Raw genomic sequence first — 243,793 nt, 5'->3', positions numbered from 1 at the left:
CAAATGTTAAGGTTTGGGGAAAGAGCAACTCATATGTGAAGATATGGGTCGGGGGTTGCAGAACAGGTGTAGCAGATGGACATGGGGACAAAGGAATTAAAGATGGCAGCAAGAAAGAGAATGGAAGATGCAACACACCATGAAATTTTATCTTGAATGGTAAAGAAATGAAGCTAGGCTAGGGCTGGCTGTCTTGAAAGAGGAATGGGAGTGCAAGAGACTGGAGATTGCCACAAGGAGAAAGCAGGCGAGATCAAATCCATATTTAAAAAACGTGGTTGGAATGGAAAGAGACTTTGCATGGGGCAAGGGGGCAAGATGCAAGGGGTTGAGGGTGCTACATGGAGTGGGACACTTGAAACCATGTTAACACAATAAATTAATATTTTTAAAATAAATAAATAAAAATAAAAACCTTAAAAAATGTAGAAGGTGGATCTTACATTTTCATAGTATAGAATGTTACCAAAGTATTCTGATTGTAATTATCCTACCTAGGGAATGAGGGATAGGGCAAAGGACAGGTGTGTTTATGAACTGTAAATACTACTTTTTATTATTATTATTATTATTTTATTCAGAGAGAGAAGAGGAAGCAGAAAGAAAGACTCCCGCATACGCCCCAACAGTGATCCACCTGGCAAGCCCACTAGGGGGCAATGCTCTGCCCATCCGAGACATTGTTCCATTGCTTAGCAATGGAGCTTTTTTTAGCACCTGAGGTGGAAGCCATAGAGCCATCCTCAGCGCCTAAGGCCAACTTGCTCCAATTGAGCCATGGCTGCAGCAGGGGGAGAGAGAGATAGAGTGTGTGCATGTGAAGTGAGCAGATGAGGGGTGGAGAAGGAGATGGGTGTTTCTCCTGTGTGCCCTGACCAGGAATCGAACCCAGGATGTCCACACACCAAGCTGACGCTCTACCACTAAGCCAACCAGCCAAGGTCTTTCATTTCATTTTAAAGATTTTATGTATTGATTTTACTGAGAGAGGAGAGGTGGGAGGTGCTAGATTTATCAGCTCATAGTGGCTTCACTTTAGTTGTTGACTGCCTGTCATATGTCTTGACCTGACAAGCCCATAGTTTCCAAACAGCAACCTCAGCATTTCAGGTCAACACTCTATCCACTGCACTACCACAGGATAGGCTGCAAATACTATTTTTAAGAAGTAAAAGCAACCTTCTATTTATCTAAAACTGCTAACTTCAAAAGAAATGCCAGTTATAAGCATGGTTATATAAAAAGCCAGTGAGAAACAAGGTCTTGCTTCTGATGTGACAACCTGAGAAAGATGCATCAAGAGAAGCAAACCCCTACTTCCGATTATAAGTGCAACCCAAATATTCTATACCAGCTAGCCAAGGACTGTGACTTGCACCCTCTGACAGCATCCATCTTACAGCCCGAACTCAGGCGCCTGGACCCTGCCCGCTTCCAGCACCCTGGCCGTGTCGTTCCTCACTCAGCCCTAAGGAGAATGGTGGTTCTTCTCCTAATCACTCAAAAGAGATCAGTGTCCGATTAGGATAGTACAAACTGATAAAATGAAAGGAAACTCATGTAGGAACACAAAGCCATGTTTAATAAAAAAATAACAGCAAAAAGGTTGATTATTAAAAAAAACTCCTAGTCTGTCAGCAGAAAATGAAGTGATGCTAACGGTGGAAGTGATTGGTGACAGTCTACCTGTAACTCACCTTCTGAACAGAAGGACAACCTTCTTTTCTCATTAATTTCTGTCCCTGTCTGGTAAGGTGAGATCCTGGAGCCAGTAGATCAGCTGCACAAGGACTATTCCAGCTGTTCCTGGGGCAGGGGAATGACCATCCCTGTGAAGGAGGTGTCACTACCAGGTGACAGAGGGCTAAGCTGTTTTAATGGCTTGCATCCTGATTGGCTTGGGATCAGAGCGAATCCTTCCTCATTTCCCTGCTGTAGCGACAAAGGTAGATGCAACACAAGAGATGCCACTGTGGCCTCCAGCTAAAAAAGCAGGGACTTCTTCCTCCACACCAAAAGCATTCCGCTGCCTTCCGCGGGGTCTGCCCTCCACTGCCCGGTGTCCTCTGCGCCTATTCCGTGGTAAGGGGCCACAAGGATCGCTCCTTTGGACCATTCCTACAATAGGTTTTTTAAAACTATGAAAACCACATAAAGCTCTCCTTCTGTCTGATGGCCATTTAAAATTTTAAAATCACTTTAACATAAAAATAATTTTCTTTTTCTATAAATACTCCGGTCTCTTTCTTTCATAAGTAATTTTTTTTCTCCTGTAAAAGGTCTCCCCTGCCCTGCCTTCTTGCATAAAGTACTTATTCTATGCTGAAAATGCCCTTGAGTCCTCCCATGATACCATATAGAGGGTGGGAGAGGGACAGGGGGCAGGGGAAGGCACCAGGATACTTTCCAACAAAGGTTCTGAAATCCTCATCTTCAGGCTGCAGCTCCTGTAAATCAAGACCACATCAAACAGAGGGAAAGATGGAGAGACAGGCAACCTCAGAGAAGGAGCAAACCCAACCCCTCTCATCATGGACAGAGGACCCAGAGGACAGGATTCCATCCAACAGGACAACCGCCATACAGAGACGGCTCCAGAAAACAGAGTGTCTGGATTACAGAACCGTGCAGTTCAACAGTACTGACCTGTCTCCAAACATTCTTTGACAGAGCATTGGTAGTGTCTGATTTATTGGGGAAAAAGACCCACCACACTGAGGGGAGCTTTCTCCTCTCCCTTTGTCTATCAGAGCATTTTGCATTTCTTCTTGGTTTGGCACAAATATCTTCTTCCCGTCCCATCTCAGCCATCAGAGCCCGTCTGGGCGGTACCCAGACCTCATACTATCCAGCCAATGTCTTTGTGCTTTTCAGGCTGCATGCCTCACGTAGGAAAGGTACTCCCTACCTCTGGTATGAGTGTGTGTGTGTGTGTGTGTGTGTGTGTGTGTGTCTGTTTCAAACTCTGTGATGAGGACTATGAAAAGGTATAGGCTCCTGGGGCCAGGGATGAGTGGATTTTAAAGTCCACACCAACTCATCAGGCCCGCGCAGTTCTGGAGCAGATAGGATGAAGTCTGGAGTGTGCCGCAACCTTACCACGCTAACTACTGGTCCATTAGAATTCTTGTCTATTTTCTACAGGCTGCATGTTTACTTCCACAGATCTAGAACACACACCTGCAATGGGAGGGAGTGATGGAAGGAGAGATAGATAGATGATAGATAGATAGATAGATAGATAGATAGATAGATGATAGAAAGAGATATAGATAGATAGATAGATAGATAGATAGATAGATAGATAGATAGATAGATAGATAGATAGAGAAAGCCCCTGATATCTTCCAAGACAAAGCAAAGTCACCTTCTGAGCTGAATTTGCCTAATCACATGGCCCACTAATTCTGTTTTATAAATAAAGTTATATTGGTACACAGTTATGAACATTCAGAGCAGCTCTTACAACAGTGTCCACTTGCTGAGCATCTGACCTACCCACCCCAAGTTAACATTAAGAGCATGGAGGAAAAGAGCCAGGGCAAGGACAAAGCCAGGATCTAACACACTTGTAGTGTCTCAGCAGGTGTCACAGCCCAGGCTTCCAGTGGAAAAGCAGGTGACAACTGAAGCCTCAGCACCTGGGCTTTGAGAACCTTGGGGGCGGGCTTCAACAACACCCGGCCAGACCTCCCACGCCCTGACTTAAGCTCAAGGAAATCTCAAAGGCTAGACATCTCATGGGACCCAAGAAACCTGTGGGACACAAGGTCATGCCTTTATTATCACGGCGTCCAGTTTGGGGGAAGAAACTTGGGGCTGAGACGGAAGCAAGTTTCTGAGCCTAAGTCCTCGGGTCTCAGCTGCCCAACTTTTCTTCATTCTGCCCCATGTCCTCCACCCCTAGAAAATCCTAGTTGCTGCTTACAGAGTTGTTGGATGCACTGGCGACCACTTTGTCCCCTCGGCCTTTCCAGAAAACTTCGAAGATGCCACCGGTGCCTCGGTAGCTGTGGAGGAGTCTTCCATTCTGCAACAAGAAGGGTTATCATGCGTGATGTGATGGGGGCTCAGAACCTGTAGTGGTGCAAGGGCACTCTGCCGTCCCCCAATGTGTTAGCAAAAAATTCTCACTCAACCAGGAGCTGAAGAATTTTCGGCAAACACTCTGGTGCCTGTAGAAAGGTCTCTCTCAGACTTCCCATGGTGTAACTGTACCCAACTTCTGACTGACTGCTCACAGAACCCGCCTCTCCCCTTCGGCTGAGGACACACCTTCCACAGCAATTCTCAGACAATGTCTGATGGAGGTGAGGACACTAAGGTGGCAGGAGACCGGGGATTGAGCCAGTCAACAATATTATACGTGTTTATGTATGTAAAGAAGGCATCGACCTCACAGGAGATTCAAGTGAATGTTAAAATGTCTCAGAGAGATTTATAATTTACAAGAAAGGAGTGAAAGTCATTTGATGAGTTTTTGACAACAGGTGGTACCTAATGCCACTCGTCTAAGATGTTGCTTTACAAAGCATCCCTCACTGTTTCTAGTGAGCAATTCACGCATAGACTCTTGCATGTTATTCCTGGTATGTGTGACTAAGCGGGTGGGCTTATGTTTGCTACAAGAGTTCACACAGGGCTGACCATGACTTTTTCCTCTCCAAAAGGATAATGTTCCTGCAAAGAGATCCCTGGGGAGCCTGACGTCCCAGTAGACTTGGGCAGTAAAACCTGCTTCTGTAATATAAAGCCTTGCCACAAGGGTGCATTGTCTCAACAGAAATGCAGGCCAAAGTCATTACAGCCACAGGAATATGAAAGGCTGACGGGATTAAAAGGACAGAACAGAGACCTTGATTCCATCCCAAGACCCACAAAACAGGTCACTGACTATGTGCAAAAAATCTGACAATTTCTCTCTTCTATCAGCTGGAGACCTGAGACCTAGCAGCCCAGCATAGTACTGTCCATTCTCCTGCTTGCCACGGATTCGTCTCTTGAGAATCAGAATTCTCTAACCTGACCTGTGGTGCTTAAGCATAGAGTGTCAACCTGGGATGCTAAGGCCCCTGGTTCAAAACATCAGCATCTCTGGTTTGAATCCCCTCATTCCCCACCCCCATCAAGGCACATATGAGAAGCAATTAATGCACAACTAGAGTGAAGCAACTATGAGTTGATGCTTCTCATTCTCTATCTCTCTCACCCTCCTCCTTAAAAAAAAAATTCTTTCATCTTCAGGAGTGAGAAGAGATACCCACTGTGGCTGACATTCAGAAAATACTTGGGGGAATTACCAGGGTTTTCCAGATGTGCATGCACTTTTCAAAGAAACCACTGGCCAGGAACTTTCCATTGGGGTGAAAGATATGCTGTAGATGGGCTCCTGGTGCTTTGGAGCGTGTCCATGCACACACCATGCTCCGCCTCTCAGAGGTGGACCGTGGGATTGAATGAAGGGCTAGAAGGGACATGGGAAGACTGCACAATGAAAGCGCCATGCTTCCTTCTAGTTCCCCAAGATGGTTAGCACTCAGGGCTGGGCAGAAGGCGGTCCTACAGTGGTGACCGTTTGAGACAGAGGTTACTCTCTTTTTTCTTCATGCTGTTATTGGGAAAACTGAACTAGGCAAGGTTCATCTATTCCTGCATTTTCTATACCTATGGATGGTAAATACTCCTGTAGGACATTTACAACATTCCCTAAAATGGTCCCACAATTCAAAACACAACACTGATCATTTCCAACTGCAAAATTGGAAAACATGTCAAATGAAGAGAATAAAAGTTTTAACTCAATGGATATAAAAAAGAATCATATGCAAATAAGCACTCACACTCCTGAGACTTTCAAGTTTCAGGTCTGCTCAATTTCGAAAGAAAGAACACTACACACTACAAAGATGCTATTGGTCATTCTTTCTCTCTACAGGGACTCCTGAGGCACTGCTACACCACTTTCTGACTAACAGGACAGTTAATGTTTATACTGGGTATCAGGTGAGACAAAAGCAACATCTCAAGCCATCAAAATGTGATTCTGATATGTTCATTATCATCGTCATTCGCGTGGGTCTTGTGTGGTCTCAGTGTTCAGCCTCTAAGCTGACGGACGAGTTCCTTCCTTCCAGTGTTTGCTAAGGAATGGCCTCAGATCAGGCGCTTTCAACAACAAGGGTCCTTGCTGCTGGGGTGACTGCCTGGCCACTGCTGTATCACAGAGACGAGGGCTGGGTCCCCCTCACTGACAGAACTGTGCCACCTGTCACCTCTCCCACTATTCCTTCTCTCCAGTGACATGAAATAATCCTACTGCTGCTTCCTTATAGTAAGACATTCCCCATCCCTTTAATTCTTCCTTCTCCACTAAATACCCACCCCACACTTCATTTCATCATGGATTTCTGACCTCTAAGTAGCACCATACAGCCTCTGAATCACATCAGCTAATTATTGTAAACATCCTTATTGATACAAAAGAGAGTGGAATGTTGTATTCTGAATGGAGTCCTCTAAGCACAGGGACGTAACAGTTCTGTTGACTGCACCCTAACATGATGTTGTTTGGGGAGACCCCTGTGACCACTTTTAACCACCCTTTCCAAGACTGTAGCCTCAGAGGGTCACTATGTAAATGGTTCAGATAGAACTGGCTAAGACTTAGGCAACCACTACTGCCCCTCAGAATTCTCACCACCTGCACCTCTGCATTGAATACAGTAAACCAAGCTCAAAGCCTATGCTGAAATCTGTTTCCTTTTCTGTCATAATAAAACCCTTCACAGAGCAAAGTGCCAGGTGCTTGGGCACACAACCCAGCCCCCAACTGGCCTGGTGTTAAGAGGCTCCTTACCTTGAGTGGGTGTCACTTGATAGCTCTATCTCAAGGTGCCCTTTCAAGGTGATCTCCCGTTTGTATAATTTGGAAGCATGTTGACAATCACAACACACCTTAGCAAAATGTTCTGTTCACTTTCATACAAATAATGCTTACTGGTCACATTTCTGTTCACTTTGATGCAAGTAATGTTTACTGGCCATAGCATTTACAAAATGGGACAGAAAATATTACTGTCAGCCTGACCTGTGGTGGTGCAGTGGATAAAGCGTCGACCTGGAAATGCTGAGGTCGCCGGTTCAAAACCCTGGGCTTGCCTGGTCAAGGCACATATGGGAGTTGATGCTTCCAGCTCCTCCCCCTTCTCTCTCTCTGTCTCTCTCCTCTCTCTCTCTCTCTCTCTCTCCCTCCCTCTCCTCTCTAAAATGAATAAATTAAAAAAAATAAAATAAAAAAATTAAAAATAAAAGAAAATATTACTGTCAGATAACTTTTAAAGCCACAGTGAGCAAAGCTGCTTTGAGGAGTCCAGGGTACAGGACCCTGTGCCATCACTCCTTTACCTTGCTAGCATGATGTTGGAGTCTGGGTTGCTGGTGGCTGAGTCAGTCAGACTCCACTTTATAATGTATATCTTTTTTCTCTGGACCTGAAAATTATGAACACATGTGTTCTGCTTCATATTCCTGATCTAGAGAACACATGGAAAGAACGTAAGCCATGATGTTCCTCTAGCTGAAAACAGTTCAACATCAGTCATTCTGTCAGTCGAAGTTAGGTCTGCAGCTCCAGGAAAGTTCAACAACTCTCAGGTTATGCCTAGTTAGAGCAGTGGAAAAATTTGGGGGGGTAACAGTGGGAAAGCCAGAGGGGATGGGAGGGTCTCAGCATAATCCTCTAATGATCAACAGAAGTTAATTGGTGACAATAAGACATAAAGTAGCAATGGAGAGATTTTATAATGTAAGGAAGAGTGTCAGTGACAAAATTTTCAGTAAAAGCTGCTGTGAATGCAAGACCACAGGTGTTGTCCAAGATCAGCAGCCCATGCTTCCAGACCACACTACCTTTAATGTCATGTCATCCAAGCAGGATGATAGAAACATTTTAAAAGGATCCCACTTTTAAAGGATGGGGTTGACATCATCCTGAAAGAGAGCAAAAAGATTTTGAAAAAAAAATAAAGGCCTGAGAGTGTATACCTCAGTGGTCCAGAAGAGAAAAAGAGTGCATAGCCATCTCTGGTGAGTGAACCTGCAGTTACAGGGGTAGAGATGCACACCACCCCAAACCCATCCCTCTTTCTCCTTTTCTTACTCTGCCTTTTCCACTTATACAAAGGCATGGCCATTAATATAAAAGTCCTAGGGGCTCTTGCACAGTGCAGGGATCTGCTCCAGGAAGGCTACAAAAAGCCTCAAGTGTCAACCACAAAATGTGATGAGAAGTCAGCTGGTACCTGAACATTCTGGACTGAATTTTGATGTTTTTTTTTTACCAAATTTAGGAAAACTGGATATTTCTGTTTCCTGTCTCCTGCAATCTGCTGTTAAACCCATCTATTTAAATTTTCTTATTTGTTATTTCCATTAAGATCATCATTTTGTACATTATACCTCTCTGTACTCAATTTCCATTGACTATTTTTTAAAGAATATAATTTTCTATCAGAGAGGGTATTAGTGAAACTAATATATTTAACAGGTAGATACAGATAACAGGACAGCACATCTCAGAGGAGAGTGGGGGAAATTCAGGGGCATTGGGCAATCGGGGTGAGATGGTGGCATGTTGTTGGGTGGGGTTAGGGTGTTATATTGAGTGGGACACTTGAATCCCACTCAAAACAATAAATTTAAAAATTAACAAAAAATATAGTTTTTCTTTTTATACAGACATCTCCCTTCTGCTCACTCATTATGAGTATCCTGTTCTTTATGTCCTCATATGCTTGTCTAATAGATTCATTAAGAATTTCTTCTGAAATCAAACATCTGGCTCATCACAGGGTCTGTGTTTTCTCCCAAGTAGAAGTAAAGAGCTGTACAGTACTCACTGTGTGTTTTTGGAAGGTATTGATGGAGCGGTCACAGCTGAGTCTGCAGACATGAATGCACATGACTGAGCAACAAAAGACAAAGGGAGTGTTGTTCTGCCAGTCCACATCCAGTGCTGGAGCTGGAGCTGTGAGGCAGGAAGAGAAGGGGAATATTTTCATGTACTAGTTGTGCACAGAGCTCAGCTGCTTTAGAACAAAGCAAAACATAATTGAGAACCTTATGTAGTAACACTATGAGAACAATTGTTCCCAGTGAGATATAGACTCTTGTCCTGAAAGACGTGGAAAAAAAATAAAACCTGGACCTTCCTGACCCAGGGAGAAGACAAAGGTCTATGTCACAAACATCTAAATTACAGGATATATGCTTTCTCCACACAGAAGAGACATGTGATCTGTGATCTTCCAGTGCCTGTGGATTGTAAGCCCTTTCGTTGAAGCCTTGTAGGGTGTAGCACACATGTTATGCTGGGGTGATAAGCCCCCCCCCCCAGACTGGTCCATAAATAAAGGAAAAATGACCTTTCCCTTTTGGAAGACAAAGTAAATCTTGAGCTCTTCTGAACCTACGAATGTTGGGGAGACAGAGAAAGTGTCCGTAGGCAGCCCAGGGAATACCCCTGGAACTAAAATCTCAATGAACCAGAACTGTCCACATTCTGGGAATCTGTATACTGCCTGGATGATGTCAATAATGCTCCTGATTAAAGAAGAACTCGTTATGAGCTGTGCTGCCCATACAAATTTTCAAAGAAAAGTGTCAGGGCCGTGAGTTATGAAACCGCTATACCTGGTTCTCTGCATTCCAAGTCAGTTGTAGACTGACCAACGTCTTTAATTAATTTTTTTTGTGGATAAACACATTTATTTGTATTTTTTTAAGTGAGAAGCGAGGAGGTGGAGAGGGAGACTTCTGCATGTGCTTGAACTGGATCTACCCAGCATGCCCACTAGGGGCAATGCTCTGCACAACTGGGCCATTGCTCCGTTGCGACCAGAGTCATTTTAGTGCCTGAAGCAGAGGCCATGGAGCTGTTGTCTGCAATTGAACAACATTGCTCCAATGAAGCCTTTGCTATGAAACGGGAAGAGAGAGGCAGAGAGAAAGAAGAGGAGAAATGATGGAGAAGCAGATGGATGCTTCTTCCGTGTGTCCTGACCTGGGATTGAACGTGGGAAATCTACATGCTGGGCCAATATTCTATTACCGAACCAACCATCCAGACCCTGGATCAAACACTTTTAAATTTACTTACTTATTAAAATTGACTGGACAGGACATTTCATAACAGACTCTGAATTACTGTTTCTGAATTACAAAACAAAAAAAAGCACACATACCAGGCACTGGAAAGAATATACAAATTCAAAATTCTGGTGCAATTTCATGTTATGCATCAGTAATTGTATAGTTTTATTGATGTTTACATTGAATTATAAGCCCAGACAACATAAAACATTAAGTTGTAGACAATCTGGTAAGAATCTGAACTATATAACACTTTCACCTCTTGGGTTCAAGCACTCACTGAAGAAGGTCACTGCCAATTTCCCTGTAAACACCAATTCTTCCCTACATATTTTTTTTTTGTGGTTGACCAGTGAAGGCAGACAGTGCACAATTAGAAACGTGCATGTTCCCTGACAACACATCTCAGTGTCTGGTAGTCAGATTTGGTTTAGGTAGAAAATGAGAAGTAAATATAAAAATAGGCCCTGAGAGAACAGGAGGCGAGGACAGAAAGATCTCTCCCAAGAAAATGGTGGGAGTTTTACACACGGGTCCATAGAGCAGTGTGACACATTCAAAAGCTGATGTGCTATAAACAAACAGTAAGGGCACATAACAGCGAGGAAAACTGGTAAGCACGACACGGGTGGTCTTGGCTACTTATGGGAAAAATAGCCTTAGATTTCAAAGAAACCCTCGTTGTCTAGAGATTGCAGATGCCATTTAAGCCAAAACTGATTTTGTCTATACCAGCACTCAAATAATGGTCCCCCTTCGGGGCAGAAGCAGGGCCTTTGTGCTGGCCCAAGGGGCTGGCCAGGTTACCTGGTGAGTAAGTCAAACAACAATAATAAATATGTCAACTTCAAAGCCATGGTGACGTTCCTGCCCCAGAGCCCCTCTCGTTGGACCCCAACAAAAGGGAGGATGGGGTTACCATCTTTTGTCTATATTCTTGCAAAACCATCATACCACCCCATTGCCAACAAAGTGCCATCTCTCTGTGGGCTAAAAGGAGACAGCCAAGAGACACAGCTTAGTAGGGAAAGCTTCTGACCCACCACAGACAAACTCTTACCACAGGGCTAAAATATTCTTGCACCAATAATGGGTTTCCTGTTAAGACTTATCAACCCCAGCCCTGGCCATTTGTATCAGTCATAGAGCATGAGCCTAGCATGTGGAAGTCCTGGGTTCGATTCCTGGTCATTGCAAACAAGAGAAAAACCTATCTACTTCTCTACCCTTCCTCCTTTACTCCTCTCTCTCTCTTCCCCTCCCACAGCCATATCTCAATTAGAGGGAATTGGCTCTGGCCATTGAGGATGGCTTCATTGCCTCCACCTCAGGCACTGAGAAGAGCTTGGTTGCCATACTATGGAAGCAAATAGCTTAATGGGCAGAGCATCACACCCTAGGGGGCTTGCGCTGTGGATCCTGGTTGGGGACGCATGTGGGAGTCTGTCTCTGCCTTGTCTATTCTCATTGAATTAAAACAAACAAACAAAAAGCAACAACAACATAAAACTTATCAAACCCCATTTGATTACAGGCAGTCCCTGGGTTACTAAAGAGATAGGTTCTGTAGGTTTGAGAAGGTATAAGTATTATTCATAGGCACAGAAAAGTAAAAATAAATACTATGTTAATACAACCATTTAAGTTGCATTTAATACATAAATGTACCTGTTTCAATGAACATACAAATTCAACTTTGGAACAAACCCATGGAAACTTTCTTGTTTGTGTCCTGGAAACTCCTTGTAGTTTTTGTACATGCCTTTTAAATTAAAAGGTAGGGGTAGGCCCTTGCTGGTTGGTTCAGTAGATGGAGTGTTGGCCTGGTGTATGGACATCCTGGGTTTGATCCCAGGTCAAGGCACACAGGAGAAGCAACCATATGTTTCTTTTCCCCTCCCTCCCCCTTCTTCCTCTCTCTTCCCCTCTGGCAGCCAGTTGCTTGACTGATTAGATTGTGGCCCTGGGTGCTGAGGATAGCTTGGTTGGTCTGAGTGTCAGCCTCAGGCACTAAAAATAGCTCAGGTGATTTGAACATCAGCTTCAGACAGGGGTAGCCGCATGGGTTTCAGTTGGGGCATATGTGGGAGTCTGTCTCATTTTCTCCCCTGCTCTTACTTAAAAAAAGAAGTACCACAGGAAAAGTTAGATGAGGCTAAGGAGACTTCTCTGAGCTTTGCACAATGTGTTTGCATGGAGAAAAGAAGAGTTTGTGAGGAAATGATGAAACAGGCAGCAACACTCTTAGAGAAAAAAAAATCAAAAGAAGTTAGAAAGAGGGCCGTGTCCCACGTGTACGCGTATGTAACCCTGCTGACGCAACTCCTTGACTGCTCGGAAACAGAGCCCCATGACGCCAGCCACCCCAGAGCCCCTCATGGCAGTCCCTGCGTCCCACTGTTGACTGTCAGGGAGGCGGCCTGCTCTTCTAGTCCAGCGAGGTCACGCCTTTGTTACTGGGGACGCGTGTCTCCCTTCCCGGATATTGTGCCGCAGCACGAGCTGGTTGGAGGCCCTGTTGCTGTTCTCACTGAGGTTCTATATTTGAGCCGTGGAGTCTCCGGACCTGCAGGGGGAAGCACACCACACTGCGCATTCCTTTTGCTTGCTATTTTTAATTTCTCCTTCCCCTTTTTGTAACCTGAGGCTGAAGTTGACGGGGCTGAGGCCAGATAGTGGCCCAGGACACAGTCGGCTCTGCGTGGGGTCGTAGGAGACCTGAGTGGAGAGACCAGCCATAAACTCAAACCCACACACGTTACATGTTTTTTCCTCACTGGGTTTTCTCCTTCCCATCTGTTCTGAACTGTGTAACCTTAAACGACCACATTAGTCCCCACACAGAGAGAAAATGGCATGACACCAGGTCTTCTGGACTATTTGACCAAAATCGGAGGCACATGTTGGAGGGTGAGCACGCAGGAAAAGTATCAGTCTTGTCGGAGGAGTCGTGATCCCATACGGGGAAACCAGGGGTACAGCCTTGTGCCGGGTCACGGTGGAGAAAGCATGAAATACATAAAAGAAACTCGGACAATGATGCCAAGGATGGTGTAAAGGTCTACAGAGGTCCTGAGCAACTTCCCCAGAGAATGGCAGAGAACAAAGCCAAAGGCATGGGTGGAGGAGTGGACAGAGTGTACTGAAAGAAGCTGTTATAAACCAAAATTGAAAAAAGAACCCACAGCTATAAAACTGGCCCAACAGCACACTGAGTCCTAACCTATAATAAAAATAGTTCCCAGAATGCTCACCAGGAGGGGATGTTCCCTCCTGTGAGGAGGGAGATGGCTTCTCCCCACGGGCCTAGTTTTTTCTCCCTCCTCCTCCGCAGAAGTCCACACTTCTCCATTCCTACTGCCAGATTAACAAGAATATACAAAACTTGTAGTTTGTTTATTTCTCAGAGAGCAAAGTAACCGCTCTTTACGTGACGCTCGACTGCACAGGGACCCCTCCTAGGTGTCTTCCCACAACTACTCTGCCCTTACTCTGCGAGGACATAACCAAAGGCCTTTTGAGAATGGCAGGCCATGCTGTCTCCAGTTTTCTCTCTCTCTTTCCGGCCAATGAGCTCCTATCTTGCTACATTAATTTGTTGTTCCGCTTATTTATGCATGCTTTGCTTGTTTCTTGTACGAAATCTTTTGTAAACTTAAAGTTGTTTTAACCAATCTCCTAGTGTGGCTTCGATTAAATCTGAACAACACTTTAGTGCTAATTTTTGCTCTCGGGTAAAGTTATTGATGCCAGAAGGTAGCCAAATGGAGAGGCAGGAGACGAGCAGGGCACAGGCAGCTGCTGTGCTGCAATTTCTCATGCACCAGGAGATGCCACAGCAAGCAGCTACCATTAGGAAGAATTCAGTTTTTGGTCCTGATGTGGCGCTGCAATGTTTTCATTGCACCACAAGAGGGCGAAGAAGCGCAGCTTTGATAGAAATTTAGTCTCTAGCCCCCATGCTGTCTTCAGCATCAACAGTCTCTTTAAGTCTTATTTATGCTCACATTACTTCCCATCAGTTGGTAAAATAAAAGATATATATGTCTGTGTAACTGTGTGTGTGCGTTTGGCAGAAATGCTTTAAGAAACACTATAGAGTTTTACACCAGCCATGTGTCTGAAGCAAGGAAGAATGTTATTTTCTTTAAAAATTGATTTTATAAATACAGGAAAGGGGAGAGAGAAAGTGAGATAGGAACATAAACTTACTTGTTTCTGAATGTGCCTAACCAGAGATACAACCAGCAAACTCTATGCCTTGGAATGAAGCTCAAAACAATTAAGCCACCCAGCCAGGGCTGAAGGATGCTATTTTTTGAAGATACTGTGGACAGCTGTGTCATGTGACACTTTTCACAACAAATGCTGTCCATAAAGTTACTGATGAGGCCAGAAGGCAGCAAAGCTGGAGAAGCAGCAGGTGAGCAGAGCACATGGGGCAGTGCTGCAATGTCCACGGTGCACCACGAGAGGGCGCTAAAGTGTAATTTTCATTTAGGGATTCAGCCTTTGCTTCCTACAGGGCGCTGCATTGTTCCTATTGTACCACCGGAGGGTGCATAAGAAGAGATATAACTGGAATTCAGCCTTTGTTTCTCATGGTGTTTTGAGCTGTGACAGTCTCAGGAACCCCTGAGTTATGCTCACATCACTGCCTCTGAACTCACCTTTACATCACTTGATTAAAAAATATGCTTGTGTGTAGGTGTGTATGTGTGTGTGCACATGTGTGTGCTCGCACTTTGGTTTATCCAGTTCACATTGGAGAAATTAAGATGAGAACCCAGTCAACTTGCATGGGATCTTCCAATATGTTATCATTTAAAGACCATTGCTGTGGCCTGACCAGGTGATGGCGCACTGGATAGAGTGTCGGACTGGGATGTGGAGGACTCAGCTTCAAGACCCCGAGGTCGCCAGCTTGAGTGTGGACTCATCTGGTTTGAGCAAAAAGCTCACCAGCTTGAACCCAAGGTCGCTGGCTCCAGCAAGGGGTTACTCGGTCTGCTGAAGGCCCACAGTCAAGGCACATATGAGAAACCAATCAATGAACAACTAAGGTGTTGCAACAAAAAACTAATGATTGATGCTTCTCATCTCTCTCCATTCCTGTCTGTCTGTTCCTATCTCTGTCTCTGTAAAAAAAAAAAAAAAAAGACCAGTGCTGTGCTCTTCACATTGTGCCCTATAAAACTTGAACTGATCCTTCAGGCACCTAGGAAATTATTCAAATTTCATTCCAAAGAGCACACCAAAATCAGAAAAATGAACATGCCCAAGTGTAATCAAATACAAACTAACCTCAGGCCCACCAACCTGTTATCTTGTCTGACCTTGGTACCTCATTTTGGGAACTCAGAATAACGTACTTTCACCCTCTTTGTGTAGTGAAGACTATTGTGAGATGGCAAGATAATCTATCATTAGATTTCAGCTCCTTAGCCATTTCAAATGAAATATTTTGATATGCTGCAATAAATCAAAAAGCTAAAAACCTAAATATATAAGTGATACAGACTTTTTGGAGACCTCCACCATTTGTTTTTAGAATTTCATATTGACTCAAGCAGCCCTAGTAGTTACAATAACATTTTTTTTTCTTTTAATACAACCCACATCATATTATATATCATGAAGGGTGCCATGGGACCACTGTCATTTGTTTGTATGAGGATTCCTTGCAAGCTTTAGTCGTCTCAAAAATCTATTTCTCTGCATGAGAAAAGGTTTGAAAGCCACCCATCTGACCACAGTCACTGTGACGTTTTCTCTGAATTGCATATTTGGAATGTCACGGCAAAGTGATCCTTGAGATTGGGGTCGTTGGAAGCTAAATGTTAATGGGAGCCCGCTGGTGGTCTGTTAGAGAGGTTTATGGAGGCTGAGAGAGTTAGAGTGGTGAAGCCGGCGAGTTTGTGTCTCCATAATGTCTGGGCTGTCCCTGTTTCCTCACCGGGCATGAAGCTGGGTACCGATGGGCTTAGTTCCCTGTTCAACATCCCCCCCACCTACTGTCTCTGCCGTCACAACAGAGTCTCATGTCACCACTATGGAAATTTAGAGCTGAGTGAATTTTAAAAACTTTTTTATTTCTTTTTTTAAACGAGGGAAAGTGAAACATTAAATTGTTGTTCGAGTTATTTATGCATGCATTGGTTACTTCTTGCACATGCCCTGACTGGGGATTGAACCCACAGCCTTGGCACAATGGGACAATACTTTACCCAACCAAACCACTCAGCTATGGCTGAGCTACATGATTCTTTGTGCTGACGTGTCATTTGCCCTGCTGTGATGAGCAGCAAACTTGGTCACCACCCATCACCCAGCAGCTGCCAGTAACTCTGCTCCTATTTTTGATGACCAACCTGTTTTTAGTAGTTGAAAAAATTTGCTTTTATTTTATTGATAATCCATTCTCCCGACCTGCTGGAAATCATGTGGCATTATCTGTGAAAAGGCAACTTCATTTAGTCTTAGTTTGAACGGTGGTGATCTTTTTTTTTTGGGGGGGGGACCTCCTGGACTTGAATGCAGGTGGCCAGGCAACTAAAAATTCACTCCAACCTCTTTCTTAAATGCTACCCTTCTGAGACTTCTGAGAAACCTGCCAATACATTGACACCATCACAACTCATTCTCTCTTTTTTGTTAGGTTTGGATGCCAGCATAATCCAAATCCATATGTTAAAAAGGTTCTACAGCCTGAATGAGGATGAATCTTTTCCAAAAATCCAGGGAGACCAGTGAAGGGCTGTGGTCATTTCCTGACCCATCTACTCGAACTCTACATTTCTCCTGCTTTAGAATCATGTTCTTGCCATCCCATCTCTACTCTGTCAGGATGGAGCGTCCCACAGGCTCAGTCTCACCATCATGGTACAGCGTCTCCCTGAGGGTCCTTTCTGTTGTAACAGAAATGGCCTATGAGCTTACTCTTGGGAATGGACAAATTCCTTCTACACCAGTGATTTTCAGACACTGTGCCTGATAAAATTTTTAAAGCATGCAGTACCTGACTATTTAATGAAGATTACTGACCTCTTTTCTTTTAGAGCAGGGGTCGGGAAACTTTTTGGCTGAGAAAGCCATGAATGCCACATACTTTAAAATGTAATTCTGTGAGAGCCATATAATATGTTTAACACTAAATACAAGTAAATGTGTGCATTTTATGTAAGACCAACATCTTTAAAGTACAATAAGTCTCTGAATTATTTTTAATAACATTGTTATGCTGCTGCTAACCAATGATGAATAAAGTACTTTTTACCATTAATGTGACTTCTGGTTCTGCATGGTTTTGCTGATGGCTTTGTAGTCTGGTTGATATGTAGTGAGGTTAAGCTTTATGCAGGTGTTGAGACTTCCATCCATTAAACATGATCATAGCTTGGTCTAAACATTCTTTAGATGTGAGAAAGACTGCTCACATGCATACATAGAGCCAAACATTGTCAGTACAGCAATACTCACACGCTGCAGTGTGTGGTATGTGACGGGAAGTGCATTCCAAGTTTTGACAATCAGATGGTCCGCGGGTTGAAGTTTTTTCATTTCTTCCCACCTGTGTTTGCTCACCAACTCTGCTTGCGGTCGTGCAAGTCTTTCCACATCTTCATTCAGTGACTTGAACTTGTTCACCCTCATATCTGAGGCCTTCAGGTCAGCAGCTTGTAGCTCAAAATCTCTGACAGAGACACTGGGGATGTAACTCAGGTCGGCGCTGTCCACTGCACACTCATGTGGATAGGTGATGCACTTAAAAAGACAAGAGCGCTCATGAAATTCTCCAAAGCGCGCTTTGAATGACTGCAGGAGATTAGATGTGAAGCCCACTACACAAGATGTTGAGCAGGGTCACTTGCTATGCATGCATCTTTAAACTCTCCCAGTTTTTCAAAGTGTAGTAAATGACCTGTTTCAATGTTGGCGATGAAGAGTTTCAGCTTGTTTTCAAATGCAAACACTGCTTGTTGAAGGGATAAGACTGTATTTCCAACACCCTGCATTTTCACATTGAGCTGGTTCAGATGTTCAGTCATGTCCACGAGATAGTAGAATTTCAGAAGCCACTCAGAGTTAGCTAACTCAGGATGCTCAACATTTTTCATTTCAAGAAAAGTCCAGATTTCGCTCAGACAAGCCGTGAAACGGCTGAGCACCTTCCCTCCTGACAACCAATGCACACTGCTGTGCAGAAGCAGACCAGGATAATTATTCCCAACTTCATCCAGCGGTGTTTTATACTAGTGATTTAAAGCTCAGGCAACAATAAAATTGACCACCCAAATGACCAGCGACATCACCTCACCGAGCTGCTCACCACACATCTGAGCACAAAGCGCCTCCTGATGTAAGATGCAATGAAAACTTAGGATGGATCTCTTTTCATGTTCACAAAGAAGCGCTACGAATCCTCTGTTTTCCCCACCATGCACGGAGCACCATCAATATACACCAAAATAAGTTTACTCATCAGTAGATTTTTTTTCTTTAGCGAACTCAGTGAAAGAGTTGTATAAATCCTATCCTCTTGTTGTCTCTTTCATAAACAAAATGGTAAGACTTTTCTCACGTAGTATGTCACCAACAGCATACCTTGCAATCACGCTGAACTTGGATAAATGGCTTACATCTGTTGACTCATCCAAAGCGAGAGAAAAGAATGGTGCTGCATTTATGTCTTTCACTTGTGTTGCCTCAATTTGATTTGCCATCATGATGGTATGATCGTGAACAGTTCTTGCTAACAGGGGCATATCTTTTATTCATTTGATTATCTTGTCTTTATCCGAAAAGTCATCAAAAACTTCATTGGCAACATCAAGCATGAATGTTTTGGCATACTCCCCATCTGTGAATGGCTTTCCATTTCTCAGGATTGCTACAGCACCCGCAAAGCTAGCCGAATTCCAGTCACCTTGTTGGGGCCAAACACGAAGTTGCTGCTGACTAGCTTGCACTCTGCACAGTAGCTCTTGACATGCTTTCTTCCTGCTGTCCCCCACTGGATATTTTGATGCAAATGTAGTATGGCATGTGTCTATGTGCTGCTTTATATTTGACCGTTTCCTCGATGCAATTTTATCTTTGCATATTAGACACACTGCAGAACCTGCTCTCTCCACAAAGGCGAATTTCTCTGTCCATTTCTACTAAAAAGTACCATACTCCTCATCTTTTTTTCTTTTAGCCATCTTCTTTGTCAAAAGGGTTTCTGCAATTAGCTAGCTGACTACTTGATTAAAAGGAGGGAAGTTTACTTCCTGACTTCACAACGACCCGTGTACATTACACATTATCCAATAAAAATTTGGTGTTGTCCCAGAGGACAGTTGTGATTGGCTCCAGCCACCTGCAACCATGAACATGAGTGGTAGGAAATGAATGGATTGTAATACATGACAATGTTTTATATATTTGACATTATTTTTTTTATTAAAAATTTGTCTGAGAGCCAGATGCAGCCATCAAAAGAGCCACATCTGGCTCACGAGCCATAGGTCCCCGACCCCTGTCTTAGAGAGTCAAACTAATAAAATGAGAATAGCCAAGCAACAATAGCCATTTGCTGTGAATAAATAGAAATTACACTATTATTTTTGTGAGACCTGTGTTCTGCATAATTTTAATAATTAGTTTTTGTGTCATGAGAGTCAAAAGGGTGAAAATCGCTGTTCTAGTCAAATACACAGCAACATTTGTAGATGTTGCAATTTAATGGCAAGTCCTAATTCTTTGTAATGTTAATAAAAGTTGTTATAACTAATTTCCCAGTTTGGTTTGGATGCTGTCTGAATAACAGTTTCTGAAAATTTTTGCTCTCCGGTAAAGTTATTGGGGCCATAAGTCATCCAAACAGAGAAGGAGCAGGCGCGCAGGGCCTGGGGAGCTGCTCTGCTGCAATGCTGTTTATTCACCAGGAGACAGCACAGCATGAAGCTGACATTTGTCAGAATTCAGGTGTTGGTCCTTATTCGGCACTGCAATGTTCCTGTTGCACCACAGAGGCCTCTGAAGGTGCAGTTTATTGGGAATTCAGTCTTTAGTCTCCTGCTGTGTTGAGACTTGACAGACTAAGGTCTCCTTGAAATTTATTCATGCTCACATCACTGCCCGGATATCAACCTTTCCAACATCTGGAGAAAATAGAATATATATATTTGTAGGCAGAAATATTGCATAATGCACTGGAGTTGCAGGTTGTCAGGTGTCTGCAGAAAAAAAGGGATATAGTTTTTGGTGGACACTGAAGATGGTTCTGCCATATGACAGCTTTTATAGCAAATATTCCCCAGTAAAATTACTGTTGATGCCCGAAGGCAGCTAAATGGGGAGCGGCATGTGAGCAGGGCACAGGAACCTGCTGTTCTGCACCAGGAGATGGCCTAAGAAGCACTTACCATTAGAATGAATCCAGCCTTTGGTCCCGAAAGGCACTGCACTGTTCCCATTGTACCAATAAGGGCCAGAGGGGCAGGTTTGTTGGGAATTTAGCATTTAGTGCCTTTGCTGTGTTGAGCAATGACACTGTCAGCAATCCTGTGAACTAATTTGACTGTCATCTGTGCCTAGGTGTCCACCTTCCCATCAGCTGGCAAATAGAAATTATGTGTTTGTGTGTGTGTATTTGTGTGTGTGTGTGTGTGTGTGAGTGTGTATTTGTAGGCATAAGTACTGTAATAATCACTGGTTATGCAGGACAGTCATGTGTCTGTAGAGAAGCAAGATATAATTTTATTTAAAAAGATTTTTTTAATAAAACTAATTTAAAAATACAGAAAGGTGGACAGGGAAAGTGAGACAGGTACTTGTGCCCTGACCAAAGATTGACCCAGAAAATGTCTGTGCATTGGGATGAAGCTCTAACCAACTGCCCCATCAGGCCAGGGTGCAGAATGCTATTTTCTGAGGGCACTGCACACAGATCTGTTGTGTTGCAGCTTTCACAGTAAATGCTCTCATTTGAAACTGCTGATGATGTCAGAAGGTAGCAGAAAGAAGCAGCAGCAGGTGAGCTGTAAACATGGAGTGGCTGCACTGCACTGCAATGTTTTTTGTGTAACAGAAGGGGCTGCCATAATGCAGCTTTGATTCGAAATTCAGTATTAGGTCCCTGACGCTGTATTAGGTAGTGATAGTCCGAGGATCCCTTGGAACAGGATTCATGCTCACCTATCTGCTTAGGTCTCCACCTTCCTATCAGTTGGTAAAATAAAAATTGTGTCTGTGTGTCTATGTGTGTATATTGGCCATTATACTGTAATATGCACTTTTGTTGCAGACCAGTCAGCTAGACAAAGCAGGATATTTTTTGCAGACACTAAAGACATCTGTGCTATGTGACAACTTTTAGAAAAATGCTCTCAGGTATTGTTATCAATAAAGTCAGCAAGTAGCTGAGTGGAGAAGCAGGGGCCAGCTAGGCACACAGATAGACTGAACCAAGTGCAACTTTGATCACAAATTTAGCCTTTGGTACTGTGCAGCACTGCAAAGTTGGGTAGGGCAGCTTTGACATATTGCTTTGTGGAAGAAGAGCAGATACAGGCTGAGTGGTGGGCGAAGCCACAAATGGTTGGAGAGGCTTTGAAGACAAAAACTCTTTCCTGTGGTAGCCAAAAAAGCGGGGTAACCAAGATGAGTCTCATTTGTTTACAATGTGGGTTATAGCACATAAAGAGATGTTGTTGGGGAACATGGTATGTGAGGCACTGAAGGTGTTGTAGGAAGAGTCATGAATGTCATGTGTATTTATATTATTGTAGATGGAACTGAGGGGTCTGTCCCTGTCCCCCCATAATGTCTTTTCTCTCCCCCAATTCAATGTTTAGCCCACCTTTCTTTGTACTGACCCACAATTTTCTCTATCCCACAACCCCTATGCCCCTCCTGGTCCATAATTCTCCATTCTTGCCCATGACCTCCTATCTTCACCACACTTCTTTTATTCCCACAGTACACTAAGTACCCACCATTTCACAAAGCATCTGTTATCCTTATCTTTACCACAATACTCTATTTTTTCCACAATTTCTTTTCCTATACACTCTGTGCCTTGGCCTTTGAAAAACCCACAGCCTTGTTGCTATCCAGTGACTCTCTAACTGTGCTAACCAGCCAGGGTCATTTCTTTTTTTTTTTATAGTCATCAGTCTCCGTGGCCCACGGTTATTTTTTCAGGCTGTGTCCAGTGGATGAGAGACCACACACCAGGCTGTACTTACCAAGTACACATGTTCTTAAGCATCTTCCATGTGCTAGGTGTCCCGTGAGTCACTACACACTGAGACTCTCCATTCTGCTGAGATACAGAGAAAAAACAAGTAGTTATGTTCTATGCCACGTCCTGGGGAGGCTATGAAGAAAAACAGTCAGGAATGTGCAGAAAAGTGGTTTCAGTTATGGTGTCCTGGGTGCCTTCGCCAGGATGAGATCACATTTGAATTGAGAACTGTCAGAAGTGTAGCACAGCACCATTAGAATAATCTGGATTAACAGAGACATACAATGGCCTGTGGCAGGAGAGCTTGAGGTGTAAAACAGAATGAGGCTGGAGTGGCCAGACAATGCGAGAGGAGGCTTCAATTGTCAGCCAGGCCCCCTAGTGAAAAAAACTGAGGTGCTGGCTATATCCACAGAGGGCAGTCACTTGCTACTGGCATGTTTGCAATGGTCACTGTACCTCTGGTTTCTGTCTCTCCATTCTTCACACGCAGCCTAGAGTCTGGCAACCAGCAAAGTGTTTGCAAATGAAGGAACAATTCTGACACCTGTTTCAAAGGGTTCACACAGATTCTAAAGAAACACGTGTTCTTAGAATGAATACTCACTCTTCAGGGTGTATCTTAGCAGAAGGAGCTTTCACTTTAATTCTACTCATAATCTGCTTCCCACAGCCTCTGGAAATCATGTGACATCATCTGAGAAACAACAACTTGAAAGTGTCTTAATTAGACAGGGTGTTGTCACTCTCCTTTAAGGAAATCCTCAAGTTCAATACAGGAGGCCAGGCAACCACAAAAATTCACGGTGATATTGTGCCTAAATGTGACCTTGTTAAAGCTTGCGAGACACCTGCCAGTACATTAACACCATCTCAACATTTTCTCTTTTTCTCACCGGGTTCCCATGCCAGCACAGTCTAAATACTTATTAAGAATGTGTCCCACCACCTGAATGAGGTTGACTCTGTACCAAAATTCCAAGAAGACCTGTGAAAGGTTTGTGTCACAGTTATGACCCATAGCTCCTGACTCTATATTTCTCATTCTTTAGATGTGTTTTCTTGCCTTTCCACCTCTCTGCCAATGTAGCACACCACAACGTCATACTCATTAGCATGTTACAGCATCTTTCTGAGTGAGTATAATTTCTGTGATTAGAAAAGTGGCCCATTAGCGTGCTCTTGGGAATTCAGGTATTCCTTCTAGACCTCTGATATTCAAACAGTGTGCCACAAACATTTTTTAAAACATGTAATATTTATTTAGTGAGTGACAATGACCTATTTTCTCTTAGTCAAAGTAAAAAATAAGAAGAGCCAACACAACAATAGTCATCTCGTGTGAATAAATTAAAACTATACTTATTTTTAACATCAAAGTTTTTCTGAATTTTAATAATTAGTTTGCATGCCAGAAGTGTCAAATGATCAAAACTCTCTGTTGTACACAAATGCTCAGCAACTTCTGTAGACACTGTAATGTAATGCCTGGCCCTAGTCCTTTGCATAGTTAATAAAGTTGTAATTAATCTCCCTCCTGAGCTTGACGTTTGTCTGAATTAGTCTTTCCATAACTTTTTGCTCTCGGGCAAGGTTATTGATGTGTAAAGACAACCAAGCATATAGCTCTCAGGTGAGCAGGGTTTTGGGGACCTGCTGTGCTGCAGTGTTGCTCAAGCACCACAATGTGGCAGAAAAAGCAGCTCCCATTAAGAAGTATTTAGCCTTTGATCCTGATGGGGTGTTTCAATGTTCCCATTGCACCAGAGGAGAGCACAGTAGAGCAGCTTTGATAGGAATTTCAGCATTTAGCTCTCATGTTGTGTTGAGCAGGTACAGTCTAAGGAATCCTTAAAATTGATACATATTCATATCGCTGCCTGAATCCCAACCATTTTATTTTATTTTATTTTATTTTATTTTATTTTATTTTATTTGTATTTTTCTGAAGCTAGAAACGGGGAGAGACAGTCAGACAGACTCCCGCATGCTCCCCACCGGGATCCACCTGGCACGCCCACCAGGGAGCGATGCTCTGCCCCTCTGGGACGTCGCTCTGTTGCAACCAGAGCCACTCTAGCGCCTGGGGCAGAGGCCAAGGAGCCATCCCCAGAGCCTGGGCCATCTTTGCTCCAATGGAGCCTGAGCTGCAGGAGGGGAAGAGAGAGACAGAGAGGAAGGAGAGGGGGAGGGGTGGAGAAGCAGATGGGCGCCTCTCCTGTGTGCTCTGGCCGGGAATCGAACCCGGGACTTCTGCACGCCAGGCCGACGCTCTACCACTGAGCCAACCGGTCAGGGCCCCAGCCATTTTATCATTTGATATATATATATATATATATATGCACAGAGAAATACTGTAATACACACTGGACTTGCAGTTAAGTCAGGTGTCAGCAGCAAAGCAGGATAGTATTTTCAGCAGCTACTAAAGATAGCTCTGTCATGCGACAGCTTTTACAGGAAATACTCACCAGAAAATGTACTGATTATGTCAGAAGGCAGACAAGTGAAGAAGTCGCAAGCTAGTAGTGCACAAAAAGCTGATGTTGCTCACAGGATAGTGAAAGGAGCAGCTACCATTAGGAAGAATTCAGCTTTTGGTGCCCAAGGGGCGCTGCAATGTTCCCATTGTAACACTGGAGGGCGCAGTAGGGCAGCTTTTATAGAAATTCAGCCTGTAGTCCCCATGTTGCGTGAAGCAGTGATAATCTCAGGAATCCGGGAAATTGATTCATGCTCATATCACTGCCTAGAATTCCACCATCCCTTCAGTTGTCAAAATAGTTTTTTATGAGTGTGCGTGTGTGTGTGTGTGTGCGTGTGTTTGAGTGTGTGTGTAGACAGAAATACAGCATTTGAATTGCAGACCTGCCAAATGTCTGAAGCAAAGTAGGATAATATATTTTAAAATATATCTTAAATATTGATTTTATAAAGACAGGAAAGGGTAGTGAAAAAGTGGGACTGGAACATAAAACTGTTCCTGTATGTGCCTTGACCAGGGATAGAACCAGCAACCTCTGTGCCATGAGATGACATTGTAACCAACCCAACCTCTGGCCAAGGCTGCAGAATGTTATTTTTAGTAGACAAAGCAGACACCTGTGCAATGTGACAACTTTTAGAGGAAATGCTCCTCGTAAAGATACCAATGATACCAGAAGGCAGCCAAGTTGGAGGAGCAGCACATGAGCAGAGCACATGAAGCAGCAGTGCTGCAATGTCCGTGGGCACCACGAGAGGGCGAAAAAGAGTAGCTTTCATTAGGAATTCAGACTTTAGTACGAACACAGTGCTGCAATGTTCCTATTGCACCACAGGAGGAAGCAGAGGACAACTTTAACTGATATTCAGCCTTTGGTCTTCACGCTGTTTTGAGCTGTGACAGTCTCAGGGATTTCTGGAACTTGATTTATGCTCACATCACTGGTGGGTCTCCACCTTTTCATCAGTTGGAAAAAAAAATTATATCTGTTTGTGTGTGTGTGTGTGTGTGTGTGTGTGTGTGTGTACGTGCTGGAGAGATAGAGATAGAGATAGAGAGAGAGAGAGAGAGAGAGAGCCCTCTTTGGTTTTTCCACGTTGCTTGGAGACATTTAAAATGAGAACCCAGTCAGCCCGCATGTGTACTTTCCATGTAAAGACCAGTGCTGTGATCTTCACGTTGTGCCCTAAATTTAATGTGGTTTTTCCGGCCCTTAGAAAATTATTCTAATCCCTTTCCAAACTGCATTTGAAAATCTGAGAAAAAGAGTTCATGCCCGAGTGTTTGGAAACCAAATACTAACACACTGAGCCCACAACCCGTTACCTTGTCCACCAGGGTAGCTGGTGATGGGAGCTCAGAGCAACGTTCTCCCACCCTCTTCGTGTAGTGAAGAATATTTTGGAATGACAAGATGAGTTGCAAGACAGTGATCTTTCCAAAGAAAAAAAAAGGTATATATTTTTTTATTCTCCCCAGATGGCTATTGTTGTGTTTGGTGTTGTCACCCTTTTTTATTTGACTATATATATATATATATATATATATATATATATATATATAAAAAGCTTCAGTGTCCCTTACTAAAAACTTTGATATAGCATGTTTCAAAAATTCCTGTGGCATACTGGTTAAAAATTATTGATATAGAAGGAATAATTGCATTTCCAAGAGTACGCTATTGGGCCGTTTCTCTAATCATTGAAAAGACCCTCAGGGAGACACTGTATCATGATTATAATAGTGACCATGTGCGACGCCCCATCCCAACATAGTGGAGATGGAAAGGCAAGAACACGACTCTAAAGAATAAAAAATATAGTTGAAAAATAGTGGGTCAGGGCCATGCCAAAGCCCTCTCACAAGTCTCCCTGAATTTTTGCAATAGATTAAATCTCACTCAAGCTTAATGTCCCAATGTCGATATGGACTTTAATTGTGCTGATATCAGAACCAGAAGGGTAGAGAGAAAGTGTTGTGATGGTGTCAATGTTCTGGCAGGTGTCTCACAAGCTTCAGGAAGGTCTTATTTAGGAATTGATATAACAGTGAATTTTTGTGGTTGCCTGGCCACCTGCCTTCAACTCCAGGAGGTCCCTAAAGACAGGCAAACCACCTTCTTATCAAACTAAGACACTACCAAGTTGTATTTTCACAGATGATGTCACATGGTTCACAGAGTGTGGAGGGAGTCAGTTATCAATAGAATAAATGCAAGTATTCTTTCTGCTAAGAGACATCTTGAAAGACTGCATAATCATTTTAAGAATACATCTCGAAGAACAGGTGAGAGTCCTTTGGAAAAGGTGTCAGAATCATTTCTTCATTTGCAAACACCCTGGTGGCTGCATGTGAAGAATGCAGAGTTGGAAGCCACAAGGCATGGAGGTCTTTAAATTCTCTTCTGGAGCATGTGACTACCCTCTGTGGAAGTAGCCAGCACCCCTACTACTTCCACTAAGGAACCTGGCTGAGAAATTTAGCATCGTCTCGTGTCCCTCAGCCACCCTGACCTCTTTCTTACACATCAAGTTCACTCTGGTGTAGACCATATTACAGTGCATAATACAGTATTATGGCAAACCAACACATAGAGGCACACACAGAAACAATTTTTTTTTTTTTTTACTGGCTGATGTGAAGGTGTAGAATTAAGCAATGATGTAAATATGAATACCTTTACAAGGGATCCTGAGACTGCCATTGCCTAACACAGCCTGAGGGACCGAAGGATGGATTTCTGATCAATGATGCCTTATGGCAGCCTCTTGTGGTGCACAAAAAACATTGCAATGCAGCCACACTGTGTGCCCTACACACATGCTGCTGCTCCATTCTGCTAACTTCTGACATCATCAGTAACTTTAACAGAGAGCACTTGCTATAAAGTTGCCGCACAGCAGAGCTGTGTGCAATGCCCTCAGAAAATAGCATTCTGCTACTCTGTCCTGATAGGGCAGTTGATTAGAGCTTCATCCCAAAGCACAGACATTTCTGGTTCAATCCTTGCTCAGGCACACCTAACTGTCTCACTAACTCTCTTCACCTTCTGTTTTTCTAAAATTTGGGTTTTTTTAATTTTTAAAATAAAATAATATATTGCTTTTCTACATGTGCTTGGCTGTCCTGCATCACCAGTAATTATTTTGTAGGCACAGTATTTCTGCCTAAAAAGACACACACATACACACACACACACACACAATTTTTATTTTGTCAATTGATGGGAAGGTGGAAACCTAGGCACAAATGAGCACAAATCAGTTCACAGGATTCCTGAAACTGTCATTGCTCAGCAAAAAAGTCAAGTGTAAATTCCCATCAAACGTGTCCATCTGTGCCCTCCAGTGGTACAATGGAACATTGCAGCACTTCTCAGAGACCAAATGCTGAATTCATCCTAATGGTAGCCATTCCGTGCGCCATCTCATGGTGCACGAACAACATTGCAGAACAGCAGCTTCCTGTGCCTTGCTAGCCTGCTGCTTCTGCACTTGGCTGCCTTCTGGCATCATCAGTAACTTTACTGGGGAGCATTTGCTATAAAAGCTGTCACATGGCAGAACCGTCTTTAGTGTTTGCTGAAAACTGTACCCTGTTTTGCAGCAGACACCTCACTAGAAATATATATATATTTCAAATGTTGGAATGGTTGAGAAATTGAAGGAGATGTGAGCATGAGTCAATTCCAAGCATCTCTGAGTCTGACGTCTCAATACAGGTGGGGCTAAAGGATGAGTTCCTATCAAAGCTGCTCTTTGGCGCCCTCTTGTGGTGTAATGGGAACATTGCAGCTTCGCATCAGGACCGCAATCTGAATTCTTACAAATGGTAGATGTTTCCTGCGCCATCTCACAGTGAATGAGCACCAGGGCACCACAGCAGCTCCCCGTGCCCAGCTCGTCTGCTGCTTCTCCACTTGGCTGCCGTTAGGCACCAATAACTTTACACAAAAGAAAAAGTTGTAGAAAGTGTTATACAGACATAATCCAGTCCAGACTGGGAGACTGGTTACAACAAATGTATTTATTTTCAAAGGATTTGCACCTGGCATTACATTGCATCATCTACAGAAGTTGCTTAGCATGTGATTAGAACAGCGATTTTCATTCTTTTGTGTGTGGTGGCACACAAACTGATTAGTAAAATTATGCAGAACACTAATTTGACAAAAATGATGGTTTAATTTTTATTTATTCACACCAAATGTCTATTGTTGTTTTGGCTGTTGTCATTTTATTATTTGACTATCAAAGTGAAAACAGATCAGTGTCCTCACTAAATAGCCAGGTATTGCATGCTTTAAAACTTCTTGAGGCACACTGTCTGAAAACCACTGGTCTAGAAGAAATTTGTCCATTCCCAAGAGTACAATCATGGGCCAATTCTCTAATCACAGAAAAGACTCTCAGGGAGACGCTGTGACATGATGATGACAGTGAGCCTCTACAATACTCCATCCTCACAGAAAAGTGATGGAAAGGCAAGACCGTGATTATAAAGCATGAGAAATACGGAGTCTGGGTATATGGGTCAGGATTCGGACCCACCCCTCTCATAAATCTCCATCAACTTTTGGAAAAGATTCGACTTCATTCAGGCTGCAGGACTTTTCTGCAATATAAATTTTGATTGTGCTGGCACAGAAATTTGAAGAAAAGGAAAGAAAGGGTTGTGATGTGTCAATGTCTTGCAAACTTCAGCAAGGTTGCATTTAAGAACAAGGTCACAGTGAATTTGTCGTTGCCTGACCCCCTGCATTCTGAGTCCAGAAGGTCCCCAAGAAGGAAAAGATCACACTTGTGTCAAATTAAGACATCTTCAAGTTGCTTTTTCACAGGTGATGCTACACGATTTCAAGCAGATCTGGGGAGTGGGGTATCAACAGAATAAAAGCTAACGTTCTTCATGCCAGGAAACATTCTGAAGAGCTGTGTAATCTTTCTGAGAACACATTTTTGCACAAAACTGTGCGTAAGTTCTTTTAAACAGAAGTCAGAATTATTCTTTATTATTAAACATTCAGCTGGTGCAAGGTACTCGGCTGCATGCCAAGAATGCAACAAGGAAATTCACAAAGCCCAGTATCTATGCAGCCACATATGGTGCAGGTGACTACTCTCTGTAGATATAGCGAGCAACCAAATTCTCTCCATAAGGGGCCTGGCTGACAACTGCAGGCTCCTCTCCTGTATCCCAGACACTCCAGCCTCTTTCTGTCTTACAGCTAAAAGTCAACCCTCCACAGGCATTGTACATCTGTTTTCCTCCAGATTATTCTCAGGGTTCCATGCTACACTACACTTCCTCCAGGTATCAATTTAAATGTTTTTTCATCCCCAAAGAGGCATCCAGGACACCCTACCTAAAATGTCCTGCACCCCTCTGACTGTTTTCTTTCATAGGCTTCTCAATATGTGTAATAGAACATAACTGCTTGGCTTTTTTCTCTGTCTCTCATCAAAATGGAGAGTCTCGATGTCCATAGTGACTCACGGGACACCTGGCACTTGGAAGGTGCTCAAAAATACATGTTAAGTGGCTAAATACAGCCCACTGTGTGGCTTCACATCACTGGACACAGCTTGAACCCATAATCTTTGGCCACAGAGACTAATAAGCAGAAAGGAAAGCAGAAACATTCCTGAACTCTTATCTCAATTATAGCATCATCAGGAAACACCAAAGGTGTGGGGTCAATCTCGGGTCGGAACAGAGATGGTATTGGAAAAGGAATAGTGGAAAAAACAAAGCATTGTGAGAAAGATAAAGATTTCAGCCATTACGAAAAATTGTGGGTACATAGTGTACTGTGGGACTGAGAGAAGTGTGGTGGAGACAGGTGGTCATGGGCAAGAATGGAGAACTCTGTCCAGTACAAGCACATGAGTCATGGGAAAGAGAAACCTGTGGGTCAGAATCAAGAATGGTAAAGTACAAATAGACTTGGGGGAGACCGACACCGTGGGAAAGACAGAGGCAGGTTGGTCACTTCTGTCCACTATATTCAGAATAGCATATGATGCTTGGAAATGTTCCAACGGCAGCTTCTGTTTGCACACATGCACATACTCCCCATTTACACCCTCTTCTGTGCTGTAACCCAGATTGTCTATAGCTGAGCCCCCATCTCCATTACCGGTCCCTTTCTTGGACACCGCAGGGAAGGGTTGCCGTCCTCAATGCATCTCCAACTATTTTACTCCACCAACCATTCAGCCTGATCCTGCCCTTCCAGGCACGCTGCATTGCACAAGACTGGTTCAGCCAACACTCCTTCCATTAGCTCTACTCTGACCATGCTCATCCTGCCAGAATCCTGACCTTGATTTCTACACTGGGCATCCCCAAAGATCCAACACCCCACCTTGAATTTTATTTTGGCCACACACAGTTTACCAAGGCCACACTCATTGGTTATTATCTGTTCTACCCCTAAGTCCCAGTCTGGCCATGCCCATCAAACCAGAGTCCCACTTTTTTGCTCTGTTCTGGACAAACCTACTCTGCCCTGGCCTCGCCCTGAGCTGTATTCTTTTCATGCCCATCCTTCTAGAACCATGCGACTGGACTGCATTTTGGCCACTGCCCTTTCTGCCCGGCCCACACCTACAAGTCTGCCCCATCTATGCACCTTCTACAGAAGTTAACCCCCAGCTACACTGAGGTCCCGCCTTCTCCCAAGAGCATCTTACTCCTTTTCCTACAGGGTTGGGGGGATAGCAGAGTGCCAATCCCAACCCAGCCTGACGTTAGAAGGGTGAGAATTTGGGTCTGTTGTGAAATCAATGCCTTCTCCTCTACTGCCACTGAAGGCAAAGATCAATTAATGTTTATATCAGGTCCTGGATGTTAACTTCAGCCGTTGGGACACTACTCACACTCAAAAACTTTTAAGATATTTCGTTTATTGGATATTAATTAAAATGGGCTGAAAATGAAGTTCAACTCTCAAAGAAGATTTGGTTAGGTTTTACTGTTATTTGCAGTGTTTTACTTGACCTCTAAAGATGGCTTCAGACTCTTTAAAATGCCAAGATGGGAAAGCGAATGAGGCTGGAAAGGTCAATATACCATTTCTGGCCCCTTTCCCAGGAGGCACTGTGCTAACAGCAATTCCGTCGGCGGGACTCTTGGCCTTGAGGAAGGACTTGACTCCAAAGAGTCTGTGAACTCTGTCTTCAGCGTTAGGCACAATCACTGTTGCCCTTCAAGGTGTATGATTAGAGTCAGACCATACCAGTCTCCAGGTAGCAATAAAGTAATGCATCAGCCTGTTTTGGGGGCACTAAGACTTACACCAAGCTGGTCACCTGAAAACAAACCCTCCTTCTATATATCTGAATAGGAGAGATCAAAAACAATATGAAACTCTGAAGTCATATGCATATTTTCTTTGCTCCAAATTACACTGTTTCTGTACTGAGTGGATCGGGTTGTGTGGGGTTTGTCTTTGGCTCCCTGTGTGTGTGCGCATGTGAGTGTGTCTATATCAGACAACATGTTGGAAAAAGCAAATTTGTGAACCCAGCTTTGAAAGCCTAAATATTCTGAGACACCGGTGGTGCTTATTGACTCCCAGATACATGTTGGTCATCACAACTGGGAGCGGAGTTATTGGCAGCTGGTGGTTGGTGACCAAGTTGGCTCCTCAACACAGTAGGGAACAGAACACATCAACACAAAAAATAATGTAGGTGAGCCCTACCCGAGAAGCTTGGTTGAGTAAAGCATTGTCCCAAATCATCAAGGCTGTGGATTCAATCCCCAGTCAAGGCACGCACAAGAAACAACCAATGCATGCATAAATAACTTGAACAGTTATTTAATATTTCACTATCCTTCTTTTAAAAAATGAATAAAAAAGATTTTAAGAATCGCCCAGCTCTAAATTTTCATAGTTGTGAGATGAGAACCTGCTGTGATGACAGTGACAGTGGGTGAGGGAGGTGAGAACAGGAGACCAGGCCCATCTGTACCGAGCTTCATGCCCTGGGAGGAAACAGGGACAGCCCCCAACATCCTGGTGACACACACTTGCTGGACTTCACCACTCTAACTCTCTCAGCCTCCCTAAACCTCTCTCACAAACCACCAGTGGGCTCCCACTAATATTTAGCTGCCAACGACCCCTCTGTCAAGGATCACTTTGTGGCAACTTTACATCTTCTTAATTCAGAGAAAATGTCATAGGGATTGTGGTCAGAGGGGTGACTTTCAAATCTTTTCTCATGCAGAAAAATAGATTTTTGTGTAAACTAAAGCTTACAAGGAATCCTCATATAAACAAAAGACAGTGGTCTATGGCACCCTTCATGATATATAATAAGATGTGGATTGTATTAAAAAGAAAAAAATATCATATTATTTTAAATATTAGGGCTGCTTGAGTCAATATGAAATTCTAAAATCAAAAGGTGGAGGTCTCTAAGAAGTCTCCATCACTAAAACATCTAGCTTTTTAGTTTTTCTATTTATTGTAGCATATCAAAACATAAGTTTTTAAAAGGCTAAAGAGCTGAAAACTAACGACAGATTATCTTGCCATCCCAGAATAGTCTTTACTACTCAAAGCAGGTAGGTAAACCTTACTCTTAGCTCCCAACATGAGGTGCCCGGGTCAGAAAGATAACATGTTGGTGGGACAGAGGTGAGTTTGTATTTGATTACACTCGGACATGACAACTCTTTCTGATATTTGTATGCAGTTTGGAATGAAATTTGCATCATTTCTAGATGCCTGAAGGTTCAATTTGAGTTTGGTAGTGCACAACGGGAAGATTACAGCACTGGTCTTTAAATGATAAAAACATATTAGAAGAGCCCATGCGGTTGACTGGGTTCTCATCTTAACTTTTCCCATGTGAGCTGAATAAACCAAAGTGTGTGTACACACACATACACAAACACACGCACATATTTTTTAACTAACTGATGGAAAGGTGATGACAGAGGCAGTGATGTGAGCCTAAGTCAGGTTTCAGGGGTTTCTGAGACTGTCACAGCTCAAAACAGTTTGGAGACTAAAGGCTGAATTGCAGTTATAGCTCTTCTTATGCACTTTCCTGTGGTACAATAGAAACATTGCAGCACCCTGTGTATATCAAAGGCTAAATCCCTAAATATAAACTACTGTTTGGTGCCCTCTCATGGTGCACCAAGAACACTGCAACACATTGCCCCTTGTGCCCTGCTCACCTGCTGCTTTTCCAACTTTGCTGCCCTCTGGCCTCATCAGTTACTTTACTGGACAGCATTTTCTGTGAAAACTCTCACATGACTCAGCTGTCCACAGTGTTTTCAGAAAATAGCATCCTGCAGCCCTGACCAGGTGGCTTAATTGTTGAGAGCTTCATCCCAAGTCACAGAGTTTGCTGGTTCTATCTCTGGTCAAGGTCATTCAGGAACAAGTAAGTCTATGTTTATCTCTCACTTTCTCTCTCCCCCTTCCTCTATTTCTAAAATAAATTTTTAAGAATTTTTTTAAACAAAATACCATCCTGCTTTGCTTCAGACACATGGCTGGTGTAAAGCTCAAGTGTATATTACAGTATTTCTGCCAAACCCCCACACACACTTATACAAACATATATACTTTTTACTTTACCAACTAATGGGAAGTAATGTGAGCATAAATAAGACTTCCAGAGACTGTTGCTGCTGAAGACAGCGTGGGGCAGGGGTTGGGAACCTATGGCTTGCGAGCCGGATGTGGCTCTTTTGATGGCTGCATCTGGCTCGCAGACAAATCTTTAATAAAAATTAATAAGAACATTAAAAATATAAAACATTTTCATGTATTACAATTCATTCATTTCCTACCATTCATGTTCATGGTTGCAGGTGGCTGGAGCCAATCATAGCTATCCTCTGGGAAAACACCAAATTTTTATTGGATAGTGCGTAATGTACACGGGTCGTTGTATGGCTCTCATGGAATTACATTTTAAAATATGTGGCATTCATAGCTCTCTCAGCCAAAAAGGTTCCCAACCTCTGGTGGAGAATAGAGACTAAATTTTTATCAAAGCTGCTCTTATTCGCCCTCTTGTGGTGCAATGAAAACATTGCAGTACCACATAAGGACCAAAAACTGAATTCTTCCTAATGGTTACTGCTTATTGCTGCATCTCGTGGTGCATGAAACATTGTAGCACAGAAGCTGCCTGTGCCCTGCTCATGTGCTGCCTCTCCATTTGGCTGCCTTCTGGCATCAATAACTTTATCCTATACCAAAAATTAACACTAGGTTTTGTACAGACTGAATCAAAGCCACACTGGGAGGTTTGTTAAAACAATTTTATTAAGTTTACAGAGGATTTCGCTCTGGTATTTTATTACAGCATTTACAGAAGGAACTGACCATCTGTCGGGAACCCTGATTTTCAACCTTTCGACTCTCATGGCAGACAAGCTAATTATTAAAATTACGTAAAACACTGATCTGACAAAATTAGGTAAAAGTTTTATTTAGTTACACTGGATGGATTCTGTTATGTTGGCTGTTGTCAATTTTAAAATTTGACTTTCTAAGGGAAAATATCATTGCCCCTCACTGAATAGATATTGCATGTTTTAAAAATTCTTCTGGCACACTGTTTGGAAAACACTCCTCGTCTATCCTGTGCTGGCATGAAGGATAAAGTGTCAACCTGGAACACTGAGGTTGCCATTTTGAAACCCTAGGCTTCCCTGGTCAAGGTACAGATGGAGGTTAATACTTTCTGCTTCTCCTCGGTTTCTCTCTTTCTTTCTCTCTCTCCTCTCTAAAACTGAATAAATTAAAAAATTTAAAAAAAAATTATTCCTCTAGAAGTAATACAGACATTTCCAAGAGCACGCCAATGGACCATTTTCTAATCACAGAAAGAACCCTCAGAAAGGCGCTGTAACATGATGATGAGGGTGAGATTGTGGAAGATTACAACTCAGCAGGATAGAGATGGGAAGGCAAGAGAACAATTTTAATGAAAAACAAATGTAGACTCAGGGTCTATGAGTCAGGACTGTGTCACACCCTTTTCAAGGTCTTTGTAGATTTTTGAAACAGAGTCAACCTCATACAGGCTGCAGAAATGATTGGATATATGGATTTCGATTATACTGGCACCGAACTTGGAGAAGAAGTGAGAAAATTTTGTAATGATATCAGTGTCCTGAGAGGTGTCTCGTATTATTCAGGGAGAGAGCATGTAGGAACAAGATCACAGTACATTTATGTTGTTGCCTGGCCCCCTGCATTCAACTCCTAGAGGTCCCTTAGGAGAAGGAGCCCACAATTCTTTTGAAATAAGACACCTCCATGCTGTCTTTTCAATCGATGGTGCCACATGGTCTCCAAAAACATTCTTGGCCCTGGCCGTTTGGCTCAGCAGTAGAGCGTTGGCCTGGCATGCAGGAGTCCCGGGTTCGATTCCCGGCCAGGGCACACAGGAGAGGTGACCATCTGCTTCTCCACCCCTCCCCCTCTCCTTCCTCTCTGTCTCTCTCTTCCCCTCCCGCAGCCAAGGCTCCATTGGAGCAAAGATGGCCTGGGCACTGGGATGGCTCTATGGCCTCTGCCTCAGGCGCTAGAATGGCTCTGGATGCAACAGAGCGATGCCCCAGAGGGGCAGAACATCGCCCCCTGGTGGGCATGCCGGGTGGATCCCAGTCGGGTGCATGCGGGAGTCTGTCTGACTACCTCCCCATTTCCAGCTTCGGAAAAATGAAAAAAAAAAAAAAAAGAAAACATTCTTTTTGCTAAAAGATGTCTTGAAAGGCTGCATAATCATTTCAAGAACACGCCTTTCTTCAGGACCTGTGCGAGTCCTTTGGAATAGGTGTCAGAATCATTCTGTTATTTGCAAACACCCAGCTAGGTGCCCGGTTCTAGGCTGCATGTAAAGAATGAAAATATGGCCAGACCAGGCAGTGGCACAGTGGATAGAGCATTGGACTGGGATGCGGAGGACCCAGGTTCAAGACCCCAAGGTCACCAGCTTGAGTGCAGGCTCATCTGGTTTGAGCAAAAAGCTCACCAGTTTGGACCCAAGGTCACTGGCTCAAGCAAGGGGTTACTTGGTCTGCTGAAGGCCCGTGGTCAAGGCACGTATGAGAAAGTAGTCAATGAACAACTAAGGTGTTGCAACAAAAAACTAATGATTGATGCTTCTCATCTCTCTCTGTTCTTGTCTGTCTGTCCCTACCTATCCCTCTCTCTGACTCTCTCTCTGTCTCTTTAGAAAAAAAAAGAATGGATATAGGGAAGCCAAAAATCACAGTGGCTTTAACATCTGAGCATGGGGCTACTGACAGCCCTCCATGGAAATCGCCATCAACCCTACTGTCTCCACTAAGGGTCCTGGCTGACAACTAGAGCCTTCTCTCATGTCCCCCAACAACTCCAGCCTCTTTCTGTCTTACATGTCAAGCTCATCCCACCACAGGCCATTGTACATCTCTGTTCCTCTATATTATTCTCATGGCCATCCCACAGTTCTCAAATAAAATGTTATCTTCAGGGAGACATCCAGGATACTTTACCTTAAACCTCCTACACCCTCTTGACTGTTTTTTCTTCATAGCCTCTTTAGTATGTGGAATGGAACATAATCACTTGTGGTTTTTCTCTGTCTCCCAGTGAAATGGAGAATCTCAGTATGTGTAGTTCCTCATGGGACACCTGACACAGCGAAGCTGCTCAGGAACACGTGCTGAGTGGCTATGTCCAGCTCAGGGTGGGGCTTCACATCAGTGTACACAGCCTAAAACATTAACTGTAGGCCACAAAGACTGATGAGTACAAAAAAGACCAGAAAGAGCCCTGGTGTGTTAGCTCAGTTAGAGAGTCATCTGAAAACACTAATTTGTGGGTTCAAACCCCTTAACGACTCATAGATTATAGGATAGAAAATTGTAAAACAAACAAACAAAAAAAACAAAACCAATGCATTGTAGGGGAAGATAAGAACTACAGCTGCTATGGGAAATTGTAGGTACATAATGTAATGTGGGAATGCAAGAAGTGTGGTGAAGACAGGTTGTCATGGGCAAGAATAGAGAACTGTGGGACTCTCGGGTCATAGGGTCATGGGAAAGTGGAAATTGTGTTTCAGAACAGAAAAGAGTGGGAACAAGAAATTGGAGGAGACAGGAGACACTGTGGGAGAGATAGAGACAGGCCACTCACTTCTGTCCACTATGTTCTGAATAGGTGATGATGCTCTGGAGTCTTCCCATGAAAGCTTCAATACCCCACATGCCTGTGCCTCTGTGCCTCCCACCAACATCCCATTATGTGCTGTAACCCAGATTGTGTATAGCCGAGCTTCAATCTCTTTGGCCAACCCCTCTTCTTGGCCACCATAGAGGAGGGATGCCATCTTCAGCACCTCTCTGACTTTTTGTGGCTCCATCCTCCAATCAGTCTGTACCTGATCTTCTACAAAGCTCAGTGTTAAAGCTGCCCTTCTGTGCCCTCTTGCTTTGCAATGGAAACGTTGCAGTGCTGCATTGGAAACAAAGTCAGAATTCATTATCAAATCTGCCTTTTGGCGCCCTCTTATGGTGCATGAAGTACATTGCAGCTCAGCCTCTCTCTGTGCCCTGTTTCCCTGCTGCTTCTTCACTCTGCTACCTTCTGACATTATTAGTAACTTCAACCAAGTGCATTTGCTGTAATAGCTTCCACGCAGCAGATTTGTGTGCAGTACCTGTAGAAAATAGCATCCTGCTTCCCTGGCCAAATGTCTCAACTGGTTAGAGCTTTATCTCAAGACACAGAAATTTCTGGTTCTATTCCTGGTCAAAGTACACGTTCCTGTCTCATTTTCTCCTTTTCCTTCATGTTTTTCTAAAATTATTTTTTTAAAGTAATCATTTAAAAAGAAAATACTATCCTGCTTTTCTAAAAACACCTGGCTGGTCTGCATCACCAGGGATGATTGCAGTATTTCTGCGCGCGCACACACATGCACACACACACATACACACACACACAAATAATTTTATTATAGCAACTGATGGGATGGTGAAGACATAGGAAGTGATGTAAGCATAAATCAGTTGCAAGGATTACTCAACACAGCTTGGAGACTAAAGGCTGAATTCCTATCAAAGCTGCTCTTCTCTGCCCTCCTGTGGTGCAATAGAAACATTGCAGTGCCTCTTGGGAACAAAAGGCTGAATTCATCCTACTGGTAGTTGCTTCTTTTGCCATCTCGTGGTTCATGAAAAACATTGCAGCACAACAGCTCTGTGACCTGCTAGCCTGCTGATTTCTCACTTGTCTGTCTCTGGCATCATCAGTACCTTTACTGGGGAGCATTTGCTGTAAAAGCTGTTTCATGGCAGAGCCGTCTTCACTGTCTGCTGAAAATACTATTCTGCTTTGTTGCAGACACCTGACTAGCCTGCAACTCCAGTGCATTTTGTGCATTTTTCAGTATTTATGCCTACAAATATATATGTATGTTTTCCAAAAATGAAAAGGTTGAGATCTACGGAGTGATGTGACCATGAACCAATTCTAAGAATTCTTAAGACTGTTGCTACTCAAAACAGCAATAAATTAAAGTCTGAAATTCCTATACAATCTGCTTTTCTGTGCCCTCTTTTGGTTAATGGGAACATTGCAGTGCCGCATCATGAGCAAAGGCTAAATGCTTCCTAATGGGAGGTGCTTGCTGCACCATCTCCTGGTGCATTGCCGCACAGCAGCTCCCTGTGCCCTGCTCGCCTGCTGCCTCTCCACTTGGCTGCCTTCCGGCATCAATAACTTTAGCCAAGAGCAAAAAGTTGCAGAAAGTGTTATTTAGACAGAATCCAAGCCAGACTAAAAACTGATTACAATTTTATTAACTTTACAAATGATTTGGACCTGGCATTACAGTGCAACATCACAGAAGTTGCTGAGCATTTGTTTGAAACAGTGATTTTCAACCTTTTGACTCTTGTGGCACACAAACTAATTGTTAAAATTACACAGAAGACAGGTCTGACAGGAATAATAGTTATAATTTTGATTTATTCACAACAAATGACTATTGTTGTGTTGGCTATTGTCATTTTATTAGTTTGATTACCTAAAAACAAAGAGGTCAGTGCTCCTCACTAAAGTCAGGTATTGCATGTTTTAAAATTCCCTGCAGCACACTGTTTGAAAATAACTTGTCTATAAGGAATTTGTCCGTTCTGGAAAGCACACTTATGGGCCATTTCTCTTTTCACAGAAAGGACCCTCAGGGAGACACTGTACCATGATGGTGAGACTGAGACTGTGGGATGCTCCATCCTGACAGAGTAGAGATGGGAAGGCAAGAATGCGATTCTAAAGCAGGAGAAATGTAGAATCAGGGTAGATGAGTAGATGGGACAAAAAAATAAACAGGGTATTTTGCACTCTGGATTTTGGGTACAGGGGTGCTGAGAGCTGGCATTCTGCCCAACTCCCACCTCACCTGTCTAATGAAGTTAACAAAGGGCTGTGCTTCTCTGCTTGTTTTGTCCTTCCATGTTCCCTTAGAAGAGACTGGAAGCGAGTTTCTTTGGTGTAAAGTTAGATTGACTAGTATGGTGGGCATTGAGTTGCCTTGAAAATTTAATTGAATTGGTAATGGCCCTTGTTGACCAGGAATAAAGACGGATGTCTTTCTGGGGGCGGCCATGTTTCTGTGGCTCAAAACAGCAGTGACTATTGGCAAGGAGCTGTGGCTTCCTCCCGAACCCATCTATATGTGTGTGTACGTGTGTGTGTGTGTGTGTGTGTATTTTAAATATCTGTCTATCTTTCATTCAATTTCATGTCATTTCCTGTTCGAGACCCTGAAATAGACTCATCACACAGAATGCGCCCAGTGGCACCCAACATGGGGCATGGAGAAGGGGAATAAAAAAATAATGAACCCCCCAGAGGTGTCCTCAAAAAGTAAATAAAGCTTTAGAGAAGTAAAGCTTAAAAATAGAGTTTGTGGGAAAAGTATAATTATAAAGTAATTTTGGAGTAAAAACTATGAGACAACTAGGTTCAAAAGTTAGGGGAATTTTCCTTTTTGTATATATGTTTTTATTTGAGAAGTAGTTTGATCAGAATGAGATAGAAATAGAAGAATGTAAATATGTGAACTTAGAGTTTGAGAAGAACTCAGGAAATGAGAATATCAGGACTGTGGCCGTTGTAATGTTGGCAGTTCAGCAGCCTTGTGCTCCCAAAGTCTTTGTCTCAGACCTTTGAAATTTCCCACTCCAGCAAGCTTTAAATCAGGCTTTAGATACAGAGGAGTATATCGAAATAAGTGCTAATATTGAGCCTTTTGCCACAGCGCTTGGGGAGAGGCTTCTAGGACAAAGGGGGCGTGGCAGGAAAGGCGCTTCCCAAATACAAGGCTCTAGACACCGGCAAGTTTCCAGGTGCACAAGCAGGAAAGCCTCGGTGGATGCTGCACTTGCACCCAAGCCACCAGCGCGAGCAGGTCATGGTCACCTCTTAAAATACCAGGGCCCGATTCAAAAGTAGAAAGGAAGGTCATTGAGCTAAAGCCTGCCTGAGTTCTTGGCCTCCACGAGAGCCACGCCTTTGCTGTGGGAAAAAGGGACACTGGATGGTAGAATTCCCCCTGGCTCCTCAAAGGGAGGTCCAGTCTCTACCAGCCCTTCTCCAGAAACCTGTGACCTAAACTTACCCAAACTGCTGGGACTTGCCACTGAAGGCTATTGGTGCCCAGGGCCATTGGCTCCATCTCACATCACTGTGGACGACTCTAGGGTAATCGTACAAGAGGCAGGTAAGATGATCTCATTTCTTATGGACACGGGGGCCACTTACTCTGCCTTGCTTAAATATTCAGGTATTTACTCATTCCTCGAAGATCTCTGTTGTGGGTGTTGAAAGTCTTCTTTTCCACTGCTTTGTTTAGTATATAGTGTCTCCTTTCTCCTCCTGCCTCAGAACCCCATTCCTATTTTAGGCTGGGACCTACTCCTAATTTAGAACTCTCTTTCTCCTTTTTATCAACTTCTGTTACAAATTTACCTCTTCGAAACAGCATAGTGTATCCCAAGGTTCTCTTCACCACCCTACGGCTACAAAGTTCCAGGGAAAGGCCCCCTGGGTTCATCTCTCCAGTTTAAAGAAAACAAAATCTCCGTCTCCAGACATGTTGCAGATGGCCCTTCCAGTGTACCTGAGTCATTGCCAGCTAGAAGCAGTGTTCTTTGGGACTTGGATTCTAGCTTCAAAGTGTAAAAATGTGGCCACAACTCCACTGCCTTGTGGACTTTTTCTAAATGTGTGTGACTCTTGCTCCTTGGGACAGTTCTCAGACTGAAGTGGGGTTGGGTTACATTTACAAATAATATGAAGTAGTGATGGTGTTAACATGGACTAGGTAAAATTACATTAACATGTTAAGGACATTTAAAACTGCAAAGATTTTATTTTAGACCTTGCTGTATTAGTTAAGACTTTGCTTAATAATCTAATAGGCTTTAATCTCTTCATTGTATTAAGACACTTGTTACAGTATCTGTTAGCATTGGCTATTTTAATTTTGTTATTTTATATTTTTTCAGTCTGCCTCCAAATCGAAACATGGGAATTCAGATGAGTATGAATAACAGTACAAGAATTGAAGTGTAAAAACTACAAAAGGGGGATCTGTTGGGGACCAAAAAATAAATAGGGTATTTTGTAGCCTAGGTTCTGCAAGCTGGTTGTGGGCTGGCAGTCTGCCCAAAACCCACCTGACCTGCCAAATTAAGTTAACAAAGGGCTGTGCTTCTCTGCTCATTCTGCCCCTCGCCCGTGTTTCCCTGAAGAGACTGGAAGCTAGATATTCTTCTTGGTGTAAAGATAGATTGACTAGTATGGTTGGGGTTGTCTTTTAGTTGCATTGGAAACTTAACTGAATTGCTAATGGCCCACATTAAACAGAAATAAAGACAGATGTCATTCTGGGGGCAGTCATGATTCTGCAGCTCGAAACAGTAGTGAATATTGGCAAGAAGCTGTGGCTTCCTCCCGAACCCATCTACACATATATTTTTAACCCTCTGTCTATCTTTTATTCAATTTCATTCCATTTCCTGCTCAAAACCCTGAAATAAACTCATCGTGCAAGATGCAGCAGGTCAGGAAACGTCCACACCCCTCTCTCAAGTCTTTATAAATTTTTGGGAAATATTCTACCTCATTCAGGCAACAGAATCCATTTGCAATATGCATTTCAGTTATGCTGTCATCAGAACCTAAAGAGAAAGAGAGAAAAGGTTGTGATGGTGTCAAAGTCCTGGCAAGTGTCTCGCAAACTTCAGAAAGGTCACATTTAAGAACAAGCTCACAGTAAATTTGTAGTTGCCTGGCCACCTGTATTTAAGTCCAGTAGATGCCCAAAGATGAAAAGGTCACCCCTCTAACAAACTAAGACACTTCCAAGTTGTCTCTTCACAGATGATGCCCCATGATTTCCAAGAGGTCATGGGAGTGGGTTATCAATAGAATAAAAGAAAACATTCTTTCTAAGAGGCACTGAAAGCTGCATAATCATTTCATGAACATGCCCTTGCACAGAACTTTGTGGAGTTCTTAGAAACAAGTATCAAAATTGTTCCTTCATTTGCAAACATCTTTCTGGGTGCCAGGTTCAAGTATTTAGAGATAGAAGCCCAAAAGCATGGTGAACTTTGCAGGCATGCAGGGGAAAGTGACTGCCATACCTGAAAAACCACCAGCACCACTACTCCTTCCCTCAGGGGCTGGAACATCTGCAGCCTCCTCTTGTGTTTGCAGGCCAACTGGGCCTCTTTCTGACTTACACATCGAGTTCACCCTGCCAAGTGTAATCGTACATTTCTATTCCTCCAGATTATTCTCAGGCACTGTCGTACACTTCCTGCAGCTCTTAATTCCAGTGTGATCTCATCCACGCAGAAGCGTCTACCTAAAACACACACCTCCTACACACTCCTGACTGTTTTTCTTTATAACCTGAAAACGTAAAGTAGAACAAAATTCCTTGTTTTTTTGTTTGTTTGGGTTTTTTGTCTCTCAGCAAAATGGACAGTTTTGGTGTGTGTAGTGACACATCTGGCACATAGAAAATGCTCAAGAACAGGTGCTGAGTGGATAAGTAGAGCTGGATGCATGCCTTTACATCCACAGGACACAACCTAAACCTATAACTGGGGGCCACAGAGACTGATGAGTAGAAAGAAGAGCAGGAATGGCCCTTGACAGTTACCTAAGTTAGAGCGTCATCAGGAAACACCAAGGTTGTGGGTTCAAACTCGAGGAAGTGCATTAAGATTTATTAAAGTTGTGTAGAGTTTAGGTAGTGTTGGATTTAGCTTTGGCTCCATGTGTGTGCATGTTGGTGTATCAGATAACATGTTGGGAAAAGCCAATTTGTGGATCTGAGCTTTGGAAAGCCTAATTATTCTCAGATACCAACCCTGAGATTTGGTCATGATGTTTCCAGGCAGTGTGTTTCACTACTAGAAATAATTTGGTCATCATGGCCCAGTTGTGACAATAGCTGGGAGCAGAGTTACTGGAAACTGGTTGATGGTTACCAAGATTGATTCTTAATAAACAGCAGAGCACAGGACACCTTAGAACAAGGAACACCCAGCTCAGCACTAAAAGGTGACTCAGGTAGAAAGAGATACTTCACAACTGGCCAAGACTGCTGGTTCAATCCCCGGGCAGGGCACACACAAGAAGAAACCAAAGCATTCATAAATAAGTGGAACAACAAGTTAATATATTGCTCTCTCTCTCTTTAAAAAACAAATAAAAACCTTTTTTTAAATCACACACATCTAAATACATATAGTGGTGATATGAGGACCCACTGTGACTGCAGATATAGCAGGTGAGAGAGGGGTTGAACAGAACTCAGGTCCAGCTCTACCCAATCTTCGTGCCAGGTGAGGGTAGAGAAGCAGCCCGTGCCATTTTGGACGCACGCACTCTCCGGTCTTTGCCACTCTAAATCTCTTAGCTTTCCAAACCCTCTCTCACAGACCACCAGCGGCCTCCAGAGAATGTGCAGCTGCCAACGACGCCTTTCTCAGGGACCACTTTGCCAGGACATTTCAAATCATCAGCTTAGAGAAAACGTCACAGCAACTGTGGTCAGAGTGACTTTCAAACCTTTTTTTTTTTCATGAGAAGTATGTTTTTGAGAAGACTAAAACTTACAACCCTCAAACAGACAAAAGACAGTTTTTTGTTGGCACTATTTGAAATATATAATTACAATGTGGACTGTATAAAAAATAAGAAAAAAAAAGCAGAAAATAAACGTAGTTGTAACCTCTAGAGTGGTTACAACTCAATGGCTGCTTGAGTCAATACAAAATTCTAAAAGCAAAAGTTGGAGGTCTCCAAAAAGTCTTCATTGACTTAAACATCTAAATGTTTTGCTTTCTGATCTCATTACATTATATCAAAGAAATTTGGTTGTTAAATGGCTAAGGAGCTGATGTAATGGTAGCTCATTTTACCATTCCGGAATAGTCTTCACTACACAAAGAGGGTGGTTGAAAGTTACTCTGAGCTCCCATTACGAGCTACCCTGGTAGACAAGGTAACGAGTTGGTGGGCTCAGTGTGTTAGTATTTGGTTACCAACACACTTGAAAATGAACCCTTTCTCAGATTTTTGAATGCAGTCTGGATAGGGATTTGAATCATTTCCTAAGTGCCTGAAAAACCACATTAAAGTTAGGGCACAACGTGAAGACCACAACACTGGTCTTTAAATGAAAAGAACACATTGGAAGAGATCACGCGGACTAATTGGGTTCTCATCCTAAATGTCCCCGAGCAACCTGGATGAACTGAAGAGGGTGTTCTCTTGCTCTCTCTCACTCTCTCTCTCTCTCTATCTTCTTCTATCGCCCCCGTGCAAGCACACACACACACAAACACACACACACACACACACACACGTAAATATTTTTTACCAACTGATAGAAAACTGTAGACCTAGCCAGTGATGTGAGCATAAATCAGGTTCCAGAAATCCCTGAGACTATCTCAGCTTAGAACATTTAGCATGGAGACCAAAGGCTAAATTTCAGTTAAAGCTGCCTTTCTGCGCACTCCTGTGGTGCAATAGGAACATTGCAGCACTGTGTTGGTACCAAAGGCTGAATTCCTAATAAAAGCTGCTATTGGCACCATCTCGGGTGCACCAAGAACAGTGCAGCACACCTGCTCTGTGTGCTCTGCTCACCTGCTGCTCCTCCAACTTTGCTGCTTTCTGGTATCATCAGTAATTTTACAGGGGAGCATTTCCTCTAAAATTTGTCACATGGCACAGCTGTCTCCAGTGTCTTCTGAAAACAGCATCCTGCAGTTCTGGCTGAAAGACTGGGTTGGGTAGAGTTCCATTTCATGGCACCATGGTTGCTGGTTCTATCCCTGGTCAAGGCACATACAGGAACAGGTATATGTTCCAGTCCCACTTTCTCTGTACCACTTTCTGTCTTATAAAATCAATATTTATAATATTTTAAAAAATATTATACTGCTTTGCTTTTAGACACTTGTCAGGTCTGCAACTCAAATGCATATTACTGTATTTCTGTCAACACAAACACACACACACAAAATTTATTTTGATAACTGAAGGGATGGTGGAAATCTAGGCAGTCATATGAGCATGAATCAATTCCAAGGATTCCTGACAGTGTCACTGCTCAACACAACATGGAAACTAAAGGCTCAATTTTGATAAAAGCTGCCCTTCTGTGTCCTTCATTTGTAATATGGGAATATTGCAGGGCCCCTTGGGCAAAAGGCAGAATTCTTCCTAACTGTAGCTGCTCCTTTCACCATTTCATGAGCAACATTAGCTCCTTGTTCCCTGCTATCCTGCGACTTCTTTGCTTGTCTGCCTTCTGGCATAATCGGTACCTTTATGGGGGAGCATTTGCTGAAAAGCTGTCGCATGGCAGATCCATCTTCAGTTTCCGCTAAAAATACTATCCTGCTTTGCTGCTGACACCTTACTAAACTGCAAGTTTAGTGTGTATTACAGTATTTCTCTGTCAAATATACATGAATATATTTTTAAATGATGAAATTACTGCAATCCAGGCAGTGATATGAACATGTATCAATTTCAATGATACCTTTGACTGTCGCTGCTCAACACAACATGTGGATTAGTGCTGAAATTCCTATCAAAGCCGATCTACTGTGATCTCCTGTGATGCAATCGGAACATTGCAGCACCACATCAGGACCAAAAGCTCAATACTTCTTAATGGTAGCTGCTTCTTGCACCATCCTGTGGTGCTTCAGCAAGATTGCAGCACAGATGTTCCCGTAATCCTGCTCTCAACTGAAGCTTGTTAATTTGGTCAGCTTTACAAAACAATAAATCTTACCCAAGAGCAGAAATTTACAGACAGTCTTATTCTGACAAAATTCAGGCCTAGAAGTGAGATTGGTTACAACTTTACTAACTATACAAAAACTAGGACCAGGACCTGAAGATGGCAGCAGAGTAGGAAGATGCACAGACTCCCAGCTCACTCTACCGAAATGGATTACAAACTAATTTAGGAACAATCAGTGTGAAAAACCAACTCTGGACTACAAGGACAGCTCTCAAAAACCAAGGAGCAAAGAAGAAGCCACAACAAACCTAATAGAGAGCGCCTGAATCTCCCCTGTTTACAGGATCAGAAGGGGGGTGAGACTGAGAAACCAGAAGGGCTCTAACTCCAAGGAAAAGAGCAGAAAATACTGCTCACAGCCACTTGCCTGGTGACCAGGGAATGAGGTGTGTTGAAAGGGTAGGCTTGTCTTCCAAAAAGAAAGAAGAGAGAGAGAGATGGTGAGGGGCAGAGGGAAGAAAGGGATGACCTGAGAAGCTGACTCAGCCAGTGCTGGAGGCGGCCATAGCTGGGGGAGGGGCTGATCCTTCCAAAAAACAAAACACTGAAGTGCTTCTGGGTCACAGATCTCCAGACATCTCTCCAGCTCCAATCAGCACAAAAAGACAGAGCTGAAAACAAGAAGTGAAGAGGAGGGGCTTGAGATACACCTCCCCCTACTGAAGATGAGAAAACACCCTTCCCCCAGAGAGAGTAAAGAGAAGAAGAGGCCTTCAGAGTCTCAGGTTACAGCCACTGCATTTCTGGATACAGTTTCAAATAAGCCCCCTGCTGAGATCAGTAAACAAGACTATCATCTGTTAAGAAAACAAACAAATCAAGACTTCAAAGCGGCCCAAATCAGAAAGTAGATTATAAATAATAGCTGATATCAACCCAAGAAGACCTAGAAATAATACAATTGAAAACTGGAGGCAGACAACACCAAGCCTAGACTCAACCAGCTCTACAAACAATACACCCAAACACACAGACATAATGAGAAGACAGAGAAGTGCAATCCAAATGAAACCACAAGAGAAACCTCCAGGAAATGAACTGAGTGATATGGAGATAACCAAACTTCTGGATGTGGAGTTCAAAATAATGATTGTAAGGATGCTTAGGGATCTTAGAACAACAATGGAATGTCATTACGAACACCTAAATAAAGAAATAGCAAGTACAAAAAAGGGCATTAAAATATTAAAAAAAAATCAGTCAGAGATGACAAATACAATATCAAAAAAGAATGCCTGACCTGTGGTGGCGCAGTGGATAAAGCGTCAACCTCGAAACACTGAGGTTGCTGGTTCAAAACCCTGGATTTCCTGGTCAAGGCACATATGGGAGTTGATGCTTTCTGCTCCTCCCCCCCCTCCCCTCTCTATAATGAATAAATAAAATATTTTAAAATAAAAAAAGACCATAATGAAAGGAATTAAAAACAGGATTGATGGAGCTGAGGATCAAATCAGTGAGTTGGAGGACAAGTGGAATCAAGGCATGAAAGCAGAGAAGAGAAAAGAAAAGACACTCAAAAAAGTCTGAGGAAACTCTAAGAGAGCTCTGTGACAAATGAAGAGAAATAGCATCTGCATCATAGGGGTTGCTGAAGAAGAATAGAAAGAACAAGGAGTAGAGACTTTGTTCAATCATATCATAGTTGAAAAATTTCCTAAATTAATGCAGGAGAAACTATCACAAGTCCAAGAAGCACAGAGAACTCCATTAAAGAGAAACCCAAAGAAACCTACACCAAGACACATCATAATTAAAATACCAAAGCTAAGTAATAAAGAGAAAATATTAAAAGCTGCTACAGAAAAAAAAGGTTATCACCTACAAAGGATCCCCATAAAGATGACATCAGACTTCTAAACAGAAACACTTGAGGTCAGAAGGGAATGGCAGGAAATATTCAAAGTAATGCAGAACAAAAGCAAACAACCAAAACTACTTTATCCAGCAAGGCTATCATTTAAAATTGAAGAAGAAATAAAAAGCTTCCCAGACAAAAAAAAAAAAAAACCTCAAAGAATTCATTATAACCAAACCAATGCTGCAGGAAATCTTAAAGGGCCTGTTGTAAACAGATCAGGGAGGGAAAAGACTATAGCAAAAGAGGAATACAGCTTTAAAGAATAAAATGGCAACAAACAACTACATATCAATAATAACCTTAAATGTAAATGGATTAAATAATCCAATCAAAAGACATAGGGTAGCTGCATGGATAAGAAAACAGGACCCATACATATGTTCTCTACAAGAGACACACCTTAAAACAAAAGATGCACGTAGACTGAAGGTAAAAGGATGGAAAAAACCATTTCATGCAAATGGAAATTAAAATAAAAAGGCTGGGGTAGCAATACTTATATCAGACAAAGTGGACTTTAAAACAAAAGATAAATTAAGAGATAAAGAAGGACACTACATAATGATAAAGGGAGCAATCCAACAGAAAGATATAACTATTATAAATATCTACGTGCCTAATATAGGAGCATCTAAATATATAAAGCAGACTTTGATGGATATAAAGGGCAAGATCAACAGCAATACTATAATAGTAGGAAATTTCAATATCCCACTAACATCACTAGATAGATCCTCAAGAAAGAAAATTAACAAAGAAACAGCAGACTTAAAGAACACACTAGATCAACTCAATTTAATAGATATCTTCAGAATCTTTCACCCTAAAGCAGCAGAATATACATTGTTTTTAAGTGCTCCTGGAACATTCTCTAAGATAGATGACATGTTAGGGAACAAAAGTGGTCTCAACAAATTTAAGAAGATTGAAATCATATCAAGCACCATCTCTGATTACAATGGCATGAAACTAGAAATCAACCACAACAGAAAAACTCAAAAATTCTCAAACAAGTGGAAACTAAATAGCAGGTTGTTAAATAACTAATGGATTAAGAATGAGATCAAAGAAGAAATTAAAAAATTCCTAGAAACAAATGATAATGAGCATACAACAACTCAAAATTTATGGGACACAGCAAAAGCAGTACAGAGAGGGAAGTTCATAGCACTACAGGCACACTTTAAGAAGCTTGAAAAATGCCCTGGCCAGTTGGCTCAGTAGTAGAGCATCGGCCGGGCGTGCAGAAGTCCCGGGTTCAATTCCCGGCCAGGGCACACAGGAGAAGCGCCCATTTGCTTCTCCACCCCTCCCCCTCTCCTTCCTCTCTGTCTCTCTCTTCCCCTCCTGCAGCCGAGGCTCCATTGGAGCAAAGATGGCCTGGGCGCTGGGGATGGCTCCTTGGCCTCTGCCCCAGGCGCTAGAGTGGCTCTGGTCACGACAGAGCGACACCCCAGAGGGGCAGAGCATCGCCCCCTGGTGAGCAGAGCATCGCCCCTGGAGGGCGTGCCAGGTGGATCCCGGTCGGGAGCATGTGGGAGTAGGTTTGACTGTCTCTTCCCATTTCCAGCTTCAGAAAAATACAAAAAAAAAAAAAAAGCTAGAAAAAGCTCAAATAAACAACTTAACCCTGCATCTAAAAGAACTAGAAATAGAACAGCAAGTAAAACCCAAATGTAGTAGAAGGAAGGAAATAATAAAGATCACAGCAGAAATAAATGACATTGAAGCAAAAGAAACAATACAGAGGATCAATGAAACTAGGAGCTTGTTCTTTGAAAAGGTAAACAAGATTGATGAACCTTTAACTAGACTCACCAAGAAAAAAAAGAGAGAAGACTCAAATAAATAAAATTAGAAATGAGAGTGGAGAAATAACAACTGACACAACAGAAATACAAAAGATTGTAAGAATATACTATGAAGAACTGTATGCCAAAAAACTAGACAACCTAGAAGAAATGGACAAATTCTTGAAATATACAATCTTCCAAAAATTAATCTGGAAGAATCAGATAACCTAAACAGACTTATTACACCAAATGAAATCAAAACAGTTATCAAAAAACTCCCAAAAAAGAAAAGTCCTGGGCCTGAAGGCTTCACAGGTAAATTCTACCAAATATTCAAAGAAGAACTAACTCCTATCTTTCTCAAGCTATTTCAGAAAATTCAAGAGGAAGAAAGACTTCCAAGCTCCTTTTATGAGGTGAGCATAATTCTGATTCCAAACCAGGCAAAGACAACACAAAGAAAGAAAATTATTGGCCAATATCCCTGATGAATTTAAATACTAAAATCCTCAACAAAATATTAGCAAACCGGATCCAACAATATATGGAAAAAAAATCATAAACCATGATCAAGTGGGATTTTTTCTGGGGAGGCAAGGCTGATACAATATTTGCAAATCAATCAATGTGATTCATCACATAAAAAGGAAGGAGAAAAATCACATGATAATTTCAATAGATGCAGAAAAAGCTTTTGATAAAATCCAGCACCCATTCATGATCTAAACTCTCAAAAAAGTGGGAATACAGAGAACATACCTCAACATGATAAAAGCCATCTATGACAAACCCACAGCCAACATCATATTCAATGGGCAAAAAATTAAAAGCAATCCCCTTAAGATCAGGAACAAGGCAGGGGTTCCTCCCTTTCACCACTCTTATTCAACATAGTCCTGGAAGTCCTAGCCACAGCTATCAGACAAGAAGAAGAAATAAAAAGCATTCAAGTTGGAAAAAAAGAAGTAAAACTATCATTATTTGCAGATGATATAATATTGTATATAGAAAACCCTAAAATCTCAGTCACAAAACTACTGGACCTGATAAATGAATTCAGCAAAGTGGCAGAATACAAAATTAAAACTCAGAAATCAGAGGCATTTTTATACACCAACAATGAACAGTCAGAAAGAGAAATTAAGGAAACAATCCTCTTCACTATTACAACCAAAAAAATAAAATATCTAGGAGTAAATTTAACCAAGGAGACTAAAGACTTGTACTCAGAAAATTATAAAACATTGATGAAAGAAATCAAGGAAGATACAAACAAGTGGAAGCATATACCGTGCAAATGTTTAGGAAGAATAAACATCATCAATATGTCTATATTACCCAAAGCAATTTATAAATTCAATGCAATACCAATTAAATTACCAATGACATACTTTAAAGATATAGATCACATATTCCAAAAATTTATATGGAAACAAAAAAGAACACGAATGGCCTCAGCAATCTTAAAAAAGAAGAATAAAGTGGGAGGTATCACACTTCCAGATATCAAGTTATCCTACAAGGCCATTGTACTCAAAACAGCCTGATACTGGCATAAGAACAGGCATATAGATCAATGGAACAGAACAAAGAACCCAGAAATAAATCCACAGCTCTATGGACAACTGACATTTGACAAAGTAGGTAAGAACATACAATGGAGTAAAGACAGCTTCTTTAATAAATGGTCTTGGAAAAATTGGACAGCTACCTGCAAAAAAATGAAACTAGACCACCAACTTACACCATTCACAAAAATAAACTCAAAATGGATAAAAGACTTAAAGGTAAGCTATGAAACCATAAGCATCTTAGAAGAAAACATAGGCAGTAAGCTCTCCGATATCTCTCACAGTGATATATTTGCTTATTTATCTCTACAGGCAAGTGAATTAAAAGATAGGATAAACAAATGGGACTATATCAAACTAGAAGCTTTTGCACAGCCAAAGACAACAAGAACAGAATAAAAAGACAAACTACACAATGGGAGAACATATTTAACAATACATCTGATAAGGGGTTAATAACCAAAATTTATAAAGAACTTGTAAATCTCAACACCAGGAAGACAATCTAATCAAAAATAGGTGCCTGACCCGTGGTGGTGCAGTGGATAAAGCATCAACCTGGAAATGCTGAGGTCGCTGGTTCGAAACCCTGGGCTTACCTGGTCAAGGCACATATGGGAGTTTATGCTTCCAGCTCCTCCTCCCTGTCTCTCTCTCCTCTCTCTCTCTCTCTCTCTCTCTGTCTCTCTCTGTCTCTCTTCTCTAAAAATGAATAAATAAAAAATAAAAAAAATGGGCAAAAGAAATGAATAGACACTTCTCTAAAGAGGACATACAGATGGCCAATAGGCAGATGAAAAAATGCTCAATGTCACTAATCATTAGAGAAATGCAAATTAAAACCACAATGAGATATCGCCTCACACCAGCCAGAATGGTGTTCATCAACAAAACAACACAGAATAAGTGCTGGCGATTATGTGGAGAAAAGGGAACCCTCCTGCACTGCTGGTGGGAATGCAGACTGGTGCAGCCACTGTGGAAAATAGTATGGAGATTCCTCAAGAAATTAAAAATTGAACTGCCTTTTGACCCAGCTATCCCACTTTTAGAAATATACCCTAAGAACACCATAGAACTGTTCTAAAAGTAGAAATGCACCCCCATGTTTATGGCAGCATTGTTCACAATAGCGAAGATCTGGAAACAGCCCAAGTGTCTGTCAGAGGACGAGTGGATTAAAAAGCTTTGGTATATATATATTATGGAATACTACTCAGCCATAAGAAATGATGACATCGGATCATTTACAATAACATGGATGGACCTTGATAACATTATACAGAGTGAAATAAGTAAATCAGAAAAAACTAAGAACTATATATATCCATACATAGATGGGACATAAAAATGAGACTCAGAATATGGACAAGAATGTGATGGTAATGGGGGTGGGGTGGGGGGGATTGGGAGGGGGCCGAGGAAGAAGAGAGATGGGGTGGGGTGAGGGGAGGATCACAAAGAAAACCAGATAGAAGGTGATGGAAGACAATTTGACTTTGGGTGAGGGGTATGCAACATAATCAAATGTCAAAATAGTCTGGAGATGTTTTCTCTAAACATATGTACCCTGATTTATCAATGTCACTGCATTAAAATTAATAATAATAATAATAATAATAAACTAGGGCCAGGCATTACATTACAGTGTCTACAATAGTTGCTGAGCATTTGTGTACAACAGCAATTTTCAATCTTTTGAAACTTATGCCACACAAACTAATTATTAATATTCTGAAGAACACTGATGTTAAAAAAATAAGCATAGTTTTGATTTATCCACACCAGATGACTATTGTTGTGTTGAATCATCTCATATTTTTACTTTGACTGTCTAAGAGAAAATAGGTCACTGTCCCTCACTAAATAAACATTATATGTTTTAAAATAGGTTTGTGGCACACTGTTTGAAAACCAGCGGTCTAGAAAGAATACCTGATTTCCCAAGAGCACGCTTATGGGCAATTTTTCTAATCTCAGAGAAAAACCTCAGAAAAACGCTGTATCATGCTGATGAGTGTGAGAATGTGGAGCCTTACATCCCAGCAGAGAGGAGGTGGAAAGGCGAAAAAACATGTCTAAAGAATGAGATATGTAGAGTCAGGAGCTATGGGTCATGGCCAATGCAAATACCTTTCACAGGACTTTCTGGATTTTTGGAAGAGAGTCAAACTCATTAAGGAGCAATTTACAATATGTATTTAGATTGTGCTGGCATCAGAACCTGGAGAGAAAGTGAGAAAGGGTTGTGATGGTGTTAATGTACTGGCAGGTGTCTCACAAGCTTCAGGAAGGTCACATTTAGGAACGATGTCACCGTGAATTTTTGTGGTTGCCTGACTTCCTGTATTCAACTTCAGGATTTCCTCAAACAGAGTGAAAACACCCCTGTTTAATTAAGCACTTCCAAATTTTCTTTTCCCAGATGATGCCACATGATTTCCAGAGGGTGTGGGGAGCAGGTTATCAGTAGAATTAAAGTAAAATCTCTCTCTGCTAAAACACACCCTGAAGTGTTGAGTATTCATTCTAGGAACACATCTTTTTCAGACTCTGTGTGAGTCCTTTGAAACAGGTGTCAGAATCGTTCCTTCATTTGCATCCTGCTGGATGCCAGGTTTTAGGTTGCCTGTGAAGAACGGACAGAAGCCACAAGTCACAGTGACCTTTGCAACCATGCCAGTAGCAAGTGACTGCCCTTTGTGGATATAGCCAGCACCTCAATTTCCTCCACTAAGGATCCTGGCGGACAATTGAAGCCTCCTCTCGCATCATCTGGCAGCTTCAGCCTCTTTCTCTCTTACACCTCAAGCTCACCTTCCACAGGCCATTCTATTTCTCTGTTAATTCAGATTATTCTAATATCTCTTGCTACACTTCTGGAAGTTCTCAATTCAAATGTCATCTCTTCCTTGCAAAGGCACCCAGGACACCGTACCCAAGAGCACTCTCCTGCACATTTCTGATTGTTTTTTTTTTCATAGCCTCCCCAGAATATGGCATAGAACACAACTACTTGTTCTTTTCGTTTTCTGTATCTCAGCAGAATGAAGAGTCTCACTGTGTGTAGTGACTCATGGGACACCTAGCACACAGAAGATGCTCAAGAACATGTTTTCAGTACATAAGTCCTGCCTGGTGTGTGGCTTCTCATCCACTGGACACAACGTGAAACCATAACCGTGGGCCACGGAGACTGATGAGTATAAAAAAGGGAAAAAACAATCCTGGCCGGTTAGCACATTTAGAGAGTCATCTGAAAGCATCGAGGGTGTGGGTTCTATCACAGGTCGGGCACAGAGTGCGTAGAAAAAGGAGTTGTGGAAAATACAGAGTACAGTACTGTGGTAAAGATAAGGATTACAGCCGCTTTGGCATATTGTGGGTGCACAGTGTATTGTGGGAATGAGAGAAGTGTGGTGAAGATAGAAGGTCATGGGCCAAACAGAGAGAGAAAAAAATTTAAGAAAGTATGGCCTGCTGTTCATAAAGAGCCTTTGGCTTATATCCTTGGAGAGCAGGGGTAGAGGACCTGTACGGAGGAGTTTTGGAGGGGTTCCTGTGCAGACAAGCTTCACAAGAAGGGTTACCTTGCACTCTGCAAAATAAACAAACTACAAGTTTTATATACTCATGTTAATCTGGCAGTGGGAACGGAAAAGGAAAATTGTGGACTGGGGAGGAGGATGGAAGGAAGGCTAGGCCCACGGGGAGAAGCCAGCTCCCTCCTCATGACAGGGAACAGCCCCACCTGGTGAGCATTCTGAAAACTTTTTTTAGGTTGGGGCTCAGTGTGCTGTTGGGCCAGTTTTACACCAGTGGGTTCATTTTTCAGTTTTGTTTTATAACAGTTCTTTTCAGTACACCCTGTCCACTCCTCCACCCACACCTTTGGCTTTTCTCTCTCCCATTCTCTGGGGAAGGAGCCCAGGGACCTCTGCTGACCTTTAAGCCATGCTTGGCATCTTCGTCCAAGTCTCTTTTACGTATTCCATGCTTTCTCCCACCGTGACTCGGCACACAGCTGTACCCCAGGCTTTCCTGTATCAGATCACTACTCCTCTCACATGGTTCTTGCCCTGCCCAGTGTGCTCACGGCAGCGCATATCCGAGGGTCCTGCCCTCAAGCAACCCATTCCACGGGTCTCACCTACCGAGAGGCCATCTCCTCAGACTTCCCGGAGTTGTCTCTTATTCTCTCTCCTTTGTCCATTTCCCTCCACTTTCTCTTTGACTTTCAAAGTCAAAGGAGCATTGGTTCTTGTGTTCTGTCACTTGCTTTCCTGTGACATCTTCCAGTGACCCACATTTTTGGAAGGCACTGACTTCTTGCTGATTTATTCCCTGACCATGGCAACCTCTTTTTTCTTACCTTGGATGTCCGGGATTTTTCCACAAAACAAAGAAGCAATACAAAACCAAAAGTTACCTCCTCTCAGACTCCAGCTAGCACTCAGCGCTTGTGAGGCGGTGACTAGTTTTCTCTGCCCCTCTGGTTTCTGACCATCGAGTTTTGCACAGCCTTCATACATTTCCTGTCAGTGCACAGGACGACGAGAGACTGTGTCGGTTATATTTGTTGTTGTTACAAGTGAGACATGTGCTTTTTAGAGTTTAAACTAAGATACGTTTTTATGACTGTGGACAGTCCCTACTCTTTGCAAAGTAGTCACATATTTGGGGTGTAAATATGTTGTGGAGGCCGGAATACTCACCAGTTGGTCAGCATTGGCCAGAACCTGGATTTAGGAGTTGTGTCAGCAGATATTTCGAGCGCATACACGTGGGACCCACCCATCTTTCTAACTTCTTTTGATTTTGTTCACTCTATAAGTGTTTCTGCCTGTACCATCATTTCCTCACAAACTCTTTTTTTATCTCCATGCGGACACATTGTCCAAAGCTCAGAAAAGTCTCCTCGTGCACACTGTAACTTTTCCCTATGTTATTTCTTTTTTTAAGTGAGAGGAAGGGAAAGAGTGAATAGACTCCCACATACACCCCAACCAGAACTGATGCAGCAACCCCTGTCTGGGGCTGATGATCAAATCAGCCAAGATATTTTTAGTGCCTGAGGCTGACACTCAGACCATCCAAGATATCCTCAGCACCCAGGCCCACACTCGAATCAGTCAAGCCACTGGTTGCAAAAGAGGAATAGAGAGAAAAAGGGGGAGGGAGGGAAGGAGAAGCAGGTGGTTGCTTCTCTAGTGTGCCTTGACCTGGGATCAAACCCAGGATGTCCATACAGCAGGCCTAAACTCTATCTAAGTGAGACAACCAGCAAGGGCCTACTTACATTTTAATTTAGAAGGCATGCACAAAAATTATAGGGAGTTTCCAGGATACAAATAAGGGAGCTTCCAGGGGTTTGTTCCAAAGTTGCATCTGTATGTTCATTGGAACAGGTACATTTATGTATTAAATGCTACTTAACTGGTTATATTAACTTATTTTTACTTTTCTGTGACTATGAATATTTACACCTTTTAAAACCTATAGAACCTATCTTTTTGGTAATCCAGGGACTGCCTGGAGTCAAATCAGGTTTGATAAATTTTATGTTGTTGTTGTTTTTTGTTTGTTTGTTTTAATTTAGTGAGAATAGAGGAGGAAGAGACAGACTCTCACATGTGCCCCAATCAGGATCCACCTAGTAAGCCTCCTAGGGGACGATGATCTGCCCATCGGGCACACTGCTCCACTGCTCAGCAAGCAAGCTTTTCTCAGTGCCTGAGTGAGAAGATATGGAGCCACTCACAATGCCCAGAGCCAACTCCCTCTAATAGAGCCAAGGCTGGGGAGAGGAAAGAGAGAGAGAGAGAGAAGAGGAGGGGGAGGGCTGGAGAAGCAGATGGGTTTTACTCTTCTTTGCCCTAACCAGGAACCAAACCAAGGACTTCTACATGCTAGGCTCATGCTCTATGACTAATCTAACTGGTCAAGCTGGGGTTGATAAGTTTTAACAGGGCATCCATTATTGGTGGAAGAATATTCTAGTCCTGGGGTAAGAGGTTGCCTGTGGTGGATCAGAAGGTGCCCCTACTAAGCTGTTTCTGTTGGCTGTCTCTTTTTAACCCACAGAGAGATAAAATCTGTATGGCGATGGGGTGCAAGAATATGGATGAAAGATGATAAACCCGGCCTCACTTGTGTTTACAGTCCAACAAGACAGACTCTGGTGCAGGAATGTGTAGTGGATTGACTGTGGCTTTGAAGTTGATGTGTTTATTATTGTCGTTTGACTTACCCACCAGGTAACCTGGCCAGCACTTTGGGCCAGCATGAAGGCCCCATCTTTGCCTTGAAGAGGAACAAAAAGGGGAACTACATTTTGAGTGCTGGCATAGACAAAGTGAGTGTTGGCTTATACGGCATCTTGAATCTCTAGACAACGAGGGTTTCTTTGAAATCTAAAGCTTTCTGTTTACTCTTAAGCAGCCAAGACAACCTGTGTCATGTTTTACAGTTTTCCTCGCTGTGATGTGACCTTACTGCTTGTTGATAGCAAGTCAACTCTTGAGTCTGTCACACTGCTCTGCAGACCCGTGTGCAAAATTCCCAATGTTTTCTTGGGAGAGTTCTTTCTGTCCTTGCCTCCTGTTGTCTCAGGGGCTGTTTCTATATTTGTTTCTCATTTTCTACCTGACCCCACTCTGACTACCAGACACGGATCTGTGTGGTCAGGGAATGTGCATGTTTCAAATTGTGAACTGTCTGCCTTCACTGGTCAACCACAAAATAAATAATAATAATGTTCTACAAAACAATACATAGGGAGGAATTAGAGTTTAGGGGGACATTGGCATAGACCTACTTCAGTGGGTGCTTGAGCACAAGGGGTGAAAGTATATTTTAGATTCTTACCAGCTTTTCTGCTTCTTAATGTTTTCATTGTCTGGGTTATATGATTCAATGTAAACATTAATAAAATTATTCAATTATTGATGCAAAAAGTAAAATTGCACCAGAATTGTGAATTTGTATATTCTTCCCAGTGCCAGGTGTGTCCCAGTAAGTACATTTAAAAGTGTTCGAATCAGGCACTGGTTGGTTGGCTCAATGGTAGAGCACTGTCTCAGCATGTAGATGTCCCAGGTTCAATTTCAGGTCAGGGCACAAAGGAGAATCACCCATCTGCTTCTCCACTTTTGCCACTCTTCTTAATCTCTGCCTCTTTTTTCCCCCTCCCACAGTTAAGACTCCATTGGAGCAACATTTGCCCTGGCGCTAAAAACAGCTCCGTGGCCTCTGCCTCAGGCACTAAATCAGGTCCGGTTACAGCAAAGCAACATCCCTGATGGGAAAACATTGCCCCCTAGTAGGCATGCCAGAAGGATTTCAATCAAGTGCATGCAAGGGTTTCTCTCTTGCCTCTTTGCTTCTGACTTAAGAAAATAAAAAAAGTGTTTAATCCACCAAACAAATGAATTAAAGATGTTGGTCAGTCTAGAACTGACCCAGAATGCATAGAACCAGGTTTCAGAGATACAGCTCTGACGCTTCCCTTGGAAATTTTGTACAGGCAGCACAGCTCATAACCAGTTCTTGTTTAATCAGAAGCATTACTGACATCAACCAGGGGGTATACAGATTCCCAGAATGTGGAAAGTTTTGGTTCATTGAGATGTTAGTTCCAGGGGTGTTTGCTGAGCTGTCTCCAAACACTTTCCTGTCTCCCTGTAGGTTCAAAAGATCTCAAGATTTACTTTGTCTTCTGAGGGGGAAATGTCATTTTTTCTTTATTTATGGACCAGTCTGGTGGGGCTTCACCCCAGAATAACATGCATGCTCCGTCCTGTCTTCTGTCCCCAATTGGGCAGCGATTGTCAGGGGTGTTTGCAGAAATGGCCATTTCTTCTCAACTCTTCATTTGCAAAGTTCCAGAAAGACACTTGGATGAGCACCATTATGGGTTTCTCAGCTTTTGACGGGAAGATGGGGTGGGGGCGTTCCACAGACCAGACAACAAAGAGTACCAGATATCTCATTGACACACTGGTTACATGTTGAAACAATAATATTTTGGCCATACTGCACTAAAACTGCTTCTTTGTTCTTTTTAGAAAGCTTACTAGAACGCAAAATTCCCTGTGTGGCTCACATAATTGTTTCCTTGGACAGTGCTAGTTTGGAAGGAAAAGGGGTTCACTGCCTTTCTTATTTAAATTTAACTAATTGATTGATTTGAGAATGAAGCATTGATTTGTTGTTCCACTTATTTATTAATTTCTTGGTTGATTTCTGTATGTGCCCTGACTGGGGATTGAACCCATGACCTGCTGTATTGGGGCAACACTCTAACTAACTGAGCTACTCAGCCAGGTCTTCACTACCTTTTCTTGCACCATAAATGTTTCTACAGAAAGCTTGGCAAAGAGACTAGATACTGACATTTTCTTTTTGATTTGTGGAACTCAGACAACCATAACTTAAGATGCCCACACAGGGGAGGTCAAGCAGCAGTTTCTGTCTCATTCTGGTGAGTCTGGTTCTAGTTTTGTAATTCAGAAACTGTAATTCACAGTCCATTATGAAATTTTCTGTTGAGTCATTGTTAAAGCTTAAGGACCATGCTTGTGAACTCTCACTCGGCGGGTAGAAACCCATTTCGCTGTGAGCGATGCTCCAAGGTTTGCAAGGTACAGAGTCCCAAACATCTAAACGTTGAAAACACAGCAAGGAAGGAGTCACAGGGCCGGTATGACTTTTTTTTTTCTACTATCATAAGGTGGCTGTGTTTGGGGTCCCTGTCCCTGCCCAGGTCCAGCTGTTCACAAAAGCCATACCAGGCAAGGAGAGGCACACAGGACAAAGTCTAGCACGTCCAGGAATCTCCACTGCGGCACCGCCCAGGACAGGTCAATGTAGAGCTTCTTCTGGCAGGGAAGCTCATTAGAGGCCCAGTGTTCGAGACTGAAATGGGGGGGGGTCTCATTGGCCCTCTCTGCCTGGCAGTACCCCAATTCCATACTCCTAGCCAGAAAGCAGACTAAACTACGCTGTTTGCACAGCTTTGTTTTGGAAGCTGTCCTTACCAGTTAAGGAATGGTGGGAACCTGCTGGCAATCCAAATTCCCAGACACAGGTCATGAAAGCAGGATCAGTGCAGATGCGTAACAGTTAACCACATCCCTTCGTGAACTGAGGTCACAGCTGCCCCTGTGGGGTTGCCAGGGTCTAGAGACTCCAGTTTGAAAACTCCCACTGGATACCCCATGCTCTGTGTGACCCACACCTGACATTAGGTGCAGCCTCTTCACTTAGAGATGGCCAGCGACCCCCAAAGTAAGGACTGTCTGAAGAAACACAGAGGCCACAGGCTGTGTCTTCCATGCAGAGGGAAGCACAAAATGTGTGGGGTGAGCATGCACTGTTTGATCACATGTCCCTGATGTGATGTTTGCACTGGGACAGAGTTGTTGCTGACGGGTAGTTCGGGGTACCTGAGGGACAGCTGACCCCAAGGATGGTCTAATATAGCACAGCCCCATCTCAGTGTCATGGGAATGCTCCAAGCAAGGGCCATGATTACTCAGGGGACAGACTATAAGGTAAATTCTCAACTCGAGGGACGGAACACTTTCTGTTGTGCTGTAATAAAAGCTTCCCACCTGTTAAAAAGTCACTCCCCAAAGGCAGTTTCCACAGTCCCTGCCGAACCAGCCTACAGATTTTGACCTTTTTAAGTCATCTCTGTGCGAGACGTCTGTGCCCAGCTGGTAGCTGGTCAGTCTAGTTGGTTTCCTTATATTTAAAGTAAGGGTCAAAGCCATTCCTGTCTTTCTGGTCACGAGGATTGAGTGACACATTCCGAGCTCATTACACCAGTGTGCTGACTCCTGTGACATGGGAATGTGTGTCATGAGGAGAACTCTGCCTTCAGGGGCTGTATATTTTTTTAAGAAAATCGCCAGTCCAAGATGAATATCAGTAAGTTTCTGCCAACACTTTTCATGTTAAGCATCCATTTATAACGTCTCTCAGCAGAATACACTATTTCCCTTCCCTGCAAAGCTTACAATTCACTGGACCTGGAAGACCACAGATCACGTGTTTCTTCCGTGTGGAGACCTGTATCTCCTGTAGTTTAGCTGTCTCTGACATGGTCCCTTGTCCTCTCCCTGGGTCAGAAAGGTCCAGGTTTTATTTGTTTTTTCACATTTTTCAGGACAAGGCATTATTTCCTGCTGGAAACCATTATTCTCATTGTGTTACTAGATAAAGCTTCTCGACTATGGTTCGATTGGTTCTAAAGCAGCCGAGCTCTCTGCACAGCAGATGTCCCCCCTCTGTTCCTGCCTCACAGCCCCTGCTCTGGTGTAAAATGGCAAAGCAACACTACCTTTGCTTCCTGTAGCACAGACATGTGCATTCACGTCTGCAGACTCAGCTGTGACTGCTCCGTCAATACCTTCCAAGGACACACAGTTAGTGCTATACAGCCCTTTATGGCTGCTTGGCAGATAACACAGACCCTGAAGTGACCCGATGTTGGATTTCAAGGGAAAGACTTAATGAAGCTATGAGACAAACATATGAGGACATAAAAAATAAGACACTCATAATGAGTGAGCACACTGGAGATGTCTATAGAAAAAGAAAAACTATATTCTTTTCTTATTAAATTTTTAAATTTGTTGTTTTGAGTGTGATTCAAGTGTCCCACTCAATATAACACCCTAACCCCACCCAACAACATGCTCCCATTTCACATCCACTGCCCCTAACTCCCTCCCCAAGTTCCCACTGAAATGTGCTCTCCTGTTACTCTATCTATGTATTATATATAGGTAATACATAGATACAGATAGATAGATATATACATATATATATAATTTAACTAATCACCTCTCTGATGGAAAACAATATTCTTTTAAAAAGACAGTAAAATGGAAATTTGAAAACTGAGAGGTATGTTTGAAATAAAGATCTTAATAAGAAAAATAAGCAAATGTTAATGGATGGGTTTAACAGCAGATTGCAGAAGAGAGAGAATAGAAATACTCAGTTTTTCTAAATTTGGTGGAAAACATTAACATTCAGTCCAGAAGGTTCAGGCACCAACTGACTTCTCATCACATTTTGTAGTTGGCACCTGAAGCTCTTTGTAGTCTTTCTGGAGCAGATCTCTGCAGTGTGTATGAGCCCCTAGGGCTTTTATATTAATGGCCATGCCTTTGTATAAGTGGAAAAGGAAGAGTAAGAAAAGGAGGAAGAGGGATGGTTTGGGGTGGTGCGCTCTATACCCCATAACTGCAAGTTCACTTTTCAGAGATGACTGTGCGCTGTTGCCCCCTGCTGGACAATTGAGGTATCTACTCTTGGGCCTCTATTTTTTTTTCAAAATCTTTTGCGCCTTTTCAGAATGAGGTCAACATCATTAACTGGTATCCTTCCGGGATGTTGCTAGCATCCTGCTCGGATGACATGACATTAAAGGTAGTGTGGTCTGGAAGCATGGGCTGCTTGATCTTGGACAACAACTGTAGTCTTGCATTCACAGCAGCTGTGACTGAAAATTTTGTCACAGACACTATTCCTGACACTATAAATTCTCTTCATTTCTACTCTATGGCTCTCTGTGATCAATTAACTTCTGTTAATCATTAGAGGATCATGCTGAGACCCTCCCCTCCCCCATGGCCTTCCCACTGGTGCCTTCCGTATTTTGCACCGGCCTCTACCTTGGCAGTGATTTGCGGGTCAGTGAACTTTTCTGGAGCTGCAGACCCAATGGCCACTCACAGAATGACTGATGTTGTACTGTTCACAGCTGCAGAAACAGCAAGAGCTTACGCTGTCCCCATGTGTTCTTAAAGAGTTGGAGTATGATGCAGAACACATGTGTTTGTGATTTTCAGGTTCATAGCAAAGAGATATACATCATAAATTCAAGTCCGACCGGCCGGGCCACAAACAACACAAACTCCAACATCAAGCTAACAAGGTAAATGAGAGATGGCCCATGGTCCTTTCTCCCTGGGCTCCTCAAAGCAGCCTTGCTCACGGTGGCTGTAATAGTTATCTGACAGTAACTTTTTCTGTCCTTTTTTGTAAATGTTATCATCAGTGAATGTTATTTCCATCAAAGAGAACAGAAATGTCACCAGTAAGCATTATTTGTGTCAAAGGAAACATAAAATTTTGCTAAGATGTGTCGTGATTGTCAGCATGCTTCCAAAATATACAAATGGAAGCTCACCTTGACAGAGCACCATGAAATAGAGCTATCAAGTGACACCCACTGAAGGTAAGAATTCTCTTAACCCCCACGCTGGTCAGGGGCTGGGTTGTGTGCCCGAGTGCCTGGCACTTTGCTCTTTGAAGGGTTTTATTATGACAGAAAAAAGAAAAAGATTTTAGCATAGGCTTTGAGCTTAGTTTACTTTATTCAATGCGGAGGTGCAGGTGATTAGAAATCTAAGGGGCACTAGCGGGTGCCCCAGCCTTATCCAGTTCTGTCTGAACCATTTACATATTGACCCTCTGAGGCACCAGTCTGAGGAAGGGTATTTATAAGTGGTCACAGGGGTCCACTCAAAACTACATGACATTAAGCTACAGTCAACAGAACTGTTACGACATTTCACTCAGAGAGCAGCATTTAGAATACAAAATTCCACTCTCTTGTGTATCAATAAGAACGTTTACAAGAATAAGCTGATGTGACTCAGAGGCTGTGTAGGACTACTTAGAGATCTGGAACCCATGATGAAAACAAGTGTGGGGGTGTGTTTAGTGGAGAAGGCAGAACTGGAGGAAGGGAAAATGTCTTACTATCAGGAAGCAGCAGTAGGTTTATTCCGTGCAGAGAAGGAGTAGTGGGAGAGGTGACGGCTGCCACAGTTCTGTATGCAAGGGGGGACGAGCCCTCGTCTCTGTGATACGGCAGTTACCGGGCAGTCACCCCTGCAGCAAGTACCCTTGTTGCTGGATGAGCCTGATTGGAGGTCATTACTTAGCAAATACTAGAAGGAAGGAACTCCTGCATCAGCTGAGAGGCTGAACCCTGAGACCAGAAAAAACCCACGTGAATGACGATGATAATGAACATATCAGAATCACATTTTGATGGCTTGCAAGGTTGCTTTTGTCTCACCTGATACCCAGTATAAACATTAACTGTCCTGTTAGTCAGAAAGTGGTGTAGCAGTGCCTCAGGAGTCCCTGTGGAGAGAAAGAATGCCCATAGCAGCTTTGTAGTGTGTAGTGTTCTTTCTTTCAACATTGAGAAGAATTGAAACTTGCAGGTCTCAGAACTATGGGTACATATTTGTGTATGATTGTATTTTTACTGCCATTGCGTTAAAACTTTTATTCTCTTCATTTTCATTCTTCCTAGTTTTGCAGTTGGTAATGATCAGTGTTGTGTTTTGAAATGTGGGACCATTTTAGGGAATGTAGTAAATGTCCTACAGGAGTATTTACCATCCATAGGTATAGAAATGCAGGAATGGATGAACCTTGTCTAGGTCAGTTTCCTCAATAATAGCATGGAGATAAAAGAGAGTAATCTCTGTTGCAAATGCTCACAGCTGTAGAACTCCTTTTTCCCAGCTCTGTGTGCTAACCATCTTGGGAAACTAGAAGAAAGCATGGTGCTTCCATGGTGACAACTCCTCACATCCTTTCTAGCCTTTCATTCAATTCCACAGTCTGGCTGTGAGAAGTAGAGAATGGCGTTTGCATCCACACACTCAGCAAGCACCAGGAGCCTGTCTGCAGCATAGCTTTCAGCTTCAATGGGAAGTACCTGGCCAGTGGTTTCTTTGACAACTGCGTGCATATCTGGAACACCCAGGTAATTCCCCCAAGTCCTTTCTGAAATTCAGCCACCGTGTGTATCTCTGCCCACACTGGAAGAAGAGATAATTTATTTTTTTTTAATGGGGAGAAAGAGAGAGAGATAGAGAATGAGAAGCATCAACACATAGTTGCTTTACTCTAGTTGTGCATTGACTGCTTCTCATATGCGCCTTGACAGGGGCGAGTGATTGGGGGACTCAAGCCAGAGATCCTGGGGTTTTGAACTGGGGACCTCAACATCCCAGGTTGACACTCTACCTGCTGCACCACCACTGGTCAGGCTAGAGAATTCTGACTCATAAGAGTGAAGTCTGTGGGAAGCAGGCAAATGAACAGTATTACGCTGGGCAGACAGGTCTTGGGTCTCCAGCTGATGGAAGAGAGAAGTGGTTAGAGCCATTGCAGGTGGCCAGTGACCTGTTTTGTGGGTATTGGAGTAGAATCAATGCCCCTTCTCTGTCCTTCCAGTTCGCCTTTCAGATTCCCTGTAGCTGGGATGACATTGGCTCGCATTTGTGTTGAGCCTGTGCCCTCACATGGCAAGGTTTGGTATTACATGAGCCAGGTTAACTGCCAAGGTTCACTGAGACCTCAGGCTTCCCAGGGTCGGCTTTGCAAGAACATTATCTTCTTGGAGAGGGAAAAGTCATAGTTGGCCCTGCGTGGACTCTTAAAGCCCAGATAAGGCCACCTGCTATGTCACGCATCCCAGGAATAACATGCAAGAGTCTCTGTGCTTGAGTTGCTCACTAGAAATAGTGATGGGTGCTTTGTGAAGTGACATCTTAGATGAATGGCATTAGATACCACCTGTTGTCAAAAATTCATCAAAAACTTTCACTCCTTTCTGTAAATTACAACTCTCTTTGAGACATTTTAAAGCTTACTTGAATCCGTGTGAGGTCAATTCCTTCTTTACGTATATAAACACGTATAATATTGTTGACTGGCTCCATCTCCAGTCCCCCGCCACTTTAGTGTCCTCACTGCCATCAGACATTATCTGAGAAAGGCTGTGGAAGGTGTGTCCTCAGCTGAAAGGGAGAGGCGGGTTTCGTGGGCAGTCAGAGGTTGGGTACAGTCACGTAGTGGGAAGTCTGAGAGACACTTTTAACAGCCACCAAAGATTTTGCCAAAATTTTTTAGCTTCTGGGTGTTTGAGAATTTCCGTGCTAACACACTGGAGGGTGGTGAGTGCCCTGGCACTGCCGCAAGGTTCTGAGCCCCCGTCACATCACGTGTAATGACCCTTTTTGTTGCATTGTGGAAGTTTCCTGCACAGCTACCGAGGCACTTGCAGCATCGTGGAGGTTTGCTGAAATGTCCGAGGGGACAAAGTGGGCACCAGTGCACCCGACAGCTCTTTCAGCAGTACCCAGGATTTTCTAGAGGCGGAGGGAATGGGCAGAATGGAGAAAGCTGGCCAGCTGAGACCCGAGGACGGAGGCTGAGAAACTTACTTTCATCTCAGCCTCAAGTTTCTGCCTTCAACCTGGACATACTGCTGATAAGGCATGACCTTGCATTTCACAGGTCTCTTGGGTCCTATGAGATATGTAGTTTTTGAGATTTTTCTGGAGCATAAGGCAAGGGGAAATGGGAGGTCTGGCTGGTTCCTGTTGTAGCCTCCAATTTCTCAAAGCCTAGGTGCTAAGACTTTAGTTTTCACCTGCCTTTCCACTGGAGGCCTGGGCTGTGACACTACCAATGTGCTAGTTCCTGGCATTGCTTGTCACCTGGCTCTTATCCTCCGTGCTGTTAATGTTAAATTGGGGTGGGTAGGTCAGATGCTCAGCAAGTGGAGACTGTTGTTAGAGCTGGTCCAAAGGTTCATAACTGTGTACCAATAAAACTTTGATTATAAAACAGAATTGGTGGGCCATGTGAGTAGCCAACCTCAGTTCAGAATGTACCTTTGCACTGTCTTGGAAGATAACAGGGGCTCTCTCTCTTTCTCCCTTCCTCACTACCTCCCAGTGCAGGTGTGTGTTCTAGATTTGTGGAGTAAACACGCAGCGTGTGGAAGATAGGCGAGAGTTCTTAGGACCAGTATTAACGTGCTTTCAGCTACAGCATTTTTCAGACTCCACCCTATTTGCTCCAGAACTGCGCGCGCATAAGGCGTTGGTGTGGACTTTAAAACTCACTTACCCCTGGCTCCAGGAGCCTATACTTTTATGTAGTTCTCATCAAGAAGTTTGAAACAGAAAGACAGACAAACACACACACACACACACACACACACACACACACACACACACACACACACACTGTAACACTGGAGGTGGAGAGTACGGTTCCCACGTGGGTGTGCAGCCCGAAGAGCACGAAGGGGGGACAGTGTGATGTCTGGGTCCCACCCAGATGGGCTGTGATGGCTGAGACTGAAGGGAGAGAATATTTGTGCCAAACCAAGAAGAAAAGCAAAATGTTCTGATAGACGGAGGGAGAGGAGAAAGCTCCTCTTGGCGAGGTGGGTCTTTCCCCGCCGAGGAGTCAGACACTCCAGATGCTGTGGCAAAGGATGTTCGGAAATGAGTCCCTACCCTTGAACTGCGTGGTTCTGTAAAACAGACACTCTGTTGCCCGACACCTCTGGGCGTGGCTGTCCTGTCGGATGGAGTACTGTCCTGTGGGCCCTCAGTCAGCGATGGGGTGGGGGTTGCTTTGGCTCTCCTCTCTGAGGTTGTCTGTCTCTCCATCTTTCCCTCCTTTTGATCTGGTCTTGATTTGCAGGAGCTGCAGCCTGGGGATGGGGATGTCTGTACCTTTGATGGAAAGCCTCCTCCTTCCCCACCCCCCCTGCCCTCTGTCCCTCCCCCTTCCCTCCATCCCGGTATAATGTTAGGACTCGAGGGCACTTTAAGCGCGGAATAAGTGCTTTATGCAAGAAAGCAGGGCATGGGAGACTTTTTACAGGAGATAAAAAATGACTTATAAGAAAAAGAGACCAGAGTATTTTTGGAAAAAGAAAGTTATTTTTTTGTTAAAATAATTTAAAAATCCTAAAATAGCCATCAGACAGAGAGAGAGAGTTTTGTGTGGTTTTCAGAGTTTTAAAAGATATATTGTAGGAAGGGTCTAAGAAAGCGATTCTTGTGGCCACTGGCCGCGGAACACCCCAGAGGACAGGGGCAGTGGAGGGCAGACCCCGCAGAAGGAAGAGGAATACTTTTGGGGTGGTGGGAGAAGTTTCTGCTCTTTAGGCGGGAGTAGCATCTGTGGGTGCATTTACCTTTGTGGCTACAGCAGGGAAATGAGGAAGGATTCGCTCTGATCTCGAGCCAATCAGGATGCAAGCCATTAAAGCAGCTCGGCCCTGTGTCACCTGGTCGTGACACCTCCTTCACAGGGACTGTCATTCCCCTCCCCAGGAGCCTTTGGGGAAGTCCTTGCGCAGCGGACCTGCCGGCTGCAGGGTCTCACCCGGCTGGACAGGGACAGCAATGAACGGGGAAAGAAGGTTTTCCTACTGTCCCAAATACGAGTTCAGGTAGACTGTCACCAATCACTACCACTCTCTGCGTCACTTCTTTTTCTGCCTACAGTCTATGAGACTTTTTACATACAGTGGTACCTTGAGATATGAAGTTAATTCGTTCTGTAACTGAGCTCGTAAGTCAGTCAACTCGTATATCAAACTGCCGACACTGGACCTGTGCGCCAAAGCACCAACTAGCGGCAGCTTCCCGAATCACGACTGGTATCTTGGAATTTCATTTGGATCTCAAACAAAAATATGGGCCAAGTCACAGCTTGTATCTTAAAAAAAAAATTGTATGTTGGTCTGTTTGTATCTCAAGGTACCACTGTAATCAACCTTTTTACTGTTTTTTTTTTTTTAATTAAACATGGCTTTGTGTTCCTACATGAGTTTTCTTTCATTTGATTGGTTCATAGTGTCCTAATCCGACACTGATCTGTTTTGAGTTATTGGGAGAAGGACCGTTCTCCTGTGGGCTCAGTGTGGGACGGCATGTGGCCAGGGTGCTGGCAGTGGGCAGGTCCAGCTGCTTGCGTTTGAGCTATTGGACGGGATGCTGTACAGAGGGTGGCGTCCATGCACACAGCCGGAAATATCTCCATCAGGGCAGGCACGCGCACCTACCCGTGACTGTCCTTGGACCCCAGTGTCCCCCATTCTTATTCAGTCATCCCTGGGCCATGTGTACTCCTCACATCCTAGCTAGAGAAGCCCAAAAACTTCTGTGTTTGCATGTTGTGTATTGTATTTGACTTCTGTTAGCGGGAACTCACTCATTAAGGTCAAATTTTTATGTGGTCAGCAATTCCATCTTGGAAGGCAGCTGACACCATGGCCACAGTGATAATCTCCTGCCTCTAGAAATTGTTAGGTTCGTGACTCATTTGTGGAGGTGCAGATGCACACCTTCCTGCCTTTTCCCCAAATAGGGAAGAACACGTATTTAGGCCCAATCCATGGTTAGGACAGGTCAGACATGCAGGGTTGGGGCTTCAATGGATGATCATCATGTGAAGGTTGTTAGCCAGGGTCTCCCAGACATGTGACCACTCGATGCATCACTTTGTCAAACAGAAGGCTCTGCTTTCTTCTGGTTTCTTTTCTCTCTTTAAACCTGTTTTCCCTTTTTGTAAAAAACTGTGTTCCTTGTCAGATGCCGAAATGTTTCTTCCACCAGTCCCCTGGGTTTTGAATTCTGGATTTCATGATTTTTATTATCTGTGTCAGATCCCTGCCAGATGGTCTTCTATGCACCTCATGGCCAGGCCTAACCTGGCCCCACCCATTCAAGTGGGTCCACCCTGCTGACCTTCATGCTCTCCGATGAAAACCACCATGTGTGTGTCGTACCTCGTGTTCTGAGAGAGAATCAACAGATCATATTCTGTATCTTGAATAAACTGCTCTGTTTTGACATTAGAAACTATGGCAGGTGTAGTTTCTTTGTGCCCCTAGGTCACCATGGGGCCTGGTGACACCCCGAGGTGTGAAGACAAGGGTATATTCTTGAGAGAAAGGGGACTTGGAGAGTGTCTTCCCGGGACTGCTGTCCAAACAGGGTGGTGGAACTCGCAGCCACGGTTGTGGAAGCAGTGATCCCGGGTGTTATAAAAACTTGTTTACTAATGGAGCCTGTTTTCTTGTGTGTTTCTCTTTGTGGCATTGTTTTGGGCAGGCTGTTGGAAAGGGTCAGCAGGAGTGAGTTTTCTCTTGTTCACTAAGCGGCTGTCAGGGAGGGTAGTTTCAGGATGAACTGAGAATAAGGGGACCGTGGCCATGAACTGCAGGAACACCATGTGGACACACATTTAACCTTTTCTGCCACACATTCAGCTCCAGACTGACTGTTCTTTTTGATGCCATTTGAATCATTACTTCATTTTGTTAATGAATTCTCATGTCTCTATGTGATGTGGAAGGGCAGCTATATTGGAAAGACAGGCTGCATTTTGCTTCACGAGTGAGTCACAAAGTGGTTCACATTGTCATTTCCTCAAAGACCCAACTCGATTCTGCACAGGAGCACACAGGGATGGACAGTCCCTGATTCTGGGGTCTCAGAGTTGTGTGCACCTGCTTACGTTTTTTCTTTCTTTAACCCCTGCCCCATTGACAAAGCCCATCCCCACCAGGTGGACTGGGGGCAAAGTTCTAAGTGACATGTCCTTGCTACAAAAGCCACAGGAAATTTGCGGGGGATCTTGTGGAAGACCCTGGGCAGGAGCAGCACAGCCTCTCCCGGGATAGAGGCATGTGTGGTGGTGGTTCTCGTGACTTCAGTGACAATGCTGGTAACATGTGGACAGCTTTACATGAAGTTGTATGGTGGCCCAGGACAAGTAGGTGGTTCCAAATCTCCCTCACTCTAATGTTAGCATAGCACAGAAGTGATTCTAACAAGTTTTCCTTTGCCTATGGAACTTTGTTTTACGTATCTGGGGAATGTGAGTGTTCACACACTGACCAGAGTTCTGTGTATTGCCCATGTCTGGGTGCTGTTCCTAATGGAGATAAAAAATATTCCTAGTGTCTGCGAGAAGTTTACATATGTAGGGCTGACTCTTGGTTACTGGTGACGATACCCTGGGTTTCACTGTGAGCTGCATGTGGTGGGGTGTGGGCAGGGGGGCATGAATAACAGACAGAAGCCTCTACAGAAGATGCAGAGTGTGGCTAAATGGGCCTTTTCCCAGTGTGGCATATTCTTAGATGTATATGTATATCATTCATGTGCAAGGTTAGCAAGGCGAGAGGTTGAAGTTGTACCTGCAGAAGGACTGGGGGTCATGGGCTACAGGCTGGCCAGCGTTGCGCTCTGAAACCAGAGCTTCCCACTACAGGACACAAGGGCTCTGAATGGGAGTTGTTGCCCTCACACACAGGGTACTTTCGGAGGGAATGGCCCTATAGTATCTTCACAGTAAGAATTGACCAGGAGGATATCTTTGGAGGAGGGGACATGAGCAGACTTATGCAAAAGTTTCTGTGGTGCAAACCAACCAGTAAGCTGACAGAAGGGACACGATCTGATAGGAAATTACTTCTGTCCAAATTGCACCTGGCTACACCTCTGTTCTCCCAGCCAGCCCAGACTCCTGTGTGGTCCCGGTGCCCAGAGCTCTGAGAACCTCCCTCCACAGTGACTTCGATGTCCCAGCATCATCACTAGGTTCTCCCCTGGCACCTCAGCCTTTTCCAATTCCTGCCCTCTAAGCAGTGATAGAATGTCTCTGCAGAGACAGACTTTCAGGAAATTTGCTTAAAATCAGGCATGCTCATCTATGCATCTGTCTGCTCTGTCCCTGTCTCTCTTGCTCCCCAGATGGACTTGACACACCTGGCCCGTTATACTCCTTTGTGTCCCCAGGGCCCAGGACAGAGCACGGGCCTGGTGAGTAGCTGTGATGAGGTAGTCGCACCCTCACGCTCTGGGCTCACCCCAGTCACAACCACTGAGCCAGCGGGCAGCTGATGCTCCATGTAGCAGGAGTTTCTTTGGCTGATAAATCAGATGAGTGAGTGTTCTTATTAACAAACTCCCAACCTTGATTCTGGCTGGTGTCAGCGTGAACAAGGGGACCAGGCAGCTATGTGAAAATTCCAAAGAACTAAGCGGGGAGGCCAAGCAAACAGAAAGTGCCAGAGTCAGGCTACAGAGTCAGTGTTTTACTGACTATATTGGGCTCAGACAGCACTGGGTGCTGCCCACGCCTTGATACTAGACACTGAGCCATCCCATGAAACACACCCACACTGCCTTCCAACAAAACGTGCCTGTGGCCAGGCTCTCTTCACAGTGGCTTTCTCTGCAGCCTACTGCATTGGGCAGTAGCTTTAAACCTAAAATTTTGGACTCTCCTGATTGGCTCTGTGGGGTCCTGTGCCATCTTTGGCCTGAAAAAAAGGTTGGAAAGGTGAGCATCTTGCTTCTCTGCCTTCAGAATGGGGGTAAAGAGGCTATGCCCCTCCAGAAGGGAATGCCTCACAGAGAAGGGGCTCTCAGTGCTGGGGTCAGACAGACTTTCCACAGGAACAGTCACAACGCAGATGCTACCCAGCAAAGCTGAGACCACAAATGCTGTGCCCTATATCCATTCATGGCAAACCCAAAAGTGTAAAAACAGAAGCCAGAACTCAGCTAGAGCGAAAGAAATTCCCAACCTCAATAAAATAGCTGAGCTGTCCACAGTGTCCGCAGAAAACAGCATCCCACTTTTCTGCAAACACCTGGTTTGTCTGCAATTCTAATGCATGTTGCAGAATTTCTGCCTACAAATATATATATATATATATATAAATTTATATATAAAATTTCAAACAGATGGAAAGGAGACCTCTGACACTGTCACTGCTAAACACAACCTGGGGATTAGATTGTATTCCTCATAAATCTGTCCTTTGGTGAAATAGGACTAAAGGCTGAATTCCTATTAAAGCTGTTTTTGGTGCCTTTCTGTGGTGCAATAGAAACATTACAATGCTGCAAGGACCCAAAGACTTAGTTCCCTTAAACAGCTGTCCTTTGGTGCCATCCTGTGGTGAAAAATAACATTGCAACCCATCATGAAGAACAAAGGCTGAATTAATGGTCAAAGTTGTTTTTTAGCACCCTACGGGGGTGCATGAAGATCATTAAAATGCAGCCGCTCCATGTGTCCTGCTCACCTGCTGCTTTCTCAACTTTGCTTCCTTCTAGCAAAATCAGTATCTTTACTGGACAGCTGTAAAGTTGGTCACGTAGCACAGCTGTCTTCAATGTCCTCAAAAATAGTATTCTCTTTTGATGCAAGGTACCTGGCTGACCTGCAACTCTAGCGCATATAGCTGCAAAGGTAGCAGCAGTATTTCTGCCTACACATGTGTGTGCACACACACATAAACACACACACACACACATATAATTTTTATTTTATCAACTGCCGGTAAAGCAGAGACTTAAACAGTGATTTGTATATAAATCAGTTGCAAGGATTCATGTGACTGTAACAGATCAACACATCTTGAAGACTAAACACTGAATTCCATTCAGGCTGCCTTTCTGTATTCTCCCATGGTGCAATGGGAACATTGCAGCACTACATGGGGACCAAGGCTAAATTATTCCTAAAGATTGTTGCTTCTTGCATCATCTCGTGGTGCAAGTTCAACACTGCAACACAGAAATTTTCTGTAGCCTGCTCGCCTACAGTTCCTTCATTCATGTGCCTTCTGGAATCATCAGTAACTTTACAGGGGAGCTTTTATTGCAAAAGCAGTCACATGGCAGAGCTATCTGTAATGTCCAAAAAAAAGTGTCCTGTTTTGCTATAGACACATGGGCAGCATGCCAGTCAAGTGCATATTACATTACTTCTGCCAATACACAACAAACAGCTCCTCCACCACATATATACATAATATTTTATATTATATTATATATTATAATATATATAATATTATATATATAATTTTTATTTTACCAAATAATGAAATGATGAACACCTAGGCTGCTATGTGAGCATAACCTTTGCAGCTATATGAACATAAATTTCATTCCAAAGCTCCTCAGACTGTCATTGCCTAGCACAGCATGAGGAACCTAAGGCTGAATTTCTTCTGATCACAGCTTCCCTTTGTCGCCCTCGAGTGGTGCACAAAGAACATTGCAGCACAGGTGCTCCGTGTGCTCTGCTCACCAGCTGCTGCCTTCTGACATCATTCGTTACTTTACCCAAGAGCGTTTGCTGTGAAAACTGTCACATGGCACTGCTGTCTGCAGTTTCTTCAGAAAATAATATCTAGCTGGCCTGGCTGGGTGGCTAAATTGTTTTGAGCTTTTTTCCAAGGCACAGAGGTTGCTGGTTTTATCTCTGGTCAGGGCACATACAGGAACAGATTGGTCTTCCAGTATAAATTTCTCTCTCTTCTGTTCATTCTAAAATAAAATTAAAAAACATTTTTTAATATGCTATTCTGCTTTTCTACAGACCCTGGCTAGCCTGCATCAGCAGAGACTATTACATTATTTCTGCCTAAAAATAAACAAACATACTCTCTCTCTCTCTCTCTCTCTCTCTCACACACACACACACACACAGACACACACACAGACACACACACAGACACACACACAGACACACATAATTTTTATCTTGCCAATTGATGGGAAGGTGAAGACTAGGCGGTGATGTGAGTATGAATCACTTGCAAAAATTCCTGAGCTGTCGCTGCTCAACACAGCGTAGAAACTAAGGGCTGAATTCCTAGCAAAGCTGCTCTTCTGAGCCCTCTTGTGGTGCAGTAGTAACATTGCAGCAACACTCTGGGATCCAAGGTTGAATTTTTATTAAGGCTGCATTTTGGCAGCATATTCTGGTGCATGAGTAAAATTGCAGCACAGCAGCTCTCTGTGCCTGGTTTGTCTGCTGATTGTCCTCTTGGCTAGTTTCTGTCATCATCAGTAACTGTGAGAGCAGGTGCTGCAAAAGATGTCACATTACGAAGCTATCTGCCGTGTCCACTGAAAATACATTCCTGCTTTGCAGCAGACACCTGACTAACCTGCTAGTCTGGTAAATAAGGGTATTTCTGCTGATATATGTATACATATTTTCAAGTGATAGAAAAGTGGAAATCTAGGCAGTGAAGTGAGCATGAATCGGTTATAAGAGTTCCTGAGACTGTTACTTCTCACTATAGCTTGGGGACCAAAGATTGAATTCCTACCAAAGTTGCTCTTCTGGGTCCTTCTGTGCTGCAATGTGAGCATTGCAGTGCCGCATCAGGACCAAAAGCTGATTTCTTACTAACGGTAGCTGCTTCTTGTGCCAACCTAGGGTGAGTGAACAGCATTGCAGAACAGAAGCTCCATGAGCCCTGGTAGTCTGCTGCTTCTCCATTATGCAGCCTTCTGGAATCATTAGTAACATTACCGGGGAGTATTTGTTGTAAAAGCTGTCACACAGTAGAGCCCACAGTATCCATAGTTAATAATATCCTGCTTTCCTACAAACACATCGCTGGCTTACAACAGCAGCACATATTAGAGTATTTATCCACACAAATATACATGTATATTTTCCAAATGATGAAATGGTTGAGATCTAGGCAGTGATATCAACATGTATCAATTCCAAGAATTCCTAAGACTGTTGCTGCTCAACAAAACATGGGGGCTAAAGGCTGAATTCCTATCAAATATGTTCTATGGCGCCCTCTTGTGGTTCAATTAAAACAATGCAATGCTGCATCAGGACCAAAAACTGAATACTTCCAAATGCTAGCTACTTCCTGAACCATCTTGTGGTGAATGAGCAACATTGCAGTACAGAAACTCCCTGTACCCTGTCGTCTTCTGTTTCTTTGATTGGCTACCTTCTAAAACCAATAACTTCACCCAAGAGCAAAAATTTGCAGAAAGTGTTATACAGACATAATACAAGCCACACTTGTAGACTGGTTACAACAAATTTATTAACTTTACAAAGGATTTGGACCCAGCATTACATTGCAGCCTTTACTGAAGTTGCTGAGCATTTGGTCTAGAATAGCGATTTTCAACATTTTTACACTCATGGCACACAAACTATTAATATTGTGCAGGACACTAATCTGTCCACAAATAAAGGTTTGTTTTTTATTTACTCTAGCCAGATGACTATTGCTGTGTTGGCTGTTGTCATCCTTTTTTATTTGACTATCTAAGAAGAAAAACTTCAGTCCCCCTTACTAAATACTTTGGTATTGCATGTTTTAATAATTCTTGTGGTATACTGGTTGAAAACTACTGATCTACAAGAAATATTTGCATTCCCAAAAGTATGCTATTGAACTGTTTCTCTAAGCACTAAAATCCCTCAGGGAGATGCTGTACTATAATTATAACAGTGAGCCTGTGGGACACCCATTCCCAACAGAGTGGACATGGGAAGGCAATAACACATTTCTAAAGAATGAGAAATGTAGTTGAAGAATATGGGTTCAGGGCCATTCCAAACCATACTCAGAGCTGTCCCTGGATTTTTGGAATAGATTGAAACTCATTTAAGCTGCATGTCCCAGTTTCAATATGCATTTCAATAGTGCCGGCATCAGAACCAGGAGAAGAAAACAGAAAGTGCTGTGATGTTGTCAGTGTTCTGTAAGCTGTCTCACAAGCTTCATGAAGGTCTCATTTAGGAATGATATCACAGTGCATTTTTGTGGTTGCCTGGCCACCTGCCTTCAACTTCAGGAGGTCCTGAAAGACAGGCAAACCATCTCCTTGTCAAACTAAGACACCACCAAGTTGTATTTTCACAGATGATGCCACATGGTTCACAGAGGGTGGAGGGATTTGGTTATCAATAGAATAAATGCAAGTATTCTTTCTGCTAAGAGACATCTTGAAGGGCTCACAATCATTCCAAAAATACACTTTCTAAGAACCAGTCCTAGTCCTTTGGAAAAGAGTCAGAATCATTTCTTCATTTGCAAACACCCTGGTGGCTGCATGTGAAGAATGCAGAGCTGGAAGCCACAAGGCATGGGGGTCTTTAAAATATCTTCTGGGGCAAGTGACTACCTTCTGTGGAAATAGCCAGCACCCCTAGGCCTTCCACTAAGGAACCTGGCTGACAAATACAGCGTCCTCTTATGTCCCTCAGCCACCTTGTTGCCTTCCTTACACGCCAAGCTCAGTCTGCTACAAGCCATTGTATGTCTCTTTTCCTCCTGATTATCTCATGGCTCCGTGCCACACTCCCTCCAGGTCTCAATTCAAATGTTATCTCATCAATGAAAAGGCATCCAGGACACCCTACCCAAAACATCCTGTATGTTCCTGACTCTTTTTCTTCATAGGCTCCCCAGTACATGGAATAAAACATAATTTCTTGTGTTTTTATTCTCTATCTCTCAGCAGAATGGAGAGTTTCCATGTGTGTAATGCCTCACAGGACTCCAGACACATGGAAGCAACTAAATTACACGTGCTGAGTGGGTAAGTACAGTGTGGTGCTTGGCTTCACGTCACTGGACACAGCCCAAGCCCATAACTCTGGGAGATAAAATCTGATGAGAAGAAAAAAGGAAAGAAATATCCCTGGCCTGTTAAGTCAGTTAGTGTCATTTGGAAATAACAAGGTTGTGAATTCAATCTGGGGCCAGGGCACAGAGATATAGGGAAAAAATTGTGGAAAAAAACAAGCACTGTGGGAAAGATAAAGATACAGCTGGTACTGGAAATTGTGGGTATATAATGTACTATGGGAATGAGAGACGTGTGGTGAAGGCAGGGGCTCATGGGTGAGAATGGAGAACTGTGGACCACTAGAAGTATATAGATCATGGGAAAGAGGAAATTGTGGGTCAGAACAGAGAATGGTGGGATAAACAAGGAATTGGAGTTGACAGGAGACATTTTGGCAGAGACAGAGGTAGGCCGCTCTCTACTGTAAACTATGTTCTGAATAGGACAAGATGCTCCGGACTGTTCCTACAACAGCTCAGTCCCCCACATTCCTGTGCCTCCCACCTATTTCGAGTTATGTACCATAACCCAGATAATGTACACCTGAGTTTCCATCTGCATGGCCAGCCCCTCTTCTTGGGCACTGCAGGGAAGGGGTGCCTACTTCAAATCCTCTCCCATACTTTGTGGCTCTGTCCACCATTCCACCTATATCTGCCCTTCTTCTGCAAGTACAATGTTAAACCTGCTTTTCTGCACCCTTCTGTGGTGCAATGAGAACATTTCAGTGCTGCATGATACCGAGGGCTGATTTCCAGATCACAGCAGCCCTTTGCTGACTTCACACCGAGCATGAGAAACATTGCAGCGCAGCCTCTCCGTGTACCCAGCTAGCCTGCTGCTTCTCCACTCTGATACCTTCTGATATTATCAGTAACTTCAACCGAGAGGTGCATATATATATATATATATATATATATATATATATATATATCCTCTACTTTGTCTTCCTGACTGACCTACCACTCTTGTGCATATTACAGTATTTCTGCCTATAAATATACATGTATATTTTTCAAATACTGAAAAAGTTGAGATCTAACCGCTGATGTGAACATGAATCAATTCAAAAGTTCCTGAGACTGTCGCTGTTCAATGCAGCAGGGACCTAAAGGCTGAAATTCCTATTAAAGCAGCTCTACTTCACCCTCTGTGATGCAATGGGAAAATTTCAGGGCTGCATCAGGACCAAAGGCTGGATGCTTTCTAAGGGTAGCAGGCTGCTGCGCCATCTCGTGGTGAATGAGCAACATTGCACCACAGCTGCTCCCTGTGTCCTGCCCGCCTGCTGCTTCTCCACTTGGCTGCCTTCTGGCATCATTAACTTTACCTGAGAGCAAAAATTTGCAGAAAGTGTTGTTCAGACAGAATTAAAGCCAGACTGGGAGACTGGTTACAACAACTATATTAATGTTACAAAAGATTTGGGTTGGGCATTACATTGCAGCATCTACAGAAGTGGTTGAACATTTGATTAAAACAGTGATTTGCAACCTTTTGATTCCCATTGGTTACAAAATAATTGTTAAAATTATGCAGAATACTATTCTTACAAGAATAGGTATAATTTTTATTTATTCACACCAAATGGCTATTGTTGTGTTGGTTTTGTCATCATTTTTAACTTGACTAACTAAGGGAAAAGAGGTCAGTGCCCCTCACTCAATAGGCAGGTATTGCAAATTTTAAGAATACTTGTGGCAGAGTGTTTGAAAATCATTGGTCTAGAAGCTTTCATTCATTTTCAAGAGCATGCTCACAGGCCATTTCTTTAATCATAGAAAGGACCATCAAGGAGACACTGTAATGGGATTTTGAGAATGAGATAGTGGAATGCCACATTCCAACATAGTGGAAATAGGAATGCAAGAACTCAGTTCTAAAGAATGAGAAATATAGTCACGGGCTATGTGTCAGGACTGTGCCACACCCTTTCCCTCTCATGGGTCTCCCTAAATTTTTGGAAACACTCAACCTCATTCAGGTTTCAAGACCCATTTGCAATATGGATTTCAATTGTGCTGGCTTCAAAAACTGGAGAGGAAAAGAGAGTGGCTTGATGGTGTCAATATTCTGGCAGGTGTCTCATAAGCTTCAAGAAGGTTGCATATAGATGTGAGATCACAGTGCACTTATATGGTTCCCTGGCCTACTGCATTCAACTCCAGGGGGTCCTCAAAAACAGGAAGACAACCACCCTGTAGAACCAAGACAGCTCTGAAGTGTCTTTTCAGAGATGATGCCACATGATTTTTAGAGGATCTGGGGTGTTGACTATCGATATAATAAAAGCAAATGTTCTTTTGCCTAAAAGACACACTGAAGGGCTCCTTGATTTTTCCAAAGACATGCCTTTGTACAGAACCATTTGTGATTCTGTTAAAACAGTGGTCAGAATTGTTCCTTCATTTGCAAACACCTTGCTGAGTGCTGGGTTTTAGTTTGCATGTGAAGAATACAGAAATGGAAGCCACAAGACACGGTGGCCTGCGCAGCCATTTCTGAAGCAGCTTACTACCCTCTGTGGATATAGCCATCACCACAATTAACTCCAATAAATGGCCTGTCTGACAATTGCAGTCTTCTCTTATTTCCTTTGGCCACCAGAGCCTCTTCTTGTCTTACATGTCAAGCTCACCATTTTATATGTTATTGAGCATCTCTTTTCCCCGATATTTTTTCTAATGGCTCTGTGATTTGCTTTCTGCCAGTCTCAAGTCAAATGTAATCTTGTCCTCGGGAGGCATCCAGGACACCCTACTTAAAACCACCCTCCTTCCCCTACTGACTGTTTTTCTTCATAGCCTCCTCAGTATGTGGAATAAAACATAATTTCTTTTGTATTTTTCTATGTCTCTCAGCAGAATGGAGAGTCTTGGTTTGTGTAGTGTCTCACGAAACACTTGGCACCCAGAAGGTGCTTAAGAACACATGCTCAGTGAATAAGTACAGCATGGTGTGTGGCTTCATATCACTGGACACAGCCTTAACCCATAACCGTGGGCCACAGAGACTCATAAGTAGAAAGAATGAAGAAAGGACACTGGCAGGTTATCTTAGAGAGTAATCAGGAGACACCCAGGTTGTGAGTTCAATCCCAGGCCAGGGCACATAAGTTATAGGAGAGTAAATTGTGGAACAAACAAAGCATTGTGAGAAAAAGAAAGATTACACCTGCTCTGGGAAATTGTGGGTACATAGTGTACTGTGGAATGAGAAGTGTGGTGGAGACAGGGTCATAGGCAAGAAGGAGAACTGTGGGCCACTAGGAGCATATGGGTGTGAGAAAGAGAACATTGTGGTCCAGAAAAGAGAATGGAGGGATAAACTGAAATTTTGGGAGACAGGGGACTCTGTGGAAGAATTAGAGGCAGGACAATCACTTCAGTCAACTATGTTCTGAGTAAGATATGATACTTGGGATTGTTCCTACGACCGCTTCTGTCCCCTACACGCTTGCGCCCCCCACCTACACCCGCTTATGTGCCGTAACACAGTTTGTGTACAGCCGAGCCCCCATCTTCATGGCCAGCTCCTCTCCTTGGCCACCGCAGGGAAGGGCTGCCATCTTCAAAGCCTCTTCCATTCTGTGGCTCCGCCCACCACTCCGCCTGTATCTGCCCTTCCTCCCCAAAGCACAGTGTTGAACCTGCCCTTCTGTGCCCTGCTGCTGTGCAATTGGAACATTGCAGTGTTGCACTGGAACCAAAGTCAAAATTCATGACACATTCTGACAATTGGCGCCCTCTCATGGTGCATGAAGTACATCGCAGCTCAGCCTCTCTGTCTGCCCTGTTTCCCTGCTGCTTCTCCACTCTGCTATATTCTAACATTATCAATAAAAATACCCCAGAGTATTTTTCTAATGTTGAAAAAGTTGAGAACTAGGAAGTGATGTGAGCATAAATTAATTCCAAGGATAGCTGAGTCTCTCACGTCTCAACACATGATGAGGGTTAAAGAATCAATTCCTTTCAAAGCTGCTCTTCAATGCCCTCTGTGGTGCAATGAGTACATTGCTACATCACATCAGTACCAAAACCTAAATTCTTACAAACGGCAGTTGCTCCTGCGCCATCTCGCAGTGAATGAGCAACATTGCACCACAGCAGCTCCTGGTGCGTGCTCGCCTGCTGCTTCTCCACTCTGCTGCCTTCAGGCACCAATAACTTTACCTGAGAGAAAAAACTTGCAGAAAGTGTTATACTACAGAAAAAATTCAAGCCAGACTCAGAGACTGGTTACAACAAATTTATTAATTTTACAAAGGATTTGCACTTGGCTTTACATTGCAGCATCTACAGAAGTTGCTGAGCATGTAATTAAAACAACAATTTTCACCCTTTTCTGTCTTGTGGCACATAAACTGATTATTAAAATTATGTAGAACACTAATCTGACAAAAATGATTGTTTAATTTTTATTTATTAACACCAAACGGCTATTGTTGTTTTGGCTGTTGTCATTTTATTAGTTTAACTATCTAAAAGAGAAAATGTCAGTGCCTTCACTAAATATTCAGGTATTGAATGCTTTAAAAATCTTGAAGCATACTATTTGAAAAACACTGGTTTAGAAGGTATTCGTCTATTCCCAAGACTGTGCTCATGGGCCAATTCTCTAATCACAGTAAAGACTCTCAAGGAAAGGCTGTGACATGATGATGACAGTGAGCCCCCAGAATGCTCCATCCCCACAGACAAGAAATGAAAAGGCAAGACTGGGCTTCTAACGCCTGAGAAAAGTGGAGTCTGGGTACGTAGATGGGTCAGGATGTCAGGATTTGGCCACACCCCTCTCACAAATCTCCCTGTATTTTTGGAAAAGATTCAACTTTATTCAGGCTTCGGAACCTTTTTGCAAAATGAATTTTAATTGTGCTGACATCAGAACCTGGAGAGAAAGAGAGAAAGGTTGTGATGGTGTTAATGTACTGGCAGGTGTCTCACAAGCTTCAGGAAGGTCACATTTAGAAACAATGTCACCGTGAGTTTCTGTGGTTGCCTGCACTCCTGTATTCAACTTCAGAATTTCCTCACAGAGAAAGTGACAATGCCCCTGTCTAATAAAGTCACTTATAATTGTCTTTTCACAGATGATATCACATGATTTCCAGAGGATGTGGGAAGTGGATTATCAGTAGAATTAAAGTAAACCTCTTCCTGCTAAGACACACCCTAAAGGGTGGAGTATTCATTCTAAGAACACGTCTTTCTTCAGATTTTGTATGAATCCTGTGAAGCAGTTGTCAGAATTTTTCCTTTATTTGCAAATACACTGCTGGATACCAGGTCCTAGGCTGCGTGTGAAGAACGGAGAGACAGGAGCCACAAGGTATAATGACCTTTGCAACCATGCCAGTAGCAAGTGACTGCCCTCTGTGGATATAGCCAGCACCTTAATTTCCTCCACTAAGCGGCCTGGCTGATAGTTGAAGCCTCCTCTCGAATCTCCAGCCTCTTCAGCCTCTCCTAGTCCTACAGCTCAAGCTCACCTGCCATAGGCCATTGTATGTCTCATTTAATCCAGATTATTCTAATGGTGCTGTGCTGCACTTCTGGTAGTTTTCAATTCAAATGTGATCTAATCTATGTGAAGGCACCGAGGACACCGTAACTGAAACCACTCTGCTGCACATTCCTGACTGTTCCTCTTCATAGCAAATATAAAAACATCCCCTGAGGCAACAGGAGGCAAAGACAGAAAGAACTTACCCAGAAAAACATTGGGAGTTTTGCACATGGGTCCAAAGAACAGTGTGACACACTCAAGAGATGACGTGCTATTAACAAATTGTAAAATCACATTACAGAGAGGAAAACCAAAAAGCATGATGCGGGTTGTCTTGACTGCTTACAGGGAAACAGAAAGCGTTAGATTTCAAGGAAACCCTCGTTGTCAGATTCAAAATGACATTTAAGCCAATGCTCACTTTGTCTACGCTGGCACTCAAAATGTAGTCTTCTTTTTTGTTCCACTTCAAGGAAAGGATGGGGCCTTCATGTTGGCCCAAGTTGCTGGACAGGTTACCTGGTGGGTAAGTCAGACGACAATAATAAACATACCAACTTCAAAGCCATGGTCGGTCCACTCTACGTTCCCGCACCACAGTTCTTCTCTTTGGACCCCAACACAAGGGAGGCTGGTCTTACCAACTTTCATCCATACTATTGCTAAACCATCATAGGACCCAATCGCCAACAACATCCCAACACTCAGTGGGCTAAAAAGAGACAACCAACAGACAGAGCTTAGTAGGGGCAGCTTCTGACCCACCACAGATGACCTCTTACTCAGGACTAGAATATTCTTCCACCAATAATGGGTGCCCTGTAAAAACTTATCAACCCCATCCCTGGACAGTTGGATCAGTCAGAGAGCATACACCTAGCATGTGGAAGTTCTGGGTCCAATTCCTGGTCAAGGCAAATAAGAGAAACATCTGTTCTCACCCCTCCTCTTCCTCTCCTCTTTCTCTCTCTTACTCTCCCACAGATATGTGTCAATCAGAGAAATTTGGCCCTCGGCACTGAGGAGGGCTCTATAGCCTCCACCTCAGGAACTGAGAAGAGCTTGGTTTTTGAGCAATAAAGCAAAGTGCCTGATGGGCAAAGCATCACCTTCTAGGGGGCTTGCTGGGTGAATCCTGGTTGGGGTGAAGGTGGGAGTCTGTCTCTGCCTCCTTTCCTCTCACTAAATTTAACAAACAAACAAACAAAAACAACAATAACATAAATTTATCAAACACCATTTGACTCCATGCAGTCCCTGGGTTACCAAAGAGATAGGTTCTGTAGGTTTTAAAAGGTGTAAGTATTCATAGGCACAGAAAAGTAAAAATAAGTACTATTTAATACAACCATTTAAATTGCATTTAATACATAAATGTACCTGTTCCAATGAACATAAAAATTCAACTTTGGAACAAACCCACAGAAGCTCTCTTATTCATATCCTGGAAACTCGATGTAGTTTTCGTGCACATTTTTTAATTAAAATGTAGGTAGGCCCTTGCTGGTTGGCTCAGTAGATAGAGTGCTGGCCTGCTGTATGGACATCTGGGTTTGGGTTCATGTCAAAGCACACTGGAGAAGCAACCACCTGCTTCTCCTCCCCTCCCCCCCTTCTTTCTCTCTCTTCCCCTTTTGCAGCCAGTGGCTTGACTGCTTCCTGTGTGGCCCTGGGTGCTGAGGATAGCTTGGTTGATCTGAGTGTCAGTCTCAGGCACTTAAAATTGCTCGGGTGATTTGAGCATCAGCCTCAGACAGGAGTTGACGCTTGAGTTTCGGTTGGAGCATATGTGGGAGTCTGTCTCACTCTCTCCCCTCCTCTTACTTTAAAAAAAAAGAAATATCACAGCAAAAGTTACAATGAGGCTGGGTAGACTTTTCTGAGTTTTTGGCAATGTGACTCATGGAGAAAAGAAGTGTTGGTGAGGAAATGATGGAATATGCAGAAACACTCATAGAGCGAGGAAAATGTAAAGAAGTTAGAAAGAGGGGCGTGTTCCAGGCAGACGCACACCTCACCCTGCTGACGTGACTTCCTGAGCGCTCAGAAACAGAGCCCCCATGACGCGAGCCGCCCCAGCGACCCTCGTGGCAGTCCACGCGTCCCACCGTTGGCTGTCAGGGAGGCGGCCTGCGCTTAAGTTCCAGTCCAGTGAGGTCATGACTTTGTTACTGGGGACGTCAGGTCCCCCTTCCCGGATACAGTGCCAAAGCACGAATTGTGTGGAGGCCCTTTGCTGTTCTCACTGAGGTTCCATGAGCAGTCAACTCGCCAGACCTGCAGGAGAAGCCGACGCATTCAGCATTCCTTTTGCTCACTGTTTTTATTTTCTCCATCCACTCTTTGTAACCTGTGGCTAAAACCGACAGGGCAGAGGCCGGACAGTGGCCCAGGACACAGTCTGTTTTGGCGTGGCGCCCAAGGGGACCTGGGAGGACAGACCAGCCATGAACCCAAACCCATGCATGTTACATTTTTTTCCTCACTGGGTGTTAGCCTCCCCATATCTGCTGCACCGTGTAACTTTAAACGTTGACATTAGTCCCCACCCAACAGAGAATACGGCTTGGCACCAGGATTTCTAGACAATCTGGCCACACTCGGAGGTACCCGTAGGAGGGCCATGCGGGCGGCGCCCCACGCTGTAGTCTGCACGCCTGGCATTACTCCCCAGGCAGTTAACGGAGCACAACTCTGTGAGGTGGCAGCTCAAACAAGAGAGAGCAGTGCAGAGGCCTCGCCCCGGAGCGCCCCAGCCTGATGCCCTCACCCGGAAGCCAGGAGGTCACTGACAGAATTTCCAGGCACAAATGAACACCTCGGACTCGTGGCCTCGGAGGACAGTGAGTTGCTGGATGGAATCTCCACGTCGCCATCTATCGCAATCTGTTTCGAGTGATTATCTGTCGTAAGAAACGGGGGAATGTCATCGCCCGGGCACCTTAGTTTTACAAACCGGTTTTATTTTTAATAGAACATCATGACTGATGATTACAACCAAACCATGGCTTGTGTAATTGTAAATATGTCACGTTTATTTAAATATAGGGTGGGGCCAAAGAGGTCTACTGGTGTGAAAGTTTACTCTTGTATTATTAATTAATTGTTTTATTATTTTTTGTATATGAACAACTGTAGACCTACTTTACCAACCTCCCTCCACTGTGTGTTATGGTTATTCTGAATTTAAAAAAGAAATAGCAATAGTTACTCCTTTTACGTAGGTGCCAGTTGATGTACGACAGCCACCAGCATGAGAGGGGGCAAAGGTAAAAACAGCCCCAGGTCTCTGTTTATCTGAGGGGATAATGTATTTCATCTTGAGCTGCCTTCTGAGGGGTCACCTCATAATCTGGGGAGCTCCACAGGGTGGATGCCCCCACGCTCTCAGAATGCCTTCCACCCTCTACCCCCACGTTCACACATCCTCGTTCCCTTGGGGCACATGCATGCACAATGTTCACGCACCCCTACAGCTGCATGCATTCCCGTGTGCATGACACACACGCACACAAGCATGCACACATGCACACTTTGAACTCAGACCCCTCGGCAGTCTCTGCATGTATGACAGCATGGGAGGAGCAGGCGGGTGCTCTGGGTAAAAGGTTGGCTTTCTGACCAATCTGCCCAACACTGTCCAATGGTCACATAACAAGGACACACTTTTCGGGGACTTGCAGAGACCAAGTAAGATGGCATGCACTGTTCTGGTGCCCACTGGGTGACCTGGAGCTTCACACTTATATCAGGATTTTGCTAAAATTCTCCACCCCGAAGGCTGGGTGGGACTTGGGGCCTGCATAGGGAACACTGTGTGCTAGATGGTGACTACTTTATTGTGGATCCCTGCGACATGAAGCGAGCTCACACGGAGGTATGACTCCCTAAAACTGAGGCTGTGTAAGTAAAGAACGCCGTGTCTCAGGATTTTAAATAAAGGCTGGGGCGTGAATCCTCTCGGGCCTGAGAAGACGCACATGTTGGGAATCGACTGGAGACAGTCATGCTGTGGACAGACCCCAGAGGAGCCTTGGGCACTGGGAGACTGTGAGAATAGACCAGAAGCCTCGCAGGCCCCAGAGGCACACTCACTGGTCGCGTGGGATCTGTTCACTTTCACATTCACCGTGGCCTCTCCGCTCTTCGTTGAGTTGAACTGGGAAACAGCTGTTGCAGTTGACGTGGTCACCATGGCTGCTGCTGCTGCTGTCACCACTGCTGTCACTGCTGTCACTGCTGTCACCGAGCTGGCCTGCGCTGAGCGAGCTTCTACCATAAGACCTGCCGCGTCTGCACCATATTGGGCACCACAGCATTGATGAGGGACAAGGACTGTATGGGGCGGCCATCAAACACCGTACCATTCTATGGAGAAAGGCACGAAGCAGCTGTCAGCCCTGCGACTCCTCAGGGGACACTTGCAGCCTAGGCAGACGGTGGGGAGGAAACACAGAGCTCATGGCAGTGCAAAGGTCGTTTGCAGTGTGCTGGGCTGTGGACACAGTGAGCAGGGGTGGTGCGTTCGAGCACTGGTGCAGGACAGGTTTGTGACGGCTGTGCTCAGGGTGGGACCCACACCGCATTCGGTGCATCACAGACATCAGACATCTGCCACCTGATTCTACGGAAAAGGTGCTATCTGATATCCAAGTACTCCCATTAGAGGTGAGGGAGACTGTGCCATGCCAGGGGACTTGCAATGCCTGGAGACTGTTCTAGTTGTCACCAGTGGGAAAGGAGATAATGCTAACATCTATCTGGTGGGTGTAGACTCGGGACACTGCTCACACCCTCGTGTGCACAAGACACCACCCCTCACTCAGAATGTTCTGTCCCTGAATGTCAAGAGCAACGAGGCTGAGAAAACTGCTCAGATGCCAGCACAAGTTTGGGAAGTACCTGAGAGTAAGTACCCCTTAAGGCAAGAGGGCATGTCTTCAGGAACATCCTTCCTGCATGAGAGAGTGGCAGAGAGGGAAAGAGAGAGAGAGAGAGAGAGAGAGAGAGAGAGGCCTGCACCATGGAGAGCGGGCTGCCAGGACACCTCTCTGTCTCACTGGATAAAACACACCCTGGCTTCCTTACTTTAGAAATTAGAAACAAGGAGAAGACACAGTCCCAGCTAAAGGGGACCCAATGAACCATCACCCCAACTGACAGCTGGTCATAATTATGTAGAATAAGGAGGCAATCTTACAAAAACACAAAACGTAAAAAAGGAGCAGGTCAGCTGTGAGCCGCCCTCAGTCCAGGTTTTGGCCAACACTGACCAACTGGTGAGCATGCCTGCCTCCACCACATATTCACGCCCCGAATAGATGACTACTTTGCAAAGAGCAAGACTGCCCACAGTCATCCAAACATGTCCTAGTTTAAACTCTATAAGCACATGTCTCACGTGAAATGACAGCAAACCTAACCGACAGGGTCTCTCTTTGTCCTCTGCAAAAACAGAAGAGGTACAAAAACTGTGCAACACACAAGGGACAGAAACCAGAGAGGCAGTCTCACAAGCGCTGAGCGCTGGCAGAGTCTGGGAGGAGCTGGCTCCTGTCCTTTTATCACTTGTTTCTTTTTTGGAAGACCCTCAGATTTCCAAGGTAAAAAAGAAAGAGGTTGCCATGGTCAGGGAAGAAATCAGCAGGAAGTCAGGTGCCTTCCAAAGATGTGGGTTTCTGGCAGATGTCACAGGAATGCAGTGATAGAACAAAGGGTCCATTGCTCCTGTGACTTCAAAAGCCAAACAGAAAGTATAGGCAAATGGGACATAGGAGACAGGATGGGAGGCAAGTCTGGAGGTCTGGTGAGACAGGCTCCCAGCAGATGAGACTTGGGAGAGGGGTCGCTGGAGGGCAGGACCCTCGGATATGTGGTGCTGTGAGCACACATGGTAGGGCGTCAGCCATGGGGGAGGAGCGTGACCGCATAAAGGGAAGACAGGCGTAAAGCGAGATGCTGGGTCACGGGGGGAGATGGCATGGAATACATAAAAGAGACTCGAATGAAAATGCCAAGGGTGGCACAAAGGTCACAAGAGGTCCTGGGCACCTTCCTCGGAGAATGGCAGAGAGCAAACACAAAGGTGTGGGTGGAGGAGTGGACAGGGTATACTGAAATAAGCTGTTATAAAACAAAACTGAAAAATGAACCCACTGGTGTAAAACTGGCCCAACAGCACACTGAGCCCCAACCTAAAAAGAGAGAAGGGATTCATGCAAATATAACCCATTCCTAATTTATAATTCTGATCCTGTTGCCTTAATGCTTATACAATGAGCACGAGAATCAGCCTGTCACTTAGAATGCTCTTGAGCACAATAGTTATTCCTTCTCCTCCCCCAATGCAGAAGACAGCTCTCCTTGGGACACGTCTAAGGGTCTCTCGGGGTCCCTGTGTCACTGGCCGGTGCATAGAAAGCAGGGAGGGAGCCATCTTCTGTCGATGTGCACGTGCATGGCGACCGCCCATGCTGAGGTTAATGCCGCAGTGTATGTTTCAGAGGTGAGGATGGGAGGGAGGCTGTGATGATCGGTCCGCAGCTGGCCAGCCATGTTTGTGCAGAACACTGGTGTGTAAGTGGTCTCAGAGCTCGCCCCTGTGTATCTACAGGACCCCACCACACATCCCATAACGTACACACCCTATAGAAGAAACCAGAGCCTGGCGTGCAGGACTAAACCTGTTTCCAGGGCCCTGCAGGGTCCCAGGGTATGGGGTGGGGGGTGAGAGCCTGGTCTCTGCCCCTCTGGGGGGAGGGGTGCATGTACCTTGTTGATGCTGATTTTGGCCTCCACATACTGCAGCCCCTTCTGCAGGATGGAGATGAGCAAGGTGGCCACACCAGCATCCTGTTGATGATCGACTAGCTCATGTGGCTATTCGATGTGGAACGTGAATGCCAAGTGGAAAAATTATGCGGAGAGATGGGGTGGGTAGGTAGGTAGGCTAAATGCTGAAGCCATGCCCTCAGGGCCCGACCTGTGGGTGGAACCGCTCATCTCAGCTGCACCGGATGCCCAGCTCCAAACAGGGCATGGGGAATGTTGGCAGGAACAGGGAAATGTAGACTAAAATCCTGCATTTGCACAGGGTGGAAAAGTGGGTTGGAGGGTACAGCCGGCTCAGCACTATTCATAGCTAACATTACAGAGTCAGCTCCGTTTCCTACACCACCAAGCTGATGGCAGGCTTTCTCCTGGGTCCCCCCAACCGCACTCCATCCAGAAGCTGGGCAATGAGGTCTCTAGGCACCCCACATCCGGCTGCGGTGCCCATAGGGCCTCAGCCAAAACATGGCTTGGCAGTGTCAGCTGAGTGACTCACACAGTCAAGCATCCCAGGAAAAAGAGGCTGTATTCTGGGCCGGTCGATGTGGCCTATCCTCATTTTGCCAAAAAGATGAGAGTTTTTTCTAGGCTGGGCGATGCCGGCTCTCCTCCATCTCTCATGGTCACCAATGACCTCCACAGCAAGCTGCTCACAAAGGCAACACCTAGCCAGTCACCGGGGCACAGTACAGTGCTGATGAAAACTCTGGCAGAAAAGTGGGGAGGGCTGTGACACGAGCACACAATGCCTGCGTCTTGAAGGGAGCAACTGGCCAGGCAGGGATGCAGGAGCTGCTGGGGGCCCATGGGGATCTGCAGGCAATTCGGAACCTGTAAATACCTTCCTCATGGACAGCACTAATGGCTCTCATGTCTGGAGGTCTGGGCCATGGCAGGAGCCCTCTACAAACAGGTAACAAAGGTTGGTGGGGCTTAGTACTCGCCTTAATCCTGGGGATGCCACGCTGTATGGGAGGTTGCAATGCCTGTAACCTGTGCGGGGGCAATGTCAGAAGTCTGAGGACCATGTGTGTATCATGGAAGCACCATGCTCAGCTCCCTAGCCTAATGTAAGCTGGGGCCCAGAAAGCCACAATAGCTCTCAGACTGTGTCATGTCCTATTTTCCATGGACTGCAGGGGAAAGGGACCAGGAGTTTTGCAGGTCACATAGGGTGCCCCTTTTAAGCCCCAGTGTGAAGGCAGAGAATATGCTTATCCAAAAGGCTGGACACTCTCAGCCTTTGTCAGCATTACCGGTGAGGCACGCTTCCACGCTGTTCTTTGCCAGCCTCTCATCTGTTGGGTCCTGGAAACGAAATGTTGTGTACAAAAAGATCTTTGACATGTGAATTAACATTTTATTATTTAAATCACCTTTATTTATTGAGCTAGCGGTGGCTCTTAAGAAATGTACCGCCAGTGGTTTCCTTCATTGCTCTCTACTTTAAGCAATTAAGCAAGTAGAAGGGGGAAACCCCGTGGGGCACTAAGCAAAGGGGCGTCCTCGCTGCCTGCCCTGGGTAATTCAGTTTGAATTAGCAGACAACTTTGCACAAATCATTTTAATTACAGTTTATAATATCTAGAACAGCAGTCATTTTGTATGACCGCCAGGCTTTCTAGTACATGTATATATGCACAGAGAAATACTGTAATACACTCTGGAGTTGCAGCTTAGTCAGGTGTCGGCAGCAAGCAGGATAGTATTTTCAGCAAACACTAAAGATGGCTCTGCCATGCGACAGCTTTGACAGGAAATGCTCTCCAGTAAAGATACTGATTCCAGAAAGCACACATGTAGAGAAGTCGTAGCCTAGCAGGGCACAAGGACCTGATGGTGCTCACCAGATGGCAAAAGCTGCTACCATTAAGAAGAAATCAGCCTTTTGAGCCCACGGGGTGCTTCAATGTTCCCATCATAACACCAGAGGGCGCAGAAAGGCCACTTCTATAGGAACTCAGCCTTTAGCCCCCATGTTGTGTTGAGCAATGACACTCTGATGAATCCGTGGAATGGACTTATGCTCACATCACAGCCTAGACTTCCACCATCCCTTCAGTTGTCAAAATCAATTTGTGTGTGTGTATGTATTTTGACAAAATACAGTAATATGTATTTGAGCTGCAGACTAGCCAAGTGTCTAAAACAAAACAGAATAATTTTAAATTTAAATATTAATATTTAAATATTTATAAATATTTAAAAAAATTAAATATTTTTAAAAACATCTTAAATATTGATTTTATAAAGAAAGGAAGGAGTAGAGAAAAAGTGGGACTGTAACATATACCTGTTTTTGTATGTGTCTTGACCAGAAATAGAATCAGCAACCTCTGTGCCATGAGATGAAACTCTAACCAACCCAGCATTCCAGCCTGGGCTGCAGGATGCTATATCCAGAAGACACTGCAAACACTGTACCATGTGACAGATTTTAGAGGAAATGCTTCCCAGTAAAGTTACGAATGATACCAGAAGACAGCAAAGTTTGCGAAGCAGCAGCTAAGAATGGCACACAGGGAGCCGGTGCAGCAATGTCTTTGTCACCATGAGAGGGCACCAAAGAGTCGTTTTCATTTAGGGATTCAGCCTTTGGTACCCACAGGGCACTGCAATGTTCCTATTGTACCATAGATGGGCACATAAGAAGAGCTATATCTGAATTCAGCCTTTGGTCCCCACACTGTTTTAAGCTGTGACACAAGAACCCCTGGAACATGAGTTATGCTCACATCACTGCATCTGTTGTCACTTTTCCATCAGTTGGTTAAAATATGTGTGTGTCTCTGTGTGTATGTGTGTGTGCGTGTGTGTGCACGCACTTTGGTTTATCCAGCTCACATGAGAGAAGGTAAGATGAGAACCCAGTCAACCCACAACTCCAGGATGTTCTTATCATTTAAAGACTAGTTCTGTGATCTACGTTGTGCACTACCAACCTCAGATTGATCCCTCAGGCACCTAAGAATTGATTTACATTTCATTCCAAACTACACACAAAAATCAGAAAAAGTGTACATGCCAGAGTGTAATCACATACAAACTTACCTCAGGTCCAATAACCTGTTATCGTGTCTGACCAGGGTAGTTTATGTTTGGAGCTCATAGAAATGTTCGCCCACCCTTTTTGTGTAGTGAACACTATTGTGGGATGGCAAGATAATCTATTGGTAGATTTCAGCTCCTTAGCCATTTATATCCAAATGTTTTGATATGCTGAGATAAATCGAAAAGCTAAAAAGCTAGATGTTTTAGTGATGGAGACTTCCCAGAGACCTCCACCTTTTGGTTTTAGAATTTCACATTGACTCCAGCAGCCCTAACAGTTACAATAACATCTTTTTCTTTTAATACAACCCACATCATATTATATATCATGAAGGGTGCCATGGGACCACTGTCATTTGTTTGTATGACGATTCCTTGTAAGCTTTAGTCTTCGCAAAAATCTATTTCTTTGCATGTGAAAAGGTTTAAAAGTCACCGATCTGACAACAGTCACTATGACTTTTTCTCTGAACTGAACGTTTGGAATTTCATGGCAATGTGATCCTTGAGAGAGGCGTCGTTGGCAGCTACAGGTTACTGGGAGCCCGCTGGTGGGAAGCTGAGATTTAAAGTGATGAAGCTCATGAGTGTGTGCCTCCAGGATGTCGGGGCTGCACTGTTTCCTCACCGGGCACGAGGCTGGGCACAGATGGGCCTGGTTCCCTGTTCAACACCTCCCCCAACCACTGGAGCTGCCGTCACAGCAGGGCCTCCCCTCACCACTATGGAAATGTAGAGCTGGGCGATTCTTAAAAACATTTTTATTCATTTCTTTAAAAGAGAGAGTGAGACATTAAACTGTCATTCGAGTTATTTATTCATGCATTGGTTGCTTCTGGTGCGTGCCCCAACTGAGGACTGAACCCACAGCTTGGCCCATTGGGACAATGCTTTACCCAACCAGGCTACTCGGCCAGGGCTGAGCAACATTATCCTTTGTGCTGACATGTCCTGTGCCCTGCTTTGTTGAGCAGCAAACTTGGTCACCACCCACCAGCTGCCAATAACTTTGCTTCCAGTTGTAATGACCAACCTGTTTCTGGTAGTCAACAAACACCTTCGGTGTCTCAGAATATTTGGGCATTCAAAGCTGGGGTCCAAAAATTTGCTTTTTCCAACATGTTGTCTGAAAGAGATACACACATATGCATACAAACACGGAGGAAAAGACAAACACCACACAATCTTAAACCTCACACAAGCCAAACCACTCAGTACAGACACAGTATGGGTGTGTCCAGAACAGAGCAAGAAAACTAATCCCTGGTTAGATGGAAGTGGCCAGAATGGAACTCAGAGGTGGAACAGACAGTAACTAATGGGCATGTCCCTGGTAGAGTGGGTGTAACCAGAATAAAATTTAGTGTGGCGTTTTGGCTGTTTGGGGATGCCTAGAGTAGAAGTCAGGGGCAGGCCTCTGGCAAGATGAGCGTGGTCAGATTAGAGCTCATGGGAGGAGCTCTGGCTGAACCGGTCTAGTGCAGTGCAGCCTGCCTGAAAGGAAAGGTACAGGCTGTATGGTTGGAAGAGATAAAAATGTTGGAGAGGCATTGAGGATGGCAGCCCTTTCCTGCGGTGGCCAGGACGGGGGCTGGTTATGGAGATGGAGGCTTGGCTATAAACAATCAGAGTTACAGCACAGAAGGGGGTGTAGGTAAGGAGCATGGACTTGTGTGGTAACTGAAGCTGTCCTTGCAACATTCGTAAGTATCATATTCTATTCAGAACATAGTGGACGGAAGTGACCAGCCTGCCTCTATCTCTTCCACAGTGTCTCCTGTTTCCACCAATTTCATCTTTACTTCCCATTCTTTGTTTTGACCCACAATACCCTCTTTCCCATGACCCATTTACTTGTATTGGCCAGAATGCTCCATTCTCGCCCATGACCACCTGTCTCCACCACACTTCTTTCAGTCCCACAGTACACTATGTACCCACAATTTTCCGTAGTGGCTGTAATCTTTATCTTTCCCACAATGCTTTGTTTTTTCCATTATTCCTTTTTCTATACTGTCTCTGCTTCAACCCGGGATTGATCTCACAACTTTGTTGTTTCATGATGATGCTCTAACCTAGCTAACGGTCCAGGGCCATCCCTGGTTTTCTCTCTACTCATCAGTCTCTGTGGCCAAAGGCTATGGGTTCAGGCTGTGTCCAGTGATGTGAAGCCACACACTGGGCTGTATTTACCCACTCAACATGTGTTCTTGAGCACCTTCCATGTGCCAAGTGTCCCGTGAGTCTTTATGCACATCGAGACTCTCCATTCTGATGAGAGACAGAGAAAAAAATTCCAAGTAATTATGTTGTATTCCACATACTTAGAAGCATATGAAGAAAGACAGTCAGAGGGGTGCAGGACCTTTCAGTTGGGGTGTCCTGGATGCCTCTTCAGGGATAAGATAACATTTGAATTGAAACTAGTAGGAAGGGGAGCACAGAGCCATGAGAATAGTCTGGGGGAAAAGTAACATACAATGGCCTGTGGTGGGGTGAGTTTTAAGTGTAAGACAGAAAGAAGTTGGTGTGGCCAGAAGACCTGAGAGGAAGTTACAGTTGTAAGCCAGGCCCTTAGTAGAGGGAATCTGGCTCGTGGCTATATCTACAAAAGGTAGTCACTTGCACCATGTGTGGCTGCAAAAGAAACACCGTGCTACCTGACCTGTGGTGGCACAGTGGATAAAGCGTCAACCTGGAAATGCTGAGGATGCCAGTTCGAAACCCTGGGCTTGCCTGGTCAAGGCACATATGAGGGTTGATGCTTCCTGCTTCTCCCTCCCTTCTCTCTCTGTCTCTCTCTCCTCTCTCTCCCTCTCTGTCTCTCTCCCTCTCTCTCTCTCCTCTCTAAAACTGAATAAAACAAACAAACAAACAAAAGAAACACCGTGCTTTGTGATTTCCTTGCCTCATTCAAGGCATGCAGCCTAAAACCTGGCACCCAGCTGGTTGTTTGTGAGTAAAGAAATGATTCTGACTCCTGTTTCAAAAACCTCATGCACAGTTTTGTGCAAAAATTTGTTCTTAGAAAGATTATGCAGCTCTTCAGAATATCTCCTGGCAGAAAGCACGTTTGTTTTTATTCTATTGATAACCCACTTTCCCAACCTGCTGGAAATCATGAGGGATTATCTGTGATAAGGTAACTTGGAAATGTCTTAGTTTGACATGGGGGTGATCTTTTTCTTTTTGGGGACCTCCTGTACTTGAATTCAGGTGGCCTGGCAACTACAAATTCACTGTGACATTGTTCTTAAATGCAAAAATTCTGAAGGTTCTTAGACAACTGCCAGAACATTGACACCATCACAACCCATTCTCTATTCCTCATTAGATTTGGATGCCAGCATAATCGAAATCCAAGTGGTAAAATGGTTCTGCAGCCTGAATGAGGATGAATCTTTTCCAAAAATCCAGGGAGACCGGTGAGGGGGTTGTGGCCATTTCCTGACCCATCTACACTGACTCTACATTTCTTCTGCTTTAGAATCATGTTCTTGCCATCCCATCTCTACTCTGTCAAGATGGAGCATCCCACAGGCTCAGTTTCACCAACATCTCCCAGAGGGTCCTTTCTGTTGTAAGAAAAATGGCCCATGAGAATACTCTTGGGAATGGACAAATTCCTTCTAGACCAGTGATATTCAGACAGTGTGCCTGAAGAATTTTTAAAGCATGCAATACCTGACTATTTAGTGAGGAGCACTGACCTCTTTTCCCTTAGATAGTCGAACTAATAAAATGACGACAGCCAAAACAACAATAGCTATTTGGTGTGAATAAATAGAAATTAAACTATTATTATTTTTGTCAATTAGTGTTCTTCATAATTTTAATAATTAGTTTGTGTGTCATAAGAGTCGAAAGGGTCAATGCTCAGCAGCATTTGAAGATGTTGCAATGAAATGCCAGGTCCATATTATTTGTAAAGTTAATAAAAGTTATTGTAACCAATCTCCCAGTCAGGATTGGATCCTGTCTAAATAACAGTTTCTGCAAATTTATGCTCTCGGGTAAAGTTATTTGGCCAGAATGCAGCCAAGTGGAGAAGCAGCAGGCGAGCAAGGCCCGGGGAGCTGCTGTGCTGCAATGCTGTTCATTTACAATGGGTGGTGCAGCAAGAAGCTACCAGTTGTAAGAATTCAGGTTGTGATCCTGATGCAGCGCTGCAATGTTCCTGCTGCACCACACGAGGAAACAGGGAGGTTTATTAGGAATTTAGTCTTTAGTTTTCCTGCTGTATTGAGACTTGACAGACTCAGTTATCCTTGGAATTGATTCATGCTCACATCACTGCCTAGATATCAACCTTTCCAACATTTGGAAAAACATATATATATATATATATGGGCAGAAATACTGCATCATGCACTGGAGTAGCAGGTAGTCAAGTTACTGCAGCAAAGCAGGATACAATTTTCAGCGGACACTAAAGAAGGTTCTGCCATATGACAGCTTTTATAGCAAATGCTCCCCAGTAAAGTTACTGATGATGCCAGAAGGCAGCCAAGTGCAGAAGCAGCAGGCTAGCAAGGCACAGGAAGCTGCTGCTCTGCACCAAAAGATGGAATAACAAGCACCTACTATTAAAATGAATTCAGCCTTTGGTCTCAGAAGGTGCTGCAATGTTCCCATTGTACCACCGGAGGGCTCAGAAAGGCAGGTTTGATGGGAATTTAGCATTAGTGCCCTTGCTGTGCTGAGCAATGCACTTTAAGGAGTGCTGTGAACAAATATTTGCTGTCATTTGTGCCTAGGTGTCCACCGTCCCATCAACTGGTAAAAGAAACATTATGTTTGTGTGTGTGTCTGTGTGTGTGTATGTGTGTGTGTGTAGGCAGAAATACTGTAATAATCACTGGTTATGCAAGCCAGCCAGGTGTCTGTAGAGAAGCAGGATATTATTTTATTTAAAAAAGATTTCTTAAAAAAACTAATTTTAGAACTACAGGAAGGTGGACAGGGAAAGTGAGACAGGAATGTGTGCCCTGACCAAGGATTGAACCAGCAATGTCTGTGCATTGGGATGAAGCTCTGACCAACTGACCATCAGGCCAGGCTGCAGAATGCTATTTTCTGAGGGCACTGCACACAGCTCTGTTGTGTTGCAGCTTTTACAGCAAATGCTCTCTGTTAATGTTACTGATGATGTCAGAAGTAGCAGGAAGAAGCAGCAGCAGGTGAGTGGGGCACATGGCGCGGCTGCACTGCAGTGTTCTTTGTGCACCACAGGAAGGTACCATAAGGCAGCTTTGGTCAGAAATTTATCCTTAGGTCCTTCAGGCAGTGTTAGGCAATGACAGTCTCAGGATCCCTTGTAATGGGATTCATACTCATATATCTTCTTATGTCTCCACCTTCCCATCAGTTGGTAAAGTAAAAATTGTTTCTGTGTGTCTATATGTGTATGTTGGCCGTAATAATGTAATATGCACTTTAGTTGCAGAACAACCAAGTAGACAATAAAGAATATTATTTTTTTGAAGTCACTGAATACAGATGTGTCAACTGACAGCTTTTAGAAAAATACTTTCAGTATTGCTATTGATAATGTCAGAAGGTAGCAGAGTGGAGAAGCAGCAAGGAAACAGGGCACAGAGAGGCTGAGCTGCAATGTACTTCATGCACCATGAGAGGGCGCCAAAGGGTGAATTGGATCACAAATTCTGACTTTGGTTCCAGTGCAGCACTGCAATGTTCCCATTGTACTGCAGGAGGGCACAGAAGGGCAGGTTCAACACTGTGCTTTGCAAAATAAGGGTTTATACAGGAGGAGTGGTGGGCAGAGCCACAAAAGAGGCTTTGAAGATGGCAGCCTTCCCTGCGGTGGCCAAGGAGAAGAGCTGGCCATGGATATGGGGGCTCAGCTGTACACAACCTGTGTTACAGCTCATAGCGGGTATAAGTGGGGGGCACAAGCGTGTAAGGGAAAGAACCTGTAGTGGGAACAGTTTCAAGCACCATATCTTATTCAGAACATAGTTGACTAAAGTGACTGTCCTGTCTCTAATTCTTCATAATGTCTCCTGTCTCCCACAATTTCTAGTTTAGCTCACCATTCTCTTTCCTGCACTACAATTACTTCTTTCTCATGACCCATATGCTCCTAGTGGCCCAAGTTTTCCATTCTTGCCTATGACCCTGTCTCCATTGCACTTCTCTCATTAACACAATACACTATGTACCCACTATTTTCCATAGCAGGTGTAATCCTTATACTTTTTACAATGCTTTGTTTTTTCCACAATTTACTCTCCTGTAACTTATGTGCCCTGGCTGGGGATTGAACTCACAATCCTGGTGTTTCCTGATGACTCTATAGCTGAGTTAACCTGCCAGGGTCGTTTCTTTCTTTTTTCTACTTATGAGTCTTCGTGGCTCATGGTTATGTGTTCAGACTGTGTCCAGTGCTGTGAAGCCACAGACAAGGCTGTACTTATTCACTGAGCATGGGTTCTTAAGCACCTTTTGTGTGCTAGGTGTCCTGTGAGTCATTACACACACCAAGACTCTCCATTCTGCTGAAAGCCAGAAAGAAATACACAAGAAATTATGTTCTATTTCACATACTGAGGAGATTGTGAAGAAAAACAGGAAGGGAAAAAGGGTGGTTTTAGGTAGGGTGTCCTGGATGCCTTCCCAAGGATGAGATTACATTTGACTTGAGACCTGCAGGAAGCATAGCACGGAGCCATGAGAAAAATATTGGGGGAAAAATGTACAATAGCATGTGAAAGGGTGAGCTTTAGATGTAAGACAAAAAGAGGCTGGAGTGGCTCAGTGACACAAGAGGAGACTGCAATAGTCAGCCAGGCCATTTAGTGGAGGAAACTGTTGTGATGGCTATATCCAAAGAGGGCAGTCACTTGCTCCTGGAATAGTTGCAAAGGCCACCATGCCTTGTGGTTTCTGATTCTGCATTCTTCACCTGCAACCTAGAACCTGGCACCCAGTAGGGTGTTTACAAATTAAGAAACAATTTTGATAGCTCTTTCAAAAGACTCACACACAGTTCTGTATGAAGGCATGTTCCTGGAAAGATTAAGAAGCCTTTCGAGATGTCTCTTATGTAAAAGAATGTTTGCTTTTACTTTATTGATATAATGCATTCCAGACCCTGTCAAAACCATGTGGCATCATCTGTGCAAAGACAACTAAGAGGTGTCTTGGTTCTACAAGGGGATTGTCTTCTTGTCTCTGGAGACCTCCTGGAGTTGAATAGAAGAGGCCAGAGAACCACATAAGTGCACTGTGATCTCACATCTAAATGTGACCTTCTTGAAGCTTACAAGACACCTGCCAGAATATTGGCACCATCACAGCACTCCCTCTCTTCTTCTCCAGGTTTTGAAGTGAGCACAATTAAAATCCACAATACAAATGGGTCTTGCAGCCTGAATGAGGTTGAGTGTTTCCAAAAATTTAGGGAGACCTATGAGAAGGGTGTGGCACAGTCCTGACCCATCGCCCATGACTGTACATGTCTCATTGTTTAGAATTAAGTTCTTGCCTTCTTATCTCCACTCTGTCGGAATGTGGCTTTCCAAAATCTCACTTTCAAAATCATGTTACAGCGTCTCCCTGATGGTCCTTTCTGCGCTTAGAGAAATGGCCCATGTGCATGCTCTCGGGAATAAACATACTTCTTCTAGACCAGTGATTTTCAAACACTCTGCCACAAAAATTCTTAAAATTTGCAATACTTGGCTATTTAGTGGGGGGCACTGACCTCTTTTCCCTTAGATAGTCTAAACAAAAATTATGGCAAAACCAGCACAGCAATACCCATTTGGTGTGAATAAATCAAAATTATACCTATTCTTGTCAGATCAGATTTCTGCATAATTTTAATAATTATTTTATATTACACGAGAATCAAAAAATTGCAAAATCATTGTTCTAATCAAATGCTCAGCCACCTCTATAGATGCTGCAATGTAATGCCCAGTCCAAATCCTTTGTAAAGTTAATAAAGTTGTTGTAGCCAGTCTCCCAGTCTGGCTTCGATTTTCTCTGAACAACACTTTCCGTAAGTTTTTGCTTTCAGGTAAAGTTATTGATGCCAGAACGCAGCCAAGTAAGAAGCAGCAGGCGAGCAGGACACAGGGAGCAGCTGTGGTGCAATGTTGCTCATTTACCACGAGATGGCGCAGCTACTCCTAGAAAGCATCCAGACTGGTCCAGATGCAACGCTTCAATGTTTCCATTGCACCACAAGAGGGTGAAGTACAGCTGCTTCAATAGGAATTTCAGCCTTTAGACCCCTGCTGCATTGAGCAGTGGCAGTATCAGCAATTCTTGGAATTGAGTCATGTTCACATCAGTGGCTAGATCTCAACTTTTTCTGTATTTGTAATATATACATATACATTTCTAGGCGGAAATACTGTAATATGCAAATGAGTGGTAGCCCAGCCAGGAAGACAAAGTAGAATATTTATATATATATTTTGCACTTCTCGGTTGAAGTTACTGATAATATCAGCAGGTAGCAGAGTAGAGAAGCAGCAGGCTAGCTGGGTACACGGAGAGACTGCGCTGCAATATTTCTTATACCCCGCGTGAGAGCATCAAAGGGCAGTGTAATCCGAAATTCAGCCTTCCGTCTCAAGCAGCGCTGCATTGTTCCCATTGCACCACAGAAGGGTGCGGAAGGGCAGGTTTAACACTGTGCTTGTGGAAGAATGACAGATATAGTCAGAGTGATGGACAGAGCCACAAAGGGTGGGAGAAGCATTGAATTCAGCAGCCCTTTCCTGCAGTGGCCAAGGAGAGGGGCTGAGCAAGCAGATGGGGACTCGGCTGTACACAATCTGGTTTACCGCATATAACTCGGTGTAGGTTGGAGTCACAGGCATGTGGGGGACTGAAGTTTTCGTGGGAACAGTTCCTAGTGTCATGTCCTATTTGGAACATAGTTGACTGAGTGAGTGGCCTGCCTCTGTCTCTCCCACATTGTCTCCTGTCAACACCAATTCATTGTTTATCCCACCATTCTCTGTTCTGACCCACAATTCCCTTCTTTCCGTGACCCATATGCTTCTAGTGCTCCACAATTCTTCATTCTTGCCCATGACCACCTGTCTCCACCACACGTCTCTCATTCCCACAATACATTATATACTCACAATTTCCCGTGCCAGCTTTAATCTTTATCTTTCCAACAATGCTTTGTTTTTTCCACAATTTTCTTTTCCATACCCTCTGTGCCCTGGCTGGTGATTGAACCCACAACCTTGTTGTTTCCAGATGACACTCTAATTGAGCTAACCAGCCAGAGATGTTTCTTCCCTTCTTTCTTATCATCAGTCTTTGTGGCCCACTGTTACGTGTTCAGACTGTGTCCAATGATGTGAAGCCATGCACAGGGATGTACTTACCCACTCAGCACATGGGTTTCAGTTGCTTCCGTGTGTCTGGAGTCCTGTGAGGCATTACACACAGAGAAACTCTCCATTCTGCTAAGAGATAGAGAATCAAAACACAAAGTATTATGTTATATTCCATGTACTGAGGAGCCTATGAACAAAAACAGTCAGGAAGGTGTAGGATGTTTTAGGTAGGTTGTCCTGGATGCCTTTTCATGGATTAGATAACATCTGAATTGAGTCCTGGAGGAAGTGTAGCGGGGCACTTTGAGAATAATCAGTACAAAGAGACATACAATAGCCTGTAGCAGAGTGAGCTTGACGTGTGAAAAGAGGTTAAGGTGGCTGAGAGACATTAGAGGGTGCTGCATTTGTCAGGTATTTTTCTTAGTGGAATAAATAGGGGTGCTGCCTATTTCCACAGAAGATAATCACTTGCCCCAGAAGAGAATTTAAGGACCCACTTACCTTGTTGCTACAAACTCTGCATTTTTCACATGCAGCCGCAAGGGTGTTTGCAAATGAAGAAATGATACTGACACCTTTTCCAAAGGACTCCCACCCGTTCTTGGAAGGTGTATTCTGGGAATGAATATGCAGCCCTTCAGGTTATCTCTTAGGAGAAAGAATATTTGCGTTTTTTCTATTGAAAACTGACTTTCTCCACCCTCGGGGAAACACGTTGCATATTCTGTAAAAATACAACTTGGTGGTGTCTTAGTATGACAAGGAGGTGATTTGCCTGTTGTTGAGGACCTTTTGGAGTTGAAGGCAGGTGGCCATGCAACTACAAAAATACACTGTGATATTATTCTTAAATGTGACCTTCATGAAGCTTGTGAGACACCTGCCAGAACACTGACACCATCACAACACTTTCTCTGTTCCTCTTCGGTTCTGATGCCAGCACAATTGAAATACATATCGAAACTGGGGCATACAGCTGAAATGAAATTGAATCTATTGCAAAAATTCAGGGAGGCCTGTGAGAGTTGTATGGCATGGCTGAGACCCCATATTATTCAACTACATTTTACATTCTTTAGAATTGTGTTATTACCTTCACATCTCCACTCTGTTGGAAATGAGCATCCCACAGGTTCACTGTTAAAGTCATGGTACAGCATCTCTCTGAGGGTCCTTTAAGTGATTAAAGAAATGGTCCAATATTATACTCTTGGGAATGCAAGTATTCCTTTATTAGATAAGTAATTTTCAACCAGTATGCCACAGGAATTTTTGAAACATGCAATACCAAAGTATTTAGTAAGGGGTACGGAAGTTTTTTCCTTAGATAATTAAATAAAAAAGGATGACAACAGCCAACACAGCAATAGCCATCTGGTGAGAATAAATCAAAATTATACCTTTTTTTTGATAGATCAGTGTCCTGAAGAATATTAATAGTTTGTATGCCATGATTGTCAAAATGTTAAAAATCACTGTTTTAGACCAAATGTTCAGCAACTTCTGTTGATGCTGGAATGTAATGCCAGGTCCCAATCCTTTGTAAAGTTAATAATGTTGTTGTTACCGATATCCCAGTCTTGCTTGAATTCTGTCCGAACAACACTTTCTGCACATTTTTGCTCTCGGGTGAAGTTATTGATGCCAGAAGGCAGCCAGTCGGAGAAACCCAGGCGAGCAGAGCAGAGGGAGTTGTGCTGCAATGTTGCTCATTCACCACGAGATGGAGCAGCTAGCAGCTACCATTTGGAAATACTTTGAAGAGCAGGTTTGATAGAAATTCAGCCTTTAGTCTCCATATTATGTTGAGCAGCGACAGTCTTGGGAATTTTTCAAATTGATACATGTTCATATCACTGCCTAGATCTCAACATTTTATCATTTGGAAAATATACATGAATATTTGTGTGGAGAAATATTGTAATACACCCTGGAGTTGCAGGCCTGCCTCATGTCTGTAGCAAAGCAGGATACTATTAACTAGGGACACCGCAGATGGCTCTGCCATGTGACAGCTTTTACAGAAAATGCTCCCCAATAAAGTTGCTAATGATGCCAGAAAACTGCACAATGTAAAAGCAGCAGGCTAGCAGGCCTCATGGAGCTGGCTGTTCTGCAATGTTGTTCGGTCGCCCTGGGGTGGCACAAGAAGCAGCTACCGTTAGTGAGAATTCAGTATTTGTTCCTGATATGGGGCTGCAATATTCTCATTGCTGCAAAGGAGGGCTTAGAAGAGCAGCTTTGGTAGAAATTCAGTTTTTAACCCCAGTCTATAGGGAGAAGTGACATTCTCAGAAACTCTTACAACTAATTAATGCTCATTTTACCATCTAGATCTCCATGTTTCCATCACTTGAAAATATGTTTACATATATAAGCAGAAATACCCTAATATGCACCAGACTAGCAGGCCAGCTCGGTGTCTGCAGCAAAGCAGGATAGTATCTTTAGTGGACACTGCAGATAGCTCTGCTATGTGACAGATTTTGCAGTGCCTGCTCTCAGTTAGTGATGATGACAGAAAGTAGCCAAGAGGACAATAGGCAGACAAGCCAGGCACAGAGAGTTGCTGTGCTACAATTCTGTTTATGCACCAGGAGATGCTGCCAAGGTGCAGCCTTAAAAGAAATTCAATTTTGGTCCCAAAGAGGTGCTGCAATGTTCCCACTGTGCCACAAGAGGGAGTTGAAGAGTAGCTTTGGTAGAAATTCAGCCTTTACACAAGGGTGGTCCTACCGCCTACTAGTGGGCGTTCCAGCTTTCATGGTGGGCAGTAGCGGAGCAACCAAAGTATAAATAAAAAGATAGATTTAACTATAGTAAGTTGTTTTATAAAGATTTATTCTGCCAAACAGCGAAAATCCAACATAAAGTACTTGGTAAGTAATTATTATTGTATGCTTTGACTTGCTGTAACTCTGCTTTATAAATTTTATAAAGCAAAGTTACTTCCCTACTTTATAAATTACCATTACTGTGGAACCGGTGGGCGGTTAGAAAATTTTACTACTAACAAAAATACAAAAGTAGGCAGTAGGTATAAAAAGATTGACTACTCTCGCTTTACACCTGACGCTGTGTTGAGCAGCGACAGTCTCAGGGATTTTTGCAAGTGACTCATACTCACATCATTGCCTAGTCTTTACCTTCCCGTCAGTTTGCAAAATATTAAATATGTGTGTGTGTGTGTGTGTGTGAGAGAGAGAGAGAGAGAGAGAGAGAGAGTATATGTGCGTTTATGTTTAGGCAGAAATACTGTAAAAATACCTGCTGATTCAGGTTAGCCATGTGTCTGTGGAGAAGCAGGATAGTATTTAAAAAAAAAGATTTAAAAATTTTAGAAAGACATGAAGGGAAAAAGAGATAGTGATACTGGAAGATCAATCTGTTCTTGTATGTGCCCTAACCAGGGGTAGAACCGGCAACCTCTGTGCCGTGAAATGGAACTCTAAACCATTTAGCCACCCAGCCAGGATAGCAGCATGTTATTTTCTGAAGACACTGCAGACAGTTGTGCCATCTGACAGTTTTTACAGCAAATTGTCTTGAGTAAAGTTACTGATGATATCAGAAGGTAGAACAGAGGAGCAGCAGTTGAGCAAAACACATGAAGCACCTGTGCCGCAATGTTCTTTGTGCACCACTCGAGGGCGACAAAGGGCAGCTTAAATCAGGAATTCAGCATGAGGATTTATGTCCCTCATGCTGTGCTAGGAAATGACAGTCTGAGGAGCTTTGGAACAGGAGTTATGCTCATATAGCTGCCTATGTTATACTCACATAGCTGCCCAGGTCTTCACCTTTTCATCGGTTTGTAAGATAAAAATTATGTGTGTGTGTGTGTGTGTGTTGGTTTTGTTGTGTGTTGGCAGAAATAATGTAATATGTACTTAAGTTGCAGGCTAGCCAGGTGTCTGTAGCAAAGCAGGATAATTTTTTCTTTGGACATTGCAGATAGTTCTGGTATGTGACTGCTTTTGCACTAAATGCTCCCCTGTAAAGTTATTGATGATTTTAGAATGAAAAAACTGTACGCAAGCAGGCTACAGGGAATTTCTGTGTTGCAGTTTTGCACTTGCACTACGAGATGATGCAAGAAGCAGCAACCTTTAGGAATGATTCAGACTTTGGTCCTCATTTAGTGCTGCAGTGTTCCCATTGCACCACAGGAGGGTACAGAAAGGCAGGTTTGATTGAAATTCAGCCTTTAGTCTCCAAGTTGTGTTGAGCTGTGATAGTCTCAGGAATCCCTGCAACTGATTTACATTCACATCACTTTCTAAGTCTCCTTAACCTGAAGTTGGTAAAATAAAAATTGAATGTGTGTATATATGTGTGTGTGTGTGTATGTGTGCACAGAAATACTGCTGCAATATGCACTAGAGCTGCATGCCGCCAGGTTAACTGCATTAAAAGAGAATACTATTTTTGAAAACACTAAAGACAGTGAGCGGTCCTATGTGACAGATTTTACAGCAAATGCTGTCCAGCAAAGTTACTGACGATGCCAGAAGGAAGCAGAGTTGTGGGAACAGCAAGTGAGCAGGACACACAGAACGGCTGCACTTTAATGATCTTTGTACACCGCGAGAGGGCACCAAAGAACAACTTTGATCAGTAATTTAGCCTTTGGTCTCCGTGCGGGGTTGCAATGATACTTTGATTCACAGGATGGTGCCAAAGGACAGCTGTTTTGAAAAATTAAGCCTTGGGGTCCCTGTGGCATTGTAATGTTCCTATCGCACCACAGAAGGGCACTCAAAACAGCTTTAATAGGAATTCAGCCTTCGGTCTCCATGCTGCATGGCAATATTTTTATTTCACCAAAGGAGAGGTTTTATGAAGAATTCAGTCTTGACCCCAGGTTGTGTTGAGCAGTGACAGTCTCAGAGGTCTCCTTTCCATCCATTCAAAATTATATGTATATATATATTTAAGTTTCTAGGGAGAAACTCTGAAATATGCATTGGAATTGCAGAATAGCCAGGTGTTTGCAGAAAAGTGGGATTCTTTTTTCTGCGGACACTGTGGACAGCTCAGCTATTTTATTGAGGTTGGGACTTCCTTTCGCTCTAGCTGAGCTCTGCAGGAGGCTTCTGTGTTTGCACTTTTGGGATTTCATGGCTACAGGTAGATACAGGGCACAGCAACTGTGGTGACAGCTTTGCTGGGTGGCATCTGCGTTGTGACTGTCTGTGTGAACACTCTGCCTCACCCCAGCACTGAAACTCTTTTCTATGTGAGGCTTTCCTTTCTGGAAGGGAGATAGCCCCTGGTTCCCCATTTTGAAAGCACAGACACAAGATGCTCACCTTTCAGCCTCCTTTGCATCTCAAAGATGTCACAGGACCCACAGAGCCAATCAGGAGGTCCCAAATCTTAAGGTAGAAAGGTACTGCCCAAGGGAATGGGCTGCAGAAACAGCACCTGTGGAGAGAGCCGGGCCACAGGAATGCTGTTGGAAGGCATCACGGTGTGTTTTAGGGGATGGCCCAGAGTCCAATATCAAGGTGTGGGCAGCACCCTGTGTTCTCTGTGCCCCGTGTAATCATCAGGGCACTGAACCTGGAGCCTGACTCTGGATCTTCCTGTCTGCATGGCCTCTCCACACAGTTCTTTGGAGACTGCAGATAGCTGCCTTGTCCCCTTGTCCACGCTGACACCAGCCAAAATCGGAGTTGAGAGCTTGTAAATAAGAATACTCATTCTCTGATTTATCAGCTAAAGAAACTCCTGCTCCATGGGGCGTCAGGTACCAGCTGGCTCGGTGGTTGTGACTGGGGTGAGCCCAGAGTGGAAGGATGCAACTACCTCATCAGGGCTGCTCACCGGGCCCCAAGCTCTGTCCTGGATCCTAAAAACATAAAGGAGCTTAATGGGCCAGGTGTATAAGTCCACCTGGGGAGCAAGAGAGACAGGGACTGAGCAGACAGTTGCAAAGATGAGCACTCTTAGATTTAAGCAATTTTTTGAAAGGCTCTCTCTGCAGGGGACATTCTGTCACTGTTTAGATAGTAGAAATGGGAAAAGGCTGAGGTGCCAGGGGTGGGGAACCTGATGCTGCTGCTGGGACATCTGAGTCACTGTGGAGGGAGGTTCCCAGAGCTCTGGGCACCGGAACCACACAGGAGTCTGGGCTGGCTGGGTGGACAGAGGTGTAGCCAGGTGCAGTCTGGACAGAAGGATGCTCTTGTCAGCTCACGTCCCTTCCTGTCAACTTACTGGTTGGCTCGCACTACAAATGGCTTTTGAATAAATCTGCTCATGTCTCCTTTTCCTAAGAAATTCTCCTGGTCAATTCTGACTGTGAAGCTATGGTAGGGCCGTTTCCTCCCTAACTACCTTGGGTGTGAGGGCAACGACTCCCGCTCAGAGGCCCTGTGACAAAGAGCAGGAAACTGTGGTTTCAGAGCACAGCCCTGTAGGCCTGTGGCCCCGACCCTCAGACCTACTGCAGGCACAACCCCCACTTCTCGTCTTGCTTACCTTGCACATGAATAATACAGTTTCAAGAAGGAGCCACATTGGGGAAAAGCCTGTTTGGCCACATTCTGCGTTTTCTTTGTAGGGACACCCAGCTGTTTTTTATGCTTTACTGTCCCCACCCCATCTCATGCAGCTCACAGTGATCTCAAGGGCCCCGTCACCAGTAACCAAGAGCCATCCCTGGGGATGTGAACTTCCCGAAGACACTGAGAACATTTTCCATCTTCATTAGGAACGGCACCCAGACATGGGCAATGAACAACAGAGCTCTGGTCAGTGTGTGAACACTCACATTCCTTAGATACGTAGAGTCAAGTCCTTCAGGCAAAGAGAAACTTGTTACAGTCACTTCTGTGCTATGCTAACATTAGAGTGAGGCAGATTTGGGACCATCTACATGTCGTGGGCCACCATACCCTGCGGTGCAAACAACCCCACGTAAGTCTTTCCACATACAACAAACATTGTCACTGAAGCCACGGGAACCACCGCCACACATGCCTCCACCCGGGAGTGGCTGTGTGCTGCTCCTGCCCAGGGCCTTCCACCAGCTCCCCCAGGAATTTCCTGTGGGTTTAGAAGCAGGGCCATGGCACTCAGAACTTTTCCCCCAGTCCACCTGTTGGGGATGGGCTTGGTCAATGGGGCAGGGGTTAAAGAAAGAAAAAAGTAAGCAGGCAGCACAGCACTCTGAAAACACAGTGGCAGGAACTGTCCAGCCCTGTGTGCTCCTGCGCAGAATTGAGTAGTGTCTCTGAGAAAACGACAGGGTGACCCGCTTTGTGACTCACTCGTGAAGCAAAATGCAGCCCATCTCCCCAATGCAGCTGCCCCTTCCCATCACGGAGATATGAGGTTCTATTAACAAAATGAAGTAATGATTCAAGTGGCATCAACGAGAGCAGTCAGTCGGGGGCAGAGTGGGTGGCAGAAAACGCTTGCTAACTGTGGATCCACATGGCGTTACGGCAGTCCATGGCCACGGTCCTCTGCGCCTGCGACTTCAGGCATTACCTTAGTCTCAGCTCATCCTGAAACCACACTCCCAGACAGCCACTTTGTAAACAAGAAAAAACTCACTCATGTAGACCCTTTCCAAAAGCTGGCCTGAAACAATGCCACAAACAGAAACACACAAAAAAACAGTCTCCCTTAATAAACAAGATTTTATAACACCCAGAGCCACTGCTCCCTAAGCACGGCTGCGAGTTCCATGATCCTGTTTGCACAGTAGTCCTGGGAAGACACTGCCCAAGTCCCCTTTCCCTCAAGAATATGCCCTTGTCTTCACGCCTCAAGGTCTCACCAGGCCCCACGAGGGGCATGATGAAACAACGCCTGCCATGATCTCTAATATCAAAGTAGAGTAATTTATTCAAGACAAGCAATATGATCTGTTGATTCTTTCTCAAACACAAGCTATGACACACATATGGTGGTTCTTTCATTCTCAGAGCATGAAGGTCAGCAGGGTGAACCCACATGGTCGGGTTAAGCCAGGCTGGTCCGGGCTGGGAGGTGCTAACAAGAGCATCTGGAGGGATTCTGACACAGACAATAAAAACCATGGACTCCAGAATTCAAAACCTTGGGGACTGGTGAAAGGAACATTTCGGCATCTGACAAGGAACACTGTTTTTTTAAAAAAAGGTAAAACAGGTTTGAAGAGAGAAAAGGAACCAGAAGAAAGCAGAGCCTCACGTTTAATGAAGGGCACTTTAGTGCGTTCTGTGACTGACACTTCAGAGGACAGAGGAAAGTCAAGTACTAGGGGTCATTCAGAGTCAGTGCTGGTCCCTGAAATCTGGTGCCCTTGGTCACTTCAAACTGCACCAAAGACCCTGGGGAGGCTGTACTCAGAATCAAGGTTGCATGTGGTCACTAACACATAAGCTTCACTCACAAGATTTGAGAGGTGCAGACACAGCAGACATTCAGTACCCACGGACCACCTGGGCTACAGTGGTGACCTCCTGCTTTTCCGGGGACGGGATCTTAGCATGAGCGATGGAGGCTGTCAAGTGCCCACAGCGCAACTGGCCTGAGCTGAGTGAATGCATTTTCACATTGGTCCCCCTTGCGGCCACAGAAAGCTCTTCTCCAGTGGCCCGCTGGTCAGGGAAGCCAGGGACATGGACAGTCTGCCTTTATCAATAGGTCCCCGCTGTGCAGGAAATCATGTCTGTGGGCCCAGGGCCTCCCAACCCGGTGCTTCAACCTCCCAACTGCTGAGAGGTTCAGATGTATCAAGAGGCCACACGTCCGGGAGACCCTGGCTACCAACCTTCACGTGATGATCATCCAGAGAAACCCCAACCCTGCATCCCAGTCTCCCCTGACCTGTCCTGACCAAGAGCCGGGCCTCAAGATGTGTTCGTCCCTGTTTGCAGTGAAGGCAGGAGGGTGTGCAACTGCACCTCCACAAACTTCTTCATGAACCTAACAGTTTCTAGAGGCAGCAGACTATCACTGTAGCAATGGTGTCGGCTGCCTTCCAAGATGGGATTGCTGACCGCATAAAACTTTGACCTTAATGAGTGAGTGCCCGCTTATGGAAGCCAAATACAACACAAAACGTGCAAACACAGCTGTTTTTGGCCTTCTCTAGCTAGGACATGAGGAGTGCACATGGCCCAGTAATGGCTGGACAAGAATTGAGGACACTGGGGTCCCAGGACAGTTCCAGTCAGGGGCTCCTGCCTGCACTGATGGGGAGATTTCCAGCTGCGTGCATGGACGCCACCCTCTGAACAGCATCCCGTCCCACAGCCTGAATGCAGGTGCTGGATCCTGCCCGCTGCCAGGACTCTGGCCCCGTTCCAGCGGAGCCCACAGGAGAATGATGGTCCTTTTCCTAATAACTCAAAACAGATCAGTGTCGGATTATTACAGTACAAACCGATCCAATGGAAAAATAACTCATGTTGGAACACAAAGCCTTTTTTAATAATAAAAAAAAAATAACACTTAAAAGGTTGATAAAAATAATCTTCTAGTCTGTTGGCAAAAAAGAAGTGATGCAGATGTTAGAAGTGATCGGCGACAGTCTACCTGCAACTCGCCATCGGGACAGGACAACCTTTCTTCCCCGTTCACTGCTGTCCCTGTCCAGCCAGGCGAGACCCTGCAAGCCTGCAGGTCAGCTGCGCAAAAACTCTCGCAGCGGATCCTGGGGAGGGGAATGACAGTCCCTGTGAAGGAGGTGTCACCACCAGCTGACTCAGGGCCAAGCTGTTTTAATGGCTTGCATCCTGATTGGCTCGAGATCAGAACGAATCCTTCCTCATTTCCATCCTGCAGCCACAAAGGTAGACACACCCAGAAATGCCACACTGGCCTCCAGCTAAAAAAGCAGGGACTTCTCCCACCACCCCAAAAGCATTCTGCGCCTTCTGCGGGGTCTGCCCTCCACTGCCCGGTGTCCTCCACGCCTGTGTCGCGGCCAAGGGCCAAGGGGATCGCTCGCTTGGACCCTGCCTACAATATATGTTTTAAAACTGTGAAAGCCACACAGAATTCTCTCTGTCTAATGGCCATTTTAAAAATTTTAAATCATTTTAACATAAAAATAATTTTTCCCCAAAATACTCAGGTCTCTTTCTAAGTGATTTATTTTCTCTTGTTAAAAGTCTCCCCTGCCCTGCCTTCTTGAATAAAGCACTTAGCTGAAAGTGCCCTTGAGTCCTCACGTTATACCGGGATGGAGGGAAAAGGGAAGCAGGGTAGGGCACGAGGGACATTTCCATCAAAGGTACCGACATCCCCACCCCAGGTTGCAGCTCCTGCAAATCAAGGCCAGACGAAAAGGAGGGCCAACCTCAGAGAAGGGAGCAAACCCAACCCCGCCCCCATCGTGGACAGAGGGCCCAGAGGACAGGACTTCATCCCACAGAACAGCCGCCGCACAGAGGGCGCTCTGGGAAACAGTGTCCGGATTTCAGAACCTCACAGTTCAACTGTACCGACCCGTTTTCGAACATTCTTTGCCAGAGCAACGGTAGTGTCTGACTTATGGGGACCAGGGGGGACACACCATGCTGAGGGGAGCTTTTTCCTCTCCCTCCCTCCAACAGAGGATTTTGCTTTTCTTTTTGCTTTGGCTCAGGTATTTACCTCTCCTGCCGCAGCCATCAGAGCCCATCTGGGGGGGACCCAGACCTCACACTGTCCCGTAGGTGCCTTCGTGCTTTTTGGGCTGCACGCCCCACGTGGAAATGTAGTCCCCGCATCCAGTATGACTGTGTGTGTATCTGTGTGTGTGTGTGTGTGTGTGTGTGTGTCTTGTTTCAAACTTCTTGAAGAAAAATATGAAAAAATATGGGCTCCCAGGGCCAGGGATGATTGGATTTTAAAGTCCACGCTGAAGTGGCATGGCTGTGAGTTCCGGAGCAGAGAGAGTCTGGAGGGTTCCGCGGCTACAGAGGGGCTAACTGCTGCTCCATTAGAACTCTCGCCTATCTGCTACACGCTGTGTGTTTACTTCCGCAGATGTTGAACACACAACTGTAATGGGAGGGAGCGAGAGACAGAGAGAGACAGCTCCTGTTATCTTCCAAGACTGTGCAACGACACCTTGTGAGCTGAGGTTGGCTAATCACATGGCCCACCAATTCTGTTTTACAAATAAACTTTTATTCATATACAGTTATGAACGTTCGGAGCCACTCTAAAAACAGCATACACTTGCTGAGCATCTGACTAACACACCCCAAGTTAACATTAATAGCACAAAGTGGAAGAGCCAAGTTGAGGGCAAATCCTAGAACTAACACACTTGTAGTGTCTCAGCAGGTGCCACAGCCCAGGCCTCCAGTGGAAAGGCAGGTGACAGCTGAAGCCTCAGCACCTGGGCTTTGAGAACTTTGGGGGCTACAACAACAACCAGGCAGACCTCCCAGGGCCCCCTGCCTTATGCTATACAAAATCTCAAAGACGACATATCTCAGAGGACCCAAGAGACCTGTAGAATACAAGGTTGTGCCATTGTCAGCGGGATGTCCAGGTTGAAGGCAGAAACTTGGAGCTGAGACAGGACCAAGTATCTCAGCCTTGGTCCTCAGGTCTCAGCTGTCAGCTTTTCCTTATTCTGTCCCATGCCCTCCACACCTAGAAAATCCTTGATGGGATGATTATAGAGCTGTCCGATGCACTGGTGCCCACTTTTCCCCTTGGGCATTCCAGCGGACCTTGATGTTGCTGCCGGTGTCTTGAAAACTGTGAAGAAGACTTCCACTCTGCAATGAAAGTGTCATCACTCATGACATGACGGGGGCTCAGAATCTTCAGCGGTGTAAGGACACTTCGCTGCCCTCTAGTGTGTTATCATGGAAATTCTCAAACACCCAGGAGCTAAGGGATTTTCGGAAAACACTCTGGTGGCTGTAGAAACGTCTCTCTCAGACTTCCCACTACGTGACAGTACCCAACCTCTGACTGACTGCACACAGAACCCGCCTCTCCCATTTGGCTGAGGACACACTTTCCACAGCTGTACTCAAACAATGTCTGATGGCAGTGAGAACACTAAAGTGGCGGGGGAATGGGGATGGAGCCAGTCAACAATATTATAAGTCTTTATGTACATAAAGAAGGCATCGACCTCATGGGGGATTCAATTGAGCTTTAAAACTTTTTAAAAAGATTTATGATTTACAAGAAAGGAGTGAAAGTTATTTGATGATTTTTTGACAACATGGGGTTCCTAATGTCATTCATCTAAGATGTCACTTTACAAAGCACCCCTCACTGTATCTATCTAGTGAGCAACTCACGCACAGAGACTCTTGCATGTTATTTTTGGAATGTCTGATTTAGTGGGTGGCCTTATCTGAGCTACAAAAATCTATGCAGGGTTGACCAGGACTTTTTCCTTTCCAAGAGGATAATGTTTCTGCAAAGCCACCCTGGGAAGCCTGAGGTCTCAATGGACCTTGGTAGTTAACCTGGCTCATGTAATACCAAGCCTTGCCACAAGGTGGCACAGGCTCAACACAAATGCAAGCCAATGTTATCCCACCCACAGGGAATTGACTGATTAAAAGGACAGAGCAGAGGCCTTGATTCCATCCCCAAACCCACAAATTAGATTGCCGGACACCTGCAATGGCTCTGGCCACTTCTCTCTTCCATCAGCTGGAGACCCGAGACCTGGCTGCCCAGCATAGTACTCTCCACTTTCCTACTTCTCACAAACTCTATTCTTGAGAGTCAGAATTCTCTAGCCTGACCAGTGGTGGTGCAGCAGATAGAGTGTCAACCTGAGATGCTGAGGTACCTGGTTTAAAACCCCAGGATTGCTGAGGTCGCCGGTTCGAAACCCTGGGCTTGCCTGGTCAAGGCACATATGGGAGTTGATGCTTCCAGCTCCTCCTCCCTTCTCTCTCTCTGTCTCTCTCCTCTCTAAAAATGAATAAATAAAATTAAAAAAAAAATTAAAAAAAAATAAAATAAAATAAAACCCCAGGATCTCTGATTTGAGTCCCCCCATCACCCACCCCCATCAAGGCACATATGAGAAGCAATCAATGCACAACTAGAGTGAAGCAACTATGAGTTGATGCTTCTCATTCTCTATCTCTCTCCCCCTTAAAAATCTCTCATCTTCAGAAGTGGGCAGAGATACCCACGGTGGCCGACTTTCAGAAAGGACTTGTGGGAATTACCCGGGTGTTTCAGATTTGCACACTCTTGTCAAAGAAACCACTGGCTATGTACTTCCCGTTGGGGGTAAAAGCTATGCTGTAGATGGGCTGCTGGTTCTTGCTGAGTGTGTGGGTCCCCATGCCACACTCAATGTCTCACAGCCGGACCGTGGAATTGAACAAAGGGCTAGAAAGTACATGAGGAGATGTCACCATGAAGCGCCATGCTTCCTTATACTTTCCCAAGATAGTTAGCACGCAGGGCTGGGCAAAAGGAGGTCTACAGCGGTGAGTGTTTGAGACAGAGGTTACTCTCTTTTATCTTTGTGCTGTTATTCGAGAACTGATTTAGGTCAGGTTCATCCATTCCTGCATTTCCTTTACCTAGGGATGATAAATATTCCTGAAGGATATTTTTTACATTCCCTAAAATAGTCCCACATTTCAAAACACAACACTAATCATTACCAACTGCAAAATTGGGAAGAATGAAAATGAAGAGAATAAAAGCTTTAATGTGATGGTAATGAAGTATACTCATACGCAAATATGCACTCACACTCCTGAGACCTGCAAGTTTCAGTTCTTCTCAATTTCAAATGAAAAAACATTACACAATACAAAGCTGCTATTGGGCATTCATCTTTTCTACGGGGACTCCCAAGGCACTGCTACACCCCTTTTAGGCTTAAAGGACAATTAATGTTTATACTGGGTACCAGGTGAGACAAAAGCAACCTTGCATGTCATCAAAACGTGATTCTGATATGTTCATTATCATTGTCATTCATGTGGACATTTTGTGGTCTCAGGGTTTAGCCTTTCAGCCGAGGCATGAGTTTTTCAATCCAATGTTTGCTAATAAATGGTCTCGGATTGGGTGCTTTCAAAAACAATAGTCCTTGTTATTGTGGTGACTTCCCGGCCACTGCCATATCACAGAGACGAGGGCTGGGTCCACCACGCTGACAGAACTGTGCCACCTGTCACCTCTCCCACTACTCCTTCTCTGCAGTGACACGGAATAAACCTACTGCTGCTTCCTGATAGTAAAGCATTCCCCCTCCCTCCAATTCTGCTTTCTTCTATAAACACACCCCACATTTCTTTTCATCTTGGATTCTAGACTCCTAAGAAGCCCAACACAGCTGCGGAATCACATCAGCTTATTGTTTTAAACGTTCTTAGTGATACACGAGAGAGTGGAATGTTGTATCCTCAGTTGCATCCTCTGAGTGTAGGTATGTAACAGTTCTGTTTACTGTAGCCTAATATGATGTGGTTTTGGGGAGACCCTTGTGACTACTTATATCCATCCATTTCCCAGACTGGTGCCTCAGAACTGGCTAAGGCTGGGGCACCCGATACTGTCCCTCAGAAATCTCATCACCTGTACCTCTGCTTTGAATAAAGTAAACCAAGCCCAAAGCCTATGCTGAAATCTGCTTCCTTTTTCTGTCATAATAAAACCCTTCAAAGAGCAAAGAGCCAGGTGCCTGGACACGAAACCCAGCCCACAACCCTCCTGGGGTTTAAAAAAATTTTTGCCTTTAGTGGGGGTCACTTGATAACTCTATTTCATGGTACCCTTTCAAGGTGAGCTCTTGTTTGTATATTTTGGAAGGCTGCTGACAATCACAACACACCTTAGCAAAATTTTCTGTACCCCTTGATACAAATAATGCTTACTGGCAACATTTCTATTCTCTTTGATGCAAGTAATGTTCACTGGCCATAACATTTACAAAAGGGGACAGAAAAAGTTACTGTCAGATAACTATTACAGCCACCATGCGCAAGGCTGCTTTTAGGAGCCCAGGGAGAAAGGACCATGGGTCATCTTCAGTTTACCTTCTCAGTATGATGTTGGAGTTTGGGTTGATGGGTGCCAGGCCAGTCAGACTCCACTTTATGGTGTATATCTATTTGCTCTGAGCCTGAAGGTCACGAACACACGTTTCTTGATTCTTACTCCAGATCTAGAGAACACATGGGAACAATGTAAGCCAACACTGTTTCTACAGCTGGGAACATTTCAACATCAGTCATTCTGGGAGTGGCTGTTAAGTCTCCAGCTCCAGAAAAGTTCACTGACCCATAGGTCACTGCCCAGGTAGAGGGGAGAACTAAATCCAGGGGGCACCAATGGGAGGGCCATGAGGGAAGGAACTGTCTTAGCATGATCCTCTAATGGTCAACAGAATTTAATAGGTGACAGTGAGCCATAGAGTAGCACTGAAGAAAACTTACAGTGTAAGAAAGAGTGTCTGTGACGTGACAAAATTTTCAGTCACAGCTGCTGTGAATGCAAAACTACAGGGGTTGTCCAAGATCAAGCAGCCCAAGCTTCCAGACCACACTATCTTTAATGCCATGTCATCCCAGAAGAATGCTAGCAACATCCCAGAAAAATCCCATTTGATGGTGTTTACCTTGTTCTTAAAAAGAGAGCAAAAGATTTTGAAAAAAAATAAAGGCCCGAGAGTAGGTACCTCAGTGGTCCAGCAGGGGGCAACAGCGCACAGTCATCTCTGAAGAGTGAACTTGCAGTTACAGGGGTAGAGAGCGCACCACCCTGAACTCATTTCTCTTCCTTCTTTTCTTACACTGCCTTTTCCACGTATACAAAGGCATGATTATTAATATAAAAGTCCTAGGGGCTCTTGCACACTGCAGGGATCTGCTCCAGGAAGGCTACAAAGAGCCTCAGGTGCCACACCAAGGAATGGGATGACAAGTCAGCTGGCGCCTGGACTTTCTAGACTGAATGTAATGTTTTCCAACAAATTTAGGAGAACTGGGTATTTCTATTCTCTCTTCTGCAATCTGCTGTTAAACCGATTCATTAAGATTTTCTTATTTTTTTATTAAGATCTTTATTTCTGACATTATACCTCTAAGTTATCAAATTTAAATTTGACTGCTTTTTTTAAGAATATTGTTTTTCATCAGAGAAAAGATTAGTAAAATTATATATATACAATTATATATATATATATATATATATATATATATATATATATATATATATATATAATTGACGTAAGGGTCGAAATTGTTCCTGCCTTTCTGGTCATGAAGATTGAGTGACACATTTCAGCCTCGTTCTGACTCCTGTGACATGGGGATGTGTGTCATGAGGAGAACTCTGGCTTCGGGGGCTTTACATTTTTTAAGATAATCACAAGTCCAAATGAATATCAGTAAGGTTCTACCAACTGTTTTCATTTTAAGCATTCATTTATAACGTCATTTATCACAAAACCTGTGATATATATAATCACATAGATATCTATAACAGGACAGGACTGAACATCCTAGAGGAAGTGGGGGAGGGAGACAGGAACAGTAGAAATAAAATGGGTTATGTTGTTGGGTGGGGTTAGAGTGTTATATGGAGTGGGACACTTGAATCCCACTCAAAATAATAAATTAAAATATTAATAACAAAAGAATATAGTTTTTCTTTTTCTACAGACATCTCCCATCTGCTCACTCCAGGTGAGATGGGAGCATCATGTTATTTATGTCCTCATATATTTGTCTAATAGCTTCATTAAGTTTTTCCTCTGAAATCCAATGTCTGGCTCATCTCAGAGTCTGTGTTTTCTCGCAAGCAGCAGTAAAGGGCTGTATAGCACTTATTGTTTGCCCCTGAGAAGTTTTGATGGGGCGGTCACAGCTGAGTGTGCAAACGTGAATGCACATGTCTGTGCTACAGGAGGGAAAGGAAGTGTTGTTCCACACTTCCACAACCACAGCGGGGGGCTGTGAGGCAAGAACAGAGCGGGGACATCTGCATGTACTACCTGTGCACAGAGCTCGGTGGCTTTAGAACAATTCAAATCATAGCCGAGAAGCCTTATCTAGTAACATGAGGAGAACAACTGTTCCCAGCAGGAAATAGCCTCTTCTCCTGAAAGACATGAAAAAACGAATAAAACCTGCACCTTCCTGACCCAGGGAGAGGACAGGAGACCATGTCAGAGACAGCTAAACTACAGGAGACACTGTATCTCCACACAGAAGAAACATATGATCTGTGGTCTCCAGGGCCAGTGTATTGTAAGCCCTTTCCCTGAAGCTTTGTAGGGAATGGAAATAGTGTATTCTGCTGAGAGACATTATAAATGAATGCTTAAAATGAAAACAGTTGGCAGAATCTTACTGATATTCATTTGGACTTGTGATTATCTTAAAAAATGTAAAGCCCCCGAAGCCAGAGTTCTCCTCATGACACACATTCCCATGTCACAGGAGTCAGAACGAGGCTGAAATGTGTCACTCAATCTTCATGACCAGAAAGGCAGGAACAATTTCGACCCTTACGTCAAATATTAGGGAAACCTACTAAACTAATTTGCTACCAGCGGTGACGGGCACAGATGTCTGGCACAGAGATGACAGACTGAGGTCAAAACCTGTAGACAGGTTCAGCGGGGACTGCGGAAAGTGTCTACAGAAAGTAAATTCTTAACGGTTGGGGGGCTCTACTTACATCATGATGGAAATTTTTGTCCCTTAAGGTGGGACCTTGCCTCATAGTCTGTCCCCCGAGTACTCACGGCCCTTGTTTGGAGCCCTCACAGGACACCGAGATGGGGCCATCCTTGGGGTCAGCTATCGCTAAGGCACCCTGAACTACCCATCAGCAATGACTCTGTTTCGGTGCAAACATCACATCAGGGACAGGTGATCAAACAGTGCATGCTCACCACACACATTTTGTGCTTCCCTCTGCATGGAAGACACAGCCTGTGGCCTCTGTGTTTCTTCAGACAGTCCTTACCTTGGGGTCGCTGGCCATCTCTAAGTGAAGAGGGTGCACCTAACATCAGGCATGGATCACACAGAGCATGGGGTATCCAGTAGAATTTTTAAAACCAGAGTCCCTAGAGCCCTGGCAACCCCACAGGGGCAGCTGTGACCTCAGTACACAAAAGGACATGGTTAGCTGTTATGCATCCGCACTGCTCCTGCTCTCTCAGCCTGCATTTGGGAATTTAGATTACCAGAATGTGTCCACTATTTCTTAACTGATAAGGAAGGCTTATGAACCAAAGCAGTGCAAACATCGTAGTTTAATGTGCTTTCTGGTTATGAGTCTGGAATTGCGGTGCAAGCCAGACAGAGAGGGCCAACGGGGCCACCGCTCATCACAGTCCCGGATACCAGGTCTCTAATGAGATTCCCTGCTGGAGGAAAGTCCACGTTGGCCTGTCCCGGGCGGTGCCACAGTGGAGATGCATGGACATGCTGGATTTTGTCCTGTGTGCCTTTCCTCACCTTGGTTGACTCTGTGAATAGCTGAACCTGGTGGGATCTCAGTAAAACCCAACACAGCCGCCATGGGATGGCAGGAAAAAAAAATAAGGCCACACTGAACCTGTGACTCCTTTGTTGCTATGTTTTCAACTTTTAGGTGTTGGGAACTCTGTACCTTACAAACCTTAGACCATCGCTCACAGTGAATGGGTTTCCACACACCGAGCAAGAGTCCACAGGCATGGTCCTCTGAGCATTCACAATGACTCGACAGGATATTTAAAAACAGATTCTGAATTACTGTTTCTGAATTACAAAACTAGAACCAGACTCATCAGAATGAAATGGAAAATGCTGCTTGGCCTCCCCTGTTGTGCATCCTAAATTATGGTTGTCTGCGCTCTGCAAATCAAAAAGGAAATGTCATTACATAGTCTCCTCATCAAGCTTTCTGTAGAAATGTTTATTGTGCAAGAAAGGTAGTGAGGTCCTGGTTGAGTAGCTCAGTTGGATAGACTGTAGCCCCAATACACCAAGGTTATGGGTTCAATCCCCAGTCAGGACACATACAGAAATGAACCAAGGAATTAATAAATAAGTGGAACAACAAATCAATTCTTCTCTCTCAAATCAATCAAATCCGTTAAATTTAAATAAGAAAAGGCAGCAAACCCCCTTTTCCTTCCAAACTAGCACTGTCCAAGGAAAACAATATGTGAGCCACAAAGAAAATTCTGCGTTCTAGTAAGCTTTCTAAATGCAGAAAAGAACAAAGAAATTGTTTCACTGCAGTATGGCCAAAATATTATTGTTTCAAAATGTAACCAATGTGTGTCTGTCAATGAGATACCTGGTACTTTTTGTTGTCTGGTCTGTGGAACCCACCCGCCCCACCGCCTCGTCACAAGCTGAAAAACCCATAATGGAGCTCATCCAACTATATTCCTGGCACTTTGCAAATGAAGAGTTGAAGAAGAAATGGCCATTTCTGCAAACTCCCTTGACAATTGCTGCCCCAACTGGGGACGGGAGACAGGGTGTAGCATGCATGTTATGCTGGGGTGAGGAACCCCCAGACTGGTCTACAAATAAAGGAAAAATTACCTTTTCCTCTTGGAAAACAGAGTAAATATTGAGATATTCTGAACCTACGGATGTTGGGGAGATCAGGAAGTGTTTGGAGACAGCCCAGGGAATACCCCTGGAATAACATCTCAATTAACCAGAACTCTCCACAATGTGTATACCCCCTGGTTGATGTCAATAATGCTCCTGATTAAAGAAAACTGGTTATGAGCTGTGCTTCCCATACAAATTTTCCAAGGGAAGTGTCAGGGCTGTGAGTATCTCTGAATTCTGGTTCTCTGCATTCTGGGTCAGTTGTAGACCAACCAACATCTTTAATTCATTTGTTTGGTGGACCAAACACTTTTTTTTGTATTTTTCTTAAGTGACAAGCGAGGAGGCAGAAAGAGAGACCGCTGCATGTGCCCGACCGGGATCCACCCATCATGCCCACTTGGGGGCGATGCTCTGTGCACCTGGGCCATAGCTCCATTGCAACCAAAATCATTTTTTTGCCCAAGGCAGAGGCCATGCAGTCCTCAGTGCCCAGGACAACACTGCCGCAATAAAGCCTTGGCTGTGGGAGGGAAAGAGAGAAGCAGAGAGAAAGAAAAGGGAAAAAAGGTGGAGAAGCAGATGGGTGATTCTCCTGTGTGCCCTGACCTGGAACTGAACCTGGGGCATCTACATGCTGGGCCAATGCTTTATCACTGAGCCAACTGTTTAGGGCCTGGATCAACACTTTTAAATTTACTTACTGAGACACACCTGGCACTGGAAAGAATATACTAATTCACCAATCTGATGCAATTTCACTATTCATATAATTTTAGTAATGTTTACATTGAACTATATAGTCCAGACAATGTAAAATATTAAGTAGCAGAAAAGCTGGTAAGAATCTAAAATATACCTTACTGCTTGGGGTCAAGCACACACTGAAGAAGGTTAATGCCCATGTCCCCGTAAACTCCAATTCCTCCCTAGGTATTGTTTTCTAGAACATTATTATTATTATTATTTATGGTTAACCATTGGAGGCGGACAGTACACAATTTGAAACGTGCACGTTCCCTGACCACACAGCTCTGTGTCTGGTAGTCAGAGTAGGTTCAGGTAGAAAATAAGAAGCAAATATAAAAACAGCCCCTGAGACAACAGGAGGCAAGGACAGAAAGAACTCTCCCAAGAAAATGGTGAGAGTTTTGCACATGGATCCGTAGAGCAGAGTGATGCCGTCAAGAGAGGACCTATAATCAACAAACAGAAAGGTCACATCACTGATAAGCATAACACAGGCTGTCTTGGCTGCTTATGGAGAAACAGGAAGCCTTGGATTTCAAAGAAACCCCAGTTGTCTAGAGATTCCAGATGACATTTAAGTAACACTCACTTTATCTAGGCCAGCACTCAAAATGTAGTCCTGATTTTGTTCCACTTCAAGGCAAAGGTGGCACCTTTCTGCTGGCCCAAGGTGCTGGCCAGGTTACCTGGTGGGTAAGTCAAAAGACAATAATAAACACGTCAATTTTAAAGCCGCGGTCAGTCCACTCCAAGTTGCTGCACCAGAGACCCTATTGTTGGATCCCAGCAAATGGGAGGCCGGGTTTACCAACTTTAATCCATATTCTTGCAAAGCCATCATAGGACCCCATCACCAACAATGTCCCATCACCCTGTGCCTAAAAAGAGACAGCCAACAGACACTGCTTAGTAGGAGCATTTTCTGACCCACCTCAGACTATCTTTAACCCTAGAGCTAGAATATTCTTCCACCAATAATGGATGCCCTGTTAAGATATATCAACCCCAGCCCTGGTCAGTTTGATTAGTCATAGAGCTTGAGTCTAGCATGTAAAATTTTGGGTTTGATTCTTAGTCAGGGAAAACAAGAGAAAAACCTATCTGCTTATGCACCCCTCTTCCTCCTCTTTTCTCTTTCTCTCTTCCCCTCCCACAGCCATGGCTCAATTAAAGGGAATTGGCCCTCGGCAATAAGAATGGCTTCACAGCCTCCACCTCAGGCACTGAGAAGAGCTTCGTTGCTGAGCAATAAAACAAAGTGCCCGATGGGCAGAGCATTGCCTCATAGGGGGCTTGTTGAATAGATCCTGGTTGGATCACATGTGGGAATCTGTCTCTGCCTCCTTTCCTCTCACCGAATTAAAACAATCAAAAAACAACAACAACATAAAACTTATCAAACCCCATTTCACTCCATGCAGTCCCTGAGTTACCAAAGAAACAGGTTCTGTAGGTTTGAAAAGGTGTAGGTATTCATAGGCACAGAAAAGTAAGAATAAGTACTATGTTAATACAACCATTTAAGTTGCATTTAATACATAAATGCACCTGTTCCAATGAACATAGAAATCCAACTTTGGAAATAACCCACAAAAGCTCTTTTATTTGTATCCTGGGAACTCCCTATCATTTTCATTCACACCTTTTTAATTAAAATGTAGGTAGGCCCTTGCTGGTTGGCTCAGTAGATAGAGTGCTGGCCTGCTGTATGGACATCTGGGTTTGATCCCAGGTCAAGGCACACAGGAGAAGCAACCAACCATCTTCTTCTCTTCCCTCCCTCCTCCTTCATTCTCTCTCTTCCCCTCTCACAGCCAGTGACTTGACTGATTCGAATGTGGCCCTGGGTGCTGAGGATAGCTTGGGTGGTCTGAGTGTCAGCCTCAGGCACTAAAAATCTCTGATTTGAGCATCAGCTCCCGACATGGTTTGCTGCGTAGGTTCCGGTTGGGGCATATGTGGGAGACTGCCTCATTCTCTACCTTTCTCTCACTTAAAAAAAGAAGTACCACAGGAAAGTTACAATGAGGCTGGGAAGACTTTTCTGAGCTTTGTACAATGTGTCTGTGTGGAGAAAAGAAAAACTTGTCAGGAAATGATGAAAGAGGCACCAACAGTCATAGAGCAAGAAAAATCTAAAGATGTTAGAAAGAGGGCTGAGTCCCGCGTGGATGCGCAGGTAACGCTGCTTGGCTGCTCAGAAACAGAGCCCCATGACGCGAGCCACCCCAGGGCCCCTCATGGCAGTCCCTGCTTCCCACTGCTGGCTGTCAGGGAGGCGGCCTGCGCTTGAATTCCAGTCCAGCGAGGTCATGCCTTTGTTACTGTGGACGATGTTTCCTCCTTCCAGGATACAGTGCCACAGCACGAGCTGGGTGGAGGTCCCACTGCTGTTCTCACTGAGGTTCCGTATTTGAGCTGTTGAGTCTCCGGACCTGCAGGATCAAGTACACCATACTCAGCATTCGTTTTGCTTGCTGTCTTTATTTTCTCCTTCCCTCCTTTGTAACACCAGACTGCAGCCGATGGGGCAGAGGCCAGACAGTGGCCCAGGGCACAGTCACTCTGATGTGGGGCCCTTGGTATTCTGGGCAGAGAGACCAGCCATAAAACCAAGCCCACGCATGTTACATATTTACCCTCACTGAGTTTTCTTCTCCCCATCTCTGCTGCACCATGTAACTTTAAACATTGGCATTAGTCCCCACCCAGAGAAAAAATGGTTTGGCACCAGGACTTCTGGACAATTTGACCATAATCGCAGGCACCCATAGAAGAGCCTGGCAGGGTGGGTGCCCCACACTGAGGCCCAAACACCTGGGAGTACGCCCCAGGCAGGTAATGAAATCATGATCTGTGAGGTGGCAGTCCGGACAAGAAAAGGCAGTGCAAGGGTCCACGCCCTGGAGTGCCCCCAGCCTGATGCCCTCATTAGGAAGCCAGGAGGTCACTGACAGGGTTCCAGGCACAAATGAGTGCCTCGGACTCATGGCCTCAGAAGTCTGTAGCCTTGCTGGATTGTATCCCACGTTGCCATCTATTTCCATCGGTTTCGAGTGATTATCTGTCATAAAAAGCAGGGGAACGTCATCGCTTGTGCACCTCAGTCTTTTTTTTTTTTTTTTTTTCTGTATTTTTCTGAAGCCGGAAACGGGGAGAGACAGTCAGACAGACTCCCGCATGCGCCCAACCGGGATCCACTCAGCACGCCCACCAGGGGGCGACGCTCTGCCCACCAGGGGGCGATGCTCTGCCCCTCCGGGGGGTCGCTCTTTGCGACCAGAGCCACTCTAGCGCCTGGGGCAGAAGCTGAGGAGCCATCCCCAGCACCCGGGCCATCTTTGCTCCAGTGGAGCCTCGGCTGCGGGAGGGGAAGAGAGAAACAGAGAGGAAGGAGAGGGGGAGGGGTGGAGAAGCAGATGGGCGCCTCTCCTGTGTGCTCTGGCCGGGAATCGAACCCGGGACTTCTGCACGCCAGGCCGACGCTCTACCACTGAGCCAACTGGCCAGGGCTTGTGCACCTCAGTTTTACAAACAGGTATTTTTTTTAATAGAACATCATCTCTGATGATTTCAACCAAACTGTAGCTTGTGTAATTTAATAAATACATTACATTTATTTAAATACAGGGTAGGACCAAAGAGGTCTACCGGTGTGAAAGCTTATTCTTGTATTATTAATTAATCATTGTACTATTTATTGTATATGAACTAGACCTACTTTGCCAACTCTCCCCCCACTGTGTGTTATGATTATTCCAAATTTGACAGAGGGATAGCAATAGTTACTCCTTATATGTAAGTGTTGGGTGATGTCCAACAGCCACCAACACAAGAAGTGACTAAATTGAAAACAGCCCAGTGTCTCCTGCACACAGCCACCAGGTCTCTGTTTACCTGAAGGGATGAGGCATTTTATTTTGTGCAGCCTTGTGAGGGGTCACCTTGTCATCTGGGGAGCTCCAGAGGGTGGATGCCCTATGCTCTCAGAATGCCTGCCACCCTCTACCTCCACATTCACACATCCCTGTTCCCTTGGGGCACATGCATGCACAATATTCATGCACCCCTACACCTGCATACATTTGTGTGTGCATGACACACATACACACAAGCACTCTTTGAAGTCAGACCCCTCAGCAGTCTGTGCATGTATGAGTAGCAGAAGAGGTGCAGGCAGGTGCTCTGGATAAAAGGTCGGCTGTCTGACCAATCGGCTCAACACTGTCAAGTGGTCACCTAGCAAGGACGTGCTTTCCGTGTACTTTCCAAGTCCAAGTAAGATGGCACATATTATCCTGGTGCCCACTCAATTACCAAGAACTCCACACTTATACCAGGATTTTGCCAAAACCCTCCATCTGGAATGCTGGGTGGGTACTGGAGGCCTACTCTAGGAACACTGTATGCCAGACGGTGACCATGTGGTGTGGGTCCCTGCAACATGTAGGGAGCTCACAGGGAGGAAGGACTCCCTAAAACTGAGGCTGTGTAAGTAAATAATGCCATGCCTCAGGATTTCAAAGGAAGGCTGGGTCATAAAGCCTCTCAGGCTGGATTGGACTCACATGTTGGGAAGTGACTGGGGACAGTCATGCTGCGGACAGACCCCAGCAGAGCCCTTGGCACTGGGACTCCGTTACAAACCACCAGAAGCCCTCCCAGGCCCGGGAGGCTGCACTCACTGATCGCATGGGCTCTATTCTCCTCCCTGTTCACTGTGGCCTCTCCGTTCTTTGGTGGATTAGGCTGGGAAACAGCTGCTTCAGTCGCCGTGGTCATTGTGGTCACTGTGGCTGCCTTTGCTTCTGCTGTTGTTGCCGTTTCCACTGCGGCCGCTGCGCTGGCCTGCTGCTGCGCAAGCTTCTCTCGGAAGGCCTACTGCTGTGTCTGCACCACGTTGGGCATCACAGCATCCATGAGAAAAAAGGATTCTATGGGGCCACCGTCAAACACCATGCCATCATGAGGAGGAGAGAGCCATGGGGCAGCCGTCAGCCCTGCGGTTCCTCAGGGGACGTTTGCACCCCAGGCAGATTGTAATAAGTAATTGTCTTTATGTTAACTTCTAACAAAATATAGTAAATGATTTTTCAAGTAACATTCCCATACTCATCAAAACATTTCTACTCCATTAATTAACAGGCAATATAAAGAGTATATAAAGGCTGGAAAAATCCAGGATGACTTTAATTATCTTCCTATAGTAAAAAAAAAAAAAAAACTACACCTTTGTTAGGTAAATCTACTCTGCTTCAAACTTTATAGCTGCAGTTTGCAGCTGTAGCCTGGAGCAGCTTGCCATTTTCAGCAGCTTGGAGAAATGAGCAAGTCTTTAGGATCCACATTTCATTCTATTTAAATTTAAAAGAGTGCTGTGTACAAGGCCCAATTAAAATAAAAAAGATTTTTAGGGATAAAACTATTTTATTTTTTCAATATTAGAGCCACCATTTCCAAATTTTTGCATGCAAGAACTTAATTCAGACCTTTAAAAAGTCACATTTAGACAACATTAAACAAAGACTTCATAAACAAGAATCAGACAAATCAGAGTGACACTGGGATTTCAAAGATTAGAAAGTTGCCTGCTTATTTTACTTAGGGCTTTTTTGATAGAGACATAAAAAGGACAAAACCAAACAGAATTCTCTCTCAAAAAAATTTGAGGTAGCTGCATGAAATTCTATACCTAAACAAGCATTCCCTTCATCCTCTCTTTCTAGGCATAGAATAGAAAAAACAGTTTAGAGAAAGTCAGAGAGTAGCGGGAAAATGCTGTAATTTCCCCAAATTTTTAAGACTTCCATTTATTCATGGAATAGGATAAAACAAAGTGATAATTTAGAGAATTGTAGATAAAACGTTAAAGAAAATCAGATAATAATAAGCTATAAATTTAAAAAGCACCCAAGTCTTCTAATCATTCATAAATGTTAATAGCTGCTGCAATCGACACCCGAAATCCCTCCATTTCAACCCCATCCAAATGACAGACCTAGTTCACTAGAGAGAATAAGGCTTACCCAATCACCTCCCTGCCTCCACTTTGCAGCGCCTTGGAGGGCTGGGCACGTGGCTGGAGCCACGCCCTGCTCGCAGTAAGTCCAGCCTTCCCTAGAGCCACGGCTGCCCGAAGCCTGCCTCACCCATGGCGCTTTTGAGCTGCCCATAGGCCCTGTGCCTGCACTTTGTTCCACATGCTTACCACTGTGGCTTACTCTTTTTTTATATATATTTTATTTATTGATTTTTAGAGAGGAGTGTGTATGAGAGAGAGAGAAGGGGGAAGAGCAGGAAGCATCAACTCCCATATGTGCCTTGACCAGGCAAGCCCAAGGTTTCGAACCGGCAACCTCAGTGTTTCAGGTCAATGCCTTATCCCACTGCGCCACCACAGGTCAGGCGTGGCTTACCCTTTTAAGAGGAGACCATAGCCGGCCATCGCTGGTGGCGGCTTGGGCACAAAGTGGCAGCATCTGCCGCAGCTCCTCACGCTTGTGCACCTGGGATGTTGCCCGTGTCTGGAGCCTTGTATTTGGGAAGTGCCTTTCCTGCCATGCCCCTTTTGTCCTGGTAGCCTCTCCCCAAGCGCTGTGGCAAAAAGCTCAATATTAGCACTTATTCTGATATACTCCTATGTATCTAGAGCCTGATTCAAAGCTTTCCAGAGTGGAAGGGTCTGAGACAAAGACTTTGGGAGCACAGGGCTGCAGAACCGCCAACATTACAAAGCTGTGATGTTCTCGTCTCCTGAGTTATTCTCAGATTCCCAGTTCTCATAATTATATACATTCCTCTATTTCTATCTCATTTTGATCAAACTACTTCTTCTCAAATAAAATATTTGTACAGAAAGAAAAATGTTCCTCACTTTTAAACCTAGTTGTCCCATAGTTTTTACTCCCAAATTACTTTATTATTATACTTTCCCCCCAAACTCTATTTTCAAGCTTTACCTCTCAAAAGCTTACTAACTTTTCGAGCACACCTCTGGGGGTTTCATTACCCTTTTTTTCTCGATGTCCCACTTTGGGTGCCACCTGCTGCATCCCACACAATGAGTCTATTTCAGGGTCTCGAGTGGGAAATTGTACAAAATTAAATGAAAGATAGAGACTTAAAAAAATATATAGATGGATTCGGGAGGAAGCCATATCTCCTTGCCAATAGTCATTACTGTTTTGAGCCACAGAAACATGGCTTCCCCCTGCCAAATCCATCTTTATTCTGGGGTAATATCATCCATTAGCAATTCAATTAAGTTTCCAAAGCAACTCAAAGAAAACCCCCACCATACAGGTTAATCTAACTTCACACCAAAAAGAAATTCGCTTCCAGTCTCTTCCCAGGAACATGGGTGAACAGAACAAGCAGAGAAGCACCGCGCTGTGTTAATTTAATTAGGCAGGTGAGGTGGGGGATTGGGAAGACTGCCAGTACACAGCCAGCTCTCAGCACCCCTGTCCACCAAATCCAGACTGCAAAATACACTTTATTTCTTGGTCCCTACACTGATACATCTACCTTGACTCTACATTTCTCCTGCTTTAGAATCACGTTCTTGCCTTCCCATCTCTACTCTGTCAGCATGGAGTGTCCCACAGTCTCAGTCTCACCATCATGGTACAGTGTTTTCCTGAGGGTCCGTTCTGTGATAAAAGAAATGGCCCATGAGCATGCTCTCAGGAATGGACAAATTCCTTCTAGACCAGTTATTTTCAAACAGTGTGCTGCAGGGATTTTTAAAACATGCAATACCTATTTAGTGAGGGGCACTGACCTCCTTTCCCTTAGATAATCAAACTATTAAAATAAAAATAGCCAACAGAAAAATAGTCATTTGGTGTAAATAAATCAAAATTATACCTATCATTTTTGTCAGATCTGTCTTCTGCATAATTGTAATAATTATTTGTATTCCACAAGGGTCGAAAGGTTGCAAATAACTGTTCTAGTCAAATGCTTAGCCAATTCTGTAGATGCTGCCATGTAATGCCAGGTTCAAATCATTTGTAAAGTTAATAAAGTTGTTGTAACCTGTCTTCCAGTCTGGCTTCGATTCTGTCTGAACAACACTTTCCATAAATTTTGCTCTCTGGTAAAGTTACTAATGCCAGAACAAAGCCAAGTGATGATGCAGCAGGTGAGCCGGAGGACACCGGAAGCTGCTGTGCTGCCATGTTTCCCATTTACCAGGAGATGGCAGAGCAAGCAGCTACCCTGAGAAAGCATCCAGCCTTTGGTCTCCATGCGCGCTGCAATGTTCCCATTGCACCACAAGAGGGTGAAGTACAGCTGCTTCAATAGGAATTTCAGCTTTTAGCCCCTGTTTCATTGAGCAGTGGCAGTCTCAGGAACTCTTGGATTGATTCATTCACATCAGTGGCTATATCTCAACTTTTTCAGTATATGTAAAATATACATATATATTTGTAGGCAGAAATACTGTAATATGCACATGAGTAGTAGGCCAGCCAGGAAGACAAAGTAGAATATATATATTGCACTTCTTGGTTGAAGTTACTGATAATATTAGAAGGTATCAGAGTGGAGAAGCAGCAGGCTGGCTGGGTACACGGAGAGGCTGTGCTGCAATGTTTCTCATGCACCGCGTGAAGTCCGCAAAGGGCAGCTGTGATTCTGAATTCAGCCTTCGGTAGCACACAGGACTGCATTGCTCCCATTGCACCACAGATGAGCGTGGAAGGGCAGGTTTAACACTGTGCTTGGAATAGAAGAGCAAATATAGGCGGAGTGGTGGACGCAGCAACGAAGGGAGGGAGACTCGTTGAAGTCGGCAGCCCTTCCCTGAGGTGGCCAAGAAGAGGAGTTGGACGTACAAATGGGGACTTGGCTGTACACAATGTGGTTAACAGCACATAACAGAGTGTAGGTGAGAGGAATGGGCATGTGAGGGACTGAAGCTTTCATGGGAACAGTCCCGAGCATCATGTCTTATGCAGAACATAGTGGACAGAAGTGAGCGGCCTGCCTCTGTCTCTCCCAAAATGTCTTCTGTCAACTCCAATTTCTTGTTTATCCCATCATTCTCTGTTCCGACCCACAATTCCCTCTTACCCATGATCTATATACTTCTAGTGCTCCACAGTTCTCCATTCTCATCCATGAGCCCCTGCCTTCACCACACATCTCTCATTCCCATAATACATTATATACCCACAATTTCCTGCACCAGCTGTAAACTTTATCTTTCCAATAATGCTTTGTTTCTTTCAAAATTTTTATTCCTATACCTTCTATGCCCTGGCAAGGGATTGAAACCACAAACTTCTTGTTTCCAGATGACATTGTAACTGTGCTAACCAGCCAGGATGTTTCTTCCTTTCTTTCTTATCATCAGCCTTTGTGGCCCACTGTTATGTGTTCAGGCTGTGTCCAGTGATGTGAAGCCATGCCCCAAGCTGTACTTACCCACTCAGCACGTGTACTTCAGTTTCTTCCATGTGTCTAGTGTCCCATGAAGCACTACACACATGGAAACTCTCCATTCTGTTGATAGAGAATAAAAACACAAGGAATTATGTTCTATTCCACTTACTGAGGAGCCTAGGAAGGAAAACAGTCAGGATGTGCTGGAATTTTTAGGTATGGTGTCCTGGATGCTTTTTCATGCATGAGATGACATTTGAATTGAGACCTGGAGGAAGTGTAGCTTGGAGCCATGAGAACAATCAGTAGAAACAGAAATGTACAATGGCTTGTAGCAGAGTGAGCTTGACATGTAAGAAAGAGGTCAGGGTGGCTGAGGGACATGAGAAGATGCTAAATTTGTCAGCAAGATTCCTTAGTAGAAAAAGTAGGAAGTTCTGGCTACTTCCACAGAGGGTATCACTTGCCTCAGAATGTAATTTAAAGACCCCCATGCCTTGTGGGTTCCAACTCTGCATTCTTCTCATGCAGCCACCAGGGTGTTTGCAAATGAAGAAATGATTCTGACTCCTTTTCCAAAGGACTCACACCAGTTCTTGGAAGGTGTATTCTTGGAATGAATATGAACCCCTTCAGGATATCTCTTAGCAGAAAGAATATTTGCATTTATTCTATTGATAACTGACTCCCTCCACCCTCTGAAAACCATATGGTATCATCTGTAAAAATAGAAATTGGTGGTGTCTTAGTTTGACAAAGAGGTGGTTTCCCTGTGTTTGGAGACCTGTTGGAGTTGAGAGCAGGTGGCTATGAAACCACAAAAATGCACTGTGATATCATTCCTACATGAGACCTTCATAAACTTAGGAGACACCTGCTAGAACATTGACATCATCACAACACTTTCTTTCTTATCTCCCAGTTCTGATGCCAGCGCAATTGAAATCCATATTGAAACTGGGGCATGCAGCTTAAATGAAAATGAATCTATTGCAAAAATCTATGGAGATTTGTGAAAGGGGTTTGGCATGGCCCTGACCCCATATTTTTTAACTACATTTCTCATTCTTTAAAATTGTGTTCTTGTTTTCCCATCTTCACTCTGTTGAGATGGAGCGTCCCACACGCTCACTGTTATGATCTTGGTACAGCGTATCCCTGAGGGTCCTTTCAGTGGCTAGAGAAATGACCCAATAGAGAACTATTGAAAATACAAGTATTTTTTCTTCATCAGTAATTTTCAACCAGTATGCCAGAGAAATTTTTGAAACATGTAATACCAAAATTTTTAGTAAGGGGAACTAGAGCTTTTTTCCTTAGATAGTCAAATAAAAAAGGATGACAACAGCCAACACAACAATAGTCATCTAGTAAAAATAAATAAAAAGCATACCTTTTTTTTTTTTTGACAGATCCATGTCCTGCAGCTCATTTTGCCGTCCTGGAATAGTCCTCACTACACAACAAGGTGGGTGGATGTTGCCCTTGGCTCCCGTCACGAGCTATCTTGGTGGACAGGTTAACAAGCTTGTGGGCTTGGGTGTGTGAGTATTTGGTTACCAACACACTCAGACATGAACTCTTTTTCTCAGATTTTTGAAAGCAGTTTGGAAAGGGATTTGAATCATTTCATAAGGGCCTAAAAAACCACTTTAGAGTTAGGGCACAACATGAAGATCCCAGCACTGGTCTTTAAATGAAAAGAAAAAATTGGAAGAGGCCAAGTGGGCTGACTGACTTCTCATCTTAAATGTCCCCGAGTAACCTGGATAAACCAAAGAAGACACGCTCTCTCTATCCCACACCCACATGCACATACTCTCTCTCTCTCTCTCTCTCTCTCTCTCTCTCTGTCTCTCTCTATTACACACACACACACACACACACACACACAGATTACCAAGAAAAGAAAGATCACCTCCATGTCAAACTAAAACTACTCTAAGTTGCATTTTCACAGATGATGTCACATGATTTCGAGCAGGTCGGGGGAATGGGTTATCAATAGAATAAAAACAAATGCTGTGGACTACTAGAAACAAGTGGGAGCAGAGTTACTGGCAGCTGGTGGGTGGTGACTAAGTTTGCTGCTCAACACAGCAGAGCACAGGACATGTCAGCACAAAGGATAATGTAGCTCAGCCCTGGCTGTGTAGTTTGGTTGGGTAAAGCATTGTCCCAAAGGCCAAGGCTGTGGGTGCAATCCCCATCAGGGCATGCACAAGAAGCAACCAACGCATGCATAAATAACTCCAACGACAATTTAATGTCTCACTCTTTTTTTTTTTTTTTTTTGTATTTTTCTGAAGCTGGAAAAGGGGAGAGACAGTCAGACAGACTCCCGCATGCGCCCGACCGGGATCCACCCGACACGCCCACCAGGGGGCAACGCTCTGCCCCTCCGGGAGTCGCTCATTGCGACCAGAGCCACTCTAGTGCCTGGGGCAGAGGCCAAGGAGACATCCCCAGCGCCCGGGCCATCTTTGCTTCAATGGAGCCTCGGCTGCGGGAGAGAAAGAGAGAGACAGAGAGGAAGGAGAGGGGGAGGGGTGGAGAAGCAGATGGGCGCTTCTCCTGTGTGCCTTGGCCGGGAATCGAACCCAGGACCTCCGCACGCCAGGCCGATGCTCTACCACTGAGCCAACCGGCCAGGGCCTCACTCTCTCTTTTAAAGAAATGAATAAAAATGTTTTTAAGTACGGCCCAGCTTTAAATTTCCATGGTGGTGATATAGAGCCTGCTGTGAGGGCAGCAACAGTGTAGGGGGAGGTGTTGAACAGGGAACCAGGCCCATCTGTGTGCAGCCTCGTGTCTGGTGAGGAAATAGAGGCACCCCCACCATCCTGGAGGCACACACTCCCTGGGTTTCACCACTCTAACTCTCTCAGCTTCCCAAAGCCTCTCTCACAGACCACCAGTGCATTGTCATTAACCTTTAGCTGCCAATGACCCCACTCTCAAAGATCACTTTGCTGCGAAATTTCAAATACCGAGTTCAGAGAAAACGTCATAGTGACTGTGGTCAGAGCGGTGAGTTTCAAACCCTTTTTCATGCAGAGAAATAAATTTTTGTGAAGACTAAAGCTTAAAAAGAATTCTTATATAAACAAAAGATGGTGGTCTGGTGGCACACTTTATGATATATAATTACGATGTAGGTTGTATTGGAAGAAAAAATGTTATTGTAACTATTAAAGCTGCTTGAGTCAATATGAAATTTTAAAAATAAAAGTGGAGGCCTCTGAGCAGTCTCTATCACTTAAACATTTAGGTTTTTAGCTTTTTGATTTATTGCAGCATATCAAAAAATTTGGTTTTAAGTGGCTAAGGAGCTGAAATCTAATGATAGATTATCTTGCCATCTCACAATAGTATTGACTACACAAAGAGAGTGTGAGAATGTTACTCTGAGTTCCCAAAATGAGGCACCCAAGTTACACAAGATAACAGGTTGGTTGGACAGAGGTGAGTTTGTATTTGATTACACTCGGGTATGTTTACTTTTTCTGATTTTTGTGTGCAGTTTGAAATAAAATTTGAATCATTTCCTAGGTGCCTGAATGATCAATTCAAGTTTGGTAGAACACAACATGAAGATTACAGCACTGGTTTTAAATGATAAGAACATATTGAAAGATCCCATGTGGGTTGACTGGGTTCTTATCTTAACTTCTCCCATGTAAACTGGATAAATCAAAGTGCGTGCACACATATGCGCACGAACATATACACTCACACACACATATTTTTTAATCAACTGATGGAAAGATGACAACAGAGGCAGTAATGTGAGCACAACTCAGGTTTCAGGGGTTCAGAAGACTGTCACAGCTCAAAACAGCATGGGGAACAAAGGCTGAATTCGAGTTACAACTCTTCTTGTGCGCCCTCCAATGGTACAATAGGAACATTGCAGCGCCCTGTAGAAATCAAAGGCTGAATTACTAAATAAAAACTACACCTTGGCGCCCTCTCAAGGTGCACCAAGAATATTGCAGCATGCTGCCCCGTGTGCCCTGCTCACTTGCTGCTTCTTTAACTTGTCTGCCTTCTGGCCTCATCAGTAACTTTACTATACAGTATTTTCTGTGAAAACTGTCACACAACACAATTGTGCACTTTGTCTTCAGAAAATAGCATCCTGCAGCCCGAGCCAGGTGGCTTAATTGCTTAGAGTTTCATCCCAAGGCACAGAGTTTGCTGGTTCTATCTGTTGTAAGGCACATTCAGAAACAAGTAAGTCTATGTTCCTATCTCACTTTCTCTCTCGCCTTTCCTGTTTTTCTATAATCAATTCTTAAGAAATTTTTAAAGAAAATCACATCCTGCTTTGCTTCAGACATATGAATGGTGTAAAACTCAAGTGTATATTACAGTATTTCTGCCAAACGCACAGACACAGTTACACAGACATATATACTTTTTATTTTACCAATTGATGGGAAGTAATGTGAGCATAAATAAGGCTTCCAGAGGCTGTTGCTGCTCAAGACAGCGTGGGAGCTACAGACTAAATTCCTATCAAAGCTGCTCTTCTTCGCCCTCTTGTGGTGCATGACAACATTGCAGCACAGAAGCTGCCAGTGCCCTGCTAGTCTGCTGCCTCTTCATTTGGCTGCCTTCTGGCATCAATCCCTTTACCCGAGAGCCAAAATTAGCGCTAAGTGTTGTTTCAGATGGAACCAAAGCCACACCGAGTGGTTGGTTAAAACAACTTTATTAAATCCTAACAAAGGATTTTGCCCTGGCATTACATTACAGCATCTACAGAAGTGGCTGATCATTTGTCTGGAACACTGATTTTCAACCTTTTGATTCTCAAGGCAGACAACCAAATTATTACAATTCCGCAAAACACTGGTCTGATATAAAAATATGTCAAAGTTTTATTTATTTACACCGGATGGTTGTATTGGCTGTTGTTATTTCTTAAATTTGACTGTCTAAGGAAAAAAAAAGGTCATTGCCCCTCACTAAAAAGATATTGCATGATTTAAAATTTTTTGTGGCACACTGTTTGAAATCACTGGTTGCCTATCCTGTGGTGGCACAATGGATAAAGTGTCAACCTGGAACACTGAGGTTGACAATTTAAAACCCTGGGCTTGCATGATCAAGACACAGATGGGGGTTAATGCTTCATGCTTTTTCTCTGCATTTCTCTTTATTTCTCTCTCTCCTCTCTCAAAAATGAATAAAATAATAAAAATTAAAAAGAGAAAATTATTACTCTAGAAGGAATACATACAATTTCATGTGCATGACAATGAACCATTTTTCTAGTCACAGAAAGGACTCTCAGGAATAATGTAATATGCTGATGAGGGTGAGACTATGGAATGTTACATTCCGACAGAATGGAGATGAGAGGGCAAGAAAACAATTCTAACAAATGAGTAACATAGAGTCAAGGCTTATGAGTCAGGACCGTGCCACACCCTTCTCACAGATCCCCCTAGATTTTTGGAAGACAGTCAAACTCATACAGGCTGTGGGACCCATTTGCAATATTGATTTTGATTGTACTGGCATTAAAAACTAGAGAGAATCTAGAAAAAGTTGTGATGGTGTCAGTGTTCTGGCAAGTGTCTCATGTTCTTCAGGAAGGTCGCAGATAGGAATAAAATAGCTGCATTTCTGTTGTTGCCTGGCCCCCTGCATTCAACTCAGAAGGTCGCCAAAGAGAGAGAGGCCACCACCCTGTAGACACCCTCTAGGTTGTCTTTTCAATCAATGGTGCAACATGGTCTCCAGCGGCTGAGGGGAGTGATTGTCAGTAGAATAAGAGGAAATATTTTTTCCGCTAAAAGAAATCCTGAAGGGCTGGATAATCATTCCAAGAACATGCCTTTCTTCAGGACTTGTGTGAGTCCTTTGGAATAGGTGTCCGAATCATTTTGTCATTTGCAAACACCCAGCTTGGTGCCAGGTTCTAGGCTGCATGTGCAATGTGCTATAATTTTTGCAGTTCTTAATCCAAATGTGACCTCGACCTCACCAAGGGGTCCAGGAAACCCTACCTGAAACTACCCTCCTGCACACTCCTGATTGTTTTTTCTTCATAGCCTCAGAACATGGAATAGAACAGAATTCCTTTTGGGTTTTTTCTCTGTCACTCAGTTTAACGAACAGTCTTGGTATGTGCAGTGACTCACGGGACACCTGGCACACAGAAAATGCTCAAGAACACGTGATGAGTGTGTAAGTACAGCCCGACACATGGCTTCACATTTACTAGACACAACCTGAACACATAACTGAAGGCCACGAAGTCTGATGAGTAGAAAGAAGGGCAGGAATGACTTTTGCCAGTTCGCTAAGTTAGAGCGTCATCATGAAGCACCAAGGTTGTGGGTTCAACCTCAGAGAATCACACTGGGATTTATTTAGGTTGTGTAGAGTTTAGGTTGTGTTGGATTTTGCTTTGGCTCTGTGTGTGTGTGTTGGTGTATCAGACAGCATGTTGAGAAAATAAAATTTGTGGATTGGAGCTTTAGAAAGTCTAATTATTCTCAGACACCAGCCCTGAGACTGGGTCATGGTGCTTCCAGGGGGTGTTGTTTACTCCTGGAAGCAATTTAGTCATCATAGCCAAGTTGTGACAAGATCAGGTTGCAGAGTTACTGGCAGCTGTTGGGTAGTGACCAAGGTTGTTGCTCAATATACAGCAGGGCACAAGACACTTCAAAATAAGGAACCACCCAGCCCAGCCATGGTGACCCAGTTAGGCAGAGTGTCTTCCCAATGGGCCAATGCTACTGGTTCCTTCCTTGTCAAGGCATGTACAAGAAGCAACCAACGCATGCATAAATAAGTGGAACAACAAATTAATAAAAACCTTTTTAAAAATCATCCACTTCTAAATACCTATAGTGGTAAAATGAGGACCTGCTGTGACTGCAGATATAGTGAGTGAGAGAGGGGTTGAACAGAATCAGATCAAAATCTGCCCAATCTCTGTTCTAGGTGAGGGTAGAGAAGCAGACTGCGTACTCCAGAGACACACACTCTCCTGTCTTCGCCATTCTACCGCTCTTAGCATTTCAAATCCTCTATTATAGACCACCAGCAGCCTCCCATGATCCTGCAGCTGCCAACAAAGACTCTCTAAAGCAGGAGTAGTCAACCTTTTTATACCTACCACCACTTTTGTATCTCTGTTAGTAGTAAAATTTTCTAACCGCCCCCGGTTCCACAGTAATGGTGATTTATAAAGTAGGGAAGTAACTTTACTTTATAAAAATAATAAGGCAGAGTTACAGCAAGTTAAAGCATATAATAATAATTGCTTACCAAGTACTTGATGTTGGATTTTTGCTGTTTGGCAGAATAAATCTTTATAAAACAACTTACTATAGTTAAATCTATCTTTTTATTTATACTTTGGTTGCTTTGCTACTGCCCACCATGAAAGCTGGAATGCCCACTAGTGGGCGGTAGGGACCAGGTTGACTACCCCTTCTCTAAAGGATCACATTGCTGTGACATTCCAAATAGTCAGCTCAGAGAAAGCATCACAGTGACTGTGGCCAGAATGGCTTTCAAACCTTTTCTTTTCATGAGAAATATGTTTTTGAGAACACTAAAGCTTACAACCCTCAAACAAAATACAGTTCGCCTTTGGCACAGTTTGAAATATATAATTATAATGTGGACCGTATGAAAAAAAAAAAAAGAAGCAGAAAACAAGTGCAGTTGTAACCATTATGCTGCTTGAGTCAATACAAAAATCTAAAAGCAAAAGTTGGAGGTCTCACAGAGTCTCCATTAACTTAAACATATATTTTTTTTGCTTTCTGACTTGAATGCATCATATCAAAAATTTTGGTTTTTAAATGGTAAGGAGCTAATGTCATGGTAGCTCATCCTGCCATTCGGAATAGTCTCCACTACACGAAGGGGGTGGGTGAACATTACTCTGAATCCCATCACGAGCTACCTTGGTGGACAAGTTTACGGGTTGTGGGCTCCAGTGTGTTAGTATTTGGTTACCAAACACTCAGGCATGAACTCTTTTTCTCAGATTTTCGAATGCAGTTTGGAAAGGGATTTGAAACATTTTATGTATCTGAAAAACCACATTAGAGATAAGGCAGAACGTGAGGATCACAGCCTGAGTCTTTAAATAAGAAAACACATTGGAAGAGCCCACGTGGGCTGAGTTCTCATCTTAAAGTTCCCGAGCAACCTGGATAAACCAAAGAGGGCACTCTCTTTCGTTTGCTTGTGCAGGCGCGTGCTTGTGCGCGCGTGCACACACACACACAAATCTTTTTTACCAACTAATGGAAAGGTGGAGATCAAGCCAGTGATTTGAGCAGAAATCAGGTTCCAGAAATTCCTGAGACTATCACAGCTCAAAACAGCACGAGGATCAAAGGCTGAATTTAAGTTAAAAGTACCCTTCTGCATCCTCCTGTGGTGCAATAAGAACATTGCAGTACTGTGTCGGTACCAAAGGCTGAGTTCTTAATGGGGCTGCTCTTTGGTGCCCTCTCGTGGTGCCCCAAGAACAGTGCATCACTGTCTCTCCATGTGCTCCGCTCACCTCCTGCTCCTTCAACTTTGCTGCCTCTGGTATCATCAGTAACTTTACTGGGGAGCATTTCCTCTAAAATATGTCACATGGCACAGCTGTCTGCAGTGTTTTCTGAAAATAGCATTCTGCAGCCCTGGCTGGAAGGGTGGGTTGGTTAGAGTTTCATCTCATGACACAGAGGTTGCTGGTTCTATCGCTGGTCAAGACACATAGAGGAACAATTATATGTTCCAGGTTCACTTTCTCTCTACCCCTTCCTGTCTTTATAAAATCAATATTTAAGATATTTTAAATATATATTTTTCTCTGCTTCAGACACTTGGCTCGTCTGCAACTCAAATGCTTATTACTGCATTTCTGTCAACACACACACACACAAATTTTACTTTGACAACTGAAGTGATGGTGGAAATCAATTCAGGGTCCCATCAGGACCAAAGTCTCAATACTTCTTAATGGTAGCTGCTTCTTGCGCCATCTTGTGGTGCTTGAGCAACATTGCAGAACAGAAGCTTCAGGAACCCTGCTCACCTAAAGTTTGTTTTCTTGGTCGCATTTACACAACAGTAAACATACCAGAGAACAGAAATTTACAGAAAATACTATTCATAAAAAACTCAAGCCGGGGAGGAATATTGGTTACAGCAACTTTATTAACTATACAAAAGACTACGACTAGTTATTATTACATTTCAGTGTCTACAGAAGTTGCTGAGTATTTGTGTACAACAGCGATTCTCAATCTTTTAACATTTATGGCACACAACTAATTATTAAAATTCTGAAGAACACTGATGTTAAGAAAAATAAGCATAGTTTTGATTTATTCACACCAAATGACTATGGTTGTGTTTGCTCTTCTCATTTTATTACTTTGACTATCTAAAAAAAATAGGTTATTGTACCTCACTAAATAAATATTACATGCTTTAAAAAATATTTGTGACACACTGTTTGAAAATAAGTGGTCTAGAAGAAATACTTGAATTCCCAAGAGCACGCTTATGGGCCATTTTTTCAATTCACAGAAAGGATCCTTAGAAAGACACTGTAACATGCTAACGAGAGTGAGGTTGTGAAACGCTCCATTCTGGAAGAGAAGAGGTGGAAAGGCAAGAAGGAAAGCCTAAAGAATGAGAGATGTAGAGTCAAGAGCTATGGGTCATGAGTATGACATGAATCTCTCACAGGTTTTTCTGGATTTTTGGAACAAAGTCAACCTCATTCAGGTGGTGGGTTCCATTAGTGATATGGATTTAAGTTGTGCTGCCATCAGAACCTGGAGAGAAAGCAAGAAAGAGTTGTGATGGTGTTAATGAACTGACATGTGTCTCACAAGCTTTAGGAAGGTCACATTTAGAAACAATATCACCATGAATTTTTGTGGTTGCCTGCACTCCCGTATGAAACTTTAGGATTTCCTCGAACAGAGAGTGACAAGACCCCTGTCTAAATAATACACTTCCAAGTTGTCCTTTCACAGATGATGCCACATGATTTTCAGAGGGTGTGGGTAATGCATTATCAGTAGAATAAAAATAAAACCTCTCCCTGCTAAGACACATCCGGAAGGGTGGAGTATTCATCCTAAGAACATGACTTTCTTCAGACTCTGTGTGAGTCTTTTGAACCAGGTATCAGAATTGTTTCTTCATTTACAAACACCTTGCTGGATACCAGGTTCTAGGTTGTCTGTGAAGAATGGAGTGACAGAGCCACAAGGCATAGTGACCTTAGCAACCATGCCAGTAGCAAGTGACTACTCTCTATGGATATAGCCAGCACCTCATTTTCCTCCACCAAGTGGACTGGCTGAAAATTGAAGCCTCCTCTCACATCTCCCGGCCACTCCAACCTCTTTCTGTCTTACTGACTCAAGCTCACCTGCCACAGGCCGTTGTCTGTCTCTCTTAATCCAGATTAGTCTAATGGCTCTGTGCTATACTTCTAGCATTTCTCCACTCAAATGTAACCTCATCCTAGCAAAGGCACCCATGATATCGTATCTAAAATCACTCTCCTGCACATTCCTGACTGTGTTCTTCATAGGTTCTTCAGAACGTGGCATAGAACATAATTACTAGTTGTTTTTTTTCTTTGACTCTTAGAAGAATGGAGAGTCTCAGTGTGTGTAGTGACTCATGGGACACCTACCACACAGAAGATGCTCAAGAACATGTATTGAGTGGGTAAGTACAGGCTCCTGTGTGGCTTCTCATTTAGTGGACACATCGTGAAACCATAACCTTGGGCTACGGAGACTGATGAGTATAAAGAAGGGAAGGTTTGGCTCTGGTCATTTAGCGCAGTTAGAGTCATCTGAAGGCAACCAGGTTGTGGGTTCTATCACAGTCTGGGCACAGAGTGTATAGAAAAAGAAATTGTGGAAAAAACAGAGTATTGTGGTAAATATAGGGATTAGAGCTGCTTTGGAAAATTGTGGGTGCATAGTGTATTGTGAGAATGAGAGAAGTGTGGTGAAGATTAAAGGTCATGGGCCAGATACATAGAAAGTTGGAGAAAGAATGGCCTGCTGTTCTCAAAGGACCTTTGCTCATGTCCTCGGAGAGCAGGGGCAGAGGAGCTGCGGGGAGGAGCCTCATCGGAGTCCCTGTGCAGGTGAGCGTCACATGAAGACCGGTTACATTGATCTCTGCAAAATAAACACACTACAATTTTTGTATATTCCTGTTAATCCAGGAGTGGGAACGGAAAAGTGTGGACTGGGGAGGAGGAGGGAGGGAAGGCTAGGGCGGCAGGAAGAAGCCAGCTCCCTCCTCGTGGGTGGGAACAGCCCCTCCTGGTGTGCATTCTCGGAACTCCTTTTTTGGTTGGGGCTCAGTGTGTTGTAGGGCCAGTTTTACACCAGTGAAATCTTTTTTCAATTTTGGGTTCCAACAGCTTCTTTCAGTACACCCTGTTCACTCATCCACCCATGCCTTTGGCTTCGCTCTTTGCCATTCTCTGGGGAAGGAGCCCAGGACCTCTGGTGACCTTTACGCCATTCTTGGCGTCTTCGACCGAGTTTCTTTTATGTATTCCATACTTTCTCCCAGCATGACCTGGCACAAGACTGCACCCCGGGCTTCCCCGTATACGATCACTACTCCTCCCACATGGCTGATGCCCTGCCCTACGTGCCCATAACACCGTAAGTCCGAGGGTCCTGCCCTTGAGCGATTCTTTCCACGGGTCTCACCTGCCAGGAGCCCATCACCTCAGAACTCCCAGACTTGTCTCTCATCCTGTCTCCTGTATCCCATTTATCTCCACTTTCTCTTCAGCTTTCAAAGTCAAAGGAACAAATGGATCCTGTGTTCTGTCACATGCATTCTTGTGACATCTTCCAGAAACTTACATCTTTGAAAGGCATCTGACTTGCTGCCAATTTCTTCCCTGAACCCAGCAACCTCTTCCTTTTTTTTTTTTTTTTTACCTTGGATGTCCGGGATTCTTCCACAAAACAAACAAGTGATACAAGGACATGAGCCACCTCCTACCAAACTCCCGCCAGCGCTCAGCTCTTGTGAGGCCATGACTCGTTTTCGCTGCCCCTTTGGGTTTTGTCCCTTGCGTGTTGAACAACCTTCATACATTTCCTGTCTGTTTAGAGGACAAGAAACCCTGTCGATTAGGTTTGCTGTCATTACAAGTGAGACATGTGCTTTTAGAGTTTAAACTAGGACATGTTTTGATGACTGTGGGCAGTTCCTGCTCTTTGCAAAGTAGTCAACCATTTGGGGCATAAATATGTGGTGGAGGCAGGCATGCTCACCAGCTGGTCAGCATTGGCTGGAACCGGGTTTGAGGGTGGTTCACAGCTGACCTGCTCACTTTTACACGTTTTCTGTTGTAAGATTACTTCCTTATTTCACATAATTGTGACAAGCTACCAGTCGGAGTGATGGTTCATTGGGTTCCCCTTCACCTAGAACTTGTGTCTTTTTTTGTTTGTTTGTTTCTAATTTCTAAAGTAAGGCAGCCAGGGTGCATTTTATCCAGTGAGACAGAGAGGTGTCCTGGCAGTCAGCTCTCTGGGGTGCAGGTCTCTCTCTCTCTCTCTCTCTCTCTCTCTCTCTCCCTCTCTACCACTGTCTTGTGCAGGAAGGATGTTCCTGAAGACACGCCCTCCCACACTGAGGGGCACTTACTCTCAGGTACTTCCCACCTTGTCCTGGCATCTGTGCTGTTTTCTCAGCCTCGTTACTCTTGACATTGGGGGCCAGAACATTTGCGTTAGGGGTGGGGTCTTCTTCACACTAGATTATGAGCAGTGTCCTGTGTCAACACCCACCAGATACATGTTAACAGCATCTCTTTTACCAGTGGTGGCAACCAGAACAGTCTCCAGGCATTGCCAAAATCGCCTGCACAACAAAGTCCCCCTCACCTGCTAATGGAAGTAATTGGATATCAGACAGCACCTTTTCCATAGAATAAGGTGCACATTTCTGATGTCTGTGACACATCAAGTGTGATGTCGGTCCTGCGCTTAGCACAGCCAGTACACACCTGTACTGCACCAATTCTCGCACCCACACAACCTGCCCACCGTGCCCACTGCCCAGGCCACCACAGATGACTTTGGCACTGCTGTGAGCTCCAAGCCATAATTCCCGCTTGTCTCCCTGGGGTGCAAACGTACTTTGAGCAGCAGCAAGGTTGAAGGGTACCCCAGGATCTCTCCTCAGGATGGCACGGTGTTTGACAGCCATCCCATAGAGTCCCTGTTCCTCATCGATGCTGTGATGCCCAACGTGGTGCAGATGTGGGCGCAGGTCTTCCGAGAGAAGCTCACTAAGCAGCAGGCCAGTGCGGTGGCATCAGTGGTGGCAGCAGCAACAGTGGCACCAGCAGCTGTTTCCCAGCCCAATGAACCAAAGAACGGAGAGACCATGCAATCAGTGTGTGTGAGGCCACAGCGGACCGGGAAAAGAACGGAGCCCACGCAATCAGTGTGTGTGCCCTCCCAGGCCTGGGAGGGCCAGTGGTTTCTCACGGCGTCCCAGTGCCAAAGGTTCTGCTGGGGTCTGTCCGCAGCATGACTGCCCTTAGTTGCTTCCCAACATGTGCATTAACTCCAGCCTGAGAGACTTCATGCCCCAACCATCCTTTGAAGTCCTGAGACACTGCGTTCATTACTTACTCAGTTTTAGGGAGTCATGCCTCCCTGTGAGCTCCCTGCATGTTGCAGGGACCCACACTGCGTGGTCACCGTCCAGCATACAGTGCTCTCATTGCAGGTCCCCAGTCCCCCACTCAGCTTTCCAGGTGGAGAGTTTTGGTAAAACCCTGGTATAAGTGTGGAGCTCCTGATTTCTGAGCGGGCACCAGGACAGCACATGCCATCTTAACTGGTCTCTGCAAGTCCCGAGAAAACACATACTCGTTATGTGACCACTGGACAGTGTTGGGCAGATCAGTCAGAGAACCAACCTTTTACCCAGAGCACCCGCCTGCTCCTCCCATGCTGTCATACATGCAGAGACTGCCGAGGGGTCTGAGTTCAAAGTGTGCATGCTTGTGTGCGTGTGTGTCATGCACACGGGAATGCATGCAGGTGTAGGGGTGCGTGAACATTGTGCATGCATGTGCTCCAAGGGAACGAGGATGTGTGAACGTGGAGGTAGAGGGTGGCAGGCGTTCTGAGAGCGTGGCGGGATCTACCCTCTGGAGCTCTCTGAAGAGGTGACCCTTCAGAAGGCTGTTTGAGATAAAGCGCCTCATCCCCTCGGGGGAACAGAGAACTAGAAGCTGTGTGCAGGGGACAACTAGCTTTTGTCACCTTAACTCCCTCTCGTGTCAGTGGCTGCGGGACATCACCTGGTGCCTACGTATAAGGAGTAAACTATTGCTATCCCTCTGTCAAATTTGAAATAAACATAACACACAGTATGGAAAGGGTTGGCAAAGTAGGTCTAGAGTTGTGCATAATCAACAAATAATACAACAATTAATTAATAATACCAGAATAAATTCTTACACCAGTAACCTCTTGTCCTTTCCCTGTATTTAAATAAATATAAAGTACTTACTAAATTACACAAACCACAGTTTGGTTGTAAACATCAGAGGTGATGTTCTATTAAAAAAAAAAGGTCTGTAAGACTGCGGTGCCCAGGCAATGACGTTCCCCAGCTTCCTATGACAGAGTGGCTACTCGAAACCGATGAGTAGATGGCAATGTGGATCTACAATCCAGCAGGGCCACGGCCCTCCATGACCACGATTCTAAGCTGTTCATTTGTGCCTGGAACCCCGTTAAGTGAACTCCTGGCTTTGGGTGAGGGCATCAGGCTGGGGCGCTCCAGGGCGCTGGCCTCTGCACTGCTCTCTCTTGTCCGGACTGCCACCTCACAGACCATGTGCTCCATTACCTGCCTGGGGCGTACTCCCAGGTGTGCGGACCACGGTGTGGGGCACCTGCCCCGCATGGCCCTCCTATGGGTACCTCCTATTGTGGTCAAATTGTCTAGAAGTCCTGGTATCAAGCCATTTTCTCTCTGGGTGGGGACTAATGACCATGTTTAAGTTTACACAGTGCAGCAGAGATGGGGAGCAGAAAACACATTGAGGAAAAACTATGTAACATGCGTGGGTTTGGGTTTTATGGCTGGTCTCTCCCCCCAGGTCCCCTAGGGCCCCACGCCAGAGCATACTGTGCCCTGGGCCACTGTCTGGCCTCTGCCCCATCGGCTGCACCCTCAGGTTACAAAGAGGGAAAGGAGAAAATAAAGATAGCAAGTGAAAGGAATGCTGAATACGGTGTGCTTTCTTCTGCATTCCAGAGACTTGACGGCTTGGATATGGAACCTCAGTGAGAACAGCAACGGGGCCTGACCCAGCTTGTGCTGCGGCACTATAGCTGGGAAGGGAGACACGGTGTCCCCAGTAACAAAGTGTGACCTCGCTTTACTGAAACAAGCTCAGTCCGCCTCCCTGACAGCCAACAGTGGAACCCCGGGACTGACATGAGGGTCGCTGGGGTGGCTCGTGTCACGGAAGATCTGTTTCTGAGCACTCAAGGAGTTGTGTCAGCAGTGTTTTGTGCACATACACGTGGGACACGACCCTCTTTCTAACTTCTTTAGATTTTTTTCGCTCTATGTTTCTTCCTGTTTCGTCACTTCCTTACAAACCCTTTTTTTTTCTCCATGCAGACACATTGTACGAAGCTCAGAAAAGTCTCCCCAGGCTCATTGTAACTTTTCCTGTGGAACTTCTTTTTCTTAAGTAAGAGGAGAGGAGAGAGACTCCCACATATGCTCCAACCAAAACCCGTGCGGCCACCCCTGTAAGGGGCTGAAGCTCAAATCAGCGGAGCTATTTATAGTGCCTGAGGCTGATACTCAGACCAACCAAACTAACCTCAGCACCCAGGGCCACACTCGAATCAGTCAAGCCACTGGCTGCAAGAGGGGAAGAGAGAGAAAGAAGGGGGAGGGAGGAGAAGAGAAGTAGATGGTTGCTTCTCCAGTGTGCCTTGACCTCAGATCACACCGGGGATGTCTATACACAAGGCCAACACTATCTGCTGAACCAACCAGCAAGAAGCTACCTACATTATAATTTAAAAGGCATGCAAGAAAAGTACAGAAAGGTCCCAGAATATCAATAAGAGAGCTTCTGTGGGTTTGTTCCAAGTTGAATTTGTGTGTTCATTGGAACAGGTACATTTATGTATTCAATATTAAATACAACTTAAATGGTTGTATTAACATAGTACTTATTTTTACTTTTCTGTGCCTATGAATACTTACATCTTTTTAAACCTACATTTCCTATGTTTTAGAAAACCACGGACTACCTGGAGTCAAATGGAGTTTGATAAGTTTTATGTTGTTGTTGTTTGTTTGTTTGTTTTAATTCAGTGAGAGGAGAGGAGGCAGAGACAGACTCCCACATTCACCCCAATCATGATCCACCCAGCAAGCCCCCTTGGGGTCAATTTTTTGCACATCAGGCACTTTTGTTCATTGCTCAGCAACCAATCTCTTCTTAGTGCCTGAGTTGGAGGCTATGAAGCCATCCTCCGTGCCCAGAGCCAACTATCTCTAACTGAGCTATGGCTGTAGGAATGGAAGAGAAAAGAGAGAAGAGGGGGAGAAGAGGTGGATAGGCTGATGGGTTTTTATCTTGTTTGCAATGACCAGGAATCAAACCCAGAACTACCATATGCTAGGCTCATGCTCTATGACTGATTCAACTGGCCATGGCTGGGGTAGATAAGTCTTAATAGGGCACCCATTATTAGTGGAAGAATATTCTAGCCCTGGGGTAGGAGGTCATCTGTGGTGGGTCAGAAGCTGCCCCTCCTAAGCTGTGGCTGTTGGCTGTCTCTTTTTAGCCCACAGAGTGATGGGACATTGTTGGAGATGGTGTCCTATGATGGTTTTGCAAGAATATGGATGAAAGATGTTAAGCCCAGTCTCCCTTGTATTAGAGTCCAACAAGAGGGTTTCTGGTGTGGGAACAAGGAGTGGACCCATATTGGCATTAAAGTTGACATGTTCATTATTGTCTTTTGACTTACCCACCAAGTAACCTAACCAGCATAAAGGCGTCACCTTTGCCTTGAAGTGGAGCAAAGAGTGGGACTACATTTTGAGTGCCGGCATAAGAAAAAGTGAGTGTAGGCTTAAACGGCATCTGGAATCTCTAGATCAGGGGTCCCCAAACTATGGCCTGCGGGCCGCATGCGGCCCCCTGAGGCCATTTATCCAGCCCCCGCCACACTATCGGAAGGGGCACCTCTTTCATTGGTGGTCAGTGAGAGGAGCATAGTTCCCATTGAAATACTGGTCAGTTTGTTGATTTAAATTTACTTGTTCTTTATATTAAATATTATATTTGTTCCCCCCCCTTTTTTACTTTAAAATAAGATATGTGCAGTGTGCATAGGGATTTGTTCATAGTTTATTTTATAGTCTGGCCCTCCAATGGTTTGAGGGACAGTGAACTGGCCCCCTGTGTAAAAAGTTTGGGGACCCCTGCTCTAGATAATGGAGGTTTCTTTGAAATCTAAGGCTTCCTTTTTCCTGATAAGCAACCAAGACAACTTGTTTCATGCTTATTGGTTTTTCTTGCTGTGATGTAACCTTACAATTTGTTGATAGCATGTCATTTCTTGAGTGTGTCACACTGCTCTATGGACATGTACAAAATTTTCACCATTTTCTCAGAAGAGTTCTTTCTCTCCTTGCCTTCTGTTGTCTCATGAGCTGTTTTTATATTTTCTTCTCATTTTCTACCTGAACCCATTCTGACTAGAAGACACTGAGCTGTGTGGTGATGTGCATGTTTCAAATTGTGCACTGTCTGCCTTTACTGGTCAACCACAAAAGAAACAATAATAATAATATTTTATAAAACAATACCTAGACAGAAATTAGAGTTTATGGGGATGTTGGCATTGACCATCTTCAGTGGGTGCTTGACCCCAAGGGGTGAAGGTATATTTCAGATTCTTACCAGATTTTCTGCTACTTAATGTTTTTTATTGTCTGGGCTATATAATTCAATGTAAACATCAATAAAATTATACAATTACTGATTCAGAATGTAAAATTGCACAGAATTGTGAATTCATATATTCTTTCCAGTGCCATACGCATTTCAATAAGTAAATTTAAAAGTGTTAGATTCAGGCCCCAGCCAGTTGGCTCAGTGGAAGTGCACTGGCCTAGGATGTAGATGTTCCAGGTTCAATTTTAGGTCAGGACACAAAGGAGAATCACCCATCTGCTTCTGCACCTTTTTTCCTATTCTTCCTCTGTGCCTCTCTTTTTTCTTTTTAGAGCCAAGGCTCCATTAGAACAATGTTGACTCGGGCACTATGGCCTCTGCCTCAGGCACTAAAACAGCTCCGGTTGCAATGGAGCAACGACCTAGATGGACAGAACATGGCCCACTAGCAGGCATGCCACATGGATCCCGGTCAAGCACATGCAAGAGTCTCTCTCTCTGCCTCCTCGCTTTTCACTTAAGAAAAATACAAAAAAACCTGTTTTATCTACCAAACTAACAAATTAAAGATGTTGGTCAGTCTAGAAGTGACCCAGAATGCAGAGAACCAGGTTTTAGAGATAGATACTCACGGCCCTGGCGCTTTCTTTGGAAAATTTTTACAGGCATTACAGCTCATAACCAGTTCTATTTTAATCGGGAGCATTATTGACATCAATGAGTGGGTATACAGATTCCCAGAATGTGGAGAGTTCTGGTTCATTGAGATTTTAGTCTCAGAAGTGCTCCCTGAACTGTCTCCAGATACTTCCCTGTCTCTCCAACATCCATAGGCTCAGAACACCTCAAGATTTACTTTGTCTTCCAAGGGGGAAAGGTCATTTTCCTTTATTTGTGGACCAGTCTGGGGGAGCCTTACCCAAGCATATCATGTGTGCTACGCCCTGTCTCCTGTCCCCAGTTGGGGTAGCGATTGTCAGGGGAGTTGACTGAAATGGCCATTTCTTCCTCAACTCTTCATTTGCAAAGTGTCAGGAAGACACTTGGATGAGCTCCATTATAAGTTTTTCAGCTTGTAATGGGGCGGTGGTGGTGGTGGGGTCTCCACACACCAGAAAACAAAAAGTACCAGGTATCTCATCACCAGACACACATTGGTTACATGTTGAAACAATAATTTTGGCCATACTGCAGTGAAACCGTTTCTTTGTTCTTTTCTGTTTTTAGAAGGCTTACTGTGACACAAAATTTCCTGTGTAGCTCACATAATATCTTTCTTGAACAGTGCTGGTTTGGAAGAAAATGGGGTTTGCTGCTTTTTTTAAATTTAAATTTAACTGATTGATTGATCTGACAGAGAAGCATTGATTTCTTGTTTTGCTTATTTATTAATTTCTTAGTTGATTTCTGTATGTGCCCTGACTGGGGATTGAACCCATGACCTTGCTGTATTGGGGCAACACTTTAATTAACTGAGCTACTCGGCCAGGCCCTTACTACCTCTTCTTGTACAATAAACGTTTCTACACAAAGCTTGGTGAGGAAACTGGTTACTGACATTTGCTTTCTGATTTGCAGAGCGCAGACAACCATAATTTGGGATGGCCACACAGGGGAGGCCAAGCAGCAGTTTCTGTCATGTTCTGGTGAGTCTGTTTCTAGTTTGTAATTTAGAAAAAGAAATTCAGAATCTGTTATGAAATGTCTTGTCTAGTCATTGTGAATGCTTGGAGGACCGTATTTGTGGACTCAAGCTCGGCAGGTGGAGGAAACCCGTTTCTCTGTGAGTGGTGCTTTAAGGTTTTCAAAATACAGAGACCCCAACACTTAAAGGTTGAAAACACAGCAGGAAAGGAGTCATAGGGCTGGTGTAGCCTTCTTTTCCTTTCTTCTAACCCATGTCAGCTGTATCGGGGGTCCCTGAAACCCTGCCCAGGTTCAGCTGTTCACAAAAGCCAGCCAAAGTAAGGACAGGTACACAGAACAAATGCCAGCATGTCCAGGGGTCTCCACTGTGGCACCGCCTGGGACAGGTCAACGTGGAGTTTCCACTGACAGGAAAGCTCATTAGAGACCCGGCGTCTGGGACTGTGATAAGGGGTGGTCCCTTTGGCCCTTGCTGCATGGTTTGTTCCACAATTCCAGACTCCTAGCCAGAAAGTAGATTAAACTACATTGTATACACAGTTTCAGTTCGGAAGTAGTTTTTACCAGTTAAGGAATTGTGGGAACATTCTGGCTATTCGAATTCCCAGATGCAGGCCAAGAGAGCAGAATCAGTGCACAGCTGCGTAACAGTTAACTATGTTCCTTTGTATACTGAGGTCACAGCTGCCCCTGTGGGTTTCCAGGGCTCTTGGGACTCTGGTTTTGAAAACTCCCACTGAATACCTCATACTCTGAGTGACGCATGCCTGATGTTAGGGCAGCCTCTTCACTTAGAGATGGCCAGCCACCCCCAAAGTAAGGACTGTCAGAGAAACATAGATGCCACAGGCCGTGTCTTCCGTGCAGAGGGAAGCACAAAATGTGTGGGGTGAGCATGCACTGTTTGATCACATGTTTCTGATGTGATGTTTGCACCAGAAGAGAGTCCCTGCTGAAGAGGAGTTTGGGGTGCCTGAGGGACGGCTGATCCCAAGGATGTCCCAACATAGCATAGCCCCAAATTGGTGTCATGTTAGGGATCCAAGCAAGGGCCATGAGTTCTCCAGGGACAAATTATGAGGCAAGGTCCCAACTCGAAGAACAGAACATTTTCTGTGATGCTGTAAGGAGAGTGCCCCACCCGTTAAAAAGTCACAGTCCATAGACACTTTCCGCAGTCCCTGCCGAACCAGCCTACGGGTTTGACCTCAGTCTGTCATCTCTGTGCCAGATGTCTGTGCTCGTCACTGCTGGTAGCAAGACAGTCTAGAGGGTTTCTCTCATATTTGACGTGAGGGTTGAAACCATTCCTGCCTTTCTGGTCATGAAGATTGAGTGACACATTCTGAGCTTGTTATACCAGATGTGCTGACTCCTGTGATGTGGGAATGTGTGTCATGAGGTGAACTCTGGATCTAGGGGCTCTATTTTTTTTAAGGGAATTGCCTGTCCAAGATGTATATCAGTAAGGTTCTGCCAACACTTTTCTCCTTAAGCGTTCATTTATAACATCTCTCAGCATAATACGCTATTTCCCTTCCCTGAAGGGCTTCAGGGGAAGAGCTTCCAATCCCCTGGCCCTGGGAGACCACAGATCATGTGTTTCTTCTCTGTGGAGAAAGCATATCTTCTGTAGTTTATCTGTCTAGGACATGGCCTCTGTCCTCTCTCTTGGTCAGGAAGGTTCAAGTTTTATTAATTTTTTTACGTCTTTCAGGACAAGAGGCTATTTTCCTCTGGAAACAATTGTTCTCATCATGTTACTAGATAAGGCTTCTTGACTATACTTTAATTGGTTGTAAAGCAGCTGAGCTCTGTGAACAGCTAGTGCATGCAAATGTCATCCCTCTGTTTCTGCCTCACAGTCCCCTCTCTAGATGTGGACTGGCAGAACAACACTACCTTTGCCTCCTGTACCACAGACATGTACATTCAGGTCTATAGATTCAGCTGCAACCACTTCATCAAAAGCTTCCAAGGACCCACATTAAATGCTATACCACCCTTTACTGCTGCTTGAAAGAAAACAGACTCTGAGATGAGCCAGATATTGAATTTCAGAGGAAAGACTTAATGAAGCTATTAGACAAACATATGAGTACATAAAGAACAGGGTACTCATAATGAGTGAGCAGATAGGAGATGTCTGTAGAAAAAAAATTCTTATTTTATCAATTTTTTCAGTTTATTGTTTTGAAAGGAATTCAAGTGTTTCACTCAATATAACACCCTAACATCTCCCAACAACATGCCCCCATTTTACCCCCACTACCCCACTGCCCCTGATTCCATCCCCCATTTCTCTCTAAAATGTGCTGTCTTGTAATGTGTCATATATAACTTCACTAATCTTCTCTTCATGGAAAACAATATTCTTTAAAAATACAGTCAAATGGAAATTTGAGAACTGAGAGTTATAATGTCTGAAATAATGATCTTAATAAAAAAATAAGAAAATATTAATGGATGGGTTTAAAAGCAGATTGCAAAAGAGGGAAAATAGAAATACCCAGTTTTCTTTACTTTGGTGGAAAACATGAACCATTCAGTCCAGAAGGTTCTGGTGTCAGCTGATTTCTCATCACATTTCTTGATGTAGCACCTGAAGCTCTTCGTAGCCTTCCTGGAGCATATTCCTGCAGTGTGCAAGAGCTCCTAGAACTTTTTTTTTGGTAGTTCTATTCTTAATTTTTTTTATTAATTTTAATGGGGTGACATTGATAAATCAGGATACATATGTTCAGAGAAAACATCTCCAGATTATTTTGACATTTGATTATGTTTCATACCCTTCACCCAAAGTCAAATTGTCTTCCACCACTTTCTATCTGGTTTTCTTTGTGCCCCTCCCCTCCCCCCACCCCCTCGTTCTCCTTCCTCCTCCTCCCCCCCATTACCACCACACTCTTGTTTATGTCTCTGAGTCTCATTTTTATGTCCCATCTATGTATGGAATCATATAGTTCTTAGTTTTTTCTGATTTACTTATTTCACTCAGTATAATGTTATCAAGGTCTATCCATGTCATTGTAAATGATCCGATGTCTTCATTTCCCTTGGCTGAGTAGTATTCCATAGGCAGTAAGCTCTCCAACATCTCTCGCAGCAATATATTTGCCAATTTATCTCCACTTGCAAGTGAAATAAAAGACAGGATAAACAAATGGGACTATATCAAACTAAAAAGCTTTTGCACAGCTAAAGACAATAAGAACAGAATAAAAAGACAAACTACACAATGGGAGAACATGTTCGACAATACGTCTGATAAGAGGTTAATATCCTAGGTCTTTTATATTAATAGCCATGCCTTTGTATAAGTGGAAAAGGCAGAGTAACAAAAAAAGAAAGAGGAATGGGTTTGGAGTGGTGTGCATCTCTACTCCTGTAACTGCAGGTTCACTCTTCAGAGATGACTGTGCGCTGTTGCCCCCTGCTGGACCACTGAGGTACCTACTCTCGGGTCTTTTTTTTTTTTTTTCAAAATTTTTGCTCTTTTTTTCAGAACGAGGTCAACGCTATCAAGTGGGATAAGTGGGATTCTTCTGGGATGTTGCTAGCATTCTTCTCGTATGACATGACATTAAAGGTAGTGTGGTCTGGAAGCATGGGCTGCTTGATGCTGGACAACCCCTTTAGTCTTGCATTCATGGCAGCTATGACTGAAAATTTTGTCATTGACACTCTTCCTGACACTATAAAATTTCCCCTTTGCTACTCTGTGGCTCGCTGTGACCTATTAACTTCTGTTGATCAATAGAGGATAATGCTGAGATTCTCCCCTCCCCTGTGGCATTCCCACTGGTGCTCCCAGGATTCTGCCCACTCCTCTACCTGGGCAGTGACCCATTGGTCATTGAACTTTCCTGAAGCTGCAGACCTAATGGTCACTCACAGAATAACTGATGTTGAACTGTTCCCAGCTGCAGAACAGGCATTGGTTTACGTTGTCCCCATGTGATATCTAGATCTGGAGTATGAAGCAGGACCATGTGTTTACAACCTTCAGGATCAGAGCAAAGAGATATACACTGTAAAGTGGAGGCCAACTGGCCCAACCACCAGCAACCCAAACTCCAACATCATGCTAGCAAGGTAAATGGGAGATGACCCACGGTCCTGTCTCCCTGGGATCCTCAAAGCAGCCTTGATGATGGTGGCTGTAAAAGTTATCTGACAGTAATTTTTTCTGTCCCCTCTTAAAAATGTTATAGACAGTGAACTTTACTTATATCAAAGAGAACAGAAATGTTGCCAGTAAGCATTATTTGTATCAAAAGGAATAGAAAATTTTGCTAAGGTGTGTCATGATTGTCGGCAGCCTTCCAATTATACAAACAGCTCACTTTGAAAGGGCACTATGAGATAGACCTATCAATTGACACTCATGCAAGGTTAGAATCCTCTTAACCCCCAGGCCAGTCTAGGGTTAGGTTGTGTGCCTAGGAGCCTGGCACCTTTCTCTGTGAAGTGTACGACACATAAAGGAAACAAATTTCAGCATAGGCTTTGGGCTTGGTTTACTTTATTCAAATGGGAGGTGCAGGTGGTAAGAATACTGAGGGGCAAGAGCAAGTTCCTCAGCCTTAGCCACTTTTTCTGAACCATTTACATAGTGACTCTCAGAAGCACCCATCTGAGGAAGGGTGTTATAAGTGGTCACAGGGGTCTCCTCAAAACCATATCACTTTAGGCTGCAGTCAACAGAACTCTTTCAGCCCTACGCTCAGAGGACCCCATTCAGGATACAACATTCCTCTCTCTTGTGTATCAATAAGAACGTTTACAAAAATAAGGTGATGTAATTCATAGTCTGTGTTGGGCTACTCAGGGGACTGAAGTCCATGATGAAAGAAGTGTGGTAGTGTGGTTAGTAGATAAGGCAGAATTTGAGATGGAAGGAATGTCTTACCATTAGGAAGCAGCAGTAGGTTTATTCCCTGTCACTGCAGAGAAGAAGTAGTGGAAGAGGTGACAGGTGGCACAGTTCTGTCAGCCAGGAGGACCCAGCCCTAGTCTCTCTGATACAACAGTGGCCAGGCAGTCACCCCAGCAGCAAGGACCCTTGTTGCTGAAAGCACCTTATCTGGGGACATTCCTTAGCAAACACTGGAAGGAAGGAACTCCTGCATCAGCTGAGACGCTGAACCCTGAGACCACAAAAGACCCACGCAAATGACGAAGATAATGAACATATGAAAATCATGTTTTGATGGCTTTTGAGGTTTTTTGTCTCACCTGTTACCCAGTATGAATATTAATTGTCCTTTTAGTCATAAAGGGGTATAGCAGTGCCTCAGGATCCCCGTAGAGAGAAAGAATGCCAGCTTTGTAGTGTACTGTTCTTTTTTTCTAAATTCAGGAAAACTGAAACTTGAAGGTCTCAGGAGTATGAATGCATATTTAGGTATATTTGTATTTTTCTTGCCATTGCATTAAAAATTTTATTTTCTTTATTTTCATTCTTTCCAATTTTGCAGTTGGTAATGATCAGTGTTGTGTTTTGAATTGTGAGACCATTTTAGGGAATGTTGTAAATGTCCTACAGGAGTATTTACCATCCATAGGTATAGAAAATGCAGGAATGGATGAACTTGGCCTAAGTAATTTTCCCCAATAACAGCATGGAGAAAAAGAGAGAGTAACCTCTGTCTCAAATGATCATCATTTTAGACTTCCTTTTGCCCAGCCCTGCATGCTAACCATTTCGGGGTACTAGAAGGAAGCATCATGCTTTTATGGTGATGTCTCCTCACATCCTTTCCAGTTTGTTCAGTTTTATAGATCAGCTCTGAGATGTGGAGCGTAGCGTGTGCACCCACATGGTCCCCAAGCAACAGGAGCCTATGTACAGCAGAGACTGCAGCCCTGACAACGAGTACCTGTCCAGTGGTTCCTTTGACAAGTGCGTTGTATATCAGGAACACCCAGGTAATTTCACCAAGTTTTTTCTGAACATCAGCCACCGTGGGTATCTCTTCCCACTCCTGAAGATAGGAGAATTCTTCTGTTTCAGGGGGCAAATGAGAGAAAGATAGAGATAACTCCTAGTTGATGAAAGCATCAACTCATAGTTGCTTCACTCTAGTTGTACATTGATTGTTTCTCATATGCACCTTGATGTGGGCGGGAAATGGGGGACTCAAGCCAGATATCTTGGGGTTTTGAACCAGGGACCTCAGCACCCAGGTTGACACTATCTGCTGCACCACCACTCGGCAGGCTAGAGAATTCTGACTCTCAAGAGTGACGTCTGTGGGAAGCTGAGAGTGGAGAGTACTATGCTGTGCAGCCAGGTCTTGGGTCTCCAGTTAATGGAAGAGAGAAGTGGTTGGAGCCCTTGCATGTAAGCAGCTACTTGTTTTGTGGGTCTTGGAATGGAATCAAGGCCTCTGGTCTCTCCTTTTAATCCAGTCTGCCTTCGGGATCCCCTGTGGGTGGGATGACATTGACCTGTATTTGTATTGAGCCCATGCCCCCTTGTGGCTAGACTCGGTATTACATAAGCCAACTTAACTGCCAAGGTCCACTGAGACCCTCAGGCTTCCCAGGGTCAGCTTCGCAGAAACATTAGTCTCTTAGAGAAGAAAAAGTCATGGTCAGTCCTGCATGGACTCTTGTAATCCAGATAAGGCCACCTGCTAAGTCACACATCCCAGGAATAACATGCAAGAGTCTCTGTGCTTGAGTTGCTCATTAGAAACAGTGACGGGTGCTTTGGAAAGCGACATCCTGACGAGTGACATTAGGTACCGCCTGTTGTCAAAAACTCATCAAATGACTTTCACTTCTTTCTTTTTTTTTTTTTTTTGTATTTTTCTGAAGCTGGAAATGAGGAGAGACAGTCAGACAGACTCTCGCATGCGTCCGACCGGGATCCACCTGGCACGCCCACCAGGGGCGACGCTCTGCCCACCAGGGGGCGATGCTCTGCCCCTCCGGGTCGTCGCTGTGCTGCGACCAGAGCCACTCTAGGGCCTGGGGCAGAGGCCAAGGAGCCATCCCCAGCGCCAGGGCCATCTTTGCTCCAATGGAGTCTTGGCTGCGGGAGGGGAAGAGAGAGACAGAGAGGAAGGGGGGGGGGGAGTTGGAGAAGAAAATGAGCGCTTCTCCTATGTGCCCTGGCTGGGAATCGAACCCGGTCCCCTGCACGCCAGGCCGACGCTCTACCGCTGAGCCAACCGGCCAGGGCCTTCACTTCTTTCTTGTAAGTCACAAATCTCTTTGAGACATTTTAAAGTTCACTTGAATCCCCTGTGAGGTGGATTCCTTTTTTACATACATGCACATGTATAATATTGTTGACGGGCTATAGCCCCAGGCCCCCGCCGCTTTAGTGTCCTCACCACCGTCAGACATTGTCGGGGAAAGGCTGTGGAAAGTATTTTCTCAGCCAAAGAGGAGAGGTGGATTCCATGGGCAGTCAGTCAGAAGTCACCGACACTCGCGTAGTGGGAAGTCTGAGAGACACGTTTCTACAGTCACCAGACTGTTTGCTGAAAATCCTTTAGATTCTGGGTGTTTGAGAATTTCCGTGCTAACACACTGGTGGGTGGCAAAATGCCCTTGCACCGCCGAAGGGTTCTGAAACCCCGTCGCATCATGCGTGATGACCCTTTTCGTTGCAGTATAGAAGTCTCCTCCACAGCTACTGAGGCACCGGTGGTATCATGGAGGTGTGCTGGAATGCCTGAGGGGACAAAGGGGCACCAGTGCATCCTACAGCTCTGTAAGTAGCACCCAGGATTTTCTAGGGCATGGGGCGGAATGGAGGAAATCCGGTCAACTGAGATCCGAGAACCGAGGCTGAGAAACTTGTTCTCTTCTTGTCCCAAGTTTCTGTCTTCAACCTGGACATCCTGCTGATAAAGGCATGACCTTGTGTCCCACAGGTCTCTTGGGTCCCATGAGATGTCTAGTGTAGCATCCACCAGGGTATAAAACAGATGTTGGAGACTTTCAGGAATTTAGATGGAAAATTTATTGGCCAAGCTTTTAACCTGCGCAGGGGCGGACTCTCAGGTGTCTCAGGGACACTATACTCTTAAAAAGTCGCAGATGAGAGCCGCGCCCAAACGCTTACAAACTAGGTCTTATATAGGCTGAGCAAGCAAGCAGTTTCCAAAAGCAGACTTGGCTATTAGCTATTGGTGGGGGGAGAAGTCACATGGCATAGTAACATAGGGCAGGCAGTGGAAAAGTTTTAAAACTTTTAAAACTGTTACAAATCTAGATAAATAGGATTTGGGGGCTGGGTCAGCTCTAAGTTCCTTGTTCCTTATGCAACCTCTCATGCAACCTTCAGGGTAAGGCGGGTCCCTACATTAGCCCTTGAGATTTTCTTGAGCATAAGGCAGGGGCAGTGGGACGTCTAGCCAGGTGTTGTTGTAGCCTCCAAGGTTCTGAAAACCCAGGTGCTGAGGCTTCAGTTGTCACTTGCCTTTCCACTGGAGGCCTGGGCTGTGACACCTGCTGAGACACTAACAATGTGCTAGTAGTTCCTGGCTTTACCCTTGTCCTGGCTCTTCTCTTCCGTGATGTTAGTGTTAACTTGGAGTGGGTTGGTTGAATGCTCAGCAAATGGAAACTGTGGTTAGAGCTGCTCTGAACGTTCATAACTGCGTACTAATAAAACTTTATTTATAAAATAAAATTGGTGGGCCATGTGCTTAGCCAACCTTAGCTCATAAGGTGCATTTGCATTGTCTTTGAAGATAACAGGGGCTCTCTCCCTTTCTCTCTCTCACTGCAAGTGTGTGTTCTAGATCTATGGGAGTAAACACGCGGTGTGTGGAAGATAGGCGGAATTCTAACGGACCAGTAGTTAGTACACATGGGGTTGTGGCACCCTCCAGACTCCACCTATCCACTCAGAACTGCGTGGGGGTGACTTGTTGGTGTGGACATTCAAATCCACTGATCCCTATACGTTTTTGTAGTCCTATAATTTTTCATGGTCTTCATCAAGAAGTTTGAAACAGACACACACAGTTATACCGTAGGTGGGTGAGGAGCCACTGAGCCACTTCACCAGCAGGTGTTGTAAAGTACCAAAAGCTACAGAATTAATATTAATATTTTGGGAGGTTTGAGAAACATTTTGTTGATTTGGGTTAAGGTGTGCAGAGAAATTGTGAGAATAGTCTCTGTACTGTGTGATTGGCATAGTCAGGATGGCCCTTGGCATTGTATTATAAATGCAAAGGGGAGGAAAACATGGATCCCCAGACATTCCACCACACCTGTGGGAAAAAGGGTGAATGGTTAGCGAGGTGCAAGGAGAGAAAAGCCAAAATAAACCTTTTCTTATAGCAATGAGCCATTTGCGGGCATTTGTCCCCACAGAAACTACCTCTCCTATATAAATGTGTGTGGTTAACACGTGTGACTCTGGACAGAGAGATAGCAGATGAACACTAGATAATATAGGAATGCTTTTTAATATGTAAAGAGACATCTTTCTACCATTGTGTTCGCTTGTAAATTTTGTTTTCCCCAAAAGGATGTATGGCTTGCAAATTGACTGTGGTCCTATCATGTTAAAGGACATATGACTATAACTGATAGTGGTAAGGGGCTCCTAAATGCAATTTTTGCTTCTGTACTTCCCACTTACAAAACTATAAAAACTAAGTAGAACAAAGGGCCAGCGCATGCTCTCCTTCAGACAACTGTTGGAATTTGCCACCGCTTGACCAAGCTAGACAATAAAGCTTTGATATGTAAATGACGGACCTTGTTCCTGTCTTCAATGTTTCGGGTCCCTCCAAATTAGGCTTACAGCAGGGAGTACGGTTTCCACATGGGGCATGCAGCCCGAAAATCATAAAGCCACCGGTGGGATAGTGTAAGGTCTTTGTCCCACCCAGACAGACTCTGATGGCTGTAACGGGATGGGAAGAAGATATGTGTGTCAAACCAATAAAAGAAGAAAAATGCTCTGATAGACGGAGGAAGAGGAGAAAGATCCTCTAAGCGTGGTGGGTCTTTCACCTCGATAATTCAGGCACTACTGATGCTCTGGCAAAGGATGTTCGGAAACTGGCTCTTACCGTCCGTATAACTGCGTCGTTCTGTAATCTGGACACTCGATGGAGGGAGGGTTGGTTTTGCTCCCTTCTCTGAGGTTGCCTGTCTCTCCACCTTTCCTTCGTTCAACGTGGTCTTGATTTACAGGAGCTGCAGACTAGAAATGAAGATCTCAAAACCTTTAACGCAGGGGTTGGGAAACTTTTTGGCTGAGAGAGCCATGAATGCTACATATTTTAATACGTAATTCTGTGAGAGTGATACAATATGTTTAACACTAAATACAAGTAAATGTGTGCATTTTATGTAAGACCAACACTTATAAAGTACAATAAGTCTCTGAATTCTTTTTAATAATGTTGTTATGCTGTGGCTAACCAATGATGAATAAAGTACTTCTTACTATTAATGCAACTTTTAGTGCTGCATAGTTTTGTTGATGGCTTTGTAGTCTGGTTGATACGTGGTGAGGTTAAGCTTCATGCAGGCATTGAGAATTTCATCCATTAAACGTGATTGTAGGCTGGTCTTAACGTTCTTTAGATGTGAGAAAGACTGCTCACATGCATATGTAGAGCCAAGCATTGTCAGTACAGCAATACTCATATGCTAAAGTGTGTGGTATGTGACAGGAAGCATGTTCCAAGTTTTGACAATCACCTGGTCCACGGGTTGAAGTTTTTCATTTCTCCCCACTTGTGTTTGCTCGCCAACTCTGCTTGCTGTCTTGTAAGTCTTTCCAAATCTTTATTCAGTGACTTGAATTTATTCACCTACATGTCTGAGGGCTTCAGGTCAGCAGCTTGTAGCTCAAAATCTCTGACAGAGACACCGGGGATGTAACTCAGGTCGGCGTTGTCTACTGCACACTCATGTGGATGGGTGATGAACTTAAAAAGATGAGTGTGCTCATAAAATTCTCCAAAGCATGCTTAGAATGACTGCAGGAGATTAGATGTGAAGCCCGCTAGCTGCTGGAGATTAAGATGTTGAGCAGGGTCACTTGCCGTGCACGCACCTTTAAACTCTCCCAGTTTTTTAAAGTGTAGTAAATGACCAGTTTCAATGTCGGCAATGAAGAGTTTCTGCTTGTTTTCAAATGCAAACACTGCTTGTTGAAGGGATAAGATTGTATTACCAATGGCTTGCATTTTCACATTGAGCTGGTTCAGATGTTCAGACATGTCTGTGAGATAGTAGAACTTCAGGAGCCACTCAGTGTTAGCTAACTCAGGATGCTCAACATTTTTCATTTCAAGAACAGTCCGGATTTTGCTCAGACAAGCCATGAAATACCTGAGCACCTTCCCTCTTGACAACCAATGCACATTGCTGTGCAGAAGCAGACTAGAATAAACTATTCCCAACTTCATCCAGCAGTGTTTTAAACTGGTGATCATTTAAAGCTCAGGCAACAATAAAGTTGACCACCTGAATGACCAGTGACATCACCTCACCAAGCTGCTCGCCACACATTTGAGCACAAAGCGCCTCCTGATGTAGGATGCAGTGAAAACTTAGGATAGTTCTCTTCATGTTCATGAAGAAGCACTATGAATCCTCTGTTTTTCCCCCACCATGCATGGAGCACCATCAGTACACACCAATATAAGTTTATCCATCAGTACATTTTTTTCTTTAGTGAACTCAGTGAAAGATTTGAATAAATCTTCCCCTCTTGATGTCTCTTTCATAGTCAAAACAGCAATACTTTCCTCACATAGAGTGTCACCGACAGCATACCTTGCAATCACGCTGAACTGGGATAAATGGCTTACGTCTGTTGACTCATCCAAAGTGAGAGAAAAGAATGGTGCTGCATATATGTCCTTCACTTGTGTTGCCTCAATTTGATTTGCCATCATGATGGTATGATTGTGAACAGTTCTTGCCGACAGAGGCATGTCTTTTATTCATTTGATTATCTTGTCTTTATCCGAAAAGCAATCAAAAACTTCATTGGCAACATCAAGCATGAATGTTTTGGCGTACTCCCCATTGTGAATGGCTTTCCTTTTCTCACAATTGCTACAGCACCAGCACAGCTAGCCGAATTCCAGTCACCTTGTTGGGTCCAAACACAGTTGCTGCTGACTAGCTTGCACTCTGCACAGTAGCTCTTGACATGCTTTCTTCCTGCTGTGCCCCACTGGATATTTTGATGCAAATGTAGTATGGTGTGTGTTGAAGTGCAGCTTTATATTTGACTGCTTCATTGATGCAGTTGTATCATTGCATATTAGACACACTGCAGAACCTGCTCTCTCCACAAATGTGAATTCCACTGTCCATTCCTGCTGAAAAGTACGATACTCCTCATCTTTTTTTCTTTTAGCCATCTTCTTCGTCAAAAGGGTTTCTGCAATTAGCTAGCTGACTACTTGATTAAAAGAAGGGAAGTATACTTCCTGACCTCACAATGACCCATGTACATTATGCATCATCCAATAAAAATTTGATGTTGTCTTAAAAGACAGCTGTGATTGGCTCCAGCTACCTGCAACCATGAACATGAGCAGTAGGAAATGAATGGATTGTAATACATGAGAATATTTTATATTTTTAACATTATTATTTTTTATTAAAGATTTGTCTGCGAGCCAGATGCAGCCATCAAAAGAGTCACATATGGCTCATGAGCCATAGGTTCCCGACCCCTGCTTTAATGGAAAGTTTTCTTGTGCCCTCTCCTGTCCCCTGTCCCTCCTTCCATTCTCCATCTCAGTATCATGTTAAGTCTCAAGGGCACTTTCAGCACAGAATAAGTGCTTTATGCAAGAAGGCAGTGTGAGATCAGTTGGCAATGGGGGAAGATCACATGAGGAACCACCTACACCCATGCCTGCAAAAACAAATGGCCCAGGAGCATTTTGAAAACAAATGCCTGTCTATCAGCCAATGAAATTTTGCCATGACATATCAAGTCACCACCACCCTACCAATGCTATATATTACCCCAGGGCTAGGGAAGCTGCACAACTTCCCTGTCCCCTGTCTTGCAGATCAGTGATCTTCACCCAGGTGCCCTCTAAATAAAGCTTTCGTTAGTCCAAACTTGGAGGCTACGTCCTTCTTTCTTCCTCAGTGGAAAATACCTTATATATGGTGCTGAAACCTGGGATGAGTTTGAAGCCCACAAGAGCCACTCCTTTTCCTTTTTATTCTGAGGAAGACCCGGACCTTCAACCTCCCACCCACTTCAGCACATGCTGTGGTAAGTTTCCTGCTTTTGGCCTCTCCTTAGTTCTTTCTGACTCTGAGACTCCCTGTCTGTAATTGCAGCTGTGACAGGGACCTCCTTTCCGTTCAGAGTTCATGTGTGCTCATGGAGACGTCCCAGAGACTCCCACTCTACCTGACCCTCCGGTGGCCAGGGATTGAGTTGCGGGATGCCAATTCTCATCTCTAATCACCTCGAGGTTGAGGGTGGCCATGGGGGCACAAGAATCTAAACCTGGCTCAAAAACACCTCTGGGGTGCCTTATCCAGAATCTCTCGAACATTGATTCCTCCCTAAAGAAGAAGAAACTGCTTTTCTCCACTGTGGCTGGGCCACAGTACCCATTAGCCAATCAAACCAGGTGGCCTCTGAAGGGACTTTTGATTTTAACATCCTCACCGATTTACAGAACTATTGCTAGGGAACTAACTGTGAAATGGTCAAAGATCCCTTACATTCAGGGCTTCTGGTATTTGCGCTCCCGCCCTAATCTCTGTGCTGCTTGCTCTACATTGCAGGTCCTTTTAGCCAGAGATACCTCAGCTAAACCCTCTATTTCTGATCTTTCATCCTTTGCTGACACCCCCGAGGAACTCTCTTCTTTGTCTTCTTTTTCTTCCCCTTGCACGGTGCTATTACTGTATGTCCTGTCCAAATTTCTTCCTAAAACTTCTGTATCCTTCCTTGATGTTTCCACGTAAACTCGTGGAACGCTACTTTACAACATTTGGGGCCTCATCCAGAAAGCCATTGTTCTGCGTCACCAGGTAGAGACACTTGAATCGGCTGGTGTCTCTATGTTGAATAAGAGTGGTGAAAGGGGGCATCGCTGCCTTGTTCCTGATCTTTTTTTTTTTTTTTTTTCTGAAGCTGGAAAAGGGGAGAGACAGTCAGACAGACTCCCGCATATGCCCGACCGGGATCCACCTGGCATGCCCACCAGGGGCGACGCTCTGCCCACCAGGGGGCTATGCTCTGCCCCTCTGGGGCATCGTTCTGTCGCGACCAGAGCCACTCCAGCACCTGGGGCAGAGGCCAAGGAGCCATCCCCAGCGCCCAGGCCATCCTTGCTCCAATGGAGCCTCGCTGCGGGAGGGGAAGAGAGAGACAGAGAGGAAGGAGAGGGGGAGGGGTGGAGAAGCAAATGGGCGCCTCTCCTGTGTGCCCTGGCCGGGAATCGAACCTGGGACTTCTGCACGCCAGACCGACGCTCCACCACTGAGCCAACCGGCCAGGGCTCCTTGTTCCTGATCTTAAGGGGATTGCTTTTCACTTCTGCCCATTGAGTATGATGTTGGTTGTGGGTTTGTCATAGATGGCCTTTATCATGTTGAGGTATGTTCCCTGTATTCACAGTTTGCTGAGAGTTTTGATCATAAATGGGTGCTAGATTTTATCAAATGCTTTTTCTGCATCTATTGAAATTATCATGTGGTTTTTCTCCTTCCTTTTTTAATGTGATGAATCACATTGATTGATTTGTAAATATTGTACCAGCTTTGCCTCCCCAGAATAAATCCCACTTGATCATGGTGTATGATTTTGTTCACATATTGCTGGATCCAGTTTACTAATATTTTGTTGAGGATTCTAGCATCTAAATTCATCAGATATATTGGCCTATAATTTTCTTTCTTTGTGTTGTCTTTGCCTGGTTTTGGGATCAGAATTATGCTCCCCTCATAAAGGTAGCTTGGAAGTTTTCCTTCCTCTTGAATATTTTGAAATAGCTTGAGAAGGATAGGAGTTAGTTCTTCTTTGAATATTTGGTAGAATTCACTTGTGAAGCCATCAGGCCCAGGACTTTTCTTTGTTGGGTGTTTTTTTGATAACTGTTTTGATCTCATTTGTTGTAATCGGTCTGTTTAGGTTTTCTGATTCTTTCAGATTGATTTTTAAAAGATTATATGTTTCAAGGAATTTTTCTATTTCATCTAGGTTGTCTAATTTTTTGGCGTACAGTTCTTCATAGTATATTCTTACAATCTTTTGTATTTCTGTTGTGTCAGTTGTAATTTCTCCACTTTCATTTCTAATTTTATTTATTTGAGTCCTCTTCCTTTTTTTCTTGGTGAGTCTGGTTAAAGGTTCACTGATCTTGTTTACCTTTTCAAAGAACCAGCTCCTGTTTTCATTGATCCTCTGTTTGTTTCTTTAGGCTCTATGTCATTTATTTCCACTCTGATCTTTATTATTTCCTTCCTTCTACTACCTCTGGGTTTTACTTGCTGTTCTTTTTCTAGTTCTTTTAGATGCAGGGTTAAGTTGTTAATTTGAGCTTTTTCTAGCTTCTTGAGGTATGCCTTTAATGCTATGAACTTGCCTCTCAGGATTGCTTTTGCTGTGTCCCATAAATTTTGAGTTGTTGTATGCTCATTATCATTCGTTTCTAGGAATTTTTTTATTTCTTCTTTGATCTCATTGTTAACCCATTCATTATTTAATAACATGCTATTTATTTCCATGTGTTTGAGTATTTTTCAGTTTTTTTGTTTTGGTTGATTTCTAGTTTTATGCCATTGTGATCAGAGAAAATGCTTGATATGATTTCAATCTTCTTAAATTTGTTGAGACCGCTTTTGTGCCCTAACATGTGGTCTCTCCTAGAGAATGTATCATAAGCACTTGAAAAGAATGTATATTCTGCTTCTTTAAGGTGAAAGGTTCTGAAGATATCTATTAAATCCAGTTGATCTAATGTGTCCTTTAAGTCTGCTATTTCTTTGTTAATTTTCTGTCTTGAGAATCTATCTAGTGATGTTATTGGGGTATTGAAATCCCCTACTATTATAATATTGCTGTTGATCTCGCCATGCTTTATATATTTAGGTGCTTCTATATTAGGTGCATTGATATTTATAATGGTTAAATCTTCCTGTTGGATTGCTCCCTTTATCATTATGTAGTGACTTTCTTTATCTCTTACTATAACCTTTGTTTTAAAGTTCATTTTGTCTGATATACGTATTGCTACCCCAGCTTTTTTTTTTTTTTTCATTTCCATTTGCATGAAATGTTTTTATTCTATCTTTTTACCTTAAATCTATGGCATCTTTTGTTTTGACAGCATAGAGCTTTGTGCTTATATTAGTGAAATATAATTAATTCCAGATACTTTACTATATAGTGCCTCTCAGTAATTAACAAATTGGTATATGTGTCAAAGCTCATAGCACTCCATGTCTCAGGTGGTTCTCTGTGGTAACTAAACTAGAGCAACAGAGAAAATGATAATGGCAAAGAAGATAGCTTTGGTTCCCATCCACTTTTTCTGTATTACTCTTTCAGCAGTTGCTCAGTAATCCTCATTCCAAAGTATTCTTTGATGTGCTTGACTTGGAGGTAGGTAGATGGCAGTCATGGAAAGCCAGGGATCAGAAGGTGTGGGTCAGCACTTCATGTTTTAACAGGTGCTCTAGGTGATCCCGAGACCATTATTCTAGGACATCATTTTCTTCCCTGGGCTGCTGCATACCTGGGGATGTGTTTTTATTTGAAATCCCAGTAGTGGGAGAATAATCATATGTGTCAGGATCTTGTGGAAATGTTCTTTTCTGTCAGCTTAAGTATTTTCTTTTCCTCTGTTTTTGATCAGATACTGCCAGGTTATTCCTAATAAAATAAAAGCTGGGGGGAAAAAAAGGCCAAGGAGATTGTACTAGGTGACATGTACCTCATAGGGGTAGTGACTTTTCTGTAAGGGTGGAGGAGTTTAGTCTAGAGGAGGTGTATGGAGTGGGGGGGGGTCTCCCACACCATTCTCAACTCTGAGGTATATGGAACCATGAGCAGCCTTTACCTGGAGGGTTGCAGAGAAGTGGAGTCCTTCGGAGGGAGACAGGAGAGGAAGACAAGGCCCAGAGAAGCTGTTCCTATGTGACTGCTCAAAGGGAAGCAAATCTCAGCTGGGTTCAGCATACTGGATGTTGGAATGAATGAGGAAGGTTCTTAAGGTGGTAAATAATAGTCTGGGCTCTTAATTATACTCTCTGGGCATCAGTGCAGGTGAAATGAATAACCAGCAAGGTTGTTGTGGGCTCTACTATAGTTGTCCTCCTTGAACATACCACTCATTGAAAGTTGTTGTTTTCCAACCCTGCATAATAATATAAATGTTTATCCCCTATGTAAACTGATATTACCTTTTGGGAGAAAAAAAATTCTTGGTTTCTGCTTTTTCTCTTTATTGCCATTCTTCATTTTTCCTACCTCTGACAGCTTAAAAGAAAGGAGTCAGCAATTTGGTCACCCCATTACTGAACTGTTGCCAACCCTTGGTACATCCCCAACACTGTGGTGAACTCTCATGGCCCCAGTTGCTTTATAAAACCTTAAAAATCACTTAGTGATGCTTATCAACAGCTAATAATAATGGATAATGACTAAAACCACAAATGTCACCCCAGAAACTGACAGCATAAAATCAGTGTGGCCTGGACCACTTTCTAGTTAGGGAATATTTTAAAATTATGGAAGTAAAAGCAGTCTATTTTCCAAGTTTAATCTTGAAAAACATTTTTTATATTTTTTAGTGCTAAATTACCATGCCTACCTGTTTAACAATAATAAAAACAGATAGTGCAATTGGTTGAACTCATGAAAATATATTAGAAACATTTCAAAAACTTTAAAAAATATTAAAACTTAAAACCTCACTTATAAATGTTTTTATAACATAGCCATCTTGTTGCTAAGTGGGTTGCAGAGAATATGAAGGATGCATTTGGATTGTATAGGCACCAACCACGAAACCTTCATCTTTGACTGAAAATCTATACTACACACTCAGGAGAACATGTACAGAGGGCTTCAGATCAGCACCCTAGAAGGGGCTGAGAGGAGGAATTGTATGTGTTCAATGTGAGCACAATAAATACTCATGGTATGAAATTTTGGTGAAACAGCTTTTGGCTGTTAAGAATCAAACTTGCCTGACCTGTAGTGGCACAGTGAATAAAGCATTGACCTGGAATGCTGAGGTTGCTGGTTCAAAATCCTTGGCTTGCCTGGTCAAGGCACATATGGAAGTTGATGTTTCCTGCTCCTCCTTCCTTCTCTCTCTCTTTCTCTCCCTTTAAAAATGAATAAATAAAATGTAAAAAATAAAAAGACTCAAACTCCACATCTGGATATTATAATCTTAAAATTTTTCCATTTAAATTAAATATTAAAGACAAAGCTCTGAATATGGACAGAATACAAATCTAGAGGAGCTTAGCATTTAGTTAGATATACATTTGGATGTATATATTTTTATAAAGTTTTCAAATTTCATATTGAATCTCAATTACATCTATATATTATCTATATCTATCTATATCATCTATATCTTTATCATCTATATTTATATCTAATCTAATCTTTATTTTCTATCTATACACATGCACATTAATGTGTGTGCATATAGAACAGCCAAAAATATCTTTTGAAATAGCTAGTATAAGAATTATTCTTAAGAGGCTCATTATTTTCTCCAAAGAAGAGCTTATTGATCTGGAGAGTTAAAAGTCTGTATATTGAGAGCTAAATGAGAGAAAAAGGCTGGAGGTCATAGTGGTCAGTATGCAGAGTTACACTTTATTACTGTTGTATTTACAGTAAGTGCTATCTTTTGCCTGAAACGCAGAGCTTGTCTAGTTCAGCCTCGCCAGAAGTAAACCTGTCTTCTGTCTAAGGGGGGTCCTCTAGAAGGCAGAGACCTGGGATTCTACTTTTTTTTTTTAGTTAGAAAGATACAAGGGAAAAGAGAGAGAGATAAAAAGCATTAACTCGTAGTAAGGCAGTTTAATTGTTCATTGATTGCTTCTCATTTCCTTCACTGGAGGCTTCAGCCAATCCAATGACCTTTGCTCAAGCCAGCGACCTTGGGCTCAAGCCAGTAACCATGGGATTATGTTGATGATCTCACACTGAAATCAGTAACCCTACTCTCAAACTGGCAAATCTGTGCTCAAGCTGGATGAGCCTGTACTCAAGCCAACAACCTCAGGGTTTTTAACCTGGGACCCTAGTGTTCCAGGTCAATGCTCTATCCACTGTGCCACCACTGGTCAGGCTCTAACTACTCTTGATGCAGAATTTCAATAAACCTTCTGTTGTTAGCCTTGTGCCACATTCCATCTACGAAGTAGCCTGTTTTTAATTCTTCAAAATTTCTTATCCATCTGTTATCAGCTTCCATAAAAAAATTAATATTATTTGCTGTCATTTCCTTTACTAAGCTGCTTATTATTTTGGATTTATTGTGTTATTATTTTACTTTTATTTTTTGGGCTTTTGGGAAGAAGCAGACATTGCCTCAAAATGTGTGCAATTATCTATGTTTAGCCTCATGGGAGGTTAAACACTGAAACCTGACATCTTCATGGCATTGCTCCCAGACCACTGCATGTATTTATCAGAATGATCCCAGCTATACACTGACTTAATCAGAATCAGAGGAATAGATTCCACTAGTGAATTAATTCCATAGCAGCAAAGGAGTCTTCAAATCTGCATCCAGAGGTCCCCCAGGTGAAGCAGCCAATGGGAATCTTTGCCAAACACCCAGGCTTACCAGACAGTCCTGAAGCTGACCTGGCACAAAGTTGCCATAAATGAAACTGGAAAAATATCTGTATTTGTGATGCTTGTCACCACTCAGCCAAATAAGTAAAGACCTGGCTTGAATCTTTATGGGCACTTTATTCAGATGGTTGGTTATCTGAGAAGATGGGGTTCTGTACCCAAAACCTATCTTAACACCTTGTCTCAGCCAATATTTTTTTTTTTTGTAAGGGGGAGAAAAGGATAATAAGGGGTTTGGAATTAAGGGAGAAGTTAAATAGATAAAAGCTGCATTCCAGGGTTTCATTTACAGTTTCTTCGTCTGCCGACCAGTACTTCTTTATCTGTGTTCTTGTCAGCAGGTGTTCCATCCTTGGACTTAGATTTTGTTTGTGGATCTCTTGGGTCAGGGGCACAAAGGTGGATTGCTTGCAGCCTCGTGAAATCATGAAGGCCCATTCATGTATCCTGTACCTGGAACAAAGATTTTTACTTGCATTAATCATTAAGCTAACTGATTATAATTAAAAGCTATTATGACAAAAGCTAAATTTCTAACTCTGGAGGTCCCCTATCAGTTTCACAGTTAATTTTGTTAACGGTGTCTTTTGTCGTGCAAAAGCTTTTTATTTTAATATGGTCCAATCAGTTTATTTTTTCTTTTATATCAGCAAAGATATTGCTTCAGGTGATGTCTGAGAGTCTACTGCCTATGTTTTCTTCTAGAATTTTTATGGTTCTGCAACTTACATATAAGTTTTATATTCATTTTGAGTTTATTTTTGTGAATTGTGTAAGTCAGTGATCTAGTTTCATTTTTTGCATGTACCTGTCCAGTTTTCCCAACACCATTTATTAATGAAAGTAGCTTTACTCCATTGTATATTCTTGCCCACTCTGTCAAAAATTAATTGACCATAGAGACATGGGGTTATTTCTGGGTTCTCTGATCTGTTCCATTGATCTGTATGCCTATTCTTATGCCAGTACCTGGTTGTTTTGGTTACAGTGGCCTTGGAGTACAGCTTGATATCAGGAGGTGTGATGCCTCCACTTTGTTCTTCATTTTCAAGATTGCTGAGGCTATTCAGGTTCTTTTTTTGTTCCATATAAATTTTGTAATATTTGTTCTAGATCTATGAGGTATTCTATTGGTATTTCAATAAGAATTGCATTGAATCTATAGATTGCTTTGGGTAGTATAAACAATTTTTAATGATCATATTTCTTATTATCCATGAACACGGTATATGCTCCCCTTGTTTGTATCTGTCTCGATTTCTTTTTTCAATGTCTTATAATTTTCTGAGTGCAAGTCTTTTACCTCCTTGGTTAAATTTATTCCCAGATACTTTATTTTGTTGTTGTTGTTGCAATATTGAATGAGGTTGTATTTCTCTTTCCGACAGTTCATTATTGGTGTATAAAATGCCACTGATTTCTGGGTATTAATTGTATATCCTGCCACTTTGCTGAATTCATTTATCAGATATAGTAGTTATTTGGTGACGACTTTCAGGTTTTCTATGTACCGTATCATGTTGTCTGAAAATGTCAGTTTTACTTTTCTAATTTGTTGCTTTTTATTTTTTATTCTTGTCTGATTGTTGTGTCTAGAACTTCTAGTACTATGTTGAATAAAAGGCATAAAAGAAGACAACCCTCTCTTGTTCCTGATCTTAAGGAGATTGCCTTTAATTTATGCCCATTGAGTATGGTGTTGGCTTTGGTTTGTCATATATGTGTTTAATTAAATTGAGGTATGTTCTCTGTATTTCTACTTTGCTGAGAGTTTTGATCAGAAATAGGTGCTGGATTGTTTCAAAATTTTTTTCTGCAACTATTGATATGATCATGTTATTTTAATTCTATTTTTGTTTATGTGATGAATCATGTTTATTGCTTTGCAAATATTGTACCAGCCTTGCTCCCCAGAATGAATCCCACTTGATCATGGTGTATGATATCTTTAATGTATTGCTGGATCTGGTTTGCTAATATTTGTTGAGAATTTTAGCATCTATGTTTATCAGATATAATTTTCTTGTTTGTAGTGTCTTTACCTGGTTTTGGAATTAAGAGAATGCCTATCTCATAAAATGAGCTTGGAAGTTTTCCTTCCCCTTGAATTTTTTGGAATAGCTTGAGAAAAATATGTGTTAGTTCTTCTTTGAATGGTAAAATTGGCCTGTGAAACCATCTGGTCCAGTAGTTTTGTTTGCCTGGAGTTTTTAGATAACTATTTAATTTAGACAATTTGTGTTAATCAGTTTGCTCAGGTTTTCTGGTTCTTCCAGATTGAGTTTTGGAAGATTGTATATTTCTAGGAATTTATCCCTTTTACCCAGGTTGTCCAAATTTTTTGTTATATAGTTCTTCACAACATTTTCTAAGATCCTTTTTATTTCTTTGGTGTCAGTTGTTACTTCTTTTTCATTTCTAATTTTATTTGGGTCTTTTCTTTTTCTTGATGAATCTGGTTAAAGGTTCATCAGTCTTGTTTACCTTTTTAAAGAACCAGCTCTTGGTTTCATTGCTCCTTTGTATTTTTTTTTAACCCCTATGTCATTTATTTCTGCTCTGATCTTTATTTTATTTTTTTTATTTTTTTATTTTTTGTGTGTGACAGAGACAGAAAAAAGAGATAGAGAGAGGGACAGATAGGGACAGACAGACAGGAAAGAAAAGAGATGAAAAGCATCAATTCTTTGTTGCGGCACCTTAGTTGTTCATTGATTGCTTTCTCATATGTGCCTTGTCTGGAGGGCTACAGCAGAAGGAGTGACCCCTTGCTCAAGTCAACAGCCTTGGGCTCAAGACAGCAACCTTGGGCTTCAAGCTAGTGACCATGGGTCATGTCTATACACACTCAAGCCAGTGACCTCGCGCTCAAGGTGGTGAGCCCGCGCTCAAACTGGTGATCTTGGGGTTTCAAACCTGGGTCCTCTGTGTCCCAGTCTGATGCTCTATCCACTGCACCACCACCTGGTCAGGCTGCTCTGATCTTTATTATTTCCTTCATTATACTTCCTCTTGGCTTTGTTTGTTGTTCTTCTTCTAATTCTTTTAGGTGCTAGATTATTTATTTGAGATTTTTCTTGTTTCTTATGGTATGCCCATGATGCTATGAACTTCCCTCTCAGGATTGCTTTCCCTGTGTCCCATAGATTTTGAGTTGTTTTATGTTTATTTTTATTTGTTTCAAGGAAATATTTTATTTCATTTTTTATTTTATTGTTTATTCCTCTTTAATTCCATTCATTAGAATTTTTCTTTCTTTTTTTTTTCTGAAGTGAGAAGAGGGGAGGCAGAGAGACAGACTCACACATGTGCCTGACAAGGATTCACCCAGCATGCCCACTAGGGGGTGATGTTCTGTCCATCTGGGGCATTGCATCAGCTCAGCCATTCTAGCACCTGAGTCGGAGGTCATGGAGCCGTCCTCAGCACCCAGGCCAACTTTGCTCCAATGATAGTTTTGCCTGTGGGAGGGAAAGAGAGAGATAGAGAGAAGGGATAGAAGGAAAGGTGGAGAAGCAGATGGATGCTTCTCCGGTGTGCCCTGGCCACTAGTTGAACCCGGGACTTCAATGCACCAGGTTCATGCTCTACCACTGAGAGAACTGGCCAGGGCCCCCATTCATTATTTTATAATATACTACTTGCCTCCACATGTTTGAATGCTTTTCCGTTTTTCTATTGTAGTTGCTTTCTAGACTCATGCCATTGTGATCAGAGAAGATGCTTGATATGCTTTCAGTCTTTTTAAATTTAGTGAGACTTGTTTTGTGTACTATCCTAGAGAATGTATCATGAGCACGTGAAAAGAATGTACATTCTGTTGCTTTGCAGTAAAATGTTCTGAGAATATCAAGAAAGTCCAGTTGATCAAGTGTGTCATTTTGTTGATATTAGTAGGTTGTTAAAATCCCCTACTGTTATTTTATTGTTGTCAATCTCTCCCTTTGTCCTTCAAAACATGCTTTATATATGTAGGTGCTCCTGTGTTGGGTGCCTCAATAGTTATAATGGTTATATCCTCTAGTTCAGGGGTAGTCAACCTTTTTATACCTGCTGCCCAGTTTTGTATCTCTGTTAGTACTAAAATTTTCTAACTGCCCACCGGTTCCACATTAATGGTGATTTATAAAGTAAGGAAATAACTTTACTTTATAAAATTTATAAAGCAGAGTTACAGCAAGTTAAAACATATAATAATAATTACTTACCAAGTACTTTATGTCAGATTTTTGCTGTTTGGCAGAATAAATCTTTATAAAACAACTTACTATAGTTAAATCTATCTTTTTATTTATACTTTGGTTGCTCTGCTACCACCCACCATGAAAGCTGGAATGTCCACTAGTGGGCTGTAGGGACCAGGTTGATTACCACTGCTCTAGTTGGATCACCCCCTTTATCATTTTGAGTGACATTCTCTGTCCTTTACTGTAGTCTTTTTTTAAAGGCTACTTTGTCAGATATAGGTATTGCTACTCCAGCCTTTTTTTATTTCTATTTACATAAAGTACATTTTTCCATTTCTTCAGTTTAAGTCTATGTGCATATTTTATTCTGATGTGGGTCTCTTGTAGACAGAATATATACAGGTCTTGTTTTATTATCCATGTCGCTACCTTATGTCTTTTGATTAGAGAGCTTAATCTATTTACATTTAAGGTAATTGATATGTACCTATTTATTGTCATTCTTTGAAACTATAATCCTCTTTCTCCTGATTTCTTATTTTCTTTTCTCTTTTTATAGAAAGTGCTTTAACATTTCTTGCAGTACTCTTCTGGTGGTAATAGCTCTGTCTTGTTGTCACAGAGGTCTCTTGGAGTTTCCTCTGTCCTTTTGAGCCTTTTTCTGTTTTGCCGCTCTGCTTCTGTGCTTACATTTATCCAATCTTCTAAATTGCTTATTTGAACCTTCACTTCATCCAGCCTGCTGTTGATTCCTTCTTTGCTGTCTTTATTTCAGATATATCTTTGTCATTTCTCATTGGTTCTTTTTTATAGTTTTGATATTTTTATTAATGCTTATTAAGTTCTCACTTTGATCATCCATTTTTACTCTAAGATCCTTGCACATCATAATAACCATTATTTTAAACTCTGCTTCTGTTAGTTTGGCTACTTCCATTTCATCAAATTCTTTTTTGGGGGAGGATTTCTCTTGTTGAATCATTTGGGGCATATTTCTTTTTTGCCCATTTTGTCTGTGTTTTAGGTAGCTCTGCTCTGAGTCACAAATTTGTTGTGACACCTTTATGAAGAAAGTGGGTTTAGTGGTTCTATAACCTCCAGGCCATCTGAACTCCTTGCTCTAGAAATGTTTCTTGAGGATTATATTTACCTATTTACCCTCCTGTTTTATGTGAGTCTTGAATGCTGTTGGGCCTTTTGTGGGTGGAGTTAATCTCCTAGGCTGCTGGCTGTAAGAATCAATCTTGATAATATGTATCAGATGCTATTCAGTGTCTCTCCTATGAGGTATAGTTATTCTCAGCAGGGTCTGGTGCCTGCTGGACTTCTTCTTTGGGCACGCCACTTTTGTAGTTAGCTGAGTCTAGTATTGGTGCGGTGTGCCAGCCACCACTGGTTGTGTTGATTCTGGGTCCTCTTGGGTGGGGTTCCAGTATGGGGTTGATATCACATGTTGTTTATAACCTATTATGGGATACCTGTCTGAACTAGCACTCTGTTCACTATCAGTTTCTGCATTTTCTGGGCCTTCGTGTGTGTGGGGGCCATACCTGTTTATAAGGATCAGCTTTCTCCTGCTTAGAGCTGACAGAGCTCTGTAAAAGGGCCCATGTTTATTAACAGTTTCCTCCACTTTTTAGCTGCTCCACATCCTCTTGCAGCTGCCCGGTATTCCCACCAGAGTCTTTTGTAAAACAATTATAGTGTGGGTCAGACTGGCCTCACTCCACCAACCCCTCTACAGGTTGCAAGCTTGGTGGGTTAGAGCAGCTGAGGTCAGGATGACAACATCAGTGCGACCTCCTACTTCAGGGGTCTCTTAGTCAAGGGCTCAGTATGGGTAAAGTGACCTCCTATTCCAGAGCTTAATCACTCAGACACTGCTCGATACTCCAAATCTATTTCGCAGGTTCAGATTGGGTGGAGTTGACAGTTTCTTCTACAGATTTCTTCTAGTGTGGGAGCCCCTGGTGTCAGGGAGAAAGATTGAGAGTTTTCTACTGTGGCTGATTGTGCCCCTTTAGACAGTGGCTTAGCCCTTCAATCGGTCCCAATAATAGGGTACAAGGAACTGACACTTTGAATGTCTGTGCTATAAGCCTCTTTCTTCCCCTGGGAAATTTTTTCTTGGTGGGGCAGGATATACAGGACTTGGGTCTGCTGACTGTGAAGCTCTACCTCATCCAGTGTTTGTGAGCTGCTGTGCAGGTATTGACCACAGAAAGCAGAATTTGCCTCAGTTGAGTTTGTTGCCTGATGAGGTCTCCCTTCAGATATACTATTTTTTAAAAAATTATTTTTATTTATTTATTCATTTTAGAGAAGAGAGAGAGAGAGAGAGAGAGAGAGGAGGGGGGAGGAGCAGGAAGCATCAATTCCCATAAGTGCCTTGACCAGGCAAGCCCAGTGTTTTGAACCGGTGACCTCAGCATTCCAGGTCGACGCTTTATCCACTGCACCACCATGGGTCAGGCTCAGATATACTATTGAAAGGCTACTTGGTTCTGCTCTGATGTAGTCTGTAGCTGTCTACTGGATGTGTTGGTTCTAGTCCTCTTATGTGGGAACCTGGTGCAGACCAGTGTAAAACACTGCCCACCCTCAGCAACTTATTTTGTTCTTAAGCAAACCAGCATTTGTAGAGGCAGCATTGCCTCTGCAGGGCTTAGATGCACATGGAAGGACCAAGCTACTCACCTAGGTGGGTTTTACCAGCAATGGTCCTGGGGTCAAGTAAGCAGAATTGTCTCCTGCTGTTTCTGTCTGCTGGCTGCTTCTTGGGCCAGTCACTGGAAAAAAAGAAACTCAGTAGAGTCTAGAATCTGAGGTAATTCAGGATTAAGAAAAGTGGTGGGTGTGGTTCCCACCCAGGGCCCCATGTGTCAGTCTGCCCTAAATTTTTCTCACAGACCTCAGTAGGGTGTGACCACTAGGAGTCCAGTGGGTATGGCTTCTGAAACCCAGAGATTTGGTGTGCCCACAGTCTGGACAGTTTCTACTGAGTCTCCAGTGAGGGGGAAGCAGTAGTCATAGTCTAGAGAGAATGCAAGGGAAGGGGAGGTGTTGGTCAAATAAGTTTGTAAAATATGATTTTTATGTTTGCTCACTTATAGTTTGCATTGGGGGCTGGGCAGTGCCAGGTATATGTGGTCTGTGAAATCGCAAATGACCTTCCTGCTTGGGAAGGGCCATTGTTTTGCTACTGTTTGCTGGAGGAGAGGTTTTTGTGCCAGGAAGCTTTGAAAGGAAAAAAAGGAGAAGAGGCAAAAAATAAAACATTTTGGCAGGGAAAGAGAAGGTGTGCGGATGGGGAACAAGAGGTGAGGGGCTGTGCAAGTTCCACTGAGACTAGTGAAGCCTTTGATTCTAGGAGAAACTGGAGATTTCCTGGTTGTGGAATTGGGGAACATATCAGGGCTTTGGGAACTCTGAATGAGTGAAAGGGAAGTGTTTTCTCTGTGTGTTTGCTCATCAGCTGATGAGAGACTTTAATAAAGAAATGGCCCATCATTTTTTGGCTCCACTGTTTCTTTACCATCTTTCAAAATTCAGTGAGAACCTGAATGTGCATGGTCACAACAGTGGTGACTATTGGTCATATCAGAGGGAAGCTTCAGCCTCAACACCAACAACAAAGTCAGAGTCACACTCACTGCTTCCTGGCCAACGAGGCTTATAGCTGAGCAGGTCCAATCTCCATAGTGTGGGGCAGGAAATATTCTGAAGGCGGAGCAATTGCTTCCCCCAAGCTGATGCCACATGGAGGAGACTGCTCAACCCAAGAAAGATGGCAACTGCAGCACTGTAGAGTGACTCAGCACAGAGGTTCTGATGGCCATCCCTCACTGTTTCTCTTCCTGAGGCCTCCAAACTTCATACTCTCTTTACATGACTCTAGCCCTCTCAGCCTTTTCTCTTCCAGATCCCAGAGTAAGTGGTTGTGAATGAGATTCTGTGACACCTTTAAGGTGGTGTCTGCATCTCTGAGAGCTTTGTTTCTTTCTCACAGACAGAAACCTCAGCTCTTCTCACTGCTGTATGCTGTGTGGGAACTTCTTCTAGGCTCTGGAGCTCTAGGCTGGGGTGCTCTACCTAGAGCTGAGGATCCTCCCCTCTCAGGGTAAAGTTTCCTGCAGTGAGAGTCCTTCCAGACCCTCTGCCACTACTCACTCCTGGGAGTGGGCAGTCCTTTCCACGTCTCTGTTCTTCCTACCATTCTTTTTTTTTTTTTTTTACAGAGACAGAGAGAGAGTCAAAGAGAGGGATAGAAAGGGACAGACAGACAGGAACAGAGAGATGAGAAGCATCAATAATTAGTTTTTCATTGCACATTGCAACACCTTAGTTGTTCATTGATTTTTTCTCATATGTGCCTTGACCACTGGCCTTCAGCAGACCGAGTAACTCCTTGCTTGAGCCAGCGACCTTGGGCTCAAGCTGGTGAGCTTTTGCCCAAACCAGATGAGCCCGCACTCAAGCTGACAATCTCGGGGTCTCAAATCTGGGTCTTCCGCATCCCAGTCCAATGCTCTATCCACTGTACCACCGCCCAATCAGGCTTCCTACCATTCTTGATGTAGTTTCTGTGACTCCTTCGTTGTGGTCTCCTCTTCATTTAGTCTTAAGTTGGGTTTTCAGGATAATTATTCTTAAATTTAGTTATAACTCCAGTTTGGTCCTAGAAGGTGACATTTGGAATGCCTGCCTTCTTCGTTACCATCTTGAAATCTTTGTATACTTTAAGATTTTTAATAATAGTTTGTTAAAAATAGCCATATGTTTTTCATGTTATAAAGTAATATGTATTTATGCCAAAATATTTAGAACGCAAAGAAAAGTAAAAAGATCATTATACTGATTTAGAAAATGTTAATTATTTGGTGCATATCCTTCTATAAATATATTTATGAATCCTTTGCAAGAGCTCACCTTTTAAAACAGGGGTCTCAAACTCAACTCAGCATGTGGGCCGCAGAGCAAGATCACAGCCATTCGTCGGGCCGCACTAGGTCTACAAAAGGCAACTGTTATGCAACACTTTTCTCACTGCAGTTGAAAACAAAAAAAAATCAGTACAACAAGCACAATCGTACATGCAATTTACTCAGTGTCACAAAATGACCAGAAACTGTAGTTCGCATCACAATTGCTGTTAACTAAGCTAATATCTAGCTAGGATGCTAGAGAAATGAAAAATACAAGTAGGCCCCTAGGCTTACTTAATTTTATCCAAAATATTTTGAACTTCGTGGATTAGTCTGCGGGTCGCACAAAATTGTTTGGCGGGCTGCATGCGGCCCGCGGGCCACGAGTTTGAGACCCCTGTTTTAAAATATTCTTACCTATACCCAAAATGTCTTATTGAACAAAAGCTTTTAGATTTTATAATCTTATCAAACACGTTTATCTGTCTCATTATAAGACACTCCTGGTCATGCAAGTACTCATGCTAGGGATCTGACAGTCATTCTTGGTACCTCCTTCTCCATCACCTCCTACATTCAATCTGTTACTAAGTCCATTGATTCTACCTATTTCCATGCTCTTTTCTTCATATCTAATGCCACCACCCGCTTGCTGGCCTGTGCACATATCCTACACCTTGCACTTCCAAGACTACTTTCTTGCTTATTATCTTCGAATAACTGCTTGCTCTTTAGATTTTACTTTTTGGTATTATTTCTTACAGGAAAATTTTACTGGTAAGCCCATTCAGACTGAATTTTCTATTCCTTCTATGCTTTCTTAGCACTATATACATATCTCTGTTATACCACTATCACCACAATACAGCATTCTGTTTACTTGTCTGTATTTTCCATTGTGTTCCTAGTGCTTAGCAAATGCCCAACTTTGCAGGTAATTGTTACACATTGTTGAATGGCTGAGTGACCATAGTAGGAAATTAGGTTAAATGGGTAAATGAGATCTGTTTTAACCTCTGAGAGCCATATTGATTTCTGAGAAGGAGTTGTGCAGAAACACATGACTTTAGAACTGGTAACATTAGGGAAGACAAACTGAAAATAAATGAGATAAACTAGAGTACTTCCAGTAGGTTGTTGCTTGACCTAAGGGTGAAGTAATGAAGTAATGAGAACATGACTCTTGTTATTGGGACTAGAAAAGTAGGAATATGAGGACCCTCAAGTAAGGAAGCAAAAGCTTGATCCTGGTCATGCTGGGGTTAAATAATACAAATCGACCTCTCAGGGATCCATCCCAAGTAGCTCTGAAAGGCAATTTAAAGGGAAGAAGGAATGGTTATAGACTGGAAAGACACTTTAAGCAAAAAAGATGGAATATTACTAAAGTTAGTCCTTTTCTTTCCCACCACCAACAAGGGATTCACTTAGTTGAATTCTTTCTAATATGGTTGCACTAATATTTTCCCAAGGGGAGGATATCTCACTGCCCCTCTGGGCAGTGTATCTATTCCCCCAAGAGCTACTCTTTGGTTTTATAAATCTGCATTTTAACATGTACTAATTGCAGTAGTAATATAAGCAACTGCACATATTACAATCTGTCATCCAAAATGTTGAAAATACAGAGCCAGGAAGTTAATTTCTGTTGTTTACAAATACTGAGGAAACACTGCAAAAATAACACATGTGGTTGTATGTAGGTCATGCAATGGGTCATAATCGTAAACAATAACATTTTTGAATAAAGAAAATATATCAAAATAAAATAATAATAAGCTAGTATTTAAAATTGACTTATATTCAACATATTACTATATTTAAGTAATATAATATTCATGTAATATATTAAATGTAAAATTATATATCTAATATATTACTATATTATTTGTGTGCAAGGAATACAAAAATAGTTTGTGCTCTCAGGGAGCTTGTAACTTTGGGTGAGGAGGTAAACTGTAAACCCATGGAAGTATAAATAAAACTAAAAGGGTACTTTAATGTATAGGTTTACAATTACTTAAAGTTCTGGGTTTTAGATTACAAGTCAACTCAAGGAGACTGAAGCAATACAGGAGAATTTATTAAAAAGGGACAGAGACATATCACAAGAACAAGAAGGCAGCAGGGACTGGAAAGGAGCTAGAAAGACTGGAAAGCCAGCACCTTTTCCCCTGTTTCTTCCCTCACCCCCAAGCCCCACCACTGATTCATTTTCTGAGCTTCTCCAGAAGGCCCAGACTACAGGTTGCTGATTGGCTACTTGATTCCAATTTTAAATTTCTTAGTTGAAGAAATTTGATTATGCTAATGAGGTTGAGCATCTATTCTTCATCCAACCAATCATGATCTACACAATTGTGAAATAGAAACAAGAGCTGTCAGTGTTCAGAGAGGCCATTTTCAAAGAAGATCTGAAATTATAGCATAAACATTTTGTTTAGGGGTACATTTTTTTTCTTTTACCACCAGTAGGTGTGGTTGAACCAATAGATTCCAACTAGATAACAGTTTCTAGGGCTATAAAAATAATAAAGACTTGTTATAAAACCCATATTTGTTCAGACTTTCTGGTTGGTGCTTAGAGATTTTTCTATTGAATGGATTTTTTGAGTGGATGTTTTCACATATATTAATTACCTATGATTGCTTAGAATGTCATTCTGCCTTCTGTCATATTAACTAATAGTCACACTTTCCTTTTTTGTATGTCAAAGTTTCCTTTGGGAGAAAAGTCTTTGTGGAGGTAGTGTAAAATTACATCTTTGTTAATAAATTAATTTTCATTAAGTGTGGCACAAATATACACAGCATTGAAGACAAGTCTGTACATGCTCATGTCTGACGCTGGGTAGAATGCTTATTTATTCATTCATTTTTTGGCCTGACCAACGATGTTCCAGATGCTTATGAAATCATAGCAGGACAATGAAAAAAGAAGAGTTACAATGAGATTTCTGAAGTAAGGGAGTGTTTCCTACAATGGCTGTCAGGTGAGTAAAGCTGATGGGTCCAGAGCTGGGACTTTGCTATAAAATTAAGATCTCAATACACAATGGGAGGATATATTCACCAACACATCTGATAAAGGGTTAATAACCAAAATCTACAAAAAAACTTGTAAAACTCAACACCAGGAAAGTAAACAATCCAATCAAACATTGGGCAAAAGAACTGAATAAACACTTCTCTAAAGAGAACATACGGATGGCCAATGGGCATATGAAAAAATGTTCAACATCACTAATCATTAGAGAAATGCGAATTCAAACCACAATGAGATACCACCTCACTGTCAGAATGGTGCTCATTAACAAAGAAACACATAACAAGTGCAGGTGAGGGTGTGGAGAAAAGGGAACCCTCCTGCACTGCTGGTGGGAAAGCAGACTGGTACAGCCATGGTGGAAAACAATATGGAAATTCACTTGTAAATATTTAAACAGAAAAAAATTAATATCAATAAAAAATAAAAAAAGATATCAGTTTACTATGATAACCTCAACGGTATTTGTATATATGTGATATGGATGTCAGTGGTGTGTCATGGGGCTTGACCACTTCAAATCATTGTGAAGACTCCAGGGGGCTGGAGGAACAACTGATAACCTGGCTGCATGTGGAAATCAAAGGTGAAGCCTGAGCCTCACACCTCTGCATCTATCTGGCATCACTGGCCCACTCACTGATGGCATCCTTCAGTCATTCACACATTGCATTTTATTAAGAATTAGCAGTGGTAAATTAGTACAAACATTATGGAAGAAAGGATGGTAGTTCCTAAAAAAATTAAGAATAGAACTACCATATGACCCAGCAATCCCTTTGCTGGGTATGTACCCCCCAAATTTGAAAACATGTGTACATAAAGACACACGCACCCTCATGTTTATTGCAGCATTGTTCACAGTGACCAAAACATGGAAACAGCAAAAACTCCTTTCAGTAGAGAATTAGATAAAGAAGATGTGGTACATATATACAATGGAATACTACTCAACTATAAGAAATGATGACATAGTATCATTTACAAAAACATGGATGGACCTTATATTGAGTAAAATAAGTAAATCAGAAAAAGCTAAGAACTGTATATAATTCCATACATAGGTGGGACACAAAAATGATATTCACAGACATAGATAAAAGTGCAGTGGTTACCAAGGGGAGGGGAAAGGAGAAGAGAGAGGGGAGTGGGCAGAAGGGGAGGAGCTTAAAGAGAAGCAAAATATAAGGTGACAGAGAATGATGTGACTTTGGGTGATGGATATAGAGCATAAGTGATGTCCAAATGATGTGGAGATGTTTTCTCTAAATCTGTGTCCTCTGGCTGACCAATGTCACCCCGTTAAATTTAATTGTCTAAATAAATAAACTAATTAATTAAGAAAAAGAATTAGCAGTGGCTCAGTCAATATGTGTCAAGTAAGCTGGTTGTGCATCCATTTAGAATTCTGACTATAAATTCAATCATAACAAACGCTAACTATAAAACAGAGGTAACAAGTAAAACATAAGGCTATGGAAAGACTGCTAAATCTCAAAAATTTATTATGTTGTCTAGATTTTAGAGTTTAGATCTCAAACTAACTTGTCTTGGTTATCTCACAATAAGGCTTTGCCTCTGTAGACTACTTTAAAGAGCAAGTTAAATTTGTTTTATTCTTAAAACATTTATTGTGTAGTTATGCTTCAATTATATCAATTATAATTTTCAAATTTTTGAGTACATACTATGTGTAAAGCATTTTATTAAATTCTCTGAGGACAAAAAAATTCACTTAATATAAGGTATTGCCCCCTCTCTCAAAGAAAGATGTATACAATTGTACCTAGAAAAATGGGATATATACAAATATAGTTGGGAGTGACGTCAGAGAAATGGTGCCATGAGGAGAGCTCCCGATATCGCTCCCCGAAATTTCAACAAATTCAACAACTAGAGACAGAAAAACAATCACAGAAGCATCTGAAATACACATATACCAAACAAAGGTAGAATTGGGTGAAACGGTAGCTAAATATATAATCCATTCTGAAAGAAATAAATGGAGAACGGAGCACTCCACCTTACTCACTGACCTGAGCAAGGGCTGCTTTCACTTGGAACTGAGAGAAAGCGAGGGCTGGGACCTGGAAAAAGCTGGGCTAAGGCAGAGATGTTCAAGCCCAGGAGAGAGTGTGCCCACAGCTCAACCCACATGGAGTGCAGAGCTAATGCCAGCGACAGACCCTGGCAGAGGTGGGCAAGCAGTTGCCTTGTTTACTCCCAATATCCTGATCCGCGAGCACGAACAGTGTATAAGTGGTTCCTCCTAGCAACCTCGGCGTGGGCGCTGGTGTTCCCAGACAGAGGGGCAAGGTCAGAGACTGTCATCAGTAGCCTTCTATGTGGGCTGCGACCAGAGTCTCGGTGTAATCCCTGCTCCCTGAACAAAAGCGCACAGGGAGAGCATGAAAGTCAGCTTCCCTATGCCCAGACCTCTCTGGGTGGGGCACCTCCACCAGCCATACAGGCTAACAAAGCACATTACCCAGTAAGAAAAATATGGAAGTGCTAGGGGTCGGGGCGTGCAGGCAGCTTGCAGATAGTCTCTGGATCAGATCCGCAAATCCAATCACTGAAATTAGCTTAACCCACAGTCTGCTCACTGCCCAGCTGGCTTACACTGGCAGTGGCTCTGACTGACAAGGTTTCTTTCTCAGGTCTGTGATCTAAGAGAACCTGATGGAGAGACGTGATATTTTTTAGAGCCTTTTGCTCTGCACACAGTGGCTGAGGCAACTTCCTGCCAGCTGATACAGGGTAAAAAACACATTTCTATGGAACAAATCTCAGAGAACACTGCAGAAGTTGGGCAGGCTAGGCTGTAGGCTTCTTAACAAGGGAGAAGCCTGAAGAGAGCAGTACCATGGAATGCTAAGGCAAAATTAATTAGACATACCAGGGAACCTTAGAAAGGAACCTGAACAGAACTCAACTTGTCCCCCTACCTGCTTAAGCTGGTGGCTTTGGTCAGCAGAGCTCTCATACTCAGGGTTGTGCTCTAAAAGGACCTGGAGAAGAAACTTGACAGCTTTTAAGACCTTCTGTTCTGCAGGCAGTGTGTAGGGGCATCTTCCTGCCAGCCAATACAGATTACAAAATGCAAAAAGCCTAAGGAGAGTGGTCCCGCAGAGTGCTGAGGCATTCTAGACATAGCTGGAGGCTCACTGAAAGACACCTTGAGAGCAATTGGCTCCCAGCCCTGCCTTATTACACCGGTGGCTCTGGCTGGCAAAACCTTACCCAGAGCCCTGCATTGAGTGGGGATAGAGTGGGGATGAAGCAGCTCTTAGGGCCTCTTACTCTCCAGGCAGTGGCAGGGGCAACTTCACAGCTGGGTCACTAGGCTGCTGGTTCAGGAAGGAGAGATTTGGAAAGAGGCTCCGGGAAAATGGACGCTTCCATTGTTGGAGCCTGCAAATGCTAACAAGCCCCAACTACTGATGAGACTGAGACCTAGTATATGTTGTCGCCATAGTGACACATCAACTGCAAATCTCTACCTAAGCATGCCACAGGGGCAGAGCCTGGGGTACAGTGCCACCGACCAAAAGGAGAGAAAAGGAAAATGGAACAAGATAACCTCTCAAAATCAAGAATAATCCACAGTCTTTATAACCTTTTCCACTTTTTTTCTTTAATTTTTTATCTTTATATATATATTTTTCCACCTTGGTCCTTTTATCCTCTTTTCATCTTATTCTTTTCTTTTCATCTTGAACTTCATTACCCATAGGTGTTACATTTCCCTTTTTTTTTCTCTCTCTATGAGGATTACATTCTAAAATCCTTAACTCTCTCTCCTTTTTTCCCCTTTATTTCCTTTTCTCTCTCTTTTTCTTTTTTCTCCCTCTCTTTTGGTTTCTTCTTTTCTCTTTCACATTTCCTCTCCTTCAATCCTCATTCACAAACAAACAATTTTATTTTGAATTTAAATTTTTTCTTTGTGGAATTTTGTGTGCTTTTTATTTCACTTTTTAACTCATTAGCATTCCCCCCAACCCCAGCTCTCCATTCTATGTAGTTTTTGTTCTACTTAATACAATAGTATTTTTTCTTTTTCTTGTTTTCTTCTTTTCTCTTTCACTATATCTCTCACTCAACCCTCATTTACAAGCAAATTACTTTATTTTTGATCCATACACCAGGCTGATGCTCTATCCACTAAACCAACTGGCCAGGACCTTAGCAGACTCCTTTGTTGGATTTTATATTAAATTTGTTACATATGTATTATCATTTTAGTCTGTCTAGAGCAGGGGTAATCAATGTTTTTGTACCTACCGCCCACTTTTGTATCTCTATTAGTAGTAAAAGTTTTTAACTGCCCACCGGTTCCACAGTAATGGTGATTTATAAAGTAGGGAAGTAACTTTACTTTATAAAATTTATAAAGTAGAGTTACAGCAAGTTAAAGCATATAATAATAATTACTTACCAAGTACTTTATGTTGGATTTTTGCTAAGTTTGGCAGAATAAATCTTTATAAAACAATTTACTATAATTAAATCTATCTTTTTATTTATATGTTGGTTGCTCCGCTTCTGCCCACCATGAAAGCTGGAACGCCCACTAGTGGGCGGTAGGGGCCAGGTTGACTACCACTGGTCTAGAGAAACAACATAGTCTCTCTTCTTTAAGAAGCCACAGAGACTTAAAAAGAGTTGATGTTATAAAATGGAAAAGTCAAATGTCAGCTGGGAGAGGTACCAACAGGTGCCTCAGTCTGACTAGGGAGATAGAATACAGAAGGGACAAGAGAGAACTGAGTCCATCAAACTCTAGAATAAATTAAAAGCTTTTTTTCTTAGTAGAAGCCATTCACTTAGGAAAGAAGCAATTAGATGGCAGCAGTAGGTTATTAAGAAATCAATTCTTGCCTCTAATCTGTATGTCAGACTAGCATAGGAGAAAAGAGATGGTAAGTGAAGCAGTCAGGAAGTGTTCAGGTCAACTCTCTAGGGTAAAAAAATATACTAATCTGCTTTTAAGGGAGAGGTTTCAAGCTTTTTAGCACTAAACACCTTTTCCAAGTGAAATCTTACATGACCTCACACACTCCCTCTGCATCTCTTCACTTAGGAAATAAGTAAATGAAGAGCAGCTACAGTTTGAAGGATGGGAGACAAGCCTCATATAATTGTCATTCCCACTCTTGCCCCTCAACTAACCTCTTAGAGTTTGAGGGCCCACAGGCCATAGTATGAAAATTACTATGTCAAGTGATAAAGAAAAATAAATGTTAAGACTAGTGAAATTAAAGATGATATAGCTTTGGTAAACTCACTTAACATTCTTGAACCTCAGTTTACTTATCCTTAAACTGGGAACAATAATATCTATTTCAAATAGTTGTTGTGAGGATTAAATTAAATGAACTAATGGATTTAAAGTGCTTAATAACATGCTTGACACATTGTAATTTATTCAATAAATGATAGCATCTATGATTCAATTACACTTAATCTATCAAAATGTTCCTCTTCCTCCCAGTTGAAATAAACCATTATGTGTCAGTTTTTAAGCTATTATCTTAGCTTCAACTTTCTTATTGTACTATATCCTACTCTGGGGTGCTGAGACTGGAACTCTATAAACCACATTTCTGCTCGGTCAACAGTCTCCATGTTGGGTTGTGTCAATGTTCAGCACCAGGAAACCTGCACAGCTGGTGGTGGGAGAAGGAACTTGGATCCTTTCTGCCAGGTTCATGTAGGTTTCCAAATTTTGTCAGGGTCGCCCTTCTCTTATTTTATCCTGGTAACAGCAATTAAGTCCAGTAGAAACAGTCAAATCCACTTTGCAGTTTCTTTGACACTGGCAGGATCAACCTAATCCAACATCCTTGGAGACACAAGCATGAAGCTAGAAATGCCCCCTCACCAGAGGTAAGGGTTCCGGGCTGTGGGGCAGTTGTATTAGGCTTGTTTGCTGGTTTACCAGCTACAAGCACTTTGCCTAATTGGTACGTGAGTGTGTGGCTGCTCCATGTTTGTATAGCTTGTGTAAGGCTGTGGGTGCTTTCCCTTGGCAATGATTCTCCCAGATCACTCTCCTGCAACTGTGAGGGGCCATTTTGCTGTTTGTTTGCCTGAGAGTCAGCTTCCCCTGCCTGTGTGTTCATCTGCCCTTGTAAGAATCTATTAAATGGAATGGCCTGACACTTTTTGTCTCTGCAGTTTCTCTACAATCTGCCTGAATCCAATGTGAACCTGCCTGGTGTTGGCCACTGGCATTACATCTGGCATAGAGGGCTGGATTTGGAGCAGATTGGTATGGAGCCACCAACACCCTTGAAGGGTGGAATAAAGGAGTGGCTGTTCCTGGTGGCTCTCCCGGTAGGGACCACAGGCTGGGTATTTTTATAATCCTGTGAGAAAAAACCAAGTTTCTGTGCAAGAAGCAGAGTGAGACCAAATGCTCCAGGATGAGCTGCAGACTGAATGGCAACAATGGTGTGAACTGGAGCGAGTGCTGGAGAAAAAGGCCAACTAGGTTCAAGAGTTACAGTGTGAGGTGTAGAATGAGCATCAACTGCACCTGGAACTGGAACAATGTCTAGAGAAGGAATTGCAGGTTTGCTAGTTGCAGTTTGCCCTGGAAGCTGAATGTTGGTAGCGACAGCTGTTGAAGAGACAGCTATAGATTCAGGAGCTCGAGTCTTGGCTTTTGGTCAAGAATTAGCAGCTGCAGGAGCCAAAGCATGTGTGGAAGAGAGCAGCACTCCTGCCAACAGAGTGGCTCTGAGTTGGTAGGAGCAGGAGTTTCTGACTCTTTTGAGGGGGAACTTTGAGCTGCAACTGCCGTCAGCAGACTCAGAGTCAGATCAGTGGTTGCCAAGAAGGTAAAGACCCAGCAGCCAAGAGTCCCTCAGGGGCAGGCACAGTCCCCTTCTCAGATAGTGGAACACTCTGTGGTCTGGGCCTACACCCAGGCAGAGCTGATGGAGCTGAGGGCACAATTCAGGCAGAAACCCACAGAGCCACTGGCAGCCTGGTTGCAAGACATAGGGGTGAATGGCATTATGCTCTCTGGAACAGAGATGGAAAAATTGGCTGCCATTACTACACTCTCCTCCTTGAGGCAGCGTCTTGTCTTCATAACTGCCGTGACAACCCAGAAAACCATACCCTGTTAGAATGGGTGATGGCTGCCATTTATATAGTCTGTCAGAATGCTGGAGACTTGCCAAGGACAGTGAGTTGGTGGCAGTGCTATAGTAAACTGCCCTGGGTCTTTTGGGAACTAGGTTTGAAGAATGCTGCTTTCATGGCCCAAATGAAATGTTTATGGCTGGGATGCAGGATCTTATCCTCTGCAGTGTCCCATTAGCCCTTTTGGGTCACTAGTGACTGTCCTGGGCCCTATGTGGGACAGCCTATCAATGTGGTTACACAGATGGTAGCAGGTTTGGGGGAGCTTGAGGCAACATAGAATCACAAAGCTGTGAGGGCTGCTGCCTGTGCTGCTCCCCCCCCCCCCCCCAACTAGCAAGGGATATAGGCATATGATAGTTACCTGAAGACAGATGTGGGTAGATTAAATTGTGGCTGGGGCAGATAGGGAGAAATTGTTTGGCAAGCCTAATAAGGTTCTTTTGGAGCTTTGGCAGCAGCTTAAATGAGGACAGAGATTCCAGCCGCTGAGACAAATGGCCCCAGCAGCTGCCAATAGAATGGTTGATGTGTGGGCAGCACGGTTACAAGATTATATGATGGAAACCGCTGAAGGAGAGGAGGACCACCAAGACCCCCTATTCCAGTTTAAATAGGGGGAAGGCCGAGTGACTTGTCTAACAGGGATGGGTGCTAGAGTGGCTCTGGTCGTGGCAGAGCGAAGCCCCAGAGGGGCAGAGCATCGCCCCCTGGTGGGCAGAGCGTCGCCCCTGGTGGGCGTGCCGGGTGGATCCCGGTCGGGCGCATGCGGGAGTCTGTCTGTCTCTCCCCGTTTCCAGCTTCAGAAAAAAAAAAAACTCAGTCATCTGCCTCTAGGTAATTAAGAACTCTTAACTCTAAGGGACCAAAGCTCTACATAATTCAAATGTATTATACTCAAGACAAAGTTTTTTTTCAGCCTGACCTGTGGTGGCACAGGGGATAGAATGTTCACCTGGTATTTCAGATTGCTGATTTGAAACCCTGGGCTTGCGTGGTCAAGGCACATATGAGAAGCAGCTACTACGAGTTGAGTTGATGCTTCCCACTTCCTGCCGTCTCTCTCTCTCTCTCTCTCTGTCTCTCTCTCCTCTCTTTAAAATCAATAAATAAAATCTTAAAAACAAAACAAAACAAAAACCCAATAAAACAAAACAAAAGTTTCTTTTCTGGTGAAAAGTATACTGCATTTGAAAAAAAAAATCAAGTAAACGTTAGCACTGCATTCCCAGGAGAGTTTTTGTTCTCATAGCAAGTCTTTGACTTTCATTTATTTGTGACCTATTTTTTTCATAACATAAAGTAGAGTATGCCCCCTCTCTATGAGTAATGGAAGAAAGAAATAATGAGGCATACATGAAACCAGTTAACACAGATGGAGTAAGTGATATAGTTTGACATTAATATAATCACAATCTCTTTTGAGATATAATGATCTGGTGTGACTTATTAGTTTTGATGATATTTACTCACTTGTAACCTGCTAATAAACAGATAATGGTGAGTCATCACTGCCAATGTATGAGCCTCCTTAGGGAATTTTATTTAAATGGTAACAGATGTTTACTATATTTTATAAAGTTTGCTCATAAGATTTGGAAGAATTTGTTGTAAAATGTAAAATAATAAACTCTTTCAAATGATTGTAGTGGGCAAGTCAAATTAATTGAATTATATATGTGGCATTTAATGTCATAAATTAATTTTGTTTAAACAATTATTAGGTTTAAAATCCAGTCCCCAACTTAAAAAATTATGTACATTTTAGAAACCTGCTTTTATTTAAAAATATATTTTTTAAATCTTCAAAGCTTTTATTTCATAAACATTAGTATTTTTCTAAAGTGATTGGCCATTTTTTCTTTTTTTTAATCTTATTTAAAAACTATTTAAATTAATTTATTGTGTTAACATGGTTTCAAGTGTCCCACTCTATATAACACTCTCAACCCCCTGTATAGTGCCTCCTTCCCCATGCAAAGTCTCCTTCCATTCTAATTCTACTCCCTTTGCCCCCCCTCCCACCTCCATTGCTCTTTTCATCTGGGAATTGCTACCTTGTTGTCTGTTTTCTGTATGTATGAGTTATGTATATATAATTTGGATAATCCTTTCACCTTTATTGATTCTATCCTCTTTTCCCCCTTCCCTCTGACAGCTGTTCATCTTTTCCCTGTGACCTTCCCTCTGTTTCTGTTTTGTTCCTCAGTTATTTGTGTTTATTAAATTCCACATATAAGTGAGATCATATGATATTTGTCTTTGTCTGCGTGGCTTGTTTCACTTAATGTAATAATCTCTACATCCATTCATGCTGTGCAAAAGGTAAGATTCCCTTCTTTTTCACGGCTGTGAAATAGAATACCATTGTGTATATGTACCACATCTTTTTATCTACTTGTCCACTGATGTAGGCTGTTTCCAGATCTTGGCTATTATAAACAATGTTGCAATAAAAATGCAGGTGCATGTTTTTTTTTGAATTCGTGTTTTGGGATTATTAGGATATATTTCTGGAAGTGGGATAGTGGGGTAATAAGGCAGACCTATTTTTAATTTTTGAGGAAATGTCAAACTGTTTTCCACAGTGGCTGCAGGAGTTTACATTCCCACCTGCAGTGCAGGAGGGTTCCCTTTTCTCCACACCCTCGCCAGCACTTGTTTGCTTATATGTTAATGAGTGCCATTCTGACATGTGTGAGATATTTCATTGTGGTTTTTAATTTGCATTTCTCTGATGATTAGTGACATTAAACATTAAAAAATATTTATTTATTGACTTTAGAGAGAGTAGAAAGAAAAAGGGAGTGAAAGAGGAGCAGGAAGCATCCACTCATACTAGTTGCCTCGCACATGTGCCTTGACAGAGCAAGCCCAGGGTTTTGAACGGGCGACCTCAGCATTCTAGGTCAATGTTCTGTCCACTGCGCCAACACAGGTCAGGTTTGCTGAACATTTTTTCATATGCCTACTGGCCATCTGAATATACTTTTTGAAAAAAAATCAATTTAGGTCCTTCACTCATTTCTTAATTGGATTGTTTACCTTTCTGGTGTTGAGTTTTAGGAGTTCTTTATAAATTTTGGTTATTCACCTCCTAACAGATGTATCAGCAAATATGTTCTCCCATTGAGTGGGTTGTCTTTTTATTTAGGTAATGCTGTCTTTTGCTGTGCAAAATCTTTTTAGTTTGATATAGTCCCATTTGTTTATTTTGTTCTTTATTTCCCTCGCTAGCAGAGAAATATTGGCAAAAGTATTGCTCTGGGAGATATCAGTAAGTCTACTGTGTTAGGTTCAAATCCAGAGACCCTTCCAAAAGCCTCAACTCGCTAGGTTGAACTTTAGGTGATTCAGCCCCTAAATCCTCATTTAGCAGCCCCTCTCAGACATCCTGCTAGTTAGTCATTCCCCATCACTTATCTGAGCATTCTGTCCCTTATTCAGCACCACCTGTACTCTCCTATTGTGTAACTGCCATAGGCAACAGAAGTTTTCACTCTGTAGCAGAAAATACCACCAAACCCCATCCTACATAGGCTAAGACATCTTTTATTACTACTGATGCCATTTTGGAGTCAGCCCATTTGTTCGCAGATGCATAAATAATTTTTTTATAAACTCATCAGGTCTTATGTGTCTATCCTTTGGTGACCTAACATACTGCTTATGTTTTCTTTGAAGATTTTTATGGTTTTGCAACTTACATTTAAGTCTTTTATTCATTTTGAATTTTTTTTTGTGAATGGTATTAATTATTAGTCTAGTTTCATTTTTTTTTTTGGAGGTACCTGTCCAATTTTCCCAACACCATTTATTAAAGAGACTGTCTTTACTCCATTGTACACTCTGCCTCCTCTGTCAAATATGAATTGACCATAAAGGTGTGGGTTTATTTCTGGATTCTCTGTTCTGTTTCATTGATCTGTGTGCCTGTTCTTATGACAGTACCAGGTTGTTTTTTATTACAATGGCTTTGTAGTATAACTTGATATCAGGAAGTACAATAACTCCCACTTTGTTCTTTATTATAAGATTTCTGAGGCTATTCAGGTTCTTTTTTGGTTCCATATACATTTTTGGAATATTTGTTCTAGATCTGTGAAGTATGCCATTGGTATTTTAATAGAAATTACACTGTATCTAAGATTGCTTTTGAGAGAATGGACTATTTAATGATGTTAATTCTTCCTATCCATCAACACAATAAATGCCTCCATATGTTTATATCTTCCTCAATTTCTTTTATCAATGTCTACTGCTTTTTTGAGTACAAGTCTTTTACCTCCTTGGTTACTTATTTCTAGGTATTTATTTATTTATTTATTTATTTATTTTTGTTGCAATAGTGAGGGGGACTGTTTCCTTAATTTCTTTTTCTGGCAGTTTATTATTGGTGTATAAAAATATTGCTGATTCCTAAGTATTAATTTTATATCTTGTCACCTTGCTGAATTCATTAACCAGGTTAGTAGTTTTTTGACTGAGGCTTTACGGTTTTTTGTGTATAGTTTCATGTAGTCAGCAAATAATGACAGTTTTATTTCTTCCTTTCCAATTTGAATGCTTTTATTTCTTCTTCTTATCTGATTGCTGTGGCTAGTAGTTCCAGCACTTTGTTGAATAAGAGTGGTGGAAGGGGACAGTCCTGTTTTGTTCCTCATCTGAAAGGCATTGCTTTTGATTCTTGCTCACTGAGTATAATGTTGGCTGTCATTTTTTCATATATCTCCTTTATTATGTTGAGACATGTTCTCTGTACTTCCACTTTGCTGAGAGTTTTGATTGTAAATAGGTACTGGATTTTATAAAATGCTTTTTCTGCATCTATTGATATAATCATGTGATATTTTTACCCTGCATTTTGTTTATGTGATGAATCATGTTTATTGATGTGCAATTATTTGTGCCAGCCTTGCCTCCCTAGAATAAATCCCAATCAACCATGATGCATGACATTTTTAATGTATTGCTGTATTCAGTTTGCTAATGTTTTGTTGAGAATTTTAGCATCTTTGTTCATCAGCAATATTGGCCTATAGTTTTCTTTCTTTGTAAAGTCTTTACCTGGTTTTGGAATGAAGAAAATGCTAATCTCATAAAATGAGCTTGGAAGGCTTTTCTCCTTTTGAATTTTGGAATAGCTTGAGAAAGATAGGTGTTAGTTCTTTGAATATTTTGTAAAATTCACCTGTGAAGCCATCCAGTCCAGGACTTTTGTTTGCTGGGAGTTTTTTGATAACTGTTTCAATTTTATTTGTTGTAATCAATCTGTTTAGGTTTTCTGATTATTCCAGATTGACTTTTGGAATATTGTATCTTTTTAAGAATTTATCCATTTCTTCCAGGTTGTCTATTTTTTTAGCATATAATTCTTCATAGTATTTTCTTATAATCCCTTGTATCTCTGTGATGCCAGTTCTCTTTAATTTCTAATTTTATTTATTGGGTCCTCTCTCTCTTTTTCTTAATGAGTCTGGTAAAAGATTTGCCAACCTTGTTTACCTTTTCAAAGAACCAGCTCTTGGTTTCATTGATCTTCTGTATTATTCTTTTAGCCTCTATGTTATTTCCACTCTGATCTGTATTAACGTATTTTCTTCCTTCTACTTTTTCTGGGCTTTATTTAATGCTCTTTTCCTAGTTCTTTTAGGTACAGTGTTTGATTGTTTATTTGAACTTTTTCTTGCTTCTTGAAGTATGCCTGTAATACTATGAACTTCCTTCTCAGGACTGTTTTCTCTGTGTTCCATAGATTTTGGGTTGTGCTATGTTTGTTTTTATTTGTTTCAAGGAAATTTCTGATTTCTTCCTTGATCTCATTGTTAACTCATTTTTTTATTTAATAACATGCTATTATAGGCTCTAAGTGTTGGAATATGTTTTAGTATTTCTATTGTAGTTGATCTAGTTTCGTGCCACTGTAGTTAGAGAAGATGCTTGATCTGATTTTAATCTTAAATTTATTGAGACTTGTTTTGTGTCCTAACATGTGGTCTGTCCTAGAAAATGTACCATGAGCACTTAAAAAAGAATTTATATTTTCCTTCTATGGGGTAAAATTTTCTGAAGATTTCAATTAATTTTAGTTGATCTAGTGTGTCATTTACAGCTGGTTTCTTTGCTGATTTTCTGTCTAGCGGATCTATTCATTTGATGTTAGTGGGGTATTAAAACACCCTACTATAATTGTATTGCTGTTAATTTCACCCATTATGTGCAACAAAATGTGCTTTATATATTTCAGTGCTTCTATATTGTGTTCATAAATATTTACAGTGGTTATATCTTGTTGGATTGCTATTGTGTCAGATATAAGTATTGCTAACCCAGCTTTTTCCCACCATTTGCATGATATATATTTTTTCCATCCCTTCACTTTTAGTCTGTGCATATCTTTTGTTCTGAGGTGGGCCTCTTGTAGGCAGCATATTTATGGGTCTTGTTTTCTCATCTATGCAGCTCTGTGTCTTTTGATTTGAGCATTTATTCCATTTACATTTAAGGTTATTATTGATAGGTACTTATTTATTGCCATTTTTTTCTTTAAACCTATAGTCCTCTTTCTCTTGATTACTCTCTTTTTTCTTTCCTCTTCTAATAGCAGGACCTTTAACATTTCTTGTAGTACTGGTTTGGTGGTAATAAAAATCTTTGAATTTTTTTTTTATTTTTTTTATTTTTTTTTGTCTGAGAAGCTCCTTATTTCTCCTTCAATTTTAAGTGATAGCTTTGCTGGATAGAGTAGTCTTGGTTATAGGTCTTGTTTGGCATCACTTTAAATATTTCTTGCCTGTTCCTTCTGGCCTGAAGTGTTTCTATTGAGAAGTCATATGTCAGCCCTATTGGGGCTCTTTTATAGATAATTAATTACTATTCTCTTGCTGCTTTTAGTATTCTTTCTTTGTCTCTTATCTTTGGCATTTTAATTATGATATGTTTTGGTGTTGGCCTCCTTGGGTTCATATAATGGAACTCTGTGCTCCTTGAACTTGTGTGACTTTTTTCTTCATTAATTTAGGGAAGGTTTTAGCTATGATTTTTTCAAACAAGTTCTCTATCCTTTGTTCATTCTCTTCTCCTTCAGGAACTCCTATGATATAAATGTTTTACTTCATGTTGTCGCAGAGGTCTCTTCGAGTTTTCTCAGTCTTTTTGTTACTTTTATTTTTGCTGCTCTGTTTCTGTGGTTACATTTATCTTGTTCTCTAAATTGGTGACTTGATTTTCTGCTTCATCCAGCCTGTGGTTGATTTTTTTTTTTTCCGAAGCTTGAAATGGGGAGAGACAGTCAGACAGACTCCCGCATGCGCCTGACAGGGATCCACCTGGCACGCCCACCAGGGGGCGATGCTCTGCCCCTCTGGGGCGTCGCTCTGTTGTGACCAGAGCTACTCCAGCGCCTGGGGCAGAGGCCATGGAGCCATTCCCAGTGCCCGGGCCATCTTTGCTCCAATGGAGCCTCGCTGAGGGAGGGGAACAGAGAGACAGAGAGGAAGGAGAGGGGGAGGGGTGGAGAAGCAGATGGGTGCTTCTCCTGTGTGCCCTGGCCGGGAATCGAACCCGGGATCCCTTGCAAACCAGGCCAACGCTCTACCACTGAGCCAACCAGCCAGGGCGATATTTTTTAGTATAGTCTTCATTTCTGTTATTGTATTTGTCATTACTCATTGGTTCTTTTTTATGACTTTAACGTCCTTTTTAATGCTTACTAAGTTCTCACTTTGATCTTTTATTCTTACTCTAAAGCCCTTGAACATCCTAATAACCCCTATTTTAAACTATGTGTATGTTAATTTTATCTCTTTCATTTTATTAAATCCTTTTTCCTGGGATTTTTTTCTGTTGATTCTTTTGGGTCATAATTCTTTGTCTTTCCATTTTGTTTGTGTGTTAGGTAGCTCTGCTGACTTTCAAATTTGTTGTGGCATCTTTATGAGGAAAATGGGGTCAGTAGGTACTAACCTCCAGGCAACCTGAGTTCCTTGCTCTAGAAATGCTTCTTGAGGATTGTATTTACCCTCCTGTTGTATATGAGTCTTGAATGCAGTTGATCCTTCAATGGCTGGCTGGCTCTAAGGATCAATGTTGATCATGTCTATTAAATGCTGTGTAGTGTTTGTCCTATGGTGTATATAATATTATCTGCTGTGTCTGGTGCCTGCTAGAGTCCTCCTTTAGTCTTGACCCATATGTAGCTAGCTAAGTCTCATGTTGGTGTGATCTGCAACCCACTACTAGTTGTGTTGATCTTGGGTACTCTTGGGTTGGGTTTGGGTATGGGTTGGCGCAGAGGCGGATTAAGGTTGATTGAGGCCCCAGGGACATAAGAAAATATTGGGCCCTTAAAAATAGAGACAAGGAAAATAAAAATGCATGTTAACCATATTTTTAAATAAATAAATAATATTATGTACTATTAATGTTAAATTGCACATATGAAACCAAACATGGTGTCATTAGAAAAAAGTGTAAAGTTGGGGTTCTGCAGGGCTCTTCAGAAGTTGGGGCTCAGGGTACACACCCGGTGCACCCATCATTAAATCCACCTCTGACTCCAGACTCGCTACCCCTCTCACTCCTGAAAGCAGGCAGCTATTTCTGCATCTCCACCCTTCCTACCAGTCTCGGTGTGACTTCTGTGATCCTTGGTGATGGACTTTTTCTCATTTAGTCTAAAGTTGGTTTTACATGACAATTGTTCTTTTTTATTTTTTTATTTTAATTTATTATGTTTACATAGATTCAAGTGTCCCACAGAATACACCCCTCCCACCTCCATGCTCCCCTCAACCTCACACTTGCCCCCCTCCCACACACGCCCTCTCTTCTTCCCTGCTGTCTATAACACTGTGTTATTTATATATAATTTCACCAATTTCTTTCCCTTCTCTGATTTCATCCTCTCATCCCCCTTCCCTCTCATCCCTTTGACCCCACCTCTGTCTTTATTCCACTCCTCAGTTCACAATGTTTATTCGATTCCTCAAATGAGTGAGGCCATAGGATATTTTTCTTTCTCTGCTTGGCTTATTTCACTTAGCATAATAGTTTACAGGTTTATCCATGTTGTTGCAAAAGGTAAGATTTCCTTCTTTTTCATGGCCATTTAGTATTCCATTGCGCATATGTACCACTAGTTTTTAACCCACTCGTCCACTGATGAACACTTAGGCTGTTTCCAGATCTTGGCTATTGTAAACAATGCTGCAATAAACATGGGGGTGCATTTCTTCTTTTGGATCAGTGATTTGGTTTTCTTAGGATATATTCCTAAAAGTGGGATAGCTGGGTCAAAAGGCAGTTCTATTTTTTAATTTCTTGAGGAATCTTTATACTGTTTTTTACAGTGACAATACCAGGCTGCATTCCCATCAGCAGTGCAGGAAGGTTCCCTTTTCTCCACATTCTTGCCAGACCTTATTATGTGTTGTTTTGTTAATGAGTGCCATTCTGACCAGTGAGAGATGCTATCTTATTGTGGTTTTAATTTGTATTTCTCTAATGATTAGTGATGTTGTACATTTTCTCATCTGCCTTTTGGCCATTTGTATGTCCTCTTTGGAGAAGTGTCTATTTATTCTGCCCATTTTTTTGATTGGATTGTTTATCTTCCTGGTATTGAGTTTTACGAGTTCTTTATAAATTTTGGTTATTAACCTCTTATCAGATGTATTGTCGAATATGTTCTCCCATTTTTGGTTTGTCTTTTTATTTTGTTTATATTGTGTTCAGCTTTGCAAAAGCTTTTCAGTTTGGTATAGTCCCATTTGTTCATCCTGTCCTTTATTTCACTTGTCCATGAAGTTAAGTCAGCAAATATATTGGTGGAAGAGATGTAGGAGAGCTTACTGCCTATGTTTTTTCTAAGATGCTTAGGGTTTCATGACTTACATTTAAGTCTTTTATCCATTTTGAGATTATTTTTGGGAATGATGTAAGTTGGTGATCTAGTTTCATTTTTTTGCAGGTAGCTGTCCAATTTTTTTCAACACCATTTGTTAAAGAGATGTCTTTACTCCATAGTGTTCTTTTACCTCCTTTGTCAAATATCTATTGTCCCTAAAGGTGTGGGTTTATTTCTGGGTTCTGCTCTGGTCCACTGATCTATATGCCTGTTCTTATGTCAATACCAAGCTGTTTTGAGTACAATGACCTTGTAGTATAACTTGATATTAGAAAGTGTGACACCACCCACTTTATTCTTCTTTTTTAAGATTGCTGAGGTATTCGTGTTCTTTTTTGGTTCTGTATAAATTTTTGGAATATTTGTTCTATATTGTTGAGGTAAGTCATTGGTATTTTAATAGAAATTGCATTAAATTTATATATTGCTTTGGGTAATATAGACATTTTAATGATGTTTATTCTTCCTATCCATGAACATGGTATATGCTTCCACTGCTTTGTATCTTCCTTGATATTTTTTTATCAATGTTTTATAATTTTCTAAGTACAGGTCTTTAACTTCCTTGGTTAAATTTACTCCTAGGTACTTTATTTATTTTTTGTTGCAATAGTGAAGGGGATTGTTTTTTAAATTTCTGTTTCAGACAGTTCATTGTTGGTGTATAAAAATACCTCTGATTTCTGAATATTAATTTTATATCCTGCCACCTTGCTGAATTCATTTATCAGGTCCAGTAGTTTTTTGACTGTGAATTTAAGATTTTCTATGTACAGTATTGTATCATCAGCAAATAATGATAGTTTTCTTCTTCTTTTTGAATTTTGATGCCTTTTATTTCTTCTTGCCTGATTGCTGTGGCTAGGACTTTCAGAAGTATGTTGAATAAGAGTGGTGAAAGACAACACCCCTGCCTTGTTCCTAATCTTAAGGGGATTGATTGCTTTCAATTTCTACCCATTGAGTATGATGTTGGCTCTGTGTTTGCCATAGATGTCTTTTATCATGTTGAAGTATGTTTTCTGTATTTTCACTTTGCTGAGAGTTTTGATCATAAATGGGTGCTGGATTTTACCAAAATCTTTTTCTGCATCTATTGAGATTATCATGTAATTTTTTTCTTTTGTTTATATGATGAATGACATTAATTGATTTGCAAATATTGTACCATCCTTGCCTCCCCAGAATAACTCATACTTGATCATGATGTATGATTTTTTTCATGTATTGCTGGATCTGGCTTTCTAATATTTTGTTGAGGATTTTAGTATCTAAATTCATCAGGGATATTGGCCTATAGTTTTCTTTCTTTGTAATGTCTATGCCTGGTTTTGGAATAAGAATTATGCTCGCCTCATAAAAAGAGCTTGGAAGTCTTCCTTCCTCCTGAATTTGGTATTTTAATTATGATGTGTCTTGGTGTAGGTCTCTTTGGCTTCCTCTTTAATGAGATTCTGTGTGCTTCTTGAACTTGTGTGACTGTTTTCTTCATCAATTTAGGGAAGTTTCCAGGTACAATTTTATCAATCAGGTTATCTATTTCTTGTTCTTTCTTTTCTTCAAGAACCCCTATGTTATGGATGTAGTTTCTTTTGATGTTGTTACTGAGCTCTCTTATAGTTTCCTCAGACTTTTTGATCCTCTTTTATTTTTGCTGTTCAGCTTCCATGCTTTTGCTTATCTTGTCCTCTAAGTTGCTAATTTGATCCTTTGCTTCATCCAGCCTGTTTTTAATTCCTTCTAGTGTAGTCTTCATTTTTGATATTGTGTTTGTTATTTATGTCTGATTCTTTTTTATGATTTCAATGTTATTCTTTATGCTTACTATCTCTTTGTTTAGGTGCTCATTATGTCAATGTATTATTGCTTTAAGATCCTTGAGCATCCTAACAATCATTATTCTAAACTCTGGATCAGGTATCTTGGCTATTTCCATCTCATGGAGTTTGTTTTTTGGGGATTTTTCTTGTTTATTCATTTGAATTACATTTCTCTGTCTTCTTATTTTGTCTCTGTATAGACTGGTTCTTTGGATGTGTTGTTTGTATAGCTAGCTGAGTATAGAGTTGGTGTTGTCTGCCTCCAGCTTTCAGTGGCGTTTCTAGATCTTTTTGGGTTGGCTTCAGCTGTTTTTTTTTTAATACACTGTGGGCTACTTGTCTGTTGCTATTGCTCTTTTTGCTATTTGTGTCTGCATTTTCTATGTTTTAGCTGGGTCAGATGGGAGAAGCCTTTTATTAAGATATCACTATTAAAAAACGATATCACTGTTACTAGGGTTGTTAGGTCCTGAGCTGATGATGCTCTCTGTATGTGGTCACTGGGTGTACCAGCCCTGGATCTCCCTGGCTGGAACCTGGTGCAGACTAGTGGGGGTTACAGCTTATGAATGGCCCTTAGCAACCTTCTTGGAGATACAAGTAATTCAGAATTTGTGGCTACCTCTGCTGGGCCCTGATGCCATTGTAAATATCAGCTGCACTCCTAGGCTGGCTTTTATTTACTCTTGGCCAGTGTGTATGGTCTCTCTATTCCAGGGGTGTGTTCTTTCCACTGTCCTCCTACTGCCACAGCCTCCCAGACACTCGGGCACCAACACTGCTGGGCCCGAAAACTCATGAGCTGCAGCTCGATCTGCCTCATGGGGCGGCCTCACAGATGTGGGAGATTCTTCACCTTGCTAGGCTCTGCCCCCCACAGGTGTGTGGGTACATAGGGATGCCTCTCCTCTCCCCTCTTCTTGCTATTGCTGTGTGGGCTGCTGGGCTCAACCTCCTCCCCCATGGATGCACTGGACACCTTGCCCTACCGGTCCCCCCCCATGGGCATGGGTGCATGGGAAGTCTCTTTGGGCTTCGCCCCTCACTGCCACCATGCAGGCCACTGGGCTCTGCCCCTGCACTACTGCTGCATGAGCTGCCTCTCTGGGCTGTGCCCCCTCCTGCAGTGTGGGTTGAGCCCTGCAGATGCTGCCACAATTGGGCCCTCCCACCCTTCAGAGAGCACTCAGCAGTTTAGGGGGGTATGTGCCAGACCTCAGCACTCAAAACATGTGTCCCTGATGTACCTCCTGCTTCTAAGCATCTCTTTGCATTGACTAGAGCAGGAGAGCCTCTTTTAGGTTGGGTAATTTTTTCCCTTTACTGCCTTGGTTTTCACAGAAAAAATGGCCACTTTACGTTTGGGGAGTGACCCAGTACAGAGTTCAGGTTGGCTGTCCTCCACAGTCTCTCCCTGTGCCCCTGAGACTATAGTCTCCTTTTATAACTCCAGTTCTCTTTGCACTCTTTGCTCCCGAAGACCCAGGTAAGTGGCTGTGAGTGAGGTTTTCTGCGCAGTCCCTTTAATACAAAGCCTGGGTCTGAGAGTTCTGTCTCCCTCTCACAAACAGTAAGCTGGCTCTTCTTTCAACTAAATAATGTCCGTAATCCTCCTCTAGTCTCTGGGTCTCCAGGTTTGGTTTCTCATCTGGGGCTGAGGACCCACAACTCTCCTGGCAACCCACTCAGCTGTGGGAGATCCTCCAGGCTGCCTTTCACTCCTGGGAGCAGGGGCAGCCCTTTCTGTGTCTTCATCCTTTCTACCTGTCTCAGTGTGGCTTTTTTGGTGATGCTTGGTTATAGATTCCTCTTAGTTTAGTCCAAAGTTGATTTTTTAAGATGATCATTCCTAAGTTAAGTTGTAATCCACTTTGGTTCTGGGAAGTGGGAGTTGTAATGTTCGCCTACTCCGCCATTTTCCTTATCTCAACAATTCTTCTTTACTTTTGTCATTACTTGAATTTAGTCCTGGGAAGCTGCAGTTGGAATGTTTGCCTACTGTGTTGCCATCTTGAAATTTCATGGCCATTTCTTTCTTAAGCCTTCATACAAAATTAGAAAATTTATAACTCATTCTATGACAAAGGATAAAAACTGTCATCCACTTTAGATTTATTCTGTGGTTATGATGTTTGTACCTCTAGTCTAATGGCTAGATATCTCAGAAATGATGCCTCCATGGCAGCATGGAGAATTATGCTTGGATGTAGGAGAGAAAAAGGGAAGGGGTGAACCCTAAAATCTATAAGCATTGAGCTAACTTGCAAAGTCTTGCTTCCTTTTTCTTTTCTAGTGCATGATAGATATTATAGGGATAAAAATTCTCTAGGAGAGTAAGAATTTTAATAAATATGTAAATTACTTTACCATTAGTACTAGACTTTAGGTTAGTAAGTATTACAGGGATTGTTGAAAATTTTTGAGTACTGGCAAAACTGTTAGCATTGAAAGAATTTTACTACTTATCTTTGAGACAGTAATATGCTGTTACCTAAAAATAATTTCATAAAAGAAAACATTTTACTTTCTAGATGCATCCTGCATGTAAATTTAGAGCTGAAAATATTATAGTTAGTCTCAGTGGAATTTGTGTTTCTGCTTCCATACAGGTTATCTAAATTTTTTAGATGTTATGATTACTTTTATCATTCTTTTTAATTCCTCATTTTATCTTTTCTTATTTTTCTCTTTCTACCAGAACAAACTCTATTTCTCATGTAAGGACAAAGAAAGAATTAAAAGAAGTAATTTTAATTGAAAAGTTTGACTTGCACCTCATTCTTTCTTCCTTTTTTTGGCTGCATGCCTCCACTTTCTGCTCATTCAGAGCCCTGCTCAGGTTGCTTTGACAGGAAGCTGTTTGAAAAAATAAAATGTCAGTCATGACTTTCAAATATTATTCTTCTGGCTCCCAAAACTCTGAACATTAGCCTTTGAGTCCCTCATTTCCAAGCTTGATTTGCAGCTGGTTTCCTTTTGTACTTTATTATGGATGTTAATGGCATTTTTGAAGTGGTTCACATGAAATTAGGATTTTGAATAGACCACTATCTTAAAAGATTAAAGTACACAGATCTTTTTAATTTATGATATTATTTAAAATGATTTTATGTAAAGCACATACTTTACAAGCTGGTACAATACAAGATGAAGGTCCCAGAAGAGCACGCTAAACAGCAAATTGCCAGTCCTCCTACTCCCCCCAAAATAAACTGAGCTTGTGTAATAATGGTTGAAGTAAGAAACTTTTGTGGGAAGGCAACTTAATGTCATTTCAAAAGACTACAGAATATATAAAAATATTGGGAGTAGATGATCTACTTTTCTTTACACATACTTCCCAACATTTGCCTATGTTGAAATGCCAGTTTGCTTCTGACATTTTCCTTTTTTAGATTTATGAGTCAAGAAAGTTCTACAAGCACGAATTCAGCAAACATGTTCTGAAAAAAACAAAGCATTCCATATGCACAGTTTTCTAAACAGTTAGTTTCTTCTAAAAGAGGAACTCTATTCCTGACTATAATATACTGATTATTTTTTATCTGTAACTAATAGCTAAATCTTTCTTTTTCCTGAGGTCTTAGTAATATTTTATTCTTTTTTTAAAATTTTTTATTAATTTTTAATTTATTATATTTACATAAATTCAAGTGTCCCATTCAATATAACTCCCTCACCCCCACCCTGTATCTCCTTCTATACCCCCTTTGCCTCCTCCCCCAAACTCACTCCCCCCTTCCCTCTAAGTTTGGCTATATTGTTATCTATATCTCTGTGCTATGTATATATAGTTTTACTAATCCCTTATCTTCTCTGATGCCATCCTTTCATCCCCTTCCCTCTAACTGCTGTCCCTCTGGTCCCTATAACCCCACTTCTGCCTCTATTCCATTTCTCAGCTCACTTTGTTCATTCGATTCCACATACATGTGAGATCATATGATATTTTTTCTTTTTCTGTCTGGCTTATTTTACTTAGCATAATATTCTCCAAGTCTATCCATGCTGACACAAAAGGTAAGATTTCCTTCTTTTTCATGCTCATATAGTTTTCCATTGTGTATATATACCACAGCTTTTTAATCCACTGTCCACTGACAGACACTTGGCCTGTTTCCAGATCTTGGCTATTGTAAACAATACTAATAGCTAAATATTGAGTTTTCCAAAGCTTCATTTAGAAAAACAGCTTGTAAATAGTTGGGATTAAACTAGAATGAACCAGATGGGGAAAAGGAAATGGAATAGTCTGATACACTTAAAAAATAAAAACTACACAGTTTATTTATTTATTTTTAAATTTTTGTTTTATATTTTATTTATTCATTTTTAGAGAAAGAGGAAAGAGAGAGAAGGGGGAAGGAGCAGAAAGCATCAACTTTCGTTTGTGCCTTGACCAGGCAAGCCTGGGATTTCAAACAGGCAACCTCAGCACTCTAGGTTGATGCTTTATCTGTTGTGCCACCACAGGTCAGACAAGGCTGTGCAGTATAAGAGTGAAGAAAAACTAAGATAAATAGAGGAGAGAAAAAAATGGGGACGAAGAGGACAAAAGAGATTATCAGAATTTTGGTATAAATAGACAACTGTGATCAATGAGAAATTCCTGGTAGGGTAGCGACTAGAGGATTTTAACATCTGATTATTAAGTTCTTTGTAATGCTATCATGTAATGCCCTGGCCTCTCTAAGACCTCAAGAAAGTCTAATATTTTAATTAATTAATTTTATACACTTATATATTACAAAATGATTACTCTACTGGGGTTAGTTAACACATCTTTTCTCATAACTATGATATTTTTGTGTGTGGTGATAAAATTTAAGACCCATTTTTTTAACAACTTTCAAGTATATAATACAGGATTATTAATTATAGTCACCGTGCTGCTCATTAGATCTCCAGAACATAATTTATCTTCTAACTGCAACTTTGTGCCTTTCGACCAACATCAACCAATTTCCCTTACTCCCCAGCTCCTGACAACCACCATATCACTTGATTTCTATGAGTTTGGCTTTTTTAGATTCTACACATAGGCAAAAATTATACAATATTTATATTTCAGATTTCAAAGTCCATTCATGTTTTTGCCAACAGCAAGTTATCCTTTTTCCTCTGTGTTTGTGTGTATATGTGTACCACATTGTCTTTGTCTATTCAACTTCTTTATACATTTATTTGTAAATTCACACTCAGGTTGTTTCCATCTAAATCTTGGTTTTGTAAATAATGCTATAGTAAACACAGATGTGTAGATATTTCTATCTAAAAGTGATTTTGTTTACTTTGGACATACACCTAGAAGTGGAATTGCTATTGTAGCTCTACTATTAATTTTTTTGAGCAACTTTTGTGTGTGTGTGTGTGTGTGTGTGTGTGAGAGAGAGAGAGAGAGAGAAAGAGAGAGAGAGAAATAGAGAGAAAGACAGATGAACAAAAAGGATGATAGAGATGAAAAGCATCAACTTGTTTGTGGTACTTTTGTTGTTTATTGATTGCTTCTCATACATGCCTTGGCTGTGGGGGTAGGGGGCTCCACTCAAGCCAGTGACCTTGGAATAAAGCCAGTGACCTTGGGCTTCAAGTCAGTGACCTTTGGGCTCAAGTCAGCAGCCATGGGATTATGTAGATCAGGGGTAGTCAACCTTTTTATACCTACTGCCCACTTTTGTATCTCTGTTAGTAGTAAAATTTTCTAACCGCCCACCAGTTCCACAGTAATGGTGATTTATAAAGTAGGAAAATAACTTTACCTTATAAAATTTATAAAGCAGAGTTACAGCAAGTTAAAGCATATAATAATAATTACTTATCAAGTACTTTATGTTGAATTTTTGCTAAGTTTGGCAGAATAAATATTTATAAAACAACTTACTATAGTTAAATCTATCTTTTTATTTATACTTTGGTTGCTCTGCTACCACCCATCATGAAAGCTGAAACGCCCACTAGTGAATGGTAGGGATCAGGTTGACTATCACTGATGTAGATGATACCATGCTCAAGCAGGCTACACTGTGCTCAAGCTGGTGGGCCTGCACTTAAGCCAGCAACCTTGAGGTTTTAAACCTGGGACCTCAGTGTCCCACCCAAGTCAAGGCTCTATCCACTGTGACATCACTGGTCAAACTTGAGCAACTTTTATACTATTTTCTATAGTCACTACATCAATTTGCCTTTCCTCCAACAATGCTAAAGCATTCCCTTTTCTCCACAGTCTCATCAGCACTTGCTGTTAATTGTTTTTTCTTGTTTTGTTTTGTTTTTGTTTTGTTTTTTTAGCCATTTTAACAGGTGTGAGGTGATAACTGATTGTGGTTTTGATTTGCATTTCCCTAATAATTTGTAATGTTGAGCATCTTTTTCAAGTACCTGTTGGTCATTTGTATGTCTCTTTCAAAAGTGTCTATTCAAATCCTCTGCCCATTTTAAGTAAATTTTTTTATTCTGTGCTATTAAGTTGTATGAGTTTATTATATATTTTAGATATTAACTCCTTATTACACAGATGTTTATACATGTTTTCTCTCATTCTATAGGTTGTCTTTTTTAGGATTATTTCTTTTTTGTACAGAAGCTCTTTGATTTGATGTAGTTTTACTGTTTTATTTTCATTTTTGCTGCTTATGCTTTTCGGTGTCTAATTTCTCTAATTTGTCCAATCATGTATTTTTTGGTTCTAAGTACATGTTGAAGCTTCTTGGATGGAAAAATGGACCTCCTCAAAAGTTTTCTTTTCTGTAGGTAATTGTCTATGATAGTCTTCTCCATGGGCTCCTGGACCACAGCTGAGAAGGGCTAGAGTCAGCTCACAGGCCTTTCCAGGGTCCACAGCCAGAACCAAGGGCTGCACGCCTATAAGCCAATGCACATGTAAGTAAGACTTTTACTGGGTCTCTTGGCATATGGTGCTGAATCCCGCAGCTCCCAAAAGGGCAGTTTTGTTTGTGAATTAATGTCAAATATTTGTTGTTCCTGATGTCACTCTAGGAAAGTTTGATATTTCTATGGATTTTTCTGGTGCTCTTGTGGGAAATAAAAAACAATTACAGATATGTAGAAAACCTCACATTTACCCCTATGCTAATGCCATGAAGAAAAGAAATATTATATAAAAGGGAAAGGAAACCAGGGGTTCAAAGTGATAATTAGATGGGAAGCAAATGACCACCTTTGGGGAATCTGATAGCATCCCAGATAAGGAGAAAAGTATGGCACTAACCTCTGTGGACCAGAGGAAAGTAAATAAATAACAACTTGTTTATGTTCCTCTTATGAATTCACACTCTTTAAAATTCTGAGAAATCCCACAGTAAAAGCAATGACAACAATAGTGAAAACCTGGTTAATTTTGTTTAATAAAAATATTTCTAAATTTATTTCATAATATATCTCTTTTCAAACACCTAATACACCCTGTAGAATCAATGTTCTAACTGATAGTCTTTAAACTATTTCTCTAGTTGTAATTTCAACTTTACTTTAGAAATAATCTTTATCCCAGACAAGAAAAAGCTAAAGAAGTTTATTACAATCAAATCAATATTATAAGAAATGTTAAAGGGCTTTCTTGAAGAAGAAGGAAAAGGAAAAGGAAAAGTAGAAGGAGAAGAAGAAGAAGAAAACACAGAGGAGCATGGTTAAAAAAATACAGTGCAAAAATATGTACCTACCTGTTGGTCAAATAAGTTTGTAAATATGATACATAGGTTTGCTCGCTTATAGTTTGCATTGGGTTTGGGGGACAGGCTATAAAAAGGCAGGGTCATTATACCCTAAGGCTTAGTTTTAAGACTAAGACTCTCACACTAAGTGACTTTGTATCAGAGACTTCCTTGTTTGCATAATATATTGGATTAAAGGTTTTGATTTCTACACTATAAAATGGGACAGATCAGGAGCTTGCTTTCTCTCAGTTCCTGAGATTAGCATTAGAGAGGAGAGCAGAGAAAGGCCACGTGGAGGAGAGGAGAAGAAGCCAAGATGGCAGAGTGCTGAAAGAGAAGCCAGTTTGTGCAGAGAGAAGGAGATGGGGAACAGAGATGAATAAGGCTGGTGAGGTAGGAACCTTTTATTCTAGGAAACTCAGATGAGTCAGTGGCTTTGGGTGCCCTGAATGGAAAGGAAGTAATTTTGCACTGTGTATATTTCTTGCCCACTGAGTGCAAGCTAGCATTACAGCTAATTGCCTGCCAGTTGTTGGCTGTTTCATTACCATCTGTCTGAATCAAATGAGAACCTGCATGGGCCAGGCGGCTGTGATGGTGGCCATGGCTACTAGCCTTACTCTACCAATAATCATTTTATATGTAAATTAATTACATACTTCAGTCAAAAGACATAGGGAAGCTTGCCTTATTTGTGGTAGTGCAGTGGATAGAGCAATAACCTGAAATGCTGAGGTCACCAGTTTGAAAACCTGGGCTTGCCTGGTCAAGGCACATATGACAAGCAACCACTGAACAGCTAGAGTGAAGCAACTATGTCTTGTTACCACCTCCTCTGTAAAATCAATAAACAAAATATTAAAATAAAACATAAGGTGACTAAATGGATAAAAAAAGGCCCATATATATGCTATCTATAAGAAACCCACCTCAGAATAACACATATACACGGACTAAAAATAAATGAATGCAGAAAGATATTTTATGCAAATAGAAGGGGAAAAAGTTGGAGTAACAAAACATATCTAACAAAATAGACTTTAAAACAAAGACTATAGTAAGATACAAAATGATTCTACATAATGATAAAGTTAGCAATCCAACAAGAAGATACAACCCTTGTAAATATTTAAATACCCAACATAGGAGCACCTAAATATATAAAGCAAATCTTGATGGACATAAAGGGAGAGATCAACAGCAATACACTAATAGGGGATTTTAATACCCTATTGACATCAATGGATAGGTCTTCCAGATAGAAAATCAACAAGGAAATAGTGGCCTTATATGACATACTAGATCAACTAAATAAATTTAATCAATATCTTTATAACATTTTACTCCAAAGAAGCAGTAATAAAAAAACTCCCAACAAACAAAAGACCTAGATTAGTTTCATAGGTGAGTTTAACCTGTACATCAAAAAATAACTAAAACTTATTCATCTCAAACCATTTCAAAAACTTCAGGAGGAAGAAAGACTTCCAAGATCACATTATGAGGCCAGAATTATTCTAATTCTAAAGCTAGATAAAGACACTACAAAGAAAGAAAATTATAGGTAGAAATGTATACTATGATCATAGATAGGAAGAATTAATGTCATTAAAATGTTTATACTCCCCAAAGCAATCTAGAGATTTGATGCCATTTTGATCAAGATACTGATGACATATTTCAATTAACTGGAACAAATATTTCAAAAAATTTACATAGGACCACACACACAAAAAAACTTGAATAACCACAGCAATCTTGAGAAAGAACAGAATTGGAGGAATCACACTACTTGATGTCAAACTATACTACAAGTATATAGTAATCAAAACTGCATGGAACTGGTATAAAAACAAAGATATAGATCAATAAAAATAAAATAGAGAGCCCAGAAATAACCCACATTTATTATGGTCAATAAATATTTGACAAAAGAAGAAAGTCTATTCAATAAGTGGTGTTGGTAAAATTAGATACATGCAAAAAACAATGAAACTGGACCAACTTCCTACAACACACAAGAATAAACTCAGAATGGATTAAAAAATTAACTATTAGACTCAAAACCATAAAAATCCTAGAAGAAAACATAGGCAGTAAAATCTTGACAGGTCTCATAGCAATATTTTATTTGACATATCTCTTCAGGCAACAGAGACAACAGAGTAAATAAACAAACGAGACAACATCAAACTAAAAAGTTTTTGAGTTGCAAATAAAACCATCAACAAAATGAAACAACAACCCACTGAATGGGAGAACGTATTCAGCAACAATACATCTGATTAGAGGTTAATGTCCAAAATTTATGAAGGACATAAAACTCAATACTACCAAAAAACACAAAAAGTCCAATTAAAAATAGGAATAAGACCTGGATAGACACTTCTCCAAAGAGAACATACAGATGACCAATAGGCAGATGAAAAAATGTTCAACATCACTAATCATTAGAGAAATGCAAATTAAAACCACAATAAGATACCACCATACAGCTGTCAGAATGGCGTTCACTAATAAAACAACACATAATAAGTACTGGTGAGGATTTGGAGAAAAGGAACCCTCCTGCACTGCTGGTGGGAATGCAAACTGGGGCAGCCACTGAGGAAACCAGTATGGAGATTCCTCAAAAAATTAAAAATGGAACTGCCTTTTGACCCAGCCATCCCACTTTTAGGAATATATCCTAAGAATACTAAATTATTGATCCAAAAGAAGAAATACACCCCCATGTTTATTGTAGCATTGTTTACAATAGCTAAGATATGGAAATAGTCCAAGTGTCTGTCAGTGGACAAGTGGATTAAAAAGCAGTGGTAGACATACACAATGGAATACTATGTGGCCGTGAAAAAGAAGGAAACCTTACCTTTTGCGACAACATGGATGGACCTGGAAACTATTATGCTAACTGAAATAAGCCAGACAGAGAATGAAAAATAGCATATGAACTCACTTATTTGAGGAATCTAATGAACAATGTGAACTGAGGAGTGGAATAGAGGAAGAGGCAGGATCAAAGGGAAAGGAGTCAGAGGGGAAGGAAATAGGAGGATGGGATCAGAGAAGGGAAAGAGATTAGCGAAATTATATATACATAACACAGCATTATAGAGAACAGGACAACAAATCCTGGAGGGAAGGGAAGAAGGCATTGGGGGAAGGGAGCAGGGGGGATGTTGAGGGAAACACAGGGGGTGGGGGGAAGATATATTTGGTGGTACACTTGAATCTATATAAACACAATAAATTAAAATAAAGAAAATAAAAACCCAGTGAGAGCTTGGCTGGTGCTGGTACATTGGGTAGAACATTGACTTCGAACTCAGGTCTCAGGTTCAAAATCCTAAGGTCACTGGCTGGAGTGTGGGCTCATCCCACTTGAGTACAAGCTCACCACCTTGAGCATGGGGTCACCAGCTTGAGTGTGGGGTCATCAATATGATCCCATAGTGGCTGGCTTGAGCCCAAGGTCAGTGCCTTGAGCAAGGTGTCACTGGCTTGACTGGAGCCCTCTCTCCAATCAAAGCATATATACAAAGCAATCTATGAACAACTATAATGCCACAACTATGAGTTAATACTTCTTATCTCTCTCCTTTTCTCTCTCTCTCTCTTTCTCTCTCTCTCACCCTTCTTATCTGTCTGTATCTCTCATAAAAAAGAAAAAGAGAGAAAGAAACAAAAATCAGTGAGATAGCACCTCACACCTGTTAGAATGACTGCCATCAGTACATCAACAAACAAAAAATGTGTTGGTGAGGTTGTGGAGAAAAGGGAACCCTTGTGTACTGTCAGTGAGAATGCAGACTGGTGCAGCCACTGTGGAAAACAGTATGGAATTACCTCAAAAAATTAAAAATGGTGCCACCTTATGATCCAATGATCTTACTTCTAGAAATATATCCTAAAAAACCCGAAACACTAATTTGAAAAAAATATATGCACCCTTATGTTCAATGCAACATTTACAATAGCCAAGATATGGAAGCAACTCAAGTGCTCATCAGTTGATGAGATGATAAAAAAGCAGTGCTATATTTACACAAGGGAATACTACTCAGTCATGAAAAAGAAAGAAGTCTTACCCTTTGTGACAGAATGGATGGACCTGGAGAGTATTATGCTAAGTTGAGTAAGCCAGTCACTTGTATGTGGAATCTAATGAACAAAATAAACTAACAAACAAAATAGTAACAGTCTTAGAGTACAGAAAACGGACTGACAGATGTCAGAAAGAAGGGGAGTTTGGTGGCTGGGTGAAAAAAGTGAAGGGATTAAGAAAAAAATCTTAGATACTGGTAACAATAAAGGGATTACCAGAAAAAATGGGGTTTGGGTGAATTAAAAGAGGGTAAAGAGGGAATAAATGGTGATAGAAGGGTAAAAATAGAATGCATTTACACAGAGGAAAAATAAAAATAATCTTTAAATTTAAAAATTTGAAACCTACTGATTCATTCGTACATCAACTCTAAGAAGTTCACACTTTGAATTAAAAGGGAACATGAGGGAAAAGCCCCCACTGAGATAATATATTTTTAAACCTGAAAATCATTAAATTTATTCATGTTATTTTAATTATTTATTCACTAAACAAATATTTATTAAGCACTTAAACATACAATTTTTAAATAATTTTTATTTTTTAATTATAGTTGACATATTATATTAATTTCAGGTGTACATACCAGTGATTAGGCATTATAAAACTTACTAAGTGATCATCCTGATAAGTCTTGTATCCACTCAACACCATACGTAGTTAATGGAATATTATTGACTACTTCCCCTAGGAATAATATTTACATCTCAATTACTATTCTATAACTATCAATTTGTACTTCTTAATCCTTTCAGTTTTACACATGCCCTTCCAACTCCTCTCCCATATAGCAACCATCAAAATGTTCTCTGTTCTGCTTATTTATATATTTTGGTTTTTAGATTTAATTGTTAATACTATAAATATGTATTTTTGCCATTTTATTGTTTATATTTTGATTTCTTTTTCCTCTTCTTAAACAAGACTTTTTAACATTCCATATAACACTAGTTTGGTGGTGATGAACTCCTTAGCTTTTTCTTGTCTGGAAAGCTCTTTATGTCCTTTTATTCTAAATTGATAGCTTTGTTTGGTAGAGTACTCTTGGGTTTTGCGTCTTTTCATCACTCACAATTTCTTGCCACTCCTGTCTGGCCTTCAAATTTTCTGTTGATACATCAGCTGACAGTCTTCCAGGAGCTCCTCTGCAGGTAAATAACTGCTTATTTCTTGCTGCTTTTAAGATTCTCTTTGTTTTTAACCTTTTGCATTTTAATTATGATGTGTTTTGTTGTGGGCCTCTTTGGATTCATCTTGTTTGGAACTCTCTGTGCTTCCTGGACTTGTATGTCTCTTTCTCTCACCAGGTTAGGAAAGCTTTCTGTTATTATTCTTCACGTATGTTTTCAATTTCTTTCTCCCTTTCTTCTTTTAGCACCCTTATGATGTGAATTTGGTGTGCTTCAAGTTGAATCAGTGACTCCTTGCACTATCTTCATTTATTTATTTTTTTGGATTTTTTTTTGCTGATCTGATTGGATGTTTTTTTCTTTCTTATATTCCAAATAGCTGATTCTTGACTTCATCTACTCTACTGTTGATTCCTTATAAATCATTTTTTTTTAAATTTAGACAATTAAATTTAATGGGGTGACATTGGTCAATGAGAGTACATACATAGATTTAGAGAAAACATCTCCACATCATTTGGACAGCTGATTATGCTGTATACCCATCACCCAAAGTCAAATCATGCTCCGTCATCCTATATTTTGTTTCTTTTTAAGCCCCTCCCCCTATAAATCATTCTTTATTTCAGTTGGTGTATACTTCAATTCTGACTAGTTATTTTTTTTTGGATTCTATGCCCTTTCTCATGCTGTTGAAATTCTCACTATGGTAAGTTCTTTGAGCCTATTTATAAGCATTGGTTGGAACTTTATCTCTAGTAGTTGACTTGCCTCCGTTTTGTTTAGTTTTTTTTCCAGAGATTTCTCCTGTTCTTTCCTTTGTGATATTTCTGCATTTTGGCTGCTTTCCGCTGTTTGTTTCTATGTATTAGGTAGAGCTGCTACATCTACCAGACTTGGTGGAGAGGCCTTGTGTAGTAGGTGTCTTGTAAGGCCCAGTCTTGTAGAGCCTCCCAAATCACTCGAGCTGGGCACTCCAGGTGTGTTTCTGTGTAGGCTGTGTGCACTGTCCTGTTGTAGTTAAGCCTTGGTTGCTCTTGGCTTCAATGGGAGGGATTGAACCCCATGCAGATTGGCTGCAAGGATTGAGTGTGACTATAGCAGAGGAGCTACTGTACAGGAGTTGACCTTATAGAGCAGGACTTGCTTCAGTGGGACTTTGTTGCTCACCAAATATTGTACATTCCTTGACTGTGTCACTTGTGGAAGTGGTATGGTTGTCATTCAGTGTGGTCTAAAGCTGTCTACCAGGTGTACTGGCTTTGGGACTTCCTGGTTTCCTGAGAGGTGTGAGGTTAGTCACTGTCTGTGTCTTGCCTGGGGTCACCTGACATGAGATAAAGAGTGATGTGCAGATGGCTGATAATTGTCCTGAGCTTAGAGGTTCCCAGGAGAGGCCAAGCTGTGAAACAAGGACAGCTGCTGCTGACACCAAAAGAGGTACAGGTTATGCAGAGGCCAGATGCTGCTTATTTGGGAGATTTTAGAAAAGTCTGAAGCAGGAGACAAGAAAGGCCATTTGAATGGAAAAGCTTGGGTGGGACTTTAAGTGTAGTGGAAGATTTCAGGGAATCCCCCTGGGTAGGGCAAACTGCATGAGATAGTTTAATTTTTTTTTAATTTTATTTATTAATTTTTAGAGAGGAGAGAGAGAGACAGAGAGAGAGAGAGAGGAGAGAGAGACAGAGAGAGAGAGAGGAGGCAGAGCCAGAAGCATCAACTCCCATATGTGCCTTGACCAGGCAAGCCCAGGGTTTTGAACCGGTGACCTCAGCATTTCCAGGTTGATGCATTATCCACTGCGCCACTACAGGTCAGGCTGCGTGAGATAGTTTAATGGAAACTCAGATACGGTGCTTACCTGCCAGCTCTGTGGTGATGGTCTCAGAAAAGGAACACTGGCATCTGGCAGTACTTTTGTCAGGCAGAAAGCTGCCCCAGCCCTTACTTCATGGCCAGAAAATTCAGTTATTTCTTGTATGTCTCTTGTTTCTTTTAAGCCATCGCTCCTTCACTGGAACTTAGACAGAGACAGTCCAAATAAGTCTGTGCAAATCTATGTGTGAGATCTTTAAGAGGAACTACCTCAACTCCTGAACTCTCTGTCATACTCAGCCACAATGCCCACTAATTTTTTTTAGCCAGAAGTTATGGAGACTACTCTTCCTGGCTCTGGTACCCTGAGCTAGGGAGACTGGTAAGGAGCTGAGTCTCCTCACTCCCCAGGGGAGACCTCCTCAGCCAAGATATCCCTTCAGATTTTAAACCACAACGTGTGGATGTGAGACCAGCCAGTTCCACAATTTCCACCCCTTCTACCAGTCTCTATGTGGCTTATTCTTTAAATTCCTAGTTGTAGGATTTCCATTAATCTAGGTATCAGGCCAATCTGAATGATAGTTGTTCTATGATTTAGTTGTAGTTCTGATGTGGTTGGGGTGGATTTGAGATACCTATGGCAGTATCTTGATTGGAAAGGCCATGAGGATCATCTTGATCAAAAATTGACAGGGCTGAATTATAGACTAGACATGTAGACCTGGGAACAGAATCAGTAAAAGCTCTGACTGCTGGCTTGAGCTCCTGTACAGGTGGTGGGACATTTCCTGGGTTGAGGAAGTTGGAGAAGGTGCAGGTCACGACTGGCACAGAAGTTGGAGTCAAGGTGAAATTTTAGTTTTGAACATGTTGATTTTGTTGAGATATCAAGCAGAAATAATAAAATACATTAGTCTAAAACTGGGAGAAGAGCTTTGGGCTGGAAAGTTGGCAGGTACCCTCTGAGGCTTGGAAGAATATGTTTGTCTCTTGAGAGAGTCTAGAGATAAAGCAAGAAGAGGGCTTAGTAGTGAGGCCTAAAAGATTGTGACTTTTAGTGATTAGAACAGGAGGAAAAGCCAGAACTTTGTAAGATACCAGGACACAGGGGGCAGAAATAAGAGCACCCAGGAGATGAGGGTGTATCAAAAAAGGAGAGGCCAGCTGGGGCAAGAGCTGCTTAGAGGTCAAATGAAAGGAGGGAAAGAAAAATATTATTTAGCTCTGTGCTAAATGAAGTAATATGTTAAATGCTGTACTGCATATTGTACTTACAAAAATCATGGAAAAAAGTTATTATTTATAGGTGAGAAAATAGGCTCAGAGAAATTATGTAATATACCAATGACAAACATCCAGTTAGTTGTAGTAGGAATTTAGATGAAGTCTCTATTCTCTAGACTACTTTTCCTCTCAAAAATCTTTATTATAGTAATACTGTTACATTTTCTTATGGTTGATCAATGAGTCTTGGTAATTCCCATCATAATTCTTACCTCTAATTTCTTAGCCTACTGCTGGTGCACGTTGGCTTGGTTATTCCTTAATGGAGGGTGTGAAGAGACAATATATTTTCTATAAAGATTTTTTTTTGGGAAAGACTAATAAAATTGTAACTTGTTAAAAGGAGGCTATAAAATTAAAATATGGGTTATTCCATTCTTTATTAACACAGAAAAATTGTGGTATGTCATAGTTCATTCTGAAGTTTATTGCCACAAATATTGAATAAAGTGTGTTATAACATTACTTTGTCATCCTACTTCATCAATAACTCAGATACTAGAACATTTATTTAATGCTTCCAGTCAAGCCATATTCTTGGTGTAATTTTCAGTAAATGTTGAAGAATGGATGGACAAAGGCAATAAGATGTAGTTGAATATTCCAACAAGTAGGAGCTCTTCCACGTTGCTTCATACTTCTAAAAGGAGTTTAAAATTTGGTTTAAGAAAATGAGTTTGACCTCTTTAGATATTTTCCTTAGGATGTTCCCAGTATAAATAGTTCTAAGTTGGCCAGGGTGACTAGTGCCGGGTGAAACTTCTCAGTTTTGTCACAGGTAGGCTGTGAAGTAAATAATTACCAGCTGGTTATCACTGCATGTGATTCTATTGTGAACATTTCAGTTATTCCTCAGATGAATATATTTAGCTGCTAAGCTGTCGATCTTTATAGTCAATTAACTTGAGATTCTCCTACCCAGCAGGCTGAACACCAGAGTATGATTTGAGTTTTGTTTTTATAACAATAAACTTTTGTGCAAATTTCAGGAATATAGAAGGAATAAAATCCTGGCTCTACAGCTGCTGTGTTAGGATTCATCATTTTAAAACAACACAGACTGGCATAAAGTGGAAGCTCAGTCATTGATGCTGGTGATATTAGAGAGAACATTAGAATTTTAGATGACCATTCTCCTTCCACCCTTTCTACAAATAGTATCTCCTGGTTTGGGCCATGCCACCATGGCTCCTAGTGGCAACCTCTGTCATTCTAAGAGAAACAGTGTGGTATAATGTTGGGAGCAAGTACTCTGGAATCAGACTGCTTGGGTTTGAATTACTGTTCCTGCTAACATAGCTGTGTGACTGTGGCAAGTTGCTTAATCTTTCTGTATTTCAGTTTCTTCAATTGTAAAATGAGGATAATCATAATAATAGTTCTTCCCTCAGAGAGTTCTTATGCCTGGTATATAATAAATAAAGTCCTGAGGAACTTATAATCAGTATCTTAGCTTGTAGTTCTTTTATCTCAATTTCATTGTTTCTACTACACTGCTTCTGGAACTCACTCTCATGGTCATATCTTAAAACTAATCACTAGAAACTCATCTTCTTTTGGTCATTACTAGAAATGCATCACCTTTGGACCACTGTCTTGTCCTTTTAGCTATCTCACTTTCTAAGTTCCATCATCTTTGGTTCCTTGAATTTGTGAAAACTTCCAGTGCCTTGACATTTCCCTTTGCCTTTTGAGTAATATACCTTTGCTAGATTAATTTTCTGCCTTCTCCCACTTTTATTTAACCTTTTTTAATTTTTTAAACTTCTTTGGCCAGCACCTTCAACTCTTTGGCCCACCTGATATGCAATATCCCATCCTGGACCAACCCAATAGAGGGTCTTCTTTCATTTTATTCTTGGTCTATTGAACCTCAATAGAAACCCAGGTCATAGTGAATAGACATCATGATAAAAATTTAGGGTCTCCAATACTAATAAGACCCACGAACCACCAAGTGGTTCTTCCAGGAATCTGTGTTTAACTCTCTTTCCTATTCTCTATACCAAGTTGGTCCCAACTTTTATGGCTTTCTTCATACCTCCTACTCTAGACCTTTCTCCTCACCAGAGTTGGAGGTACAAATATCCTTAACTTCTACTACTGATTTTTCAGAATAGTCTTCATCTGCACTCATATTTCTGTCCTATCCTTTTTCTCAGAGTCCAAAATTAGTTCATCTGTTAACATTATGGGTCCTGTCTGTTCTCATTGCCTTTAACACTCCAATCCTGAAACGATCTCTTGTAAGTCTTTTGCATTTTGAAACTCTTCCTTTCTTCTAATGTTATACAGTCTCCAGGAAGCATGGCTGTATTGTCCTACTGTTCTCATCTTCCACTTACTCCTCAGTCCCCAGCAGTCCAACTTCCCTCTTATTCTTCCAATGATCTTCTGTTTGCTGAATCCCATTGAACTCTTATTCTCTCTAATTTTTTGCCCTTTTTGCTACATAGTTAGAGATGTCCTTAAAAATCCTCTTTATGTGTTCTTCCTCATTTTTGCTTTTCTCTTACCTCTGGCTTTTCATTTTAAAACTCCTCTGTGAACTCATTTCTTTTCTTCTTCTTCTTCTTCTTCTTCTTCTTCTTCTTCTTCTTCTTCTTCTTCTTCTTCATGAAAGAGAGAGAGACAGAGAGAGAGACAGAGATGAGAAGAATTAACTCATAGTTGCAGCACTTTAGTTGTTCATTGATTGCTTCTCATATGGGCCTTGACCAGGGGACTCCAGCTGAGCCATTGACCCCTTGCTCAAGCCAATGACCATGGGATCATGCCTATGATCCCATGTTCAAGCTGGTAACCTCATGCTCAAGCTGGTGAGCCCACGCTCAAGCCAGTGATCTTGGGGTTTCGAACCTGGGTCCTCAGCATCCCAGTTCCATGCTATGCCACCACTGGTCAGGCTCTCTTTGCTTCTTAAGTAATGGTGTTCAAAATTGTCAGTTTTTCAGCTTCTCTTCTGACTCACAAGCTTTATCTATATAGTGTATTCCACTTAAAAATTCAACCATAAACCAAAGACTTCAGATTTTGTACTCTATCCAGCTCCATATCCAAATTGATTTTGTGATTCTGCAGACTAAAACTCAGATACATCTTTAGTAATGAATTCAAAGCTCTTTGTGGTCTGACCTCTGCTTACCTTTTTAGCCTGATCTCCTGCCACATCTCTATTCTAGCCACATCTAGTTCTCCAAATATAGTGTGCTATGTCACTGTTTTGTATGCCCTTTCCACTCCCGTTCACTTGGAAAACTTCCATCTGTCTGACAAGATTTTACCTGGTTGTTACCTGCTTTGTGAAACTCTCTCTGACTCCTTTTCTGTTTTTGCTCTACAGTGTTCTTTTCATATGTCTCTTCTGTACATATTCCATCATGTGGTAAGTATTTACATATCTGCCTGTCTCAAAGAGCATGAGCAGCTTGAGGCAAGAATTTAATTTGTGGGTTTTTTTTTTTTTTTTTTAGTCATGACTATTTTTATAGTCAGGGAGGATAAGGAAACAGAAGTGTTTATTGAATGGACAGATTGATGATGGCTTCTGACATTGTGATTGCTATTACTTGCATCTATTCTTGCCCACTATGGCTTTCTACTACCTGTAAGGACACTGACTTCAACATTTCCAATGAACCGTAGGGAAATTTAAGGATGAAGGGTTTTAAACTTATCTTAGTCAAGAGAACAATTTTGTACACATTTTAAGGAGATGTGTATATTTTTGTGTAACTAGCCATAAACTGTAAGTCCTGTTTCATGCACCAAGATTTTGGAAGAGATCAAATGAAGCTTAAATTGCAAGTCTAAAGAGAACCTAGAAGCAGATGTAATAAGAAATTCAACATATACAGGTTCGCCTTTGTCTTCTGATTCTAAATGGTTTCTATGTGGGTTTTTTTTTCTTTTTTTTTTGTCTGATGTTGACACTTTGAGAAATCTGTGCGATTTCCTGGGATGTGTGTGGATCTGAGTACATGCCAACTGCTGATTTAATGAGGGTTCAAATGCAGATATGGGCTGGCCTTATGCTCAAATGTATATGCTAAATGAATGAATAAGTGAATCAGTGGCGCTTCTTATAAAGAGCAGCAAGGAAAGTGTAGTGACAGGATGTGGCCCACATGTCATAAAAGTCTAGTCCCCATGTGGTGTTGGCTTACATTGATAACTGAGGATTTTTGCCCCTGGCACAGAACTGTTGCAAGAATATGATGACCTCTGGGCTTACCTTCTTAGGGGCATGGGTTTCTCCTCTGTACCCAAGTACAGGTTATAAAGATAATTAACCACCTGCTGTTATGTCATCTCAAGTTCCACAGTTCTAAGGACAGTTCTGTTATCCCTTCTCACTTCCCCATCCTGTTTTCTTTTAGAGAACAGGAATCTCAACTAAATTAAATGGAATTTTATTAAAAACAAACATGTCAAATGCACTGAGCAAAACACAAAGGAAAATGTATTCAGCTACTATTAGTGTTAGTAACAATAAAAGTAAAGAAAATAAACATTTGAAACAATATAGTGAGATGAGTCTTTATTTTTACTTAAATAGTCAATGGTTTTTTACATTTCAGAAAGTAACCTCAACTCCAAATATCAAAGGAATTAGGTATTAGATCTCTACAAAGTTTTTCCTCCAGAATAGCCTATAAGATTTATAAAAAAAACATAGAAATATTCAGTAATTAAATAAATTCTTGGCTATATTAGTGACAAGCAAATTTATTAACACTGGTAATTTGCATAGAAATCAGAGAAGCAGTCAACCTAACATTGCATTTTAAGAAATTTTTAGACAGAAATGGTTAAATATGTAAATTCAAATTTAAATTATTCATAATTATAGTAGCTGCAGTATTAGCTTTAAGTATTATTTAAAGCAAACATTTTGCTAATTTTATAAACCATATATTCAATTTATAATAAATCAAAGTGTTTCAAATCTTAAAATGAGTTTTAGACCCCATATATTACCATGTTCCAAATATTGCACCAAATATTCTGTTACATCCTCTCTCTCTATAAGCATGCTAAATTTTATTTATTTACTTATTTTTATATGTTAGTGAGAGGAAGGGAAGAAGAGAGACAGAATCCGCATTTGCCCTGACCAGGACCCACCCAGAAAGCCCACTACTGAGTGATGCTCTGCCCATTGCTCCTTTGCTCAACAACCGAGCCATGTTTTTAAGCACCTTAGGTAAAGGCCATGGAACTATTCTCAGTGCTTGAGGCCAACTCACTTGAACCAATTAAGCTATGACTGTAGGAGGAGAAGATAGAGAAAAGGGGAGGGAGAAGAGTGGAGAAGCAGATAAGCACTTCACCTGTGTGCCCTGACTGGGGATCGAACCCAGGACATCTATATGCCAGGCCAACGCTCTACCACTGAGCCAATTGTCCAGAGCAGAATTTTAAAAAAATATTTTATTAATTTTAATTTATTGTGTTAACATAAATTCAAGTGTCCCACTCAATATAACTCCCTCCCACCCCCATTGTCCCCCATTACCCTCTCCTTTGATTTCCTCCCCCTAACTCACTCTCCCCTTCCCTCTGGGATTTGCTATCCTGTTATCTGTATCTCTGTGTTATGTATATATAATTCACTAATCCCTTCACCTTCTCTGATTTCATCCCCTTATCCTCTTCCCTCCGACAGCTGTCCCTCTGCTCCCTCTGACCCTGCCTCTGCTTCTATTCCATTCCTCACATTCCTCAGTTCACTTTGTTCATTATATTCCACATATAAGTGAGATTATATGATATTTATCTTTCTCTGCCTGGCTTATTTCACTTAGCATAATAATCTCCAGATCCATCCATGCCATTGCAAAAGGTAAGATTTCCTTCTTTTTCACAGCAGAGCAGAATTTTTTAAAATATTTTTTTTTAATTTTATTTATTCATTAGAGAGAGAGAGAGAGAGAGAGAGAGAGAGAAGAGGGGAGGAGCAGGAAGCATCAACTCCCCATATGTGCCTTGACCAGGCAAGCCCAGGGTTTTGAACTGGCAACCTCAGCGTTTCCAGGTTGACGCTTTATCTACTACGCCACCACAGGTCAGGCCAGAGCAGAATTTTTAATAACACAACAGAAACTGGACTCTCCCCAGGTAAATCTTTGTGAAAAAATTTTCCAAGAGGAATTAAGTACAGAAATAAGATTAATGCTGTCTTCTGCATCATATTTAATGTTTTAATAAACTGATTTTTTTCTGTTTCTAAATTCAGAGCATAAATTATTTATATTTCTTCTTCACATCTTCTTCACATTTTTTTTCCACCTATAACAACATACAGTTTTGGAAAAAATCCAACTGTATATAATAATCCTAAATTGGAACTGTAGTGCCTTGTTGGTAGCCACAGATGCACAGGTGGAACATTTTAGCCCATGTTTACAGAGTAAAAGCTAACTTATTATTCATGTAGCTTAGGAAATAAAGAATATTTCTATTTAAAAAAATTAAGTGAGAGCAGGAGAGACAGAGAAGCAGACTCTCATATGCACCCCAACCAGGATTCTTCTAGCAAACCTCCTCTGGGGAGATGTTCTGCCCATCTGGGGGTTTTGCTCCATTGATCAGCAACTGAGCTATTTTTAGCACCTGAGGTGAAGGACACTGAAGCCATTCTCAGTGTCCAGAATCAACTTTCTCCAACCAATTAAACCATGGCCGTGGGGGGGTATAGATAGATAGAAAGAGAGAGAGATAGAGAGGAGAAAGAGAAGTGGAGAAGTACATGTTCACTTCTCCTATGTGCCCTGACTGGGAATCAAACCCAGGATATCTACATGCTAGGCTGATGCTCTATCACTGAGCCAACCGGCCAGGGCATAAAAGATATTTTATATTCAACACCATTAAAGGCTTTGTCTTGTGTCTATCAAAAGTAAAGTCATATATCAATTCACATTGCTCTCTAATTAGCATACCAAATGATTTGGAGTACCACTTCATTAGATCGTAGTACATCCAGAGAATATTTAATGTTAACTCTTGGCCTCAGGAATTAGAGTGTGAACAAACATAAATGATCATTTTGGTAAGTGAAACAAAACTATGGATGTATCAACTGCCTGAGGGGTGCAATTAGTCATAGAGTTTTAGAGAGAAATTAGTTAAACTTAGAAATTGAAAATAGAAGGGTCAATATAGGGAAAGTATTCTGTTTTGCCCCTTAAAAATAGACATTAGCTGTTGCAAAGACATCTTCTCCTTGTACTGTTTAAGATGACCCATGTTCATCTGAAATACTCAGGTAATAGAGATTAACCTTTTTCCCCCTTAACTAAATTATGAGGAAAATGACTTTGCTTTGTATTTCTATGCACCAAACCTATGACTTCACAGGTGAACAAATCAAGTAATGGATTATTGGCAGCCTGGACCTTTGCTGAATTATCAGCCTGGTGCTTGCTTGGTTTCCAGATGATTTTGTGCTAGCTTGTGAAATATATGATGTGTTATAGTACACTTGAACAAGTGACTGTCTTTCTGGACTTGCCTGCTAACTAGCAGAAAATAGACAAAATTGAATTGAACCAACAAAGGAATTAATTTCAAAGGTTATGGGAAAAATGTATGTGTATATTGTTTAGAAATAGTCCAGAGGGAAAGTACAATTCATGATTATGGAGGTACCACTTTCTTAATGAAGAGGTATGATTAAAGAAAATGCAAGGTTAAATTAATTTGGAGCATTAAAATTTACAGGGTCCCTTACTGTTGAATCCAACAATGTTGGCCAAGATTTTCCTTTCTTAGCCACCTGTGCTATACACAGCTGATGACAGCAGTGTGGGAAAGTTCACACCAACTGGACAGGAAAAAAAAATCAAATTTTTGTGGTGACAGAATGTGAGGCAGTTCTTGGCTGGCTGTTTGGTGTAACTAAATTTGGTGAAAAAGAATTGGAGCTACTGGGAAAATCTACTTTTTTTCTTGAAAAGCTGATTTTCCCCATGAGAAACCCTGAAGTGAAAATTGTTACTTTCATACTACCCTCCACAGAAATATTAATAAATGCCATTCTGTTAAGTATGAATTAAAATACTTGTTTAATTCTATTTTATCACACATTGTAAAAAAGAACTGAGATAAAGCTCTCAAACTGTCTTTTAGGATCTGTTATTCTTTGTATTATACATGTAAAAGTATACAAGCAAATTGAGTTCTGCAGGGGTTGCTATATTCATTTATTCTTTCAGCATTAATTCATTGAACAGTTTGTCCTGGGAATATGATGGAAAATAGTTTCCTTGGGAACTCATAGTCTAAAGGGGGAAGACAGACATGTAAACAAAAAAATGAAATAGTGTTAGAACTCTTCCCAAGTATGTGCAAAGCAGTTATCAAAGAACGATTGAAGCTTAACATTTTTAGGTGAGACGGAGTTGTTGACAGTCATGCCAGACCAGCCAGGTCAAAAGATTTTGCTGGATGAAACAATGGGCTGGGCAAGCTAAACAGATACCAGCCATAGAAGCATAAAAAGGGTGATGGGTTACATGCTGGGACAGGCTCCCTTTCCCCCTTCTTATGAGATTACCTCTTGAAGGGAATAAAATTAAGGCAATCTTTTAATTATGGAATGGGCTTGGTTAGAGAAAAGAGCAGCAAGATTTTTATGGTTACGGGGACCCATCTGGGAGGATAAATTTTTATTGGGAAAGTAAATAGGCACATACAAATACTTATTACTTTGATGCTGTTGAATTTATTTACCTAAGTAGAATGGGGGGAAACAAGCAAGATGATGTCTAGAAAGTAAGGGTAAGGCATTCAGGGAGGATTTGGTCCTTAATGGTTTGTGAAAGGATTTATCAGGACCGCATTTCTAAAAAAGAAGCAATTCAGACACCAAACATCTAGTGTTTACCAGCAGGAGATTTAGTTTGTACTGCAAAGGAGTGTGGACTTACCCCCCAAAACAAATACATAATTGTGTGTGTTTTACTCTGTGGAAGGCTCTTGAAATCAATTTCTAACTCGTAAAATAAAAGTTTCCCAAACCAAATCCACTATAAAATTTATCTCGGTGGAAAAGCCATAGCTATTACAGGAGGGCAGGATGGTAAATCAGGAAGCTTTTCTCTTAAATATTTAATTGGATTTCTGTTTGAACAGTTAAATAAAACCAAACTCACTTTCTTATCTCAATAATTAACAAAAAAAAAATTCTGAGCTTTCTTTGCCAAGTCTTCATGCCATTTCCTCATCTTTAGTACTCATAAGGTATTCAAAGGCGTATAATTTGGATTTTTGGGGAGTAACTCAGATTTTCCAGCAAGCCATATTTCCAGAGTAGCCATGGGCCTGACTTCATTGGTTTCTTCATGAAGAACAACTGGTTTAATGTCAGTTGCTATGTAAATGGGGCTGAACCGTTCGCCAGGGCCTGACCCAAGAGGACAGCATTCTGGGGTTTGGCCCATTTCTCCTTGTTAATTGATATCTAAAGGTGTATTTCTCTTAGTGATATTTGCATCATTTTTAACTGGGCAGAATAGTTTTAATTTTGATTTCAGGTCTTATTTATTAATATTTCCCCTGGTAACATTATCGATGAGTTTTCTGTCTTGAATTTTGTCTTATTTTTTTGTATTACCTTAATAACAAATTCAAAACTATTTTTTTAAAAAAGTAAAAAATACAGATAAAACAATTATTAAGAGCAGTTAAAAATTTTGCTATCTATTGGTTAGAGTCATTAGCATTTTGATAACTTTCTGACCTTTCTTCCTATAAATCTATGCATATAAAATATGTACAAAGGTAGAAGCATGCCACATATAATGTGTATATCTACTATATATCTGTGTCTATACACATACACATGCACCAACTGTGTGCATCATACTGTTTTAATTTTATTATTTATGTATTTTCAAGTCAACAAATACACATTTATTTTATAATTTTATAGAATCAAAGATTGAGACCACCAGTTACTTGAGGCTCTTCACAAATATTTAAGAAATTTAGGAGCCTTATAAAACACCTATAAAGAAATTTACCTGTTTTTATTTCCTATTTGGTATCCTGACTGTCCTTCACAGACTGTAAAATAAAAGTGAGCAATCTATGTTACTAGCCTTCTGTAAACTGTTTATGACTGTGTGTTTATCTGCTGTCCAGCATGGCAGGAGGATTATAACCACCATCTAAACAGAGGCTAACCTTGTACTGTAGGCACCACATTTGCGCTTGTTTAAAAACCTGCCAGTAGAGGGCAGCACTCCTCTGGAACATAACCCACCACTGTCAAGAACTGCTGGACAGGCTGCAGAGGAACTTGGTTCTAAATATCAAAGTGTGAGGGGAACTGGAGGAGGATAGAGAGGTGGTAGATGGTGATGGAAGTAGACTTGACTTAGAGTGGTGAACGCACAATGCAATATACAGATGATGTATTATACACGTGTACACTTGAAACCTATATCATTTTATTGACAAGTATCACCCCAATAAACTCAATAAAAATTAATAATAATAAAACCTTAAAAAAGTGAAATCAATGCTATATTATCAGCTATAAAATAAAAACCCCAACATCCTATTTTACTGGAACATTATTAATCTCTTAGTGAAATTTTTAAGAATTTGAAGTCCTGACATTAGAAGATAGAAGCAATAAAGGAAAAATAAAATACTGATTCATTTAATAAACTTTTATTGACTACATATAAATACCATTGTGTATATATATATATATAAACACAAATATACACATATATACAAAAATATATACATGTTGGTGTGTGTGTGTATCTATCACACTAATCCCTGCCACAGTTCAGCAGGCCATGAGGACATATAGTAAATAATGTGTCCACAGCACCATAACAGCACTCATCTTGGACATTATTTCTATCTAGAGGAACTCAGAAAAGACTCCACAAGAGTTATGTTTGAACTGAGTCTTGAAGGATAGTATAGATGGCATTTACTAGGCAGGTGAGGTCAGAGATGCAAGGAATTCTTCCAGAGAGGAAGGCACAAAGGTAAAAAGGTGTGACTAAAATTTTGGGACAATGGTAGGTGATTTTGTTTTCTATTACCCTAAAATTTAAGCCTGAATTTCCAGAAGAGAATCCTAGAACACCATAGTGGGAAAGCTATTTGCTAGTGGATTTTACACTATTGTTTAGAACAAGTGGCTGAAATGTACTAAATTTATGAAATTTCAAAAGCACCAATAAAGTGATGTTTATTACCACCCAGCTTCAGGACATCATCAAATTTGGAGTATTGCCACGTCTTCGGGGGTCTCAGTTAGTCAGCCAGTATTTCCACATACATGTACCGTGATTTCCTTTGCCACATTCAGGAAAGGGGGGTGAAAAACATCATCCTGCATCTCATCATTGTTCCTTCAGCTGGTACGCACTCGTAACAACTGGTGCTTTCATCAGTAATATATTCCTGTGGCCTGCCTATATCACGTGTTGCTTCAAATTTCCTTACAACCCCTAATGCCTTTGGATCTAGATAGGGTTTTTTTCCCCCTTTATATGTCCCACAGTGCCTAACCAATAAAATATGCACAAATAGCACAGCCATAACTGTTGACTGAGTTTACCTAGAGGCCATGCTCTCTCTTCACAAAAGAGCAAGTGAGGTAGAGGGATGACTGGTGGAGAATACATGGAGAAGGTATCATTAGCTTTTCACATGACAGGATGTTTTGTGAAAAGGCATGTATGCAAAGCAGCCCCCAAATACTGAAGAAGCTAAGAGGCTAAAGAATGATGCAGACAAGTCCTGCTTGTTAGTTTATGGAGTTTTAATAGAACTTACAGAGACACAGTCCTGAGCTGCAGTAGGCTAGAAAATGAATCTATCTGCTGTTTGCCCTCCAGATATTTTTATTAATTCCCTTAAGAAAGGGATCTACTACTCCAAAAAAATGGAAAGGGATGAAGATGAACAGAGGGACCAGATAGTAGTGGGCTCTGACACCAGGGTGAGTTAAAATATAGATGACACTGAGGATGCCTTGCCTGGGAAGAAAGGCCAAATAGTGGAGAAAGGATTAATGGTAGATGGTGATTAGCCCCAAGTCTCTGCATATTCCAGAGTCCATTGGAAGAAAAAGGGAGGAATTTTAAAATGGAGTCAGCTTTGTCTGCACACTGGACAAGCTGAATGTTAGACCTGAGTTGTAGCCCAGAGGACTATTTCTAGAGTAAGGCAGTGCAGAACTTTCCACTGAACTATATCTTCCATGTTTCCAACTGCTCAAGCCCCTTGATTAATTAACAGATATTTGTATAGAGTGGTGAAAGCAGTCAATCTGCTAAAAGAACTAATTATGATGATTATTTTATATTAAGTCTTCTCTTTGCAGCTGCTTTAGTCTGTGTTCTGGACAGTATTCACAGAAATGACCCAAAGGAATTAGAGTGATTTGTATTACTAAGATAACATTCATTTTTTTTTCTTTTCCTTTATTGTTTATGTATATCAGAAAGTAGCTGGCAATGAACCATAACCAAGGTGGTAATATTTGTTCTCTTTTGAATAGTCTTTCCCTAACTAGATAATCACCTGCTATACATTTTAAAATCAAGGTTAGAGGATCTCTTTAAGCAAGGCAGGAAACTCAGAAGCCATAAATGGAAAGACTAATGTATTTGACTACTGAATTAGGAAAAAACAAGCAAACTGCTATTGCAAAGAACACCCCCTCCCACTCTGAAATTAGTTCAAAGAATACAAAAGCTTACTTCTCTCTTATGTTAACATTCCTAGGTGAGTGGTTCAGGTGGTGGTGGCCCGGGTGGTCATTCAGGGATGCAGGCTCTTTCCACATTGACAAGTTGCAGTGTGCCTGTTACCAATTTGTTGTCTTTAAGCTCAATATTCACTTTCTTTTTGGGTGATTATTGTTTTAATAATTCTTAAAAGTAGGCAGAATATAAGCATATAAAAATCTTCATTACCATAATATACCTGCTGATTTCTAAGCTTTGTAGTAGATCTCATAAGATTTGAGCCATCCTATTCTGTAAATGTGTAATAACCAAATTATTGTTTAGTATTCAGAAGCATGTTAAGTGTCTTTAGTTAAGGAGCCTTCAAGTTGTATTTATTTGCTGCTGGCATGCAATGCTTTCAATGAACATGGCATTCCCACTGTTACTGTAGGGTTGATGCTGGACATGCCCTTCCCCCTCCTCACATTCACTTTCAACATGTGCTCTGTGATAGTGAACAGAATTTCTGTAAGCATCTTTCCTTTATAGTGTGCAAGATGTAAAGCTTTCTCAGTAGAAGGTGCTGGAGGGACATTGCTGGTAGAAGGTGCTTCTCCTACTGTTTCTGGTGGCTGCCTGGTGGGTCAAGAGTGTGGGTGTGACGACATGTCGCAGAGTATTGCCCCAAATGGTGCACCTTCAGCTAGAGGTCCCTTGGCAATATTTGAGCATCAGGTTGGCCTGGTGATGACTTTCCTGAGGCCCACTTTACAAAGAAGCCGGCTCCCAAAGGCATCTGCCTGCATGTGCCACAATTCCCTTTACAAACCTGTGTCCCAGGTACCACACTGTCTGCATGCTGATGCCACCTGGTCACCCAGCCGCTGATGATCTGCCCCCTCTTGTCCAATCCTGCACTCTGCAGGACTGTTTCCTGCTTGTCTGGTGACAATAGACCAGCACTGAGTTGGGCAAACAAGCAAAATTCTCTGCTATTTGATGGGCTGACCCCCAGCTTTGGAGGGAGGGATGGCCCCTTCTAAGTTAGGCTCTCCTTAGATGCTCTTCATTAGCTCTAAGGTAAACATGGAATGTTTCCTTATATTTTATAGTCACTTGTTTATCAGAGTTACAAATTCTCTATATTAAACTCCCCCCCGGTTTCTATCATCTGATTGGAACCTGACCAATACATGTAGTTTTGTCATCTTAGAGTATTGTCCTCTCTGTGGTCAGAACTGGGTTATCATGTCCAGACTCCAGCTGGTGGAAGAAAAAGAGAGCATGAAAAAAACAAGGCTAATTCCCAAGGCCTGCGCCGGGCAGATGTACACACCACTTCTGTTAACATTAGCTGGTGAGAGTTAGTCCCAGGACAAACTGCCAAGGAGCAGGGAAGCTCAGTCTAGCCATGTGTCAAAGGAGAAAGCAAAATGGATTCTGGTGGACAACTAGTAGTCTCCACCACAATTATATAAGGATTTAATAAAAGTACGTGGCAAAAGTCATCATATACAAAAGTAAAAAGAACTACAGACTGAGAAAAAGTTTCAGTCTCATATGGAGATTTGTGGGAGAGTTTTGAGTGATATTAACAATATACCAAATAAAGGGTTAAAATCCTTCAAGGATCTGCCACAAATTGGTACTAAAAATAAAACTCAAGAAACTGAAAAGGCTAAACAAACAAATAGAAATGATAGAGCAAACACCATAGAGAATATATTCAACTTGAGCAGTTAGGGCCATAGTGTGAGGGGAGCATAGTGTGAAGCAATCATGAGTAACTACTTTCCATCTATCAGATTGGCAAACACTAAAGAGTAACAATAGCCAATGAGATACTATGCACTTATTTCTTCTAGTAGAACTATAAATTACTATAACATTTAAGAAAAGTAGGTATATATCTAAAAATAAATAATACAGACACTTTTTAAACACAATAATCCCATTTTTAGAAATCCCATTGAAATAAAAACTTCAGTTTATAAAGAGTTTATTGATGTATTATTAGTAGTAGCAAAAACATAAAAGTAATTTGCAATGGATTTCAATAGGAAAATGATTACACTGTATTACAACCATACTATGATATGTTATTCACCTACTAGTAAGAAAGAATCTGTCCTATGTTTACTGATCTGAAGTTATACAAGATGGAACAAAAGTAGGTTTACAGTTGTTTCTATGGAAAATAATACAATAATTAATAAATAACACAATTATAAACTCTGTGTTTTATGTACTCAACTATAAACCTACTTTTGTTCCACCCTGCATCTATAATATATATAAAGCTGGTAAAAGTGATTTTCAGAATAATATGTATAAGAAGGTTCCACTGGTATATAAATAGCCAAGAACCCATACACATGTACCTGTGTTTCAGTATGCTTGTATGAAAAAGATATGGAAGATGTGTGTAGGGAATAGAAAAATTGGCGAGGATAAATAGAAAATAATTTTTAAAATATTTGTTTGACACTGTTGATGTGAATTGTTTCTCTTCCCATTATGTTTGCAAAAGAAAAAAAGAACAAACAAAAGCAACTTGCCCCTTGACAGGTAGAAATTTCCACATACTCCACCTGCAAACCACCAAGGCCTAGACAGAGAGCCAGTCTGAGTTTCACAGTTCAGTTGCAAAACTATGAAGTGTTGAAGGAACAGTTTCCCAGCAGTCTGATTCACTGAAGCCATAGCTCCTCTGGAAAGCAAATCAATACCCATGTGTCTGCCTTGGTGGTTGGTTTTGTTGATGGTGTTGTAGACATATTATTTTGCTGATACGGAGGAAAGTAAGCACTTCTTAAGAGTACTGGTGAGCTAATTGCAGACTTAGGAATAAAACTCTCAGTCTTCAGTCTGCTTTTTGGTCCATGTTATCTTTTGCTTCCAAATTCTTCTTCTTTTTTTCTTTTAAAATGTTTATTTTATTGATTTTAGAGAAGGGAAGGAGGAGAGAACATCAATCTGTTCCTGTATGTGCCTTGACTGGTGACTGAACGACCACCTCTGCTGTTTGGGATGAGTGTCTACCAACCGAGCTCTCCAGGCAGGACCAAATTGTTCTTTTAATCATAGTGTATGGTTTTAGAGGTAAAACAAGTCATTGAAGGAATATGAGTCATAAAAGGCACATTTGATATTCTATTTTCTTGTTATTATGGTGGTGGTGGGGGTTGAAAATTTTACTTTATCCTAGAATAAGAATGTGAATTGTTTTGTCAAACTTTTGGCCATTTAGTTGTGCACCTAATCAGAATTATGCTTCAGGCCTTACTTGGGTATTAGGTGTTAGGTAGAGAGGACCTCTTCATCTGAGTGTCAGAAAAAGGACAGTTCTAGTTCCATTTGTTACTTTGATGAACTATTGATGTATAGTGACTAAAAGTAAAAAAAATGCCTAAGCCTAGGGGTGCTGGGAATGGACTTCCAACAGATAAAGTGTGTAGCTTCTATCTGTTGACCTTAGTAGTTTGTTATTGCTAAAATGTTTATGTTATATTTAGTCATGTGTGTATTAAATAGAAGAAAGGAAAGAAGGAAGGAAAAGAGGGGTTTTTAAGGAAATTGTTGGGTTTTGACAGGCAAGTGTGATCCAAGAGAGAAGTGATGAAGTTAACAGCTTTGGAGAGACAGAGATGATAATTATTAACATATGAGGTAAGCAGCACATAGCAAAAATGAGGAAAGATATTTTTACCCTAAAATATATAGTAATACTGTTTATCTCTTCTGGCCTGGGATCCTTAGGAAATAGCCCTCAGTACCATCTTACATTTATTTTTAATGTTTAATTGTGTAGTGCAATCCTAGGATCAAGAGCTAGGGTATGAGGGCGTGGCTGTAAGGAGAGACAGAAAGCACAAAAGGCATGTCATTGAGTTGGCCAGAGCTTTGTGATGCATGCAGATAATGTCTCAGTTTCATGAAACATCTGCACAAGGGCTGTAGACTGTACTGCCAATCAATCTCAGATCACAGAAAGAAAGAGTGAAAAAAATATGTGCCAATTCTCATATTTTATTAGTCAAAATTTGTCCCTTGCATGTCATCTGTCCAACAGTTCCAGCTGTGCCTCCTACCCCCTCTAGCATTGGCTTGGGAGTCTGAATTCAGAACAGCTGTGATAGGAAACTTCATGAATGACAACTTTAGAGGAATGAGCCAGTGAAGCCAACACCAGCCTGTGCATTCCCTGTCTGCCCAGAGTCTGCAGACCTCCAGGCTTGGACAGTGTGTGTGTGTGCGCACACGCACATGCGCATGTACTTCCACGTGTGTACACAGGAACACACACACACACACACACATACACACACACACACTGCAGTGATCCTCCTGTGTCTCATGCTGCAGAGACAGCTGGAAAAAATGATGATTGATGGCAAGAGGTGAGATACCTTCTCAGGCCATGCCTACAAACAGTAGGTGGAAGCCAGCCTGCCAAGCAGGCGGAGTGGTAGAGTGCCCTAAGGGCATGGCTTTGTAACAAATGTAGCAATAACTCTCTTCCCTTAAAGAGAAAACTTCATTTTAGTGGTTTTCAACAATGCAATCAGTGCAAGAGGATCTTAATTGTCACTGGTAGCATTGAACATGAAACCTTGGCTTAGCAAATCGAGGGAGGCACAAAAAATGGGTTCAGTCATTACCTGTGGTAAGAATTTAATCTTGCCTTTTTTTTTTGTTTTGGTCAGCTATCCAATATTTATTGAGTAATTTAATATATATTCAGAAAATTCAAATTTAAAAGTAATTCAAAAATTACTAACCAACAGCAGGAACCCATGTTCGAAACCCTGAGGTCGCCAGCTTGAGTGTTGACTCATTTGGCTTGAGCGTGGGCTTACCAGCTTGAGTGCTGGGCTTCTGACTTGAGTGTGGGATCATAGACATAACCCCATGGTTGCTGGCTTGAGCCCAAAAGTCACTGGCTTGAAGTCCAAGGTTGCTGGCTTGAGTCCAAGGTCATTGGCTTGAGTAAGGGGTCACTCGCTCTGCTGTAGCCCCCATGGTCAAGACGCATATAAGAAAGCAATCAATGAACAACTAAGGAGCTGCAATGAAGAATTGGTGCTTCTCATCTCCCTCCCTACCTGTCTGTCTCTGCCTGTCCCTCTCTCTCTTTGTCTCTCTTTATGTCTCTGTCACACACACACACAAAAATCTCAATTTATATATAATTTCCTTAGAGAGGACTTTCATGCTCATCTATTATTCCCTATTACAGCATTTTTTAATTTGCTTATTTGTTGGTATTATTATTATTATTAATACTTGTGGTTGTGTGTGTATGGTTCCATGGGGATATGGACTATGTGTTTTTTTGCTCACTCCAATGCCAATAATGTATAAATATATACATAATAGATGCTATTAAATGAGGCCACACTTTTTTTAAAAAAAAGAAGTGATTTGTAACACATTCTTCTGCTGGTTAGTAATTTTTGCATCTATATGAAGTTAGTAAATGAGAATTTTTGTTGTTGTTGTTGTTTAGAAAAGTTTCCAAATGGGGTTAACATCATTTTCCAGAGTGCATAATTTAACCGGTCTAACTACATACTTTAGTGCCCTTAAAACAGATTATTTTTGGCCTGGAAGTTTGAACATTTCTTTTTTAGTCATTGTATTGCATTTACAATGCTTCCAGTTATATGTACTGACTTAATAAATGTAGCTTGTGGCTTATTCAACCTCTTACCATAGATGTTCTCTGATTATTTCAGGGGATCCATGCATGTGCCTTACTGAGATGTTATTAAACATGTTTTGATTCTATTTTTCTTCCTCCAACTCCCAGCTCAGAACTATCCAGTTCAGGCTAAGATATGAACTGGCTTTGAGACTTCTCAAGCAAGAATGAAACATCTTTGTGGAGCAGGAGAGAATTCAGTTTGACTTGGCATCAACCAGCTTCTCAAGCTCACACTTTCCCTAAACCTACCTCTCTTTGGAGTTAACTCATCTACTAATAATGCTTCTATTAAGAATGCCTCTCTTATCTTACTCAGTTATTTTTTATTTATTCTTTTCATCCTTATGTGAAATTAAGTGTCTAGAACTATCAATACTATCTCCACCAAGCTTGTACTTTTGTTTCTGTTATTCCTTTCTTGTGTCCTCTATCCAATTTTATATTTTATTTTCACATTTGCTTGGACTGCTGCAGTAACTTCCTAACTGGTTCACTTTTCTCAGTTTCTCTACTTTCCCTAAACCACCTTGCATTCACTAATCAGTAAGTCTTCCTAACTTGGCTCTGATCAAATCACTTGTTGCCAAAAACGTTCAGTAGTTCTTTATTAGTTATGGGTTAAGTCTGAGCCTTAATCTGAGCAAAGCTCTGCTCAATATGACCTTGACTCACATTGTAGCATTACCTTCCTCTAATGCAAGCACACATGTGGCATGCTGAAATTGGGCTTCCTGGTGCTTCTCAAACATGACCTGCATTGTCTCCCTGCTGCCCTTTGCTTGTGCAGAGTTTCTACTGGGTTGTTCTCCTCTTTTCTTCTATCATTTCAATTTATTGAAATATTATCCAATTGTTAAGGTATGGATCATATATTACTTGTTTCATGATACTTTCTTCAATGCCCTCAATGCAAGTTCATCTCTTCCCCTTGTTCCCATTCTCAAGGCTGGTTTATTAGTTTCCTAGTGCTGCCATAACAAATTACTACAAACTCAGTGGCTTAAAACAATGGGAAGTTATCATCTCACAGTTTGGGAAGCTATAAGTCTGAAATCAAGGTGTTGGCAGAGCCTTGCTCTCTCCTGAAGGTTCTGAGAGGATCCTTCCTTGCTCCTTCCTCATTTCTGGTGGTTGTCGGAATTTTGGAATTCCTTGGCTTGTACACACATCACTCCAATCACATGGCATTTCTCTGTATCTTCATATTGTCTTCCCTTTGTGGATGTATCTGTGTCTCTTATTCTCTTATAAGGAAACCAGTCATATTGGTCTAGTGTCCACCCTACTCCAGTGCAACCTCATCTTAACTTGATAACATTTACAAAGACCCTATATCCAAATACAGTAATACTCACAGGTAGCAGGGGTTAAGAATTCCACATATCTTTCTGGGGAACACAGTTTAATATGCAACAGTAGGAGTGTGTTAGTTCTTATCCTTGGTTTCATCTGGACTTTGGAGATGCAGAGCAGCTGCATGCTTTTGTAAGGAAACCAGAGTTTAACTCTTTGTACCTCAAGGGACACACTCCTTGAACTTGAAGTATTTTCCAGACCTTCTCTGATATACAAGCTTACAGAGTTTGACTCACTCCAAGTCACTGCATAACAGAACCAGCTGTTACCCTGTCTGCCCTCACCCACCTTCCTCACCAAGGAGTCTCCAGAACTGTGGGTATTTTAGTTGGTAATAAAGTCTATGGGGACTTTATTTCTCTCAGTGCTGTGTTGAAAAAATCTAATTTCTTCCCTGTCAACCAATTAATCTCTTTTTTGTCTTAGCAACCAGTTTTTCAATCGTACATATTTTTATGCCAAAATACTGCATTTTTTTGTTTTATGTTTCCTGCCCACATTGTTCCAGAAATATTTCTCTGGCTGTGATGGAGTATGCAGACCTCAAGGCAGTGCTGGCAGATATTCGGAGTAGGGCCCGGGTTGGGTGGAGGGGTGTGTGGCACATCACAAGTGCACTCCTTGGATCTGCAGTCCAGGAAACCATCTCCTTCATTCTGTTTGCTTTTGGAAATGGCTCAGGTTAATGCCTTGAAAGAAAAATAAACTATTCAATAGATGCATAGTTAGGTGGGCCTTAAATGTCAGAAATAACATTGGGGAACAAAATTTTTGTTGCATCCACAAAAACACTTGTTCTTACCTAATTCGAGTGTGCTGATATCAAATCTGACATTAGTTTTTCTCTGTAAGCTACAGTTTTTTTTACAAGTCAAGATTTTAGGTTTTCATCTTATTGTAAAATTTTCAACATTTAGTTTAACATAATGAAGTAGAATGTCTTCTTTGGCATCATCTTTGTAAAAATATAATAATTTATAGAATGCAGTAAATATACTAATGCATTAAAAGATATGATTGCATCAGAATTTGTCTATAATTTCAAAATAGAACATATTAAAACATTTATTTTAATCATAAAATTTTCACAAAACTTATTTAAATTCTATTCAGGTAAAAATTTGCATTTGTAGCTCTTGTGTTTGTGTACTTGTTGAGGACAATATCATTTGATGCTCCAGCAGTAGTCTGCTCATCACTAACAGCTCCAAGATTTTTGGGAAACTTATCAAGGTGACTGTTCAGGAAGTGAATCTTAACGCTCATGTTTCATCCAATGTCGTGGAAAGCCAACAGCATCCTTTGAACCAGAAGTTCATAGTTTCCTGCTTTTTTTGTTGCCAAGGAAGTTTTCTGCAACTGTCACAAAAGACTGCCATACTGCTTTCTCCTCCTTATTCATCTTCCTGGCAATTCTTCATCACTTATGAGAGTTCAAATTTGAGGTCCATCAAATATACCTGCTTTTAACTTCTCGAAAGACAAGGGAGGAAGAGCAGAAATAATATGTTGAAAGCATTCACTTTCTCTATTCAAAGCCTAAAAAAAACTGCTTCATTAAGCCAAGTTTGATGTGAAGTGGGGGGAAAATGATCTTGTCCCAATTAACTACAGGTTAATTCACAACATTTTGTATCTCTACTTCCAGAGCTTCCTGTTTTGGCCACTTCTTCTGTGTCCAGTGTTTCTCCCAAGCTCGGCTGTCCCACAAACACAGAAAGCAAGGATACTTTGTGAAACTTCTCTGTTGTCCTGGCAGGAAATTTACCATTTTAAGATCCACACAAATGATCCAGTTATGCTCCCATACTTCAGAAAGTCGTGGACAATTTTTATGTCATTCTTACTAAGTCATTTGATTTGGGTTGGCCAAACTGCCGAGGGGTTAATGACTGCTTGGCATCAGTAAAAGACCCTTCAGATTCTACAACCATTTCCTCATGCATCTTATCAAAATATACTTGATCACCATGTTCACTTTCTTTATCCTTAGCATAAATAAAACCATTGAAAACTGGAACCAGGAGTGCCTCAGAGTGTGGGATAGGTTGTATTGCTGAAGGAATATTAGGATATGCGATCGTATGTGGGTTATTTTTGCCGATGCCCTTTGTATGGATCATATAGGCATATATGCACGTGTCACAAATGATGAAATATTGCTCCTTTGACGTTGAAGTGTGTAACAGCCACATAGATAACAGAAGGTGTCAGGACTATTCTTACATTTACGCCTACTCAAAGAAGCCATGATTCAATCTTAAAACAAAATAAGATGGTGTTTTTTATCAGATAATAATTTTTTACATTTAAAAACAACACAATTATGTAAAAGTGATATTTGTAAAACATTAATTGCCTTGTGGTTATGTTCAATCCAAGAGTCATTGCCCTTTAACTCCAATTTAAAAACCAATGCATGCCATTAACTATTACAAAAAGAAATTAAAATTGCATAGAAACTAGAGCATGCACCAAAAATGGATTTTGGATTTTGAATCAGCAATGCAGAAATATATAGAAACAGTTCTCTAACCTCATGCAACAGAAAAAAAAAATTGTTCCCCAGTGTAATTTACAGTTGGTATTCTTTGTCAGTTACTCATCTTAAGAACTACTTGTCCATCCTATCTTAGTCTTGAAAACTTGATGGGATGCATTGAGTAGTATGTTTTTTGTTGAAAAATACATAGAATTCTCTTCCTATTACAAAACTGAAGTCTTACCATTACATATTCTAGGAGAGTTACACAGATATTGGAGTATAATCATATACACATACATGGAAACATTGCAGTAGAAAATGAAAACATATGACTGATGAGAACAGTGCTTAAAATAGGATATTGTTTTAAATAACTAAAAATGGGCTTTCAGAAGTATAAACAGTGTCCAAGGTCTTTTAAAATCAGTAGCTTGCATTTTTTTTTTGTTTTTATGTTCAGTGACAGTTTAGCAGCAATTTAAATTAGCTACCTTCCTATGAGAAAAAAAAGGAGTCTTTTAATTCCAAACTGTGTATTTTCAGACTCCTCTTTTTGGCACAAATCAGTAATACTAAAGTTACTGTTGACAAAATCAAGGCAGAACTAAGAATGAAATACATTTAAAAAATGCTATGTTGTACATATAATGTGGAATACTTAAATAGATGAAATAAAGCTGCTCTTTTGCAAAAATTATCCTTTGTGAAGCTTAGTGCCTGAAAAAGATCAATGTTCTCTATTTTTAGTTCTCTCTATTTTATTCCTCCAGGGAACAAAGATGCTACACAAGTCCTAATAGAGTGAGACAGTAAATCCAATGTAGTCATTTTAGTTTTCTTTTGCACCTCTCCCGGGCAATTATACTAAAGTGCTAAAGTGAAAGTGGCTGACTTTCATATGTTGGAAGGGCAGATGACCTTTTATATCTATTGGTTGGATATTCTGAGTAATGGAGACCCCATTTGTAGCTAATGACCTTTTCAAAGAAGGACAGAGGACAATAAAGGAGTGTAGCTATTTTTCTTCTCAGTAGAAGAAACAATACAACTAGGATTTGACAGGATAATCAGATTTTATCATGGGTTCACAAGCAATCTTGTTCCCTTAAAAAAATAGATGATGACAGAGTTAGTTAGGATTAAAGAAGTGTTTTTAAAAATTTTTAGTTTGAATTCAGCAGCCTGAGATTCTAGTCTTAGCTCTAGAATTCCATGATTAATTATCTTTATCCTTCCTCTTCTGGGACTTATATTTTACTCTTAGGTTTAGTTAAAAGGTGCCAATATTGCTATTATCAGAGGGAGCTAAAAATTACTTTGGAGTTTTGGAATTTTATTTAACTGAGAAATAATAGGATCCAGGACTTTATTTGAAATCTTTTCCTTTTGATTTCTTGAAAATTAAGGCACCAAAGTTACTGTTTTCAAAGTAGAAGAGATTCTCTTGTTGAAACTGATTTTATAGCTGAAGATAGAAACCCCAAAAAACGGCTTTCCAAAAGCCACATTTTTTTTCAGTGCTGTAGACAAGATAGCATCAAGTTCCTTTGAATCTCATCCCTATAAGCTCTGTGACATGCCTCTTGAATAGAAGTGTTAGAGTTTAATTTTTTAAAATTGTTGTTTCATACTGCTCCTGTATAGTAGTAGATGCTATAATATGCTGCTCAAATGCACTCTCTTCAGCAATAAAGCACTCAGACCCCTGACTGTTGGGAATGTTGTCAGCCGACCACACTCAACTGAATCTCTGGGACTTGCCTTTGGCTGAAGAGAGTTGCCTTGGCCAGGTGAGGAAAGTAGCCCACATTCAAAGGTGGGTGCATGTGAGAGTATAAAGGTTCTGTTTCTTTCCAACACAGACCACCCCAA

At 42.2% G+C, this 243,793-nt stretch overlaps 1 protein-coding gene and 3 pseudogenes across 1 annotated transcript; 2 read left to right on the top strand and 2 right to left on the bottom strand.

Annotated features, from left to right (window-relative positions):
• Nucleotides 1-3,153: 3,153 nt before the first annotated feature.
• LOC136335529 (F-box-like/WD repeat-containing protein TBL1X) lies at nucleotides 3,154-112,035 on the bottom strand (annotated as a pseudogene).
• LOC136333953 (F-box-like/WD repeat-containing protein TBL1X) lies at nucleotides 44,685-67,739 on the top strand (annotated as a pseudogene).
• Nucleotides 112,036-112,338: 303 nt separating the features above from the next.
• On the bottom strand, nucleotides 112,339-141,749 carry LOC136335528 (F-box-like/WD repeat-containing protein TBL1X; annotated as a pseudogene).
• Nucleotides 141,750-144,175: 2,426 nt separating this feature from the next.
• LOC136335527 (F-box-like/WD repeat-containing protein TBL1X) lies at nucleotides 144,176-160,246 on the top strand. The gene is given in 13 exon segments (XM_066276723.1): nucleotides 144,176-144,301; nucleotides 144,739-144,833; nucleotides 146,337-146,586; nucleotides 148,471-148,499; nucleotides 150,030-150,126; nucleotides 150,236-150,308; nucleotides 152,728-152,793; nucleotides 154,660-154,787; nucleotides 156,300-156,383; nucleotides 156,763-156,781; nucleotides 156,784-156,889; nucleotides 158,562-158,725; nucleotides 160,110-160,246. Coding segments are annotated over 13 exon segments (1,374 nt in total).
• The last annotated feature ends 83,547 nt before the right edge of the window (nucleotides 160,247-243,793 follow it).

This window comes from Saccopteryx bilineata, chromosome 4 (assembly GCF_036850765.1).
Source record: "Saccopteryx bilineata isolate mSacBil1 chromosome 4, mSacBil1_pri_phased_curated, whole genome shotgun sequence".
Classification (NCBI taxonomy): Eukaryota; Metazoa; Chordata; class Mammalia; order Chiroptera; family Emballonuridae; genus Saccopteryx; species Saccopteryx bilineata.
The sequence above is the reverse complement of the archived record's forward strand: the minus strand, read 5'-3'. Positions and strand labels throughout refer to the sequence as shown.